We start from the raw sequence: 280,556 nt of genomic DNA, 5'->3' as shown, positions 1-280,556 counted from the left end.
TGTCAACCGATCCCTCTGTTGAACTTTCGATGTCAGTTGATCCTTCTGTTGAACCTTCAGTGTCAACAGATCCTTCTGTTGAACCTTCGACGTCAGTTGATCCTTCTGTTGAACCTTCGGTGTCAGCCGATCCTTCTGTTGAACCTTCGATGTCAGTTGATCCTTCTGTTGAACCTTCGGTGTCAGTTGATCCTTCTGTTGAACCTTCGGTGTCAGCCGATCCTTCTGTTGAACCTTCGATGTCAACCGATCCCTCTGTTGAACTTTCGAAGTCAGTTGATCCTTCTGTTGAACCTTCTGTGTCAGCCGATTCTTCCGCTGTGCTTCCGTTATCAGCCGATCCTTCTGTTGAACCTTCGACGTCAATTGATCCTTCTGTTGAACCTTCAGTGTCAGCCGATCCTTCTGTTGAACCTTCGATGTCAAATGATCCTTCTGTTGAACCTTCAATGTCAACCGATCCTTCTGTTGAACCTTCAACGTCAGTTGATCCTTCAATGTCAGCCGATCCTTCTGTTGAACCTTCGACGTCAGTTGATCCTTCTGTTGAACCTTCGATGTCAGTTGATCCTTCTGTTGAACCTTCGATGTCAGCCGATCCTTCTGTTGAACCTTCGATGTCAGACGATCCTTCTGTTGAACCTTCAGTGTCTACAGATCCTTCTGTTGAACCTTCGATTTCCAACGATCCTTCTGTTGAACCTTCGACGATTGTTGAACCTTCAGTCTCAGCCAATCCTTCTGTTGAACCTTCGATGTCAAATGATCCTTCTGTTGAACCTTCGACGTCAGTTGATCCTTCAATGTCAGTTGATCCTTCTGTTGAACCTTCGATGTCAAACGATCCTTCTGTTGAACCTTCAACGTCAGTTGATCCTTCTGTTGAACCTTCGATGTCAGTCGATCCTTCTGTTGAACCTTCGATGTCAAATGATCCTTCTGTTGAACCTTCGACGTCAAACGATCCTTCTGTTGAACCTTCAACGTCAGTTGATCCTTCTGTTGAACCTTCGATGTCAGTCGATCCTTCTGTTGAACCTTCGATGTCAAATGATCCTTCTGTTGAACCTTCCATGTCAGACGATCCTTCTGTTGAACCTCCATTGTCTGCCGATCCTTCTATTGATTCTCCGGTTTCAGCCGAACCTTCTGTTGAACCTTCGATGTCAGTTGATCCTTCTGTTGAATTTTCGGTGTCAGCCGATCCTTCTGTTGAACTTTCGACGTCAGCCGATCCTTCCGCTGTACTTCCGTTATCAGCCGATCCTTCTGTTGAACCTTCGATGTCAACAGATCCTTCTGTTGAACCTTCGATGTCAGACGATCCTTCTGTTGAACTTCCATTGTCTGCCGATCCTTCTATTGATTCTCCGGTTTCAGCCGATCCGTCTGTTGAACCTTCGATGTCAGTTGATCCTTCTGTTGAACCTTCGGTGTCAGTTGATCCTTCTGTTGAACCTTCGATGTCAGCCGATCCTTCTGTTGAACCTTCGATGTCAACCGATCCCTCTGTTGAACTTTCGATGTCAGTTGATCCTTCTGTTGAACCTTCAGTGTCAGCCGATCCTTCTGTTGAACCTTCGATGTCAAATGATCCTTCTGTTGAACTTTCGACGTCAATTGATCCATCTGTTGAACCTTCAATGTCAGTCGATCCTTCAGTTGAACCTTCAATGTCAAGCGATCCTTCTGTTGAACTTTCAATGTCAAACGATCCTTCTGTTGAACCTTCAATGTCAGTTGATCCTTCAATGTCAGCCGATCCTTCTGTTGAACCTTCGATGTCAGTTGATCCTTCTGTTGAACCTTCGGTGTCAGCCAATCCTTCTGTTGAACCTTCGATGTCAGTTGATTCTTCTGTTGAACCTTCAATGTCAGCCGATCCTTCTGTTGAACCTTCAGTGTCTGCCGATCCTTCCGCTGTACTTCCGTTATCAGCCGATCCTTCTGTTGAACCTTCGATGTCAACAGATCCTTCTGTTGAATCTTCGATGTCAGTTGATTCTTCTGTTGAACCTTCAATGTCAGCCGATCCTTCTGTTGAACCTTCGATGTCAGACGATCCTTCTGTTGAACCTTCAGTGTCTGCCGATCCTTCCGCTGTACTTCCGTTATCAGCCGATCCTTCTGTTGAACCTTCGATGTCAAATGATCCTTCTGTTGAACCTTCGACGTCAGTTGATCCTTCAATGTCAGTTGATCCTTCTGTTGAACCTTCGATGTCAAACGATCCTTCTGTTGAACCTTCGACGTCAGTTGATCCTTCTGTTGAACCTTCGATGTCAGTCGATCCTTCTGTTGAACCTTCAATGTCAACCGATCCTTCTGTTGAACCTTCGATGTCAGTTGATTCTTCTGTTGAACCTTCAATGTCAGCCGATCCTTCTGTTGAACCTTCGACGTCAGTTGATCCTTCTGTTGAACCTTCGATGTCAGTTGATCCTTCTGTTGAACCTTCGATGTCAGCCGATCCTTCTGTTGAACCTTCGATGTCAGACGATCCTTCTGTTGAACCTTCAGTGTCTACAGATCCTTCTGTTGAACCTTCGATTTCCAACGATCCTTCTGTTGAACCTTCGACGTCTGTTGAACCTTCAGTCTCAGCCAATCCTTCTGTTGAACCTTCGATGTCAAATGATCCTTCTGTTGAACCTTCAACGTCAGTTGATCCTTCTGTTGAACCTTCGATGTCAGTCGATCCTTCTGTTGAACCTTCGATGTCAAATGATCCTTCTGTTGAACCTTCGACGTCAGTTGATCCTTCTGTTGAACCTTCCATGTCAGACGATCCTTCTGTTGAACCTCCATTGTCTGCCGATCCTTCTATTGATTCTCCGGTTTCAGCCGAACCTTCTGTTGAACCTTCGGTGTCAGTTGATCCTTCTGTTGAACCTTCGGTGTCAGCCGATCCTTCTGTTGAACCTTCGACGTCAGTTGATCCTTCAATGTCAGTTGATCCTTCTGTTGAACCTTCGATGTCAAACGATCCTTCTGTTGAACCTTCAACGTCAGTTGATCCTTCTGTTGAACCTTCGATGTCAGTCGATCCTTCTGTTGAACCTTCGATGTCAAATGATCCTTCTGTTGAACCTTCGACGTCAGTTGATCCTTCTGTTGAACCTCCATTGTCTGCCGATCCTTCTATTGATTCTCCGGTTTCAGCCGAACCTTCTGTTGAACCTTCGATGTCAGTTGATCCTTCTGTTGAACTTTCGGTGTCAGCCGATCCTTCTGTGGAACTTTCGACGTCAGCCGATCCTTCCGCTGTACTTCCGTTATCAGCCGATCCTTCTGTTGAACCTTCGATGTCAACAGATCCTTCTGTTGAACCTTCGATGTCAGACGATCCTTCTGTTGAACTTCCATTGTCTGCCGATCCTTCTATTGATTCTCCGGTTTCAGCCGATCCGTCTGTTGAACCTTCGATGTCAGTTGATCCTTCTGTTGAACCTTCGGTGTCAGTTGATCCTTCTGTTGAACCTTCGATGTCAGCCGATCCTTCTGTTGAACCTTCGATGTCAACCGATCCCTCTGTTGAACTTTCGATGTCAGTTGATCCTTCTGTTGAACCTTCAGTGTCAGCCGATCCTTCTGTTGAACCTTCGATGTCAAATGATCCTTCTGTTGAACCTTCGACGTCAATTGATCCATCTGTTGAACCTTCAATGTCAGTCGATCCTTCAGTTGAACCTTCAATGTCAAGCGATCCTTCTGTTGAACTTTCAATGTCAAACGATCCTTCTGTTGAACCTTCAATGTCAGTTGATCCTTCAATGTCAGCCGATCCTTCTGTTGAACCTTCGATGTCAGTTGATCCTTCTGTTGAACCTTCGGTGTCAGCCAATCCTTCTGTTGAACCTTCGATGTCAGTTGATTCTTCTGTTGAACCTTCAATGTCAGCCGATCCTTCTGTTGAATCTTCGATGTCAGCCGATTCTTCTGTTGAACCTTCAGTGTCTGCCGATCCTTCCGCTGTACTTCCGTTATCAGCCGATCCTTCTGTTGAACCTTCGATGTCAACAGATCCTTCTGTTGAATCTTCGATGTCAGTTGATTCTTCTGTTGAACCTTCAATGTCAGCCGATCCTTCTGTTGAACCTTCGATGTCAGACGATCCTTCTGTTGAACCTTCAGTGTCTGCCGATCCTTCCGCTGTACTTCCGTTATCAGCCGATCCTTCTGTTGAACCTTCGATGTCAAATGATCCTTCTGTTGAACCTTCGACGTCAGTTGATCCTTCAATGTCAGTTGATCCTTCTGTTGAACCTTCGATGTCAAACGATCCTTCTGTTGAACCTTCGACGTCAGTTGATCCTTCTGTTGAACCTTCGATGTCAAATGATCCTTCTGTTGAACCTTCGACGTCAGTTGATCCTTCTGTTGAACCTTCGATGTCAGTTGATTCTTCTGTTGAACCTTCAATGTCAGCCGATCCTTCTGTTGAATCTTCGATGTCAGCCGATCCTTCTGTTGAACCTTGAGTGTCTGCCGATCCTTCCGCTGTATTTCCGTTATCAGCCGATCCATCTGTTGAACCTTCGATGTCAACAGATCCTTCTGTTGAAACTTCGACGTCTGTTGAACCTTCAGTGTCAGCCGATCCTTCTGTTGAACCTTCGATGTCAGTCGATCCATCAGTTGAACCTTCGATGTCAGTCGATCCTTCAGTTGAACCTTCAATGTCAACCGATCCTTCTGTTGAATCTTCGATGTCAGTTGATCCTTCGGCTGTACCTCCGGTGTCAGCTGATCCGTCTGTGGAACCTTCAATGTCAACCGATCCTTCTGTTGAACCTTCAGTGTTAGCCGATCCTTCTGTTGAACCTTCGATGTCAACAGATCCTTCTGTTGAACCTTCGATGTCAACCGATCCTTCTGTTGAACCTTCGATGTCAACAGATCCTTCTGTTGAACCTTCGATGTCAAACGATCCCTCTGTTGAACCTTCGACATCAGTTGATCCTTCTGTTGAACCTTCGATGTCAAACGATCCTTCTGTTGAACCTTCGACATCAGTTGATCCTTCTGTTGAACCTTCGATGTCAAACGATCCTTCTGTTGAACCTTCGACGTCAGTTGATCCTTCTGTTGAACCTTCGATGTCAACCGATCCCTCTGTTGAATTTTCGATGTCAGTTGATCCTTCTGTTGAACCTTCGGTGTCAGCCGATCCTTCTGTTGAACCTTCGATGTTAGTTGATCCTTCTGTTGAACCTTCGATGTCAACCGATCCATCTGTTGAACCTTCGACATCAGTTGATCCTTCTGTTGAACCTTCGGTGCCAGCCGATCCTTCTGTTGAACCTTCGATGTCAACCGATCCCTCTGTTGAATTTTCGATGTCAGTTGATCCTTCTGTTGAACCTTCGGTGTCAGCCGATCCTTCTGTTGAACCTTCGATGTTAGTTGATCCTTCTGTTGAACCTTCGATGTCAACCGATCCATCTGTTGAACCTTCGACATCAGTTGATCCTTCTGTTGAACCTTCAATATCAGCCGATCCATCTGTTGAACCTTCAATGTCAGTTGATTCTTCTGTTGAATCTTCGATGTCAGTTGATCCTTCGGCTGTACCTCCGGTGTCAGCTGATCCATCTGTGAAACCTTCAATGTCAACCGATCCTTCTGTTGAACCTTCAGTGTTAGCCGATCCTTCTGTTGAACCTTCGATGTCAACCGATCCTTCTGTTGAACCTTCGATGTCAAACGATCCTTCTGTTGAACCTTCGACATCAGTTGATCCTTCTGTTGAACCTTCGATGTCAAACGATCCTTCTGTTGAACCTTCGACATCAGTTGATCCTTCTGTTGAACCTTCGATGTCAAACGATCCTTCTGTTGAACCTTCGACATCAGTTGATCCTTCTGTTGAACCTTCGGTGCCAGCCGATCCTTCTGTTGAACCTTCGATGTCAGTTGATTCTTCTGTTGAACCTTCGATGTCAGTTGATTCTTCTGTTGAACCTTCAATGTCAGCCGATCCTTCTGTTGAATCTTTGATGTCAGTTGATCCTTCGGCTGTACCTCCGGTGTCAGCTGATCCTTCTGTGGAACCTTCAATGTCAACCGATCCGTCTGTTGGACCTTCGATGTCAACCGATCCTTCTGTTGAACTTTCGATGTCAGTTGATTCTTCTGTTGAACCTTCAGTGTCAGCCGATCCTTCAGTTGCACCTTCGGTGTCAGCCGATCCTTCTGTTAAACCTCCGTTATCAGCCGATCCTTCTGTTGAACCTTCGATATCAGTCGATCCTTCTGTTGAACCTCCGTTTTCTGCCGATCCTTCTGTTGAACCTTCGGTGTCAGCCAATTCTTCGGTTGCACTCTCGATGTCGGCCAATACTTCTGTTGAACCTTCGGCGTCAGCTGATCCGTCTGCTGTACTTCCGGTGTCAGCCAATCCTTCGGTTGAACCTCCAGTGTCCACCGATCCTTCTGTTGATCCTCCTGTGTCAGCCGATCCTTCTTTTGAACCTTCGGTGTCAGCCGATCCTTTGGTTGAACCTCCAGCATTAGCCGATCCTTCTGTTGGACTTTCAGACATATCTGGAATTTGTGCTTGTGTTTCCATTATAAAATGAAGCCCTAAAGTGACTGTGGGTAAAGAACAGGGGGAGTGATATGTTTAATATAACATCCTTTTGAAAATGTATTTTCTAGAGCATTATTGACACTTTCATGTCTTTATTTTTTTATTCATTAAAAACTAACTTACCTGTAAGTAGTAGCGAAGTTGATAAATTTGGTCCAACACCCATTTTGTCAACTTTTGAACCTGCAACTTTTGACAGGACAGTGACTCACTTTCAAACAACGTATTTGAACAGCAAAGATCATAAAGTATTTGATTTTTAAGCAGTTATAACCGCTTTTCTAAATATATAACATAAGCAAGGTTATTTGCTTTTCATTTTCATGTTTCAGTCCATTTAAAATGTTTCATATACCACGGGTTGAAGGACTTACCTTGATCTTACTGATGTTCTACAGAATCTTTTAAGGTATGGAGTAATTATCAAGAAAAGACACTGAATTTCTAATGATTAGTAATTCCCAGTGCATATAATAATTTTGAGCCAGCAAATCAAAACTGATTAAAAGAAAGTGAAAAACAAAGAAATCAAAAATTAGTTTTTCTGTTTATGTGACCTTATCAAGTGTTCATTATTATGTATCGATACAAAAATATCGTACAAAATGTACAAAAAAGAATTTAATTCTTGTTTTCAGTAAGTATGTTTCTAAAAATAATTTGACTGTTTACCTTTCATTGAGCATTCAAAACAAATCATTAACGTGCATAATAATTCAGTAGAAAATGTTTTGAATGTAAACAGCAGAGTGTAACATTTTCTATTCAATAAATTGTCTCTATATCAAATATAATGAGAGAAAATTACTCACCAACAGCAATACTTGAATGAAGAAAATATCAGATCAGTTACAGTGTTTCCAGATTTCACATAATTCTTTAATTGACTCCGTCCAGAGCCTTCTTGTAACCCAATTCTAGTTTACATTGATATCAAAACTGAAACAAGGAAATACTGTGAAAGAAGTCAGACACAACTAATAGATTTAGAGATGAACATATTTGGGGTTTTACACACATGTTCTGAAGGCTTTCAGGATTAACGAACAAAGAAACCAGGAAGTGATGAAAGACAACTGACATTAACCTGAGAAAAGTGATATAGTGATAGTACGTCTAGGACTGTGTGTACATTATATTAAATATTATGTTTCTTTTCGTGTTTTTTTAATATAAGTAAATCCTGTGATCTACATAATCCTTTAGCTGATTTGTTATCAGTGTAGTCTTTTGGAAAGGACAAAGATGGAAAGACATGAGGATATAATTGGTCTAACCACCGCAGACATTCACTTTGACAGTCCTTGATATATCCATGCACAATGCTGATAGCATCACGTAAACCTTTCCTGAAAATCTGAACAATCAGTGTTAGAATCTTTTTGTAATTTTACTTGGCACAAGGATTGAACTGCACAACCCGCTGCACTCTAAGGAAGGATCAAAAACTGCTGTCACAAAAATTAAGTGGAACCTGGTGATGAGGAAAACACTGAGAAAACTCTCATGAATGGCTAAGCAAATGGCTAGAGCTACCACGGCTAATGGCTAGAGCCACTAGCCGTAAACAAGTTGGGCCTTTCATTCCCTCCATCATCATGGAGAATGTGATGCATGAACTGACGGCACAGTGCAAGACTGAGCAGCGCTACAGGAAAACTTGCTTGTTCGTCTTCTTTTGTGGCTAATAGGCAACACGCCCAACGCTAACAAGCTGACCAGCTTCTCCTCCACACGAGCCAACTGGGACATGAGCACTGCTGGTGAGAATAAAGGATAGATGCTGCCACTTGGGCCATGAGATTGTGAAAGCAATGCTTTTGGGATCTGGAGCTAACCGCATTTAGAATCATGCCCTACTACTTGGTGCATGACTTTTCACATTTCATTGTCCTGGCTGTCTATATTCCAGAGGGCAGACCCTGAAACAGCATGTGAGACCATCCATACCACCACCATTGCTCTTTGGACATGGTACTCAGAGGCTCTTTTTATCATCATGTCAGGTGACTTAAATCACGTAACCTTAGACACGTCACTACCTACAATGGTCAATTCTGTAGACTTCCTCACATGGAAAAACAGACCAATTCATTTGTTATACACTAATGCCAAAGAGGCACACAAAGCCACCCCCTCCCTCCACTACATAAATCAGATTATAACCTGGTGCATCTGCAGCACACATACATCGCTCTGGTGAAGAGGTTGTCAGTTACAACCCGGCATGTCAGGAGATGGTCCCCCGAAGCTGAGGAGACACTTAAGGACTACTTCCAGACCATAGACTGTGATGTTATAGTGGGCTCAAATGGGGAAAAACGTCAAGGGGGCTGTTCGGTGCAGTTACATTAACTTCTATGTGGACACGGTGGTCCCTGTCAGGAGAGTCAAGTGCTACCCTAATAATTAACCCTGGGTGACAAAGAAGGTCAAAACTGTTCTGAACAGGAATAAGCAGGTATTTATTTAGTACTGGGCGACATGGTGGTGCAGTGGGTAGCGCTGTCGCCCCACAACACGGCGGGTCCGGGTTCGAGTCCCGCTCTGTGCGGAGTTTGCATGCTCTCCCCGTGTCTGCGTGGGTTCTCCCCGGGTTCTCTGGCTTCCTCCCACCTCCAAAAGCATGTGCTTCGGGTTGATTGGCCGGTCCCAAATTGCCCGTAGGAGTGATCGTGTGTGCATGGTTGTCCGTCTTTGTGTGTGGCTCCATGGTGCACTGGCATTGTGCCCAGAGTGTCCCCCGCCCCACACCCTATGTCAGCTGAGTTAGGCTCCCGTGACCCGCTACGGCGGATGAAACGGTAGAAAATTAATGAAGGAATGAGGAAGGCTCAGAAAGCAGTAAGACTGCCTGAGGGAGGCCAAGACAGGATAGAAGAGTAAACTGGAAAAACCAGCTGGGGTGGGGGAGGTGTGGAGTACCACCTCAAATTCACTGGGTATGGCAGAGGGGGCAGTACAGTGGACAGGAACGTGGAGCGAGCTGATGGACTGAACAGCTTGTTAAATCAGTTCAGCTCCCCCTCCACTCCCTCCTCCTCATTTTGGACGTCCTCCGGCCCTACAGACAACTTTGTGCATGGCTCTTTCTCTCTTTCTACCTCTTGTACCCCTCCCGAGCCCACTCCAGAAGTTGCTGCACATAACTGACCCATTTTGTCCATTTCACTCGCTGGACCCCCTACTTCACTGGATTCAGCAGAACTACTACTATCTGCACTAATCCAAACATACTGTTGACCAGATGACATCAAAGCTGTGGAGGCTCCATCCTAGGAAGGGAGCCGAACCAGACGAAGGCCTCTCCAAGACATTTTCGGCCTGTGTTGCTGAATTGGGAGACTCTCTTGAGGCGGCAGTTGCTCAGTCCACTGGGTCTTGGGCTGGTTTCCAAGCCCATGTGGACCTAAGCATTTTGACTGGCAGTGGAGAGGTGCCAGTTCACCTCCTGAGCACTACTGAGGTGCCCTTGAGCTAGGCACCATCCCCTTACAAGTTGCTCATTGGGCAGACCATGAAGAAGCTTCCTGCTGTTTTACCTCTCACTTCCCGCTGTTTTATCTGCATGCCTACAGGCCCCATGTGTGTGTGTTTCAGGACCTGTATACAAAAAGGAAAAAGGACATGGAATGGCTTAACCGACTCATCCACCTGGTTGGTTCTGTGGTTGGTCAGAGCCTGTACTTGCTGGACACAGTGGAAAGGAGGACCATGTCCAAGTTCAGAGCAATCCTGGGGACCACCAGCCAACCCAACTAGCCAACTAGGTCATCAAGAAGCTGACGAAATGGGGGGAGGAGATAGATTTTTGTTACACTGTAGTGGAACTGGGTTGTAAATGGTCTAATTCAGATGATGACGGTTCTCATGATGGATGTGTCTTGCCCACCATGTCGCTGTACATTTCTGCTTTTTGAATTTTTTTCTCATTTAGATGTAGTTTTGCAAGTTTTTTTAGTTGTCTATTATATGTTCCCTGGTGTTTTCCAAAAGCTGTTGAGTCGATCCACTGGACGTTAAGAAAGTTCTTGAAGACGTTTTGTCTCTCATCCAACAGACTTCTTCAGTTCAGACAGTGGCTGATAATGTCCCAGCTTATAAACCCTGTGGGGTGAGGTCACTGCATTTGTGTAAATGTGCACCTGCGTGTTTATTTTTATGCCCGAGGTTGTGTATTCATCTTGTCTCTGTAGTGTAATTGTTTTCTCTTACAGTCAGTGAGCTTTTTAGATGACGTCGTCTGCGTGCTTATACCTCCGCTCTTGTAGATCACCAAAAGTTCCTGCCTTTTCTGGAAGAAGGTATTCATTATACCCATGTCAATCTTTTTTGCAAATTCTACCAGCATCTGCCCCTCCAAGTTCCGGATGCCAAACTTACCCATCACTTGTTCATCACCTTTCCTTCCCCAACGTGTGCATTAAACTCCGCACCAACCTTCAACCTCCATTCAGAATTTGTTCAATGTTCAAATAAAATAATTATTTAGTGGGTGGCGAAGGATTCTCAGCTCAGTTATGCACTTGGTGCAATAAATTGTTAACGAAACTTTGACAACACTGTGAAGTAAGCATGCAACCAACAATAGAAATGCCATCCAGACACTATCAGCACCAGATGGTTGTATAACATGCTTGCTAAGGTGAACCATGTATTGAATGACTTCTAGCGTTCCTTTTCGCATGTTTGTGGTGGTTAGACCAGTTATACACTCATCCAAAGAGTCACGGAAGTGATGGAGGGAAAACCCAAAGCATGACAGTAAGAGTGAAATCCAAATCCCTGTTTTAATAAAAAAAAAACAGTGTTCACAAAACAAAATAATCACTCCAAGCAGGCAGAAAAATCCGACAAAAAGCAGACAGGTAGGCAGAATCAGAATCTAGTAGGCAACACAGAAACAGGAATACTAGAAAGTAGCATTAACACTAACACACAGAGAACTGAAGGGTGAACAGAGTATGTGTAACGTGGAGGCTGATTGGAGGATGGGTAGTTGGTGACTGTAACAACACAGAAATGACTGGAATAAATTGATTACCCACAGAGATAGGGACAAGGGTCTGAAGGGTACTGGTACAAGCAATGGTAGCGTTAGTGGTAGGAAGCGGAGAAGGATCAGCTCTGGTACTAGTAGCAGTAGGCTCTGTAGTTGTGGTACGGGTAGCAGGGGAAGGAGTTGTAGTTGAAGAAGTACTAGCAGTGGCATCATTGGTAGTAATAGTGGTAGTAAGAGGAGTAGAAGTATTTGTAGTGGTACTAGGAGTGGTAGTATTTGTGGTAGTAGTTGTAGTAGGAGGAGGAGTAGTATTGGTACTGGTATTAGCAGTTGTAGCATTTCTGTTTGTAGAGAAACTAGGAGTAGTAGTAGTAGTCCTATGACAACTAGTCATAGCATCCATGATTGTGATAACAGTAGGAGGGTCAGAAGCTATTAGTAGTAGTACTGCTATTGTTGGCATTAGTGGTCAGGGTGACAGTAGGGGCACTAGCTGATCTTGAAACATCGGTTGCTATTACTGCATCAATTGTTGTTGCTGCGTCTGCGGTTTTAGTTGGAATGTCAAGAGTAACAGAGTTGGAAGTTAAGTCAATGCTGAAAGCAGTTTGAAGGTGTGGCAATCAAAACTTAAGCAAACTAATTATCATTGGCAACAAGAGAATACTGAGACGTGAGATTGTTTTTGTTGTCAACTGATACGTCAGTTGTGGATGTCGATGCTTCAGTTGTGGATCCACTACAATGTGCCCTTGCGCATTCGCGCATTAACACTTGCGACTTCACCTCATGGCAGATTTTTGGTAGGCAGTCACATGATACCGTACGCGCATTCTATTGGCTGACAGCATCGTGAAGTGCGCTACGTTCCGTGAGTCTCTGACTCATGTTAGACACAAAAGTGCTTTAAACAGTCTATCAGAGTGTGGCAAAAGGTAATACAGATAGAAAGTGGTTTAATAACAGTATGCGGAAGGTTAATAAACATTTAAATTACTGTAAATAATAAGATAAAAAGTTTGTCGCTATATTGCGGAATTCATTCGTCGCGTGTGGTTCCTAGAACGTATTAACCGCGAGGAATGAGGGATCACTGTTTTCGTGAATTCATTGATTGTTATAAAACTTTGAGATGTTACTACAGGTGTTGTTGATGCACCAGTTGATGAACTTCCACTTACTGTTCATGTATCAGTTGTTGACACCATGGTTGTTGTCTCATCCACCAATTGTTTGTTGCACATGGGTTACTGATGATCCATCAGTTGTTGCGCAAGTTGTTTTTGAACTTCCAAATGTTGTTTCTTCATCTGTTGTTGTTACACTGATTGTTGGTGGTATATCAATTGTTGTAGACCCAGTATTGATTGTTGTTGATCCATCGGTACAATTTATTGAGCCTCCTGTTTTTTCAGGCATTTCCGTAGTTGCTGTTATAAAATCAATATAATATATTGTGCACTAATCTTGCCCTATCTGAACTATTGTGCTGAAGTCTGGGGAAACACATTTAAAAGTGGCTTGCAACCTTTATTCCTGACCCAGAAAAGAGCCTTGAGAATTATTCACAATGAACATTATAGAGCTCACACAAACCACTTATTTATCAAATCTAAACCACTGAAAATACATGACATCATCAGCTACAAAACTATGCAACTTATGTATAAAGCAGCCAATAACAATTGACCTCAAAACGTACAATCACAAATACAGACTAATAAATCCAGTTGTCAACTAAGAGAAAATACAGCATTTGTACAGAAAAAAGCAAGAACAACATTAAAAATATTTTTATTATCGTTCACTGGTGTCAAACTCTGGAATAAACTGGATAATGAAATTAGGAGTATGGGAACTCTAACTGCCTTTAAAAAAGCATTTAAAAACATGATTTTGCAAGGTTATAATTCTGACGTGAATGAGGGTTAAAGGACTCCATTGTTATGGCGATTAAACTTCATGTTGTCAATCCTGTGAAACAAATGTCACTGTAACCTTTGTGCAGTAACTGAGTACATGCAAGATGTTATGACTGCTACAAAAGTGGAAAGGAAAGGAATGCTGAGTAAACAAGGACACTACTGACCAGAAACAACCCTTGAAAGGAATTACAAAATGAACATTAACAAAATTTGGACTCTTCTCAATAATTGATAAAGAGGTGTGCAAAGATGCATGCCTATTGGACTAAATAGACAGATTAAATCAACAATGTACCAGAATAAAATAATTGAAATTGATATGTGACATGCAATGTATGAATTGGTTGACAATGTGCTGTAATGAGAGAGATGTTGATGATTTAGGGGACGGGAACCTCACAAGCCAATGGCTTCTACCCGTCAACCTTTTTTTTTCTTTTCGGATGTTGTTGCTGATGTTCTAACACTGATGAAAGTAAAATCTGTTGTACTAACATGTCTGGAAAGAAGAAAATAAACTGAATTAATTAATTAATTAAAAAATTAAAAATGAAGCCCGACAGCTGTGAAAAAAAGACAAAAGGAGTGTTGTGTTTAAAATACGATTCCTTTTAAAATTTATTTTCTGCAACGCTATTGCCACCTTCACTTTTTGCCTTTGTTATTTAGTTAAGACTAACCTATCTGTGTTAACTAGCTTAAGTATGAGACAGATTGGTACCTTTTGTTATCCTAACTGATCCTTATTTTTTCAACTTTAGAACCTGCAACATTTAACAAGACAGTGACTAATAAAGTACATGAGCAGCGAGTGTTCATGTCATATACTACAGTGTGAATTATATTCACAACATCTATTCTTAAAGATGTTGTGAAGACGCTAGTATTATACAAGTATTATACATTATATTTAGTAATTATCAGGAAATGACATTTCATGTTTCAAAAGATGATCTTCTACATACTGGACTTTTGAGAAAACCAAATTATAACATGACAATACAAACAGTGAAGATAAAAAAAAACAATAAGGAATTTTAATTCCCCTTACGTGGCCTTGAAAAATGTACATCACTCTATACAAAGCATCATGGTTTCAGTTAGTTTTGGCTCCAAATAGTGGAAATCGATGTTATCCAACATCCAATGGATCAACACGTTTGGTCAACAAAATATTTATTATTTAAGGTAATTTAAACGTTTATGAACCCTCCCTATATTGATATTAATCCACCTTCTATCTGTATTACCTTTTCCCACACTCTTATAGACTGTTTAAAACATTTTTGTATTAAAGAAAAGTGTCTCTCTACACAGATTTCTGTTGGTTCCGAGCAGATGGATCTGGTGGAGATTAACGTTACGACAGTTACGGAATGCGAAAATTTGCAGGGCACTGAACAATAAAGGGAGTGGCTTTTTTGAGGAAGTTGGACAAGTTAAGGAACAAGTTGGCGCATTACAGGGCCAACCAGGAAGTGATTAAACAAGATTTATCAAGAAAGAAAGCTTGAGTCAAACTGATAAAAGTGATTGAAACCACTCTCACATGTCAACAATATATATGAAAGTACACAAAAGGTTAGCTTAGTTAAATGATTAGCATAAATGATTGAAACTAGGGGAAACCACTAACCTTTTTCTGTTCATGACATCATCATGTGATCTTCCTACCAGCCCCTCTTAAATTTGCATATACTACCATCTCAGTACACATTAAATGGTTAATTATGATTTACATAAGATTTACTACCTTTAGACACAACCAGGATTTGTAGCAAGGTTGCTGGCTGCAAGTTACGGCTTCAGATTTACCTCCATACACGAGAAAGGTACAGTATCAGTCCTAATGTGGTTGAAGGAGTTTTACCAAAAATCTTTGAAATCTTTTGTCTCATTTAATACTATACTTAACTGTAAATATTTAAAATGAGGATTGGATCATAGCTATAAAAGGAAAGACTCGGGGCCACACAGCAACAATTACATATGTGTAAAATAGCATAATCTACCCAGGGGAGAGAAGAAAAGCTGAATATATGGCCAATGTTTTCTTTGGCTGTCCTGTGATTTAAGGTACCTGACACCGTCAGCTCTTAGACACATTCATAGTTGTGACGCAGTTGTCACTGTGTTTATCTCTCTACTTCATATGGGTGTGGTGTTGATTTTAGATGCACCAAGGAACGCTAGTCGGTTTGCCATTATTTCTGTCATATGAGGCACAAGGTATGGCTGCAAAGCATGTTTATGTGTAACTAAGGAAACTGATGCTTTAAAGCACTGCACAACAACTGAGGTGAACTCAACTCTCAGCTTGTCTTACGAAATTATTGAAAACCAACAACCTAACCTGTATTACAGGGAGGTTGACGTTGTTTTTATTTATTTATTTTTCAGACATGTTAATATAACAGACTCCAGACCTTCATCACTTTTACAACAGCAACATCCGAAAAATAAAGGCCTGACGGGAATCAACAAATATCTCTCTCATTATAGTATGTTGTCAACCAACTCAGACATTAAGTGTTTTCAACCAATTCATACATTGAATTTGGACATACGTTCATACTCTTATCCACTTCCAGATATTAGCCTTTGTCCCTAATATAACCAAGAGCATAACCATGTTCACATTCTTCCTAGGAACAACAAGGTTTGTTAAGGCCATAGATAGTCAAAACAAGAAGTTGACCATGCCAGTGTTCTTCACAAGAATATAACGATCATGTTAACCTCACTCAGCAGACAGTGTTTACCCAAGAATTAAACACTCTCTGACACTTCGACAGTATGATGTTGAAGTAGATGGAAAAAAATTATATGTTTAGAATATTTTAAATTCTAACTCATGATAAATGTAACCTTATGGGCATTACTCTTATTAGGTCATAAGAGTGTATAATCGTATGACCTATAAATCAGTCAACCTTAAAAGTACTTAAAAGTACTTCTGTTCAAAAACAGTAGCTTCAAGAATGTACATACGTAGATGTAGGGTCTCATCTTGTAAATTTTGTAATTTTGTAAGTAGAAGGTTTAAAAATGCCAGAGGTGTTCTGATGACAGCACAAAAATGAAAACTAGAACTACAGATACCTTTGCTTTCGGGAAGCATGCTCCGGTGATGACAGGAAGAATGTGGTGCATCCTGTTCATCAACTACGAGACCTTGCCAGATTAGACAAGATATCTATGACGCCAAGCACTGAAATCTATCACTTGTTCCTGAAATACTGCACCTCTATAGAACTGTTCATTGTTTTAATGGTGTGACGGAAAACGGACAACATTCCTTAGTGGAGTGTTCATGGGTTCAATGTTGGCAAACATGCGGGATTACTGCAGAAGCTGCTTGAATAGAAACCACAAGAAATGGAACACTGTATAAAGTATCATATTAATGGTTATATACATAACATATTTAATGTTATTTGATTTATTTATTTTTATTAATATCTACTGAACCTTCATCCATCAATCCATTTTCTTGAGGACGAGGTGATCGCAATCATCATGTCTAAAGCTGCTTCTCTGCTTTGTGGGTCTCCATTCTGCTGGAACCTATCCCAGCTGGCTCCTGGCGAGAGGCGGAGTGCACCCCAATTATGACGCCAATTCATCACAGGGCACATCAAAGGTAAACAAACAAAGCTTGTGAACAATGTGGTGCGACCAGTTCATGTAAGCTGCATGGGTTTTTTTGTTGTTGTGTTTTTGGTTTTGGTTTGTTTTTTTTGAGGGAGGAGGAAGCCAGACAAACTGGAGAGAACCCACACAGAGAACAAACTTCTGTCCGGAAATGTTGAAATCCCCTCAATTAAGATTAGAAAAAATAGCTGAAAGAAGGTTAAAAAGATGTCACTTCTGTACAACTAACAAAAGAAATAAAGATACCAGGTGAATAATTAAGCTTTGCAGCATAATAGATTTTATAAGAAGAATGAGCAGCAATATCATCAGGGCTTTGAATGATTCAAAAGCTGAAAAAATTATCAAAACTGAACAGAAATCAAAAATGATTAGCTTTGCAGTGATATTCAAATTTAAGTTTTAATGTAGAAAATTTGAAGGATGAAAGAGGAAGATGAATAAATGAATGAATGATATTTTCCTTTTGTGGATTTTTCTGGTTTTCATATTTTTGAATTTTTTTTTTTTTAAATCTGCTGAAAGAATTTAAATTTCTTTTGTACTTTTTGAATTTTATTTGGCTGATGCTTTGCAATGAAAAACTACAATAATCACATTGTATGCCTCTTGAAGTTTTGACATCCTGGGTTTGATAAAACTTTCAATTTGAGGATGATTGGTATATGTTGCTCCAGCCAATGAAATCCACACATCCTTGTGAGTGACTGTCCCAGGTACTAAACATTTTCCTAGACGTTCATGAGGTGCACAGATCACACTGGAGTTTCTGGTAACACTCCATGCAGAAAGGAACCCAGATTTTTCTTGCTGTGAGACAACGGTCCCACTGCACCGCCATGCTGCTCTTACACTGACTTAATGCACCAAAAGTAAAGAGCACATATATTTATGTCACACATCCATTCATCCATCTTCCACCGCTTATCCGTAGTCGGGTCGCGGGGGCAGCAGCTTCAACAGGGAGCCCCAAACTTCCCTTTCCCACATCCACCAGCTCTGACTGGGGGATCCCAAGGCGTTCCCAGGCCAGTGTTGAGATATAATCCCTCCACCTGGTCCTGGGTCTGCCCCGAGGTCTCCTCCCAGCTGGACGTACCAGAAACACCTCCCTAGGGAGGCGTCCCAGAGGCATCCACACCAGATGCCCAAACCACCGCAACTGACTCCTTTCCACGCGAAGGAGCAGCGACTCTACTCTGAGCCCCTCGCGAACAGCAGTGTTTCTACCTTATCTCTAAGGGAGACACCAGCTATCCGTCTGAGAAAGACCATTTCAGCCGCTTGTATCCGCGATCTCGTTCTTTCGGTCATGACCCATCGCTCATGACCATAGGTGAGGGTAGGAATGAAGATTGAACGGTAGATGGAGAGCTTTGCCTCTTGGTTTAGCTCCCTCTTTTGACAACAGTGTGTTAAAGCGACTGAAATACCGCTCCTGCTGCCCCAATTCTCCGTCCAATCTCACGCTCCATTGTTCCCTCACTCGTGAACACGACCCCAAGATACTTAAACTCCTTCACTTGTGGAAGGACCTCATCCCCACATATTTCCAGATTAATCATTCATCGGTTAGATTAGGTGTTCAGAAGTCTGGGAAATTACAGGATTTTCTGATTGCATCTCAGTAATCCGTACTAATATCACGTCATCGTTGTCACTCATGAAAGGATAATAACAATAAAAATAATAACATCATCCACCATGTCAGCGATGCTTGTTGTCACCACTGACATGTCATATACAGTTGCCCAATCAGATGCCCTCCTCTTCATCATATAGGGGTTACACTCATCTCTGGAGGCTAGTGCATCTGACACTATCAACCACAATGAATTAAATCTGAATTTAGCAACATATTCAAAAAGGCTTATCAGTTGAATTTTCTTTGGTGAAATTTTTTTACATCTTAATAAAATGCTATTATAATTCTATTATTATTCATATTGCTCTTTGTCTGTGTTGAGTGTTTCCTCTCAGTGATTATTTTTATATTTATTGATTTACAAATGAGTAAAAACATCACCAATGCACACAGGCAGAAATCCAGGTGTACTAATGTTGCAGCTAATTCCAGTAAAATATCTTAACTGATGCCTCCACCTCTCCACACAATGAAAAACATTGATGGAACATTTAGTGTTGAATAACAGTTATGGAATAACAAGGGGAAAAATATTAGAGGAAGTTTCACACGTTAAAGGAAATACATTTCACTGAATGTTGACAAGACAAATAATATAAAACCAGGAAGTGATTCCACATTTATTGGGAAAGAAAACTTGAAAAAGATAAAAGTGACATAGGTACTGAAACCACTCTGACACGTCAACAATAAATATATAAGAACACAACGGCTTAGCTTAGCTTAGCTGAATAATTTAAACTAAGAGAAACCGCTAACCTTGTTCTGTTCGTGACATCATCATGCGATCTTCCTACCAGCCCCTCTTAAACTCGCACACACTACCATATGAGTACACATTAAATGGTTAATTTTAAATGGTTAAAACATTTACATAAGATTGTCTCATTTAATGTTGCAGTTCATTGGAGCATTTGAAATGAGAATGAGTATTGGATCATAGATATGAAAGGAAAGACTATGGGGCACACAGCTCAAATTTCAGATAGCTTTCTGCCCAGGTGAGAGAAGAAAAGCTGAATCATGATTTAAGATACCTGACAGAACCTGTCTGTGGAAAATGATGTCCTTGGCATCAGTTCTAAGAGACATTCACATTGTGACGCAGATGAGTTTGTTCATCCCCTCACTTCCCGTTGGTTTGGTGGTGACTGTAGATGCACATCAGTCTAGTGCACAACATTTGTTTGTGACAACCAAGGAACACTGGTCGGTTCTCCATCATCTCTGTCATAGGAGACATGAGGTGTGGCTGCATTCCATGTTTACGTGTGACTAGATAGTCTGATGCTTTGTAGAACTGCACAATTACTGAGCTGAACTCAACTCTCTGAAATACTGAGAAATCCTGAAACACTGCTCCTCTGCAGAACTGCTCATTGCTTTAATTGCATGACTGACAATAGACGACATTCCTTGGTGGAGTCTTCTTGAGTTCAACATTAGCAGACATACAGCATTACTGCAGCAGCTGCTTGAATAGAAACCACAACAAATGGAACACTGTTTAAAGTATGAATTTAAAATATACTAAACTTTCATCCAGGGCAGCACAGTGGCGCAGTGGGTAGCGCTGTCGGCGCACACCAAGGCGGTTCCGGGTTTGAGTCCCGCTTTGTTTGCATGTTCCCTCATGTCTGCGTGGGTTCCCTCTGGGTTCTCTGGCTTCCTCCCATCTCCAAAAACATGCACTTCAATTAACTTCAGGTTAATTGGCCGTTTGAAATTACTCTTTGTGTGTGTGTATTTGTCTGTACCTATGTGTCTCTGCAGTGCACTGGCGTTTTGCCCGGAGTTTCCCCTCACCTCACGCCCTAAGACAGTTTGGGTAGGCTCCAGCTCCCGGCGTCTCACGCAAACAGATGAAGCGGGTAGCGCTTTTGCCGCACTGCACGGTGGTTCCCAAATTGAGTCCTGCTCTGTGGGGAGTTTGCATGCTCTCCCCGTGTCTTGATGGGATTCTGTCCGGGTTCTCCGGCTTCCTCCCACCTCTAAAAACTTACACTTCAGGTTAATAGGACGGCTTTAAATTGTCCGTAGGTGTGAGTGTGTGCGTGCAGGGTTGTCTGTCTATGTGGGGCTCCTCGGTGCACTGGCGTCATGCCCGGAGTGTCACCTGCCTCACGCCCTCAGTCAGCTGGGATAGGCTCTAGCACCCCGTGAACCGCAACATTGGATGTAACGGTATAGAAAATGGATAGATGGAAGGGAAAGCATTACCCTTTACAGCATTATAGTTTATTAGATGTCAACCTCTCCTCTGCAAAGGAAACGTTTTGAACTGATCTCTCTTTGCCCTACGAATTTCATGATTAACAAGGTGTAATTTTTTTTTAAGGGGTGGGGGTTGTCGCAAATTTTTTATTCTTATATTTCAATGGAGTTTGATGATTTTTTTGCATTATGAGTTGTTAGTCCTGCTCTTGCCAAAAAACGACTATTTGTTGCGTGGATAAATTTTCATAAACCTGGATTATGTGACAGAAGAATCTGTTAGAATGAAGGGCAAAGTTTATAAGAGTGTGATGAGGACAGCCGTGATGGACGGATTAGAGACAGTGGTGCTGAACAGAAGACAGGAAGTGGAGATAGAGGTGGAGAAAATGAAGATGTTGAGGTTCATCAGAGGAAACAGCCAAGGTGAGATGTCTTGGAGACAAAGTCAGAGAGAACAGAATCTGATGTTTGGACACGTCCAGAGGAGAGATGGTGAGGATGTTAATGAAAGGGTGATGAGGATGGAGCTACCAGGAAAGAGGGCAAAAGCAAGACCAAAGAGAAGGTGGATGGATGTAGTGAGGAAGACATGAGGGCAGTTGGTGTTAGAGAGGAAGATGTAGAAGATAGGATGACATGGAAATGGATAACACACTATGTAGACCGCTAACGGAACGAACCCAAAAGAAAAAGAGAAGTGTGGACATTGGACATTCCTGTTGTGGATTTTTTTTTTCTGCTTTTAGCCTTAAAATTCAGAAGTCCTTAAAATTTTCTGAACTCTGTGTGGTAAATCAGGTCTATTTAGTACATACTACCATGGACCGTAACACTTTGACAGTGTGACTCTGACAACAATAAATCACAACAGATTTTAAAGCCTTTCATGCCCGTCCCAACAACACATCAGTTAAGAATCTTAACTGATGCCTACGCCTATCCAGTCAGTCAGTCAGTCATCTTCAGATTACCACCGCTGTATCCGCCAGTGCACCGCGGTCTGCCTATCCAAGCAAAGGAAATTCATTGATGGGAACAGCAAAGCGTTGAATAACAGTTACGAAATGTAGATTGACATGTGAATATTTGCGGTGTCTTAAACCACAGGGGGAATAGTGTTAAAGGAAATCGGACAATTTAAAGTAAATACAGACATATACTAAATATAGACAAGACAAAAAATACAAAACCGGGAAGTCATTCATCATTTGTCAGGAAAGAACACTTGAGTCAAACTAATAAGAGTGACAGAGGTGAATCCACATTTCTAGAGCTGAAAATATAATTCATATTCAACAGCATATTCAGAAGTCTTTAAATATTAATATTCACAGTGTCATCCCCTTCAAATGATTTACCACAAGGCTTATCAGTTGATTATTTCTGTGATATATCATTGATGAAAATGTTTTAACATACCTTAGAGAATATATTTTAACATATACTGTAATTATATAATTATATTACTCTTTGTGTCTCTGTGCTGGGTGTTTATTCTAAGTGATTATCAGAGATTTTTGAACTGTGTATTAGAGTTGTTTCCCAACTATGTACAATTTAGATAAGATGAGACTCAACTGGATTGTCACTGCATACATCACAGCTACAAAGCAGCGGAAATGCAATCCCTTAAACCAAAAGCTATTATAGAAATAATGCTAGCACTGTCATTCCTATTCAATTCATATAGAGTTGTTGTACATCTTGTTTCAGTGACATCAGCAAGACAGAGACAGTAGTAGAATCCAGAGGTAAACGCTGCGTGTATTCCGTCTGCAGAGACACAACACCTCCGCACAGATGTGGAAGTATTTCTACAGCTTTCAGGGATTTTGTTTTTGTTGATGGCTTGAAGATCTGACTTTTAAGAGACATAACTCCCATGTATGTTGAGTTATTTTTAAGTAACTGTTTTGGGATGTTGTGTTTTAATTTTTTTATGAATAGTTGTTTTGTTTTATGAATAATAGAATCTGGAATCCAGAATCTGACTCCGGATTTAGCATTTATGGAAAATCATATAAATCATATTTTAATAGATATTCACAAAGTTACATTTGTATTTTGCAGTATTTGATTAATTGACAGGTATTCACTGTCTATGTATATTAAAACAAGAACATATAAAGATGTCAAACTGTCCTAAAACATAATTTGAAATACTTTTTAGAACTCACATATTGGAAATAAATGTTCATAGTGATAAATACAAATTTTTGAACATGTTCAGCGCGCACACGCACACACATTCATAAATTACGCATACACAAAGAATCCAGGCATAATATATGGTTTTAAAGTAATTTATAAGTAATATACTGTACAGTATATCGGCGCATATCCTTGGTTTAAAACGATATGACCAAACACTGTTAGTACGGTAGCCCGTGAGTCCAAACTACGTGTTCGCGTTTTTGCTCACTAAGGCTGCTCTTAAAGGAGACGCTTCCCAAACGGGCTTAGTGTCTGTCGAAGAACTACGAGGTTTGCTATACCTTTAAGAGGTAAATAACGCTGAATGTTTTAAAATCGTATTTAGTATTTTTATTCCTATCTAGTTAAGTGATTGTGTAGAACTAACAACCGGCTATTATTGCTCGACAAACCAAAACTCCGTCTCAACAAGGCCCTTTACGATAACGTTAACGAGTTTAAAATCAATGTTTCTCACTGAAAAACAACAAATGCAGTTCGGTACATAGTAATTTATGTAAATATGAACGACATGGGCTCGAAGAAAAACGAAATTTCAAGAACTAGTTCCGAGTTCGAGGCAACCGAAGATTCAACGCAGGCCGTAAAGTCATCCCCGGACTCGACTGAACCGTCCAGGCCGAGAAGAGGACGTGTAAGGCCCGCGACAAGAGCTTTGACCTCCGCTGACGCGCGGTCTGTTATTGAAGGTCCTGCGCGTGCGTTGCGAACAAGGGGCGCTGGGATTGGCCGGACCCCGAGTCTGCAGGGTGGACGTGGGACACCTGCCAGATCAGCCCCCGGAGACACACCTGTCGGCAGGTAAGTGATCCTCGGAAGTGTGTTAAACCAGTAGAGACGTGGTTTTACTACATTCAGGATTAAAACTAATCAAGGCTGAAACTTGATTCATATCAGTTAGATCTGATCATTAAAAGAGTGATCAAACAAAATGTGTTCAACTAAATGCTTTTCTTTAATTTAGCTTGAATGTTTTGAAATTTAACTTGTCATTTTCAATGTGTAGCCTTAAATGTTTTTAACGAATTCATATCAATCAGAAAATAGATTGGAATTCTGAATATCAGATTATTATTGATAATATTTTCACATAAATATCAATTTTAAAAAAATGTCAGTGATGTTACGTATCTGTTTTTCATATTATGCGTGAAAAGTTTCATTAGTTTTACAATTATCTTGAGCTCTTTTAGATAAATTTTACTTTCACGCCATAAATTACATGTTTAAACTTATCTTAACTTGTGAAATTTTGTCTGTGAATAAATGTTAAATAAGTGTGAAATTTTATCTAAAAATCTGATTTTTAGTTCTAAATCAAACATGTTTTGATCTTTTCATTTCACTGATCAGAATTTTTTCATTTGTTTCCATTTCTTCTCTCTGTTCTCATAGACCCGAGATAAAGAAGTCCACACCCCAAGCAGGTAAAATCACACACGTTTGCCTTCAATTGCAAAGAATCAAGAATGTTGTTCCATGATCTTTCGTTACCCCCTGATTTCCTCAGAATCCAAAAACACAATTGCAACAACAGCATCACCAAAGCTGTCCAGACCCAGAAAGGGAAAAGGAGGGCCTCTAATTCCAGCATCTGATGCTCCACCAACAGCAATGAAGCCTGAAGCGGAGCTGGAGGCTTCACCGTGTGGTGAGACCAACGTCTGTGCAAATGTCTTAAAGGTAAGAAAACAACAACAATCAACTAATAGGACTGTTTGCTTTTCAGAAGAGGAAACAGATTTGAAAGGGAGCAATGACAAGTGAGTGGTTTATGTCTTATCACTTAAATGTTCCCGTTTGATCGACCAGTGTGAATTCTATGGTGTTCAATTTAATGTGGATGCCTGCTCTAGCAACCTTCCTAGTTATGCCTTAACATTTTAAATCACTAGGAAAAATTCAATGCATCAGGCAACGCTGGGTGAAAGTGAAGTTAAGAAGGAGGAGTCTGAAAGTGAAGAAGACAAAAATGAAAAGAACAGAGAAGAATTGGTGAAGAAGGATGAGGACGGATTGGGCGATAAATCGCAGTCATCCAGGAAGTAAGTGAAGTATGAGTAAATCGAATTTACTGCTGGCAATGTCTGGATTTGTTGACTGTGGATGTCATTACTGTCCACACCAGTCCGTATTGTTTTTTTCGGACCTTGTAGGTGAAATTACCTGACCTTAAGAACGAGCCGTAAAGCATTGAAGTTTCTAATTGAAACTATTTGCCTGTTTCAGGAGAAGCAAACAGCTACAGGAAGCTCCTCGTTTGCCTAAACGAAGGTAATCGTCTGCTTTTCGATTCCTTCCTGTTGTTTTTGGGAGGCACACATAGAAACTGTTGTAAGTCTTGCATGTTTGAAAGTCTGCAGTTAAAGCACATCTTGTTTGTGTCATTTCAAATCCGTTGTGATGATTAGAGCCAAAATGGTGTTGAGTTCCTGTTAATTATGAACCCTTTTTTTCCTGTGACTCTGTTGTCACAGGAAAAAGCCCCCGGTGCAGTACGTCCGCTGTGAAATGGAAGGCTGCGGCACCGTTTTGGCCCACCCACGCTACCTACAGGTCTGCTGGCATGTCAACTGTAACCGTGACCATTACACATGCTTATAAAATGTTTAAATTTGGCACTGTGTGAATGAATGAATGTGAGTCTGCACACAGTAAAGTTGTTGTAAATTTAGTGAAAAGTCTGTAGAGACTCTGTGACTGTAAAATACTGCAAATGGCAGTAAAACTTAGGAGAGAAAAAATTATTGTACAGTATTTTCTGCACTGTAAGGCACACTAGACTATAAGGCCCACCTTCAATGAATGGCCTATTTTTCATACATAAGGCGCATTGGATTATAAGGCGCACTAAGGTTTTTGAGAAAATTAAAGGCATTTAGGTGCCTCGTGTAGTGCGGAAAATACTGTAAATGTTACTTTAAGCAAGAATAAAGTGATCTAGACGTTTACAAGAAAACAGTGAGAATAAAACACAATACTTTATTGGGGAAGTTACTGCCTGTAAATGATTAAATAGGTTATTAAAATAGTTTCAGCTCTAAAGATTTCTTTCTCTTATTCCAGCATCACATAAAATACCAGCACTTGTTAAAAAAGAAGTACGTGTGCGATCATCCTTCATGCGGCCGCTTGTTCCGCCTGCAGAAGCAGCTGCTGCGCCACGCGAAGCACCACACAGGTGACAAGACAGAACGGATGCTCATTTATACATTATCTGGATCGCGTTCCTGATTTTTATTTGCATTTGTGTGTAAAATAATTTGTGCAACTGAGCGTAAATGATGAAATAAATCAGTAGAGTGATGTCAATGTTTCAGATCAAAGGGATTACATCTGTGAGTACTGCGCTCGTGCCTTCAAGAGTTCGCACAACCTGGCCGTGCACCGGATGATCCACACTGGAGAGAAGCCAATACAGTGAGTCAGCGCATTTGAGTCACTCTGGCTGACCCGTGTATGAGGAAGATCAAAACATGTATGGGAATTTGCTGTCTGACCTGCTACAAAGAAGGTGTCAGTCCCACCTTTTTTTAAGCGATAATTTTCTATAAAATGTCTCGTAATATCTGTGGGTGTCACAGCGGCTTGGGCCATTGCCACACAGCAAGAAAGTGCTGAGTGGAGTTCGTATGTTCTCCCTGTGTCTGCCTGTGTTCTCTCAACAGTGGTGTTAAATAAGTTAGTGTACAAAGTGTAAGCCTTTAAATAACTAAGTGGAGGTATTTTTACTATTTACTCCATGACATTTATGTAACTTTTTGGCTTCTGGCTTTATTTGCAGATAAAGATGTTAAGAATCTGTCATGAGCACGAAAATCAAACCACCCTGATGAGTACATACTCATTCATCTTCTTATCCGCTTCTGCCACATTAGCGGGTCACAGGGGTTGCTGGAGTGTACTCCATGGGATTTAAGGGTAAAAGACAGGGGACACTCAGTGTCACACGCACACACGAGAAACTACAATTAGGAACTGATCACCTGAGGAGCTGGGAGGAAGCCGGAGAACCCAGGCCGGCACAGGGAGAACATACAAACTCAGCACAGACTCAAACCTGGAACCTTATTGCTGTGAGGCGACAATGCTACCCACAATGCAACTTTTCCACTCTAATGAGTATAGAGAACAGATCGAGTCAAGCCAGCTGCTTTATTTAACGGTTGAACATGTCAGTATTATTCAGGACCCATTTGCAAAGATTGCATACTTTTTAACTTGAATGACATTTCTTGATACCTTTGTACGTCTGCTTGTGGTGGATTATGTTGTGAAATTATTTTCACTGAACAATCTGTCGAGTCGAGCTCGCTCATTTTTTCACGTGGTATTTGTCTCCACCCTGTGGCAGGTGTGAGATTTGCGGCTTCACCTGCCGCCAGAAGGCCTCCTTGAACTGGCACATGAAGAAGCACGACGCGGAGGCCTCCTACCAGTTCTCCTGCTCCATTTGTAGCAAACGCTTTGAGAAGAAGGACTCCGTCGTCGCCCACAAAGCCAAGAGCCACCCCGAGGTGCTCATAGCCGAAGCCCTGGCCGCTAACGGCGGCTCGGTGATAAGCGGTCCCGCCCCGATCGCCGAGCCTGTCCCAGCACTTGCCAAGCCCGACATGCCCTCTGTCAGCCTGAAAAACCAGGACGTGGAGAGCGGGGCGCTAGCTCCAGCTGCACAGTCGCAAACGCAGACGGCTGCAGCTCAGGAACAGTTCATCCAGCTGCCTCTGCATCACGTGGTGCAGGTGGAGCATCAGCAGTACGCCCCCACCTTACTGCACCTCAGCAGCGCTCCGCCTACTCACCTCCACAACGTCAGCCACCCCCAGCTCGTCCACATCTCCACCATCCCCACCAGTAACCTCACGTCGGACCCCCAGAGCACCCTCCTCACCCTGAGCACCGTCACCACTTTGGGCCCACAGCCGGCTGCGCAATGGGGCAAGGAGACCCGCGAGGAAGAGGAGGAGCAGCCACCCGGGGAGGGCGAGCTGTGGGAGCGGGTTCTGGTGGGCGATGTGGGTCAGGATGGAGAGGGGATGATGTGGGAGGGGAACAGGGTGAGGAGGAAAGAGGACGAGGGGATGGAATGGGAGAGGGATGGAGAGAGACAGATTCTGTTGCAATGTGCCGAGGATCCAGGAGATGGGTTGATGTAGAGGAAACATCACGACCCAAAAGAGACGCGGAAACGTTTTGAGTCAGAAAGAAACGACTGACGGAGCTGCTAAAAGTTCATCAGCTAACATCCAGAATATTTCAAATACTAGAAGGTAGTGAACAGCTACCAACAACAACTTCAGGGAATTTGATTAAGAATAGAGATTAAATACACTTCATTTTGTAATTGGTTGTTTGTGTGTGTGTTTTTAGATTATAAAAAAAGTTTAGAGATCCAAGAGAATGAAAGATGATTGTGCAAGAAGGACCAAAGTGACATCTCTGTCTACTGTTGTTGTGGATTTGAGTTGGTTAAATAAAAAAAATATGGACAGATGGATGTTTCAATCTAAAGTGGTATACTGATTTTGACAGAAACTACTCTTTAATTATTTTTACGTCTAACTAAATCGGCACGGTTGTCTTTATTTTTATTATTGTGTGAATTTTCCATGAACACGAGACATTCAGATATGACCGGATCCGATACTACAAACGAAATTTGCTTCCGTCTGTTTGAGGTACAAAAAAGGACCCAGAATTCCTCCCTGGAATATCTCTTTGTTCCAGAATGACTGTTACAGTGAGTCAGCATATTGTTTCATGATTGCGTCAAGTGTTTTTGAGCCCTTTTTAAAAAAAAATCAGACTATGCAGACAGTTTATTCCGATGTTGCTTTTCTTATTTATTGTACCGTGTCCACTGCCACAACTGAGCATTTATGTTTTGAATATTTTTAGAAAATGTAGTCAGATTAATAAATTAAGGTCTAATGCCTTTGTTGGTTTTAATACATCCATTTTAGAACCCATTTCTTTACACAGTGGTGTTGGGTCAGACAATGGAGGTGGTTTCATGTCATTTGCAAACGAAACAGGTTTAAGAATCAAGTCAAAGCTTGCATGTACAAATGCAAATTGGAAAAATGATCCCACTTTACAAGCATGTGTGATATTCACATATTAGAAAAAGTAACATTTCAAACCTGCAATTAAAAAAAAAACCCAGTTTATTGGCACAAGCTAAAATAACAGATTCTTCACATCTTCAAATGCCGACATTATAAAATTAATCCTTTAGAGTTTTTATGGGTATTTGATTGTGCGACGGGTGGGGGAAGGGGTGCGTACCAAACCTGGATCAGTTGGAAGTGGAGTGGATCCAGATCTCCAGTCACTTTTAATATAATCCAGATTGATTTCATGGCACACGTCTCACGGTTTACTTCAATTTAAACAAGGCAGTCACAGACTGCAACATCCCGCGACACCCCAGAATTCAAAAGCTACTTGCATCGGTCAAAAATCAAAGCTAGTGCTCTGACCTATTGTCATAGATCAAAGCACTAGCTTTGATCTATGGTCTTAGACTGGCCTTCTCCCTCGTCTTTCTATCTTATCCGGTTCCTGAGTGTACAAAGGTTGAAATTTGACCTTCACCTAGTTTTCTCAAGATCAAGGTCATCATCTCATTTTCATCCCCTTTGCCGACCGAGTGAAGAGCTTCTTGTTTCATCTTTCTATCTGCAAGGGTTGGTTAGAAAGTTGGTGGACTAACGGACGGACTAACGGACGGACTAACGGACGGACTAACGGACGGACACAAACGCTGACAATTACAATACATCACCGCTTTGAAGCGGGACGTAAAAATGGTGAATTAAAATATTTTAGAATTATGCAACAATAGTTCCAGTTTGGAATCGGATTATTATGATTGTTTCTGGAATCAGTCACCCCCCTCCCCCTCCCCCCCCCCCCCAAAAAAACCGCCCCCTTCCCCTACGGAACCAATTAGATCTCCTCTCGCCGCCCTCCCGGTGCGACCACCGGCACAAACACGCGTCGCGGCCCGGATCTTCGGTCGGTGTCCCTCCGCCGTCACTTCCCACAAAACATTCCGCGCGGACAAACGACGTCCCTTCCCCTGTCGGCTGAGGAGGAGGTGGGGGGTGGACTTCTCTGAACCGGCGGCCCCGGAGAGCAGATGGCAGAGCGGGACGAGCAGCGGCAGATGGCCGAGGTGGACGCACCGGCGTCCGGCCTGTCGCAGACCGGGAGGGCGGTGGGTCTCGCCCGGTTGTTGCACCACGAGTGTGTCCGTCTGCTCCAGCTTTACGTGAGTCCTCGCTTTCCGCGCTAGCTGACCAGCTAAGCTACCTGTCGCGTTTAGGTAGAAATGGAACTTGGAGACCACATGTGTGTTTGTGGAAGGGATGCTGTGGTGCAGAAGGTAATAAAGCTAAAAGCCCCCCAATGCTGCCCCCCGCCCCCAACCAGAGGGGTGACTTAATGGACTAATGGATGTAGTGTATTGGATTTTTTTTAACTTCCTGCTGTGCCTCATCACTTTAGATCCTTCATTGATTGATCAGTGTCGTCAATATTGCCCTCTACTTAGTAATTGGTTTCAAATTAAATTGAAGTGGGGTGGGGTGGGGGGGCACACATATGTCAAGCTGTTTGCCTCCACCCCTTTCAGAAGGACAAGGAGACCTTCCTGGCGGGCCACGCCCCAGACGCTGAGCGCATCGTGTCGCTGTCCCCGGAGTCCGATGGGCCCGACGCCGAGCAGCGGGTGCAGGTGCTGCACGCGGCCCTGCGCCAGTGCCTCGGACTGCTCCACTGCGTCATCCAGAAGGAAGAGGAGGAATGGGGGGAGCTGGAAGGGGATTACGAGACCATGAGGACCACCGTCCGGGTACGGCTGGAGCACCTGCTCTACAGCACCAAAGACCTAGCGGAGACCGAGGACACGACCCTGGAGGTCACCCCAGACCACCAGTGTGTTGAGGTGCAGTATCCCAACTGAAACCCGCCCCTGGTTTTGTGCTCTTCTGCTAACTCGATCCTGATGTTTAGGAACCCGACGGCGCCGGGGGATCTTTCGGACTCAAAATGTGGACCTATCGAGTCCTGATGGAGCTGATCCACTGGGCCGACCACGCCGCGCAAACCCTCCATGTTCTACACAAAGAGAGAGGGGGGGGAGAAGAAATCTGACCGACCAAAAAAGAAGAAGCGTTTATGAATGAACTCACTCGACACTAACAGCCAGCTTTCCTTGTGTACTCCGAGTTAGACGTTACGTGGTGTGGAATACTCTGTGTGCACTAGAGGTTCAAATATATACCGGCTAACAGAAGTTTCAAGCTAATGTTAGCAACAGTAACCGGCGTTTTGGACATGAAACTGCTAGAGTGACCGCTGGTTAGCCACTGGTTAGCTGCAGTTGCTTGTTTTGAGAAAGAAGTGGGCGGAGTATTTTAACTAGTTTGCTGAGTTGGACTGTTAACTAATGTCTTTTTTTTTGTATAAAGTGTAATTTATTTTATTTAAGTTTATTTATCTACTGTTAATGACACTCCGAAAATCTACTAACCGCTAGAATGTAGCCAAAAACATGTGACTGATAAACTGTGACTGGAGTGCAGCTAACTTTAACCAGTTATTTTAGGTAGCTCCTTATTTACTCATGTAATCAAAAAGTAATTCCCAATCATATTCCAGGTTTTTTCCATGTACTGATCAGAAGTCGTATCGTATCGGATTCAATCCTCGACGATCGACCATCTCGTCTGCTGCTCTGGTCACCAGGTAACCAACCTATGATGGGTTTGAACTTTGCTGCTACGCTGTTAACCAGGTGAAACCGCTAAGATGTGAGAAGCAACGCTTCTATCTTTTCCGTGAGGCCTCCGATGGGGGGCAAAGGGAATGTTGGGAGATCCGCCACGTTAGTTTACAGTAGGATTCTGGTAGGAAACAGTGAAGCTGCTGTGACTTGGTGAATTTCTTCTCGCTGTGCTTTTTCTTTGATGGTTGTGATAAATAACTGTTGATGCATTGAAAAATAAAACCTACCGTTAACCAATTTTGGTTGTCCAGCATTCGTTTCTCAGTGAAAATATAATGTAAAAGTTGATCTAGAATTCCACACAACCACTACTGATGATGTCAGAACGTCTAGTCAACATCTAGATCACGTGTCAAACTCGAGGCCCGGGGGCCAAATGTGGCCCACGATAGCATAAAAGGTCAGACGGTCCAAAAATAGATAGGTCAACAGCATGTTTTGACCAAAAATCACATTTCCCACAATGCAATAATTAGGGCTGAACTTGGACAAAAAACAAAAGTTAATGTCTCAACTTGCATTTGATGTTGTTTTTCTTTATTTACTTGGATAGCTTAATCCTTGATTGATGGAAATCTGAAGTTTCATAACTTGACTAAAAGGATTTATGTTATAACAGAGCAACAAGCCAACATGTTTGTAACGTTTGTAACTTGAGTAAGTACTAAATTCAAAGTTATTTAACATTAAAGAAGAGTTACATTTATTTTGACGTTACATTTAGTTACATTTATTAGTTACATCTGGCCCTTTGAGGACAGTTATGCTGATGTGGCCCTCGGTGGATGAGGGCCACATGAGTTTTGACACCTCTGTTCTAGATGGAGATTTATATCAATAACAGGAAGTACTGAATCTCACACATACACACTAGAGTCCTACAAAATACAACCTACCGATGCTCCTACTTTCCACGTGCAGTCCTTCCTCTTCCCCCACTCGAACAGATTCCCCGCTGATCCCGGGGTTCTTTCTTGTCCTGAGGTGAGTGCTCCCCATTTTACCATTGGAACCCAAAAAGATGTTGTGCACATGCGCACTGGGGATTCCACCGGAGCGCGAGAGGTAGGGAGATGGCGGAGACTGTACGGTCGCCTTTCGACTACCGGGAGCCACCGACCCTCGACAGCGACGGGGATGGGAGCAAGCCGCCGCCGCCCAGGGGGTGAGTGGCGGCGCGGTTCCGGTTCGTTTAGCGCGCGTGGAGTTCGCGTTCGACCCGGATTGACGGAGGGGGAATAAAGCCCGGGACGCACGCGCTTCGGAGCCTGGAGCGCGCGCGTGTGTTTTGAAGCCTTTATTCGCGTGCGCGATTGCAGCTTTAATTCGCCGAAAAAAACGACACGCGGGAAGTGATTGGTGTCCGGTTCGTCTCGTGTCGCCTGATGGCGCGTGTCCCCGCCGGCCGCACCGGCTCGCGCTCAGCTCCAGCGCGTCTATGTAGAATGTTATGACGGGCTCAAAGCTAGCTGCTGGAAGCTAGCAGGCTAGCCGTGGTTTAGCATTTTCTGTTAGCACGCTCCCAGCAGGACTCGTCATCTGCGGTTCGATGATCGGTAATCGACTCTGCTGTCGAATGAAAGCCGTAAAAGAGCTCAGATGTTCGGATTGGAAGGTTCTGTGGGGTCCGTGTTGGTCCACGAACAACGACCGATCCGATCCGGATCAGGGCTTGTGGCCGGTTTGGTTACCACTAAACTAAGTTATTGATTTTGATTCGGGTGGTTCTGATCACCAGGATCAATTGATCATCTGGAAATTGCCTGTGTTTGATTACAGGAAATGTCAGAGCCGGTTCTGGTATTTTGGGTTATTTACAATCCATTATCGACCTTTGATCCCTCAACTAGATATGGAACTGATTTACCAGGAGTGTCAGGGTTCTGATTCTGGTTATGGGGGTCAGGATTGGTTGTTGACGCACAAAAACACTTCAGAAAGATCAACCCCCACGTCCAACTCTGGTCGTGTTGTTTTCTGCTGGAGCACGCCTACAGGAGCACACATGTGCAAAGCAGATGTTGTCACACTGGGCCGAACTTCATGGCGTCAGCGGTCCGGTCCTAAAGTTAACGTTTACACAAGAGCTCCAGACGTGCTCTACTGCCAAACCCGAAAACACGAGGATCACATGACCTGAGGTAGAGAAGGTCAAGGTAGATGAAGCTCTGGCGTGATTGAGCATTCCGAAGGGAAACGATGCTAAGTTAACTCCTCGTGTGGAATACCTGTCGATCTCTTTCCGCAGGTACATCTTTTTCGGGTCGTACCAAGAGGGCTGGAATTGGTTTTCTTACAACCGTTGATAAAATTAATGAAACACGGAGCGAAAACAAACACGCGCCGCTGTCTCAGTTGTTCCGGCGGCCCCCTTCGCTGCCGTGTCGATGGTGCTGAAAAGAAACCTTTGCTTTTGTTTCCACAGGCGTGTTTGCGGCAGGAAAAGAAAGGGGACACCTGTGAAGGTGTGCGATAGAGCGTACGTAACAGAAGATGAGGAGGAGGAGAGCATGTCGGAACATAGCTACAGCCCCGGTACGTAATGCTCACGTCTTGTCGTCCTCTGTGGGAAACAAATACAATGTCTTGTAGCGATCGCTACGCACCAACCATCTGCCAGGGGTCTTGAACAGTCCCGTCTGTTCCAGGTGATAGTCAGTATCCAGAGGGTGCAGAAGACCGCCTCCCTCCGCCTGGCAGTCCCTACTACCTCCCTGATCCCACTCAGCTCTGGTAAGGCACGCCCCTTTCGCAGCGGAAACGGGTTCTCGAGATCCCGTTTCCCGTTATGGGGTATCTGACTGTTTTGGCGTTTTGTGTTTTTCCAGTGTTCCCGAGTTGGGGGAGGAGGGAGCGAGTGGCGTTCGGGGGCCCATGCTCTTCCATCCGCCACCAAACTGCCGCATTCGAGAAGTCCACTGCGGGACCCAGGTAAGGTTGGTCGTCATAGCGATCCGAGACATCGCCAAGGGGGAGGAGATCACAGTGGACTACAGCCTGACGGACTGGGGCGAGAACGCCATGGTGAGCGAGGAGGTCTCGAAGCCGTCGTGCCGACCTGTAAAAAAGTAGATCCGGTTGATGTTTACAATCTGATTCTGTCCAATCAGGATGAAGAAGGCGGGCCCCACCCGCTGTCCCTCTCAGTTTCCGACTATCTCACCCCTTCCTGGTCGCTGTCCCCCTCATCCTCCCCGCTCACCCACTCTGAGCCCAGCGACTCGGATCGCGAGGAGGACGAAGAAGAGGAGGACGACGATGACGATGATGACGAAGAGGAGGAGGAAATCGAGGAGATCAGGGGTCGAATGCTTCGCCGCCGCAAGAAACGCAAACTTCCTGCGGTGGTAGGTTCAAAAAAGAAGAACGCACCCACCCCTTCTAGGGGTCCGGGGCGCCCCTGCTCGTCCTTTTCCCGTCCGGCGCCTGCCACTTCCCCGGCCAGGTCCCAGGCGACCGGTAACCTGGCAACCCCGACCACCAACATCAACAACAACATAAACATTAACATCGGCAGCTCCAGCGGCGCCACGGTCAGCCGGCGGCAGCACTGCCCGTACTGCGGCCGCCATTACCGCTCGCTGGCGCGGCACCTTGAGAAGCACCACGCCAACCAGCCGGAGGTGCGGACCGCCATGGAGCTGGCACACCTGCACACACACGGCTCGTCAAACGGCGGCACGGCACACCCTCATCCGTCGCCATCGTCCTCGTCCTCCACCCCCCATTCCTTCGCCGTCCCCCAGCCATCGGCGTCCAACCCGACCCCGCCCTCCCTCTTCTCCAAAGAGCGGGAAGCACCGGCAACGCGGTCCAGCCCGAACGCCGTGTCCTTCTCCCTCTCGCTCTCTCCGTCGTCTTCGGCTCAGTCGTCAGCGGCCAAGAAGTCGCCGAGCGCACCGCCGCCGCCCAATGCGAAACGCCCAACGACGCCGATGATGTCTCGAGTTAAGAGTCCGTCGCCGCCGCCTCCCACGCCCAAACGGGGTCGAAGGATGAAGAAGGAAAAGCAGGAAGAGCAGCAGAAGGTGGAGGCGGAGAGCCCGAGAAGTCAAGAGGAGCTGGTCCCACCTCCAACCCCGGAGCCGGATATAGATCCGGAAGAGGATCTGGAGCTGATGGCGGAAGGAGACGACGCGCCGGAGGAGAAAAACGGAGAGATCGTAAGGTGAGGGTCGACTCATTTTCTTTCTCTAGAGTGTGTTTCCCGATGTTATTTGAAGCGGTTTTGTCCTTTCTCCTTCCCAGCACACACCGACAGCACATGTCGCCGCTGCTCTCCTCCCTGTCCTGTTTGGTTCTCTACCTCCGTCGCCAGCAACACTCCTCCTTCCTTGCTTTGACCCGTTCTCCTCACTCAGCCGAGAACTGGCGCTCCCTCTGCCACTCCAGCCTCTCCCTGCTCATCCTCTACAACCGCCACAGGGAATGCGAGGTGGCCAAGCTCACGATCCAGGACTACCAGAACCGGAACACGCCTCAGGTCGGCTCCGGCAACGGCTCAATCTCCGGGATGGAGTCCTTCCTTTCTCCGTTTGAGCGCCAGGTCCTCTGTCACCTCCCGCGGGCCGGCGTTCTGGGCAAACGCGGGCGCGTCCAGCCGCTTCTTTTCCCGCCGCATTGTGAGTCCTGCCTCGACCTACTCCTTCAAACCAGCTCCCACGTGGGCGTGGACCCCGAGAGCCCCTACGTCTTCTCCCGACCCTACCACTCTCCCGCCACTCCGCTCCGGGGCACGGACCTCCTGAGGAACCTGGCGCGAGCCAGCGGCGCCAAGAACCCCGGAGCGCTGACGGCGACGCGGGTGCGACGGCAGGTTGCGATACTGACTCAGCTGCTCCTATTGGAGGAGGGCGAGGGCCAGGGCGGAGCCATCAAACGGCTGGAGGACTTCCTGGAGCGAGAGTACCACGTGACCCAAAACTGTTCTGCCATCCTACGGGATCCGGCGCTGATGGGTCGCGTGGGTCGAGTTGTTCTCTACGGAGAGAGGGAGGGCGTTCTTTTCAGAGGGATGAGCCTGCAGCACATCTGTCTGGAGCTGGACGGTAAGAAGTTGCATCATTTATTTTACCGTTTTTCATTGAAATGATTGAAGCTTTGAACTTTAAAAAGGAAAAGCGAGACTATTAATTTTATTCTGAATGACTTGCAGGTCAAAATAATTTAAAATAAAACTTTCACAGCTCACTGGGTACCACAAAGAGTATGCAGGTGAAATTGCTTTTGCGTTCATTTTACTGGAAACGAGTGGGGACTCCAGGAAATCAAACTTGGAAGTGATCTAACAAATGTCAGCACCGCAAAAAGTTTCTTTGTTCTTTTTCTTTTTGTGCTTTTGGAACTCATTAAATCCAGAATTTGTCAGTTAGTTGAACTCAGAGGTTCAGGTTTGATTTAACCTTTGGATCAATCCAGATTTTCTGTTTCCGAGCTGCTGAAGCTCCCAAGGAGAGCAGTGTCGGTAAAAGTAAAGTTTATTTCAGCTTAACTTGATTTAAGATGCTGATAACATAGATATTTTTTGTTAAATCTGTACTGCAGTTGTTTCCTGAACATGGAAGTCATTTGTTGGTGGTCAGATTCTACTTTCGTCTCGGTCTTGCAGTCATGTCAGGCAACTCGGCGGAGTCGTTTTCAGACGACTCAGAGGTGGAAGAAGAGAAAGAGGAGGTGAAAGAGAAAGCTGAGGTGGTGAAGAAGAAAGGACCGGGGCGGCCGCCAGGGAGGAAGAAACCCCCCGTCCGTCCAGTCAGTCCACCGGTAGCCAACCCTCACAAGAGGAGATGCATTCCTGTCAAATCAGGTAAAAAAAAAAAATTTTTAAGAAAAATTTACAAAACATCTGCTTACGCTGTTCATCACCCCCCGTCTTTCCCGGCAGGAAAACGCGGTGTTCTGAAGCGTCCGTGGTCGGAGGCGGAGCGTGTTGCCGTGGAGACTCACCTCAAAAGGAACCTGGTGGAGCTGCGAGTTCCGGCCAAGGCAGACTGTGAGCGCTGTCTGGAACTCTGCCCTCTGCTGGTGAGCAACCATCGAGACTGGAGGGCCATCAAGTTTTATGTCCACAACCGCATCCAACTCCTGAAGAAGCAGGGTAGGAGGGAAAGCGCCGCCACCTAAGGCGAAGCTCAGAGGCAACGGAAGATGAATCCCATCATGTACAAACCACCAGCAATCATAACGAGTCTTTGGGTCATGGACGAGCGAAGGCTCTCTTTTTGCTTTCTTTCGCAGTACCTGATGTTAGGTGAATGTTCAGTCTCATCACGGTGGTCAGAAGCGAGTAGCTCCATAACCCGACTAAGCCAAGGAAACAGATGGGTTGGCCCAGTTTGGGATCTTCTCATGTTTAGTGCTCAGAATGCCTGGTGTCTGTTGTCCAGAGGTGTTTTTAAGCTACTGGACAGATGTACTTACTGTAAAATATGAGTTCAGACACAGTGAATGCCGTTTTTTTTTTTAAAGACTACTTTCTGTGTCATCTTTTTTTAAATTTTATTAGCTAGTTAAGGGTGGAGAGTGGTAGGAGATATGGGAGAGAAGGTGTTATGTCATTAAGGTTCCTGCAGGCGATGATTGAGGATCTTTCAACTGGCGTTTCCTTCGACTGAAAGCTGATGACCAAACATGAACGTACAAAGCTTTGGAAGAAGAACCCAAAGGTTCTGATTAAAAAAAAAAAAAAGAATCCCCTCAGATGGTCGACGTCTGACACGCGTGGATTTGTATAGTTTGTGTTCGATATTGACTGGCATTGTAACCTCAACCCATAGCCCCCAACTAACGAGTGTATTCAGAAGTATTCTTCAAAGTGTTGGACCATGATCGATTTGTTAAGTGGTTCTTGCATACCCTGTATACCATCGTCATAGTCAAACTATTATGTATTAAGGCACGCCTGCTTTGTTGCAGATCAGAGTTTTAAAAAAAATTACAGTATACAGAAGTATACAGTAGTGATGACAAACTTAGTATTGTGATATGTTCTGTACATACTGTAAATACTTCCTGTACTTATTAAAGTGTATGACATTTTGTTGTGCTTTCTTAAACTGGATTGTAAAGTGAGTTTTACATTGTGAGTGCAGAATAACAAAGAAAATATAAATACAAATAAATACAGGATACCAAATTGAAGTTTATTTGGAAAACGGACTTCATTCAGCATTTATGGTTAAGGGTGTCGCTCAGCTAACCAGTCCTGATTAAGCTCAAGCCCACCAACAGGATGGATGGCTAGAAGAGATTCTTGGAACTTAGACTGATGTCAGTGTCATGTTTGTGTGGTGTGGAAGTCAGTTAGCTTATCTTTGCGTAAACCCGGAAGAAGAGAAACGGCCGTGCTTCATTTATCTGAGAGAACAAGTTCCTTTTGATATGTAATGAGGCACTAGTGGAAGTTAAGACAGGAAAGCTATTCTTATTTTAAAGATGGAGTTTATTTACACATGAAAACAGGTTTGAACTTTCCTGCCGTCATCACCAGCCACTTGTTTTCATCCAACAGTACAGCAACACAAAGTTAAATCTGATTCTATCAGTGCCTCCACCTCAACCTGAGTTTGTGCACCTCAGCAGAGTCATCAGCCACCACCACCACTGAGGCAAGAGGCCTGTACCATAAAGCTGGATTAACCTAGCCGGGCTTCCTCTTACTTATCTGGCTTCACTTACCCAGACATCCGACCTCAGGATTTTCGGTACCATAAAGCCGGCTATCAACTCACTAATTCAATCCAGACTTGTCCACTCTAGATCTGTGCGCGCTCACATAAAAAGGGCGGAGTTTGCTGCATGCGACCAATCGCAAACATACAACAAACCGGCCCGAGCCGCATATTTCACAACGGAGGAGCAAACAATAATAATCAATAAATACGATCAATACAAATCAATAATCCAGGCAAAAAGCAACACAGCTGCAGCTGCCAAACGGAGCAAGGATCTCTGGGAAAACATGGCCGACTGCGTCAATGAGGAAGTTAGTGCCATTATAATATTACTGCCCCACTATGATGCACTTGTGTATCTGACTACAGTAACATGTGTGTGTTCATACATGTGTGTGTGAACCACATGTTTGGTTATGACATGTGATCGTAGCCCCGTGACTTTATGAACAGCTCTACGTACTGTGTTCTTCACAGGTTTTCAGCATCGCCAACAGAATACATAAAAGTACCGATCAATCAATCAATCAATCAATCAATCAATCAATCCATGATTTACTGAAACAAATCATTGATCAATGACATTCTATCAGTGTCTTGCTTGTAACCCGTCCAACGAGGGATTTCAGGACATCATAATAATTACCAACATCACTCAGAAATATATGAACTGTGACAAAGACCCTCAGGTCAATGCACACTGTGTGGGGCTGTCAGCGCGTGGTTGGGGTGCGTTCCATTCCTGATGTGAGGCTCCAGCAGCTGACAGATGTAATGTAACCCCTCCCCCAAAACCTCTACCTTTCTACAGTCATTGTTCAGCCAATCCCACCGGATTACAGCCATCTCTAAATATTCTCTCTGCCTGAGCGCTCTGCACACAAGCTGTGACCCGAGATCCACCGGGTTCTCAGGGAACGGACAGCCCGTTTTCAAGAGAACTGATTGGTCAGTAGGTGGGGCTGTTATACCTGCTGAGCTCTAATTGGTCAGTAGGTGGGGCTGTTATACCTGCTGAGCTCTGGTTGGTCAGTAGGTGGGGCTGTTATACCTGCTGAGCTCTAATTGGTCAGTAGGTGGGGCTGTTATACCTGCTGAGCTCTTATCCTGAATTTATCGTGCTCCGGAGCAGGTTAGCTGGTCAGAATAGGTTACCGCGACAACGTAGCCCTATAGAAAGTCAGCCACCTTTATGGTACCGAAAAACCAGGGTTAAGCCTGAAGTTATCTCGCTAAACCGTAATCCAGCTTTATGGTACAGGCCTCTGGACTCCTGGGTTTGTCTTGCAGCCGTTCAGGGCAGACTTCAATGACCAGAAATTTCCTGAAAAACTGATTATCACACATTATATGCTGCTCTAAACAACTTTCTCATTCCCCAAACTGTTAAAAGTGTTAATTCTAAAATATTTTTGTATGAAATTATTTTATATAAAATTTTATGAATTTTTATTTTTGCTGTATTGAACTTCATAATATTTTTTATTTAGAAAAAAAAACTATTTTCCCTTATTTTGAACAGTGTACGATCCAAAATGTGTGTGTGTGTGTGTGTGTGTGTGTGTGTGTGTGTGTGTGTGTGTGTGTGTGTGTGTGTGTTTGTTTTCGAATTTAGTTCATCCCTAAACACTTGCATTTAACACTAATTTCCCAGGGTTCCAAATTGATAGACAAACTTCCTCCAGGGAAATGTAAAAATAATGAATTGTGTATTTAATGATACTCGGTGCCTCGACTTGAACTTCACCAACCTCAGAATGATCACTTCCTGATTTGAAGTTCCTTCATGAAACTGAAAAAAAAAAAATCACTTCATTTCAGTCAAACATTTTGCTTCAGAATTTATTTCTGACTTTTGTCACTGAATAGATTCTTTTCGCATCAACTAATCACCTGACTGAAAATCACTTCACAGAACTTTCAGGTTTTAAACTATCCATTGTGTGTATCTGAAATAAAAATAATATTATAATGGCAGCAATGTAATTAATAGTAATATAATGATATAATTAATAGTATACAGGTTGGACCCGTGTAAACGCAGACACAGGGAGAACATAAACTCTACACAAAAAGGACTCGAACCCGGAACCTTCTTGCTACAACAATACCCACATTGTGTTTGGAACTCGCTCCACAGATTCCAGTGTTTGCCCACGCTGAATCTCTTTGTCGCTCGCTGACAGAACTCCTTTGATTGGAGTGAATCACACACGGTTAACTCCTGACTTCCCACTGATCTCTGTTAAAATGCTGCAAGTGAAATTTGTGAGATTAATGTAAAAATAAGTTGGACATACGTTAAATAGGGTGAGATCACATTACCGTGTACCCGAAAGCAGCTAATGCTGAGAGAAGATTTCGAATAAATATACTTTAATAATCCAAGCATTGCGAATGTATGTTGATGTTTGTTGTGTCTGCAGACATTTGATTTGCCTCATAAAAACGTTCTTCCTTATTTAATCACAAATTAAACAATGCGTGAAGACGAGTCGAATGTGAACATTAGCTTAATAAATTCACAAGTATTCTGCCTCCATGTATTTTTGTACTTATATGTAATTAATCTAGATTAATTACATGTTGATACATTACATGTTTGGAATAATCTAGATTAATGACACCATGAATCCAATGGGCCAACGAGGGGACGGGAACTTGTCACGTGATGTGTGTTTTGGTGGTTATTGAAAACACCGGACCGGATGTTTTTGCAATTGGAAGTTTCAAAATAAAAACATGGGAGTGTGTCCGTTTCGAAGACAAAATGAAGGAAAACTTATTAATTCGATAAAAATTTAAATATCAAAGTGTATTCTTCACCTTTTTTGATCGATTTAAGATTATAAAACGGTGAAAATACGTAAACAATAATAGCGATTAAAGTATGATTCATATTATTTTGAAAATAACCGGAAATACGATGTAAATGCTTAATTTACTTGACCTACGGGAGTCTGGAGACGTAATCCGGCGCTCTGCCGCTGTCATGACTTATTCACGGTATATTTTATAAATGTCAGTAGCTGGACTAACGTGCATGGAAGCATGTAAACGCTAAGATGTTAGTTTGCGTCGCTTTTTTGTCAGCTGTCGCTATAGCTAGCCGTGTGTAGCGCCTTCGGAAGGGCCGGGGCTAACGTTAGCGGTGTAGTTCACTGACCCCCGGGTGCATGGCGACGTGACGACACGGTTTTAAATCTCCAAAGTCTTTTTGTTTTTTTTCCCCTTTCAAAAATGTCTCGACTTGTTGACTCTGACGAGACGACGCCCCTGCTCGGTGATGACGCAAGCAGGTGAGTGCAGAGTTCAATCAGCGGCCCCAACTTCAGCTGGGTTTAGTTGGAAGGGGTTTCACAAGAGTCTTGTTTACCATCCCAGCTGAGGAGGAAGAGCGAGCAGGATGGTCCTTCCTCATCCTGTCATGTTCACAACCCTGAAATCAGCTGTTCTGTGTTGTCTTGTGCAGTGAAGACTCCCAGGATGGTGATTACAAGAGTCGGTGGAGATCCATCAGAATCATGTACTTCACCATGTTTCTCAGCAGCGTAGGTGAGGATGTGTCCAGAGTAGAAAGTCCAAAGTAGAAACAGCAGCTCAACAGGTTGATCGCTGCTACTTTTTTAGTCTGCATGTGAGTGGTTGCTTGATATTTACAATGTGATGGTTCTCTGAGAGCGTGTGACACATCGGGGACTTATGTTCACCATCAGGTTTCACCATTGTCATCACATCACTGTGGCCGTATTTGCAAAAGGTATGCATGGCTTCAGTTTTTCCTTTTCTGAAAAGATCGTTGGTGAAAATCGACGTAAATCCCCGTCCTGTGGGTACATTGCTGCTGTTTTTTTTCTCCAGATCGATGACAGCGCCGATGCCACCTTCCTGGGATGGGTGGTGGCCGCCTACAGTCTGGGTCAGATGGTGGCCTCGCCCATCTTCGGCCTCTGGTCGAACCACCGGCCGTGCAGAGAACCGCTGGTGTGCTCCATCTTCATCAACCTCTCAGCCAATATCTACTATGCCTACGCGTACCTGCCCAGCACCGGCAACAAAGTCCACATCCTCATGTCCAGAGCCTTCGTGGGCTTTGGAGCAGGTGATTGAGTATAAAAGTTTTTCTCATGGATTCTACCATACGGCTCTGTTTTGTGCTCCTAACGTTGGCTTTGGTTTGTCAATGGCAGGTAACGTCGCCGTGGTTCGGTCCTACGTGGCTGGAGCTACGACGCTAAAGGAGAGGACTGGCGCAATGGCTAACATGAGCGCTAGCCAAGCCCTCGGATTCATCCTGGGACCAGGTACAGTTGGATGTGACTGTTGACGTCTGTGTTACGGAAGAGAAAAAAACGGTTTAACGCTCACGTCTCTCTGGACGGCAGCGCTGCAGGCCTGCTTGTCTTTCCTGGGTGAGAACGGCGTGACGGTGGCGATCCTACGGCTGCGGCTCAACATGTACACTGCCCCCGCTTTCTTGGCAGCGTCCTTTGGCGTCGTCAACATCTTGTTGGTTCTTTTGGTGCTGAGGTGGGAGGTCACGCTAAGTAACGTCTGACACTACTGCTGCTTTGGTTTGATGGCGTGTTTGTTGTGTCTCGTGAACAGAGAACACCATATTGATGACCATGGAAGATGTATCAGAGCAATTAACTACACGTCTGAAGGTATTTACCGCCCCGCTTAAAGTTGTTTCATTTCTGTGTTGTTCTTTTGTTCAAACCTTTATCTTTTATTTCTATTTCCCTTAGATAGAGAAGAAATTAGTGAAGAAACCGAGGAGGCCATCGATCAGGGCGCAGTTTTGACTTCCAATTTCCTCTTCTTCGTCGTCATGTTCATCTTCGCTGTCTTTGAGACGTATGTATGTAATTCTAGAGGTCGTTTGTTGTTTAATTTTTAATACGACTGATTATTTTCTCTACTTTTCAGCATTGCCACCCCGTTGTCCATGGACATGTTCGCTTGGACACGGAGACAAGCTGTTTTCTACAATGGCATCATCATCTGCTGCATTGGATTTGAATCCATATTGGTGTTTCTGGTTGTGAAGGTTGCCTCTAAAAGGTCCAGGCCCTTATTGATCATTAGATTCAAATAAAATCCATTTAAACTGTAGTGAATTTAGTGATGACTGTTCTGTCCCTGCAGGTTCGGGGATCGTCCCATTCTGCTAACAGGCCTGATCATCATCCTCTGTGGCTTCTTTATTCTGCTTCCTTGGGGAAATCAATACCCGAAGATCCAGTGGGCAGGTTTGTGCCAATTTAGAGGCTGCAAGAAGTCGCGTTTGGCACGGAGCAGTCTGGTGTTCATGATCTGCTTCTGTCTTCAACACGCAGATATCAAAAACAACTCTTTTGTCAATGGGATCCAACGAGACACAAAGTTTTCCAACAGCTCTGTGGAGCCGACAGGTTGCCCACCTGAACAGACCTGGTGCCAGTACACCCCCGCCATCCTCCTCGCCCAGTATTTCACATCAGCCGTCCTCATCGGAGTGGGGTACCCAGCCTGCAACGTCATGTCCTACACGCTGTACTCCAAAATCCTCGGACCCAGACCCCAGGTAAGAATGGACGTGATGATGGAGCTACAAACCGCGTGGAACAAGTCAGAATGCTATTCTTGTTCGTTGGTTGAACCCTGATGGAGGATGTTTGGTGTTGCAGGGGGTCTACATGGGATGGTTGACAGCCTCAGGGAGTGGGGCGCGGACGTTAGGCCCAGTCTTTGTGTCCCAGATCTACACCATCCTGGGACCCCGCTGGGCCTTCAGCCTCATTTGCTCTATGGTGGGCGCGGCCATCGCCCTCCTCAGCTGCCTTTACCGCAGACTCATTGCCTTTTCTGTGCGGCACAGAAACCTGACAGAATAATATCCCTGGAGAAACTGGTGGCACTTTCTTGCCTTTATTCCCAATGACTTTTAGCCCCGTCTCTGATGGCGGCTCTTTTGTTAATACCTCATTGAAAAGTGGTGATGGATAAACTGTGGGGGATGTGTGGTTCAGGATTGACTTTTAAACACTGAATTGAAGAGATAAGTTAAGGTTGTTTCTCAGGACTTGGCCACAGATGGCTGATTCTCAAGGTGAAGGAAGCCATGCGGCACCTTTTCGTCATCCTTTGTGGCGATGCTAAGCTAACATTTTTAATGAATACTCTAGTTTTATGTGATTGAACGGTTTAAGACATACTAATTTAAATGTTTGGATTTTAAATATAGACTACTTTATTCAAACATTTTTAATACCAGAGAAAGTTCTCAGATTGGTTTACATTAAAATATAGCTGTGATTTATGAACTCTACATACGCACAAATCTATTAGAATAATTTATTTGATTAAACTATTTGTTTTTAACTACATAAAATATGCTGTCTGCTGAATTCTTTCATTGACTGCAGTTTTTCCCTGTATTATATTTAATAACCCAACTTTTGTGAAATTTGTTTTATGAAATGTCAATTTATTAATAAAATGCTCATATTTTTGTAAAAGGTACGTGGGACTGTCGAAAATTAAAGGGTTGTTGACCAATCAGAATCGAATCAGGAAGTGACGTGTGTCTAATAATTTCACTTTACAGGAGAGACGAAACCTACGTAGGAAAACGTAACCTACGTAAGACAAGCGAGGGAGTTTTGTCGGGAAACGTCACTGCGCATGCGTAGTTAAAAGTCAGGTCAGAAGTTAACGCGTTAGGGAGTTTACAAGCTGCATAAGTTGTGCTTACTAACATATGACGGAATAATCCCAGTCAATATCTTACTGAGTGGATATTTTGAGGACACAAGAAGCTTTAGCGGACTTATTAAAAATGGACACGGGTAGGAAGTGGAGATTTCTTGTTGATGCTACGTCAGCTGTTATGCTAGCTCCGGACGACTAAACGCTTGTCTTGTCTCTTTTGCTTTCAGAATACGACGCAATAATTCAGAGTTTTGAACGTCTCCCTGCGCCTGTAAGTCAACGACGTCTTTCTGACTGCCTCTTTTGGTGAAGGGAGTCCTTTTGGAGGCAAAAACGTTTCTTTTCTGCGTAGCTGTGTAGTGGTTTTGTTTCCGACGTAACGTGTCTATTCAGCAAGTTGACGTACGTCGTTTGCGTAGCTGGGGTTACTTTTCAAAACAAACATTTTGACACTGAAGGACAGACTGGTTCATAAATTTAAGAATCTTATAGCAAACAACTGATCACAAACAATGTTTTTTTCACCTAAATTCGTAAAGAAATTGTGGTTTATATTTAATAAATATTATTTATGTTAAGTAATATAATAAAACAATAGTAATGTGGAAGGCCTAACATTTATGAATCTGAGGAGGTGACCACTAATTTGATCTATCTGACATAACATATAAAAAGATGACCTCTTAAGGAAATATTTAGTATACACTTGTCGGTCAATAACCCGTCACTGACACACGGCAGAGCATTTTGGTTTATAAACATGAGGGAACACTTGAGTGTGTGTTCAGTGTTCAAGTTCAACATGTGGGCCATGTGTGATATTAAGTTCCTGTTAAAGTTGTTTGCTTTTATCATCGATGAAAATGTTGGATTCCTTCTCAACCTATGCATGATTTGGATTGACAAATATTTGATACTTATCTACTTTGTCCTGTCTTAAGGAAACCCCAGATTCTACTTCAAAACCACATAAATCATTTTGAGAGCTGATTTCTCGTGTTGACCCCTCTTCTCTTACTCATCTAGGCGCCCTCTGGTATTCAGCGGATGATAGAGCTCGGCATTCTTGGTAAGAAAGTATCCAGAGTATTTGGTGTTATGAAATTAGACTCACAAAAAAAAAACTTGAAATCTTTTCTCTCCAAGCTCATATCGGCTGCGGCGACGACTTGGACTTTTCAGATGAGGACGATTACGGATACGGCCATTGTACACATGGTCATAGCAGTTTCCACGGATACCGAAGGATCTCCCACAGGAGGCGCAATGGAGGATTGCACGAGAGCCGTGGGTTGCAACCCGCTTTCACCTACCAGCTTCCGCCTCATTACTGGTCTGGATTTTGCGACGTACCTCATTCACGTATAACATTTGAAGAAAAGGAAACCGTAAGTCTGCTTTTATTCCATTCAGCCGGGCGGGTTTCTGACAATGTGATGGTTTAAATCTCTCCACTCTTTCATGTGACTCTCAGGACGCTGAAAGAAATGCCAGATTAAAAGAAGAAGCTGCAAAAAGCAAAGAAAAAGCTAGAAAGAAACGTCTGAAGAAACAGGTGAATTTTTGCATCCTGAGTTCCATCAGTAATAAATGATTTAAATTAATTTGTTCATCACGTGGATTTTTGTCCAACAGAAACAGAAGGAAAGAAAACAGCTCGAGAAGCTGAAGAAGGAACAAGAGAACCCTGTAAAGAGTGAAGAGGTAGTTATGTGCGACAAAATTAATGTTTTGATATTAATGATGGGGAAATCAAAGTGCAGCTTTTCTTTTTTGTTGTTTGAACAGACACCTAAAGACGGAGAATGTGAAGTTCATGACGCGACACCTTCCAGTGTTTCAGCTAAAGATACCGACAGCAGCGATGGTCTCGAAGATGAAGCCAGCGATGAAGATGACACCGAAATTATCTGTGATGACCCCGAGGTAGAGCTTGTCTTACTGTGTTGCATCACTTACGGACGATTGATTGATTTTGCTTATGCTGGGATGTAGAGGTTTTGTTTTTAATTTAATATTCCTTGTTTCATTCAATGATCCGGGATCTTTTCTAACAAACTCAGCTTCCAGGAATTGAAGGAATTATCGTTCCTTTCTGTTTTTTGTTGTTGTTTTTTTTCGGAGGAGCTGGACATGACAAGTACGTTTGTGAGTAAAGCTGCTGATATCGCCAAACGGAAATTGGAGCAAAGGGCCAAGTCGGAGAGGAGGAACAAAACCAAGATCCCAGATAAAGAAGCTGAAACCATTCCTGAAAACCCAAAAGAAGTAGAGGTTGAAGAGAAGGTGAGGCGAACGATTAAACGGATTAACCTGGATTTGACCTCCTGGTGTGAGTTAGGGTTGGTAATCTTTCTCCTGTACTTCCTGAACAGGATTCTGCTGCCCCCTCTTTGCAGGATAACGTAAAAATAAGTACTGAACTTGCAAGTAAGTTTTGTGAATCTTCTGAGTTCAGATTTTTCTAAAAGAACGAGTTCCACTTAGCTTTCACCTTTTTTTCCTCATAGGTGTCGGAAATAGGTTTGCTAGCACTGGAGACTTCAATATGGCCGTCAAGTATTTTACGGATGCAATCAAGTACAACCCTACAGAGTTTAAGTAAGTGGCGTTTATCGTCTCGATCGCCCCAACTGGATTTTAAATGTGATGTTTTAATGGTTACTTCTGCCGCAGGCTGTTTGGCAATCGTTCGTACTGTTTTGAAAGGATGCGGGAATATGCGAAGGCTCTGACGGATGCAGAGTTGTCCCTCAACATGTGTCCCGGTTGGGTTAAAGGGCTGTTCAGGAAGGGCAGAGCGCTGGCCGGCCTAAAGGCATGTGTTCCTGAATGTTTACATAGATCTGTTTGTTTCACAATGACTCACTGTGGTCCCGTTGCAACATCATGGAATTATTTCCAGGAGTCATTGAGTCGTGGCTGCTTGCTTGATTTCCTGGGCCATGTTCCAAGTAGTTGCTCCTGGTTGTGATTACTCTACCGGTCCTGAGGGAGCAGGAGGTGAAATCTCTCGTTTTTCCTCCAGAGGTACGAGGAAGCGGCTCAGGCCTTCTCCGACGTTCTGAAATTCGACGCTTCGTGTGCAGAAGCTGCTCAGGAACTGATGCGGGTGCAGATAACACAACTAATGGTAACACAACAGGAAGACACGTGTTAGTACGCAACAGGAAATCAGTCGATGTTTGAACTACAGGCGCTTCGTTCTGGGTCTGTTTTCCTTCAGGAACACGGTTTCAGCAGGGAGCAGAGCGCCAACGCTTTAATTATTCATGGGACGGTCAAAAAAGCTCTCGAAGTTCTATGCAGATTAAACAGCCAATCAGGTGAGAGTCAGCCTGGGACTGTTGACACCTGGATAATTTTTTTTTTTTTTTTAACCTGGATAAAATTAACCAATGATCTGTGTGCCTTTGCGTTTTGCAGTTGTACAAAATGGAACGCTCCCCCCAGCACAGTTAGTGAATGCTAGCGGAGTTTCTCCTGTCCTTTCAGCCAATATAAAGCCTCCTCTTCCTCAGTCACGCAATGCAGTGGAAACACAATTTAAAAACAATTCTGCAGGTCCGGTCCAGATTGTATCAGATGTCAAGAGTCAACCAAAACCAAACCGCCCACCACAGTGAGTATGGATCAAACTTTTACTTCAGTAATTCCTAAAACAAGTGCTTAACAGCGCATATTAAATGTGTGGATCCAGTCCTGCTGGTTAAAACAGAAAGAAAAGTTCCCTTGTTTTCACCTACCTGGTGGTAATGCATTCGTTCTGCCACAAGGTGGCGGTAAAAACCTGCTGGATGTTACCAGAAGTTGAAAGTTTGATTACAAAGAGAAGCAAAGGGAAAAAGTCTGGTGTGGAACTTCTTTTAAATTAATAAAGCAATATTTAGATTAGCACTGAGTAACATTCAAGCAGTATTTCTACCTCAAACACTCACCGCATTATTGCTGTTATGCTACTTATGGTTTATTGGTTTTTGTGTGTCTAATTTGAGTTTATTCTAACATGGTAGAAAACCTTTACCGCTTTGACGCAGTTGGATCTTTTGTGTGTTTAAACTTTGGTTTTGTGTGTTGTTTTTGTCGTAATGTGACATTTATATTTTCTTTCCAACAGGGATCTTTTTCCAATTTGGGTGGGAAACCTGCTTCCCTCAGTAACCGAAACCACGTTGACTAATCTGTTTACCAAGTAAGAAGATGTTTGTTTGCTGCTGAGGTTCTTTCTGATCATTCATTGTCAAACTTTGTGCTGCTGACTCACACACACACACACACACACACACACACACACTTTGTTTTCCAGGGTCGGGCTGGTCCACAGTATGAAGGTATTGACTCACAAACGATGTGCCTTCATAAACTTCAAACAAAAAGAACATTGCGAAGAAGCGATCCGAGGGTTTCACGTAAGCCGCTCACTCGCATATCTTCAGTTTCACGGATGTTTTCTTTCGCATTGCTATGAAACGTTTCGTCTTTGTTCCGTCAGGGTTTTATGTTAAACGGCACAAAGATTGCCGTGCGGTATCCGGACAGGATTCCTCCTGGCATGGGCATCTCTAGATCCGCCCTCACCTCGGACGACCTGGAAGATGTCGGGTGAGCGCCGTTACGTCACTCAGTTTTTCCTTTCTGCTTCATTCGGCGACTGGCAGAAAAATGTACGATCATGTGATGAACCGGTTGCAGGAGGAGCGCTGCCGGAAGCTGGAGACCTGTTCAGCCGTCTCAACGCCCGTCTTACCCCAGAGAAGACTCTTGAAGGAAACCCCGATGCCTTTGAGCTCCAGAGGACACCAGTCTTAATAAAATTATGCTTTATAAATTCCAACACGACACAGAATCGTCTCTGGTTGCAACAGAATTTTAAGTTCTGTCTGCTTTGGAAATTTTTTTATTGAACCACTCGGCGTGCCTCGCTAGATTGTTTTTTTTAGATGTGTTGGAATGAAAACCCAATAGATCTGAACAAGTTTAATATTTTACACATTGAGTTTAGTGCTGCTGTGATAATCACAAGTGGAACTGATTATGAAAACTCATTGCTGCATTGTAATCTGAAGTTTTACATTTCTCACATCTAAATTCACAGTTTATGCTCAGAATATTCACTTTTTAGCAGGTTAAATACAAGAGGATTCCATTTACAATCTAGAATGTCAAACACTTTTGACATTTTCCTTTTAAGGCATTATCATGTCGTGTTCTTAATTAAAACATACAAGCTCTGTTTTCTGCTCATCATTTAAACGTCGTCAGAGGCCGAGAATGTGAACGGGCTGACAGATTAAAGTCCTCTGTCGCCGCGACAGATTCCATCGCTTTGAATCAAGACGGGCGGCGTAAGCGATCGATCCAATGATGGACCGACCGTCGGGTGCGCTGGTTTAGTGGATTTTTAATTGGGTGAGGCAAAAAGTGCATTTAAAATAATCCCAACTGCGATGAACAAAGTCTGAAAGTCAGACGAGTGTTAAAAGTAAAACTCCAAACGCCACCTGCTCCAGCATTTTAATGCAGTTTTTCCTACGTCCTGATGGATCCGTTGCAGGGCAGCAGGAATGCTAATGACTGGAGTGGAACTGAAGCACATGTTTTATTTGTCTGTTTGGCAGTTGTCTACAGCTCATGTAATTGTTTCCTGTGTCATTTATTTTACAAATTGTTGATGGAAAAATGTGACCTTCAAAAACATTTCAAGCTGAGGCTGTGAACTCATTTTCCTATTTACAAGAAACACAAAACATTCAACGGATTCTAATTTTAGTTACGTGTTGATTTTCAACTAATTGAGCTCCTGGTTTGCATTAGATCTGGTGCGTTCAAGGTCCCTGGAGACATTTGTTATTTGTTGAGGCAGTCATGCCTGGAATTACCAACATACAGTACAGTGGTATGAAAAAGTTTGAGCAGCCCTGATATTTTTCAAGATTTTCCTTAATGAATTGGTTGTTCGGACCTGAAAATGCAGTTAAATATATCATAAAGCAGACAAACAATATTTGAGAAGTGACAAGTTTATCAGATTTACAGAAAGTGTGAAACGTATGCAGTATGAAAAGTATGCAGCTGCATGAATTTGGACACCCTGGTTTTATTGATTTTACTACCGTTAGCGCTAATTATTGGAACACAACATTTATTTAGTAAGCTCATTGACCCATGATCTTCTACGAGTGTTTAGGGCGGCCAGTTGCAAGTTGTTCTCTTTTTTGTGCCTCTAAAGATGGCAACATTGGTGTTTCAAAATAACTCAAATGACCTGAGAACAAAGTGTGTTCAGCGTCAGGCTTTAGGGGAAGGATACAAAAAGCTATCAGAGATTTAAGCGGTCAGTTTCAACTATGAGGAACGCAGCGAGGAAATGAACGACCGCAGGTACAGTTAAAGTTAAGGACCAAGTCAAACTCAACCCGCAGACCTTTCAATTGTCCCTTGGGGACTAATAAAGTTTTTCTTGATCTTAATTGAATGTAAATTGAATTAAAACGTTGGGTTATTTGTTCTGCTGAAACTAAAATTGAGTTATTTGTATGTATCAATGGTCGGTATGCGTGGTGGATGAAGAACACAGTGTTCTGGGTCTGTTTTTACTGCCCACAGTAAAATTCTGCGGTTGTCCCATCATGCTGTGGGGCAGTGTGTCCAGTGCAGGTACTGGCAATCCTATTAAAGTTGAAGGTCTAATGGATTCCAGTCAGCATCAGCAGATTCTAGAGGACAATGTTCAAGAATCAGTGACAAAGTTGAATTTGCATATTTATAAAGTCCCTAAATTTGCTCATCCCACTGTAGACATTTTGCATCTGGGTTTGTGTCATTGTGGATAAAGGTCACTAAATTGTGGGGATGTTTTTTGAAGTGGGTGTGTACCTGTTAGATAACATTTTCAGATAACTTTCAACTACCTGAAAACAATGAGCCCCCACTCCTGAGTTTTAACTATATGCAAATAAAGATATGAATACAAAACAGCTGAGATCTGGGAGGTCTGGAGCATCTGCCGTCTGCTGGAACCAAATTAATGTTTCTGCTCGATCACAAATGCAAAAAAAACCCAAAAACGGAGGTCTTTAGCCGCCAGCGAAAACATTCAACTCTCTAACGTGAGCTGATTGAATTTTTGCACCTGTCACTCACTCCAAATGGAGTTTTCCGTATTACCGCCGATGGAGGGAAATAAATAATTCCTAAGGAGAGATGTCGCAGCATTAATTAGGTGATTCCTGACAAATTGGTGTTGGAGTTCGCCTTCGATCACTCGTACACGGGTCACACACTCGCATCTGCTCCAGTCGACCTGAAGCATAACGTTTGAATAGTGGACCCGTACGTACATAAAGGATCACATCAGCACTTCTAGGCGTTTTAATTGCATCTTTGGGCTTAATTAGAGTCTTGAAAACGCCGTCAGCCATGACGACGCACCAGGAGGCCCTGATATTCGCTCTCGACCTCGAGTGTTCGACGCTCCTCAGGCCGCTTCTGTTCAGATCACCAAAGACAGTCTTTATGATCCAACCTGCGCCAGATGAACGGCGGTCACGTCATCCAATTGCTGCGTGTGAAGCGACTGACATCTGTTAACTTCAGGAATGTTCCATTTCAGCTTAAATTGCTTTTATCCGACATTAGTTGTGGATCTTTTAGCCCGCTTTACAATTGTTTTGAATCGTCCGATTCGCCTCATTGTCTTGAAACATTTATGTCTGGGTCTGAAGCGCTGTAACTTCATTACATGAGACGAGTGTGTTTAATATGGAGTTTTTACCCCTCAAGGGTGACTTGGCATGTATGGTTTAGAAGTGAACAGTTTGTTTACTACTGAATTTTATCCTTTTGAGACGAGTGAAATGCATCAATGATGGAAGACAGATAAATATTAAATGAATACCGTATGGAAAAACAAAAATCATCCGTCCGACTCCTCACCATGACGACCAGAAATGGGGGTTGCATCATATGAAAACATGACATCAGTGTTTAAGCTCTGTGCAGGATTTACAGAAAAATGGATTAAATAATTAAGGAGGTTAGATTTATTTACATAACATGAAATTTTACCGAACCACCACTGGTGATGACGATGATGATGATGATGATGATGATGATGATGGGGGATGAAGAGAGTGATGGAAGCTGAGTATGCTGATGCCCCCCCAACACTGCTCCAGCTCGGCGCCAAGGTCATCCGGCTTCCGGGCGCCTCAGGAGAGAAGTGCAGTTCACACAAAGGACCGAGAGGTCAACGAATCAGAGCATCTCCTTGACATCTACGGAACAAAACGCTAAAAAGATCAAAGAATTTTGGTCTGAAATCCTCCCTTTGTGATTGGTGGTTGAGCGGCGCTGCTTTCAGCAGATTGATTTTTTTCCGAAGCGTCACGAAATTGTCGTACTTTTCGTTTCTAATTTTTTTTTTCTCTCTCAACCCTTTCAGTGGATCTTTACGAAGAAATAAAATTAATGCTCCGTAACCGCTAAGACGCAGAAGGACGTGTTCTAATCTGGCTATTTCTGAGGGTTAAAATGATGGGAAATGAGAGAATCAGCTGCAATTCCACAAACTGGGAGAACATCCGACATGCTAGAAAAGCTAAACAACAGCTTCTAAACAGAGCGTGTCGACTAATCCTGTTGTAGCGGCAATATCAATAAAACAAAGGTGGAATATTTACCTGGCAGCAGAGACATCCGGGGAACTTCTACCTGGATCTGGAGCGTGATGAGCGAATCAAAAGAAGGTGTGCCACAAGAAAAAAAGAGGTTTTATTTCAAATAAAATGCTGACAGTGAAAAAAACAAAAAAAGAACATATCTGAATCAGGATTGTTTTGGGGGAAACATGACGAAATTGTGCTTTTTTTTTTTTTTTCTTTTTTTTTTACCGTCACGACTTTAAAAAGCCAGAATAATCCATCGGGAGTCAGACTCTGACCTCAGAGTGTTCTTGCTCTTTCACACCGATCTTTCACAACAAGTGATGAAGTAGAAAAATATAGAGGCCGCGTCCTCTGACTGATAGCATCGTCAGCTCCAGACGATGGGAACGAGTCCTGACGGGAGGAGTCCTGGTACCAGGTCAGCTCCAGAGGCAGATGTTGCTCATGGCCTGGCAGGTGGAGCCGCTCTCTGCCGGGGAGCGGTAGATCTTGCCGCTGGGGCAGACGCACACTTCGTATACGTCGTGATCCTGGGAGGCGTGAGCGTGCGACAGCGTGTAGACGCCCAGCGGGAGGCCGCCGAGCCGAACGGCGCCGCCGTCCAAAAGTATCTGGCGTGAAAAAACAAACAGGGAGACACGATTGGAAGTCATCGCAATAACATCGGCCAGAGGTGCCTTTGAATGACGCACTGCCAAGTGGAACTAATAAATTACTCCGGCGCAATCAGTAAATACAATGTGACTGGTGGAGTGGAGAATATGGCAGCGCTGACCTGGTGACTCAGGGTAAGCAGTGAAGGAGGAACACATCTCTCTATTAAATGTTTTGATTTAGAACGGTTTTAGTTCTGGGGAGCGACGGATTTATGCTCAGACGGAGGAATTCTGATCACTTTTCTCACTGGATGCCATTAATGTCTACTGACGTCAGGTACGTTTTTTCAACCTGGATGGTTGGGCGGAGCTTGTCAGTAAAAATCAGGCTTGTAATCATGGAATTTATCGTCATGACGACTGATCCAGGGGATTGGAGAAATCAGGGGAAGACAGGAGAAGTCGTGGCAGGTTAGGACGCGGCAAAGTTTGCGTGTGTCAGAGCTCATCCCTGAGCGAACGCGGCGTCGCTCTGAGCAAAGCATCATGGGATCGGTTAGAAAACAAAAAGAAAACGCCGATACATATCTGGTGATCAGTTGGTACAAAACGCTGGCAGCCAAATAGTTGATGTGGTGACGCCGTCACACGCAAATCCAAACGTCAAATAAGCATTCTGGTTAACTATCACAGTATTTTCCGCACTATAAGGCACACTGCTGGTGTTTTAGAAAATTAAAGGCTTTTAGGTGCGCCTTACGGTGCGGAAAATGCTGTAAATTCTGTATAAAATCAGTGGAACCAATCAGGAAATCGTTGTTCCTCCTACACGTCACCGTTACGGCGTTCAGAAGTTCACTACAAGCTCCTAAAGCTGCTAGAAAGGCTGAGAAGTCCTGATCCTGTCAGAGGAGGAGACAAGGCAGCCTTTCATGCGTTAATAAAAGCACCTCCAGGAGCTTCTGACACGAGGAGGTAGAAGTAGGTCGTACACAGGTTGGGCTTCATCAAAGCAATGAAGAGGATAGAAATGAACAAGGGCACAGAAGTACAGCTTCCCTCCCCCCGGTGCTGAAACCTCCTCCTCACCTCCCCCTCTGTGGACTCCAGGTGGAGGTCCTTCCGGCTGCTGGCCTTCAGCGGCCCGTCGACGGCGCTCACCTCCACCCCTCTGGGAGCCTCCATGGTCAAGGTCCGTGTAGGAGACTCCAGCCTGAGGACGGGGGGGGGGGGGCACTGGCTCAGATTGACATTCACTTCATAAACTGCTTTCAGGATCGTCGTCTAGTTAGTTGTGATTTCTTGTTTGGGTCTAAATAAAATAAAATCCAAACTAAAACCGTCTTATTGATTTCTGTTGGACTCCCCCGACACAGAATATTAAAGCTGCTGCTCAGGTTTAAGCTTCTGGTCATTGTTCTAATCTGTTACGGCTCCTGAACATCCCATAATTCCATCATCTGATTCTGACCCGAGTCTGAAACCATTCGCGTTTTCTTCCCAGGGACTATTTGGTTACACGAGGAGAGTTTAGTGCGACAGCCAATCAGAACGCTGCTTGTTTTCATAACTCACAACCATTTCCAATTGATCCCCCCCCCCTTCTTTTCCTAAATCTGTTTTCAATGAATCTTAAAAGGAGCCGTCTAAATCTCCATATCCTCTGAAAATGACACACATTCCAGATTACGCCACTGGAACGCGACAGAAAAAGCTTCTAAATTGCATCTCAATATGAAAAAAGGCTCTAAAGACTTTAAGTCGACGCAGTTTTCTGACTAAAATGAGAAATCTGAAAAGAACTCAAAGGTCAAAGTTCATCATTTCTTGACGATGACTCCTACCAATCTTTAGGAGAAATGCTTCAAATGGTCACGTCTTCATCGTCATCGAAATATGCTTCTACTGGCTTTTAGCCCCCCAAAAAGTGGCTTCTCATATTAATAATAAAGCTATTTTAATCCCCAATCACAGAATAGATCTTCAGTAAATTGATCAGGAAGGACGTTTGTTAATTAATTTTTGTCTCCCGGCTGTTTTCTACTTTCATTATTGCCTTTGATTAATTTAATTCTCTAAGCTAAACAATCTAATTTCGAGCAGCAGCACAAACACAATGTGCTTTATATAACCCTTAAAACAAGATTATTGCACACAGTACACATCCAGGTAGCAGTATCTGACCTTTCACCCCACGTCACATGGGTTTCCTTCGACTTGTTGCTTGGTTTCATCATTTAAAGCCAGAGAAGCAACACAATTTAAAAGATTTATAAATTCTATAAAGCCGTGATCATTTCTCGTCGTGAGTTCAATTATCACCAGCAGATAAATTCACTTGTTTGTAGTTAATATCCTCTGAAATCAAGTATTTATCTGTTATTATATAGTTATTTTTTGCCGTGTACCACCAGAAGATAAAGTGCTCAATTTCCACAAGTGCTTGTTTCAGCCGCAGTCCAAAATAAAGCATTAAATTAATTCAATTAAATGTGACTCTTGGGTTTTACAACCGTCACACACCGCCTGCACTCTCATGTGCAGGAGTTTTACGGTCTAGTTTCTGAGGCTCCTTCAGCGGCGTGTAGTTCCATTTCACCTTGCAGCTGACGAATAAACATGACAGTAAAGTTATAATTAAAAAATATGAAACGCATGAAATCGGACTTGATTGGTTCCAACGTTTCTGCAGCTGTTTGTAAAGAATTAATTCAAACTTTGAAGGCAAAATGGGCAACAAGTCCTCAAAGGGCCTGACAAAAAAACAACAACAATTAATTATAACACTTAAATAAAAATATATTTAGGTCGCTTAAAAATGTCACAATACCTAGAAAGATGAATCAGTTCCCAGATGGAACTGAATCTGTTGGGGACAGATTTTAAATGTCCAACCATCTTAATTTAGGATTCCTAACGCTAAATTCCCAATATTATGATAAGTTTTCTTCGGCACTTGCAACCAGGAAATGTAATTATTCGCTACCCAGAATCCCAAATGTCACCTTAAACATGAGATTCCAGTTATAGGAAGTTTTGCAAGGAGGCCAGCGGTGATATAGTTCACATCTAGACTCCTGACAGCGCCTGCATCTTGTGCAGCAATGATAAATGTTGTTTATTTGTACTGACAGCTATTAAAGCCACTATTTCCATTAAACCTGCATGTGATGGTCCGTACCGACCAATCATTCCCTCTCCTGGACAAATAAGACCATCACAAAAACAAAGACGCCGCCATATCTCTTTACGGCAATCAAAAGTGAGAAGTCCATCCAGCCACGGCGGCGAGAGGACGGTCTGACCGGAGTTAAGTGGGACCAGGAGGAGCCGCTCCATTCTGCCTTTATCTTCTAAATGAACCTGTCACTCCTGTGGACAAAAACCGCTGCAGGAACTCTTCTGAACGCTTCCGAGTACGTGGACGGCTACAGCGGAAACAGGATTTCAACCCGAAAAGAGGAGCTCTGGCAGCAGAAAGTTACAGAAAAAAAATCTGTTCTCTGATGCCGGGCCGCCATCCAGCGTGTGAGGAGAACTGAGCGCCTTCAAATCCTGTCTGGTCCGCCTGTCGCTTTCTTAACGTCAGACTCGTTTCACTTCACATTCCCGTGTTGATGTTTCTTTTTAAAAAAGCAGTTTTGTATTCGCAATGTGCAATAAATACATAAATTAAACAAACGCGAATAAATAAATCAACCAGGGAGAAAGTTCCCGACACCGGGGAGGAGTTGTGTGTCGCCCCGACCAGATGTCCGTTCGCCATCTGTCCCCCATAAATGTCAAGAGACTCGACTCGGAACGTGAGAAATATAGAAGACTGAGGAAGTGGAATGTTGAAGAGTAAAATCACAACATGTATCATACAGCTTCCCTGATTTATCAGGAAGCACCATCCCCCCAGGGCCAGATACAAAATGATCCGATTACATAATTGACAGAAATATTTCTGTATTCAAGATTTTTATTTCTGGTTGGAAGCCGAGCTAAAAACAGGAATCCTCGGAGCCAAAATTTCCTTCAAATATCGGCCGTGATTTCCGTCCTGGAAGCGATTCTGCCTGGAGGTGACCGTCAGGTGAAGGAGCCGCGAATAAAAGGTAATGAAGCCGCAAGCAGAGAGCAGGACAGGACATGACAGACCGACACGTCTCCTCTGCACTTTATAACCACGCCGTCCTTGTTTCCAGACCTCAACATCAAGGCTTCTCCTCCTGACGGTTCCTCACGATGATTCACAAGTCACCCAGTTTTTTTTTTAGGATGGACAGAGGAGGGAAAGAAGTGAAGAGTTGTAGGCAACCAAGGCAAACAACTGGCTGTCAATCAACCCCGATGAGCTCCCTAACGCGCACACTTCATTTATTAACGCAGCTATCCTGATCCGTTTTTTTAATATTTATATATTACAGCTCCTACTTTTATGAGCATCAGTTCAGTTTCTAGATGATATCATTACCGCTGCTCTTGCTCTGCATCCTGTCTCGCTCGTGCAGGAATATCGCAATCTAGACGTGAAAAATATCACACGATGAATTCAGTTGCGGTTCGACACGATCTTGAAGTTTGTGTAACGTTATGAGGAGGACGTTATGCTATCGCGACATTGCAAAAACTTTAAGTTTGTGTGTTTAAAACTACATTTTCCTTTGTATAAATGATCATAAATTAACTGAGATTACGCTGATAACTCAATCCATGTGTTTACAGATGCAATATATCTATAATTTCAAGGTTTGATTATGAAATGAGTATTATTATTTTATTATTACACAAAATTATATATATATTTAAGGTTTGAAAATTAAATAATAATAATAATAAATGATAATAATGAATAAATAATTAAATTAGCTCCTTTTCTTTGCCTTTTTTACAATTATTTCTACTATTTTGCACAAAATTTACCAGATTGTGCCAATATTATTCCCCATAAACTATAATTCTTGTGGAGGACGATATAGTAGACATATAAATATAGAGAAAAACTGCATTCAATTATTCAGGCGCTGCACAGCGATAACAAATTAAGACAAACCTGAGTGTGAGTGCAGAGAGGGAAAAACGCTCAGGGAGAAGAAGAGCAGGTGCTTTAAAGTAATGGATCTCAGGTGGGCTTGTTTTTTTGTTTTTGATGCTGTCTCAGCTCTGTTCTTCTCCCAGATTACTGCTGGCTCGCAGAAAGAAAAAAAAAAAAGCACCACAAAGAGAAACGATACGCCTCTGAAGAGAAAGAGAAGGGCGGAATGGATGCGAGCCAAACCGAATGTGTAGCATCCAGTGAGGTTCTAACAGGTGGCGACTGGTTTGAAGGGGGGGTTTCAGTTTAAGGGTGGAGGAGAAGCAGCGAAGATCCAGATCCTCCGATGTAAACAGAGTAAAACGAAACGTCTGCCTCTGTAGGTTTACAATAAGAACGTTCCATCTAGAAAAAAAACCACAACGTACCATTGAGCAAAGAGGCCTTTCTAGTGTGATGTCATCGTGTTGGATATACGTAATCAATCACTGGGCTATTCCAGCTCATCTTTTACTCGTATAAAAAGACCCACGAGAGGGACAATCGCTGCTGCTTCTAGAAAAATATTTCCATGATCATGTGATTTAGAAACAGCCTGAAGACATCCTGGGTGTTTTGGATTAAACTCTGCTAACAGGAAATGATTCGGAGCTGAAATGCATTTAAAACGGAAGATTTACCTCAAACGGTAAATAAGTTTGAACTGTTTAAGAGATCGGGACCAGACTGCAGATGGTCATCCCTGAGCGGCGCCTGTGTGTGTGTGTGTGTCTGTGTGTGTGTGTGTGTGTGAACCTCATCTGTATTCCTGTGACTCTGCAGGAATTAGATGCCAGAACACTGTTTTTTCTGCCAACTTTGATCGGGCTCTCCCTCCAGCACCGGTGAGGTGGACAACACACCCGACTCGTTAGCGCTGGTTAATAGAGCAACGCTGCGCCGGTGCCTCAGGCAGCCGGCATCACATGCACAGCGGCGAACGCGTCTAATAAGCCTCTGAACTCTACCCGTTTTTGTCTGTACCTCTTGGTGCTTTAATCAATTCCTGACTGCTATGGAGAATAAATAACAAATTAGCTCGCCCCTGGGCTGTGAAATTAATATAATGGTCAAATTGAGTTGAATTTGAGCGATAAGGAGCTGACCAGCAGCGGCGCTTCGGAGTAATGATGCCGGTGAATAATGGTTCACGTCACGACGTAGACTCCTGAAATGCCACGGAGCGTTTCGAGATCATTTTAATCCAACAGAAAATGAATATGTGGCATTAAGCTTTAATGAATTTCTGTGAAGTCGGTGAATAAACATACCTGAGGTCTTCAGAGGGCCTCGCTTGGATCAGGGGGGTTTCAACTGAATGTGCAAACACCGCGCCCTCTGAACCTGATACACAGAATAATACATAATAATTTACAGTTTTTTTACAATAAGGCGCATCTAAAAGCCTTTACTTTTCTCAAAAACCGACGGTGCGCCTTATATATGAAAAGTATTTAACCCTTACAGCCCTATATCACGTCCCCGTGATCAGATCACATGATGTTTTTAAACCATTCTTAACAAATAAAGTCTGTTACATGGATTGCTGTGCGCGTGTTTATGTGACAGTATAGATGTGAAACTGTCGTTCGGTTTTTTATTTGGAGCCGATTGATCCAGAAAACCGGAGATATGATCGTTTACATTTGATCTAAGACAAGAAGTTCAAATGGCTTCTTATAACCAGATGGCAGGCGCCGTGTGTCTGTCCATGTAGTCCCCATCGTACAAGCGGTGACAAACACGTCTCGTGATGCAAACATGTACCATGATTGGTGCATTTTGTCAGGTGACGAAAAAACGCGTCACAACTGGTGCATTTAATGTTGCACTGTCTTATGAAGAGTGGCACAAGTGACACAAACTGTATATAGTTATGTTAGAAGCCTATCGTAAACTTTTTTGAGTTCAAAATCAATTCGATGAGCATGTTTTTGGTTTTTATGTGCAATAAAATATAATTTGTTCCATTTTCGAATTTGAATGTGTTTATTTTGACTCAGAAAACTCCTTTGAAGAGTGGCATGAGTGACATAAACTATATATAATTATGTTAGAAGCTCATGGCAACCTTTTTGGAGCTCAAAATAAATTTGATGAGCATGTTTTTTATTTTTATGTGAAATAACATACAATTATAGAGAAAATACGTACCAAATGTACCAAAAAACGGCTAAAATAGGTCAGGTCTGTAAGGGTTAAAATTTCCATTCATTGAAGGTGTGTCTTATAGTGTGGAAAATACTGTACTTTACAAAATTATAATCAATGCAATAGATCCATTCATGATGGCTGCTTTCACACCTGATGCTTCCTTCTGAATTCCTCTCATGTTTTGTTCATTTAAGACTAATTTCACAGACATCAGGAGATCGGAAATCAAACCTGTGACTGTAAACTTTTTAGTCGTCATGGTGACCTCGTCCTCAGCTGCAGAGAACAGCAGTTTGCCTCCGTCTGCACTTCGTACCTCCAGCCTCCGAGACTGGGCCTCCACCGACTCCGGTCCTGCAATGACGACCAAATAAAAAATTCTGATTGCACTAAAAAATACCACAGCGGGAAACAAGAGTCAATATTTTATGAACACTGCGAGGATTAAACAAATATATTTACATGTTTTAATCATTTAAAAGGGATTAAGAACGAACATCCAACACTTTGCTAACAGTAAACTTCCGCTGGGAAACTGTGGCCAAGTAAGATTTAGTAATCTGAAACGCCGCTCCGGTTGCTCGCCCCGCTAATGAAAGGCGCCAGACAAATCCGGCCGGCCGTGCTTTTTTACAAAAGAACGTATACAAACCAGAGATTTGTTCCGCTGGCGAGGAATATTAATTCTGGTTCTTCGAACTTTGGTGTTTTTCCAGATACGCACGCAGAAAGTTTTGTCGCGACCCCCTCCCTCCCTCCCTCTTCTCGTCTGTTCATCCATGCGCTCCGATGGAGAGGGGATTTAATTATTCACCTCATTTCAGACAAAATGCTCTTTCTGCAATAGCAGGCACTAATTTTCAAAGGAAGGTCGAGCGTGTCATATCACCAGTCCTGTCAAATCAGCATCAACTCTCAACTTATGTTGGCTAGAATCAATAGCTATTAATGTTAATAAGCAGGTCGTTTGCTTTCCAGCGGTCATTAATCATGTAAATGACTTTGGTAATCTGGGCTGAATGATGGCTGAACTTGACGATTAGAAGAAGAATCTATCGCCCTTCTAACGACTACATTAAAGGTTACATCTGGATAAAATGACAGTCTTTGTTCGAAGGCACGGAGACGATCAAAAATTATTTAAAAATGATTAGTCGCTCCGATCTCGATTGAAGTCATTAATGGGACAAGATTGATCGGGGCGATCTGCAGCCAGGGTCGAGTTCCACTGAGGCCTCGTTGGAATTTTTAGTCCGCAGAAAGTTAAAATCCACACATAAACCAGATTATTAGGAATAATTTTCATTTTGATTCTCATTTGTGAATAAATAACGTGTGTGTGAGCAGCAGTCAAAAGCAGAAACTCACCCACTGTCAGCTGACCGGTCAGGAGGCCGTCATCGTTCCTGACGTTCAGCGTTACATTTTTTTCTGACTGTAAGACCAACGAGCTGTCCTAGGGAAGGAGAGAAAACGAGCAAAACAAAAGGAGAGCAAAAGATAAGAATAAAGTACATCATCACTGTGGTCCAATAAAGAAATTAAAGCCGATGTAAGGTTTTTTATATCAGTAATTCTATGAAGTCAGATTCTAGTGTTGCATCAGAGTCATTCCTCTCAGTTTTAGGAAGCGTTTTAGCATCTTTCAGCTCGCTGTTTTCGTTTTCCTGCCTGAAATCTTTGCTTCACTTTCAAAAGCTCTCGACGTTAGCAACTAGAAGTCTTTGCATCGATGTTGTGTCCTTCAATACCTCTGACATTTGGTTACAGCTTCCCATTTGAGCGAATAATCCCACCGTGGTAAAATCTAATAGAGCTGATTAATTTCAAGTCTCCGAAAAAGAGGCATCTAATAGTGGAAAATGATCTCAAGTTTGTGTCGTGTGCAACTTTGGAGAGGTCATTCTTTCATTTTAATTCCCTTCTTGTCCTCCTCGATATAAATGCCCATCATGAACCAAACAGCATCATGAGAAAACCTGAGTCCTTGATTGAAAGTATCCCTTTAAAGAGTTTATAGGTCTTAAACCGTTTCCTCTGGGGGGCCACGGCGGAGATGCCACCGCTCCCCTTGACTCTTCTTTGGGTTCACATAAAGGCTTTTTAGTCGCTGCGCCCGATGAGGAAGGTCAAGCGCGGATCAGAGAGAACGCCCATAAATGGAGCCCGTTGTTCAAAGAGCAGAGGGCGCCGTCAGACTGAAAAACGACCGTGGAGGCTGTGAGGGAACCGACGCCCCCCCTGCACACAATGAGCCACCAAAAACAAGAGCGCAGCGCTTCGATTACAGAAGACGTGAAGATGATGACGGCGCTGGCTTCTCTGTATGAGGAGTAAAACGAAAACCTTTACAGCTAAGATAAAAAGCTCAGCTGCATTTGCATAAATGTATTTAAAATTTACTCGCATGTGATTGTTGTGCTTGACTACAATTTGCATATTGAGTTAGAAAAGGAAAAAAAAAATATGATGAAGTCACAAGTTGAAAAGGTAACGGTTATTACCGCTTAATTTCCTCACTCAAATATCATCCTGCAGGCTGGCTCTGCACGCCGGCTGCTGCCTTATTTTAGAATGGTTTTCAGGCATATTTAATAATTTTCATATTAAAAGCCGCCTGTATTTCAGTGTAATATTGCTAGCAGAATTAAATTGGTTCTAGCTAACTGGGTTTGAGGGATGTTCATGTCTCCAGGCGGCACTGCTACTAACACGTTAGACATGAAACTATGAGAATTTAAGGAACAAAACGGTTTCAGACCTGATTGAGCGACTTAAATTGACAGAACCAGTGTTTGTTAGTTAGTGGGATTCACCTGCATCCGATGTTATTTATAGACCGGTCCTGGTTGTGAAGTTTATGCATTTCTGAACATATTTTGGAAGAAAACAACTTGTCTAATGTTTTGGTTTGACATGCAGAACTGCCTTTATCTTCATCGTCCTCTTCTTGTTTGCACTTGTGGACTTTACTTTCAAACCAAAGGTCAAAGCTGCAGCTAAATACCTGATTTTTTTGCGCTCTCTCTCTCTCTCTCTCTCTGAAATATTAAAGCCCAGAGGAGCAGCTGATTAGTATTTAGCTCCTGAAGTTCTCAACATAAATAAAGCGTTCAGAGATCCGTGATTAGAATCCACTGCTGGTAACGCCTCACTGCTGCTCATCACATCTCATTTGAACTCTGCTGTCCTCCAGCAGGAGCAGCGATATTCCAATACGAATCATTGAACCTACACCCGTCGGTTCATCCGGTGAACTTTTTCGGTAACTTTTGACCGTAATGAAGGTGATGCGGGGAGGGCTCCGTTCCGGACCCGCATTAAAGCTTCAGAGACGACTTGTTTTGAAATAAGCACCTTTTGGTTTAATAATTTGTGACCTGAAGTTACATACTTTTCGTTGCTTTTCATCAGGAGGAATTAGGTTTTACTGCGGAGCCCTTGTGTGGTGATCATACGCCAGATTTTTACACAAGATTCTGAACACTGATGTCTTCCTGTAGGATTTTATTCATAGTCTTGGCTCTGACCTCTGCTTCACTGTAGAAACTGAAATGTGCTGTGGCCCCCCCGCTAGAGCTGATAGGGTGACAGACAGACATGAATATGGAATGGATTAGGAAGAATAAGGTACAGCGTATTCCAGTTTTCCATCCACCTGTCAGACCTGACACCTCAGCGCGGGTATAACCTGTTACATACAGTATATATAATGTACATAGTTATTGTAGCCACACATTGAAACATGACACTGAACATTCACGTAGGATTGCTGCTCGATCTGCATCCATTTACACCTGAAAGGCGGGAAGAACAAACTCCACACCTCTACATTTCAGTCTGCAGAACAAACCCAACGTGTGCAAAGTTACCAACTCTCATTTCACGACGAGCCGCCTAGACAGATGATTTCAGAGGCGCCTCATCCCGTCCTGTAATTTGCTGCCAGTTATTCCAGATCCTGCCAAATAACGCCGAGGGAGTCGTTTCCATCGGGCGCTCACAGCCTCTGAATCCAGCCATCGATGAAAACTCAAAGAGGCGATTGATCCCTGAGAAGTACCGAAGCTACTTTGAGTTTAGCCGTCGGGACTCGGTGAACATACACACACACACACACACACACACACACACACACACACACACACACACACACGCATATAACTGATGAAGATTCGACTTACGACCACTCTGAGAGAAGAATAAACGCGTGTCGACATATCTGACTATTGCCCTGTAGTTCCGCTTCCCACCACAACCCCCACATTGGCAGCACTGCTGCGTTCACGCAGCTCCAACATTCGTCTCCCCCTCTTGTTGTTGTTTACTTTTGTCTCTGTGAGTGTCTCAGATAAACTTTACTGTTTATCATGGATGATAAAGCAAACACTAGTGAACAGTGTTAATGGTGACCATCTCCCTGATGACAACTCTGACTCTGACCAACAACTCCTCCCTGCTCCTCCCCTTCTTTCACTCTAAAGCCAAGCTACATGCTAAATGCTAAAGTATCGTAGAGTACTCTAAAGAGGTAAACAGCGGTGATCCACGTATTTATATGACAGAAAAACATTAGTGATAAAAATGAGTCCCCTGGATATTCAGCCCTGCTGTCAGTCACATCACAATTCACAGCAACTTGGAGAGACGTTAAGTAGGGTAAAATAACGTAAACTTGATTATTATTTTTCCGTATGTTTTTTAAAAGGACGTATAATCGGGGAAGACGAAATACACCTGTATTTTTATTTTTTTATGTTCACCTGTTTTTATGTTGTCAGGTTGTCTCAGTAGGAGGTAAATGATGTGGAACCAATGTTTCAGGGTAGGTTTCTGCTCAGAAACATTGACTGACGCTAAAGCTAACGCTAAACTCATACAATACCATCCATACATTGTATGGATGGTATTTAACTTTCAGTCGTCTGTGCTGCGTCTGCAGAGGTCAGTGGTGTTTCTAGTAATGCCTTATTGATCAAAGCCGGTTATCTGACTGAAGACCGGCGCCGAGCACGCCGCTGTAACCTCATTGGATAACCATAATCCCCGTCTCGTGGTGCTTGACATACTGTATTTCCTCAGGTGAGAAATATCGAGTGACCCGCAGAGTTTTTTGTCCTACAAATATCTCTGCAGCGAGCAGATAAGAGGTCTCCTGCCCAGCATGTCTGTAAAACAAGACACTAAAAATGTCGGGAGATGGTATTGTACTGGGAAATATCGACTTAGTCCGATATCTGCTAGGACCGTTGGGCGTTCCCTCCTCCTCAGTTTGAATGTATTATATTTAAATCAACATTTAGCGCCAACTGTAACGTAGTTTGGGCGATTCGAGTTGTTTCTTAAGCTGCCGGAGAAAATCGTTCCCTTCGTTGAGTCGTTGCCTCCATCGACCTCCCACAAAATATCAAGTTTACACGGAACTCTAGTTTCCAGTGCTGAAAATTGCTTTTTACCCCGTGTCTAATCGTTAAAAAGGGGGATGATCCAACAGAGTCTCTGATTTGTGTAGGAGAAGCAAATTTGGATCAACTTTGCACTGAAGCTCCGTTGGTTAATCTACTGAACATGAAAGGGAAAACACGAGAGGGAGGAAGTAGAAGAGGGGGTATTTATTGCGTGGGCTTGATTGGAAAATCCAGCAGGGGGACTCTGGTCCCTCCATAATCGCCTATAATCTTTTTTCTGGGTTGTATGTGGCCAGAGAGGAGACGAGAGGGAGTCCATTACCCATCTCCGGCCGACAGGAGGCCTCTGTTGGAAGATGACAGGAAATGAGGAGGAGGACAAAGACAGAAGCACCAGACTGGGAGGAGGAACATCATCTCTCCTTTCCAGGCACAAATATAACACCAAAGTATCCTCAGACGCAAGTTGGGCTTTGTTAATGCATTGATCACAGATCAATAAGAAACGCATCTGCAGCTCTGGAGAGAGATTTCCACGTTAACTTCCTGCTTCATTAGCGCCAGAGTCCTGATTGACAGGCAAGTTGAAGTTGTTGAGAAGATTTAAAGGAGAAACTTACCCTTCTGGAATGAATCTCATTCACGTAGAGAGGCAGCAGAAACTCAGAGATTCCCTCCAGCCGAATGCCGTCCCGGTTCAACCGGAGGTTCCCCATCCCGTCCTGAAACACAATCACGCTCATCAGTGCCGATTGTCAAGATCTGATTCAAAAGGATTATGAAAAATGGAATCCTGCTGTCGCTGAAGTGCAGGAGGAAGAGCGGAAGCCGTGGTGTGGCAGACAGGCTGGCGGATGGGCGGCGGCGCTAAGTGACAGCGAAGAAGTAGGACATGACATTGAGGTGACAGTGGCAGAGACACGGTGGTGACAGGCTGCATGCAGTGAAGGAACGCCGGAGAGAACCGGGATAATGCAGCAGCTGTGGATGTGTGAACGTTAGAGATGGAAAACCACAAAAGGAAGAATCGGACATCATCATCATCATTAGTGGCCGTACTTTCAAGTGAACATGAAAATGAGGACATGGATGTGTGGAGTGTTTAGTGTTCTGTGGTTTTCACGTTCACTCTCAGATCTGTTGACATCCTGGATGAACTCGCCGTATGCAGATTAAATTACAGCCCGCTGTCGGATTTCTCTCTGAAATCCTTCTTAATGGTTTTATTTCTCGAAAAAATACGCAACTAGAATTTTAGATTATGGCGTTTCTCTCGGCAGAGAAGTAGAAATTGCTTACAACAAAAGGCTGGTCAGTCAAATGTGTGCTATTAATTAGAATGTGTTATTGGAAAGAAAAGTGCTTCATAAATAGAAACCAAATTAAACAAAGCATTATTGGAAAATGATTATTATAAGCAGTTTAAAATAAATATGCTTGGATCTGCAAAATAATTTCATTTCTTCCACACTCATGACTTCAATATATCCTTTTCCCCATGACAGTATTTCACTATGGTATTATACTTTCTGTATAATATCACTGGTGATATTACAAAGAGTTTGCCCTCATTACGACACGTTAAAGGTGAGGATTTTTTTTAATGGATGTGCCCCGGATGAGGATGGTGAATTACGAAGGTGAAGCACAGCGATTATAGCTCCATCATGGCACAGAGCGGAGACTGGGCACAGATGGGAGGACAAAGTCAGAGGGACGGAGGAGGAAGAGGAGGATGGGAGGGTGGGTGTGAAGGTCTTTGTCAGCAGCCAGATAGTAAAGTCACTCCGATGCTGAAGAGGAGGTGACGCATCGGGAGGGAAGAGCTCCGTCAGTCAGACAGGAAGGTTGGAGGCAGGACAAACTGGGCAGGGTCGCAACGATTCGAAGGAAGGAATGAGTCGATACGTGGGAAAAATGAGAGGGAAGATTTGACTTTTATGAGGCTTAAAAGAAAAATGTAGAGCCAAAAACATTACCCAACATTCCCTTTTTTTTCCTCAACAACCATGGAGTCGTTTCTGATTCTTCATCCAGGCAGAGAATAACGATTAAAACATCTGAAAGGAATCGTTTTCATAAACAGTATTTTCCGCGCTATAAGGCGCACCTAAAAGCCTTTATTTTTCTCTAAAACCAACAGTGCACCTTGTAGTCCAGTGCGCCTTACAGGCTGGAAAATACTGTTTTTAAGGAGAATAGTGAGATGAAACATCAGGGTTTGCCCAACAGCTTTTTGGATGACGTTCTTGTGGAATTAGCCACTGAAGCCCCTCTGTGATAAAAACAACAGGGTGGAGTTTGGGATGAGATTCCTGAGAGATGGACGGCAGCAAAGAGCGTTTTCTGGAGCGACACCAACAGCGCTGATGAGGTCTTTTACTGGTGACACTGATTGATGGGAGGCAAAGGGATGGAGGAGTGATAGCAAGAGTCAGAGGACACATCCGTCACCAGGAGGGGAGGGGGGAGGTGAAGGAGGAGGTTGTGGGTGGTGGTGGTGGTGGTGGTGCTGGGGGGGTGCCGTGGCAAGTTTGTTGACAAAATGGTAAATTGTGTTCATTGTCCCTGGAAATGTCACAGGATCCTGAAGCGTGCGCCCGTTCGGTTTTCGATTAAGATTAACGCGTTGTGTCAGCTGGTCCAGCTGACAAGTCTTTTATAACTCTTTATCAAATCCAGACAAGACAAATCGCACAAGAGATTAAAGATGGCGCCTGCGCTGCATTTCAAATGAGCCTGTGTGCGTGGAAAATCGCTTCCGCTGAAGCGTTTTGCGTTTGGGTGGAAATAAAGGAAGAATCAAAAGCACAGTATCTGACCAGAAAATCATAAATTAAATTTTGTTTAATTTGGATTACAGTAATCTTTTGCGTATTTGCGCTTCAAGATACATTTTTAGTCGGTAGTCACGTGATACCGTACGCGCATTCTATTGGATGACAGCATCCGGACGTGCGCTGCGTTCCGAGACTCACGGAAGTTGAAGGATCACTGTATACTGCAAACTCACCAATGAGAAATTCATGACTTTGATGATCCAAACGGTGAGGGCCAGGTTCACTATCATCGTGACCAGGAGCAGCAGCAGGAAGAAGTAGAGGCATCGCTTCCTCCAGCCGTACAAACCGACGGAGTAGACGGCCTCGCAGCCCGGCCGCTGGAGGCGCAGCGACCGGGACGAGAGGCTGAACTGGTCCTGGGTGATCTGAAAAACACACAGCGGCCTTTGTTATCAGGACGCGTCCAGCACACAGAGATACTACATCCTGAAGGATCTTTGATTTTTTATTTAATGGTCAGAGAAGAAGGAACTTCAATCCGTTGATACACTTGGAAGTGACTCGGTGTGGAGACTTGACTGTTTTCTGTAGAACACTTTGAGAATTAACGGTATTGGCGAGCGATTCATCATGCAGACACGATCACAAAGCTCATTTAAGCGAGTTTGTTTAATCAAAACATCAAAACTTATCAGACAAATAATGTTTCATTCATTTTGGGAAAGGTGAATCAATACTGAAGATACGCTGATGTGAAATTCTGAATAAAAAACACGGATAAATACAAGACAGTGAAAGAAAACTTCCATCGCATAGATGATCATCATTTTTTGTAATAAAGTGCTTTGAATGTCCTGGAACTATTTAATAAATTCCAGGATTGGGATCATCATTGAAATGTAATCAGCTCTAGGAAATACTTGGGTCCATTTTTGGTCAAAATATAATTCATATCCGTCAGTTAGTTTTCATGTAATCCTGCTTAAAAACCAGAATAACCGACCCAATCGTACGGAGGTAAAAACACCTCCAGGTACACATGTGACACTCTTTGAGTTTCATTCCACAATCACTCATCCATTACAAATCCCACCAACAGAATTAGTCCAACTAGTCGCCATGGAAACAAAGAAAAAACCCCCCAAAAGGGGTCATTTCAGTTTGTGACTGTAGCGTGGAGAAAGTTCTGTATGAACTCAACTATGAGGCGGATTTTGTCGGACTTAACAACAAGTCACTGCTTTGTTTACCGTTGTGATTACTTGTTGACATTTTGTCAAACCGGATCTGCATGTTCACACAGAACGTCGCGGTGAGTGACGGCTTCCTGCGACTTCCTGTTTACCGTCCCCCCCCCCCATCTCTGTCCCACCCCTTCCATCTGACATCTTCAAGTTATTGCAAATCAATCTTCCTCAGGAAATTTCTCATGCAGTCTTCATGAAGTACAGTTGCCAAAAGATTTCTCTGAAGCTGTGGGATGAACTTTTAAATGAGGAAAAATTACAGTCGGGCTTTTTTGAAACCGGGATGCGGATCATGAGACAAAGGATGGGTCTGGTGCCAGGGAACAGCCGCTACATGCGAGCTCTGATCTGTGATCAGAGGACGACGTCTGTCGAATTTGGGCGCTCTGGCGACGGCGGCTGCTCCATCCTGTCGTGACGGAGGCCTAACGGTGTGAAACTCCAAAGAATGCGAGGCTGACTGAGCGCGGCGTCGCTCTGCTCGGCTGCTGCCGGGATGGATTCACGCTGAGGCGACGCCGTTAGAGCCAGATAAAACAACCAGCAGCAGGATGTTTCAGGTCCAGTGGCGTCAGGACGGCTGCAGTTCTTTCAAATTTTGGGTTTAGGTGTGTTTTACTGGTGCGATCTGAAATTTTAGGTGGAATCATGTGACGTCTGGACACCAGAGGCAAGGTTTTAAAGCGTTCCCATTGCTCCTCAGAAGGGCATGGATGATTGGTCGACCTCTAAACCTCAAAAACAACAACAATTCGGGGCAACGCGTCAAACGTGACATCTAATGAGAGTCTTTCCACCGCCTCACGACATAATCCACCGTCCAACTGACTGTTTCCCCGAGCGGTCCAGGTCAGCGGTAGCAGCCGACTCACAAATGGGTGTTTGTGACGACGCGGCAGCAAACACGAACGAACCGTATCGCCGGCCGAGAAATGTCAGCGATTCCAATTTAAACGGCGTTACAGCAGATGGACGGGAAGCGTCACGAAACGGCGCTTTCAGCGAGGCTCGGCGCTCGGCTGGAAGATAATCAGTAAAAAGCAAACACAATCGCTCACAGATTGTATCCAAACATGGGAATCTGAGACATCCAGAAACATTCAAATCACACCAGGGGAAAAAAAACATTTTAAAACCAAAAGCCTTTCTGTCGACAGCGCGCCACTGCTGGACAGATTCAGTCTATTTTCAATCCACTGTTGCCAAGGGAAACTCCAGCGTAATTTCTAACCTAATGTTACCAAAGATAGTGGATCCAAAGTAGTGAAGGTTTTAATGCATATATTACTCCGGTGGAGTCATGCCTCCTAAAGCTTGTTTATTTGGCGAGTGCATAATGGCTGGCGTTTTATCAATCTGTCACGTTTCAGCATGCCGGTCACAGCTGACTCACAAACGCACCGGACCGGGTCTGAGCGAGATGTCCAGAGGCAGCGGGCACAAGAACACGTTTGAGTTTGATTACCAAGTGGACTGTGTACACGCCACACCATGAGGAACCACATACAGTAGTTTGTGTCGACTTCAGATGGACAGGCCTTCTCTGCTGGCATAACATAACCAGAAATTGTGGTAGTATTTATGGTAAAAGTTAATTAAACTGTGTTTTTCCTTAAATAAATATATTTAAATATGTGTATAAATATATATACATTGGGATATATTACAACAACACTGGGTCAGTGTTCAATTTTTAGGTTAGAGAGGTTTCATCCAATCAGAATTCAGTTAGCTTGTGTTGCCAGGTCCAACCTGAACGGGCACATATACAGTATTTTCCGCACTATAAGGCACACCTAAAAGCATTTAATTTTTAAAAAAAACAAACAGTGCGTCCTATAATCCAGTGCGCCTTATAGTGCGGAAAATGCTGTAGTTAACAGACAGATGCGATAGCCAATCAGATCATGAGTTAGTGAGTGGAAGCCTTCTAGCTGGCCTTACGTTGTCCTGACATGAACGTGTCCTGTGATTGGATACTTGTTACAGTTACGCAGAACTTTTGCGGAGAAATCTACACATGTTTTGAACTTGGGAAATTTACTTGTTTTTTTTGCTCCCACAATGGAGGAAAAAGGAGAAAACGAAGATTTGGTTGTCTAATGTCTGAAAATAAATAACTTGTCCCCGTCTAGAAAAGGGTTTGTCCATCATTTCCAGACAACAAATGGTACCCGTGGCTGACAGGCTCCGAGGGAAGCTGCCTGTTGATCGATTTGGTGTTTGGAGCCACACTGGATTTGTAAATTTGTAGCAACTAGACACCAAAGCACGAATGGACATTTGCAGCTCTGGTGTTTTTAAAAACTTCAGATGACACCAGAGTGGATTCCAGCTCAATGAACAGGTACGCAACTACAAGGACTTTCTTTCATTTCTTGCTGAGCGCGACACAGACCTGTATTACCACTTGTCCACTAACAGAGTGTTTACTGGGACATCTGGCAAAACACAAAATGACCTCATTCATGCTATTTTAGAAGTGAATGGAGAAAAGACCAAAGCAGAAGTCAAAAAAGCGTTTTTTGTCGCTGTAATGGTGGATGAGACAACAGACGTGGGTAACGCTGGGTAACGGAATCAGGTGTCAAAGAGCATTTTGTCAAATACTGTATGAGGATTATCGAGTGTCCGACAAGCTGATGACTTTGCTGAAGAAGAAGAAGTTGTTTCGGCCATTTTATTTTATGAAATAAAATAGTTTCATTTCCTCAGATCTCTTACAATTATACTGAAAAATGACTGAAGCATAGGGAAAAAAATGCTCAAGCACCTGCTGAGAGAAAGCAAGCAGACTTTGCTTTGGGTTCGTGGGGGGGGGGCAAACAAATCCAGTCCAAAAGGAAAAGATCACATCTGAACAGCGAGGCTGGTGAGTCATCGATCAGGAGGCCTGCTGCCCACTGCTGATGCAGATTTACACTATTTTATTTTGCCTTTTTGTGCAAAAAAAAGAAAAACATTCAAGACGGTGGTACACAAAGGATGAAAGTCAAGGCTAAATGAATTATTCAGTGTGTTTTTACAACATAAATGACCTGATTATTACCGACATTATACAACTATTATATCTTTTTTCTCTTAATCAAAAGCAGTCACGTTTTACTCCTTTGCATTAGTCAGCTGGTCTCTTTTAACCATATAGTTGAAACATTTGAAAAAATAAAGACACTCTGTTCCCTATTCAATCATAAATGTTCATGTATTGTTCAGTATTTGGTTAATGCCGTCCATCACTAATGAGAGTATTTTGCTCTCCAGTTGGCTGAAACCGAACCGGCTGAGCTTGAATAATGTAACTGATGCTGTTGACAACAAGCAGACGAATGTGCTCGCAGTGAGATGTCTGGACGAAGAAGAAAAACACTGGAATGTAAAACCCGGCGCTCAGACAAACCAAGATGAGAATGGTGATTATTCTTAGCGTGTGCGTTTCGTACTAAAAAGGCTTGTTTTGGGGCACGGTCGTGCAGCTCTTGCCCGTGATGAAACCATCAAGATATAGTACCTTCAAGTGCCTCGAAGATGAAATCAACAGATGATCACAGACAGATGGGTCTGAAATCCACTCAAAGCTACAGATGCTTTACCACCTACTGTCAGTCTGATTGCACGCAGTTTCTATTAATAGAAAACACCCACACGGTAACTTGCTTCTCTAAGGTGGCATGAGCTATAAAAACTGCTATCTCCATAGATCATGCTCTGCTTTCCTTGTGCTTTTGTTTGTGCGAACATATTTATCATTGCATGTGCTGCTTCATCAATCCCTTTCAAGTTTGTGCTGAGACTCCGTGACACTTTTCTCCTTGCTACGCCAAACGGGGGGGGGGGGGTTGAAGGAGAAAGTCCTCAGAGCTCTGACTAAAGACGTTACAGCTGGATCCAGACTTATCTAGCAATTACCCGACGGTCGCCTCCACTGCCAGCGCACCTCATTTTCCCCCAATTGGCGTAGAGGGTAATATTCTAACATGCTGTTTTGATCAAATGGTGACATGCTGCAGAGACAGCAGAATGCGGCGGTAATGAAAGAAAATGAGACGTTATTAATGTACGATGATGTTAATCAGCAAATCGCAGGACGCTCCGTCACTCAGCGGCGCTGCGGGAACCCCACAGGTTTCGCCTCAGCTGGAGGTGAGAAAACATATGAGATTCACTAATGAGTGTAATGCCCGTACTCGTTCATTGTGCGCGTGAACGCAGCACGGCGGCCGATTCAGCAGCAGGGAAAAGAGACGGATGCAATTGTGTTACAAGACTGACGCGCGGTATTGAAACACCTTTTTGTTTAGCTTGTGTGGTGTGGACAAAAAGCCCCAATCAAAGAGACGCTGAAGCACCGATAGAAACGCGCTGGAAAGCCAATTATAATTCTCAAATGTGCGAGTCGTTGCATTGATGCAACCATTTCACATTTGGTTGATGTGACAGTCGCCCATGTGGGTGAGGATGCTGCCGTCAACACAGAGGAAAGTGACTTTGCCTACATTGGAAATCCAATTCTCGCAGCTGCGTGATCTCCGCTAACAATAGCAGCAGCTTGTAACAATAGTTTCTTTTTTTTTTCTGAGTGGTTGCCCTTTAAAGACAAAGACAGCTGCAGGCTTCCTTCCCTCTGAGAACAACAAGGTAACCCTGCTGGAAGAGCGAGACACGCAGGGATCAAAGATTTCCAATAAAGCCCGACACAAGGAAAGGTTGCAACTGTTTAAGCAGATCGACGAGACTGAACATCACACACCGTTTGAAGATGAGTTTTCACAAAGAATGGAATTTCCTTTGGTGTTACAAGCTGTTCTTTCATGAAAAATATTGACATTTGGAGTGGGAAGAAGGCAAAGAACCTTGTCAGTACTCAGTCAGCACCTTTGACCTTTGCATCGTTCCTTAATGTCAAGAGTTGGTTTGTCGTTTTGTTGATGATGGCTCTGTTAGAGAGGACCAGACAACAATAAATATAAAAATAAAATTTTTTGAACATTTTTTCAAACAAATGTTTGAGTTGTTTTCCAACATAAATATGATGTGTGTGCAAAATTTGTGCAAGACGCAAGAAATTTTAAAGAATGACACAACATAACCCAAAAATTATTCAGTTGAAAATGTTAAAAATCCCCAAAACACCAAGAGTCACCACTCGCAGATATCTGACGTGTTTGCGGGAAAAATATCACACCGTTTCCGAGTTACATCCCAGAAAAAAAAAAAAAAAAAAAGTATTTCCAGTTCCAATGGGTGGATTAACATGCATGACATGCTGGGGGTGATAATAAAATAATCACCGTGCGACACTTCAAAACTCACATTAAACATGACAAATTACCTGGAAGCTGCACTCTTGTCATTATGTAGGAAGTGCTGGATCAGCTCAGAGACTCTGTGTGTGTGTGTGTGTGTGTGTGTGTGTGTGTGTGTGTGTGTGTGTGTGTGTGTGTGTGTGTGTGTGTGTGTGTGTGTGTGTGTGTGTGTGTGTCCATTGCATGGACCCCAGCTCTCAGCTCAACAGTAGCTCTGCTGTGTGGGTTTCTGACGCGGAGCTTCTTCTTCTTCTTTATTTTTTATTTCTTGCACTGCAGCAGGAAGACGAGGCGCACATACTGTACCCAGAGGTTACCGGCTCCCCCTGCTAGACCGGAATGATAATGAGAAACCATGCAAGGAGAATATTCATAGGCTGTCACATTAGTGTGCTTCTCGGAGAGGAGACCGCATTGAATATGAGCCCCGCTGCAGGTTCAGGCTTCCTGAGACGGCGGAGTACCGGTCAGCGCTTATTAATCATGCTCCCCGCCGGAGAGCAACGAAAACCGCTGAAAGACTATAAAACGCGTCGATCTCGACTTTAATTAGCCTAACTGGGATTCTAACAGGAGCATTAAAGCGCACCTGTTGCGGACTGGGCTCAGGAGACGCTCGGCTGGGGAAGAAAACATCCACGTCAATAACTCAGTGCTAGCATGAAAGTTCCGTCAGGAGAGGCTGTTAAAACCACTTTCTGGCATAACGAGACGCTAAGAGTCGGACCAGGTTGAATTCCCTCCGGAAAGTTGAAGAAATTCATCAAACTTGTGTTTAAAAACAAGAAAAAGAAGACTTTCCCCCCACCGTGTTCTTACCTTGAGCGTCTCCACGTCGAGGGTAGCCGCCGGCTCCATGTCGGTTGTTCACTCACATGTTTCCATAAAGTTGTTTCAAGACAAACGCGCGAGCTCCAGCCCGGCAGCCGCGCGAGCCCAGCTGCCGTTCATCGAGCCGGTTCACCGGTCAGCTGCGGACGGGTCCAGGCGGTGACAGGGCTCCTCGGTGTTCTACCGCCGTGCTGGCGCTATGTTAGATGTGTGTGTAGAAACAAAGCAGGAAGTGGTTGTCGTTGAGATGCGCGGGCTCACGCGCTCCATCCCGACGCACTTTTCCCTCGCGGTGCTGATGAGAGGAGTCGGAAACTAGCCGACCATCAAGGCACGCGCGACCAGAAAGAGTACTTCCGGTAGAGGGGTTTCAAAATAAAAGTCTGCGTCTGTCAGAAAATTCCTATGATCGGAGTAAAAATGCCTAAATCAAGATTTAAAATGTTTTTGTGTGTGTGTGTGTGTGTGTGTGTGTGTGTGTGTGTGTGTGTGTGTGTGTGTGTGTGTGTATGTATACATATATATACGTATAAGTATATATACATACACACATATATATTACATATACATATATGTATATATGTGTGTGTGTGTATATATACATATATTTTATATATATTTTATATATATATATACTGTGTGTGTGTGTGTGTGTATATGTATATACACACACACACACACATACACACACACACACACACACACACACACACACACACACACACACACACATATATATATATATATATATATATATATATATATATATATATATATATATATATATATATATATATATATATAAAATACTCTGCTCTGTGCGGACTTTGCACGCTCTCCATGTGTCTGCGTGGGTTCTCTCCGGGTTCTCCAGTTTCCTCCCATCTCCGAAAGCATGCACTTCAGGTTGATTGGCCGGTCCCAAATTTGCCCGTAGGAGTGAGTGTGTGTGTGTGTGTGTGTGTGTGCATGTTTGTCTGTCTTTGTGTGTGGCTCTGCGGTGCACTGGCGTCGTGCCCGGAGTGTCCCCTGCCTCATGCCCCATGCCAGCTGAGATAGGCTCCTGCTCTCCGTGACCCGCTACAGCGGCGTATACGGCGGACAAAGCGGCAGAAAATGAATATATATATATATATATATATATATATATATATATATATATATATATATATATATATATATATATATATATATATATATGTATATGTGTGTGTGTGTGTGTGTGTGTGTGTGTGTGTGTGTGTGTGTGTGTGTGTGTGTGTGTGTGTGTGTGTGTGTATATATATATATATATATATATATATATAATATGTGGTAGAAGTCTCACGAAATTTTAAGGTGCTGGAAGCAAAGTTTTCCACTTTGATCATCTACATTTATCTAACAGCTTTAGTATCTGGCCGCTGTAGACATAGATTATCAATACCCAACTCTACGAAGCAGTAAATCTTCCTTTACCAGCTTCAGCAATATGGACACATAAATGCGTCCTTAATTACAATCCAATAAGTCTATGTTATTATCACTCTAAAATGACCACTCAGCACAATCTTTACCTTTAATTTCAATAATCTAATTACATTGATGCCAATGCATCAGTATTATTGCAGTAATATTACACTCTTAATTATTTATAATTGCATTTATTACACTCTTACAACCATATAATGTTGTTGTCGACACAAAAGTTAACTATAAACTTAAAGGAGGTGAGTTGAGGGTAGAACTGTGCTTTGGTACTTCAATAAACACACATTAATACAACATTGTGCATATAATACAATTTTGGACAACATTACACATGTTGATGGCCGGTAACGTTTTGTTGCGTGTGTATTATATTTTGAAAACCGGGTAGTTTTAATTTCCTGCTTTATCACCGTGAACTTTGGCTGGCTTTATTCGGAGCAAAATCCATTTTGGAAGTAATTAATTGATTAAAATAAATGTATAAAACAAGATTATGCCACCAGAATTATCAAGAGCAGACGTCAATACCTGAATGAGATCAGACTGCTAATTGTGACCTCACCTGAAGGACGTTTACATCTAATGCAGATTTATTAGACCACAAATTAACACTAAGAAAAGGATCTTCTGTGTAAATGTTGGGACACTTCCACGAGATACTGACCGATAAGCTTCTAGAGTTCTATTAAAGCGGTGTTTGATTTACAGTCAGTGGAACGTCTTAAACAGGGTCTACTCTTTCTATTCATTGGTAGTTGATGCACCCTGCAGGAGAAATCCCGACACTCTAAAAAGATTAAATATCTGTGTTCTCGTGGAATGTTCTTCCTTAAAAGGTTGTGTTGTTGTGTCATGTATTAATATTACAGTCCCATTTACATTTTAATTTTCATGTCTATTCATTATAAAAATAATAAAATAATAAGAAAAGTCCTACAAGACACCTTGGACAATTCTTGTCAGGTGTTCTTGATTCAGTTTCAGTCATGAAACATATTTTGTTAGCACATTATATTTTTTTGCATGAAAAAAACAACTTAACTACCTAAAAAGCAAAATATCTACTGAAGTGGAGTAGAAATATCAATTGGTATAAAAAGACAATAGTATAAATCAAACACAAATAACTAAAATTCAGACTACAGTGCATTATTCTAGCACTTTATATTTGACTCACAACAAAAGACCTCCAAAAACACCTAAAACAAAAACAACAGTTAGTTCATTTACTTACTTGCTTATGACAAGTAAATCCACAAACCATGTATTTTGTAGTTAAAAGAAAATAAAACTATTCTTCTGTTTGTGACGATGAATTTAAATAAATAAGCTGTTTAACTGAATAAAATACAAGCTTGTCTTTTTCTATTACAAATATTAAAATAGAATTGTTTCTACGTTCAGTTGTTTATTGCAGTACCCACATATGGACGATAGATGGCAGCAAAGACTAAATGACTGTTTTTCAGACATTTACAATCAAGCCCCGATCTCCAACTCTGCACTAGGATTAATAATAGATTATCGACACATTCGGCGTTTTTTGTCGTCGCAAGGATGTCAGACGCCAAGCAAACCATGCCACAGAAAAGGTAGATGATTACATCTGATCAGCGTTAAACCTTTATAGATATGGATGATTTCTTAACGAAAGGAACCTTTAGGAATAAAACTATCATTTCATCGTTTATTCATCCTGCGAAAAAACAGACGGCGCCACCCATATTCATCTGCTGCATAGACTAATTATAAAGATTACAGCCTCTTTATTTCATGATCTTTCTGCTTTATCTGAATTTATTTTCTGTGTGTCTTTTTCAGTGCAAAAATTGCAGCTGGTGCTGTTGTGTGTGTTGAGAGCGAAATAAGAGGAGATGTAACCATTGGTAAGAAATATTTCATCTTCCCCTTAAGCGCCATGATTATTATTCTTTGTTTCTATCAATTGTTTCCTTTAAGACAAGACTCCTTCACCTGAACAGGTGCCAGGACGGTCGTCCACCCCAAAGCACGGATCATAGCAGAGGCAGGGCCGATTGTCATAGGAGAGGGCAATCTGATAGAGGAGCAAGCACTTATTATCAATAGGTACAGTATGGTGGAACTTTGTGCCCTCATTTAAATTTTACGTTTCATTTTATCTGTTGTTTTATGAATTGTAGTTATCCAGAAAACATCCTGCCAGCCACAGATGGAGTTGAGCCAAAAACCATGACCATTGGGAGCAATAATGTGTTCGAGGTTGGGTGTGGTATCCTTTGTGAATAAATGTTTTAGCATACAACAGATACATCCAAATGAATTTGCTGTGAATTCCAGGTACAAAAGCACAAATTAGACCTAAAATAAATGTTCATAAACTACAATATCCTTTGGATTATAATCTCTACTATTTAAAGCAATACCAACAATACAATACCAATACCAGTTTGAACCCTTGACGTTGCTGCCAGTCTCTCAAGCTTTGAAAATCGGAGACAATAATGTGATAGAGTCTAAAGGTACTGTAACAGCATGGGATATGAATATGATCTAAGCACTTAATACCTCATGATTGACATTTATCTTTCTGTTCCACAGCTGATCTTGGTAGGAATGTGATCCTGACCAGTGGCTGCATCATCGGCGCTTGCTGCCAGATAAACACGTGTGAGGCTGTGCCAGAGAATACGGTCGTGTACGGCTCCAACTGCATCAGGCGTGTGCAGAGTGAGAAGCCCCAGGTCAGTTTTAGCACGTGTTAGCTTTTCTTCACTTGTGTGGGAATAAATCTCATCAGATGTTTGTTTTATCTCACAGCCTCAGACTCTGCAGCTCGATTTCCTCATGAAGATCCTTCCGAATTATCACCACTTAAAGAAGACGGTCAAAGGAAACGGGACACCTTTGAGAAGCTAAATAGCCAGCTGGGTTAGAGGGTTTGAACCTGTTACCCCCCGGAGCTGCTACAGCGAGACACTAGAGATATTTCCCCCATCTTGCACCTATTTTTCTCTTAAATGTTCAACAATGAGTCAAATACCTCAGAAAACAACCGTCACTCCGCCTGCCTTTGTTCCTGTGTAGAAAGAATACACTTGTGCTTGCAGATTGATATTAAGGTTATAATATTCATCAGATCAGATATATTTGATGTGTTAATTTTCTGTTATTTAATGGTACTTTTTTGTATTTAGAATTGTTTGGATGAATATGTAAAATATTTCAATAAACATGCCAGAAAAAGTGGCTTTTAGTCCGTGTTGTTGTCAGGGCATATACTTTAAGTCCACTAGGAGGAGCTATTGAGCGACAATTTGTCCCCAATCTGAACCGTTTGCTCTGATGGGTTCATTTAATGAGATGATACGAAGTTTCCAAGAATAATAGTGTGATTTAAAATGAAAAAGTTTTTTTGTGCCAAAACAATTGATCTAGAAATAGACTCTACAAATGGTAGCGTGTTTAAGGTGTCAAAAAGTTTAATCGCTGAATAGAAATGATGCCTAAAATGATATGAGTGTTTGTGTATGTGTTTGTGTGTGGGGAGGGTTCCTATCTCAGATTCAGTCTCTCCCCCTCCCTCCCACTAAGGGTTGCCACACTGGTGCCCCCAGACACAGTGGGAATTGCATGTTTATTGTAATTGACATGGGTGTGGCTGCAACTTGTATTTCACGGACCGGAATAATTGCTGGTGCTCCTGCCTCCCCCCCCCCCCCTTCATGTTTGAGCCCCTTGGGTGGTGGCCACAGGCTCACAGATTTGGACGTGGATAAGAGTCCTCCATAATTCCCATCCAGAAACACCTGACATAAAAAGTTCAGCTGTCACATTTAACTACTGTTTACTGGAGGTTGCTGTAGAGCTTTAATGGCGATGCAATCAGTTGGTGGGGGCCTCACACAGTTCAGCAGGTCCCTGTAGGAGTCACACAGCTGATGTTGCACATTGCCAATAATCATTTAAACGTGTCACAGTTGAGTTTCACAAGGAGGGAACATCAACCAGGGGCTAATTATTTTGGCATCGGAGTGCAACTGGGTCCACGTCTCGGTTCCTGTCTGTTCTCACCTCTTCTGTTTTCACTGCCGTTTTTATTTTGGGGGTGTTACCAAAGCATAAGATCACATTAATATGACAAGAAAGACTAATGCAGGATGTGTAGACTGACAGGGACCTTTTCATCCGCGCTCAGTTGTTAGACGTGCAAAATGGCTATGATGATAGCAACTCCTGGCAGGAATTTGAGAGGATGTTCAAATGCGGTTCTATATTTGGAAACAGATATTTATACCTCTCCCTTACTGTACTGTTGTGAAACCAAATGATCCAGTTTCCACGAGCTTGTAACAGCATGCGTTTGTACACTGCAGTGGTATGTGATTTTTTGTTACGGTATTATCTCAAGTCAATATTAACTCTTATGTGCATTATTCTCCGACGAGTCGACGATAGCTTATCGTAAACAAAGAAGGAAGTGTGAGATTTGGGTTTGTAACGTAGAACTGGATACCAAAGGAAAGAAGAAAAAAAACTACGCTGAAACAAAATGGAAAAATAAGGTTTGGCATTGTTTCAATGCACTGCTGGTCTGTGTTTTCAGCAACATCCAGAGTCCAAGTCTTGGAGCAGTCAACAGGCAGTCAGTCACGAACGAGCAGGCTTCTGCTTTGTTTGAGAGGATAAAGGCCTTCTGACAGCTGACCTTTGCATCCAAGTCCACTCCACCTTTTAAAAGTGAAATGTGACCTACAGGCCGAAGGGATTTCTACTGCGACTGCACAGAAACAATTAATTTAATCACAATAGGGACCCTGAAACACCGGATGTCACGCCGGTTTTAGAGCGGTGCAATAGTCCAGACCAACAACTCTTGGTTGGCTTGCCGTGGAAACTGTAATCTACTGTAACTCCAGACATATAAGTCACATTTTGCAACAGAATGAGGTATGAAGAGGGATTTATGGTGCAAACCAGTTGGTGATCCGTTGTGAACCGAAGGAGTCCAAGACGAGGAGGTGGTAAAACCTTACCTGTGGAAAACATGGCGGCTTGTTACCTGAAAACAACATTGTAAAAGGTGACTCAGCAACAACTGAATGGACAGTTATGAGCTGTAGTAAAAAAAAATTAAAACAATCATACAAAAAAATTAAAGTTGCTGGAAGTTTAATTCTCTAGAGTTCTTCAGCTCGGCACTAGTGAACTTTTTCAGCAAACACACATTGTTCTAGAAAGATTAAAGACCTTTTGAGTGCCAGGTTTTAGTTGAACTTTTTATTGGTTCCACCGCACAACAAAATGAGAAATATAATTTTACTTCCCTTTGACCTGCTTGCAGACACTTCAGGCCCACTCAGCAGGATTGTGATGGTGAGTTATGGTCCGCGACCCCGACCTGTGTCAACATTTTAGTTCAAACCTAGGAGACTGTGTGGTGGGGTCTCTCCTCTTGACCCAACCCTCCCCTGGTGAACCACGTGAACCTAGAGGTCAGTCTAATCGATTCAATCCTGTCTCCATAGTCCTTCTAGATCTTGGCACCAAAGTATAGAAAGTAGAAATACACTTTAATGATCCCCTTAGGGAAAATTATTATGTTTTTCACTCATGGTTTTTTAGTTAACATGCATCTATGTTTATACAAGACCCTGGAAATATATAGATATATTTATATATCTTTTCTTTCCCTTTCGGCTTTTCCCTTCAGGGGCCGCCACAGCGAATCAGTTGCCTCCATCTAACCCTGTCTTCTCATCCTCTTCTCTCACACCAACTACCTTCATGTCCTCTTTCACTACATCCATAAACCTCCTCTTTGGTCTTCCTCTAGACCTCCTGCCTGGCAGTTCAGAACTCAGCATCCTTCTACCAATATATTCACTATCTCTCCTCTGGACATGTCCAAACCATCTCAGTCTGGCCTCTCTGACTTTATCTCCAAAACTTCTAACATGTGCTAAGGATACTAATTCCAACTAGTTAGAAAAACACAGATTAAACAAGAGTTTTAAAACAGGTTTAAATTATGAGATTAAATAAAAAGTCCTAATTTTGACTTTTTGTGCTTCTTTGTTTTTTTGCTCCTTTAAATGGGTTTCTATAACGACACGATGAAACAAAAGTGAATGTGTGGAGGCTTCCTTCTCGGGGCTTGTCAGATTTACACGCCGCTGCACCTGATGACCTCTGCATGCCCTTGAGGATAAATGCTCGTTCTACCTCACTACTCAGTAATGCAACCGAGTTAATCACCGGAGTCCTTGCCCCCTCTCTCTCTCTCTGAGCTGGTCCAACAGGGGGAGTAAGATTTATAGTAGGAGCATGATGAAGATGATCTTACTATAACCAGCCCTTCATCAACACATCTGCATCTTCAGTTCAACTGTTTGACCTCCTTGAAATGGGAACCAAATGTTTTTCAACCGAAAACAACCCTGGATAAAAAGATTCTAAAGCAACATGGTGTTGAGGAACTATTTCCTGGCAGAGTCTTGCATTTTTTTCCCGTGAGTTTTTTGGCCATTGATAATAGGCAGAGCACAACATATTGTGTGCATTTATATGAAGCTGGCAGTATGATAGCAGTATGATAGTGCTAGCATGGATGTTGAAGTATTAGTCTTTGTATAAACCTTCAAAGTTTATACCAACACTGAAAAGACGGAAAGAGAATTATAAACAAAATGTACAGGTAAGGCCTTTTAACGTTGTGTTTATTTCACACAAAGGTCGAAATATAAGAGCTTTGCTTATGAAGAAAGGCCAAGCAGACTAAACGAAAGCACCGAGCCTCTCACGGCCAATTAGAGCGGGTCAATCTGACCACAAATTGCTCATTGGTGATTTTAGAGGAAGATCAAAGGGCACTAAGCACAAGGGAGGAACACGGAGTATCACTAAGTCAAGGGAATGGAATGGCCTGGCTCGGTGCCCGAAGAGAGCCACTTACCTCACATCGCTCATGAGGGCGAAACGAGTTGCTCTGCCAAACCCAAAGCTGCTGTCGTGTCTACAGCAGCGCCGTTTGTTTTTTTACAGATGATCTCTTCATAGAATTTAATTTGTCTGTCCTTATTCTGGTCGTTCAGAGGAAGTTAGCGACCGCCGAGAACCCTGACGTTGAGATCCGTTTGCTACTGAGTCTCAGGAATGCAACGGCGGACAGAAAGGAGGAGGAGGAGGGTGATTAGGAACGCATCATCTTTGAGTCATCTGACCGAGCAGATTGCAAGAACCTCAGGGGTCCAAGGACAGGGATTGACGATTGGTCGATACATCGGCATTGTGTCATGACAGATTCTTGTTTTGCTGCTTACAACACGCTGGCCTTTTAGCTATGAGTCAGTGATCCAGAAGACAATATCGGATAACCTGATTTGAGTCTCGGCCTTTATTTCTGCAGAGGAATGAAATGTTATTTATCTCGCTAACAAAATATCTTTGCTTTCTAAAGCACAATTTGACATTTTGGAAATAGAAGTATTCACTTTGTCCCCCAGACGCAGATTAGGGTAAATGTGAGACTAATATCACCAGCTAGAGCTAACGTGACTTTATTTGGAAAAGCTGTTGCATCATGGGTAATGAATGCCTAATTGCTACTCAGATCTATTCAGCTATGATGTGTATGAAAGCTTTTAATGTGTTTATGCAGGACATATATTGCTTCTTCTTTAAATTAGCTGCTAACTACTGCCAGCTGCTACTATCACCTCTATCCTGTCCTGGTTCATCTGATATTCTGGACAAATAGATTGTATTGATATACTAATTTCTGATCTTTAGAGGTGTGGTTTGACATTTTCTTTTACATTTGGACAAAGAAAACAAGTGTCTCCAAATTCAAGACATTTATGATACTGGAACAAATCAAAACACAAGAATTTCCCTTAAACGTCCCTAAAACCGTCCCTTTCTGTTCCATGACATTTAATTTAAGCACACATTTGTTTGTTTTCTTGTTTGTTTGTGACACTTCAACGTCTCAATCTCAGGCTGGACCATGTCAGATCTTGCTGACGTTACCTTGGACACCAGGACCAGGCTGTCTGAGCCACTCCTCATTCTTCCCTGCCACCCTGTGTGTGTGTGTGTGTGTGTGTGTGTGTGTGTGTGTGTGTGTGTGTGTGTGTGTGTGTGTGTGTGTGTGTGTGTGTGTGTGTGTGTGTGTGTGTGTGTGTGTGTGTGTGTACACATTGGGGTGAAGACATCCCCCCTCCCTTCCGGAGCATCAGACCACACGGCTCAGCCCTGAGACCTGTCAAACACAGCTGGGACATCTCCCCCTCTCCTCCTCCTCCTCCTCCTCCTCACCACCTCCCCACCCCCACCTCCTTTTACTCCCCAGACTCAAACAGGAAGCTTTGATACAGGGGTGTTGAGCAGCGAGGGGAGCATTTCCATTTTTATCTTCTTCGGAAAAAACTCCAGGACCCTCCTCCTCCTCCTCCTCCTCCTCTTCTTCATCCCCAACTGCTTCTCATCAGCATGAAAGACTTTCTCTTCTTCCTTGCCTTTGCATCGGATGCGGAGTAACTGATATAGACATGATCAGGGAGGCAGGGGGGAGATCAGGAGGGCTGGTTTCTTTTCTCCTCATGTTGCTTTTGAGTTGCCGTATCAGCATAAATGACTCCCTCCGCTTTCTGCAACGACTGTCAGAAATATGCAAGCTTGTGTCGCGCGCAATAAATGTCACGCGACATATAGTCAAAGTCTCCACGGCTGAGCTGTCAGCTCTTGAACTTTCAATGCAAAGTACAAAGCCAGGCAGCTGCTGGAAATAAATGTGTTGAAATAGGGGAGCGTTCAAGACCGCCTCGTCACCTGATCGCTGCTTTTAAAGCACCCCCCCCTCCCTGTGCCGGAGACAATAACAGGCGTGCCGGTAAACTTGTTAGTGTTTGCTCATCCCTTCTGCCGCTGAGACGTTTCCACGGCTCCAGGCTCTGGCTGTTGCCCCACGCTGAGGTCATTCATCAACCCGTCTTTGACTGAGCTCAGGGTGGATTCAGGCAATTTGTTGTCATCTTGACATGTTAAGAAATTCACTGTGTGGATCTCGTCTGAAGACAGATGTCGGAAAAATCAAAGGCAAAATCACAGGTTGAGATAACAAGTCACGTGGTATCCATCAACAGATTGATAATTGGTTGTCTACTGATGAGAATATCATTTACTGATGATAATCTGTTGTATTTCACTCAATGTAGCCGCAAGAGGACACAAGCCAGTGTCTTATTGTGCCGGTCCCAAGCCCGGATAAATACAGAGGGTTGCGTCAGGAAGGGCATCCGGCGTAAAACTTTTGCCAAATCAAAGATGCGAATCAAACCTATGACTTCCATACCGGATCGGTCGAGGCCCGGGTTAACAACGACCGCCATCGGCGCTGTTGACCTACAGGGCGCCGGTGGAAATTGGATTACTGTTGGTCGAAGAAGGAGAGGAGGAAAGTGCGTTCGCACGAAGAAAGAGAAGAGGAACACCAACAGTATAGGACTGAGAGTAGGGACGTTGAATGTTGGAACTATGACAGGAAAAGGTAGAGAGTTGGTTGACATGATGCAGAGGAGGAAGGTAGAAATACTGTGTGTCCAGGAGACCAGGCGGAAAGGTAGCAAGGCTAGAAGTTTAGGAGCAGGGTTCAAGTTGTTCTATCATGGTGTAGATGGGAAGAGAAATGGAGTAGGAGTTATCTTGAAGGAGGAGTTTGTTAGGAATGTCCTGGAGGTAAAAAGAGTGTCAGATAGAGTGATGAGTCTGAAGATAGAAATAGAAGGTGTGATGTTCAATGTTGTTAGCGGGTATGCTCCACAGGTAGGATGTGAGCTGGAGGAGAAGGAGAAATTCTGGTCGGACCTTGATGAAGTGATGCAGAGCATGCCTAGAAGTGAGAGAGTTGTCATTGGAGCAGACTTCAATGGACATGTTGGTGCAGGAAACAGAGGTGATAAGGAGGTGATGGGCAGGTTTGGTATCCAGGAGAGGAACGCAGAAGGACAGATGGTAGTTGACTTTGCAAAAAGGATGGAAATGGCTGTAGTGAATACTTTCTTCCAGAAGAGGCAGGAACATAGAGTGACCTATAAGAGTGGCGGTAGGAGCACACAGGTAGACTACATCTTGTGTAGACGGTGTAACCTGAAAGAGATCAGTGACTGCAAAGTAGTGATAGGTGAGAGTGTAGCCAAACAGCATAGGATGGTGGTGTGTAGGATGACTCTGGTGGTGAGGAAGATGAAGAGGGCAAAGGCAGAGCAGAAGATGAAATGGTGGAAGCTGAAAAAGGAAGAGTGTTGCATGACTTTTAGGAAGGAGTTAAGACAGGCTCTGGGTGGTCAGGAGGTGCTTCCAGATGACTGGACAACTACAGCTAATGTGATCAGGGAGACAGGTAGGAGAGTACTTGGTGTGTCATCTGGAAGGAAAGTAGATAAGGAGACTTGGTGGTGGAATGAGGAGGTACAGGAGTGTATACAGAGAAAGAGGTTAGCCAAGAGGAAGTGGGACACTGAGAGGACTGAGGACAGTAGACAGGAGTACAGGGAGATGCAGCGTAAGGTGAAGGTAGAGGTAGCAAAGGCCAAACAAGAAGCTTATGATGACTTGTATGCTAGGTTGGACAGTAAGGAGGGAGAGACTGATCTATACAGGTTGGCAAGACAGAGAGATAGAGATGGGAAGGACGTGCAGCAGGTTAGGGTGATTAAGGATAGAGATGGAAGTCTATTGACAGGTGCCAGTAGTGTGATGGGAAGATGGAAAGAGTACTTTGAAGAGTTGATGAACGTGGAAAATGAGAGAGAACAAAGACTAGAAGAGGTGACTGTTGTGGACCAGGATGTAGCAAAGATTAGTCAGGATGAAGTGAGGAGGGCATTGAAGAGGATGAAGAGTGGAAAGGCAGTCGGTCCTGATGATATACCTGTAGAGGTATGGAAGTGTCTAGGAGAGGTGGCGGTAGAGTTTCTGACTGGGTTGTTCAACAGGATCTTAGATAGTGAGAAGATGCCTGAGGAATGGAGGAGAAGTGTGCTGGTGCCCATTTTTAAGAACAAGGGAGATGTGCAGAGTTGTGGCAACTACAGAGGAATAAAGCTGATGAGCCATGCAATGAAGTTATGGGAGAGAGTAGTGGAAGCTAGACTAAGGGCAGAAGTGAACATTTGTGAGCAGCAGTATGGTTTCATGCCAAAAAAGAGTACTACAGATGCAGTATTTGCTCTGAGGATGTTGATAGAGAAGTACAGAGAAGGCCAGAGGGAGCTGCATTGTGTTTTTGTAGATCTGGAGAAAGCTGATGACAGGGTGCCCAGAGAGGAACTGTGGTATTGTATGAGGAAGTCTGGAGTGGCAGAGAAGTATGTTAGAACGGTGCAGGACATGTATGAAGACTGTAAGACAGTGGTGAGGTGTGCTGTAGGTGTGACAGAGGAGTTCAAGGTGGAGGTGGGACTGCATCAGGGATCAGCTCTGAGCCCCTTCTTGTTCGCTATGGTGATGGACAGGCTGACAGACGAGGTTAGACAGGAATCTCCATGGACTATGATGTTTGCAGATGACATTGTGATCTGTAGTGAGAGCAGGGAACAGATGGAGGAGAAGCTAGAGAGGTGGAGGTTTGTCCTGGAAAGGAGAGAAATGAAGGTTAGCCGCAGTAAGACAGAGTACATGTGTGTGAATGAGAGGGACCCAAGTGGAAGAGTGAGGTTACAGGGAGAAGAGATCAAGAAGGTGGAGGATTTGAAGTACTTAGGCTCAACAGTCCAGAGCAATGGAGAGTGTGGAAAAGAGGTGAAGAAGCGTGTCCAGGCAGGATGGAACGGGTGGCGGAAAGTGTCAGGTGTGATGTGTGATAGAAGAGTTTCAGCTAAAATGAAGGGAAAGGTGTACAAAACTGTGGTGAGACCAGCGATGCTGTTTGGTCTAGAGACAGTGTCACTGAGGAAAAGACAGGAGACAGAGCTGGAGGTAGCAGAGATGAAGATGCTGAGGTTCTCTCTGGGAGTGACCAGGATGGATAGGATCAGGAATGAGTACATCAGAGGGACAGCACATGTTAGAGGTTTTGGAAATAAAGTCAGAGAGGCCAGACTGAGATGGTTTGGACATGTCCAGAGGAGAGATAGTGAATATATTGGTAGAAGGATGCTGAGTTCTGAACTGCCAGGCAGGAGGCCTAGAGGAAGACCAAAGAGGAGGTTTATGGATGTAGTGAAAGAGGACATGAAGGTAGTTGGTGTGAGAGAAGAGGATTCAAAGGACAGGGCTAGATGGAGGAAATTGATTCGCTGTGGCGACCCCTGAAGGGAAAAGCCGAAAGGAAAATAAGAAGAATCTGTTGTATTTCACTCGTTTATCTGCGTGTGAAGCTCAAATAAATGTAAATATTATTTACGTGTAGATCTTATAATAGTTGGGCTTGTAAGGACATAAAATCATAAAATTTAAAGGATAATTAATAAATTAGGATTCTAAGTTTTATTGATCTCTTTTGAAAGAGGTGGAAAACCCCCCCAAAACGGGAAAGTGTTGCTTTGGGAATGGGCTAAGATTCCTAAGTTTTATTTATATCTTTTATTTATGATGACAAAAAGTACATGTATAATGTGCATGCTAATAACGCTACATAGCAGCTGGAAGCGCGTAGATCCCACACTGTAATCACGTTACTCCTGTGCCGCAGTGACTGATGGGAGGTCGGTGATCACCCACAGTCGCTCTGGAAGCACGCGGTGAAACTTGTTAAAGCCGAGCAGACGGCGCATCCCACCCTTTAACCCCACCCTAAAGCCCTCCCCCTCCCTCCCTCACGCGACGAGGAGGAGAGAAGTTCGCTCGCGGCGGCGAACGATGAACATTTAACCGCCTCTCATTGGGGGAACAGCCGCGCGCGAGCCTCCGGAGAATCGTTCCAGGGAATGACGGGAAGGAATATCTGACGGCAGCAGACTCCCGCCGCTCGCAGCGCACTCCGTCTCCGCTGCCCTCCATCCACCCGCAGACACGTCTCCGTTCCGGGCATTGATGTGGCCAAAGTAGCGGAGGGGAGGCTGGTGTCAGAAGGACGGTGGGGCCGCGCGCGGACTGCTTACCTGTCTGTCGGTGGGCGCGTTTCACACCCGAGTCCTGGAGGAGGCGAGCGGAGCGACACAGAAACGGAAGACGGCGGAGGAAGACGACGCTGGTGCGGGCGACAAAAGAGTCAAACTCATGATGAATAACAACAAAATCGAGAAGGAGAACGAGCAGAGTGAATTCACCAACCACGAAGAAGAGGTACGCGTTCCGCCCCTCCCGCGAGCTCATCCGCGCTCGCGCCGCGAGCGGAGTAATTTTAATTTTATTAGAAGTTGCGGAAGCTTTTTTTTAACCATCGCGGACTACTTTGTCTTCTATAGTGCTAATATTGTTATTCAAAAACGCCTCAAAGGCTTTCTCCTGTAGTTTTATTATTACATTTATTATCCGCTTTTCATTAAGTCAGACTTATTATTTCAATAAATTCTACAACTGTCATCTTTATTGGGAACTCAAGGCCAGCAGGGTTTTATTTTGTTTAAAACTTCACCTTAAGGTGCAACAAATGCTAAGAACAATAAAGAGCAATTATTGTTATTATTATTTTATTATAAGTAATGAAAAGTTAGTGCCAGTGGTGCTTCAACCGGACATCAAATACACAAAAGCAATAATAAATGGAGTTTTCGAACAAGTAGAAGCTTGACAGTGAAGCAATCCTCCCCACTCTTATCTGCCCATGAAAGAATGTCCAGAAATATGTGAATTAATCAGTTTGGTTTCAGGTGAAAAAGTATTTTCTCTCCAAACACACAGGATAATATCAGTTTTTCTCCTTCTCCTCTGTAAATATTGCACAATTTTTCTGATCCGTGATGTTTCTATCCCTCCTGGTGAATTGGTCTTCAGCGTTGCTCTTTGCATGTGTGTGTGGGGTTAAGGATTTTCTTTGGCACGGAAGCATCTCTATTCAAAAGGACTTGTTTTCTCAGAGCTCCACACATCCACAGCCGAGTGATGTCAGAAAGGTGTACTGTACTGGGTTATGTCAGATATTTTTCTTGGAGTCTGTTGATGAAGCTCATTGTTCAGTTTGAGACTGTGAAACTGGCTGGCCAAACAGACCCAGCCTGGCCCGTCACCATATTTGGTCCACTGCTGAGGTTTCTGTGGGAGCAGGGAGTTACTGCAGCGCCACACCGATGAGGTCGACGATAAAGAACTAAAAACCTCATGCAAAGGTTAGCTTTCAAGCTTCGGTTTCACTCCGTGTGCTTGCTTGTCTTGTGTTTGATTAATGGATGACGTAGATTATATGAACAACATTGATGGTATTCTCAATTCTCGCCAAAATGTCTTTTGTTTCACCTCAGAAAATGTTTTTTTTTCATTCAACCAAAGACAACAAGAACCTCACACGACAGTATTTTTTAATCATCACCTCCATGAATAACTCATATTTCACATTTGACACGTTTGTTGTAGTGCTAACATGATTTATCATACCCAAAATGGCCTTCCAACTCTTGACTATTTTAATGAACTTTTTCTCATGCCTCCTGTTTGATGCTTTTTCCAACTGAACATGTTTTGAGTCATGCATCAGCTCTGAGAGTTATTACTAGTCACATCCCTCCTAGATAGATAAATCTCAGAGCTATCAAGAATAACTTTTCTTTATGTGACGTCCGGAGTCATCTCATGAATTGTGTAAAAGGCAGAGCAATAGATGGAGTAAAGGCCGGAGGAATCTAATAGCTGTGGAACTGTTTGGAAGTCATCCAGAGTGCAATTGAACATGAAATTTAGACAGCATCATTTTACCTTGTGCGTAAATGTGGTATCTTGTATGCAAACACAGACCTGAACAAGCAAGCCTGGAGAGGTAACAATATTCACTCAAAAGTACACGAGGCAGTGGGGTGAAAGTTGAATATGGATGCGTTTCTGCGTTCGTTTTGGTGCACTTTTCCCGACAGGGTATGTTTAAAATGGATTAGATGCTGCAATACCACTGGAGACCACTGGGGCAGTGTCGCTGTAATTCAAACAAAATGTGACAAATCTCTACAAATGTAACGAGGAAGAGGGAGAAGCTTATTGAAAAGTGTTGCTTGGTGTATTTGCTTTTTAATACCAGATAGTTTATTACGACTTCCTCTACTGTTGCTGTTTTTGTTGTTGCTAATGTTTACTGCCCTCTTGTGGATGCATCAACAACAACAGACAGCGGCACGACAGTGGAAAGAGTAATAGAGTAAACCCTTGCGTTTCCGTGCTTCAAGATTCACTACATTTTTAGTAGGTAGTCACGTGATACCGTAAGAGCACGCTATTGGCTGACAGCATCCGGAAGTGCGCTCCTTTCCGGGACTCACGGAACGCAACGCACTTCCTCGTATTAAAGAAACACTTAAAAGTGCTTTAAACAATCTATGAGTGTGGGAAAAGGTAATTCAGATAGAAGGTGGTTTAAAATCAGTATGGGGAAGGTTCATAAACGTTTAAATTACTGTAAATAATAAAATTAATATTTTGTCGCAATTTTGCAGAATTTATTTTTTGCGGGTGGTACTGGAACACATTAACTACGAGTAACGAGGTATTACCGTAGTTGTGTTTTATATTGTTTCTGACTGTGACTTTGATTCAAATTCAAAATAAATAAAATAATTAAGAACCAAGTGACAATTTCAGAAAGAAATATTCAATAAAATCAGCACGTAACAAGTTTAGTGGTAAACAACACAAACTATAAACCATGACTTAATGAGAGTCAAAGTTTAACAACCTTACTGGTATGACTCTCACATGCTGAACACTCCCCCCTTCTTGCACACTGTAGTATGTGACTCAATAGGTGACTGATTTGGTTAAGGGCCGTAACGAGCTTCGGTTTCTCGCCACTGCTCCGTTGCTCAACCTCACACAGCGTCACCGCCGCTCACCAAACCTCGACAAGCGCTTAATTTTTATCTTCCTTTGACAAGCGCTCACCAAACATGGGCTTGTTGCAGATGAGGTATGCAGGATTCAGACCGCAGCAACATCTAATCTGGTGGGCCGGGTTGATAAGTGTTATTATCAGGTGTTCTGGATGCTTTCACATCCCGCGCCACTCATCGGCGAGGTGGGCCAACGCGCCGTGGTGAATGTCAAAGATGCGCCTCGAACAGCTAGACTTTCCAGGCCTTGTATGGACACTGGTCCCGAGGGGGGTCTACGGGGTTGGTCAAGCAAATTTAAGAGGATTCTCATAGAAGAATTAAAACATTTCTACAAATTAACTGCTCAAATATTTGTCTGTTTTTAGATTGAGCAATTAATCACTCACATTATCAGAAGATTGATTCACAATGATCGTCTTCATTAGAAGCCGTCTAAATTTTAGCAATCAATTCATCATGCATCATCTCCAATAGAAAGAACTGCTGACCGTCTGTTTCCTGTCAATAAAAATTTAATGCCTTTGTGGTTTGAACTTAATGAAATAAATTAGGCACCGAAAAAACGTCTTCGTGGCCTTCAGACACTCAGATGATGAATTTTTCACAATATTCTTTGTCTAATTGGGTGGAAAAACAAATATTTAATCGGTGCTGAAAATAATTTATTTGTGATTATTCATGTTAATGGATGGAACACAGTGAAGAGAATGAACGAAGGAATGCTGATGGAGAGAACGGGTGAGGACAAGCTGTACAGGTCGTGACTACATGGAATGCATCGTAGTAACAGAGTCACCCGGCTAAGCTCGACCTTTGACCTTCTTGTTGTCAATCCCTCTCTACCTGACTTGTGTTTACTTAAGTGGAGACTGCCCAACCTCCTCAGCAGTGGAGGTCCGCCGTCACACCGCACCTGATTTTACACAAACAACTGAACTCTTGAGCTTTTTCCTTTGATGGAAACAGTTTTGTTTAAACTCTATAAAAGTCCTTACGACGACTGGATGTCACAGTCAAAAGCAGCAGGACTGTAAACCTTTTAAAACGTCTGTTGGTTCCACTGAGCGTAAACATATAAGTAGATCTTTACAAGCTCCCGAAGAGATGGAGACTATCACTCAGTAGTTTAGCAAATGCGACATATCTCCCTGGGGTGTAATTGGATTGTGCTTGGCCTGCTCCGGGTATCCACCAGGTCCTCTTCAAATAGCAGATCATGTGGCCAGTGTGACCTTTTCCATGAAGAGATGAAGGTGGGGAGTAGTGCAGCATAGAGACGCGGAGGGAGGCCACGCCTGTCCGTAGCGCAGTGGTCGCGGCTCGTGAACGGATCTATGAAAAGGGCACACGGATATATTAACGTTCTGTGACAGGAAACGTTACCGGAGGGGAGCCGGTGGGGTAAAGTAGTCATCATAGAGCAGAAAGAAAATCCTCTTGGTTTAGCAAAGAAAAGTTTATGCAGCGATTTACTACAGATTAAGTCTTCAAACTCTCAGAACGACATAAAAACTTCACTCGCGCAAATATAAAAACGTCGCTCCGTCTCCTCGTCTGATTGGTAGGAGTTTATTTATAAAAGCGCTGCGGGAATTGTCATCTTATCCCAGCCATTTGTCAGCTGTGCGACAAGAGGTATTTGAAAAGACAACAACAAGGCTTAGCGTCACAAACGGCTGGCAAAAGCGCCGGCAAGACTGACGTGAGAAGAAGGCAAAATATCGACGATCAAAAGATGTTGATATTTAAATATACATATACCTATGTTGTTTTTTTGGCACCCACAGTATAAATGAACTTTTAAAACTGACCACGAGCGAGGCGAGATGTCTCTCGTGTAGCGCTATTCATCTTGAAAGGCCTCAGCTGTCAACTGTGAGTTTCCTTTGTAAATAAAAGAAGTCTAACTTTGTGCGAGACGACAGCCGCCATCTTGCTTTGTCTTACTGATTTTGTGTCCTCTCACCTCCCCTTAATTTCGCTTTCTCGTGCTATAATCGTCTTTTGCCATGCACTTTTTTTTCACTTCACAATTCGTTAATTCTTCTAATTTCCTCTGTACTCTTCTATCTCCCTTCCTCACCATTTCCTTCTCTCCTTCCTTCATACGCCCCAGCCTTTTTCTTCCCTCTCTTTAGCTATCTCGTTTTCTGACCATTTCCTCCCTTGTTGCCTCCCTCCCTCTGCCCTGGTACTGTTTATAATCTTCTTCTCCCCTTTTCCTACCACTCCCTTCTCCATCCTGCTCTCTCTTGCCAATTTTAGTCCCAGTAGAGAAACTCCTTTACCCTTATCGTCCCATACGTTGAAAGCATGACCCTGAAATATCTCAATAGAAGGACCATTTATGGTCAACAGTGGCGCCCTAAAGACAGGAGGGTAACGGGGCAAAACTTTTCTGTCTGACTATCCAGCTGAAAGACAATGTCCTTGCCAGTAGGAAACAGTCATCCAAGGCCAAGGTACTCGAGATTAGCTCCAAAAGGTGGGCCAGTGCCGAAACAAGCAATGTTAGAAATGAATGAGCGTCAGATTCTTGTTCTTGTTTTTTCATTTGGCTGGAAGCTTGGACCTCGAATGACTAGTTGATGGATAATTAATCTTCTACTCTTTTGACAGTAAACTAATTCAAGCTAAATGCATACTAGCAAGATACACTCAAGTAATTAACATTGACAGAAAGATTTTTATATTTGAAGAACAGCAGCTGGGGTTGCCATTAGAGACACTTATGGATGAAAGACTAAAATGTGTGGACTTAAAGTCAACCACAATTCCATTTAAGGCTGTAGCTACATCCATTTTCCTTAAAAAAAAAGAGTAATTTATTATTTTGTCTAATTTTTTTCATGATTTTCTCAGTTTGTCATTGTTGTAAATTGACAAAATGTAGGATGTAGAACTTTAAGCAAACTGAAGATGTAAAATTAGATGTTTAAATCTTTCTTTTTTGACACACCATTAGTTGAAGTAGGAATTCAATGGACAGATGTTTATGAACATATATAAGGAGTTAAGGGATCTTTTTCTCTGCTAAGGAGTTCCCACATTCCGTCTGTACTACTTCCTCTGCTAATTCAGAGGTTTGACGACAATGACTCGCCAGTCTTTGTAAAATAAAGACACAATGGTCTTGTCTTTAATGGACTGTGCAAAAGGGGCTACTGGAAAAACAGCTGCACCATCACATAAAGGGAATGTATTAGCATCAGACTTTGTCACAGAGGGTGACCAAGAATCTGTTGTTTTTGTAACGCCATGCACCAGAGACGAACTCTCTGCCCACCCAACCTCAAACCTGTTTGAGTTGTCCAGTTGGGTAGGTGGCAACAAAGAGAGTCCAGGATGGGATGAGGACTACTTCGCCGATTAGTTTGCTTTAATGAGTGCTTTGGAATGTTAAGTCCATTGAGCGAGACTTATCAGATAAGAGACAGGAAGAAGAGAGCAAAGTAGTCTGGAGGATTCTGAGCAGTAAGGCGAAAGCCAAAGATTCAAACTGACAATCTGTAAAAGAGTCGCTCTTGTCTTGTCATCCAAATGGCACCCTGAGGCCTTATTGTCGAGGCTGGAAATTGCTAATAAGACAGAAAGAGCACTTGCGTTTCATTAAAACGTGAGTATTCTTCCCTGCGTTTAAGTTAAAACAAGGGAAACTGTCATTGAGAAAGGAAGAAAGGAGTAAGAGGGGGAAAAACACTGTGACGTAGGAGCCTGCTTGCTTTTCCTAGGTCATTTGTTTTAAATGTCTTTTAAAGGTTAACCTGTTGGAACATTTACAAAACCTTGCTGAGCTGTAATTGTTGGTCAAAAGCACTTGTGGAAGGACGAGAGAGACAAAGAAACTTTCCTCCCAGATCGGTCGTGACTCTTTGAGTTTACTCAACCTCTCAGTTGAACCCTAACCTTCGTAATAACCCAATCACCTCTTGACCCCGAATGTGAAACTTGACTCTGGCGATTAACAGACAAATGGAGTCATCCATTTACGGTCTTCTGACACCCCTCGGCGGGACCTGGAGCAGGTCAGTCCACAAGTCCTCCAACATGGAAGAGGAAGACCGAGGCTGATGGAACGCGGTACCAACTCAAAGCAGTGTCAACTCAGATAGCAAAAGGAGTGTGGGAGTCTACCAGTTTGGCTGTTTTTAATAACGCTGCTCTCAAATGATGCAAGAAAACTCAACCGGCTCTGAGCTCATACACGCTTTTGGGTAGACTTTGATTTTTAGCTCGGTCACACCGGGACTCCTGCGTGCATTTGAAAGCGACCCGTGTGGGTGTGCGATGAAAGATTTCCCGAGCTTTTTTTGATTTCCCATGCAGGTAATCACAGCGTAGCTACATGCAGATAGATGCTACAATAGGCTACTGTACCTCCTATTACAAGGCTTCAAGGTTAGTGCTGTGTCCTAGCACATGAAGCTCAAAGGTGCTCCATTTACACAGTTCACTCGGCTGTCAAACGCACACACATGGACACACACAATGGGAGATAGAGAGAAGCAAAAAGTAATCATCTCACATCACGCCAAGGTCGTGTCCCTCATTACAGCCGGAATGAACGGTCAAAAAAACACTCAATTAAAGTGAGATGTCTGAGAAAGTTAAACAGGGCACAATGAGGCATTTCAAGCAGTAGGTGCAACACATTTTATACAAGCAAGCTGAGTGAAAATGACACATGAATAAGAGGCTACTTCATTTAATTAGACAAATCACGCAGCTTTTATGACGGCTGACAAATTGTGTTCCTTGCTGGAGGAAATTCGAAATGGTTTCCTTTTTAGGCTTTCAATGGAGGTTATTGTTCCATCTATTAAGCAGTTATGCTTTTAATTTTGACTTTGCTCATTAGGGCTTTTTGTCGTTCGACAATGGGAAGGATGTGTGGTGGAAACTTTGGGCTCTGGGTTGAAGGGCCGAATTTCAAGCAAACGGTTTCCTGTAGATGACACTTCGTTAGCAAAGCCAGGGGGGAAAAAAATCTCATTGTTTCACACATATTTTTAGCACCAGATGTCTGAGCTCAGCGCTAAATTTATCACCCTTTGTAAATTTGTTCTTTTAAAGCGTGTTTGATCTAATTCTTTAAGCTCTTGGTGGTGTTGTGCTCACATGGTTCGTGGAAGAGATGTCACATCACAGCAACGGCTCTACAACCAGCCAGTCGGGCATCTAAACAAAACCGGTTGGTTAATCACACGGGTTTGGAAAGAACTTTCAAGCCAAACATATTTGGAGGTGAAAACAAAGGGGAACAGCAAAAATTATTGCCCAAACTCAAATTTGACCAGCTGCTTCCAAATGAATAGTTGTAGTAGATCAGGCTTTGTTTTTTCAGCCGTAATGATGGATAATTTACATTCTTGCCAATTTCCAAGTAATATCTGCAGTTTTGCAGAAAGAATTGGTGGATTAATATATTAGGCCAACAGCTGTTTTGATATAGCCAACCGTAGTTTGAACTGTTCGATGATTAGAGTCAGGAATGCTAAAAACTAGAGTCACCTTTTACATTTTATTGAGAAAAAAGTATTTATTTTACTGATATAAGCTCCTTGTAAGCCGTTCGGAAGGCACTTGGTAAGATCCATGCTGCCATGAATCTTATCCTTTCGGATAACGCTCTAGATAATTGTTGAATGTGGTTGCGAGCGCCATCGCCGCTCCGTCTCCAGCCCTTGTGTGGCACCAGCAAACCCTGAAAGTGCAATGAGAGAGTATCAATAAGATGATGACCTCATCCCAGGGCTTGTGGAGTCAAGGATCTCTGATTAGAGGTACATTGATCCGCTGGGACTTGCTCCAGAAGTGGTCTTAATAAGATCTGATGTTTTTTGGCCTGGGGGCTCCTCGCTCTGCTGTGCCTCCTCTGAGGTGTTGCCAGGGAACTGCGCTGGTAGCCGGCTGTGAAGTACTCAGCTGGCTTGTAGTAGGCAGGGACTGCTGTTTTTGATCAAAGCCTCGCCTGCGTGTTGCCATGTGAGCACGCTATAAACGGTCAATGATTCAAAGACCTATACCAGGCTACTCAGCAATATGGAAATTAAGGCATGTGATGCTCAAAGAACCATTAAACAGTTGAAAGGGGTTATCTTGTCTTTATGAACAGGTAGAAACTTCTGAACCCCTTCATTTGACCTTCAGTTCAGTTTACTGCATAATGAAACCGAGTGCCTCCCTTTACCTGGTGCCACCACGTGTACAGTACTACGAGCTTGCATCAAAGCGGCGTAGTTGTAGACTGATACTGTAATCAACAGCAGATGTCTGCAGGAGGGAGCCGTGCCCATGAATCATCCCGTGTCCGGCGCACGCGTACACAACCAGACGCCGCCAATCGATCATATATCACAACAGCTGACGTCAGGAAGCCTCAGGAATGAGGTTGGACACGGACATGAATGTGCCATTGTTCTGGCTGCTCGTTCTTGTTTGTCTCCACTTCACTTAAGATATGTGCTAACCTCGTGTTCACGTCACCATCTGCATTATTGTGCAAAAATACCCAAATGGATTGAGTGTGTTTTTAATATCAGGTCTTTTGACACTGACGGCATTCTTTTGGGCACCATGTGAAACAGTAGAGCAGAAACAAAACTAGTCCCTGATAGAAAAGTCACAATATTGTCACTTTGGATTTTGAGTTTCACTATTCCCCTTAATTTTATCACTTTTTTACTAAGAGCTATTATTTGAATGAGCTGCTAGCGACTGCCCTTCATGTGCATGATTGATGCCATCCTGTTTGGATCCTTTGTTCCCCGTATCACTCCATACAAGGAGACCCTCTATAGGAGCTCAAACAGGAAGGCCATAGACAGAACACAGCTTCGACCCTGCAGAGTTTGGCTCAGATAAGATAAGATAACAGCAAAGGTGAGAAAGTCGGCGAGCAGAGATCTGTTTGGCACTCCGCAGCTATTGCTACCCCAGTTGCTAAGCTCCTCTGTTTGTGTGGCGCTCGGTCGTTGGCATCAACGGGGCGCATCGGGTTACATGTGGGAATGAGGTGTAGTGTTAGTTCAGCATTTCCTCTGGCTCCCCCAGTTGGGAGTCTATTATCTAATGAATCTGGGAGCTTTGAATCTTCTGTGTAATTGCATACCCAGTGTTTTATTCTAACTTAAACGTCAAATAGAATTCAAATATTGAACAAATAATTAGGTTACACATCTTGACATTGATCTGGGTGGAGTTCGTCTGCCAGATGTGCATTGTTTGCTTCATGCATTAAAGCGGTTGTTTTATGTTTGCGAGCCAACTTCAGTTAGGTGATAATACCAGGTTTGGAATGTGATTGTTGTTCGTTTAGGTGATGGAGCTGTCTGACAGGTCCTTGAATGCATCTATTCTTTAATATGGGTTATCTAAACGCCACTTTTTGGAGATTCAGGGAGGTTTAAATGCAAAAATCAACAGATATGATAGTCTATAGCATGAAATAGCAGCATTAACGGCTCCTGTGTTGACCCGTTATTGAGGACAGAAGTATCTATAATTATTTGCGACCCACAGATACTTCTGGTTTCATCACCTCCACGCTGTAAACCGATCTCCATCCATTGGCTGACGTCTCAGCACCTGTGTCTTGTCTGCTTTGGCTAAGTGCTGCTTATGTTTCTGCACGCTGTTGAAAGAACCACTGCTGTTCACTCAAGCTTCGTGGACATGGTGACATGTATGGGATGTCTGTTGGCATTTGGAATCAAACACCACCAACCTGTCAGACTAGTGTCACAAATCCTGAAGAAAACAAATGTAGGAAAGATTGAATTAGCAAAAGTTCACACCCAGATGGTAAGGTAACCCCCAGACTTGGGCCATTTTAACATGTTTGCCAGATTTCCCTTTTTTTTTTTTTACAATTTCTATTGAAGAACTTTTGCCAAATGCTATTTATAACATTAGTCTGGTGAAAGAACCAGAACCAGAATTTCAGATTATTATTTTTGTTGCTGGGGGATACCCTGCTTAGACTCCCGACACTGGATAAGGAGAGGACAAGAAGGGGATGTATGGATTTTATTGGGGGGTTTTTAACAGATTTAACACATAAGATAAATATTTGCTAAAATAAGCTAACAAAAATCTCTTGCTACTGATATGTATGCAGGTGCAACACATTTTATACAAGCTCTATAATGAGTCTTGGGGAATCTTTGCTAATTTCAGGATAATCCACACATGTTTAAGGTCAATCATTTCCACTCAAATGAAGTTCTATCTTTCGAATATCTGCGATCTTGGACACAGATTTTTCAGTTCTACATGGATATAGTTTAAAATTTAAAAATGGCAGTACATCCCTACCTCATCAAACGATACCAGTGAGCATAAAATTGCTTTCTGACCAGCCCAAACCTGCTTTGAAACCAACACGGCGTATATATTTTCTCTGACACAAAACTCTTAACATCTTCTGAGTCACTTTCATGTTATTCCCGCTGTGATTTTTTAAAATTTTATTTTTCAACCTCCTCCTACTCACCGTGCGCCACAGCAAATAAACTTGTCTTTGGTGTCTCTTTGTGAACGTACACATTTTAATTCCTCTGCAGTAACGGCTCAGGCTGCAAGTTGAAAAGTTCAAATGTAAAACAGGCTGGAGCTGCGAGGTAGGGTTGCCATAAAACAAAAGCACACAGGAGGAAACAATACTTGCACTGTGGAAAGGTGTGTGTGTGTGAGTGAGTTTACTGAGCTGAAAGACGTGCCTATCAGTATTTAAGAAAGTCTATTCTTTTAGTGTCAAGCCAACCTAGAGAAGTATTTCACTTATTCCGGTGCCCTTATCCATCAACCTGGTGTTACTGGCAGCTATTTATACCGGCTAGGGGTTAATGAAAAATACATGATCTCTCTCTCTTGTCTTCTTCAGGTCCGAACGCTATTCGTCAGTGGGCTACCGCTGGATATTAAGCCGCGGGAGCTCTATCTACTGTTCAGACCATTTAAGGTATGTTTGTATGTTTTAAATGGATCTGTAGCTATTCTTAGCTGCTCCTCTTTCCACCAGTCAATGGGACCTCCATTAATGGTGATGAAATAAACAGCAATGGAAACTCTCCCGCGAGGTTGAAGCGTCTGTGCTCCTAAAGCCGAGGTTCAATCACATCTTGATCCATGGGAAGCTTATGTATGTGTGTGTCTCATGGAAAAATGGCTCAACGCCTGCGAAAGCAAAAAGCAAAGCTATCTGCTTCACCTCAGAAAACTCCCCCCTTTGTCGCAGGCTTGACAGCCTGGTTCAGGTGGATGCATGTTTCCTGACCCGCCGTTCCATTTTGAGAGAAAAATGGGTCGGTTGATGTGTCGATTGCTCTCCTTGGAGCAAATGTTTCTAATCAAGAGACAAATCACTGAGTCCGTAAGAGATCTTTGACTCGTGAAGCAACCAGAGATTCGTCAGCAGTCCAACATACAACTTTCTACCAAATCCATGTGTTATTTAGCAATATTTTAGGATAAAGTTGTGTCACTCACTAAGAACCCTTATGACTTGTTCCTTACATCAAATTGAAGCACTCCTTTTTGTTTCCAGTTCTGACATTTCCTTTCTCTCTTTCAGGGCTATGAGGGCTCCTTGATCAAACTTACTTCCAAACAGGTACGCTACATGACACGCCGAAGCTAAAACTATTGAACGGAAGCATCAATCAGACGTCGGTGCTTGTGTTACCTGGGATCTTGCTCATTTGACGCCTTACATTCATCTTTTACCATTGGTTTGTTGACGATGAAGGACGAGCGCCCCTTGTCAGGATAAGTACCCAGAGTAGGGGGAAAAAACTTTACCAAGAGGAGTTGGAGAGTAAAAGTGTTGCACAGACTTGCCTTCGGCAGTCAGGTTGTATGCTTGTAGTCGCAGACAGTCAACTCAGGTGGGATTGTGAGGGAACGGGGAGACGGGAAGAGAATTTTGAGGTGTCAAAGTAAGCGATTTGACAAGAGCGGTACTGACTGGTTGAGTGTTGCCTTCGGGGGCACGGGACTGAAAATGAGCTCAGCTGGCAGGCGTCCACAGCCACTGTTAAGCAATTTAGCCTCACGTCAGAGTTCCTTCTGCTGTCTTGCACTGTTTTTGCTAAAGATAAGACATTCTGATTAGAAGGGTCAGGTAGATTTAGATCTGTCCAGGCTGTTGTAGCACTGTGCACTAACTGTTTTCCTGTGTATATTTAAAAAGTCGTCTATAAAAGTTCAGAAAATGGCATATTTCGTGTTAAATTAGTCAATAATTGGGTCATCAAAACACTTCCTGGTCAAATTAGAGCTTTTTTCTTCCATCTGTGACCCAAATGCTCCTGAAACTGAAGGTATGTCCAGAAGTTTCAGTGTTTCTTTGCTGCTTTCTGAAGGAACTTGAACAACTTTTGCTTGACCTGCGACCTCTCCCTGCTCTTCCTCGTCTCACCTCGTACTTCATCCCCGATCTTGTTCAAAACAAACGTCAAACCCGCGCTGATGTTCTGGTCTCTCAACACACTGTACAACATTCCTCTCCCCCCGGCTAACTACGCCACTGATGTAAATCAATTGATCTCCAGTCTGAGAACACGCAGCCATCTCCTTATATAGCCTGAGCCAGATCTCAGACCTTTTCTATTTATATTCCCGTTACGCTTCCTCCTCCTGACGTCTTCACATGGTCCCTCTTTTCTTTTTTTTTTCGTGTGTGTTTCTTTTTCTCTCCTCCTCCTCCTTCTCTTTCTCTACTTGTTCAAAATTCCCATAACCCAACGCTGCTTCTCCAGATCACACGCAGCAGCGCAACCCCATGAGAGCAACATGTTTAGAGATTTCTCCTTACCCTCCAACCTCCTCCCAACTTCCCCATCCACACACACACACACACACACACACACACACACACACACACACACACACACACACACACACACACACACACACACACACACACACACTGTGTATATTCTTTGTTCTTATCTACAATCGTGGTGATAAATCTGACAGGCAAGACCTTCAAACCTCCTCTTCCCCCCCCCCCACCTTTCGCTCTAGCGGTCACACTCTAAAACATAAACCAATCACAGATGAATACACGCGATGAGGAATAGATTGCATTTCTTTTCCACTGACAGGCCCGTTTCAGGAGGTCTTGAAATCTATTTCTACATCTCGCCTCGCGTCCTTTAGTTTTCATCCTCACCTCTCACCTCTAAATTCTCACCCCCCCTCCCCGTTTGTCTTCTCCGTCTCCTCTCCTTTTTCAGCTCTTCCCCCCTTCTCTCTGCCTCCCCCCTTCTCTCCCTCTTAAATGCACTTTCTCTCCCTGGTGTTGCCCGTATTTGGGCATAGGAGAGGTGAATGATGAACTCTTCTCGTACGAAGCCTCTCCATTTTATAAACAGGGCAAGGGGAGGCGGACAGAGCTGTGTGTGTGTGTGGGGGGGGGCATGTTAAAGAATAAAATAATAAAACAGAACGACATGTCTGTGCCACTCAGACAGAAATGCCGACTCAGTATTCTGCCTTAAACCATGTTTCTTTGTTTTTTTTTCTGTCTTCTTGTCTCCACAGCCGGTGGGGTTTGTCAGCTTTGACAGTCGATCAGAGGCGGAGGCTGCAAAGAATGCCTTGAACGTAAGTGTCATGCCCCCCCCCCCCCCCCTTTCGTGCTCCATCTCAGCGCCGGTGTATTTTTTGCGATAACTGGGAATGGCATCGCTCTGCCTCCTGTGCAAAAAAAAAACCGCATTTGATAGCGGAAATCCAGATATTTCTTCTTTTTCCTCGCAGTAAATCTCGGGTGAACACACGTTGAGTCCGCTCATCTTTCGTTGAAGCAAATAAAGCCTGATCCGCAAGGTCAGGTGGAAAATTAGCTTGTTTTTGTGCAGAAATATAGACGATATTGATCCAGGGTTTTAATTTTAATCTCATTTATTTCACTCAGTAGATCCTTGATGAGGTAAATATGAAACATAACCCAATCGTCTCAGGGTTTATGCTAAATAAAGTACAGGTAATTGTGATGAACACCAGTTCTGTGTTCTTTCAACCTTTCTCGGTCTTCTTACTCTAAAGTTTTCGTGATTCCGTTGTCAACTTGAAGTTTTTGAGCAGAAAAAGCAAAGATTTGAGGAAAAGGATAAAAATTATCATCTTATTATGTGCCAACAATAGTCAGACTGTTTCCATAGAATCGCTCAGTTGGGGCTGAGAACTGAACAGCACTCTTGTTTTTTCAGGGGAAAGTTACATCCCGGGGGTCATATGGAGATAAGGCGGATTTTTGCTAACATCTATCTGCATATTGAAAAAGGAAGGTGAAAAACAACCCAAAAAACGGAGGGGAAGGAATGAAGGCTGGGATTTGTTTCTCATTCTTATTTCTGTAACTTCCTAACTAGAAGTAGATGCAGCCGCTTAAAGATGGGTTTGATTCTCATTACGGCGTCAATACAGCAGTTCCAATTATCACCCGAACAATATGTGTAGACGTGCAAAGGAAGTGCTGAGAAGAAGAAGAAAAAACCCCCCAAAAAAACAACACTTATCCAGGTAGTGATTGAACACGGTTCAAACGGAGATGTGCTCAGGCCTCATTATATCCATGTACCTTATTATATCTCCGTAGCCTCGACTGGCAGACGCTTGCGAGCACGCTGAGCCGAGGCAATCCTAGTTAATACCATCCCCTTCATGAGAAGAGTCGTCCCTCGCTGTTTCGGCTCGGCTTCTGCTCGAGCCTGCAGGGACGAATCCGGCGTAAAAAACACCCATTCCTCACAACGAGCTTCAGAGAACTTTTTACTCCGCTGATTTCCTCCTCCATCCATCTGACCTTCTGTTCAGTTTCTTTTTTCTTGATCTTTCGCAGACGGTCAAATAAGATCGGAGGATAATTAAGCGTGTGCGTGTAGTCGTTGAGTAGATTCACCCCTTTTCGCGGCAGGCAAACAAAGTTGCTCCCTTCGTCGTCGGATGAAGGAAACCTTTGTTTGCGTCGCATTCCTCAGGTGAAAGTAATTGAGTTGGAGAAATGTTTCCAACTGCTGCACATGTGGAGGTTTTGGATTGAGATTCCTTTTTGTTTTACCTGTCACGATAGAAGGCTTTTAGCATCGGCATCTCAAGAATTTGCCAGAAATTTTGGCTCGCCCTTGCCTGTCATGGTGAAAAACAGATTTGATGCCACGATCTTAAGTTTCGGTGGTTAGGAACCCGTCTTCGCTTCCTGTGGTGTAAATGACATCATCCACCAGCCAGATTTGTGTCGTCAGGTTCTGGTTTTTAATTACGGGTGTCACCCGTCACTGTGCAAGTCGAACCGGTGCATCGCTCCGATCAGGAGCGAGCTTATTTATAGAAGACTTCAAAGTCTGAGCGAACTCTCATTGTTGAGAGGACAGCAGCAAATTCTTAAAAAGATGAAAAGTACACAAATTGACAATTCCAGATCTCAGTCGGGTCCCAGCGGAGCTCGAAACAAAACACAACAAGGCTGAGAAGGCACATAACTAACTCCTCAGTGGCCTAAATTAGTCTGTTTCATCACTACTTCAAGGCACGAGTCTCTTATTTATAACATTCGCTGCTTCAATGGTGAACAAAATAATTAGCTTTGTTGGGTTGTTTTAAACCAAGGTTGCTCAAGCGAAGTATTACCGTGGTAACATGCAACATCATTAGGAGTTATTATATGATGATCCCCAATTTTTGTCCACCCCTCCCACGGTTTAGAAGCCGAGCAATCTTCCTCGAAAGCAAAGAACTGGGAAGAATGCCTTCCATTTATTTTATTGGTATTTTTTATTATTATTATTGCCATTTGGAGCCTTTTTAACCATAACAGAAAGAAAATCGATACAAACGCACAGCACAATGAGCTTCTTTAGCTTCATCTTGAGATTTGAGCGACGTGACTTTTGCAAAAAACAAATTTCTGTTTGATCTCAGGGCGTCCGGTTTGATCCCGAGATCCCTCAGACTTTGCGGCTGGAGTTTGCCAAAGCCAACACCAAGATGGCCAAGAACAAGCTGGTGGGCACCCCCAACCCTCCTCCGTCCCAGCAGAGCCCTGGGCCACAGTTCATTGGCAGAGACCCGTGTAAGTACTCCGACCGCTCATCCGTCTGTCCCTGAGCTCGTCTGGCTTCACGTCTGTTTCGCCGCCACCTGCCTCCATTAGTTCTTCTGGTTTGAGGTGACCACACAGCTGTTTCTTTTTAGAATCAGTTGAGAGAGGGCTTTGTGCTTTAGCTGTTAACCCCCCCCCCCCCCCGTGTCACTGAAAAGTACATCCTCGTTTGACTCTATTTGAAGATATATCCCCTATGATTCACGTTTGCCGTTGACCTTTACTCTAATCATTTTTCTCAAGGTGTGACCACAGGTGTGTCTGGAATTTGCTTATTCAGCTCTGTTTCCTATTTTTTTTCCATTTGGTTAAACATTTTTCCAAGGAGTTATGTAATTCTTCCCGAATCAGTCAGTGACAGTCGAACGAAGACCAGCTGGAGTTGTACTTTTTTCCCCCTAAATCACCCAAAAAGCCTTATCGCGGATCGTTTTTTTTTTTCCCAGAAAAAATTTTGGTCCCGGTGGAAAATGGAAGGAAACAATTAATGAACCTCTGACGTAATGACGCCGCAGAAAAATTGCGGTCATTTCCTGATGGGAGAGTTTTAGACCAGATCATCTGTGATAACTGGGAGTCTCAGCGAGCAGCAGGGGAAAACGCTATCTGATGCTTCCCTCACTGGATACTTGTTAGCACGCTGTCACCCTTCACTCAAGCTATGCTCACAATCACTTTACACACTTTACTCGACTCGGTGACCAAATCATCGTATCTGAAATGGTTTCTTCTCGTGTCATCCGGAACAGCGTGAGCGAGTTCAGGGAGTCTATCTGCTCATCGTTGCCCATCCTAGGGAGTGTAAAGACAACTCGCTGATGTCTTTATGCTAGCTGCTCATCTCTGGTTGACTTGGTAATGCTTCCAGTTGACTTGGCTTACAAGGATTCTCAATTATTGTTAAGTTCTGCCGTCATACAAGATAAAAATACAGCGGTACCTCTAGTTACGAAATTAATTGGGTCTGGAAGAAATTTCGTAAGTAGAAAATTTCGTAAGTAGAGACGCGTTTTCCATGCAAATGGCCTAATCCGTCCCTAAAAGTTCTGACATTAATGTTTTATAAAGCATAAAAATGAATCAAAACATGTTATAAATGCATGTTACGATTAGATTATTACACAATAAATTAGTTGTGCATAATCTAAAAAACAAAGTATAAAAAATAAAAGTGATGGTCATTAACCTTTGAACTGCTGTCCTTTGTTTTTTGCCCTCTTTGGTTCATGTCCTCTTGCCCCACCATGAACAACAGAGTGAATTCCAGTCCTCCTTCTGAACTTCTCCAACCACCCACGCGACGCCTTAAACTCCTTAAACGTCCTTTAGTTTTAATAACGTGGTGATTGTAGATGCATTACGGCCATATTCTTTGGTGAGATCAACCAGACGCATCCCTTTTTCAGGCTTTTCTATCATCTCTTGATTTGTTTGTACGGACAAAAAAACTCTTTTCTTCTTCTTTTCTTTTCCTCTTTTCTCCGTCACTTTCTTGGGGTCCATAGTGAATACTCTAAAAGTTAATATATTTACGTTAAACTATCAGAACACCTCATGGGTCGAGGGCCGAATGACGAGGACGCTGCATAGACACCTTTCTAGCTACACACAGAGTTCCCTCTTAGCCAATGGGATGCCAGGATGCTAGGTAATAGCCAATAGCAGAGCAGCTATAATAATGTTGTGTTCAGGAACCTGTGGGAGCTGCAAGTATCAAGTATTTTTACCTTTCGTAACTTGAAATTTCTTTCGTAACTAGAGGTGATATTTTCCTTTTGAGGCGTTTCGTAAGTAGAACATTTTGTACGTTGAGACATTCGTAAGTAGAGGAACCACTGTATTTGCTTTTTAAAAAAAGAGAGGAAGCTACTTCAGATAGCCCATCGTCACAGATCGTAGCGCACCTCCACCTGTCCGACCGGCGCCTCCGCACCCCCGTCTCTCCAGCCGCTCACCTCTCCGCTGGCCACCCTCCTCACTCCACTCCTCCTCTTCTTTTTTCCACAGATGAGCTCACAGTTCCCGCTCTCTATCCCAGCAGCCCAGACGTGTGGGCTTCGTACCCGCTGTACCCGGCAGAGCTGTCGCCGGCCCTCCCACCCGCTTTCACCTACCCCTCCTCGCTCCACACCCAGGTAACCTGCCATCACGTTCCCTCCCCAACACCACCACCACCACCCCACCTTGAACACCACCCTGCCACCTCTTCTTCTTGGCGTCGCCCCCCCTGAAATCTCTGCTTTTCAAAGACTTAACATTTGATCGCTGCGGCTACGACTAAATGTCGGATTTGAGCGTTAAATTTAAAAAAACAACTTGAAGAATATCTTTTAACTGACACATAAATCCGTTTGTGCTCCATAAAAGGTCATTTGGAGTTCATCAATTGCAAGTTATCAACCAATTTGTGGGGAAAAGGTTTGCGTCATGATTTGAACGTCGTCACCCCCCCATTAATTAAAGCCTTTTATTTTCAACCCACCATGATCCAGTTTATTGAGGTCTTCTAATCTTCACAGCTCCTCTGTGAGTTCACATCGGAGTTCATTATTGATCCCTTTAAATTCTTCTCACAGGACCCGTTAGGTGCCGGCTGAACCCGATGACATCATGTTTCTGAATTTGTGTTTGTCCATTTTTTTTAAAACTTATTTTCAGTCTCAACTGACGTCTATCTCTAAACTATTTATCTATATGGAGCGTTTTTACATAATCTAACACCGATCCAAGGGTTTGCAAGTGTAAACTAGCTTCAACTAAAACTGAAGCGACGTCAGAATTCAAAATGAGTTTAAGCAGAATCTGCTTAGCTGGCATTTTTCCATATGTGTCGGATGTATCAGAATTCACTGACATAAAAAAAACTCACTCTTTTTTTCACTAGAGGATTGTGGGTTGTGTTTACATCCCACGGAGATGAGATGCTGATATGAAACATAAAACTATGTCACTATTGTAGGGGTGGCAGGGGCAAGTAAACAAGAGCAGGATCATGGATAAACAATATAAACATAAATTAATAGCTGTAATTTAAGGACGTATGATATCTGTCTTTTCACGCCACATTTCACATTTGTATGGTGACTATTCAGCCATTGGTGTTAGCTTAGCTTAGCATAAGAAACAGCTGGCCGTACTGTAATTACAGTCAGCCTTCCAGGCAAATAACAGAGACGACAGGAAATCACTGCATCATCAGCGTAAACACCCGATAGAAACGCTAATTGTGTGTTTTCACATTCTGAACTTTTTTCGTTTCCTCCCTTATTTTCTAGCTAAGCTAAGTTTTTCCTCACTGACTATTATAATTATGTTAGAATGAATTATATACATATTATAAATGTTTATATACAGCATGACAGATGTGTGACGGTGTGTGTTTAGATTCGCTGGCTCCCACCTGCAGATGGAACTCCTCAGGGATGGAAGTCCAGGCAGTTCTGCTGAAGTATGTGTGAGTAACAACACACACACACACACACACACACACACACACACACACACACACACACACATGCATGTAGCCCTACATGTGTGTGTTACGCAGCGCCGTGAAAATGTTACATAAATGTTATGACACTCCATCTCAACACGCCTGGAGATGTTCCTAAACATATCTTAGGAATATCAGGGATGTTGCTCCGTGTGCGTTACCGCGGCGACCGCCTCCTGCCCTCAGTTCTGACATGAAAAACGTCCGTCCAGCTAACGGCCTTATTAGTTACATTCCTACCCGACATGAAACTCGCCATTAAATCAAATGAATCTTTCAGAAGTAAACTGTTGAAAGTAAAAACCCAGTCGGCCAATGACGCGGCTGTTTCCTCCCCGCATCATCCTGAGAGATGAAAGATGTGATTTAAAAGGAGGACATTATTGGCCTCGCCCGGTCACGAGGTGCGGAGGTTCGACTTTCCTCATTGATGCCACGTTTGATCTCAGGCATCAAAGACGGTGAATCAAACTGAATGCCCAACGAGCTACGATGCTAACATTTTAATAACGGGTGGGGAAGATCCCAGCCAATGGGGCTAAAGTGCCGTCATCAGCTAATAACGCAGGATGGGTTGAGTTATGTCCACTGGTGAAAGTCACGTATTCACTCACATACTCATGGACTGATACCATGGTGGAGTATCTACATGCTAGTTGTACTTAAACGCTTCTATTTTATGCAATTTTTTGATTTCAATTCAATTTAATTCATTCCTCCCCAGTTTTTACATGTTTCACTTTTATCTAATATATTAGCCAGTTAGCTGCTGCATGACTACATTTACATCTAGACCAGGGGTGTCAAACTCATTTTAGTCATTTCATCAGCATCACGGCTGTCCTCAAAGGTTCTGAGGTTCTGGCTCTGGGATCTACCGTTGATGTGTGTGTAGCTAGTAAGCTGCTAGCAGCAGATAGCATCTACCTTTAAGAGGAAGAAACTCTGCTGAAATTGTCCGATGTTGAGGAGCTTCTGATGATTTGAACAGATGAAGGGATCAACGTGAAAGGTTTTGTTTCAATGCTAACGGTGAGAACAGCGTCACGCATTCTGCGTCTTAGCTTTTGGAATAGCGGTATCCTTTCGTTCTGTTGTAGAGTGATTTCTGTGTGAAGTTTATTTTGTCCAGCTGCCATTTGGCGCTCAGCTGGTAGCGTGCCACGGATATGTTAGCATTTTATCGCTGGAAATAACTGGAAAATGACTTTAAGCAACAAGTATGCCGGCAGAGAACTAAAATAACGAGCGATAACATGCTAAACGTTGGGGTTTTTTGTCCTCGCGGGTTATGCTTGACCAACGCCTCGACAAAAGTAGCTAGTCATGGTTTATATAAAGGATCCAATCTCTTCTATTGATAATTAACCAATTACAATCCCCAAGGATAATATCCCCTCTTTGCACTAATAGTGATTATCCGTGCTTTTTCGTCCACGGATCGACCTCCTGGAAGGATGCCTGGTGTTTTGCTGGGAACGCTGTCCTGTAACAGCGTCGGTGTTGAACAGCAGATATTAGGTGTCTGTCATTTAGCAAAAAAAAACAAAAAACTGGCAGGATGACATACAGTTTTTAATTTGAAAGTAGTTTTTGGCGCGACTGCGATGAGGAAGTAGACACTAGAGAATTCTAGAGGGACAGAAAGAAACGGGAAGCGGCGATGCTCCGAAAGGTCATAAATGTGGAATCTGCACCCGGAGCTGCTGGGGGGTACCTGGTTACCGCCGGAAGGGACGTTTTTAGAAGTCTTTATTAAAAACTGATTTATGGAGGGCTTTATTTAAAATAAATGACAGATTAATCGATTAAACATGTTGTGCGTGAACCAACATCGCCGTACGTCAGCTACCGAATGTGTGCTTCAGTCTCTGGTTCAAATTAAGCTTTTCTGCTGTCGCAGAAAAACAAAACCGCGACGCGCGACCAAACCCCCGCTTGTTTATGTATCTGTGTCTATATGTGTGTGTGTGCGTGTGTGTGTGTGTGAGCGCTCGGCGCCAGTCGTGCTGTCACCAGTCTCCTCCCTCGGACGTCTTGGGACATGATGAAACATGCTCTGCGGACCCCCAGGGGCGCGAGCGGTTGGGTTGCGGTGGTAACAATGAGGCTAACGTTCACCAAGCTGTTGATTGGTGCCAGTCGTGTTCCGTCTCTCTGAAAATCCATCCACAGGTGACACCGACTCCCAACGCACAACAGAACACAACCGCACCACGTTGGGTTTTTTTAGGGGGGTGGGGAGAGGTCACGGAGCAGGGAGGTACTTGGAGGAAATAATTACTCCTCTATCAAACGAGGAGGAAGTCGTTTGACCGGTCAGGCTGCCCCAGTGGATATTAGCCCCTCAATGAAACAAAAACACCCCCACATCCGGTCTCGCAGCGGAGGGTGAAGTGAAGTTGAGACATCCAGGCAGAATATTGTGGTAATTACAGGCCCCGACAGCGGATACACACTCAAATTATGTTGTGTGTGTGTGTGTGTGTGTGTGTGTGTGTGGCATCATAACGTTCCCTTCATCCACATTCCACAGTGCTGCCGGTGTGTTCCCGTGGTTACTCCTCTGAAACTCGGAATGTTCACGGATTATCCAGGAATAACGGGAGTGCTGATGCTTTAGCGATGTTGGGGTGGGGGGGTGGGGGGGGCAAATCCAAGAGCCAGAAGACGCGTCAGGAAAAGATGTTTTTCTTTCCAGCGACTTCTGACAGAAACGTGACGTTCATGCAGCATGAAGACAGACGAACACGTATGCACATGCAGAACCGTAACCCCCACCACCACCATCCACCCCCCCCGACCCCCCATCGGACTGGATTTCAACATTTTCTGACATGTTTTCTCTCCGCCTCTCGTTCTGAATCAACAACAACCTGCCATGACAGTAACCTCCATCCTTCAGATAATAGATTATTTTCCTTTCCTGCTGTCAGACGTGGGGTACACACTCTTCTCCATCATGGAAACGGTCGGCACTTTCCACATTTCCTTGCATGCAGCTATTTGTCGAGTCATGAAGGAAGAAAAGGGCGTTTCTTGTTTTACGTGACGCAGCAGATCGGCGCTTGTGAAACGCCATGAGGTGAGAGACAAGAATGAACTTGAGCCGAGGTGAGGGAGAGGAGCTGGAGTCTGTGTTGCACCATTGTTGGATAATTTGTACGCCGTCGTGTTAATGTGGGAGCGCGTCCGAGACGCCTGGTCACAACTTTCACAATGGGAATTCCAAAAAGGGCTGACAGGTTTCTCGTGGTCGGTCAGTGGTTGTCTGGCATCTGACTGTGTGTGTGTGTGTGTGTGTGTGTGTGTGTGTGTGTGTGTGTGTGTGTGTGTGTGAGAGAGAGCAGCTGAAAGAGGCGTTGCATTCACTTGTCTTTAGTCATGAAGGGATTCTCATCCACATCCGCCCCGATCTGAAACCTTGACTCAGCGGCGCCGCCGAGTCGGAGCAGGTATCTGTCCAGGTCTGTCTTTTTTAACGTGCCCTGCGCGGTGATATTTGGTTGTTTTGCGCCCCCCCCCCACGGCCCCGACGGGCCGTCATTCATCTGAACATTTGTGAATTGGACATGACATTCATGCTCTGATACAGAGCAGCAGCCAGACTCAACCCAGTAGTGGACATTAATGCCTGGTGAACTGGACGGAAAGGTAATCCGGATTTTCCATTTGACAAGGCCTGGTAGGGGAGTGCTGAATAGTGTGTGTGTGTGTGTGTGTGTGTGTGTGTGTGTGTGTGTGTGTGTGTGTGTGTGTGTGTGTGTGTGTGGTTCCTGTACTACGCTGGACTAACTCCGCCGAAGAGCCGAAGGCCAGCTGGGGCCCTTTCTAATAAGGAAGTGGGACTTCACCCTTCCTTTACCCCCTACCGACATATGACACACACACACACACACACACACACGCGCAGCTACATCGTTTTCTTGACGCTGGGTCTCACTGATTACATTGGATCGGTGACCTCTGACCTTGCCGATAACATTGTCGATTAATTGATCAATGAAACAAATTTCTGTTTCGAAAAATTTCAATAAATATTTTAGTAAATGTTTCCCAAAAAAAACACACAAAAAAAAACGCTCTTTCCGCAAGGATCTGGATTAAAAAGTTAATTTGGTAAAATCAGCATGCTAATCAGATAACTGTTTCCATATCAACAATTTTATTTAGGATTTTTTTTTAACCTATAAACTTAATCGATTTAACTTCTATTTGCCGTATCAATATCATAAAAGAGTGATAAAAAAAAATCACGTTAACCGTTTTTCTAGACAAGTTCCAATCATCAACATCCACGATCAAGATCAGGTGTAAGTTTTTAATGGATGGCAGAGCAAGGTTGTCATGGAGACCATGGATGCGTGGACCCGGAGCGGTTTGATTCGGAACAAACGACCTTTCTGTTCACGTTCAGCACGAGATCAGTGATCACCGATGACACGTTTGCTACATGAAGCCGATCTAAAAAGGTGCACACGTTCACGAGCGGCGGCGCCGCCTCCCACGTTCTCACACCGCTTGTTTACCTCTCTAGTCGTACATTAAGTCTGCGAATCAGTAAACCGCCTTCAAATACGCTCAGACGTGTTCAATGATCAACCCGACGTTTAACCTCGGCGTCTCAGCCAGAACAAATAGGGGCGGGGGGGGTCTGGAGGTATGCGCTGCGTACGCTTAGCTGAGCGGCTGCATAACGCAGCGATTCCGTCATCCTTCATTGAACGCGCAACGAGGGCATTAGCCAGGCCAGCCGTGCCCCTTTAAGAAAAAACACACCCCTCAGCTTAGGGAACGGTTCCCACTTCCTGTCCTTGTTCATGTTTAGTTTGTTAATTCATTTTTATTCCTTCATCACCCCCCAAATCTGGGTTAGCATGAGTTTTTGGGCCCAAAAAAATTGCTAAAGCGTGTTTTGTAAAGGATCAGCTGGTCGGACCCGACACGTGGAACGGTTCCCCGACTCTGGAGGAGCTCTGTTTTTTAAAGCGTTGTCGTCGTGGGGTTTGGAGACGACACATGCTAACAGAAGGTCTGCATTACAAACAGCTGGTGGGAGTTTAACAGACCTGGTCAGACAAAGAGCATCCAGGAAAGTTGCATTGTGGGAGACGTTGGCGATCTTTTTGTTTTGTTTTTTAATATTTCTGCTTTCTCCCTCAGGTTCCTGATGTGTGATGGCGGCCGCGGCCGGCTGTGACGGGCGTTGCTGATTGCCTCTCGTGTCCCATTAACCACCAGGAGGACTCACCTGTCTCTCTCTCTCTCGGGGCAGCGTACCTTCAGGTGAGTTTTATGGGGGCGCCACCCAGAGAATTTTTTTTTTTTTATTAAACGCCGCTCCTCTTCCTTGTGTTTGATTTGAACGCAGATACTTGGATTGTTTTTTAGGCGCTGCCAAAGATAGTATCAGACATTTATGGGAAGAAAGAGTGTGTGGTCTGGGTGTGAATGTGTGTGTGTGTGTGTGTGTGTGTGTGTGTGTGTGTGTGTGTGTGTGCTTTCCTTTGTGATTCCACTTGCGTGTGCATGTTTGTGTCGTTGCTCTTGATCCCCTGTGTTTTCATTAGCGTACACGCTTCGTGAGCGGTGACCATGGCACCCTTACCTTTCTTTTTTTTTTTCTGCATCCCTCTCTCTCCCAGGCAGCAGCAGCCTCATGGGCCTCAAGACCTACCAGACCCCAGCCTCCATCACACATCGAACACCCCCACCTCCCCACAATCCCTCCAACTCCTTTTTTTATACTGTTACGTACCGGCAGCGCTTTGGCTACACTTCCTCCGAAGTGTAGCACGGCGACAAGGGAAGTGTAGCTAAAGCGCTAAACCGAAGCGATGTTATTATATGACTACGATTATTACTATTCTGTATATCATTCATATTAATGTTATTATGATTATTATTAAATCCATGTTGAAGCATGAGTTTGCAAAAAAAAAAAAGAAGAAAACAAAACAAAACCCAATGCTGTACATTTTTAGATATTTTAAAGAAATACAAAAAAGTATTTTTGTAATCAAGACAATGTTTGAAATCTTTTCCATCGGTTCATGTCGTGCTAAAAGTGTGTGAGGATCTTTCGTACGTGTTTTTTTTGGGTTTTTTGTGTTTATTTCCTGCTAAACCAAAGCGGTTCCTGTCGGTTTTTTGCGCTCGTCTTCTCTCCCGCCCCCATACTGTGTGGATTCGCGGTCACTCATGTGCGTCTTTTACCCGGCGAAGCAAAACTTTATTCGCGTCGGTGTGACCGAGACGAACACACCTCATCCAGCTCGTAAATTTTTTGCCGCTTGAGGTAATCAGATGTGTTGAAAAGAGGCGCTGACGTGAAGAAGCCATCGCTGGTGACCTCGTAGGCAAACTGAGCCCGGCTATAATAAGGACTTTTTTTTTTTTGTAGCAGGAGGACAGAAGCACAGTATAGAGAAACAAAAAGACCAAAGGCATTTTCTTTACACTGGAGAGCTATCTAGGATAAGTGGAATTATTCCGTTGTCGACTGCTTTGTAGTCCTCAATCTGATTTCTTATGAAGTATGACATTATTTTTGCTGCATGTCTCTTTTGGTGTCACTCCAAAGAACATTCACTTTAAGCATTTTGTCTCTTTTGTCTATTTTTAAGGAGCCACTGTGATTGCTTTTTTCTTTTTAGATATTTTGAATTTACATAGTAATGATTGGAGTGTAAAAAAAAAGACAAAAAATCCCCCCCCCCCCCCCCCCAAAAAAAACCTTTTGTAATCGTGTTTATTCTGGGCCTGCAATAACATCTTTGCTGTCTTGACATATCATCAAGTGATTATATTTCTGTGACTTTCTGGCATCGAAGATTCTCATTCATGTCATTTTTCACACAAACGAGCTGCGATTGTGGCGCTTTGACGAGGCCAAAGTCGTGTTTCAGTGATGTGACAATCAAATACTGTAAGAAAAACAAAAAACAAAAAACGTCCATGACATGTTTAGCCTAGGTGTGTACGATCAATATCAGAGTGGTTGAATCATATATTCAGTGTTTGTAATGAATAATAATGATATGCACATAATGTCAACTGATTTTGAAGCAGTTTTTAAAGCCGAGTGTGGCACCAAATTTATTAGAACAAGTATTTATAAGGCGTGTGTGTGCGTGTGTGTTTTTATGGGTATTATGTTTTTAAAGCTCATAGAAGATGCCCATCATATAATTCATTGTAAGTATTATTGTAAGTTTAATTGTATATTCATTTGGTAATTTTTCTAGAGCTTCTGTTTTGTGTTTTTGTGTCGGATCAATGAAACTGTTTTACCTGCATAATTCACTGTGAAAAAAAAACCCCCCGTGCTCTTCAACAGATGGATTTGGTTGTGTTTCGGCAGCGGGACGGTACGGACGCTTCTGGAAGTCGATGTGACGATACATCGCAGAGAAATATTCCTTTCCCTTTCAGTAAACCGTGTGTATGTGTGTGTTCTGTGCATGTTCCCTATCCATGTTTTCATTTTCCCTTTTCCCCCAATACATTACAGTACTGTTTATTTATAGCCGCTGTGAGGAGAAAATGTATTTCGGTGAATTGCAAAGGGTTTATTTCAAACCTGGGGTTAAAAAAAAAAAAAAAAAAAAAAAAAAGGTTGATCAAAATGAGAAGTTTTTAGTAAAATGTTAAATGAAGACATTTCAGGCCATCTGCCATTAAAGGTTGACATCAACTCTGCTGTCGCGTTACGTTTTTTTTTAATTTCTTCTCATTGTAATGTGTTTTAATGAATTTTTGCTGAAAATTAATGGTTTAATTATAATTAAACTTTATTTATCTTTAAACATTAATGGTACTGATCAAAATGTGAAGTCAAAGTGCATTAGCTAACTCTATTGCTACTGCAGCTAGCTAACATTACTGTTCTGCTTTAGTTCAGCACCAGAGATATTAAAATTAACAACATAAAAAGATTGTTAAATATAAAGTTCATAAATTTGTACTATTATTTGTTTTTTTATCAGTTAGCCTCTCCTCTCCAGCTATAATGCTAGCTGGTATTACAAGACTTTCTGTATATAGATTATTAAATTAATGTGTATTTTATGTCCAGACTAGTCCGGTTAAAGACTGGACTAGTCTGACTGGACTAGAACTGAACCTACACTTAAAACCGGACCTGAACTTAAACGTGAACCTGCACCAAACATGAACTGAAACTTAAATCTAAACTTAAACGAAACCTGAATTTGAATCTGAACCTGGGCTTATATGAACCTGTATCTGAATCTAAACCTAACCTAACCCTGTGCTAATCTTACGTCTAGTTACTGCGTTGAGATCGTACACATTGATCTTTCATCTGGATTATTAAAGTACAAATATATTACCTGATCAAGTTAAAAAAGGACTTAAGTTACATTTTTATAGTTTTGCTAACAAGCCACACCCCTCCCATCTTATAAACCTATGTTTGCGTCATAGCATAAAACTTTGACGTTAAAAATCGCCAGATTTGCAACTCTTTAAAATCTGGATATAGATTTTTTTTTTTAATCCACACCATTAATTGATATAGATAAAGAACAATGCCTAAATATAATCCCCCAACATGAAATAAAAGACCAACTAAAATAAATCATGGCTCTAGGCTGACTTCCAACGCCCTAAAGACACGAAAATACGTGAAGCAGTTTCTCTGACAAACCAAGACGCCGATAAAAATGTTGAAAGGAGTGTTGAGGAAAACGGGATGGTTGCTGGAGGACAATAAAAGGTTTATTTTATTACTTTTCCCCTTCCTTAATAAGCAGATTCAGTGAAATCCTAATTCCTCAGCTTGTCCTTGTTGCCTTTTTACCCACAAAGACGCCCCCCCCTGCACTGAGCTCAATTTCCTCTTCCACTATCACACCTGTCATCGGATCACACCTCCCTCACATTCCCCCGGGGGAGGTGGGGCCCGTCGGATCCTGATGTGGGATCCAATAAAGTGGTTTGTGTACCGGGACCCCGCCCCCACCCTGCCCGCCCCCTCCCCCGCCTACCTTGTGACAGGGGCCACATCCAATTTAGCTTCTCGCTTTGCAGTCTTCACTCCCTGTCTGCTCAGTCACACCAGGTGGCAACGCAAGAGTGTCTCACACACACACACACACACACACACACACACACACACACGGTGTCGGATCGGACTAAAGAAGGGGTTAAAGTGCTTGTGTGTCGCCCGTGTGGGGGCGAGGGTGCGTAATGATTTCGGTTCATGCTTGCAACACTTAGTAATGGCGTTCCTCTATTTTTACGAGTCCATTAAAGAGGCGATTCCGTCTCTTCTCACTCGTCCTCATTAAACCGGGGTTCATCTGACGGATCCTCGCTTCAAATCTGATTTCTCTCCTTCTAACAGAAAAAAAAAAAAACCCACTTTAATTAAAATATCTCCTGATTTATCCATTTCTCTGACATCAGGGCCTGGATTTTATTTTAATTTCCCCATTGGCTCACAGTGAAACATTAACCACTACTTAGTGTAATAGTTTGCTATCACACGTTGCCGTTAAGAGTTCTTTGGATCCCAAATCCTTTGACCTTTGCCCTCTTAAATGAAACAGCGACTTTGTCAGAAGTTTTAGTAATAGCTGGAGGAATGGCGTGCGATTCAACCGGTGGTTTATTTCACGTTATTGAAAAGTTATATTGTTTTTCTTTATAGTCACCGAGGGGGTAGAGATCTCCAGGCTAACTCTGAGAGCAGTCAGATATTAAGGTCTCGTCCAGCCAAAATACTAAATTTAGAGCGGTAGCATGCTAAGCTGCTAATATGCTGACATTAGCAGGTGATATTTAATGTGGTAATTTAACTCTCTCATACTTTATTGGAGTTATTTTGGGCCTTTCATAGAGAGAAGGAGGATGCTCGTCGGAGGTTTCAGACTTTATATCTGCCTATTTGTCTACCCAATGAGCTCAGCGTTTTTTAGTTAGCGTCCCTCCATTACTCATCCCCCAACCCCCCCACCCCCCCCCCCCCCCCGGGGATTGATCTCTGGGAAGACAAAGAGAGAAGATATGACCTCAGCGAACAATCTGCTCTGTTTTCCCATGAAATCATCCCCTCATGTTGGGTTACGTGAACGCTGAGGCGTTTGAGAAGCAACAAGCGACGCTGACTCGCTAGTGACTCATTTAACAGCGTGCATGTGAAAGTCTGCCGAGTCATGGTCTGAACCGTGATTGGCCCAAAGGAGGTTGTGGCTTCTCGGAAGGATTAGCCAACCAGAGCGCTGACACCTGAAGTCTTCAGAGCGAATGATTTTGATTTCACAGCGGGGGTTGGGGGGGGTGGGGGTGGCGTAAGGGTGTGGAGTGTTTTCTGTCCTCACTCTTCCTCCTCCTCCTCTTCCTCCTCTTTCACCCATAGCCTTCGTCTCCCTTGGGTGGGCCCCTGCTCCCACAGTCTCACAGCAATCAAAACACCAAAGTGACCCCCCCCCCCACACCACCACCGCCCGCCTCCCACCACCTTCCTGTTTCTCATCCAGTCGTCTCTGCTTGAAGCTTTGATTCCAGATAACAGCAGAGATTATTTAAAAAAATTAATTTTAATCATTTTAGATGAGCACTAAAAATAATACAGATGTCTGTCTGCAAGAGGGCGGGTGTCACATGATAACCTGACTGAAGGTGACGTCATTCAACGAGCAAGGAAGAAGAAAAAGAGCTCGACAGCACCACCCGGTGGTGGTAATGGTGCATTACAGTCTGCATTTAGACATGAACACGTTTGCTTTGGAAAAACGGGCGAGTCCGTTAAATCTATGAGGTGTCTTTGTATACATGGATCTCATGATTGATATGAGTAAGTTTAAAGCTGCTCAATTAAAGTATAAAAACGAAAACAGACTGAAATGAAACATCTATGCGTGCAATTATTCTAGAGATTTAAGAGTAAATATTTCCCTCTAAAATGCTGTGAAAATTTGCATCAAATAGGAAAATTCGACTATAAAAACCTCAAATATGTCTCCTTAAAAGGGTTCCTATGTTTTTATGATTTGAAAATTATAAAAATAAGCTTCAAACTCAAGGTGAAAAAAAACCCAAACAAAAAACAGTAGGCTAGAAGGAATCTGTTACTAATGTAAGACACAAATACAGCCTTTAAATTAAAAAAATAAAAAAATTCAAGATTCACTTTGAACAGTGGATGAAAAAACAAAAATATTCAGGGAGAAGTCAGAGGAGTTTACCCCTGCTGGGGATTCAAGGGTAAAAACCAGCCTTCAAAGCTTTTTAGCATCACTTCATACCTGGATGAAAGAGGGTGTCACTCATCTCTCTCTGGGTGGGGGGGTGTGATTGAGTGATGGCAGACAGGCTGTCCAGATTTAGCCAGACGTCTGTTGGGATAAAAATACCTCTGAGTGATCAAAACTGTTCTATTTTTAAAAAATGCTCAATGTCTTTGTGAATATAGTAAATTAATAATTTGTCTCATTTGGCGAAAAACGAGTGAAAGCATTTATTTGCCAACCGGCTTTGTCGGGATATTAAACGGTTTTAACGCTTTCATTTAGCGCATCTAGAACTAACGGTTTGCGTATGGCGCCCTCTGGTGGCCACATCTGGTCAGCACACGCGTCTCCAAATGGGAAGATCCTTCTTTTGTTCAGCTCCATCGTGTGGGATAACCTCTCCAACTCATTGCCAGCACATGACATCACCCTGCTGACGTCATGTGACCTGACTGGAGTCAGTCTGGGGGTGGGGCTTGTTTCCCGTCATAATTATAAACTTATCATACTCATAAAATATTATCTCTGTGCTTGAACACCATGACTTCATTTGGACTATTGGAACGACGCGTTTATAACTGGACATATGCTGCTTAAAAAAAACCGAATCAGATTCCAGAGGGACAGAAATCCGTCTTTATTGTTATTGACTATAATATACATACGAACCATTAGTGCAAGATGTCATCTGTTGCTGCTGTAGTCGTCTTCACACAATCACATCTACTGTGGGATGCTGCTGTTCTCAGGCAGTAAACAGTTAAGGTAAACTTTGGGTCATCTCGAAACTTTTTTAAAATCAAGATTTTTAAATGTACAATTTCTGCCTCCAGTCCAGTTCAAAAAAGATTTCCTTAAAAAAATTCAATAACATTTAAAAAATTCACCACCATGGCAAATATTTCTGGAAACAATGCACATCAGATTATCCAGACACGCCTTAACAAAATGTTCTGGTATTTATGAATGAACAGGACATTGTTTTCTGCTTTTTTGCATTTTACAGACACATTAAGGAGGCAAATACTACATATTTGATGTATTTTTTCAAATTCTGAGCCGAAAAAAGAAATACTGTAGTCAACTAGTCCGTCCTTGAAACTCTGGATAACAACAACATGTTGAGGTATATGAAGTCCCAGAAGAATACACTTGACTTTGCCTCATCTTGTGAAAAAATAAAATAAAATAAAGCAACCCACAAATCTATACCGTGTCACCTATATGAAAATAAAACATGAACCTCCGAGTCCGGGTTACTGCTTCTTGAAAATCCTTTTTGCATCCACTCCCTCGTAGTGGTAAGTCTGTCAGAGACACAGAGAGAGAGAGAGGTCAGTCGAGTTATTGAGACGTTTATCGGAACCAGACAGATTAACATACGTTATTGATGAGATGCATGTGAACCCGCTGACCTGTACCAGCTCTCCTCCCACCAGAGCTCTAGTGGTGGTCAGGACCTTGTTGTTGTCTTTCCTGGTGAATTTGCCTTTCAGCATGTCACCTTCCATCTCCCACGCACCCTGGTTAAAAATACACAGTCGCTGGTTGAAGCGCTTTAAAGCTCTTTTTCATGTGGAAACTTTTTTCAGCGTTGACTTCAGCTCGGCTCGTCTCTCTTGGAAGACAACCTGTTTCCTAAAGCCTAAGCGTCGCCTGCTGCATTCTAATGATCCAGCAGACCCTGAATCGGCCTCAGAGACACTCACTGAGACTTCGGTGCCGTCGGCCAGGCTGTAGTCGAACTGGACGCCCAGGGTGAAGTCGATGTCTTTGGTGCGGAAGGTGCTGGACTCTTTGATGTGGAACTTGTCCCCGGTCTGCTCGATGGTGATCTTCAGGTTGTCATGCTCCGCCAGCTTCCGCTTCATGACATTAATGCCTTAAAAGACAATAAATATAGATTGGACTGCCAATAAATGTAGATTACAACATTTTCTGCACTATAAGGCGCACTGGACTATAAGGCGCGCCTTCAATGAATGGCCTATTCTAAAACTTTTGTCATATATAAGGCGCACTGTCGGTTTTTGAGAAAAATTAAAGGCTTTTAGGTGTACGTATTGAAAGTCGACCCTTAATCTTAATTTGTTGTGTTAAACCATGACCAGGATCGGACTTGGCAATGATTGGCAGCAACAAACACATCAACGCCACAGAGAAATGTCAATCTTTACAGATAGCTGTGACCCGGTTCTGCACACCTCCCCATCATAAACCAGATTAGGAGACCAGGTGAGGCATCAGGTCCCTTCAGGGTTGGCCCCCCAGCACTCACCCATCTGCTCCATGAACTTGTCGTAGTTGTCGTTGCTTTCGACCTTCCAGGTTCCGTTGAACGTCATGGCTGCAGAGGCTCGCGGGGTTGAAGGCAGCTGGTGATGAAGCGCTGACAGACCGTGGGATTGGGAATACCCATCAGCCCCCATTTATATACACCCCCCTTCTCCCCACCCCCAAACCCCCACCACCACCTCGGCCCACTCGCTCTTTCTCCTCCCCCTAGTTGGCATGGGAGCCGCTCTTCTTTATCTCGCTGATAATCCGTCTGATGATGTGGCCGTTTAAAGAGTGTCAAATGTGGGGCGATCGCTGCTCGACCTCCACGATGCACTCATAAAGAACCGGAGGCCAACTTCGCCCGGCGAATCTGGCACAGCTAAACACTGCTCCATTGTTCTGGAACAGGGAGAGAAAGGGTGGGCTTTCCACCCGAGCACCCATTCTGGCCCCCTTTCATTTTTTTTTTCTTGGGCTGCCCTGTTTGTGCCTGGCATGAGAATGAGTTGTAAACCATTGTTGCTGCAGACTGTTTGACAGTGAGAACTTGGATCGGGATGCCAACAAAGAGTTGTGTGTCCCAGAGAGAAAAGAAAGGAATGGAAAGACGAGAAACTTTCAGCAGGAATTCGTCTTTCAGTCTGAAGTCTGCATCACTTTTTTAAAGTTATTTCCAATCAAACTGATTTAAAAGAATAATCCACCCCAGCCTGGTGACTGGTTACAAGCCTTCTCTGGGGCGTTGAGCAGAGTCACATGATCTTCACCACTGGGAGGCGTCTGACCTTTTGTCAAGGAGATTGATCGGCTCTGGTTGGAAGAGAATAAGCTATCGGAATGTCATTCAGAGCCGTTTTCATACTTCATAAAGGAATAAACAGGCATGAAAGCTCATTTTTGATTCCAGTTTCTCAGTCTGCTGATGCAGATAGTACAGCTGAAGTCTGTTGGGGTTTAATTTCAAACGTAAATTATTGAAACTAAAAAGAAACCAGAAGACTAAAATTAAATCTGCTCTGGAAAAGAAATATGAGTAAAAATGTTGCTTTGGCTTCTTTATTCCAGGTAAAGTGAAAGAGTCCAGGTTCAGAATGAAGTCCAGTAAGAATGGAGAAAGATGGACCTGAACTTAAAACCTAAATCGAAACCTAAAGCTAAAGCTAAAGCTGGACCTGGACCTGGACGTAAACCTAAACCTGAACCTGAACCTGAACCTGAACCTACGCCTAAAACCGGACCTGAACTTAAACGTTGACCTGCACCAAACATGAACTGAAACTTAAATCTAAACTTAAACTTATCCCTGAACTTGAATCAAAACCTGAACATCAATTTGAATCTGAACCTGGGTTTATATATGAACCTGTATCTGAATCTAAACCTAACCTAACCCTCAACCTAACCTGAATCTAAACTGAACCTGAATCTAAACTTGATCCTGAAACTAAACCTCATTATATTAAATTTGAACAATTAGAAACACGCAGAGAATATTTTTACATTATATATTCTTTGATGACATCATTTCTTTTCTTCTTCATGGTCAAGACTCTTGCATATCTTTTATCTTTCATGCGACAATAATTTAACAAATTAAAAGCATCTACCAAAGAAAGGAGCCTGTTTCTAGAATAAAATAGACAGGTAACGTACATCTCACACATGCACATTTCTTAGAGACCTGAGTAGATAATTTAAATTCATTCCTAACATTTTTGTCCTGAGATACTCCCCCACCTCCGATGCTGATTTGTAATAAAAAGGGATAACGCTGGTTAAATTATAAACACAACGCTGGTATTGTCCTTTTCAGCACCAGAGTACTTGTTATTCAGCTTGTGTCCTCAGACAATGAGGCCACTGTAGCTGCATTCTTGAGGGGAAATCTGTGTACTCAGCGCTGGACAATGAGGGGATACTGAGGACATTGTTCACACTCCGTCTGCACAAGATTCCACTTCCAGTTACAGCATTAGAGCAGCAGATTGGGACAATACACCAATGGTGTCACCCATAAGTAAAGATATCCACCTGGTCTGCCGTTTACTGCTGTCAATAACCAGTTTGCACTTTGACTCCCCGTAGAACCACATTCAAGTGTAGATATCTGACCTTATCTGGAACACAGGTAGACGGAATCACCCCCGACCATATTCACTACGTTATCTGTGACGACGTTGCGTCATATTCCTGCACGATAAGCGTGTTGTATAATATAATTAGACATACATGCGTCACAAGAGACTTTCATACTCTGGAAAATGTAGGAAATCCATCTATCCATTTGCTATAATCGATTATTATAGGTGTCTGATGGGAACTGGAGTCAAACCAGTGAGATATGTGAACACAAAACAAGAAATAATTCCTCTGACGGAATATTTAATTGGTGAGAAAATGGGCTTTAGTGCCTTTTAAACGAAACAACAGTTGATGGTTTAACTTTATGGTTTAGTGTTTTTATGGCCCTGTAAACTGTTTCATGGTAATTTATGGACAGACTGCAAGTAATTAGTTTTAAGTCAAATTACACATAAACTACCTCCTCCTGACGTTCACTGCAGCAGGAACACACCACTCTAATCTCTTTAAAACACTTTATTTTTACATAAATAATTAAAAGACAATAACTGAACAAAATACAAAGAAATACAAAAAAACAACCTTCTTGTTTAAATTTCACATTTTAGTGCCCAAAGGAAACGTTTTCATCAATAATCAGATGTTTGTCTCCCTCTTTAGATTCACGATCCTCACTGGCGTAGCGCGCCATCTAGTGGACAATATGGTAACTGCACTTCCGCTATCAAAATCACAACGATCAATGCAAAACTGTCAGTCAGCTAATTTTAGATTGAGATGAATTTAACAACAGTTTTAATGTGGAAGTAATTCTTATTTTGTATCTGGTTTGGCTGGAATCTGTAATTTCCGATGCTTTTAAATTAAGATTAAAAACCAGTGCAGAAAAAAAATCCAGATTTTGTGAGCATACTGTAAAATAAAATAACACTGTCCAGCCTTAAATACATCCCTCTGGTGCAGTGAGAGTCGATAGTATCGAAGCTCAGCGATGAGGCATTATATGAATTCCAAATGAGCCTCAGACAGTTGAGGTTAGCATTCAGACAGGAGAGCGAACGAGTGGTGAGGAGGCGACATCTGCAAACAGGAACTGTTTCTGAGGGGAAATAGGATAATTGATCAATATTAGGACAGAGTGACCAGCATCAGGCTGAATGTGAGTTTCCACTGAGTGGGAAGTTTCAATATAAATATAACGATTCATGCAGTCGAATGAGAGAAAGTGTGCAGTCAGCTTGGAAGAAGTTCGGAGTGAAATGATTCAAATTAGTTCTTTATTTAACTTCTTTTACCCCACATGTTAAAACACTCCCATATTCATCTTCATCTTACTTTTTCTGCTCATCTCCCTCTTCACCCCCCCTTCCCCCCATGCTTTCCAGCTCAGGAAACAGAAACATCCCATGAAAATGGAATCAGATGTTTAGTATAGTTTGTCCTGGTGGTGGTGCTAGAGGAGAGGCCAGCGGGGAGCTCAAGAAAGATATAATAAAGGGATAAAAAAACAGAAATGCAGGGCAGTAAGAGTAAAACTAATGTAATGAATTCCTGTTCATGAAACATTGGATAATTATGTTCTCTGTGGAAGTTCAGAGCAGCAAATATTTGATGAATTAAGGCCATTTCCTATTGCGTGAGTCACTTTGGAGACCTATAATATAAGATGGTGAGTTACGTGATATTTTTTTTTTGTGGTAATGAAGCTGAGAGAATCTATCATCTGGGGTACGGAGGCAGCAACGTGTCTTCAATGATAAAATCCAGCATAAAAACGAAAAGAGTTCAGATGGAGGCTACATTTTTCTATATGGGACTTTTAAAAAAAAAAAAAATGTACAGAAAGGATCCTGACTTCCAACAGCTCATCTTGGTTCTAGCAGATGAAGGCTACTGTCAAATGATTGGCGGTGTTGAGCCATAAAAGTAAACACGAAGCCTGATTCCGGCTCTTGAGCGTTGATTGAAGAGACGCTAATTACAATGATCAAATGTCACTTTTCTGATTTTAATTCGTAATCAGTGCATTTGACCCAATTCCGTTCTAATGAAGCCGTCATTTTCTGCAAACTTTATGGAACTTTACAACTTTCTGGGTCACGCTCTTCAAGATTTACTGTTTTTGGAACGACTGCCATCAACGGTTTTTTTTTTTTTTTTTTTTTGTGTGTTTCTCGGGACGATTTAACACCTTCTCTTCCTCAGCAGATGTTCTCGTATTAAAGTACCTCGTTTTCGTATGGATGAACAAACGCTGGTTTGTTCGCGATGCGTGTGACCGCCGAGCAAACCTCCAACCCAAGTTGTTCAAGTGCTTAATTGTCATCAATAGCCACTAGTTATCAAATCCCCAACAATTAGTCTTCTTAGATGAACTGTCATCTCGCATCCTGTAAGTAATATTCTGTGACAAACGCCTACATTCTCACCACCTTCTCTAATACCCTCGTGGCCCGTCCCACCTAATCTTGACGTTTCCTCTCCTCGGCCGCTGAGGGTTTTTGTGCTGCGAGGACGAACTCTTTAAGCTCTTAATTGCAGGTGGTGAGTGTGTTCGCTTTTTTCCCCCCAATCCAAACCCCTTTTGTTTGCAGCGCCGTGGGAGAAACAAAGGTTCCTTTTTTTTTTTTGGTTCCCTTGCTTTGACTCTCAGAAGTAGTGTGGGGATGAAGGAAGGATTAAGTTAACATTTCTCATGACCTCTGAGGCCTGAAGGTTGGAGGAAGCCTGCAAGGTGCTCACAATGGGCCAAATGATGCAAGCGTGAACGTCTGTTTGTGTGCAATATGATTTTTTACTGCCTTGGCCGCAAATTTGCATGTATTTTTTTCCATGCAAAAAACAATCCAAGCCCATCACTGTGAAATGTATTCCAGATCGGTTCTGATATTATTGTGTTGGTTCCAAAAATCTCTCCCAATGAGACTGAAGGAGCCATAAAGAGTAAAGCAGAGCTGCTGCATTTAACTGTTGTTGTTCATTTGTTTCCTGTTACAGAAGCTCAATTTTGGTTAATTAGTCTTGACAATAACTTTTCCCTGCGGTGTTGATTAGATGTAATTAATGACTGCAGGCGAATGGGAGGACTGGTGCACCAAAGGAGCCATTTTCATTCATCCCAACAGAACTGAAGATTCCCCTTTTTTTTTTGCTTCCACTGCAAACACAAAACCATCCTTCTGATTAGTTTTCTTGCTGTTATTGTTGTAAAATTGATCAACGCGGTCAATAATGTACTGATACTACAGCTCTGCTGATTTACTTTGATGTGATCCAGTCTGTGTCGATGAGTTTTTCGTTATCGTCCATTAATCTAAAGCGAGCTTGATATAAAATGAGTTTCACGGAAAATGAATAGCAGAAATCGACTGGGATGCGACTTTGTGAAATCAACTCCAAGTTTACTGATCCCTGTTCTTCTCCAGCTCCAAAATTCCATCCTAGAGTCATAATCTTTGTGAAGTAACTCATCCACTGCTGCCAGACTCCTATCTGCCCAGTGGACTGGAGAGCTTAAGGGGATTAGATCTGAGGCAAATGTCTCGCAGGTAAACACCACGCTGAAGTACGCATGTTGCAGGGGAGCAGATTGTCAAGACGATCTGATTAACAGTGTGAAAATGTTCCTTATCTGCGATGACTTGAAACCTCCATACAAAAGGCAGCAACAGCCGGAGAGACAGCGAGAGAGGAGATGAGCTGATTAGGATGGAGATGGATTTGTCACGTATGTAAAGCATCTGCAGACGTGTCGCAGCAGCGCAAGCTGTCATGAAGTTTAATGGACAAGCTCGATAAAGTGACTTTGCATTGGCAGCCGGTGCACAGTCAGATAGTTTGAATATCCAATCAGAGTTTCAAATACATCATAACGTTTCTTGTAAAATTAAAGGTTTTTTACGAAGTTAAAATGTCTTTATTATGCTTTTACTATTTTATTATTATTTGTGATCGTTGTATGGTTTGGGATTCTAGTGTTGCATCTCAGCAATCCAAGATAATATGATAGGAAACGATACAATACACGATACAATATACAATACAATACAGTACAGTATACAACACTATGTACGATATGATGCTTATTGTGAATGTGAACTTATTTTTTGTCTGTAACTTTTATCTAATTGTATATTGCTTGTATGTTTTTGACTTGCCTTTGGACAACAGATGTGAATTAGCAACTATGCTAATGCTAACTCCAGAATATTTACATTGATCCTCCAGTTGATGTGTTGATTAAAGTCCAATGTCCCAATAAAAAAAGAGATAAAATACGATGCGATACAATAGTATACCATGCCCTACCTTATGCTGCGTTATGGTGCGTAGCGTAGTGTTACAGTACAGTACGATACGATATACAATACAATACAATATGATATGCCACATCATTCCATACTATATGTTACGTTGCGTTGAATTGTATTATGTTGCGCTACGTTGTGTTACGTTATGTTGAGTTACGTTATGTTGAGTTACGTTATGTTGTGTTACGTTACATTACATTGCATTACATTACATTATGTTGTGTTACCTTACGTTGCGTTACTTTGCGTTACGTTGCATTGCATTGGTTTACATTGCGTTGCGTTACATTACATTATGTTGCGCTACAATACGTTGCATTATGTTATGTTGTATTACATTATGTTGAGTTACGTTACGTTGCGTTGCGTTGCATTGCGTTATGTTACATTGCGTTACATGACAAAATGATTCATCTGTTCATCCATTTTCTATACCACTGCATCAACTGTTTTGGGTTGTGGGATGCTGGAGCCTATTCCAGCTAACTGGTGGCACAACTCCAGGAGCCACACACAGACAGGCAACCATGCACACACACAATGGGCAATTTGAAGTTGGTCAATTCACCTGAAGTACATGTTTTTACGATAAGATATACTGTATGATGCAACACCGTACCATACTTTATGTTGTGATATGATACAATACGGTACAGTGCAATGCAATGCAATTCAAGAAATGCAATGCGATACTGTACAGTATGATGTAATGGATTGTAATACATTACAACACAATACAATACAATGTGATGTGGAGCACCAACTAGCATTACTGTAGAATTCAATATAAAACACTAAATTAACGATTTAGCCTGTTTTGTTAATTTGATACAACCTTCACCACCTTATTGTTTTGCTGATATGTGCTATAACCCCATGTATCACACAGTATTTTCACCAGGTCATTGGTTTTTATAGATACCCCCCTTCCCCATCCAGCATGTTGTGTAATGACTGGTTGATATGGGGGCTACCGGTTAGCAGTGCAGGGGCTGATGTCGCCGTGTCTCCGACTCACTGATGATTATCTTGAGGTACTCTGGAGTCTGATCACGGGCTCCCCCCCGCGCCTCCATCACCACCTGCTTGCAGAAATCCAAATAATTACCTGAGTGCTAATGTGGGTGGTGGTCCTTATCTGCAGCCAATTGCAGTGAAGCGTGAAGGAAACGCTGCTATTGCACATGACATTGCTCATTTCTTCAAAACGGAGAGGGGAGGAGAGGAAGTCATTGGCATGGACGACTAACATTAACATGGGTAGCTTATTGTACATATTTTGTTCTTTTAATTCTAAATTTCTCATATTGATCTCAGTTTTTCTACCATTTCTCTGTCCTTGTGCGTTTGCAGCAACTCAACTTTTCTTTTCTTTGCTTTTATTTACTCTTAAATTCTAGCAACTCTTTAAATCCCACAAGGAGAAATTTGTTCCCTGACCCGTCCTTGTAGAGAAGGGGGCTGATTGTTTGGGGTTTGTTTGGCTAAAAACAGCATATTTGTGCTCTTGTGGCATGCTGTCATGCTAGTGTTAACCTTAGCATTTAGCACACCCCAGCCCTTATTCCAGGGTAATCAATGATCAAATAGATCAATTCTCTGTCCCCGTTTGAAAGCCTGACAGGTAGCTCCGGTGGATCTGGTCCATCCTGCTCTGGAGCTATCCCCACCCGCCCACTCCTCTTAATCCCAGCTGGGGAAGGACACCCAGGGTCCCAACAATGGCGGGGCCTTCCTCCAAACACAGGGGAAACATTTGGGGATTACAAAGTGAGTTTTTCAGAGTCAATCACCTAGAAAATAAACCTCCTGAACCAATATACGGTCAGTTTTGCAGAAGTCGCTGACCAAAGAGCGCAGTCGGGTGGAAGTAATAGGAGCATGCTGAGATTCGGGAATGTGAATTAAACCTCATCCGTAGAGAATGAGTTCTCAGATTGGTTGAACTGGAGTAACTGGGATATTCATGATGGCATCATTAAATACATGAAGCAGTAGTGAGCGATTATTCTCATTGTGCATCAGAATAACTTTCCCAGATATCGATGTGGGAAATGACAAGATTTACTTCACATATACACATGCAAACACACACACACACACGTACACACACCCTTAATGCTGATGAGCCTGCTCACTCAATTAACTCACACGACGTTTCATCCGCCGTCGTTATTCTCACAGCTGTGAATTATTCATGAGATGTGCTTCTCTCAAGCGCGTGTCATCTGCAAACTCTCAATTGTAATTTTGCATTTTTACACTCGCTGGCGAGTTGTGACATCGCACACAGCGAGACGGGTTGTAATTACTGTTCATTAGCAATGTGCAGAATTTATTCTAAGGATAATTGAAGCCAAAGAAGAGACCAACGATATATATATATATATATATATATATATATATATATATATATATATATATATATATATATATATATATATATATATATATATATATATATATATATATATATATATATATATAAAATTAATATAATTTTATATATATATATATATATATATATATATAATTTAAAAAAACAACTATTTACCAATCTCCATGGAATATGCGGTTTCATATTTGCTCATGACTGGATGTTGAGAAATGTTGAACATTGAGGGTCTGGATTCCAGCTTCCCATTGTCCTATTGTTTTTATCACACACACGTACAGACACTCACTATTTACACTGGGGAATGTGTTGCATCACGATTCCCACACTTCACCGCAGCCCATTTAATAAGCGCCGGTGTGCGTGGCAAAATCTGATTGTATGAGGTGGTTTAATCCCCATCTCCTGGAATTTGCCCTTTTTTTATTTAAATAAAAAAATCACAACTAATATCAAACAAAAGCAGAAAAATGCTCAGCATCTTGTTATCTGTGACATGTCTGGATGTGTTTATATGCAGATACTTATTATAACCAACAAGGAACCTCCAATCAGCACGTATTTTAATCTATTATCGGATGACACAATTTATATTTTTACATTTTATATTTTATTTTTATATTTTTTAGAATATTTTTGTATTTTACATTTTATAGTCTTTTTGTGCTTTTATCACAGAAGTTGACACGCTAATAGATATACTCTTAATACTCTGAATGAAACTTTCTTTTCTGAACCTTGAAGACAGTTCCCTCCTCTCTTCCACCTTTTCTTTCGGTGACACTTTCATTCGGCCGAACCACAAAAGTCTCTTGTTCAGGAACTTTCACACATTATTTAACCCGACCTTGTTCCATTCAGTTTTACTAAAATCAAAGATCGATTGTTGTCCGCTTGTGCCGACAAAATCCTACCGTGACCACGCAGGAAAAACTCTCTTACCTCACATTTGACCTCATTTTACAGAAATAAATGTAATTAACTACTGTATATCATTAAGTTGCTAAGTGTAATAAATGATACCTCTCGCTACACATACTTCCTTATATAAACAATATGTGGTCATCATTTCTCATCATCTGAGGATGAGATTTCAGTCTGAGACATATATCAGTACATAAAATGAAAGAACAGCTTCTTTAAATCATTTTGAAAAGCGGTTTCTATAGAAACGCCAGAGAATAATGTTGAAATTTATTGTAAAATAACAGAGTGTGCAGCTTCTAATTATTATTATTATTATTATTATTATTATTATATTGATTGATTAATATTAATATTAATATTAATATTAATATTAATATTAATATTAATATTAATATTAATATTAATATTAATATTAATATTAATATTAATATTAATATTAATATTAATATTAATATTAATATTAATAATATTATTATTCATTCATTCATCTTCCAACCCGCTTAATCCGCTAACGCAGGTCACGGGGTAGCCAGTGCCTATCCTGGCAGTCTCAGGGCGTGAGGCGGGGGACACTCCGGGCACGACGCCAGTGTACCGCGGAGCCTATTATTATTATTATTATTATTATTATTATTATTATTATTATTATTATTATTATTATTATTATTATTATTATTATTATTATTATTATTATTATTATTATTATTGTTATTGTTATTATTATTATTATATACTAATAATATACTAAGTATATTATTATTATTATATACTTGTATACTAACTGCATGATTACAGGCCCCTTTGTGTGTGCTGTGGTTGTTTCAGGGGCCTGTACATACATAGTGTGAAAAACTAACACAAAAAATGTAACAAACACCTGAGTGACAAATGTAATTTCCCCTAGGGGATCAATAAAGTGTATCTTCTTCTTCTTCTTCTTCTTCTTCTATATTATTATTAATGACGGTATATGTGTGTGTGTAGATACGCTCCACCTATCAGACTTGCCTTAAAGGAGGTGAAAGTGTGTGTAACCGTCTGATGACAGGATATGACATCACGCCAACGTTAGCATCACAAATAAATCTGCAGCTCTTAGCCACGATGTGGTATTACCTGAAAACACACCTGTGATTTTCTCAGTGAGCTCCGGCCAACAAATGGGAGTGTTTTGTGGGACGAACCCCCACTTTGATGTGTGTTTCCAGGCTGTGTTGGACCTGATTGCGCCCTGGCGGGGTATCGGGGGCCTTTACAAGCTTTACAAATCACCGTTTTCGTGGTTTTAAAGCTTTCATATCATTTGCCGGTGGAGGAAGCGTCCTGCTGCTGTGGGGTGGTGTGTTTTGTTGTGAGGGGCAGCCTTAGCCGGGGGGGGGGTAAGCACCCTGCTTGCTGTAGGAAACCAGGCCGGCCTTAATAAGGCAACGTCCAGGCATTGATTTGACAAAATAGTGTTTGGAATTAGATGTTGCAGCACAAGCAGATCACAGCTGGGGTAAAAACAATTCTCCCATGGGGGGGGCCGTGACACCTTCAGGGGCTGCTGGACCCCCTGCCTGTGTGAGAGGATCTAAACCAGGTTCTTAAAGGCAATGGAGGCAGATTGGTCAAAACTAAATCCTGTCTTTGAGCGAAAAGAGGAAACATGTGTTTAAAGGGCTGAAGAATAATGACGACTTTCCATCATTATCACATTAATTGAGGATTAAAAATGATGAAAAAATAAAATATAGGGACTAGAATATAGACTATTTAAAAAGCTGCTTCCAAAACTTCATCCCCAAAAGGTCTTCTAATCAAATCTGTCATGAGTGAACACTGGGTTTTGGTTTATTGGCCACTCTAATGCAATCTGGAGAAAATAGAAATACTTTCTGATGTTATTTGCTTCTGCAAAATCTGTAGTTTATAAAGAAACGTGAAATTAGTAGTGAAGTAAGTCACCATCGAATACGCACGATTACCAATTTATCATTAAGGGGAATAATTTTGTACTTCATGACAAAAGCTGTGTAAAGTCTGGAAGAAGTTTTGGAACTTTCTCACAGTCTTTGAAAGCTTTATGAAGACAATTTCACCCCAAACGTGGACGATGGCGACGATAAGATGTGTTTGTGATGATCAGATAAACACCCGTCAGCCTGCAAACGAAACGTTACCGTTCTTAGAATCTAAAGCCCACCTTGATGTCGGGACTCCATTTGTACAATTATAAAACATATAAACTGATAAAGGATCCCGTTTATCTCGGGTTTTTGTAGATGCAAAGAGATCTTCAAACGTATCCCTAAGGATCCAGAGCCCCCCCATTTGTAAATGTGTTTTTTAAACTGGTGCTTTGTTCACACCTGTGGTCAGCACTTTATTGAGTTTGTTCCTGTATCTGGGTTTAATCTGCATGCAGCCAGCATTTTGAGTCTATTGCTGTGAATAGACTGCAGTGTGTATTGTTATCTGTACCTGACGCTGTGTTTTCCCACTGTCTTTGAACCTCACCCAGGTGTCAGTCAGTGAATGTCGCTCTGGTTTGGCCCCAAATCTGAAGAAAACAAGTATTAACGCGTCTTTTTTTTTTTTTTTTTTACATTTTTAATTTAGATTTGTAAAATATTTAATATTTAATTAGATTAGTAAAATATTCAAATTAAATATGAAATATTTGATATTTAATTTTTCACTTTCAAAATAAAAACATTTGAAATTTAAAAAACTTCAGAAAACTGAAGATTGCCACTACTATATTAATACTATGGAACATTATAGCAACATTCAACACGTAGATTCTGAGTCAACCGGTGCAGATGATGTTCCTATCCACAGACGTGACAAGCATCGAGTTTTCTTCAGTGACCTTCAGTGACCTCCGTGTCCTCGGGTGCAGCTCCAGTCCTGCAAACATGCATAATAACCTTCTAAAGAACTGAAGCAGGTGCACAAACGCCACACTGCTCTTGTCATTCCCATGCTGTTGTGTAACACTTTTGTTATTATTTGTTGGCTGATTTCCGACGGGATTAACGCAGCGTCCCATGAAATGAACACAAAGTCCTTTTTTTTTTTTTTGGGAGGGGTCAGATTCATTCATTCATTCACCTCAGAACCCCGTCGTGTGTCGTAACAACCACATTTACGAGCGATCCAAACTTGAGACGCTCAGTTTTCAGTAAATTAAAGAATAAAGATTACTTAAAAAGTGTTTTTCTTTTTCTTTATCTATTTATCCAAATTTGAATTTTGATTTTATTTTGCATTTTGTTTGCATCGTGTGATAAATGCCGGCTATCGCCTTGCCTTCAGTAAATGCCAAGTTCATTTTTTTGGGGGGGGGGGTGCATATTTTCATTAAATAATATAAAAAGATTTGCTTTTGTAAACAGGCAAATGTAAATTCAATATCTCCGAATGTTTATCTCGTGGCACATTCCATCGAATAAAGTATGACATTTGAAAACGCAGTCGACAGACATTTCAGGAAGGTCAAGATAAGCAAACGGTAAATAGCGTCGAGGTTTACGCCGTTAGATGTGAACTAATAGTGAAAAGGGACAGTTCTACTCAGACAATCACTTCTCAGATGCTCCCACTCCTCCGTAGGTTTCACGTTTCATCTAATCTGGGTAGAAAGCTATATCTGATCTATTTGCAGATGCTCTATCTGAAACAATTTCTTAGCTGTTATTGGCTGAAACTGACAGATTGAAATATTTTCCCACAACTGGCTGGCAGAGATGTACAGCGCTGATGTCTCTACGTTCATCTGATAGTGCAGTCATCTCCTTTTTTTTTTTTTTTTTTTTTAAGCTTTGCCTCCTCCTTTTCCTGATTGTCTTTTTTTTTTCTTGTTTTTTTTTTTGTGCAACAGTGAAACAGTTAGCGATCAAAGATCTGTGCTAGCGCCGTGGGAACAGAATGCTAAATGAGAACATTCAGCCTGTATATACTATCAGGTGAAAACTGTCGACTGACTGCTAAAATCTAAAATTTTAAATCTCAAATCCTTGAATTCTGCAATTCATTTTCCAATTAGGAAGCATTTTGGCGTCTTTTAGCTTGTGGTTTTTGTTTTTTTTTGTTTTTTCGGCTTACATTTCCATTGTTCTCATCAGGCTGCAAGAACACACTCCACAATGAACTTTAATGTCGCTCTTTATCTCTCGGATGTCTAAAAACCAACACACTTTACAACACCTTCATGAAGCGATGAAATACAAACGTTGCTTCAGGTGTCCGGAAAAAAAAAAAAAAAATCGATTCCGTCAAGCTTAAATGGCAATCCTGGAAGACATTAATATTACTGGATATCTTCTTCACTGCCAATTTTTACTACTTTTTTACGGAGCTGTTGTCAGATTTAGTGCGCTTAGGAAATTTTTTTACGGCCTCCTCATCGGACCCGAACGACATCTGAGGAGCCTCGCAGCTGGAATAAATCTTTTCTGCAAACAGAAATGAAGCGGAATCCTTTCCCATTAGGATGATGAAAGATCCTTTCACTCCAGAGCCTGTAAACAACACTTTGGAGGTCTGATTGTTTGCTTATTTGTATATGAGAATGAGGAGAATCTCCATTTCATTAAGGTCTTTTTTTTTTTAGCTGTGTTTTTTTTTAAGTAGCTTGGTTTAAAGCCAACCTATGGGATTCAATGTGACAATCTCTATTTAAGTTGCAACAACAGGAATGCCTTCATCGAATTTGCGATGTCATCAGCAGGTTTTTCCCACGTTGTGTCTATCATTAGCACAACCGCCTCTTGTCTCATCTGTGTCGCATTTTAAAGTCAAAAACATTCTTGGAAACCTGATTCTTCCCGTCCTTAACGGATTGTCGTGCTCATCTGACACTCAGCTATGCATTGTTGACCTGCATTGCTCTCGTTGCAAGTGTATCGTTAAATAAAGACGCTATTCTGGTGCAAACTGAAGCCAGAGTAACAAGGAACTCATTTAGGGAGGTTGCATTCACTGTCACCTGACCAGAACCTTTCAAGGTATTAATACCCCCCCCCCTCCCTGCCCCCCAATACACACAACACACAACGCTTATGCATCACTAGAACAGTTTCACTGAGGGTTAAATGTAACTAATCCTTAATTTCATCAGATTATCCAAGAGAATAAAGAAAAATAATCTAACACAATTTAGGACATTAACTTTGTTCAAAAGGTTTCTGTCAAAGTTAAAATGGGCTGAATTACTGCATTGTGGGAAATGTAGTTTTTGGTCAAATCACACTTTTGACCTATTTATTTTTAGAATAAGACCTTTTATGCTCTCGAGGGCCACATATAATGATGAGGCGGGCCACATTTGGCCCCCGGGCCTTGAGTTTGACACACATGTAGAAGTTAAAGATTATAGACGCACATGCAAACGTGCACACAATGAACCACTATATAAAAGTCAACCTGTATTTCCTTAAACTTGCGCCGTGTTGATGCAGATGTAATATGCGTGGTTAAAACAGGCACACATGGGTGCACACACACCTCGCCCACAGCGCGCACAAACACACAAACACACACATCCACACATCCAGAACAAACTTGGCTCTCTCAGGCCCCGCCATTGTTCACTGGCGCTGAAGCATCGCCGGGCTAAGTGAGGGGCCCTGATGGATACCTACCAGACTCAGACCACCAGTAAAGGTGTGAGGAGGAGGGAGAGAGTCGGCGGAGGAAGATGGCAGAAGATAGAACCCATGGGGAGAGGCAGAGGAAGAGGAGGAAGGTCTATTGTCCCCGTAAATTCAAATACACAGGTGTGTGTGAGGGTGGGTGTTCCCCTTTGGAGTGTGGGTCGGAATATATCATAGAAATACTTCTATCTGTTGAATGACTAGTGCACAACAAAAGATTTTAGCTGAATTGTCTTCCTAAAACACAAATAGTGTCTTCAAAACTGTACATTTGTCATCATGCTCCATCAAAAAACAGGTAAAACAATAAAAATTCCAACATTTCGCTCAAGATTCAACAAGAGTTGCACAAAAGAGTGTCGCGTCTGCAAACCAGAGGGAGTTACTGCTTTTACTTTAGCATTTTCGCTAACTTCTGAAGACAAGACAGCCTCTTTGTGCAACAACAGCAAAGATTTCAAGTCGCATTTTATTCTGCGATGAAATATTTCTTTGCTGCTGACGCAATTTCCTACAGGAAGACGTTTGAGGATATCGGTGAAGACCGATGTCACGCAGACACAAACGTCAAACCCAACTGTGGAATAACTGTAGATGTAACGCACAACGAGTAAAGGAAGACGTTCTCGTTTCCTTCCGTCGAAGCGTCGAAAAAGACGTGGGAAAAAGACGGGAACTCTGAAGGTGGAAAGAAAACCCGACTAACCCGACCAGTTCTCGGCCGTCACCGGTGAAGTGGAGGCTACTGTGTGACACTTAAACGACAAGGGTGTGAAGTGACAGATGAGGATATAAACACACAAAGGTCAAGACGGTTCGCCCGCTGAAGGAGAGGGAACTTTGCTGTAACCCGAGAGCTGGGATTTTTCACAGACAATGCCTCGGCGCTGGAAACCCGAGAAACGCTTCCTCGTCAAAGTCATGTCCCGTCAACTCTTCAGCGTCTTTCATTCGGGGGTTGGCAACAATAACGTGATCTGATTTTGACCCCTAAAAAGGTCGAAAACGTTTGGATCACCAGTTCTTTAGGATGCCAGCCAATCGGAGGCAGCGCCGTGACGACAAAAATGATCACACGTGTTAATCCTAACGCACAGATTGTCTTTAAAGGACACTGGAGAAAGAACGGCAGACATCCAGAGGCTGTGATTCTGTTCTTCTGCCCTACTTCCTGAACACCCCCCCCCAACCACCACCACCACCACCCCCCATCTTTCTGACAGCGGGAGACATAATCAGGTTTTGTGTGATTTTGCAGCAGATTAGCAGCCACCTTGCCTCAGATAAGCAGCAGCGCTGATAAAGCCCTGTCCTGGGAGGCACATAGCTGTGATGAAACGCCATGACATGAGCAGATCTGTTAAGAACACAATTAAGACACTGTCTTGCTTTAACTTCTTTAACTCTGTTGCCCCTGGTGACGTTCTGACGTTATAAAACCCCAAGCGAGAGCAGATCGACCTGGGCTTGAGCTTTTACCGGATGGAAAAGATGTGGCTCGTCCTATTTTGTTCTGTAAATTAGATAAAGATAAACCGGCAGCACCGCAAACTAACTTAGATTTGACCTTATCTCAAGGTGAAACTGATCTGGTATAAAAGCGCTTTAAACAAACCGGGCCTCGCTGTAAATCCTGTGATCCACAGACAAACAGAGGAGGCAGGAAATTAATAAATATTTCATTTGGGTCATTAGAAATAAGACAAAACCTCAATAAATAGCCCTGTTTCCAGTCCACACCAACAGCAACGAGTCTTCTGGATCAGGAGTCTGGATAAACTTGCCCTCAAACCCTTAAATTCCACTCCACAGAGGATGAACTGATAAATCCACACATGCAGCATCCCCACCGTTTATTCACCTTCTCAGCATCTTTGTTGTTGGATGCATTTCAGATTATCTCGGTGTTCCTTGCACAGATGGACTGAGTCTGTACCAACCCCTATCTATCCAGGGCTCCATAACTTGTGGAACATCTTTCTGCAAATAGCAAACTCGCTCCTCCAAACGTCCTTCCATGCGAGTTCTTATCTCATTATTATTATTATTTTTGTTATGACAAGCACCTTCACACACAGAAGAATAAGTGCATTTTCTTTATTTGCACAATATCTCCTGCATATATGTACCTGAATGCAGTCTAATGGTGAAGGTGGGTAGGTATGCTGCAGATAAGATCTGACAAGAGGGACCATCCAGCACTCGTAACTTTTAGTTTCAACCACAATCATCTCCTGACTGCGATTTGCAGCAAATACCAGTCCACACTTGTGATAAACGTTGATGTTCGTGACAAATAATTGATGCATCTGCATTAAATGATCATGTTTTTTGTTCCTGTATCCTGCATCTACCTTCATCCTAGATGCACTTCAGGGATTTAAACTCTACTTACACCACCTCTTTAAACCAAAATCCATAATTCAGAGGTAATCTAGAGGAATCCGGGCTCCATAGAGGTCAGAGAAGTTGCTGATGTCTCTCTCTTCTCATAAATAATAACAACTATTATCTATATTTTACTTTTTTTATTTAATTTTTGAGGAAGACAGTGAGTTTGTGTGCAAAGTTTGTGTTTCCACGGGCGACTTCCTGTCACGGTGTGACACTAAGACAATCTGTTACCTGTAACTGGATCCTGTTTGGAAACGGAGAGACGTGAATGAAACATGTGACAAGGCGTGATTAGTTTTCCAACAATCTTGCAGGGAGTTTTTTTGTTTTTTTTGACAGATGGGTCTTTTGTAAAGTTAATTTGCTTGAGCAGAATAACCAGGTAGATAATTACCAGTTGCTTCTGTGGCAATTATGGCCATTGTTGTGTTAAAACACCCTAATAGTGTATACTATTCAGCGCCCAGTAGGGCATCCAGGGGTTATTGTAGCTAGCTGGCCTGAGGAAACGTTTGTCTGTTTGGAAACCTTATAAAAAATGAAACTTTAACCTGTTAAAGCTTCAACTACAGAAACATTTACATTTTTTGGAAAATAAGGTCTTAACTGAAAGAAAATTCCGACAAATTTGTCAAATTTTAACATAAAATTCTATAAATGAGCTTCAATTTGTAGAATTTTTTGCTAAATCCAGAAGTTTTTCACATAAAAAAATCATTTTTTTGGGGGTCAATCTTATGATCCAGACGTCTCTAGTGTAATTTAAATCAGACTTAATGGGTTCTGACATAACTCTTCTTTTTTTATTAATTCCAGCTGCACATGAGCTCAGTTGCATCAGATTAAACCACTGTTCAACTCAGATCCAAATAAACATGATAAGGTATTAAGAGGCCGGAGCGGAAAGGGGTGTGACGGGGGTGTTCCGTTTCCAGTCAAACCACCTGGGGAGGCACTTAAGGCGGGCTGGTTGAAGGTGCCAGCGGCAGTAGAGTCACACCGGCCCCTTGGACGAGTCCCCCTTCGTTAGAAGAACCTCCTCCGGACATGGACAGCAGGATCCGACCGCTCGGCCTCGCCGCGCACCCATCCGCCCCGCTCGGTGGACTCCAGGTGCCCCCGTCCCTCCTGCGGCCCCCGCCTCTCTTCCTCCGGGCTTGCAACCCCGCGCTGGAAAGGGGATACCCGCGTACCCCGAAGTGCGCCAGATGCAGGAACCACGGCGTGGTCTCCGCGCTGAAGGGCCACAAACGCTTCTGCCGCTGGAGGGACTGCGTGTGCGCAAAGTGCACCCTGATCGCGGAGCGGCAGCGCGTCATGGCGGCGCAGGTGGCGCTCCGGAGGCAGCAGGCGCAGGAGGAGAGCGAGGCCCGGGAGCTCCGGCTCCTCTACCCCGGGGAGACAGTGACCCCACAGGGCTCCCCCGTGGGGCCCGGGGTCCCAGCGGCGTCCAACAGCAGCCAATCAGCGCCCGGCTTTGATGGTTTTGCAGCAGAGACGCCGAAAGATGGTGAGTAGAAAATAGTTTTACGCACACTTTTAAAAATTCAATTCCGTCGTTAAATTCCTTTTGATTGAATTCAATTCAATTCAAAAAACTTTATTTGTCCCTAAGGGGCAATTGAAGTCACATAAAGCAGGATTGGTTCACAAAATAAGAAATGTAGCATGCAAAGAGCAAAAACCAGACTTAATTCACAAAAAACCAACACTAACACTAAATTACAGTAATTATATTATAGTAATTTTTATTGAACTCACTTATTCTTGTAGATTTTGTAATAATAATAATAATGATCATGATGATGATGATGATGATGATGATAATAATAATAATATAAATAATCGTCTTCTTTCCCTTTCGGCAAACATTTTCCCTTCAGGGGTCGCCAGAGCGAATCAATTGCCTCCATCTCATAATAATAATAATAATAATAATAATAATAATAATAATAAAATTGTACCTTGAATTGGATATTTAAGCATAAATTAAACTTTTAAAGATTTTAAGTTGTGTTTTTTTCTCATTTGTCCATCCTTCAGGTGACAAACTGAACTTCAACTTTTATAGCGGGTTCATGGGGCGACCCCTGTTCGCGTCCCACTCCACCCGGCTGCCCTCCCCAGAGGACAAGAGGGACCTGTCACCGAATAAAGACAACAGCAGCTCATCCACGGAGGACAGCACCAGTCCACCCCCGGCGTTCAGCCACGTGGAGAGCCCGCATCGGTCGCTCTCCTCCTCGGATCCGGAGTCTGGCAGCGAGTCGGACAAACCCAGGTTCCTGTCAGTGCTGGATCGGGACCCCACCGACATCATGGTCAAGATCTTCCCTCACCACAAACGTGACGCGCTGGAGTCGATGGTGAGAACGTGCAACGGGGACGTGGTCCGGTCCATCGAACTCATGCTGAGCTCCAAAGAGAACAGAAGTGATCCTGACAGCGTGACTCACGACCCAAACACCTCCGGGCCTTCTGGTGGGTTGCCTGGAGGTCTGGGGAGCAAGTCGGCTTTCTCACCTCCCCACCTGCCCCCGGCTCCCACCGGGGGGGACGGCCTGTACGCGCTCAGCCCCCTGCGTCTGGCCTATTCCTCTGCAGGCGGCGGGATGGCGGGTCTAATGTCTCCATACATGACGTCCAGACTGATGCCGGTGTTCCCCCTGCGCCCTCCCCTGGACTCATACCCCTTTCCCAGCATGATCCGAGACCTTTCATACCTTCAGGGCAAAGAGTCACTCTGCAGCGCGGGTCTTTTCACACGACTGAACAGTGAAAAATGACAAACGAATCAAATGCAAAATACTCTTTTGTTAAATTTCGTTGCATTTTTTTACCATCAATGTTGATCGTTTGTTCATTGTATATGTTCTAAATAAATAGTAAAGGTTGTGTTTTGTTAATAAAGCTGAAAAGAAAGAAAAAAATCTATCTATCTATCTATCTATCTATCTATCTATCTATCTATCTATCTATCTATCTATCTATCTATCTATCTATCTATCTATCTATCTATCTATAGATGATCTTATTTTTACATAATGTATACATTTTATATAAAAATATTTTAAAAAAAAATTTTAAAAAAATAATTTTATATACATATAAAATAATTTATATAATGTGTAAATATATTGTGAAAAAAATATATTTTAAAAAATATATTTTTCATTTCATTTTTATGTGCACATAAAATTATTGATATAATGTACAAATATATTGTAATTATTTATAAATTATATAAAAACATTTCATGTTTCCTATAAAACTACTCTTCAAGGATTAAAATGAAAAATGTCAACAAGCGTTGACGTAGCCAGAAATCCATTCTCACTCACGATTGGCTAACGCTTCTGAATGAGCCCGGACGTCCACCAATAGAAAGCCTCCGATGTGACACGAGCGCTTGTGTTTCAGGAAGTGGAGGGACCGTCGGTTTTGAATGCTGGATATGAAGAACGGGACCGGAACACGTCCGAGGGAGTTTCGTGAGGGCAGAAAAAGACATTTGACCGCTTAACCTTCCGACATGAGATTCCACGTCTTTATTTCTGCCTTTATTTTGTGCGGCTTCGCTGAGGCGCGGAAAATACGAGGAATATCTTCGTCCTGTAAGCTCCTGTAGCTAGCTTAGCTTAAATAGCTATCAGTGTATGTAATTACAGATGCGTGACGTAACGAGCTGAATGACTTTCACACTGTTATTGATGCTAACATGGTTTGTCATCAGTTAAATCGCCTAAAAATGAGCTAAATGTCGACATGACGCGTCTGTTGTGTTGTTGTGTGACAGACAAGCGGTTCTACAGGGAGAGGAGGTCCTTCCTCTGCATCGATGGCTCCAAAATCATCCCCTTCGATCAGGTGAATGATGACTACTGCGACTGTGAGGACGGCTCTGATGAACCAGGTAACCTGTTAACCTGCTAACCAGTGTGATGGAACCGTGTTAACCAGTCATCATCTCTCCAGAGAGTCAAACTCTGTTTAAAAGCAGAGTTTGACTTCATGTCGTGCAGATCTTAAGGCAAAGATCAGATTTTATTTCAATCACTTCCCTATCCGCTCATCAGTCCTTTAATTGCTGACTTTATTCACTATTGAACTGAATCGTCCCTTTACAGTGTTAACACACGCTTGTTCCATGTTTTCCCAAGATTATCATGCTTCTTAGGGACTTCAGATCCTATTTCTGTTTGGCAGTCTGGAACACATAATCTGCCTTTGCTCATATTTGCCTTTATTCAGATAGAAGCAACCCTGCAGCTTCCTGCACGATTCTAATCATTAAATTAGAATAATTATTGTTAAACTCACTTATTCTTGTAGATGTTATAATAATAATAACAAATTGTACCCCGCCGTGCACTGGTGTTGCGCCCGGAGTTTCCCCCGCCTCGCGCCCTACGCCAGCTGGGTTAGGCTCCAGCTCCCCGTTACCCGTGCAAGTGGATGCAGTGGGTAAAAGAAAATGAATGAATGAAGGAATAAATTGTACCTTAAACTGTCAAAGACTTTAAATTGTCTTTAAATGACTGTATAATGGGCTTCTCTCATTATACAGTCAAAATGGTGCAGAGAAAACAAGAGGCGATTTCTCAAATTTGAGTTTTGGCGATATGATCTGAGTTTGTATGAGTATAATAATCCTGAAATAACACTATAAAACATGAAAAACCTGAAGTTCCCTTTAAAGTATCTTTTATTAGGCATTCACAGCAAAGAATTAGTTTATAAGTTCACCTTCCATCTGCAGAAACCCGAACAAGAGAAACACTCATCTTCAACTCTCACGACTGTAAACCTACACAATTTAGTTAAAAATAAAATGTGCATGTGCGGAAAATAATTGTGTTTGTTATCTGAAAGTTATCTCATGCTAACCTCTGCTCCTGGACCCTTGCAGGGACCTCAGCCTGTCCTCGCGGCCGGTTCTACTGCACCAATCTGGGTTTCCGCCCACACTACATCCCATCATCTCGTGTGAATGATGGCATTTGTGGTAAGCCTTCAACGCTGCAGCCTACTGTAAGACGGCACGCTCTCCTGGGAGGCGACTTTAACAAACTTAGCAGAATCTTTAGAAGTGAGGCGATTATTTCTGTTTCAGCATTTTTCAAGGGCGATCCCGTCGACCTGATCCGTCCGTCATCTCTCAGTCGTCGAGCTGAGGGCGATGAACGGAATAATCGAGTTGCCGTCGTGTTTTAAATAAAGTCGATCGCTGGTGCGAAGTCTTTTTTTTCTCCACGTGTGTTCCTGCATCGCCCATCGTTCCTGATCAGATGTTTAAAGAAGATGATGTGTTGCTCTGCGTGCTCACAAAAATTAGGCTAACAAAGGAAGAAAACCTCCTTTCCCTTTTCCTCCATGCCATTACCCGTTCTTCCTTTTTGTGCCGCTCCCTGCCGTCAACCACTTCTATTGTCCTCCAACTCTCCACGCGCGGTAAAATCAATTCCTCTGCAGATGCTTCCTCCCCTCGCCGGTGCTTCCAGCAGCATTCGACGACGTGCAAGCCTTTTTGGGTTAAAGAAAACTTGAGGACTGACGAATGAAAGATTTTTTCAAAGCTTCCCTCCCTCCTTTATTCTACCCCCACCTGTCGTTTCATGCCTTCCCCCCGCCGTGGATGCAGCTACTTTAACAGCTGACATGTTGTAGCTGTTGATCTTCGACAGGCTTTGTTCCTTTCCTGAGGTCGAACCTCTTCTTCCACATTTCACCAACGGGGTTCTGGATAATTGAGAAATATCACGCCGTGCAAACTCCATCGATCGGAACATCTGAGCAAAAACAAGGTCTGAGAACTTCAACTTTGGTCCTCTGCAGAAGTGGTCACGGTGCAAAGGATGAAGAAAACATACAGTCAGAGAAAACTCCACACATCTATTTTAGGTGAAGTCCTTCTAAATGCGTTTTTAGAGGACTCTGTCTCCGGCGGGCCTCCTTCAGATGCTTCTATCTTGAAATCAAAAGTACAGTGCGAGGTGGGCGACCTATCGCCGCGGCGACGAGCCGAGCGTAAACTTTGCTTTAGAAAACATCGTGCGGCTGATCTGAAGAGGAGTTCTGTGGAGGTAGAGGTAAAGACTGGTAGGATATCGGCATCAGGAAGCGTTTATCTCTGACCGAACCCCTAAATGTGGAGTTCGCTACTTGACAAAAAGCTGCTGACTGATATCAAAGCTGAGTTGGACTCGCTAATGTCTTTTTTTTGGATGAAGTAGAGCTGATCAAGATGTTGTTTCATTAAATAATGCTAATAAAGAGCAGCATAACTGAAAAAAAGAAGTGATTTTCTAATGATTTATAGTTTTAATGAAGAAAATTTACAACAAAAGTCACAGTTTATATCCCAAAAAGTTGTTGAATCATCATATGACATTTAAAAAAATGTGATTTTCTCCTGTTTTTACACCGTATCTTCTGATAATTCTTTACAAGACACACACACACACACACACACACACACACACACACTCCTGATAAGTCTGTGTTCTCCTCTGTTCTCTTTATGTGCATTGGATGGGATCCTCCTGCGCCTCCTGCCAGATTGCTGCGATGCCTCAGACGAATACAACAGCCACGCTCGCTGCCAGAACACTTGCTGGTCAGTCGCATCGAAAACTGAGATTCAATATTTATAAAACAACACATGCAGACTTTGAGAAAATATGACATCAGAGGCCCACGCACAGCGGAGGAAATAACATCCAAGCGTCTCATTTTAGTGGGCAATTAAATAAAAGTATATTTTGGGCAGCGGATAAAAATGATCCTGAAGACGGTTCACCTGCTGCTCTCGGAACAGTCACTCTACTCTACCACCAGGGGGCGTGGTGTCACTATTTAAAGCATTAAAAGCAGCGTTTCTACTGTACATCACTGTACATGATGATAAAGACAGACCGCCTCATTTCTCTTTATTGCATTATGCTTCCAGAGGAGTTTCCATGCAGGCAATTTAGTTTCTACACTGTACAAATTCATCTCTTCATGAATAGCAGACATAAATCACTCATATTTAGGGGACCGTTCGGCTCCTGTCGCGTCACATTTATCATCTGCGCTGCACCAATCTTCCATACTGTGATGCTGAAATGTATTCCGCTGTGCAAATGTAACTTCTAATACAGTAACCTACTTATTTTATTGACAGTTCTCTGTTATTTCATTTGCTGCCACTCCTCCCTCCCCCCCAAAAAACCTCATCCTAGCCCAGTATATCTCATTATGTTTTCACAAGGTCCACACTCATATTGTGTTTGCCAGGCTTCAAAAACAATTTAGCTCAGCCACAGAGCATCCGCCTCCATCTTATTTACTCTTCTATTTTCCCATTTGGATCCCCTGCTGCATTGTGGGCCCTTAAAAAATTGGATCGCACCATCTCGGTGACCGTGGCAGGGGTGGTTGAGGTTTTTTCTCGGTTAATGATGGAAGCGTGCGCGCTCTGCCTCGGCTCTCCTGTAGGAATCTGGGACAGAGAGAGAGAGCGTACGTGGAGCACCAGATGAGGGCCTTGGACGAGGGTTTGCAGCTCAAGCAGCAGCTGATCGAGGAGGGCGTGCTCCTGTGGAGGGAGAAACAGGTAAGCCCAGAACATTTACGTCCACGAAACCCACACATTAAGGCTTTGTGGAGATTTCAACTCACCATGTAAATGAAATGAACTCACTGGACCTTAAATGAATTGGAAACAGAAACAAATATTTCCAGAAAAACACATTATATAGAACAAATTTACAAATATACATATTATACATTCATAAAACCTCTTGTTTGTCCAATAATAAGTCGGATTTGTATGTCAGTTGAACTTACTGTACTCTATCGTGTCCCGTAAGTGTTTTACGACACAACTGAAGTCCATTTCGAATCAACGCGTGACCAAAAGGCCTTTGGTTCGACAAGAAGTTGTCCAAATTACAAACTTGAGCCCTGGAGTTCGTCGCTAATTAAATTCTGCAGCTGAGGATCTATTTAGATGTTTGTAAGTTCTATTTACTGGTTGGGCGAACATTATTACTTAATTCATTATCTCATTTAGGAGATTCAAGATGCCCTCCTCGCTCTGTTTGACAACCAAGTCTCACCAGCCGCACACAGAAAATATTTTTTTTTTTTGCAGATCAGTGATAGTAAATTAGGACTGTTAAGACCCGAATATTGTACGACATGCTTTTTTAATAATAATAAAATAAGTATTTATGCCTCTGAAGGGCATAGCGGCGGCTGAAACGTGGGTGGAGCATTTTTCACACTTCAGTCCTGGATTATTGGAAGAATGACTTTAACCCGCAGGGACCTATTAAAATGACTACACACATTACCTAATCGGGTCACAAAAGGGCCGTCTCATAAAAGTGTAAAAAAAAAAAGTAACACAGAAATATTTTTTTCCTTACAATGCATCAGATCTTTTCCATTACTTCAGACCTATCCATGGATATAAAGGTTATTAAGTATATTTTTTATTATTATATACGTATGGTTATATGGAATTTGCCATTAGAACCCTGTTTTTTTTCCAATGGGAAAAGCACAAAATATGGAATATTTCCAAGTTAGTGCGCAGTTTAATACTTCTGATAAAGATATTACAACTATTGGATGAATGTTTTTGCAGGTGTGTGAACAGACAGTGGGTCTGGGTTGTGGGGTGATTTTGGGGTCCCTGTCTTTCTGCAGACGATGAAGATCATGTTTCATTCAACACGTCACCATTATTGTGTATAGCAATATATATCATACACACACACATATACAGTATATATGTGTATATATATATATACACACACATACATGTATATATATATGTATGTATATACACATACATGTATATATATGTATGTATATGTGTATATGTACATTTTATATATATATACATATATATATATATATATATAAGACGCACCTTTAATGAAATGTGTATTTTATAATTTATTTCATATATAAGGCGCACCGGATTATAAGGCGCATATAATAAAAAATATTAAAATAGATTTAAGAAACTAGTGGCTGTAGTTGCGCAATCCGTCCACTAGGTAGAGCATTCATGACTGAGTACCTTTAGTCAGCCTTGAAAGGCTATTGTTATTTCAATGAAGCCATTCTGAGCCTCATCAAGGAAACCTGATCACTTGATCACTTTGCCATCTTAGAAAGAAGTCAACACGCATATTAAAAAAACCTGACATTAAAACTGGTTGAATTCATTACGAGTGCAGTCAGTGCGAACAGAGCGGATTATTTCCTGATCTGAACTTTGAAGCAGTGACGTTCGTCTTCGTTTATTAAATATTGTTTCGATCGATCGGTAGTCCAGTCGGAGGTGAGGTGCAGCTATTTGCTGCAGTGTGTCCTAAACAATTTTTTAACTAGTTTTTTTTCATCTTTGAGGGTCTTTCATTCACCTTTATGCCAGTTTCTCGGTGTGTTTCCACAGACTAATAAAATGGACCGTCTCTAGATTCCAGATGACAGCACAATGGCATTTTTTAGACCAATTAACTTTAAAGTGGGTTATTTCCGGCGCCACAGTAGTTAGGGAATACTGAGATCAGTCAGTCAGTCAAACTTTATTAATAGAATTGTTGAAAATTCCCAATGTTTTGCTACGTTGTCGTAGCCGGTCACCGGTGTTCTTCTCAGCAGGCTGCTCTGACGTCAAACAGCAGGAGTGAGAGTCGGCACTTCGGCAGCGCCCCTTGACTACCATTGTTAGGGGGCGTAGTACGGCCTGAATACTGTCTGAGGGCGCCCCCTGGTGACATAGTGCAGCATGACTGCCGGCTTTTTTTCAGCGATATTGTTTTTAACCAATACTAATATTAATATTAATCCATGTACAAGGCGTATCGGATTACAAGGCGCACTACGGGATTATGAGAAAATTATAGGCTTTTAGGTGCGCCTTATAGTGCGGAAAATGCTGTGTGTATATATACTGTATATATATAGGGTATATATATATAGGGTGTATATATATATATATATATGTGTGTGTGTGTGCGTGTGTGTATGCTGATAGTATATGAAAAACATGTGGTGATAATGGGAGTCAATTGGACCATTTTTGACCCTATCAGGTATTGTGCGTAGGCACTGAAAATCTGCTATTCTGTACACTTCCAGTGACAAGCATTAAGGGATTTAGAAAATAAAAATGAAATAAAATTACTGGCAAAATGTCATATATTTAGCTTTTTAACTGACTGATTTATTGGGAGAGAAACACATGAAAACAACAAAAATGTCACTTTTGGGCCCAAACAGTGCACAAGAGTTAAAGTACTTTAAAGCTCCTGTTTGTGTTAAAAAATGCGCCTCGACAATGTCAGTCATGTAAAATATGTATTACTTCATACGTAAGAAGCATTTAGAAAGATAGCATGTCTTTGACGAGACAAATTTTAAGAGAAGGCCGTCCGTTTGCTTTCCCTTCCCCCTAAGTTGTCTTTTCTTTTTAATGTTCTTTTCCGCTGCGGCTGATTGGCAGATTGAGGCTGAAGTGTCACCTCAACCTCTCTTATCAAGCTGCGCTTTGCGTTCCTCTTCCTCTCGGTGTGTCACTGTAAATATGGCGAGGTCACCGCGGGGGGGGGGGGGGGGGTGTCTCTTTACACAACGACCCAAACGTGAACTCCTCCTGAGGCTTCAGGGTTAAATCATGTTATCGTCGGGTTGCCAGGAAACCTTCCTCACGAGCTGATGTTTTTGGGTTTTTTTTGTACCTTTTATTTAAATGAAAACACCACCAATATCGTAGGAAGTATTTTAACATCCTCCAGGAACGTTTTTAAAATCACTTCTTGTTCATTCGCGTACGTTTCAGAAGAAGCTCGGAAATCTAGAGGGGTCAAAAGTAGCTGTTTTGACACATAAACACAAACCTTCTATTAACCGGTTCATTACAGTGATGATAGGTTAGGCCTGGTTGTCAGGGGCTGCTGTAGTTGTTGTGAGAGCAATAAGACCTGATTCAAGTGATTTAAACAATCAATTTTGCTCCAGGACAAGTTTGTTGGTTGTAGTTTAGATGCAATAAAGAGAGAAGCAGACCTTCTGTTGTTCTGTCAAATCTGAAATCATTTTTTCCAAAACTGGACTTCCCTTCTCTGAGTGAATTTAACCGGAGATACTGTAGCAAAGTTAAAGAACGGCGTCCGGGACGTTTTTTCTTAATTTTCCTCTCCAGGCGCAGCTCAGAGAGCTTCAACAGGCAGCCGAGGACCTCCAGATCAAATTAGAGGAGCAGAAGAGGAGGAAAAACGAAGCCGACCGACTCAAAGAGCAGAAGTTAAAGGCGCTGGAAGCCGGAGGAAGCAGTGAGTGTCTCCGTACCTTTGATTTTGTTTGAGTCCGTTTAAAGCCGATAAACACAGAAGGCCTGAGTTTGTATTCAGTCCATTGAGGCGACGTTTGTTCTCAGCGTTGGTAAAATGTGCTTGACAGGAAGTGGACGGACATTTATGAGTTATTTGCGCGTCTTGACAGGAAGTGTAGATGGCTGGATTGGCTTAAAGCTTTAGCATAAATTTAGCATCAGTTTCTAAGTTCCCTTCTGTAGTCGATCACGTGACTCTCGGTAAAAGTTTCAACTTCCCTGAAGGTTGTTTGATTCGCTGCTTCCACGTAAGATCACATCCATCACGCGTCCCGCTGCGCGAGGCTGACCTTTGCTGGACGTCACGGACCCGCTCCCCCCCCACGTTATCATACCTGTCATTCTTCCCTTCCATTACCGCTCATCTTCGGGGCGTAACACCTGTCAGTTGTCACTTCCGCGGTCAAGCTGGCGTGTCACGTCCGTGTCAGCCATCCATCAAGGCTTTTATTACGCAACTCTAATGACAGTTAGTGTGGGTGTGTGTGTGGGATAGCGTTTGTGTGTGCAAGTCAGAGACGTCCTTTGCCTGCAAAAATTCTAATTAAGACTTTTAAATCCAAATTACTGACTGCTCTTTTCTGCTTCTGCAGCTTTTTTTGGCCAAAGCTGGTCATAAAAAGTAAAAATTTCAAAGTGCATTTCTTTAATATTTTTGCACAAGAACAACATAAAACAAAAATTTCGGACAATGTTCTTGCAGAATCCCAAACCAGGATGACCTGCGATGGTTACGTCGGTAACAGAACTGACATTCCTCTCGACTTACATCTTTTAAATCTGGTTTATCTTGAATAACATTTAGCGTATCGCTCCGATGCGCCGTTACTCTACTCTAGTTTTCTCCGCTCTTATTGCTCTTAAACGTCGTGGAACTCAACAATCTTTCCTTTTCCTGCTGCTACCTGTCAAACACGTCTCTGGGGCTTCACGAGGAGTTAATTAGAAGTTTTAAAGGGTCGGGTTAACAAAGAAAACGCTTTCTTAGGGTGCGTTTGCCTCTGGTGTGATGAAGCAGTAATTGCGGGTCTTTTCTTTGTGATATCAATGCGTTCTGAGACGTTTCGGATCAGTCGGCCCGTTTTAGAGACGTGTCGGAGAACCGCTGTGCTAATGTGATCCCTCCTCGCCAGGCATCAAACGGATTCAGACTGATAGACCCACATTATTACACAACTCTGTCGCACTTCCTGATTGGAATTCTTTTGAATAAAAAAGGCTTGACCGATCCGAGTCAGCAGAAAGCGACAGGGATCAGCGAAATGCTTTTAAACTCCTCCTCGAACCCCCACCTCGGTGATCATCGGGTTCACCTGGAGGTCTCTTTCTTTCTGATGTTTATTGGACTCGATCCCCCCCCACACCAAGAGACGCATTTAATGTCGGCTGCTCTTTAATGATGTGCGCCGATATGCAAAGCTACCCCCCCCCGCATCTGAGTTAGCACGCCGTTTGAGGGGCTTTCCTGGAGGTCGTCTTCGGTCCAGATGGCTGACCCGGTTTCTCTGGCCTGGAATCCAACGTGCCTCTCATCGTTTCAATCGACTTTAACTTTTAGTTCTCACGCCCTCATATTTCATATGATATATATCCTTATCAGTATGTTGTACAGCTTTTTAATAATAAAATAAAAATCCAAATTGATGTCCCTTGGAATATTAAACCGTTTGCCGTTTGACTGTTTAATTTTTACTGGTGTTCAGTTGAAGTTTAATATTAATAATCGCGCTGTCTGCAGTAAAGAAACATAATATTTGCCTCAAATGCAAAATTGCCTCGAGTAACCCAGAAGCAAACATTTCACGACCCCTTTTTTAATACACTCATATCCCCCCCCCTTTAGATGTGGCAGAGGACTGCTGCATTTTAATTTATTTCTAGTCATTTATTTATTTTTGCTTTAATTTGGACACAGGAGGTTTATATACGCGGCGAGGCAACATAATCACAAACACGTGTCGGGTCACGTGGTACAATTACCAGGAAGCTACAGGAAGTTGGTTTTTACATGATCTTTTTTATTCCCTGAAAAGCGAACACACACACATACGGTCGTCTTTCAATCTCTTAGAAAACGGAGGTAATTTTTCCTTCGAGGAAACATTTCCTCGCGTTTCCACATTTCCTGTGTTTTGTTCACCTCGCCGTAGAGATTCTACAGTAACAAAGAAATGTGTGTGCGGATCCGGCGGTCTGTAGACTCCTGCTGATATTGCCTCTTATTTTATGAGTGTGCTGTTTTATCACCAGGGCAACATAGGTGGATGAGCGATGGTGTCCATTAGTAAACATAGCCTCCTATATTTGCCGTTGGCCTGAAGAGCCAGCGTCTTGATCCTCCTACCCTCTCCTCGTTTATTTTCCTCATACCTTTTTACCACATTGCCCCCTGCCCCCACTACATTTGTTTTTTTTTTACCCTACCCTCCCTTCCTCATCCTGCGTTTCTTCTTCCTCGCCGTTGCTTTTCATAGCTGCAGCTCCGCAGTAGAGGGAGGTATGAGACCGCATCTCTTCTTTTCCTCTCTCTTATTTCTGCAAGACGAAAACCGACTAGAGGACGGGTCCAGAATGTCAAGCGTCAGGCCGGGAACGGAGCGGCGTTCAAACAAAAGAATGGGCCACTCCTGTGACAGATGTTGCGTGTAGCGTACGCAACGGCGCACGAGGAATCCACCGTCTCCACACACACTTCCTCTCTTCTCGTCTTTTCATTGGTGACCAGCGTGATCTTCAGAAACATCTCGATTCGGTCGAATGCAGGATTTATTTCGGCGAGTTTTTCTTAGTCCTGCACCCCTCGAGCACACATTCAACACAGGTGCTCTACTGTACACTGGAGGGGGGGAAAAAATGCTAATTTCATAATTAGCTTTTCTGTAATTAGTACAGAAAGTTAATTGCAGCGGATGTGCAATTAGCATTATGTAAAGTGCTTTTCCCTAGACTTAGGGGCCAATCAGTTTGCCCCCCTTTAAATTCTCCATTCTGCTGATGATGTGGGAGCAGCTTAGCAGCCCGAGTAGAAGAGAACTTCCTCTCCTTTTTCCGCTCCAATGAATGCGATTCACAAAACGAATCAGTTAGTGTCACATATTCGCCGGGAAAGGAAGTTTTTTTTTTTTTTTTTTTTGCGTATCCTTTTCATCTGTGTGTGAATATGAATGGAGAAGAGGGAAATCACTGTCATAGCAGCCACTACAGCACAAAGCCTCCTGATTGCATTCTGGACCCTGACATGTTGTTTTTTTTTTCCTACAGGGAAACCAAATGCTCTCGCACAGCATGACTGACTCATTGCCTGATTGCCCAAAAACCTCCACTACCCCCCACCATCCCCCTCCGCCACCACCCCACTCCTTCTCCATGTATTTAGATCCAACTCCGGCTCCGCATCCGCTTCTCAGTTTGCGTTCAGATAGATTAGTTTTTATGGTTAAACTCAATTTCGGGTGATCTTACATATATTTTTTCTTTCTTTTTAGGTCTCACACGTGACAACAACACAGTAACCGACATTTTCACGTTACTGGACGTCAATAACGATGGCAGGTAAACTACATGCTGATTATTTCTTCACTGACAGCTGAGAAACCTGTTTGCCCAGTTCATATTATAGCGCTAGGAAACCACCCATTGTAGCCAATTTATAGCTGATGTGTTTAAATAAATGTTAAATGGTTTTTTAGATATCATATATTAATTGTGTTTTTATAGTGAAACCCTTTTTCCCTTAGGATTTTACTCTCGCCAGCACAAAAAAGCCTTCTGTCACAGCATAAAAATTGCTGTGAAATTGAATACTAAAGAAATTGTTAAAGCGATGGTGCTCTCAGTTCGGGCTTTTCTCCTTCTTACTGTGCAGTTTTTTAAAAAATGCTCCAGAGTGGCTATGAAAGCTAGAGGAGTGTACAATGAACAAGGATGGAGGATTCAAAGGTAGTTTTGTTTGACCTCTTTTTTTTTTTTTTTTTACTCTTCCCTGACTGAGCAGCCCAAGTTAACATTCATACCTTTAGCTCACTGATACACCTCTACACATATCAGGGAGGGTCTTCCTGGGGACATTTCAAGCCGTCAACCACAGACCTTATTGCTCAGGCGACCTTGATTATTCCCTCATTAAACAAGGAGTGGCCATCGTATGCTTGGCGATACACCAGGTTGGTATAAGAGGCCTTGAACTCGCCGGGGATGCCCAACTAATCGACTGCTCTGAGGAAGCTGTCCAGTTCCTGGCAGGTTACCTGAATCGAAGTTCCATTAGGATTAAGACTCTTCATTGTGTTCACTTAAATGGTCTGAAAGATGCTGATCATTGGACTTGTCCTTTACCTGGTCTAATTCTGACGATACTGGCTTGAAGTTCAACTGTGGCCACCAGAAGGATCCACCTCATTCACTCTGTAGCGGCCATCAGGTCGTCCTAGTGTGTCTTGGTCTCCACAACCACGTCCATCACCAAATAGGATCATATAGATGGTATAGTCTGGGATTGTCTCAATCTCCACTGCATGTCACTCCTTCTTCATGAGCCTCTCATCTTGAACTGGTCATAATAATCCAGAATCTGCTCTGCAAACATGCTGAGAAGTGAGATATTTGAAGGAGAAGGAGAAGATACAGTATTTAAATGCAGATTCTGGCTTTACTATGCATGGGTTGGGGGTCAGTTCTATACTTAAGGGAACTCGACTCCTGATCTCATGGATCTTCACTGCTTCGCGTCATGAAAAGGAAAAATGAAGTTGCATCTTCTGTCAGTAGGATCCTCAGATTGAACAGGAATCCACGTTGTTTCCTGAAACTCCAACACCCTTTTTCTTCTTTTCCTTTGGGCTTTTCCTGTCAGGGGTCACCACAGCGAATCAATTGCCTCCATCTAACCCTGTCTTCTGCATCCTCTTCTCTCACACCAACTACCTTCATGTCCTCTTTCACTACATCCATAAACCTCCTCTTTGGTCTTCCTCTAGACCTCCTGCCTGGCAGTTCAAAACTCAGCATCCTTCTACCAATATATTCACACTATCTCTCCTCTGAACATGTCCAAACCATCTCAGTCTGGCCTCTCTGACTTTATCTCCAGAACCTCTAACATATGCTGTCCCTCTGATGTACTCATTCCTGATCCTATCCTTCCTGGTCACTCCCAGAGAGAACCTCAGCATCTTCATCTCTTCTACCTCCAGCTCTGTCTCCTGTCTTTTCCTCAGTGACACTGTCTCTAGACCAAACAACATCGCTGGTCTCACCACAGTTTTGTACACCTTTCCTTTCATTTTAGCTGAAACTCTTCTATCACACCTGACACTTTCCTCCACCCGTTCCATCCTGCCTGTACACGCTTCTTCACCTCTTTTCCACACTCTCCATTGCTCTGGACTGTTGAGCCTAAGTACTTAAAATCCTCCACCTTCTTGATCTCTTCTCCCTGTAACCTCACTCTTCCACTTGGGTCCCTCTCATTCACACACATGTACTCTGTCTTACTGCGGCTAACCTTCATTCCTCTCCTTTCCAGGACAAACCTCCACCTCTCTAGCTTCTCCTCCACCTGTTCCCTGCTCTCACTGCAGATCACAATGTCATCTGCAAACATCATAGTCCATGGAGATTCCTGTCTAACCTCGTCTGTCAGCCTGTCCATCACCATAGCGAACAAGAAGGGGCTCAGAGCTGATCCCTGATGCAGTCCCACCTCCACCTTGAACTCCTCTGTCACACCTACAGCACACCTCACCACTGTCTTACAGTCCTCATACATGTCCTGCACTGCTCTAACATACTTCTCTGCCACTCCAGACTTCCTCATACAATCCCACAGTTCCTCTCTGGACACCCTGTCATAAGCTTACTCCAGATCTACAAAAACACAATGCAGCTCCCTCTGGCCTTCTCTGTACTTCGCTATCAACATCCTCAAAGCAAATACTGCATCTGTAGTACTCTTTTTTTGGCATGAAACCATACTGCTGCTCACCAATGTTCACTTCTGCCCTAAGTCTAGCTTCCACTACTCTCTCCTATAACTTCATTTTATGGCTCATCAGCTTTATTCCTCTGTAGTTGCCACAACTCTGCACATCTCCCTTGTTCTTAAAAATAGGCACCAGCACACTTCTCCTCCATTCCTCAGGCATCTTCTCACTATAGAAGATCCTGTTGAACAACTCAGTCAGAAGCTCTACTGCCACCTCTCCTAGACACTTCCAAACCTGTACAGGTATATCATCAGGACCGACTGCCTTTCCGCTCTTCATCCTCTTCAGTGCCCTCCTCACTTCATCATGACTAATCTTTGCTACTTCCTGGTCCACAACAGTCACCTCTTCTAGTCTTTGTTCTCTCTCATTTTCCTCATTCATCAACTCTTCAAAGTACTCTTTCCATCTTCCCATCACACTACTGGCACCTGTCAATAGTCCTCCATCCCTATCCTTAATCACCCTAACCTGCTGCACGTCCTTCCCATCTCTGCTTCTCTGTCTTGCCAACCGGTCTAGATCAGTCTCTCCCTCCTTACTGTCCAACCTACAAGTCAACATAAGCTTCTTGTTTGGCCTTTGCTACCCCTACCTTCACCTAACGCTGCATCTCCCAGTACTCCTGTCTACTCTCCTCAGTCCTCTCAGTGTCCCACTTCTTCTTAGCTAACCTCTTTCTCTGTATACACTCCTGTACCTCCTCATTCCACCACCAAGTCTCCTTATCTATTTTCCTTCCAGATGACACACCAAGTACTCTCTTACCTGTCTCCCTGATCACATTAGCTGTAGTTGTCTAGTCATCTGGAAGCACATCCTTGCCACCCAGAGCCTGTGTTAACTCCTTCCTGAAAGTCATGCAACACTCTTCCTTTTTCATCTTCCACCATTTCGTCTTCTGCTCTGTTTTTGTCCTCTTCATCTTCCTCACCACCAGAGTCATCCTACACACCACCATCCTATGCTGTTTGGCTACACTCTCACCTACCACTACTTTGCAGTCACTGATGTCCTTCAGGTTACACTGTCTACACAAGATGTAGTCTACCTGTGTGCACCTACCACCATTCTTATAGGTCACCCTATGTTCCTGCCTCTTCTGAAAGAAAGTATTTACTATAGCCATTTACATCCTTTTTGCAAAGTCAACTACCATCTGTCCTTCTGCGTTCCTCTCCTGGATACCAAACCTGCCCATCACCTCCTCATCACCTCTGTTTCCTGCACCAACATATCCATTGAAGTCTGTACCAATGACAACTCTCTCACTTCTAGGCACGCTTTGCAACTTCATCAAAGTCCAACTAGAATTTCTCCTTCTCCTCCAGCTCATATCCTACCTGTGGAGCATACCCGCTAACAACATTGAACATCACACCTTCGATTTCTAGCTTCAGACTCATCACTCTATCCGACACTCTTTTTACCTCCAGGACATTCCTAACAAACTCCTCCTTCAAGATAACTCCTACTCTATTTCTCTTCCCATCTACACCATGATAGAACAACTTGAACCCTGCTCCTAAACTTCTAGCCTTGCTACCTTTCCACCTGGTCTCCCGGACACACAGTATGTGTACCTTCCTCCTCTGCATCATGTCAACCAACTCTCTACCTTTTCCTGTCATAGTTCCAACATTCAACGTCCCTACTCTTAGTCCTATACTCTTGGCGCTTCCTCTTCTCTTCTTCGTGCGAACACACTTTCGTCCTCTTCGACCAACAGTAGTCCAATTTCCCCCGACGCCCTGTAGGTCAACAGCGCCGATGGCGGTCGTTGTTAACCCGGGCCTCGACCGATCCGGTATGGAAGTCATAGGTTTGATTCGCATCTTTAATTTGGCAAAAGTTTTACGCCGGATGCCCTTCCTGATGCAACCCTCTGTATTTATCCGGGCTTGGAACCGGCACATTAAGACACTGGCTTGTGTCCTCTTGTGGCTACATTGAATTTCCAACACCCATTCTTCCTAAAACTTCTTGAACTAAATAATATAAATGCTCTATTAAATCTTGAAATCATCTCAGCCAGCTGGACTGAGTACCTTTCTGTTTAGACCATTGCTCAACCTCTGCCAACTTTAAATAGAATGACATCCAAGACATTAAATTTACTGGTGCTTAGCAGAAACAAAACAGAGTCTGCCCTATCCAATATGCCACACCCTAACTTAGCCTCACCTACCCACACCAAGCCTGGGGGGGTGGGGTGATGTTTGAACTAACTGGGCTGGGTGCACCACACTGAACACTCTATCAAATATATCGCCGCATCAGGAACGAAGTGCTTGTGCAGCCAGTTTCCGTGCCCGCTTATGCATTCCTGTGCCTGGATATGCACCATTATTCAGCCCTTCTGCCCCTCCCAACCCTGTTTCCTTTCCCTCCCCACCTCTGCCTCCATCCATCTACTCCATCCTTTCCAATCCCAAGCGGTGTCTGTACATCGGGCCGCGCTTAAACAAACACATTACTAAGCTGAAATATCTGCAAGGACCTGCTTATTTCTGTACAGCCATTATTTCATTCTGTCAGTCAATGGGAGCTGGCCATCTCCAGTCACGACATTTATTGATGCCCAATTGAATAAAGTGGGAGGTGGAGGCTTTTTATATCCATGCTTTACCATTTTGTCTGAAAGCCTCTGCAGCTCATACACCCAAGTGTCAAGCGTGATTCGGTTCCTTTTATGATTAAGTCTGAAGTCACCTGTGTATCTGATGCTTGCACATTGCCAGGCAATTTGCTGATCGGATTAGAACTCTTAATGCAAAACCTTGTACCAAAAAGCTCTTGGCTTTGTCCCTAATGAAACTTAGCAAAACATGACACTGCTTCCTAATCCACTCAATTGGATTTGCTAATTATCTTTAATGCAGAGTCACAGATAATTGCTCTGTCATTTATTAGTAGCGTGAGCTAACCTCACTTTTTCACCAATAATAAATCGGGACAGGTTTTTTTGTATTCACATGTAAAAAAAAAAAAAAAAAGTGGTGAGTTTTATTTTCATTATAACTGTATTATTTGAAAACTGTCAACAAAAGAAGACTTTTCCCCCTGTCCTTTAATTTGTGGCTTAGCTGTTTCAGTTTTTGGCATCCTCACCATGTCATTAGTAAAGCTTCAGCCTGGAAGTCTTTTTCCTTATCAGTCCCTGCAATGGGGTAAAAAAAATAAGTCAATATAAAAAATATCCCCCCACACACACGGGTCATTAAAGTAGCTTCTGGACCTCCTCACCATTATTGCATCGTGAACCACAACACACAAGTGCAGCCCACTGTGCCAGCTGGCAGGCAGTTGGCAGCCCCAACGCAGGATTAACTGGTAGCAGTATGCCGGCCTATAAATAGAGTCTACCAACTGCTTCAGGAAATGAACCATGATGGAGCTTCCCAAAGGCCCACAAACAGGTTGTTGCTTTTTTATCCCCCCACCCCCACCCCTCTCTGAGAGTCGCTTCCCCAACGTTTATTACTGTCTCTTTCAATCAAACCCTGCTGAAGGTGTGCACTTGCAAAAGCATCTTGTTTCACGATGCCATGGTCTGTCTGTTAGTATAAATACCCCCTGTGATTTCCTCACATATGTTTCCAGAGCTGCCACCTCACAATGGAGCGAGCCATTGCGCCCCCCCCCCCCCCCACCTAAAAAAAAACAACACTTACCCCAAGCATTGATTCCTCTGCAGTGGAACAAGCTATTTGCTTTGCATGTTTGCCGGCTCTCTTCCGCTTTTGATGGACTCTCGGGATTGATCCTGGCTATGAAGTCATTATCTCAGCTCAGTAATGTTAGTTTATGTAGAGCCTCTGGAAGAAAGACATCAGCGGGGGGGTGGGGGTGGGGGGAGAACGGCTGAAGAAAAGATCTAAGTCTCCGAGGATAAAAGACCTTGTGCGAGATTTTCGATTGTGCCTGTGCACCTCTTTGTGTTTGCGCGCCACTCATTGTGTCGTGTTCCACTCAGGAAGGAGATAGGCTTAAAGGGACAGATTATCCAAGTCAATGCAATGTTGACTGGGCACAAACTGAACCTAAAAATAAGTTCACCTTTAAAAGAATAAAAAAATGACAATGTGAAATTTGCACTCGTATCAGATGAATCATCAGGTAAAGTTTGTTCAGTCCGCGGCAGGTTAGCCAACGCTGCCGTTTTTCTGTCATCTCCAGAGTAAAATAAAAGTACAGACTTGCTTATTGTGCTTCATAATTCATCTTATGTCATGCCAGAAAACCTTGCTTGGGGGGTTTTATAGAACATTCTCAAATCCCCCTGAAGCGAGTCCAGTGCAGATGTTCTGCTGGCCGTCAGATTCTCTGGAATAAATACCCATGTAAGAAGCAGGTTTTGGGTCTCAGTCCAAAGGAGGCTAATATGCTAACAACATCCTGTTTGTACTTGATTGGCTGGAAGAATTCAGCGATTGACAAGAGGGACTTTTGTACCCGCTCTTCTCAAGAGTTATGTTTTAGTTAAGAGAATTTTAAGTTGACTTCAACTTTTTTTTTTTAGCGTAGGAGGAATAAATGTTATGAAAATACTAATTTCCTCTATTATAATTTTTGATAGTATAACAGTGGATGAAGTCCAGGCTAAAGTGGTACTCATCCATGATGAGGAGCTGATTCTCTCTGAGGAGGAAGCAACGGTAAGTTGTCTTTTATTCATACAGTTGTTGGGCTTGAATTATCTTGAATTATACAACCCTGCTAAGGTATTGTTTTAAAATATGCAAAAGTGGCCCATGCCGTCTTTTGTGTTTGGAGGACGGCATCCTTGAAGGTCTAGCCTTGCATTTATTTATTCTGGGTTGATTGTCCTCGTCTACCTTTTCCTCTGAATCCTGGACAGGATGAGTTTGGCTCGTGTTGCGTCGTGAGGAAGTGTTTCTGTCTGTTTCGCTCTAAACTTGTTGAGCCTTTCTCTCACCAGGAAGCAGATAATCAGAATCTCTGCCTGTAAACAAAATGGCAAGAGCTCAAATTTCTCCCCTTCTTCTCCCTGATCCCTTTTTCTTCTATAAAATTGGGATGCACCATCATGCGCACACACACACACAAACACTCACACTCACACACACACACACACACACACACACACACACACACACACACACACACACACACACACACACACACACACACACACACACACACACACACACACACACACACACACACACACACACACAGAAAAGTCTGCTGTGTTGTTTTAGCCGGTTGCCACATGGCTGAAAATGTGTTCTCAGAGATAATTGCTCCCAAATTTACTTTGACATATTTAGAGCTACAATAGAAATGCCCTTTCGCTCTGTTTGGTGCACAGATTGCACAAGTTTTCTAATTTTATCTGCTGTAAAATATCACACAATTGTGGTGTTATTATATAATGTAGCAGAAAACACCCTAGCAGCACCAAAACTGTACCCAACAGGACGGGGAAAATAAAAAATAAAAATCAGCGCCCATTTGTTATTTCTGTTGGCTAACTGGGAGCCATTCCTAATGAAATCTGCTGCATCTGAGGAGGATTAATCAGTATGAATATGCATGAATATGAAAATGTGTACTTAACTGCAACCACAACAAACAGTGATCAAGCTGAGCAAATTAAACGGGACCGCCATTGACAGTACTTAAAAAGCAATTTACATTACAACTGACAAACGGCCTGCATTTTTGCGCCTCAATCAAGGTCCAAGGGCAGCAAGAGTTGCACCTCAAGGGAGGACAATTCTTGTACCGGGGGGGTAAGGGTGACGATATTTGCTTCACAAACACCTATTGATAATGTGATATCACCTCTAATAGATATACACTTAACAATATACACTACAGCTGGTGCGTGTCTGGAAATTATTTTTTGTTCCTTGTTAAAAGAACAGTCCTGAATTTTCTCTTTACATCTTAATATATGTGGACAGAAAGAGCAACAGCTAGTTATTTCCTGTTTTAATGCCTGATGTCCTTGATTGTATTTCAACAGAGATGGAGCCCATATACATATTTTTTTGCACACTGAGTCAATCTGTGTCATTTTCACACCTTTTTATTAGTTTCCCCCCCTTCTTTTTTCTGTGCTCTTAAGAAGCTTTGGCCTTCGCAAGAAAATTCAGTTTCCACTTCAGCGGCCCAGATAATTCAAGAATAGAGAGGATTTTCAAGAGAACAGTTTGATAATCAAAGGAGGCTCGTCACCCGGAAGGGAAATAAATATATTTTCATGTGGCGCTCCTTCTTTATTTTATCATTATATTATAATCCTCCATTACAGATGTCTAGATTGTAGATTGGACTTCACTTGCGTGTTGCAGGTAGTCGCAGAAAAAAGAATGTCTCTCTATTTATGTCAAGGTGTTTGCAGCTTTTTCGCGAAGTAGAATGAAGCATAGAGAAAAAGAGAGACCATTTTAATACTCGAACCAATGTATGCGCACAAGATCCGTCAAAGAAAAGGACTGTTCTCTTCTTCTACATTAACTGTAGGACAATACCAGCTCAGGAGCACCGATGTGTGACCGAGCCGAAGATGTGTGTCCAGGAACGGAGATGCAGGAAATTGCATTCTCAAGAAATGGATATTTTTGCAGAGGTGAATTTCACTTATCCATCTACAGCATGCCCACCTCTATCCAAAGCTCCTTAATATGTTTTTTCTTTTTGGCAGAAAAATGAACAAATCCTCTGATTAGAACAAGGCCGACATTTTGGGGGGAGGGTTCGAGGACCTCTTCTTGATGAGAGGGAAGATGGAGGACCTCGGTTCTGAGAAATTTGTCATTGAAAAGTCATTGCTGCAGGAACAAGAAGTTCTGGGAACTCCCAGTAGCTTGAGGAGAGGAGATAATAGGTGGACGAGGAGCAGAGAATGATTGGCTGAGGAGAAAAGAAGGGAAAAGACTTAAGTGCAGTTGGGAGGTAGTGGTGCGTAGACAAAGGATGGAAACAATCTTATTAGGATGAACACTGTAACTACCTTTAGAATAAATACTGCATTTGTCAGTATTGGTAGAAGAGTAACTGCATATAAACGATTTTCCTGGACAGTGGAGATGGTGTGAGGGAAACTTAGTTAAATTGAATAAGGTTCTGATGGAAATCACAGCAGTGTGAATTCTGAAGGCAGGCCAGCACAATAGACTGTGGTTGATGAAGTCTTACCAAGCTTCAGAAGGGGGCAGCAGACCTCTAAGTTGAGTGTGAGCTAATGGCAAAATGGAAAGTCACATTCACAGGTCATTTAATCTCTTTGTTTTGTTACGGGCTGGGCCTCCGGTGCTGCTTCCCTTCCTCACGTCGCTCTCTCTAAAGCAGAGGGATCCCTCCGACTCAGAAGGAAGAGATTCTCTTTCCTTCTTCAAGAATCTCCTTTTCTTGCATCTATAAAGATGGTTTAGTCAGCTTACAGCGGTTCTGGATTCTGAGTTACTCTTTATGAAATGCCTGTTTTTGTAACAATGCTTGCTCTTGCATTACTGACTAACCTGGGAGTTTCATATCTGCAGACCTAAGGATTCTACTCTTCCTTCTCTGACTTAATGGATATAGGCCATGATGTTATTGTACAGTACTGTATGTATTCCCAAATTGGAGTATACGTATCCCCGGGTGTGCACACGTTGGCGTAGGGATATATGAGGATGTATGTGGCTTTCAAAGTCAAATCCAACACTCCAGTCGTGTTTTTGAGCTGACCTATAAATAGACATCCATTTTTAAACAATCTGAAGCGCTCACCGCTGCAATTAAACTCATGTGTGTCCTCTTTTTGAGATAATTAAAACAGTTGGAGAAGCAGAGCACATTCTGGTTCCTTAACTAACATGGTATCCACAGAAATGAACCTCTACCGCTAGCAGAAGGCCAAGGATCCAACTTACGTCTGCTGCTCTTCAGAGTCTACCGCCAATCAAGGAGCTAGCAGCATCCTGTACCGTTCATAGAATATCCTTTACGAGCAAATCACGGTTTTCAGTTCTCATTGCAGCGTTGTTGTGCTCACACATTTTATAGATGGCGTTTAGGTGTGGAGGTGGATACACAGCTTGAGGTTGAGTGCGTTTAAAGGTGTATGAAAGCCGGAGAAACACTTTTTACACTGAATTTCCATTCTATGCAGTTATTGCTTCTTCATAATCCTCTACCTGCAGGGCAATATGTGCTTATTCACATACCTATACATTTAAAGTTATGATTATGCACAACAGTTTCTCAATGATCTCAGTCTTTCTGCCGTTAGATTTTGGCTCTTGTGCAGGTGAATCTCCCATCGTATATCATAGTTTCTCTCCCCAGCTCGAGTGCTTCCAGGTTATATAATGTGAAATGACAGGCTATAACCAGAGGTGGAGTGATTTGCGGTTTGGAGGGCTGAGGCAGAGAAGTCTGACCTGCTAAAAAGCTCTGTAATTTGTCAGGTTCTTTTTGAGAAAGGGGGACAGTAGAGGACGAGGTGCGATGAGTAGGATCTACAACAGACTTTAAATTTAGTGATTTGTTGTGGTTCCAGGCTGAGCACGTCCTGCATGCCTCCCACCATGCCCTCTTCCAAGGGTGTTTCTAGTCACCTCTGCACCCGTCTTTTGTTACATATCCATAGAGATTAGTTGTGGACAAGGTTGTTCAGTTGGTTCAGGCATGGAACCAAGGGGAGGTCAAAGGCAAGAGAGGGAAAGAGCGAAATGAAGAGGCTGTTCAGAAAAGTCCACTGTTTCTGTACAAAAGGATGTTTGTCCAAGAATTCACCTTGAAATTTAAAGAATTAAGCAAAAGAAGTGCAATGTTTGTCAAATAAAACATTTCGACCGACTTACAGGATGTGTTTGTACTGCTTTGACTCCTTTGGGGAAAATTTGGTCTTCCAAGCTGCGTAGACGAACCAGCCTTAAAGCAAGCCCAAAGCAATCATTTGTATTCTTATCAGCTTTAACCACTTGACAAATACTATTGACGTTCCACCTGTGTGACTGCAGCTCCCTGGAACAGGGTACACACTGCAGTGAGCAACGTCCACGGAGGATAGACTTTGGTGTCCTCTGGGACGATGTTCGCCGGTGCCTTTGAGGTGAGGGCATTGATCGGGACGGATGTTTCAGCAGTGGGAGAAGCCTTTAAACATCCCCCAACATTTTACTACAATTGAAGAGAGGACTTTCCTTAATTATGCTAATGACAATGTGGCTAATCGCTTTATTACATCCCGCTTCAAAGCGGTGATGTGTTATAACTGTAAGTCTTTTTGTGTTCGTCCGTTAGTCTGTTAGTCCGTTGGTCCGTTGGTCCGTTGGTCCGTCCGTTGGTCCGTTGGACCGTTATTCCACCAAATATCTTCGTAACAGTTGCAGATAGAAAGATGACACAAAAAGCACATTACTCAGGCAGCAAAGTGGATAAAAATGAGATGATGACCCTGACCTTGAGAAAACTAGGTCAAGGTCAAATTTTAACTTGCACTCAGGAACCGGATAAGATAGAAAGACGACGGAGAAGGGCAGTCTGAGTGAGACTGTCTTGTTATCATTGAAGAGAGGTCTTTCCTTAATTATGCTCATGACAATTGCTTTATTCCATCTACATGTGTACATGTGTGAAATAGAGAACTGTCCTGGTAGGTTTGGTGACACCTGTGGATGAATTACGCTTTTTATTTGCGAGCAACAAGTATTGGTTTCTTAACTGCATGTGTTCATGAGGTGAATGCTTCGTGTTTTGTCTGAAATAACTCCATATATGTCTTAATACAGCTGTGGGAGAGTGAATAGCATTTAGTGCGGACAAGGCTGAAATTAAAAACGGTAATGCTGGATTACTCCCTGCATTGTTTTCCATGAATCCCTCAAAATGTATGAAAACAACGTCAGACCAGTGTTAAAGCGAAGCAATAATCTCAGTATTAATTAACAGCGGTGATTATGGAACGTAAATACGTTTAATGGTTATTGTCGAGGAACATTGACCCTGGATGCAGCAAAACAATTAAATCAAGGGAAGCAGAACGAGCCAATTTCACGTGTTTTATAAAAACACAGGAAATAAACGCAGGAAATCTGCTCCATGGATTCGGCATTGTGGGTAACAACAGTATGGAGAGTATTTGTAATATTACGCTGAAAAGAAGAAGGGAAGCTGAGCTGGAGGTGGAGGAAACCAAGACATTGGGGTTCTCTCTAGGACTGACCAGTTTGGATTGGATCAGAGATGACTTCATCAGAGGAACAGCCAAGGTGAGATGTTCTGGAGACTTGGATGGTTTGGACACGTCCAGAGGAGAGATTGTGGGTATGATGGTGATGAGGGATGAAGACGCAGCGACCAAGCAAGAGGGCAAGAGGAAGACCAAAGAGAAGGTGGATGGATGTGGTAAGGAAGACATGAGGGTAGTTGGTGTTAGACAGGAGGATGAAGAAGACAGGCTGACATGGAAAAGGATGACATCTAATGGGACAAACCCAAAGGAAAAGACAAAGAAGACGCCAGGTCTTCAAAAAACACAGGAATTATCTTTATTTTTTGATACCAGTAAATTCCAATAAAAGGAAATCCATTCACAGTTATAACCATCAGACAGACTCCCTGGAGAAATCCCAAACCAATACTTGAAAGTAGATCCTAAAGAGATATCATTTGAGCTATAACCACGAGGAAAGATCTACTTTATTACTTATTTATTGATTCATCGCCTCCCTGAAGCCTCACAAACCCTCCAAGTTAAAATCACGACCTGCGAGAATTTGCAGGGGAATTGCAATTTCCCACATCCATCTCTGAATATGACATCTAACGACCTCTGACCCCCACGCAGACCACCAGGGCTCCCAACAAAAAACATCTCGACGGGTAACCTCATGTCTTTTGTGGAGAACCGACCGACGGGGTTTGCGTTTCCATGGTGACCCTGCAGCGCAGCACATAAGACAATAATGAAAGCTCTCAAAGGACGCCACGAACAGCGTACGTCCTCAAAGTTTCAGGTTTTTGTGGCACTTGGAGGAGTTACACAACCTGAGAGTGTTTCCATCCTCCATCATTTCGGGGCTTTTGAGACCTGAAAGATTGGGCTAGCGAGCAAAGGGATGACACACGGAATGACAAAACTCCTGTGTCTGTCTGTCAGGCTTGGTCTTTATCCTACTGACATTTGCTGGCTCAGGCTCATCCAGACTCCGGAGAAGCCAGGGATAAGAGTCAGACACAGATGGATTTTTTCCCTAGCAATTCTGTCTAGCACAAGATTCAGAAGTGGGAGGGGGGAGATGTTTCCAAATCCTCATCCTGTTTTTACAGACTCACTGAAATATAATTGCCTCTACAGAAGCACTAGAAACTAGTTTTTTCTTGCGTGCACCAACGGTGCTTTATTGTTTTTGTGATGTATTTTTGTTCATTTTTCGCTGTGCTGACCCAACCTCTCGGTGATTAAGGCTGTTGCTTCAGCAGAGACGTTTTCTTGTCCTCTGAGTAAGTCAAAAGAACAATGCAAGAATGCCTTGTGCCATTTAAAACTGATGAGGCAAAGCCAGCACGAAGGAGGAGAGGGGAGGTGTAGGTGTTAAATGGATTGGCGAGAGAAAAAAAAAAAGCATCTGCTTCGCAATAGCTTAACAGTCGCCTCAAAAAGCACGTCTGCTATTGTTTCCCAACAAGAATACCCACTTCTGTGTGCTGATGAGTGTCGTCTTCAGAAGAAATGCGCGAGAGGTATAGAAATTACTGGGGGTAGAAGCCTTTCGCAGCTTTTCAGGACCTCCATCTATTTTCTCCTCAACTCTTTTTGTGTCTTCCGAGCTGTTCAGAGTTAACACGTGGGAAGAGAACAAAGACGGAGGGTGGGGTGGGGTAGGATGCTTGTGGTGGTGGTAGTGGTGGTGGTGGTGGGGGTTACATGGCTGAGCCAACAGCTGATCCAATGACAGAAATGGCACAGAGGCGAGAGGGTCTCAGGTGTAGTCATGACTCAAGCAACACTCCCAAGACGTGGGGTTGTGTTTGAAAAGCAGGGAGAGAAAAAGAAGCGTCATGGAAGCTTCCGTTCTGTCTGACAAGCTGCCCGTTGTGTTCACACACCCTGACAACAGGAAAAGCAAAGAGACAGAACACCTGCCCCTTTAACCCCCCGACCAAAGTCAGACAAGACTCAGACTTCTGAGGCTGAACAGCAGTGGCACGCACCTCTGTCGTCTGTTTGTCTTTGAGTAAACCCGCTTGAACCGTTGGTCAGTGTTAAGGAGATATTTCTGTACAGATTCTTTTTTAATGTACTATTTATTAGCAGATGTAATTCTAGATCCACTGAATGGATTCTGAGGTAGATGAAGGTACAAAATCAGCCATGCTAATGCTAGTCAAAGGGCCAGATGTAGCTAATAAATGTAACTCAATTTAACTCAATGTAGTGTAAATGTAACTACTCCTCAATGTTCAATAACTCTGAATTTATTACATTCAAGTAACAAACATCACAGTTGCACTGAAAAAATGTTTGTTTCTCTGTTCTAACATAAATCCTTTTAATTTGTCAGGTTTTTAAACCCACAGAACTCCATCAATCAAGGATCAAACTATCAATGAATACAGAAAAATAACATCAAACACAAGTTAGGGCATTAACTTTGTTTGGAACGGTTTTGTCAATGTTAAAATGGTAAAAGTATTGCATTGTGGGAAATGTAGTTTTTGATGAAAACTCACTTTTTGACCTATTTATTTTTAGACTCTGACCTTTTATGCTCTTGCTGGGCCACATAAAATGATGTGGTGGGCCACATTTGGCCCCCGGGCCTTGAGTTTGAGACATGTGATTTAGATTAGCATCATTTAAATTCCTTTAGACAATGTAGACTATACTATTATCAACCAAATTTTCACGTTTTTTTTCCAAACACAATCTTTCTTAAATCCTCCATTGTCCCTTGTTTCCCAAGCCCGGTGGGTTTTGACGCCGGAGTGACATCTGCCATGCACATAAATATGTTTTACTCTTGTCGCTATGAATTAGCAGCTTTTTGATGAGCAAATTCAGCCAAATGATGAACTACTCTTGTAGCAGTGTACGCGCAGCTAATCGCTATTCTTTCCCTATTCTTTCAAGTGGAACTAGCTAATTAATCGAGCTGTCAGTCACACATCAGAGGCCATGGAATTTCATAGTTGGAAATGTCCCCTAGAATTATGCTTTGATTAAATGAGTTAAATAAAAATAAAATGTTTGCGCTTTGTCCTCAACTGTTATCTTTGTAACCTTAGCGTTCTTATATAATGCTTCACTATGCATTATGAAGGAAAACAAAATGTTAGAGTGCATTTTGTGCATCATCCATTTTTTAATAACAAGAATAGTTAATAAACAACAGTTTCATGCCAGTTTTTCCACAGATAACATTTTAACAATAATTGTGTTTTTTATGGCGCGTTGCTACATGCATCAGGTGCCGTGTTCCTGAACACTCATGTCAAGATCAACATTGTTGTCAACTTGACTCACCATCTGCCTTCTCCTCTCACTCCCTCGCCTCACTCCCTCCATGGAGTGACATTTATTAATTAAATATGGTGTACTGCCGCAGGATGTGCCTCCTTTTCCACTATCTCCAGACACTAATAATTACATTGGCATTTAGCTCTGTTATAAGCCGACCCTATGGCCTTTATGAAACGTTCCTTATGCCGGGATACGGAGCAAAATATAGACTGATTCGGTATCGATCCATCTGCCGTCTCACTTTTATCTGAAGAAAAGATTTACGTTGTTGGAGAAAATAGCAACATTGCTATAATATGAAACGTTAAAGGCTGAGTTGGAGCTTTGGAAAGATGGATTTTGTAGTTTGGGCTGGGTGTTAAACTGTTAATGTGTTAACAATAATTAACCTTTGTGGAACGAATGCATATCAAACATTCCGACAAATGTTTCACTCTTAGAATTGGAAAAAAACTGAGGTGTGTATTTTCATGAAATGACATTTGAAGATCTGGAATTCTGCTAATGAAGTGTGTATGTATTTGTGGATTGAGGGCACTGTGTTGGATGCCTCTATCCTCAAGGATTGCCTTGTTGGCGCTGTGAACTCCTTTTTGCCTAAAAATACTGACATTACCCTTTGTTGCTCGATTAAGCTAACAGTAGCCAGATAAATAACTAGGAAGTAGTGCGCTGACCTAAAGTACATGCTAATGATTTTATTATCATACTGTATACAGTCACTTCTCTTGGCTGAAAAACAAGGAAGGCAATGACAAAACTTCAGTTTCTAGCTCATCTGTTAGGAAAGAGTACTGCCACCTAGTGGTGTTGCATGATAACAGGCTAAGTTTTGGATCCTAAAATGCGAGATTTTTATATGTGTGATTCAGCACATTTTAACGTCATTAAAACGTCCCTTTTCTTGTTTAATTAAAAAAAATAGTATTTGCTCCAAATCTGAAATATTCAGGTTTGTTTCCTTTTGTCAAATCATTTTTATGCCCTGGTAAATACTACAAATCCCTTTTTAATTTTTTTAATTTTTGTTAATCTGCGGTCACCAAATTAAACTTGAGATTTGATGTTCCCTGATGAAATTACCTGAGAGGGATTCAGTGAAAAACATCAGGGTTTCATATTGGACCTCTGGACTCGTAGGGGGATGGAGGTTGTACGTACCGGTCAGTGTTTACTAGGATGACCAGTGTTCTCGCTACCTTGGGAAATCTGCCTCCGACCGTTATTTTCTTCCGTGTTTCCATCCTCATCTGTCAAAGGGCTTGAAAGCAGATCGCCGCTGCGGAGCGCTGCTGAAGAGAGGAGTGTGCAGCGATGCCATGTTTGTCATATAGTAGTTGAGTAACGGATAAAAGCTCTAATTGAGCCATGGAGATGTTTTTGAAAGAGAAAGTCTGACAAAAATAGCTGGCAGCTGTAATACACATGTGATATTCTGTGTACATTTTGTACGCACACATGCTGCGTGTGCTTTAATATTGTGTGGGAGTGGTAATATTTTCTGTTGTGTGGGTTCACGTTGACAAATGTCTCATATTTTATGAGACTAGAAACCCAATATTCTCTTGCCAGGTGGATATAACTGGTATTTGTAGAACCGCACTTCTGGGAGCAGCTGGATCTATCAAATAACATAACACAGCGCGTAAAGATGCTGTTTGACCTCTCTTTTGTCTCCGTAAAGCAATATCTCTGCTTACCGTTTCATCAGCCCTCATGTTTATTTGACTAAATCAACTGCAGAGCTTGTTTGTTAGAAATGCTGGTGCGTTTTCACCCAACATGAGTCTAATCTCTCGGATATTGAACTTCAGATGTTTGTTTGCAGACTCGGTTTACTGCACCAATGCATCGTGTGTAATTTTAACTTCAAGAATTTGTGTAACACCTCGACAGTTCAGGTGAAGAGTTTGAAGGAAGTTTATTTTAGTCCGTCGCGATGGTAGCATTGGGGACCTCGCTGCCAACCAGGTTTTGTTTGTTTGTATTTTTTGGTAAATTAGCATGGATAAGGTTGAAGCTTAATTGCAAATGTACCCCAATGACAATTCAAAAACTCCAAGTTTTGCACAACAAACTTTGAACTTAAGCCTCCAAAGGAACTTTTCATCTCATTTCCTCTCAGTGCAAACACAATCATTTGTGTGCATTTCAGAACAAAAAGACAAAAAAACCCATTTCAGTTTGAAAGGACTACCTAAGCACAAAACAACTTTTCACAGCACCTGCCTTCCGGTCCAAAAAAGCCCAGGTTATGTGGTGTTTATTAGCTTAGCTTAATTGTGCATGGTATCTAAAGGTCACCGCCTGCTGAGATACATCGCTGCCAAAATGGCTTCCAGGGGACACTGTTTCGGTTGGATAAACACTGAAAGCTGCACCACCTTCCGTCCCTGCGTCCCCCGTGTTTCGCCTTGCGGCGTGCCGCCGCGTCGCGTTCAGCTCTTTTCCAGGCGTCGCACAAAGTCGAGTGACTGATGGGCGTTTTTTCTCTGCAGGAGTTTATTGTGATGGAAGGGACGAAAGCGTTTGTACCCCGGTGAATTAAGACACGTGGTTTATCTGTATTACTACCGCCTTCTCCGTGATGAATGGTATTTGACTCCTAGAAGCGCTAAACCGCTTCCTTTTGGCTGTAAAAACCGACTTAATGAGGAAGTGACTTGAATAGATAAGCAGATAAGGCGGCAGAGATTATGGGGAAGTGAGCTGAATGGGAGATGGATCGCGTTGAGTTTATTATCACTTACGTAACGCACTTTTTTCTCAACCCGTACCTGTGGGGCGAGCAGGAACTCTGCAGTAGATGTGAGATTGCGAGCTGGTGGGCGTCTCGCGATGTGTTTCACGACGCAAACAAGCTGTTGAGGAGATGTGTACACACACCCTGAAATAGATCTTGTTAGAAAGATGGCTTACTTGATTGATTGATCGATTGATTGATTAATTAATTGATGGTGTTTGCACATCTCTAAAGCTGATGAACTCTCCTCTCACCCACCAGACTTTGTTAGGAGGAGGCCTTCAGATGGACCTCATCAAGTTCCAGCACACACTCTGGGACATCCTGATTAAAGGCGACACCTTCAAGGTGAGCGTTTTCTTTTTCTACTAAAGTATTGCAGTCCTGTCTGACCCATGGTAAACATTGCAGTACAGCAGGCAGAACAACAGGAACAGGCAGAACAACACAGGCAAAACAACAGGTAGTACAGCACAGGCAGTAGAACAGGTAGTACAACACAGACAATACAACACAGGCAGTACAACACAGGCATTACAACACAGGCAGTACAACAGGTAGTACAAAACATGCAGTACAACACAGGCAGTACAACAGGCAGTACAACACAGGCAGTACAACACAGGCAGTACAACACAGGCAGGACAACACAGGCAGGACAACACAGGCAGTACTACACAGGCAGTACAACACAGGCAGTACAACAGGAAGTACAATAGGCAGTACAACACAGGCGGAACAACACAGGCACAACAACACAGGCACAACAACAGGTAGTGCAACACAGGCAGTACAACACAGGCAGTACAACAGGCAGTACAACAGGCAGTACAACAGGAAGTACAATAGGCAGTACAACAGGTAGTACAACAGGTAGTACAACACAGGCGGAACAACACAGGCAGTACAACAGGAAGCACAACAGGCAGTACAACAGGTAGTACAAAAGGTAGTACAACACAGGAGGAACAACAGGTAGTACAACACAGGCAGTACAACACAGGCAGTACAACACAGGCAGTAGAGCAGACTGTACAGCACAAAGTGCGGAAAATACCTTACTTGCATCCAATTCCGCTCATGTATAATCCCTCCATTCCTCCATTACTTGCATTATTTCCAAGAAAGTGAAGACACAAACAAACAAAAAAAATAGTATTTCTAGTAGTGCTAGAGGCATCGCTCCACAGATGCCGGTGTTGGTAGGTCTCCATTGGTTCATGGAGTGCTTCAGCTGGAAATTGAAATAAAAGACTTATCTCAACTCCTTCCAGTAACATTCAGGAACATTATTGTGACAAGAAAGATATTCCAAAAGTTAAATTCATCTACTATTAAGTGAATTGGGAAGAAGCTCGAGTTATAAATGTGGCTGTTGGTGATTTGATGTTCTTGTAGCTCCTAGAGAATGATTATATTTATCTAATGGTTTTATTCCATCCTGACAGCGGCAACACAACCTCATTATTTCCCCCTATCTTCAGCCTGTGTTAATTTAGAGTCCCTAAACTCCCGACATCGTTGTCTCCAAAAGCGCAGGCTTCCAAACCCGCATGTTTTCATCTGACGGCGACTAGAAGAAAATGTCAGTTTTCGTCTCCCGAAGCGAGGATGCAGAGAGCGCAGAGATACCATCCTTTCATTTCCGCTCCTCCAGATAAAAAGATGAGAGAGGGAGAGCGGGAAAGCGAGGCCTATCGCCAGGCAGCAGTGATTGAGTCCCTTCACTAAGCCACAGTGAGGATCTGCTCAAATAACCCGCTCTGAAGATAAGAAGCTTGTCATTTCCATAGACAAAAAAAATAAAATAAAAATTGGGGTTCAGATTAGATTTTGCCTTTCGCCTGTCTTCGCTGGGCATAACTTTATCACAGGATGTGAGTTAGAGCAAACCCTCATCTCTTCATTAAAGAAAACCAGTGAAATACGTATAGAATAGAGAGGGAAAGATTTCTATTTGCACCGTTATGTCAGTGCTCGTCGTTAAAAATGTAAAAAAAAAATTTTTTAAATTCAGGCTTCAACGTCGATTTGGAATCTGAAATCCACCATTAAGGTGAGGTCACTGGTGGATTTAAGCCTTTTTGGACCCTTTTAGTAAGATTTTATTAGATATGTATTCATAATCTTCCTGGGATACAATATAAAAGGTTAGAAAATAAGTGAAAACACCACATTTGAAAAAATAATGCAACAGAAATGTAATAACACTCTTCTTTCATCATTTAAATACAGGTGTTAAACCCTCTGTTGTACCTGTTACCGTGGCGTTTACATCTTGCATTTTTATTTCCTCTGTCGATATTTTTTCCTCTTTGCATGAAAAGTGAAGTTTAATTGGGTTTTTTAAGATGTTATAAATGTTTCAAGTTCACGGCTCTCCTCTGGTGAGTTTATTTATTCATCATCGCATGCAAAGTGAGAAACCAACTCCTGAAGGGTGTTGATTATTTATAGGAATTTGCCATCGGCCGATCAATCATGAGCGTTTCTGTTACGGCGGGAAACATGTCGGTTGTTATGTGACACTAAAACCTCACGACGACACTTCTGCACCTTGTCGCTGCTTCTTATTTCCGTCTCTGATGTCTCGATCAAAAGCTGATCAGAAGATTAATGTATGATAAAACATTTCCGCATTAAGGCGGAGATAGATTTGACCTTCTTGTTGCTTGAAGTCCTGTTGTCGAAGTGGCGGCAGCGGCGGCAGCGGCGGTAGCGACGGCGGCTAATGACTTCATTCCACGATCTCATTCCAAGCTTCATCCTGGCAACGGAGGCCATCACAATGCAACGGCCGCGTGAGCGCTTTGTGAAAGGCGAACATCGCTAATGAGTGGCTACATATCTAACACTAATTAGTATTCAAGAATTAGAATTCAGTCTTCCCTTTGTTTTCGCATTTTATGTCTGAGAGATAGAGGGGGCTCATAGTGTTACCCCCGTCCAACCATCTCCTGGCATCACCTCAGAAATCACTGGACATCCAATTAAATCCAACAAATCCTCACCTAAGTAATATTTTTTGGACATTTTTAACCAACTCTGGCAATCTTTGTATCATTTTGCGATCATCATCAACCAAGGTCTCCCAGTTGCCGTGTCGTCTCCGTCCACGGACGCAAATTTTTTGTAATCCGTTTTGAATCACGATGGTTGACGCCCGGAATTGTTCCAGCTTTCTCATCATTGCGACATGATTGCAGATTAACACAAGTGGCCTCCGGTGTGGACGGGTGTTGGTGAACAGATGTCCTTGTTAGGATGGTAGTGAAGACACAGCAGCTCAGTTTTAAACAATCACAAGACTCAACATGAAAACCAGCTCCACTTAAAGAGCTGGTTTTAAGTACTTTATATATTCAGATCGTCGTTTTCTACTCAAAGGTTGGACATGGTTGGAATATTTCTCTTGTTACGTCATTAATTGATCCGTTACGTCGCGTTTCAGATAATTATCTCAGATGTTTCAGGTCTCCCACTTCCTCAGCAGACGTCTTTCCTTCAGGAAATGAGATCAGATTCATGATTTGCTCAGGCGTCCCTTGAAAACATGAAAGTATTTAACACAAACCTGTCAGCAACTAGTGACAAATCTGTCCTCATTTACAGGAGAGGTGAAAATAAAACAAACTGAATTGGAAAAATACATGTTTTTGTTCAAAACTGTGACAGTAGCGGATAAAAAGACACTTTTTAAAAATCTATATCACAACAATCCAACTACATTTTCATTTTCAGACATTAATCTGATATTTCTTTGATTCCTTGATAGTTATTTGTGAAGATATATGTCATTTATGCCCTTCTTTTATTAGAACGGGAGCCATCTTTTATTTACGCAGCCTCTGTTTGCAAAGCATTCTGGGGTTTTTTTTTTTGGCCTACAGATTGTCTTCAAATGTCATTATGATACAGAACTTCTGCTGACACATCTGATACAGCGAAAATCACACCATATGGATATGGATCTGTTTTTGCGCAGCGCTCCGTAAAGTACTAACTTTTAATATCTTGGAGAAACTTAATCGTGCTCCTTTTGCCAACTTTGACATTTATATCTAGTGAATTATTGAATTATCATAAAGTGAAGTCTTTCTAGAGAGGGCTTGTCATTTTGTAAGTCAGTTTAAGTCCCCCACTTTCATGTTTCTGTCTGCTTTTACCCTCTCAGCTGCACACCACACAAATACGCCTCATAAACTGGAAAATAATACAGAAAAATTAGCACTTTTTTGTGTCTTTCAGTGCTTTTCAAACTCCAGCTGCAGCATCCCATTACCCCCCCCCCCCAGAACTACAAGCATCAGTGATTGCCTTTACTGTTATTGGAAGACACATTTCATTTCCCTCTTCAGTATTCAACCTCATGGAGGGATGAGAAACGCTGCCTTCCCCTACTATTTCTGAGGATTTGACGCTCGCTTTGCCGTCGCATCGCCGTGTTCTTTCTCCTCTCCTGCTCGCGTATTTAATAAATATTGTGCTTGCTTGACTTCCATTGGGTTTGCACTTTGCCTCTCTCTGTGTGATGAGCAGCTGAATGGTGTCACCGTTAACAGGGGTGGCTCGGCTGCTCTGTTGTGACAACATTTGTTTGATGTAAAAGTGGTAGTCTTCGTCTGCCACCCCCACCCACCCACCACCACCGCCCCCACCACCAACTCCTCCTCCTCTGCTCTTTTTCTTGTTCGTGCTCTGTCTGGATCTCACCGCTGTCACACGTCGAGAGAAGCCAACTGGCATGACCTGAAAGTGTGACAGCGACACGCAAGCTGCCGTTTTTTTTCTCTCTCGGTTGATTACCAGCCAGCGTGCGTGCATACGCAAAGAGAAACGCCGTAATTTTTCCAGATTAAAGCGCTTTTAATTGGCTCCCGCTCTTGTCTGAACTGGAGTCCCACGATGCAGCAGAGGGTGTCAGTGATGTATAAAAGATGCTATGTGTTTGTGCATGTGTGTGTCCCTCATTTTCATAAAAGTATGTGTTTTTATCAAACCTAGTTGCACATAAACCTTCCATATGTCCACTAATATAGTGCTGATGGTAGTTTATAAAGTCACGTGTGCTGCCTTGACGACCAGCATCATGGTGAGCTCTCTAGCATGAACACAAACATGTGTGTGCACTAAAAACACAACAGACTTTGGGCAAAAAAAAAAAATAGAAAACCAAAAACAACGCAGGTAGATTTTGACTTAATCAGGGATTTGCAAACTTTCTGCAAAACATTGATTCTTCACTCACTGTTGTAATATTTCTCTCTCAATAATAAGAATCTCAGCTCGTAATGAAACATAATACCCCCCAATAATGGACAGGAAACTATTTTCTGAGTAGTTTTAGTTTGGCAGTGTCCTTAAAATTGCTTAAATGATTCACTTGTTAAAACCTCCATGACTCACTCAGTCGTTCTGGCTGCCAGCTGGAGATATAGAAAAGGAAAGAGCCAGCAGCCATGTATGGGATTGAAAAAAAAAAGGAAAAAACCACTCTTTGTCTTTGTCTTCTGTTTAATCAGAGTCACATAGGGGTGGGGTGGGGTGGGGGGTGGAGGTGGGAACCAGGGGAAGGGAAGAAGTTTCTCACAGCTGCCCAGCCTGAGGCCCAAAGTACGAGGCGCTTTTCCACGTCACCAGCCATCCGTTCTCGCCTGTCATTATTTTACCTCTCGCCGAGCGCACACGCCGTCTCCCAGACACACATATGCACGCTTCCACCACCTCATAGCGTCTGCGGCGCCTTGATCGCCTCTAAAACGCTGCCAGCATCAGATCATCAAACATGGCCAACGTTAAAACTGGATGGAGACAACACAGACTGCAAATTCTTGTTGTTGATAAAGGGATTGTAGTTTTCATTAAATGGCTAAAATACTGCATCATTGGGGTTGTTACCGTATTAAAGTAGAAATCATTTGCTGTCATTAACATGTTTTTACCCGTTCCTCTAACCTGGAATGCCAGATTGTGCAGCTTTTTAGACTGGCATTATTTCAATATGAACCCACAAGACTTCGATAAAATGTGTGGTTCATCATGTGGAGGGTTTGCAAACTCGATGAATACTGACTTATAAGTCTCAAAGGCACAAATATGGTCAGACAAAGACTCACTGAATGCAGGCTGACAAAAGAACTGCCACGTTTTTTACTGAATGGAATGCAAGAAACTTTTTAAATGATTTGAAAGTAGGCACCGCAAGATTGACCAGCTTCATTAGGAAAGAAGTTTTGCTAACAAGTGTTCTTCACAAGAAAAGACGAGACAAAAAGATTAGTCCTTAGAGACACTGAAGTATTGAAGTTTCCCTGAGTCATCTTCCTAGATGTCCTCTCTCCAAGACTGTAAGATAAAAAGTGCTACTTGGTATATTAAAAAGTTCACAGTCAAATTAGGTTGATTATTTTCACAGTTGGCCACTGATTAAAAGATTTATTGATTGATAAAAACCGGGATGTTCACAACGTTGGTTGGTTTTATTCCCAGCCAAGTATCCTTGGGGAAGATGTTGAACCCCAGTTTTCTACCAGTGGTCGTTCCATTGCAGTGTGAACTGTTGCCGCTCCAAAGCACCAAGAATGGTCGCCTGGTTCACCGATGTCTGTTTGCGTGTTTTTGAGTGACTAGAAATGCGCCACATCAAAGCAGTCCAGACACGATCTGTAATTCGCTTGTTGAGCTAAAATTGATTTTTTTTTTTGGTGCTTTGATGGGGCACAAAGAAACATATTTGACATGCAAGACACCATCTTTGTCTAAGAGATAGATGGACCTTGTTATTCTGGCTGACCAATCAAAGCTTCACAACAAAAGCTGGTGTTCGCCGTTTCGCACAGATGTTTGAGGAAGGCGCCGCCTACTCATCAGGATCGAAGAAACAATCACAGAGACCCTCATGCTGTAGTAGCTTGATTCATTCTTGGAGTGGTCATAAGATGTTACACTCCACAACATCCCATTTGACCAAAAGCTATGATAACCCTGAGTGTGAGGCTCTTTGAAAAGGTCTATAGGGGGTCCTTATCGACCCCCTTTCTCTGCCCGACTGTCCAGAAGTCAAACTCTGCAGAGGCTTCCACAAATGTCAACGACAAGTTCAGTTTGCATTACCAACGCTGTCACGGAGAGGAGGTTCTAGGAGCTCTGCAAACACTCGTCTGCTTTGCCATTTACCTTTAAACTATGTACCTTAGCAAAGACTGGTGTCACAGGTGCTGTTAACATCGACGTCTCCGCGTGGCGTTAACCTGCAAAGACGCAGTTTCACAATGCAATCTCCTCCATCGGGCTTTGCGGCAGTGACATATCCATCAAAACTCGGGGCTCATGGGAAAGTTAATGATCCATTCTTCTTCACGTTTCACCTAATCGAGGCAATCGCTGCCCTGTTAGAACGGAATCAGTAACCTGGTAACCGGCTTCCGTCACGTTCTCTAAGAAATGCCTAGAAGCTTCAAATACATAGAAAGCCGTGTTGAACACAAATGCAAGGGGACACATGCGATGAGTGCGGTCAAATAGACAAAAAAAAAAAAAAAAGCATGCGACGCATTAAATATTTAGAATGTTTTATAAAATATGACACGCTCGCCAAAACAGCGCGCCGCTGAGGGAATTCAACATAACACACAGACTCGACTGTCATGAATGTGGGTCTGCCAAACCGAGCGACAATGCACAGGAAACAGCACAGAGAGCATTACATAAGTTGGGGTTCTGAACGTTGAACGTCAAGAATTGGTGCACAGGAAGTTTCTGAAATTGCATCAGTTTCCTGTGATGTAAATGTGTATAGCCTTCAACTCCCTGAGAGCTTTTAGTCGTTTATTTTGATTAGGGCTGTATTTATAAGATAAGTCTCTTAAGTTAGTCGCCTGGGAAGGTGGGTTGGCAACGACGGCGGTGGGAGAACAAAATGAAGTCTGTTTGATGATTACGAATTCAGAAATATCTGCTTGTCAATTAATTAGGCACTTCCTGGGTATGCGTGTTCTGTCTTTTCATTTGGTGGGACCGGCTCTCGGTGGACAAATACCCGCGGTGCACCCATTGTGTGTCTAAGCCGTTGCACACATCTCTGGAAGCTGAGGATCAGAGAGTAACGATCCTTCAAAGGCCGACAGTTTTTCAAGAGCAAGCCTGTTTTTTTTTTGTGTGCCGGCTGATTTCTTGAAACAGGTTATGTGGCAGCTTGAAGGCATTACTCCGCTGGTGTCTTGTTCTCAGGCACAAACAAGAACCAGTGCAAAAAAGAATGATGTGGACATGAAACAATAGACTGAGAGGACTGAGCTTGAAGTGATGCTTCCATCATTTGTGCCTCTCACATTGCAACAGTAATGCAGGCAGGAGGCTCGTCTTATCAAAGCTGCCGTGGAGAGCGGCGCTAACAAGATAATTCTTCTTCTGACCATCTGCAGACTTGTTTGTTTGTTTGTTTGTAGAGCTTTATTGAACTTCTTCAGTAGCATTTAATTTAGTAATTCCTGATGTAGAATATTTTCCGCACTATGAGGCACACTGGATTATAAGGCGCACCTTCGACGAATGGCCTATTTCAAACCAGTTTTTATATATAAAACACACTGGATTATAAAGCGCACTGGATTATAAGGCGCACTGTCGGTTTTTGAGAAAATTAAAGGCTTTTAACTGCGCCTTATAGTGCGGAAAATACTGCCATATGGATCAAAACAGTAGGGATGTGTAACACTAATCTGTTCCAGGGAAGATGGCCAGTTAGCGTTAGCTATCGAGTTACACCAGCTAATTAACCCGCGATTGTTCACTATGACATTTTGGTAGTTGAAGTTTGCAGAGCACAGCTGAACCCGTATATAAATCAATCAGAAAGAAGACTGGTTTTTCATCTGAGAGTAAAAAATAATCTCATCTTTGGTTTTGTTGTTTTTACAAGGATTGCACAAATGAGATTTAACATTCTAATTAGTGAGCTGGTAAGTAGATTTTGTTAGTTTTTGGACAGATAGACTTTCTACTTCCCACCAGTCTTTATGATAAGATGAACTAACCATCTGCAGGCTGGTAGAGCAATCTCAATCTTCTTATTTAACGCTTGGCAAGAAAGTCCATATTTTCTAAAATGTCAAAATTGTTCCCTCAGTAATTAAACTGGCTTGAAAATATCATCAGGAAGTAAATGTTTGTACAACGTAATGGCTATAGAATAATAACACCATCTGTGGTTAGATTGGTTCCCTGCAGCCCTCTGGACACGATAGAATGATCACACACTGGAAGAACCTCAAATAGGGTTGATTTTATTGCAATTACAATAGAAGAGAAACAAACCGCAGTACAGGAAGGCTCTTGAAAGGTCAGGATGATCACATCGTCTTTTCTGCTCTCCTACGGAGCAGAAAATATGTCTGTATATTCTTAGCTAAGAATCAGCCACTGCTTTTTCCTCTGAACCTCCTTAGTAAGAGAATAAAGAAATGGAAAAGCAATGCCTGGACAGTGTCCTCTAAAGTCACCTTGATGACAAAGTCCTCAGATTGAGAAGCCCACCCTGAATCATCTCAAGAAAACTAAAAGCCATTGTGGCCCCTTCTAATATCACTTGGAAATATGCAAAGGAAAATGTGCAAACTTGTCTTATTTCACCGTTCGTTAACCAAATGTCTCTCAGCTCAATGTTATGTTTGGATTTTCTACTGTTTTCTGAAAGAAATCGCTTCAGTGGAAATCACATCCACATAATTCATATCTTTTGACATCAGTTTCAGAAGCATGAAATAAAACCTGAAATTGAATAAGGATCCTCAGCTGAGCTGTAACGTCTGCTCTCAGAGGCCCTTTATCAAAGATATATTATTAAATCACTCTGTTTTAATTAATCTATACATTCGTTTATTCTTTGTTTGCCATTGTTTTTACTCAATCCTTATCTCTGGAATGTTCTTTTAATGAAAAATTTGTTTGAGGGAGCGGCGATGGCACACTCGTCGAATACATACGTAACAAACCTTAATATGATGGCACGCTCGTCGAATACGTACGTAACAAACCTTAATATGTCAAAGTCGCTCATTACTTTATTTAATGATTATAAAAAACGCGGTCATCAATACTCTCCTACGCAACAACTCGTTTATTCATTTTCTTCCCATTATTTTTAGAAATTGCCAATTTTCACGTATTCGCACATACCATATGCAAAATCGCCGTGACGTTCAGCAGGCTTTTATTCTCAGAGGCGGTGAGTCACATTGCATATTGGCAACATCTCTCGCTTCCACAGTTGAGTTTACAGTCTGGTTTATGGTGGAGGAACAAATGTCAGCGTGAGACAAGTCTTCACAAGGCATATTTCCTCAGCCGCAAACGTGGGAATTTTGTCATATTTACTACTCCTTCATAAAAGAAGATAATTGCGAGCTTCAATTGGCAGAAATAGTCGATTCCATTGTAAAATGCATCGATTTTCAGATCTGCAATAAATAATATCCACTTTAGGAAGGGTTAGTTCTTCATACCCTTTCACGAAATGATCTTTCAAAGCAAGAAGACATATCTTTGACTTTGTTCTTTTGTCCCTTTCTGCTTCCATAATGTGTTTGTAGATCAAAAACACACGAGGTGATCCACATGGTGAAGATCCTGATCTGAAGGCAGTCGACAGAGGTAAGTTAAACCCAAACCCTCTCTTGGTCCTTGTCTGATATCTCCCTATATAAAGTTGTTCTACATCATACTGTGTGTGAATAGTTCCAGTTCGTTTCAGGGTTTGAATTAATCATGTTTTATTGTGACTCAAAAATTTTAATGAAGTCCAGAGTTTGTTTGCGCCCTCAATGCAAACAGGTTTGTGTTTATTTTTCCAAGGTTATGTGATTTTATCGAGGCCCCCACAGTGGATCGACTACAATGTGCCTGTAATTGCTCTGTGTTTGGAGAATTTCCCTCAAAATAAAAGGCAAACGATAAAACACAAAATGTCTGAGAGGTATGGTGGCAAACAAAAAGTTAGCCTCCAAAAATGTGGCTTCAACTAATAATTACAATATTTTCTGCACTATAAGGCTCACTGGATTATAAAGCACGCTGGATTATAAAGCGCACTGGATTATAAAACGCATCTGAGAACTCATCTTCAATGAATGGTCTATTTTAAAACTTTTTTCATATATAAGGCACACTAGATTACAAGAAATTGAGAAAATGAAAGGCTCTAAGGTGCGTCTTATAATGTGGAAAATACTCTAACTTGCGTATTTGTTAGTTTTTTTTCTCATTCTGGAAAAACATTGGAGGCACAGTCCATTCCTGCTCTGGAATTCAAAAAAATTCTCAAATGCGGCTACCCCGAACCGAACGGAATCATGCCTGGAAGCTTCTCCACGCTCTGGAAATATAGATTATCTATTCATAAGAGAGCTTTGTTTACCATCCATCTATTCCTTTGGCTGTAACTCCGGGCGAACGCAGGCGTGTGACTCGTGTGGCTCGGTGGGTTTATTCCCTTTTTATTATTTTTTATTTTTTCTCCACGCAGCAAACATATTATCCGACGCCAGCTGCTGTAGGAGACGGGTCCAAGTATTTATGACCAGCATAAAAAAAAAAAAAGTGAAGCGTTCCCCGTCGCCCTACGGCTCCAGATTTACAACCGCGTTTGACAAACACGCCGAATTTAAAAAAGACTGTTCAATTTGTATAAGAGTTTAGAGCCTGTCTGTCATGCCTCCTCCCCACGGATTCCACTGTTTACACGCGTGTACGTATATGTTGCGCTGTCTGTGCGCGCTTCCCCGCTGTGTGTGAGGATGTGTCGATCCGTCTGTGTGTGTGTGTGTGTGTGTGCACACACGCTGCTCTGAAACACCAGCAACAGATAACAGATGGTCCCCCTGCATTAGAAGTGTTTTATTTCCCTGTGGAAGCCAGATATGTCAAAAATAAGCATGTGCAACATTAGTCATTTGGAATATTCATGCCCCTGCCGTCCAATGGTTTCCTTTTCACAGCCAAAAAAACCACCAGCCCAATTCTCCTAAGGAAGTGAGGAGAATACGGGTTGGTGGGTTGGGGGGGGGGCAGCAGTCAGCTGAAGCGATGGAGGGGAGCGGGCGAGGCCTCCGTGAGACTTTAATGGAGAATCTCTTCCTCCTTGTTGCTTCTTTAGCTTGCCAGCGCTGTAATTAAAAAGGGGCTACAGTGTGTTCATATTAGGAATCCCCCCCCCCCCAAGCCCCCTTAGACACACTGATGTGAATGTGCACACGTCCATATGCCTGCCTGGTTACATACATGCACACACCACTTACTAATTTGCAACCGTATCGGAAAAGAAGCCCTCCTCCAGAGGATCCGGACTCGTCTCTGGGAGTCTTCCTCCTCCTCCTCCTCCTCATCTCTCCTCTTCCACTTCCTTATCTTCCTATTTCTCCTCTCCACCTCCATCTCCTCAGCTATCTCAGCCCTCCATGGCTCCAGTGAGTGGTTTTTTTTTTTTTTAATCTCCACCTCCTCTCCTCCCAGGTTTTTTCTGCTCCCATCTCCCGCCGCCGAGCACGGCTGCCATCCGTGTCCTCGGCGGCGGACATGGGCATGCATCATTATCAGGCCTGATTAACCATCCACGTCGTTGCCAGTCCCAGCTCCACCGAGGAAGGGGGTTGGGGAGGGGGGGCACGGGTTTTTTTCCTATCGCCAAAAACATGAATTTTGAACAGCACTTTCTCACTTGCCGCGGTCCCTCATGATCAGGGTTAATTCGTGGCAGCACGCGTGAACGTTGTGGAAAAGCGAGGGAAAGGAGGAGGAGGAAGGGGGGGAACGCTACCAAACAGTCGCGCGGTGCTTATCGCAGAAATGCAATATAATTTATTCCAGAATATGCAAATCCAACAATCACTCTGACTTGTTTACCAAAGGGACCTGCTGATTCACAGTCTGAAAGGGGAAGAGAGAGGCAGAAAATCCCGACCGTAGAAGCCGACGTTGTACGCTGCGTGCACAAAGGCTGCCACTCCAAACTAAATCGGTTGTCACCTTCAAAATCTGGAAAAAAAAGATTTTCGGGTCGTTTTAAAACCCTTTAAATTCTTCGATTTAAAGAGGACGGGCCATCTGCAGCACCGACGCCCCACGTTGCTTTCAACACATTAGAGATTAATAATTCTGTCGCGCTTGCGTTTCTGTCATTAAATGCAAATGTGTTGAGGATAGCCACGCCCCTTTTATGGGTGTGGTTTGGGATCATCGTCACGTGAGCGCCGGCAGAGCGAACTGAGCAAACGAGGGCGTCTCCTCCCCAAAAGAGGTGCGCAAAGCCAACTGTGATGTCATAAGTGGGCCTCAAATCTGATTGGAGCTTCACTTGACTATTTCCTGGTGGGTGGAGTTAAGAAAAGAGAGGAAGGTTTTATTCTGGTCGTATTTAGAAAATTTTTTTTTCACGATATTGTTTTTGACATCCATGTTTACGAAAACATAAAGTATTTAAAATTTCCATAAAAATTTTGTGACAATTTTGTGAGTTTAACAGATGACGGATTCATCCACTCCACTGAGTGTCTTTTTAGATTGCGTGCTAATTAATGTGATATTTTAAATTAAAATGTCAACCACGGTAGACTGAATTTCACATTTGGAGAAATCTGTTGAAATAGGATTTTTTCCCCCTCTGATTTCCATCCTTACCTTCAGATAATCCCAAATAAATTTCAGTGGATCTAAACGCATCTGCTCTATATTTTCGAAGACCTTTAAAGTAACATTAACCTGTGGATACTCGTTTAATGTCTGGTCCGATCAATGGAAAATATAGCCAAGAATTCAAGGTGTTGTAACCAGATAGGGTTTTTTTTTTTTTCTGAGCGAGAAGAGCTGCGGGGGAATCCAGTGATTGATTAACACGTATGAATCGGTATCCCAGGAGCGGTTTTTCAGCGCTAGCAGATAAGCTACTACATCACGAAGCTGTTTTGCCTCAAGTGGCTGCAGGAAATCTGATATCCGATGTACTCGAGTGAAATTAAAACATTCAAACACGCGGCGTGAATAAAGTGTCATGTCGTCTCATGTCGAATGGAGAGACATGAATTTGATCTGAAGTTGATGTGAGAGGCCGTTAAATCTAATTTCTCCATTTTTACGGGGGCACGCTTCTCATCGATAACTAAAAGCCGCGCGTGTCTGGCGTGTCACATTCGGTTTCGAGTTGCCACCGTTTCCCCGAGTCTGCTAGCGAGCCCAATTAGCGCTGTTGTACAGGATTGATTTCCCCGCTCTACATTACATGTACTTTTCCAGGTGAGTCCCTACAGCTGCTGCCGGCGTATGGAAAACAACAATTATCCCTTCCAGCAAGAATCTCCGAAGGCCACACAAAAGAGAGCAGGGCTCACGGAATTGATCTCCTCAGGCTCATGGGTCGTCGTGGTGTGGATGAGGATGAGCAGGCGAAAGCAATCCAAGCTGGGCGGCATTTTTTTTTTTTTTTGCTGCCATCTGCAACTTTTTGGATGTCAAACCCAGTAATTACATTCTTGTAACTGCTTTTTTTCCCCCCTCCCTCTTTGGTCTGTTCTCACTGTAGCATCGATCAATGAGACCTGACTTGTGAATAAAACATAATAAGCAGCGTCAGTCTGGGTCTTTGATAATTTGCACATCAGTATTGAAAGCAGCGATTTGCTGCTTTCGTAAGGCGTGTGTCATCTGCATACGTCAATATTGTGAACACGGCTGATTCTTTTAAGCACAGGAGTTAAAGCAAGAACAATGTACAGTGGTACCTCTACTTACGAATGTCTCTACATACGAAATGGTTTACTTACAAAACGCCTCAACAGGAAAATATTGCCTCTAGTTTACGAAAGAAATTTCGACTTACGAAAGGTAAAAATACAGTATGAGCTGATACTCGCAGCTCCCAAAGGTTCCTGAACGCAACATTCTCATAGCTGCTCTGCCATTGGTTATTACCTAGTATCTTCCTGGCATCCCATTGGCTAAGAGGGACCTCTGTGTGTAACTAGATAGGTGTCTATGCAGCGTCCTCGTCATTCGGCCCTCGACCCATGAGGTGTTCTGATAGTTTTACGTAAATATATTAACTTTTAGAGTATTCACTATGGACCCCAAGAAAGTGACGGAGAAAAGAGGAAAAGAAAAGACGAAGAAAAGAGTTTTTTTGTCCGTACAAACAAAGCAAGAGATAATAGAAAAGCGTGGGAAAGGGATGCGTTTGGTTGATGTCACCAAAGAATATGGCCGTAATGCATCTACAATCACCACGTTATTAAAACAAAAGGAAGTTTAAGGAGTTTAAGGCATTGGGGGGCTTGGAACGCATTAGGGCATATGCATGGAAAACGCGTCTCTACTTACGAAATTTCTTCCAGAAACAATTCATTTCTTAAGTAGAGGTACCGCTGGATATCTTATATTTTTTTAAACATCCCTTTCTCCTCAATGTTTATCTCACAACTTAAATGGCTGGAACAGTTGCTCATGTTTCCTGTGAAGGTATGTCACATCAACAACGTGATGCTAATCTGCCGGAGTCACGCGCCCCACACCGAGCTATTTTTGCTGTGTGGATTGAGGGTCAACAGCGTTTCAGGGTTCTTTCTAGGTTGAACTGCTTGGAGGCAGAAGTTAATTTCCATCTCAACAGAGATAAATGACTTTGCTTTGACCTGCTCTCTGGCGCAACAAAGACGGCCTTTCTAAGTGACAAGCATAGCAGATACCTGTAATTTAAAAGCGGTTGTGTATTATTTTTGGTTTGAGATGATTTGATAACAATGGTTATCCTAGTTTGATGTTGTTCCCAGATAAAACTCACATTTTTTGTTGTTTAGTTTTGCAGTAATACCGCTGCTACAGAACAACCACGGCCCTGAAAACAAAGGGAAAAGGCAGCACTGGCCATTAAAACGACAATTTACAGCACAATAATACTGAAATCTGATCAAACCGGTATAACAACAGGACTATAATGTAATATGGTGGTGTAAAAAATGTATGTTTTTCATATTTTGTACATATACATATTCTTATCCACCAGATTAAATTCTACCGTATTAGGTTATTTTGGAGAGAGAGAGAAAATCTATGTGTATATTTTCTAACAGAATCACATGGATATTTTATTTACAAAGAATGCAGCACAGTGCAGCTAGAAGTGATGGACAACCAGCAGCAGGGATTGAACAGCTGAATATTATACTGGAGAAACAATGCTGTTATAAATCCCTGATTTCACGTTGGTTTCTCACACATTTCTACATGACTATACAACTATCTGAAGTGGATTTCACTATAGCTAGCTTGCTCAAGCTAACTGGCTGCACCTTTGTTTTTAACGTAACGCATTTTGCATCCTATCATTTTGGACTTTAAAACCACGTTCACAGATTTGAATCACTCCGAACAAAAACCCGCAATTTCTCTAGAAACCACATCTAGCGTGACAAACCAGTCAGATATGATTCCAAGAATAATTCGCTGCTTTTCTCGTAAGATTTACCCTTTCAAATGTCATCCTCTTATAGTCTCTGAGTGTCTTTTGAGAGCCAGTCATCTCGTATGTTTGACTCCTAGATGTGCCCGGCTATATTTAACGTAGAGGTTGTGCACGCTGCGAGTGACCATTATGCTCTCAATTATCATTATTACCGTGTGTTCTCCTTCAGAGACCACAGCGCTGCTTTTGCACTTATTAGGGGAACATACTTGAGGTTCACCCACATCGTTCACCTTCAGCACACGTTTATCATGTAATGAGCTTGACGGAGGAGACGGCATGAGACACGTTTCTGACCACAGATCGTGGAGGCGCGACCCTGGCAGACGACACACTGGTTGTTGGTATTGATCTGTGACTCTGAACTGCTGGAAGAGTTCAGAGATTTTGACTTATTCAATTACTAATTGACCTTATTTCTGTGGTCGCTGAGGATTCGACTGCGTCGGATGATAACTTTAAATTGCTGACTGAAGTGCTGATGTGTCATGTGACATGTACAGATGGCTGTAAGAGCAGTTGTTAAGACTATTGCATATCACATTGTGTAACATATACATTAGAGTGGTACCTCCACTTACTAAATTAATTGGTTCTGGAAGAAATTTCGTTAGTAGAAAATTTTGTAAGTAGAGACACATTTTCAATGCAAATGCCCTAATCCGTTCCAAGCCTCCCAAAATTCAGACATAAATGTTTTATAAAGCATAAAAATGCATCAAAACATGTAACAAATACATGTTACGATTAGATTATTACACAATAAATGAGAGTTGTGCATAATGTAAAAAACAAAAAATAGAGTAAAGAATAAAAATGACGGTCATTTACCTTTTAACTGCTGTCCTCATTGTTTTTTGCCCTCCTTGGTTCATGCCCTCTTGCCCCACCATGAACAACAGAGTGAATTCCAGTCCTCCTTCTGAACTTCTCCAACCACCCACGCGATGCCTTAAACTCCTTAAACGTCCTTTTGTTTTAATAACGTGGTGATTGTAGATGCATTACGGACATATTCTTTGGTGAGATCAACCCAAACACATCCCTTTCTCATGCTCTTCTATTATCTCTTTCTTTCTTTGTACGGACAAAAAAACTCTTTTCTTCTTATTTTCTTTTCCTCTTTTCTCTGTCACTTTCTTGGGGTCCATAGTGAATACTCTAAAAGTTAATATATTTACGTAAAACTATCAGAACACCTCGCGGGTCGAGGGCCGAATGACGAGGACGCTGCATAGACACCTATCTAGCTACACACAGAGGTCCCTCTTAGCCAATGGGATGCCAGGAAGATACTAGGTAATAACCAATGGCAGAGCAGCTATGAGAATGTTGCGTTCAGGAACCTTTGGGAGCTGCGAGTATCATCTCATACTGTATTTTTACCTTTCGTAAGTCGAAATTTCTTTCGTAACTAGAGGCAATATTTTCCTGTTGAGGTGAAGTAGAAAATTTTGTAAGTAGAGACATTCGTAGGTAGAGGTACCACTGTATATTGCCTTTCCACATTTCTAGATGTATTCAGCTGCACCATTCAATGCTTTCAAGTTCTATTACTCTATCCTGGCAGCAGAAAGGAGGTTCAAGAAACTGAAATGCTTCTGAAGACTCTTGCTTTATTTTCCTTTATTTATTTATTTTTGGAAAGAAATTGGCAGATATCTCAGTAGATGTCCCTGTCAGGTTTTTACTGGAACCGAAATTCATGCATGCTAAAGAATCAAGGATTTCAAACATAGCAAATAATGGAGGCAGGTGGCAACCAGCCTTGAAAGAGAAAAACATAAGTTGTCTCCCACGTGGTATTGGTGTTAATTGCTCAGAATACTCGGAGACTGTGCTCATCGACAGGCTGTCGTCCATCGATGCCGTCTTCTATCCGCTGCCTTTTCTCATCCTGTTTGCTGAGATGACGTTCTCAGTTCAGTTGGTTGCTATATTCTACACGAGCTGCAGTCTTCTGGCCTCAAGAGATTAGATGGTCGTTCAAACACAGAAAGACTTTCATAGGGAGGCGTGAGAGAGCAGCGGAGAGACTCAGCCGTGGGATTTACCTGTCAGCTACACTTAAGCATGTGAGATTACATACGCTGGATGGCGCGGTGGTAAAATAATGCCCTGACATGCATTTCCTGTGATCTTCGGTCGCTGATGGCTTCATATATGTCAGCGCCTTGGAGCACGAGTTGGAAACAAACTTACTTTAAGAGACGGTCGGGTGAATGACTGTGTTTTTGAAAGCTTTACTGTCTTCTGTTGGTTTTTCACAGACATACGCAGATTTGATTTGTAAGCCATTATTTCATTAGAAGCTCTTTTTGAATGACTTGACGGCATGATAGGGGCACAAAATGAAGCGTGATACCGTGTCAAAATAGTCACGATTGACATCATTGAGCGTTTCAGTCAAGATCAAAACGAGTTTTCACTTTACAGACATGAATGTCTGAATTCTGGACTATTTAAATCTCACCAGCTGGAGGATTAAGCTGTTTGTATAAAACAGAACTCATGTACACTTCAAAAGTTTGCTGAAAAACCTCCAAATTGATTGCAGCAGCTCTTGTAAATGTCTTTGAACAATCTCATCTGACCCACTGAAGAACACAATCTGCAGTTTTCAGACTGCTGCATCTAAAAGGAAGGGAGTCGGGTTTAGGGATTTAACTAAGCACAAAAAAACTGGACTGAATTCCCAAAGCATTCGCTAACCGCCTAGTTGCACAGTTGCACTTTTTTTTTGGAAAACAGACACATAGGTAACTGGTTTCTCCACTGACAATACAACAGAAGAAAAGCTTGCTCTATCATTCCGACCATCTGGAAGTGCGGCTCAGACTTGAGGCTGATGTGTAACTTTTAATTGGAGAGACGGTGGGAGGCAGAGGAGTGGAGAGAACGATCCCAGTGGATAGGCGGGATGTACCTGCCGCCAGATGGACAACCGGCGTTTGCTGGAGTTCAAGCTTTTCCTTACTCGGACCGGTGTGATGTGTTCCCATTTTACAAAGAGCTTTTCCATTTTCACAGGAAAAAAAACAGGCAGAAACAATTCGGTGCTCTTAAGAACTGACAAAAGACGCCGTCCAGTAGATCCTAATATTTGTGGTTGAGTGCCATTTCATTGTAAAAGCGGATGTTTTTGGCTCATCGCTCAGCCGTACACTCCAAAAAAATGAACTTTTTGAATGAGTGATATTTCTGTTTATTCTCGTCATAGTGTAGCAGCGACTGTCTTTGCCTTTTTGTCACTTATTATGCAAAAAAAATCTGTGTTATGTTTGAGCTCCAGTGAAATATTTATTTCACAAATTCCAATGCTGGTGCTGTGTTATTATTGTGCAGTTTTTATCGTCCCAAGTTTCCCAGAAGCGTGGCGGTCCAGTATTTCATGAACAATGTCTTCATTACTGTGCAGAATCAGATCTTCACAGACGGCTTGTTTGCGGTGGGAGGCTATAAAAGACCCCTTCAGGGTTCTCTCTCTCAGCAACGGTTGCTTGTCACTTCAGTATTGTTGATTGTCTGCTTTCTTTTTGCTTTGGCGAAGCCTTACTTACTTTCTTTTGCACCAAACTCAACCAAATCACATCTTAATGGGGACTGCTCGGAACATAAAATTCTTTTTCCTGTGACATTGGGCCTCGCCCCATTTGAAGAAAACCCAATGAAAAGACAGAAAATGAACAATGACATCACCTGCTACTGGAAGCCCAACGGAGCTAAACCTCTGTGCCATCGATTTTAATTTGAAATCGGGGTGACATTTTATTATTCTTACTGGTGATCCAGAAGAGTTTAAAAATAGTCCTCGACAAAATAGACGATTTACCCCGTTTGATTAACGCTTGCTACCAGCTACAGTACCTATCTGTTAGCGGAGACTGCTAATCCTTTTTAGAAGAAGAACACCTCATTCATAACTCTTTTAAATGATTATATTCTCATCAAAAGTGAAGAATAAAAAGATAACCTCTTCATTTGAGTCTTTTGACAATAAGAAAATGAGAGTAACCCTGACCGATTTATCTTGCAGACTTTATTGTACAGTCAAACCTCAACTCGTTCCTGAAGGCTGTTGGAATAGCGATTTGTACGAATTCCAAATACATTTTTCCCATTACAAATAATGTAAATGGTCTTAATCCGTTCCAAGACGCTAGAAAACTACCTTTTTTCAACATAATATCCATCCATTTTCTGCCGCTGTATCCGCGTACTATGTTCTTTCATAATGTCATTTATATATTAAATTGTATAGTAATGAAACATATCAAAGAAATGTAAAAGAAAAGCAAACACGAGAAAGAAAGAAAAAAAAACATGGACATAATCAGGTTATTCTAAGGTAAGAGTTACCGTCGTCTTTTGGACAGAAGTTTACCGTACCGTAACTCGTACCTTAGGCAATGGAACGCAAATTAAGTGAAAAATTATTGAATACAGTAAACTAAAATAAAAAGCACATTAAAGTTAAAGCATAAGAACAACAGAGATAAGAATTTGTACCTTTGTGGTGGTGAGCAGTTGTGTTAAGTACGATCCTGTGATGGGGTGATGACTTCCTGTTGTACCCGGAAGTGGTTACATATAAGTGGCACATATAATACGCTTGTTCTATGGAGTGCGACATGAGTAATGTGTCTGTGTTCAATTGAGTGTTCAGGTGAGCGAGCGTCAATGTTGGAGAGGAAGAGGAAGAGGAGGAGGAGGAGGATGGATGTTGCTGCGTTTGTTTCGCGTTCGAATTCCAAGACAAAAAAATTCCGAATTTTTTGGTCAAATTCCGATTTTGTTCGATGTCCAAAACGTACGAAAACCAAGGTTTGCTTGCACTATTATTGTTCAGCGCACTGCTTTTATAATAATAAACCATTATAAACAATGAAGGCTGAAATTTTCCTGATATGAATGTCCGTTTTGCTAATGCTAGGGATCTTTACGGATCCATCGTCTGAAAGGGTCTGATCTAATCCCAACTGAGAGCTAAGCATCGTCTTGACCCACACACACAAGCACACACACACACACACACACACACACACACACACACACACACACACACACACACACACACACACACACAAACACACACGTATAGCTATCGACACCTTTGTCGTGGGAATGAAATTTGTAGTCTGCGTTTCATTTCACCCAGATTTAGACTTCCTTTACGTTGCCTTCTTTTAATTAAGTCTCTGGGTATGCATCGAGAGAAGGGAGAGTCGGAGAGATAGATAAAAAACTCCTCACATCCGCCAATGAGTTACACGGGCAATCATTTACCACTTAGACAGTAGTGCAAAAGCCCCCTGTTCGTTGCCCTGGCAACCGGTGCCTTGGTGATTGATTCCTTGCCAGTGTGGCATCGCTGCAGGGAATAGAGCACATGAGCTTACCATGCCCGCTACATCTTTCTAATTAAAATGGGATTACGGAGTCATTGCCATTGTATGTTCAAACAAATGCAAGGCAGTGAAGGAAATCAATTTTAGTAAATGTCAGGGTTTTTAAATACAAGTATGGATAAACAACTGCCAGCGCTCTCAATGCAACGATTCGCGCAGCGTGCACGCTGCATGTCGAGACGTGTCCGTACGATTTACATTTCGGGTTGTTTTTTTTTGTTTATTTGTTTGTTTTTGCAGCGATCGACAGCGTGCGCCCCTCCATCTGGGGATTGATTGATTGATTGATTGATTGACGGCGGATGAATGGCGTTGTGCGGCGCGAGTCACCAGACACAACAATTAGTTTGTTTGTCACTTCTCTGCTAATCAGAAAATATTCATCAAATTGGATCTTATTGTACGTCTTAAGTGAACAACGGTTTCTTAATGTAATTGGATTAAGTAAGTCAATCACATCTGTGCATGAATGTGTTTGAGACCCTGTGTGTTGTGTGTGTGTGTGTGTGTGTGTGTGTGTGTGTGTGCTGAGGGGTTAAATATTCTCCCCGGTGCTGAGCTGAGACGTGATTACTTCCCATTTTACAGTGGCTGCCTGCTCTCACACCATGGGAATACTGTGGCGCACAGATATTATATTTCAAAAGATAATCTTACATACATATGAATGAGAAATTAGGACAGGATGCACTAGGTGGCAAAGCAGAGGTAGGGAAATAACAAATAATGTAACACAGTGGATTAGCATTTTACAAGTGGTGCTGTACAAACTGGTGGATCTGTGGAAATGACATGGAATAATTCTATTTTTGTAAGTGGAGTGCTGCCTTTACTTCCCCTTATAACCACCAGGAATCACTCACTGGTTCCATCTATAAAAGTCGACACGTTCCGTATCCGTTAAGGCCAACTCCGCTGCTGTTTCTTTAAAATCGTTGTTGTTTACTTGCGAACCCCATTCTTAAAGTTGTAATCCATTACGTTTAGTGGGCTCCCAGAGTCGTTGGTGACCCCCGGATCGGCCCCTTGAACTCCTGAGCGCATGCACAGCCCGAGAAAAACGAGGTCTTACACTCGCTTTTTCAGATTTCAATCACTACAATGGAGTTTGGTAAGGTGTAACGTGGTGCCTTGAGCCTGTTCCCAAGTTCTTAAGCACTGGCTGTGTGGGATGTGTCATTACAGCAAAGGTAATAATAGACCAAGGAATTTATAATGTGACACTTTTTACGAGTCTAGGAAAGATTGCCTGAAAAGCCGCTGCTGCTAGCAAAGAAGGAAGAATTCATATTTGGTTGTAAACAATGGAAAGCTACTTCCCCGACTAATGCGTCATTCAACTGGGTTATAAATTAGGAAAGGGATCGGCTTTTATTTCACCTGTGTAAAAAAATGGTCCTTCCTGTTTGGGGGTGGCACTGTGACACCCACTTACATCTTTTGTAGTCTGTGTAAAGCATCATTTATAAAGGGTTTCTAATGGGATACATACGAGTCTTGTCACGCCTGTTCAACCCTTACTTAGTGTGGCCGCCTGGACGGTATTACATCCAACAAACATGCTTAAATGTTTATTCTTCAATAAAAATAAATGTACATTCATGTAAAGTCAACTTCCAGAACGCCCACGAGTTCGACATGCATGCTTACCATTTTCATGTTCATGTAATAAGCTGAGTATATACGATCGCCTTTTGCCACATCAACTTCTCAATGTCAAACTTCCAATACTGCACATGTTTTGCGACCTTTCCGTGTTAGAGCTTGATCAGACGTCACAAAATACATGTCATTTTTCAGCTTTTGAACCGCTCATCCCTCCTTGACACTCCTGACACGAGGAAAATGTTTTTCGAGGTTGTGTTTTGCTCCCAAAAATAAAGTCAAGCGCTGCTGTTTAGCGCGACATGACAACAGATTGCCTCAAAACACATTAAAATAAAAGTTCATCTGCTCATATTTTATTTAAAAAAAAAAAATATATATATATATAGACAAACTGAAAATGAGGAATTCTTAAGCTGAAAGATGATGACAGCGTGCCGTGTTTTTATTCCTCCTTTCGGGGAGGGGGGTGGCGTGTTAAAAATCACACATACGTGTTTTTTTTGCGAATGCCGTCGGATTTGCTCTCCTCTTGAGCAGAGAAGAAAACCATCTGGGATTGTGTTTGTGTTAAGCAAAGTGCAATGGTTTCCCTCTCTCATTCACACAGGCGCCTGGCATCATGTAGGGACTAATGTGGAGTCTAAATCTGGACCTTGTTGATAGAAAATAGGAGGTCACACCGTTTGGCATGCGACCCTCTCCGAGCCCAGCGCAAACCATGGTGTTAATGGATATCTGGCAGCTTAATGGGAGGTGACATGTTGGCATGTTACGACCAAAATAGTGATCTCTAATGAACGTACCGCATGACTGTTGATGGATTTGAATTCGTCGTGTGCGTGAAAACTTAATATTTGTAATTTTTTCACAAACAACAGAAAAAAAAACAACCCAGGCGTTTTCAAACCAAATTAAACTTCACGAGCGCAAAACAAGCCCTCGCATGAAAAAAACATAAAATCAAGCTTTCTTGCCTCGTCTTGTGAACTTTCGCACGTGGAACGCAACCATTTGCGTGCGAAGCTCTTCCCTCGCCTCCTCGCACACACACACACAAACCCTCTAACGAACGCACACACACTTATCATAACTGTTCACTGTGGACTCACACCCCCCCCCCCTCCTCCCATCCCTCCGCCTCCCACTCATCCTTCTGATTGGAGTTGTCAGGAGTCGGAGGGTCACAGCAGAGAATGTCAATAGGCCTCATTCACAGACATGGATGCACACTCGGGTACCCACACTCGTGCACGCACAGACAGCAAAGCAATAACGGCGAGAAGCGCACAAAATGACGGACAGACTGTAATGCGGTCCTATCTTTAGTGTGTATAAACACACCCCACAATCACCCAATCACGTCAACAGCTATGCATCTGCTGCTCTCCCACTCACCACAGCCGTACACAGCAATGCGATCAAGGAGCGTTCCATTTTTATTCATTATTCACCATCGGCTGCCTTGATATCAGTGATTGGACATAGCCTTTACCATCCACTGGCTTCCCTCTGCATCCGCCTCCCGGTCCCAAGGGAGGTGTGAATGTCTCCTTCATCTCACGGAGGGGATGGCTGCGCGTGTTTTATGTATGTTAAACAATGCTGAGTGTGTGGCGGTAGTGGAAAATGCATGTGATTGGGTATGCAAATTGACACTCGGTGTAACGTTTATTCTTAATTTATGTTTTAGCACCTCATTATTTGTTAGCGTGCTGCTCGTAAGCATCCTTATTTTGATCATCATATTTAGGTCACAACCTTTTTTATTGTATACTGAGATTTGACTCTTCCTTCATTCAAAGACATCAGACCTGCAAAGAAACAGCTGTGAAGTACAGGTAGTCCTCAACATACGGTCACAATAGGTTTCAGATTTAGAAAAAAAATACACGGAAAAATAATAATCAAGCAAATTCTGAACTCTTAAAATCACAAGAAAACCTTTAAAAGCACAAAATATCATCTTACTGTACAATGAATATGGATAAAAACATAGAATCATATTAAAATGCATAATTCCAATATCTACCGTTAAGCATCACTCGTGTTTTGTGTTGAATTCAGATTAGTTTACGGTAAACTTTTGCTCCTTCTAATTTAATCCTTGAGAAGAAGAAGAAAATACTTCAAGGAACTCTCAACAAGTTTTTTAAGTGCATCAAACAACAACGGTCAGAGTCAGCTGTTGATGTTGACTATCTACTGTATGGTACTGTAGCATTTAGCATTTAGCACTTAGCTTTAGTGCGAATTATTGTTGGTGAGAGTCAGAGTTGCTATCAGAGAGATGGTTACCACTACCACTATCTTCGCTAGCTTTTGTTTTATCCGTGATAAACAGTAAAGTATCCAAGGTACAAAGGCTGTTGATTCCAGATGCTAACAAAAACAACAAAAAACAACCACAAGAGGGGGAGACGAGTGTTTGAGCTGTGTGAACACGTTGGTGCTGCCTCCGCAGGGGTTGTGGCAGATAGAGGAACTGCAATAGTCAGATACGGAGGCACGAGTTTGTTCGTATATCTGAATGTCTGTAAGTCGAGTGTTCATAAGTTGAGAACTAACTCTCATTCATTCTGTTCAAATAGAGTGAGTCTACAATTATTTCAGTCAGTATGCTTACATAAGGTTTAAAGCATCACTCAAGTTGCATCCTGAATTGTGATTGGCTCAAGAAGCTTTTCAGCAAATTAAGATGAAAATGACTTTCTAGTGTCGAACCCTCAACACAAACATTCCCACCGAAAATGCCCAAAATAAAAAAGTGTCATCAATGCAATTAAAGCCTCTTTAGATAATCTGGATAGGTGCCTTAATCGCCTCTCACGTCGGCATCATACCTTGTTTATTGCAATTAGCTGCGGGTAGCACTTAGCATCTCGCTATCAAAAGGCTCATTGGAAGAATGGAGTGCAGCCGAGCCGGTAAAAGAGATGTTTGTCTGATGAGACACAGACTTTGCTATCTTTATCTCCAACCAGAAGTAGAGACAACCACACTCAGAAGCTCACAGGCAGTTTGGGCTCAAATTGTTCTGGGCACCTGTCAGCCTCTATTATAATTAGCGAGTGGATGTCTAAATAATTGCCATCAGGCTGCTGCTGTTGTGTTAGCGTGGCTAGCCGGAGCCCCGCCCCTCGCCTTTAGTTCTGGTAATATATAAAGGAGCGGCAGGCCGCCACAAAAGCAGCGCCCTCAGCAAAGTCTTAAGCTGTGTGGTTTGTGACAGAAATCTGGACTGCAGGAAATAATGAAGTGACACAAAAGAGGTTTGGTGTTGGCTTCGCTGTTTGTTTTGTCCACGCTTGTCCCCCAACACACAAACAGACACCAGTTTAGCCGGCACATGCAAACATGAGAGAGGGAGGTAACACTGCTCATCCCGGTGGGAATTGAGGCTGGTTGTAAAAGTAAATGAGGCAGATGGGCCTGTCTTTAAAAGTAACGCGAGGAAAAAATGAAAAGGCTCCTTGGAGGAAAGGGAGACAACAGTTAAACTGAAAGGCTTTTTATTATTTGAAAAAGACCTTGTTGGCACAGCTACAGCAGCGATAATTTTGAATAAAGCTACAGTTGTGTTATAAATCTGCATGTCTGCACAACCCACATTAAATATTTCCACAGAAAGGTCTATAAATCAATAAAATATGACCCACATTTCTACATTATTGATGCTAAAAACTGACGGAAAGTCATCCGAATCACGCAAAACATCAGATTATGCTTTGGTGGTTTGGTTAAATATCTGCTGGTACGAACACAGGTGCATCCTTTCTCTCTGTGTGTGTGTCAATGTGTGTATGTGTGTGTATCTGTGTGTGTGTGTTTTGCGAGTGTGTTTCAGAACCCAGCTTTGCTGCTATAAAGAGCTACGCTCCGGGCCAATGAGAACTATCCCGGAGTGTATCGCCAGCCGTAGCGTGATGACTTGACTCACACTTGTCGTTCTCCCTTCTCCCTCTTTCCCCCTGATTAGACTGATGCAGTGTGGATTTATATGTCAGGATCACACACACACAGACACACACACGCATGCAAACATATATAGCATATTCACAAAGAGCTGCAGCCTGTGGGAGTGCCATAGGTCACCAGGCGTGCCTCCATCAACCCCCTCCCTCAGGGGCGTCGAGGCTGTGTGGGGCCGGCGATGCTCAACAGCGCCCCTGCTGTTGCGATAGCAGCACCGATTAGATCCTCCAGGCTGTGATGTTCGGTTTAGTCCAACCGTAACTGACAGTAACAGGCACACACACACACACACACACACACACACACTCTCCCCAGGAATACCCTCCCCCCTTCTTCTCTGTTGTTCTACAAGCTAGCCCCATCATGCTCATACAGTAGGCGTCCATTGTTATCTCACTGCACAGATGCAAGTGTCAGCATGAAATGCATGTGGTGGTGGTGGTGGTGAGGGGGGGGTGGATTGGCGATGATCTGTTTCCTGATTTGCCCTGAAAAGCCCCCGTTTTGAGCGACGTTAGCCCGACTTAGGTGGAATCGGTGTCTTCAGAAATCGCTTCCAGCACCGAGACAGACGGGACGGAGTTCACGTTGGCTCGGTTCTCAGCGTCCCATAAAGATTTGAGTCACAATGACGAACCACCTATTATGATTCATGCCAAATCTCCAGGCCTTCTGGTCAGATGTGATGTAAGCCCACAAATAAAGCGGCATTTAGAGAACGGTCCCGGAGCTGGTCCGCAGCGCGGCGAGTCACCGGCCCAGCCTTTTTCCATGTGGTCTATTTTTCCGCGGTGCCTGCTCAGCAAATCCTCTCCACGGTGCTGACTTAGATGGGGCAAACCGCCGCTTTCTGGGGTGTTGTCATCACTGGCTTAATTGTGTTTGCTCCTCACTGAGGTACAGCTGACTGCGTTACCTTTTCTTGGCTCTGTCCTTTGTACCGCAGACTATCCGCAGTGCTAACGCCGCCGGCGTGGGCCGCGATGCGGACCTCATTTGGCACATGCAGAGTGAATGCGCACAGATTACAAACTGCTGACCTTCTTGATTTATTTTCTCAAAGCTATTCATACCCTACCATTTGCTCACCACGTAAATGTGAATTTGTCGTTTGCTCTTTACTTACTTACACTTTTCTCTCCTGTGGGCTTAATTGTTTCGCAACACGGTGTGATCTCAAATGCATTGCAGCAAAACACAAGGTAGCATCATTTTTGCTCTCTGCATCTACTGCTGATAAAAGTTCAACAGATTTAATCTTGTACACCGGACTGGAGGAGGAAAACCGGAAAACTTCTATACTCCGTTCTCTGTGCGCAGCAATTTCTGTTGATCACAGTTTTTTTTTGTGCTGCCTGCTGTGAATCCGCCCTCTCTCCCTCAACTTTTTTATATTTCTGGAGAAAAATCACGACGTTGGTGGGATGGTCCTATGAATACATGGGCTTTGACATAACTTCGACCCCTGCTAAGGTTTTGCCAGTTATATTGGGAACAGAGGGGGTTCTGATCCCGACTGAGGGATCGCCCCCAACCCTCAAGTGTATTGGGGGCAAACAAAAGTCCAGTGATGAGCCGGCTCAGTTCCCTTTGCTGTGAAATGAGGGATTAGTAAATCTTCCTTTCCCATTAGGGTAAGGGGTGGAAATGGTTTGAGGTGTGACTGAATACTTAGAAATATCTCATTTTCAAGCTAGTCGAAGATTTGGACGAGTAGCAGCCACAACTTCGTTGTCACTAGTCTCGACACGGTCTCCATCCCTTTCTAAGGTTGAATCAGTTGCTTATTTAATGAAAAGCTTGTCTTCAGATGTTTGGAGATGACAGCTCTCTACCTAAAGGGATTCAACATGTCACCCGGTTGGCTTCGGGTTGACTTTTTAGATGAAAATGCATCTCAGCACTCAACAAATGAATTGGCACGTGAGGCGGCAGCGCTCTGGTGTTTACGAGAGCGTGGGGATCGGCGCTCTGACAGGTTACAAACCTTGGCATGGGCTTATGTTAATTAAAGGCTGTGCTCAGCACTTTCTAAATTAGATGTGAAATGTTAAGCAACAGGGGTTCGCCGTGAACACAGGGCACGGCCGAGTTCTTTGACCCCGGCTGCGGGTGACGTGTCCTTGAGTGTAATCGAGCTCGCCTCGAGTGGTAGTTCAACAGGAGGAGCAAAGGAGAGTCAAGAGACGCGTCGGGTGAGAAGGAAGATGAACTTCCCTTTCGCTGCTGAAACAGCGACTAGCATTTCTTCCCTCTTCTTCCAATAATCTGTCGAGAGGTGGAAACGATTTGCCTCTCAACCTCTCACCCTAGTTCTGGAGTTTTGATAGCCACAGGAGGAATTTATTGGATTGCAACCATTGGAGGGATACATCAAATTAGCCCATTTTCACTTTATCAAATGTTGGATCTCTGATTTGAGCAGCTGCCAGCTTTTTTTTGTCTCATATGGTCTGAAATAGATTTTTTTTTCCTTTCTTTCCCAGCTCCTGAAGCTAACAGCATTTGGCACCGTACCAAGATGATCCCAGATAAAGATATTTTATGAGATGGTGCAGACGAATAGTCTCCAGTGTGCAGCCCCAGTTATGTCGAGAGTTCTCTATTGTCTGTTCGTACTTGTCCATCACACATTCACTCCATTTATTGCGTCTCTTTGTGTTTTGTCGCATGACTACTCGAGTATACAACTTCCCTGTGGACCCGTGCAAACGATGCTTTTTGATCCTATCGTTTACATCCTAGGCGGGCAGAAGTGATAAACTTGTCACGGCTCGTGTCGGCGGGCTCGTAATGACTGGATAAGTCGCCATCGTTTGTTGCTACCGATGCCAACCACCTATCGACTGCTTCCCATCAGCAGACAACAATCTTTGCTTGAAAAACCATCAAATGTGAGCATGTTGATTCGTACACAAGAGCCCCCACCGCCACCCTACCCCATTCCTGCTATTACAGTATGTTGCAAGATGACAGCATTACCCTGGAAGGGGACCAAGTCATGAGCAGAGGAGACGCATAAGTAGGTCAGCTCCTAGGCGTTTGTTACATCATACATATTCATAAACAGCACCCAGTTGTTGCAGAGGGAACTCTCTCCACGCAGACTGTTTATTCTGTTCATAACCCCCCCCGCCCCCACTCGTTTCTGTTTAAATGTTAAATAGTGATGAAGTGATGGGAATGATCTGAGCTATTGAGCCTGACCGATTCATTTTACCGCAGTTAACCTGAGCAGTCGTTGTAATTGAACAAAAAAAATACCATTTAGTGAAAACAAAGTTATTACGATTATTATTATTATTTATGTCTGTTAAATATGAAGGGGGCAAACCACCTTATAAGACAACATGGGGGTGTCACAGGTTGAATTGTTGAGGGCGTTTTTCTTGGCTCTGCATACACCATAACACCAGAGTGTTGTGTTATTTGCTTCGTTGTGGGCCAGATGACACAAATGAGACACGACATTTTAATCAGTGCACTTGAGAGGTGTTGGTCAGGGCTTTGGACCCCTTCGCAGCTAGCGCTAAGCTAATCTGCTTCTGTTTTATATGTCGTATTTAATACCCGAGGTTAAAGGTGCTTGTTATTCAAATCACTTCCTGGACTTCCCTGTCCATTTCATGACTGGATAATCATTTCAGAATCCAGATTTACTGTTGCAGGTATGTGACCTTGTCAGAAGCGCAAAGGAATACGCAAACGCGTCTGAAAGATAATGCAACTTCTTCACAGTTGAAACGCCAGACTGCGTTCTCGTAATCAAATCACACTGGTGGTCAACGACGCTTAGCGTCGTTGTGCAGCGAATGGACCCATTCTTAATGCCGGAACGTTCCTGGTCGTGTGCTGCGTTTGTCCTTCAGACAGCTGTGGATGGGAAAAAAAAGGAGAGTTTGCAGGAGAGTGTGGGAGAACGGATGCAAACTGAGTCAGTCACTGGGCTATGAATTGCACTGATAGTTCAAACATGATGCTATTTCTGCCAGCTACTGTTATTCACTCAACCCTAATACAATCAGACACTCCAACACAATAATTATGCATGGGGCGAGATTGACCCTCTCCACAACAGCCTGTGCTGCAGTTTCGGAATCATTTGAGATGTTCGGTTGCCTGGAAAGAGATTTATAAGAAAAGGGATGAGTGTTTCAACTACATTTGTGTTTGAATTTGTTTAAAATAATGTTTTTGGATCACACAACAATTCCTTCTTAACATACATTTGATTTTTGATAACTAAGCATTTATTTTAAAAAAGAGAGTAATTTGTACCTTGGGCGGTCTTGCTTGGTGCCAGCAGGCGGCTTGTAATACTATAGCCAGCGCTGTTGATAGTAACTGAAAGGTCTCATTACACCAACCTGCCATAAACATTTCATTACAGGAATCCACAACCTATATTTTAGCCCTCCCCACCCTGCAATCAGAGCAAGTTCATCAGCCGAGGGGAGAAACTGGAGCAAACCCGGGAGAAAATTGCGCTGCGTAGAGGGATTTGAGGGTTAAGGGAAAGACTCTGAGAAGCTCACAGTGAAAATAGTGAAGTATAGAACGAAGAGAGAGAAAGTTCTAAATGGAAACTAATGGGAATCAAAGCGGGGGCTTTGATTCGGGGGGGGGGGGTGCTCTTTATTTTAAAGAGCTGGTTCTCGTCGACAACAAAGCCAACTCCTACATCTGCTTGTAGTCGACGTAATCTAGCTGAAGGTGTTTGGTGTTTTGAGTGAGTGTGGGGTTCATGGGTGACCTCGCTGCATTGCCCTTGTTTTGTTAAGCATCATCACACTGCACATTGCTCAGACTCCCCGGGCGTCTTTTCTTAGAGCTGCAGAGAAATTGCCTTGCCTATTGATCCGCTCACATGTAAACAGAGCATCTCCGGTTCTCTGGCTCAAGGTGTGTGTGCACAAAAGAATTCTGACAGGGGATGGCACATACTACACAGTCTGCTTCACCTGTTTTTAATTTTATGTTCTATTTATGTAACTGGACCATGAGGTTTCGAAACCTTTCTCTAGTACGGTGGAGAATGTCATCTACCAGTCATTTGTCCTTCGTGCAAGACAAGACTTGTCTTCTGGCATGACAATAACGATAAATGTTTAGCATTTTGATGTTAGCCATTATGTTGATTGAATCTAAATTGCACAGAGACATAGCATGAGAGCATAGAAACACATTAGAATAATTAATTAATGTGGTTGTGATGCAATACCATCCATTCAGCATAGGACAGATAATCCAATCCTTGCAGCCATTAGGCTCTGAGCGTTCAGGAGCGTAATGTCTTTTGGTATTCTCTACATCGTCCCGGCTGGTGCAGAGACCATTTTAGGGGCGTTACTTGCTCTGGGTTCCCTGCCCTGTGCACTACCCTTCGTCTGGCTGCTTCCACCCCCTCCACCCCCCCACATCATGTCCAACAGGGCTGTGGTGAAGGGTCAGATGTCACCCACTTGATATTCCGCGTCTCGTGTTGTCATTGCTGGAGCTAATGATTCCTGCGTGAGGGAGAGAGAAATAGGGCAAGAGAAGGAAATGTTAGTGCAAAGGAGAATATTCTGGTGTATGACTGATTTTCTGAAAGAGTTTTAAGGGGATGGGGGGGTGGGACAAGGACAGATCGATCCTTCTTGGTGCTATAAAACTAGCCATTACAGCATGGGAAATTACAGCTTTGCCTCTCGGACACACCACATCTGTACCAGGTTTGGCAAAAAATAGGTGGCAGGGGAATTGTGTCGGGGGGGTTTGCCTTTATTGGCAACTGACTGAGGCCACATGCAAGGAACATGCTAATTAGTATTGAGGCCATTGGCTGTGACCTCTGCCCACACAGTCCTGCGATCGTTCCTTCCCATCACCGCTGCACAAAGTCGGTTACCTGAACATGAATCCGTCCAGCGTCGTGTCCGTCTCAAACCAGTAGTTATTTTAAACTATTCCTTTCTGTGCATAAGTCGTAGCAGGTAACCTGATGTCAGCACTGATCTGAAGAAGCACTGGGCTTCTTCAGATCAGCATGGATTTTGGAAGAGTAATCCTTGAGAAGCTCCTAATACTAGGTTTGGCTGCAATTAGAATTCATTTTCCTTATTAATGAAATCTTTTTTTTCTTTGTCGATGATGATTTGGTCTACAAAATTGAGAAATGGGGAAAAAAAACACATCAACATCCTCAAATTAGTTATTTTGCCAGACAAGCGATGGACTGAAGGACTTGAATTATTAAGGTATTCATTAATGTAATTTTATTAGGAATTATAAGATCATATTGATCCAACCAAGAGATAAGTATCCCTGGATTGTTAGGTGGGGTGGATTCAGGGTAAAAGACTGTGATTTGACACATGGCGATGGAAACAGACTTCATAACGTTTCTTTTTTATGTGTCACAACTGCTCAGGAGGACGTCTGAGATCATGCTTTCCAACAGAGTCTGACAATGTGTCATACAAAGAACATTTCAGCATGACAAAGAGAGACAAACAAGTCATCACTGAGGCTACCTCTGCTGGCCCCCTACTACCCCCCACTCCTGCTCTCAGTCTATGAAAACACAATTGTCAATGTGAAAATGCTAATAATGTGGGCTTTTTACCTCAAATGGACAATAACTTTTATTTCTCCTCTCCCGGTCCTGGATGTAACGACCTAAATTAGGAGCCCGCTGTTTGGCGACATGCTGCCACTGAGATTGCAGCAAACTCCGGATCGTCAATTTGTCTGACCTTTTGTTCTGTTTAGTTGCAGAGAGGGAGGCGAGCAATCTGAAGAAGGTAGAAGAGGCCTATGAAAAAGCCAACGTTCAAATAAGGTGAGTGAAAATAGCAAAGAAAAAGAGACATAGGTTAGCCGCCGATACTTTCAGCTTCATCCTCGATATAAATCAGATTGTGTGAAGGATGCATTGATGCTGTATTATATGAAGGGCTATGATATATAACCAAGCCTTAAAATAGACCTCATCTGAGCCGTCTTGAAGTTGGTTACTGTTTGGCTACGTGAGGCTAATCTTAAAGAAGATAAAGAAACTGTTGGTTACCTACCGCACAATGGTGAGCCAATAAGAGCGTCTGCTGGTTTCAGGGACCAAAACAACCTCTTAATGTATTCTACAGCCAAAAAGTCTACATAGAAAGACTTTCAATTAAGAGAAAGAGACAAATCCTTTGGGTCTGGATGAGAATTCCTCTTACACGTCTTTACGATGTGGCATCCAAGCCCACAGGTCATTAAAAACAGAAAACGACTACAAAAAAGGCCAACATTCCCTCCCTAAACAAATTCACGGAGGCAAAAGAGAAGCTGGCGTGACTTCGGTAGCGCTTCATTGTCCAGCTTGCTTCATTCGCCCCATGGACTAATGACTAGCATGTATGAGCGCTAGGTATCTCCACGCTAATTCCCCTCAGGGCGCGTTCTTCTGTTATCAGTTTAAGTAGATGAGTGCGTTTCTGTTATCGTGCGTTTTCTGAGCGCCATGAAATTAAAGTCTCTTCCTCATTACACCACACCGTCCATTCCTTCTGGGTGTTATAAAGGGCAACTTCCACAAAAATTGACCCTAGGGATAAATGAATGACCCCCCCAGCCCTGCACACATATTCACAAGTTACACAACCTATGTGGCTTTTTCTAGGCTTTAGGCCACCGTACCTTATCGACCTAATGCGAAACAATCATCTTCTTTAAATACTGTATGTGCTAACCCCTTCATAGATTTCAGGTTTTATATATGCTCTGTTGGAGATACGGCTCCATCCCCTCCTTCACGATAAGCGATACAATTTCATCAGCTTAAGCTTCATTTTTTAAAAATTTTGACGGATACGATTGTTTCCGTTTCTCCAGTGATCTCCAGAAGAAGCTGGCCATCGACTACGGGACAGACTGGGAGTTTCTGTTTCTGAACAGCCAGTGTTACAAACTGAAAGTATACGAGTGAGTATGAGAGTTTATTGTTTTCTACACTTATTTATGTAAAGAAACTGGTTTCTTTAGATCCCAGGTCGCAGGGATTGATCTGTCTTTTGTAAATGTCTCATGAATAAACAGGCTTAGAAAATAATAATTAATGGTCGTGAAGAGTTAAAGCTCATAATCATTTTTTGTGTACTCTCAATGCTGGAAATAATTGAATTCAGTTATTTGTGTGATACCTGTGCACTGGATAGAAAAATAATTTTCTTTTTCAGCAACGGCATTAAAATAAAATTCTCTCTTTGGCAAATTGTGAACCGTATCGGTTCGGATTTGCCATTTAAAATCGCCGCGGATAAAAGCCGAGCAGCTAAATCAATTAAATTTAATCAACAGAATGAGCTTCCTTTACTCTCTACTTCTGCACACCCCCCCCCCCCTCCATGGCTCGTTGCTGGGGTAGAATCTGTTCTCCTCAGGATTTCTTGCCAGCTGGAGCTTTACAAGCCTGTGGGTGGTTGCAGTTTTTCAAAGAAGAGTATCTGAGATCTGTACTGCAAATACATTTTTCAAGGAATCAGAGGAATCGATGGTTTTCCCGTACGCTTCTCCACCGGTTTTTGATTTGTTTGCTTAGTTAGCTGTTTCAATCTGGAAACGGGAAACTTGCTTTTCGAACCGCTTGTCTCCCTCGATGGTATTCAGTATGGCATATTAGTTGGAAGGTTATTTTATGTCTGCTTGTCAGGGGTGTGGAGGATGAATAAATGAACAAATGCAGGTGGTAAGCCCCACCCATAAAATGTGATTGGTTGATCACTAGACGCATGTCAGACTGGTCGTGTTTGAGGCCTGAAGAGTCATTTTAAACTCACGTAGCGTGTTACTAGAACGCTGTCCTTCGACTCGCCGGAGAACGGGATATCCACCTGCGCAAAGTCAGCAGAAGATCTTTTGACCCACCAGCACCCTCTCAGCTATGTACCAGCTCCCCTCCCCGCCCAACCCCCCCTTTTTATCCTTGCTGTTCGCCTTGAACTGTGATCCTGAAAAGATGTGACATTGACAGACACATAAACCAACGGCTTTCTGCACCACTCCCTCCTGTGCCCTCAAGTATGGAACTGGCAGAGCTACAGATTCTCTCCAATAACGGAACAGAATCGCTCACATCTCCTTCCAGCTTCTTGATCATCCGTTGAAGCCCGTCTTACATCCGCCCTCCCCTGGTGTTTAGATCTCTCACATTTGATTAAATTGCTCTTTTTTTGGCTCGAGTGGAAGCCAATATTAGGAAGAAGTGCTCCGAACCATAAAAGTATGTTTGAGCTGAAACGTAACTAACTGCTTACTTTAATGAATGGATTCCGACGGCTGCGGTTGCGGGCGATGGCAGGAAAAGGGTTTTAGATGTCAAGTCTGGAATCATTTGATGACACAGATGCGTGCGGAGCGGCTCAGAATGGTAGACGGCTCTTATAGACTAAATGGATAGAGATAGTCGCTTTTCAAGATTCATAGAAAATGGATGTTGACCTGTTTATCCTTAAATACTGCAGGCAAAACCGTTTCTATCTAAAGACGTCAGCCGAGGAGGAAGATCGTCTCCTTTCCGCTGCTTTATTTCCTCCCTTCCTGCCTCATCACGATGTGAATCACTCTGTAAACTCCAGACCCGAAGCCTCGTCTTGTTTGTCCAGGGAGAAAACAATATAATTACTTTGATTTCAAAAAAACAAGCCTTTTGTTGTTGAACACTTTCAAGTGGAATGATTAACTGCGAGATTAGAAGCTAAATGCCGTGTAGTAACAAACTCCACATTGCCTTGTCATCAGTTTCTCTCAAGAACACAAACAACAAGAATGAAAGCTTAGCTAAGTTATCCTTTAATGCGTCTGTCCGGGCTAGAGACGTCCTTTTTTTAAAAAGAAACACTCATGTATTTCCATTAAAATGATCTTTTAGGCTGCAGTTTGGGCCCCTTGTCACAAGTCAGGAATTTTAAATACGAATTCCTGCTGGTGAATCAGAAATAAGCCCGGCAATTGAGTCAACATAGCCTGGCACAGCATGAAGGAAGACGCCCCATAATGAGTTCTCAGAGGCGGAGTCCGTACCTACGGCGGAGTCGAATATCCCCCCCCCCCGTGGATTTGTTGACACTCCTCAAAGCAACTTAAAATCGAAGGGCTGTGATTATGCAAGACTGTCAGGTCAGATCGACTCAGCCTCCCCTCTTGTGTCATTAGAAAGTACAGCGTTTCCATGAGTCACGGCCGCCTGCCGTGGTTCGGCTTCGACGGGGAAGAAAAGGAGGAGAACGCGGCACAAGCGACGCGTCCGACTCGTCTGTCGAACGTCACGCGGACTCTGAGGAAGACGTTTAGATCAGGGCGTGACCTGAGGTGGACGTCTGGAGATGTTTCTACTCAAGGACAAGAACATGGAAATGAAAAATGTCGTTAATCCCATTTAGGATGATCGGGATGGGGCGTTTCCAATCTGGAAAGTCAGACAGGCAAACATTTGGGTTTCCTGAGGTGGGAAGAAGAACAGATTCTGATTTAATGAACTTAGGCAAGGTCAAAAAGTGGCACGGCGAACACGTGAATAGCACGCGTGTGCACACGTGAACTGAAAACCCTGTTTGCCTGGGTTTACCAAGAGGACACCGCGGCAGAGGACTCGGTTAACCATAATTGGAATGCTGTTAAAGTAAGTGGTAGTGCTTCAGTGGCTGTTTATGCAGATCCATGCCCCCGAGCACGGGTACTTTGTCACACCCAGTGGCTCGCAAATTATGATAGATGTGGCACAGACACTGTTGTTAAATTAAAGCACGAAATTTAGCATTAGCGTTAATGGGCTGCTCATGCAATTAATTAACTTCAAAAAGATCACGTCTGGCCTTTTGTCAATAAACGGAGAGAACGGCGTTCACCGTGAAGATCTGCATCAAGGAGACGGGGACGAAAAGATTGACACGAGAAAACGCCTTTTTTCTTTTGCGACATTTAGATTCCATTTACGTCTCTGGAATTGGTTCCGTCCTTTCTGTCCGTGATCTCCTTCATTCTCTTTGCTGTGCTGCATCGGTTCAAGTCTACTTTCTTATTGCTTCCTGTTGCACTTTCGCCAGAAAAGACATAACTGTCCAAAACACATGAAACTAGCCCCCAGAACACAAACTGCAATCCCACTTCATTTGGTTTGCGGAGAGGAAACGATGGAACCCGTCCTGAATTATGCGAAGCCGTCTGGATCAGCGTGGACATCCTGTTTGTGTTTGTGTGTGAGATGGAACTCAGAACACAAGGTTAAGTCTCACAAAATACTTGAAAACATGTCAGAGGAAGTAAATCAAAATAAACCCGAAGCTTCCTAGAAATATTCTGATTGCAGAAATATAAAAGGAAATGACATTTGACAACGTCTAGCTGTTGATAAATGCGGTTCTTAGAAACTTGCTCATTATTTACATCTTTTAAAGTTGACTTTAGGTTAAGGTCACTGCAAACCAGTGCTGGCAGATGCGTTACAGTCCATAAATGAGTTTAACAGGGTTTGAAAGTGATTCAGAGAATTATATACTTCTCATAAAAATACAATTTTCCATTCTGAGTGGTCTGAGCTAAAATACTAAATCATGCGATCCGCAGGTTAATCAGAGAGACGGGTAGTATAAAAAAACCAATGAAAACTCAAGAGGAGAGACAAAGGAGTCTGGCTTTTTGCAGAAATTACAACCTCTTTGTTTAATCAGTGTGCGTATTATATTTATTCTCACGCTGTTTCTCATTTATGGCTCCTGCTGTGACAACCTTAACTTCCTGGTGAGATCAACAGGCTTCATCTTATCTGATCAATTTTTAATACGATCTAATTTCGTCGCTGAAAGCTTCAGTGAAAATTGAATTATTTCCCTCCATGTCAACAGTGGGTTTTTTTTAGATGTTTATAGAGGTGTGTACGTTACTTTCTTAGTTGTGCATCTTGCTTTATAAAATGTGACTTTTTACATAAATTATGTTCCTCTGCGACATGTGAGTTTAACCCACAGCCCACATATAGACCGAGTCTGGAGTCAAAGGCTTCCTATTCTTTCGTGGGGTTCGTCGTAATCCAACTAAAGTTGACTGACGGGGTCGGCCATTGTTTTTCTTATAAATACTTTATGATTGCATTTACATATTTAATGTACATCAGCGGTAAAAATAACCAGCGCCCCCTGAACCCTCTGAAACACTTAGGTCTCAGTTTGCTGGAATGTGTTAGCATTAGCATAGCTTTGATGGTTCCACTCCACAAAACAAAGGATCTTCTGTTGGATCCGCATTTGAGATGCAACAACAGTTTAAACCTGAGCGATTCATTTAACACACCAAAACTCTGTGACCAGAAATTAACAGCCAGAATCCGCAGATATGACAAATCAGCCCCCAAAAATGAGCAAATTTCAATGGAAATATTATTAAAATGATTTGTGATTTGTAATCCAAGAATTTACAACACGTAAACAAAACACACATCGCAATTAGTCTAAATTTTGTGACTGTAGTAACTTAAACGTTTATCTAGCTGTCTTGGATCTGATCAATCGGTGGAGGAACGTTTTGATGTCGTACTATTTTGTTTGTGCTCCTTCTTTCCCATCATTAAAACCTCCATCACAGCAATGAGGATGGGAGCTGAGCTCTACACATCCCTTATTGGCTCAGTCATTCTTTTTTCTCTTTTTTAATGTGGGAGCTGTAATTATCACCTTCATTTATGTTGAAGCAGATCTCTTGACATCTTTTAGTGTCTAGAATTCAGTTCTTTACACCTCAAGTAAAGGGAAGTGTTAAAAACAGAAGTAAAACCTAATTAATATTTACTCCTCCTAGAATAAATAATGTTGAAACAAAGAAGATTCTGATATATCTACTTCCAATAACACAAAAGACAGTCATGAGTTCATGGAATTTTAGCGTATTTCAAACATAGACAGTTAAATTTAATTCACTGCACTTGAAAAATCCTTTAATTTCAACTGCAGTTGCTTTCTACGTATCGCCTGACCCACATGCCTCAACCGTCATCTATTTTGAGAGGAAAATATAAGATAGAATGTAATGTCTTGAGAGATGGCGGTGGAGAATGCAGCATTAAATGATCTGCCAGAGGTTATTTTCCTCATTGCCCTTAGTGATGGGTCTAAAAACTAAATTGGCCTCAAGTTGGGATTGTTTTGTTTCCCGTTTTTCACGTATAAATAGAGCCATCTTCTGAGCGAGGCTCCACTCCTTCGTATTATTATATTTTTTCTTGGGTAATTCGTGTTGGGAAAGAGGTCTCTGATGCGCATTCGCCTTCCCTCTTCATGTTGTTTCAGAGAAACGAAGCATGGCAAGATAAGAAGAAAAAAAAAAATATATATATATCTGTCTCATGCGTTGAAGCTTTTCAGGGCCAGAACTTGATAAGCTGTCAGGAAAGCGAACCCCTATCAGACTCCTGGTGAGAGCGTTGTGTATTTTTCTATGCATTGCCATTTGAAGAATTAAGATAAACTTTGAGTGCATATTCTTTTAAATACGCACTCATGAATGCGCCGGGCTGCTAGCAATCTCTCCCATCATGCACACGGTTTATTATTAAGAAAGAAAAAGAAGTGCAATGCCCCTCATGCCATTTTTTTAAATGATTCATCTTGAAAATGGAATTGTTTTTCTTGTGTTAGACATATGTGATTCTATAATTACACTTAAGGCTTAATGAGCTGAACATTTGAGAGCTCAAAGTAAAGCTTTCACCGCGGCTGCACTTTTAGAGAGGCTGCAGAACTTTTTGCAACGACGAGACATAAATCAAAATGCCTCTCTGCCGCCTTCATGTTCTACAGTAGGTGCGCTTATATTAGATCCAATTTTGGAAGAGAAAAATCAGCATTAGTTCCATCCGGTTATGATAGATAATAGTGTAAGAAACGTTCCTTTGAAACATTGTTTACATGTCCGCGCTGTAATGTAAGGAGAACAGCATGATTCATCACACAATGTTGTGTTTGCGCTGTTTTATAACTCTCTACTGCATTTAAAGACCTTTCAGAGGTCTGGTGAAGAATGTAGCCACAAAAGGTCAGAGGTGTGGGGAAGACACTGCAGGCCTCTGAATGATTAGCATTGACGTTTTACCTTGTTTTTTAACCTTTTTTCATTTAAGTGCGTGTATGTCGTTACTGTACATGACAGCTTGTACAGTTTAAACACAACATTTAGATGTATCACAATGAGCCATGCCTTTGAGAACAAAAACACTCACTAAGCACTCAGATAAAAGCTTTTCACATATTCCTGATTTATTGAGTCATTGCAGCAAAGAAAAGAGGAAGTCATTGAAAGCCGAGAAACATGAAGTAGCAGCAGAGTCACAGGAAGTTGGCCAGAAATGAGTCCAATAAAATATGTTGGCATCACTACCTCTGCATTTTCGTAAGTTTAAAAACTCGACTCATCAGCACTTTCTCACAAGTTTATTCCGAGGAATGCCCCTATTCCAGGTGTCCGTAAAGCTACACAATGTGCAGTGCAGGCTTTTTCTGTGAGCTGGTCTCTCCTCAGAGGTTTTCTGTTTCGTCGGACTTGTGTGAAGCCACAGGTGTTGACCTATTGAATTTAATGTGGGACAGAAACATCTTGTTTTACATTTATCACAGAGTCAAACAATTCATCCTCCTGGCAGCTAGGGGGAGCCACCTGTCCGACCTGATAGTTGGACCAGATCATCCGGTGAGAGGTATTGCAACTCCAAATCTGTTTCAAGAGAATAAGTATCAATAGTTTTAGGGGTTAAAATCTGTACAATTATGCCTAGCCAGTAAGAGACAGAGATCCCAGGTCTCGGTAAACAATTTAGCTTTTTAAGCTAAATGTTAGCCAGGAAACGGCAACAGACAGATATTTAAAGCCAGAATTAAAATCTCACCTCCATTTTTATGAATTATTTTTAATGCAATGTGCACAATTCAAAAGAAACCTTTTAATTTTGAAAAAAAAGTGACACTGCTTATTTTTATGGTACATTTTTAGCTGTGATAATTTATTTCCCAGGTATAAAACTCTATTTCCCATATCAGTACCTGCAGGGGTGGAAAGTTTGCCTTTTCATTTCTAATACAAAGATAAATGAAGTACCTCTTCAACAACGAGAAGATGACTGTTTGAATTCCGTACTACTTAACTACCTCAAAGTGAAATTGAAAGTGTTTGCCTTTAATCAATTAACTACCACACGCTGCTGACTTACCTTTGACCTTTGCCACGCCAGCTGAGTTTTCACAGTTTTACCTGCAAACCAATTAGTTCGTGTTGACGGTGCTGCAGTTTGCATCGTCACCCGCGGTGAACTCCACCTACACTGTCACACAGCTTTCGACGGGTAGAAGGGATTAATTGCCGTCTCCTATCTCTGTGTGGACTGAGGAAAAAAAATAATTGTTTTCTGCCTACATAGCCCTTCTGACGACCAGCTGAGTGCCTCCATCAGCTCTGTAACGAACAATGAATCGACGAGGCTTTTGAAAAACATTAATTGCTTCAGCTCAGTTTCCCTCACCTTTTCTGAAACTTGTGTTCGAATGTACAAAGAGGAACAATCGACGTAATTTAAATCGCTAAAATTGAGAAGTATGCGTTCCAGGACTAGCTTTGCTAGTTGTGACTACAGCGAGTCTGCCTTCTGATCCCGTGAAGCATGAAATATTGCCTGAGGGACTAAGTGGTTGCATCTAAGATATTTATTCTCTAACTGTGTGCCTTTGGGCCCTAGAACACCTGCCCAAGTCTGACACGACGATACCAACTTATTATGGCTCATGTCAGAGCTGTATTGTCAGGCAGTGACAGATTCAACATGGGGGAACACGGCGTAGAGTTCAGAACCTGATGGGTTCTGTTTTCAATCTGCTGCTCATCATTTAATTACGGTCAAACATTGAATCAGGCACACAAAGACTACCACGACCTTCTCCTCACAGTGTCCCCTACCTCTGATTCATATGATCAGCGTCACGGCTAATCCCTGTCATCATGACACACTAGTTAGTTTACCAGGAGATGAAGTCGGGGCCCAATCCACCTTTCAGGTCACGTCTCCTTTTAAGCGATGGAGGTGGCTGAAAGTGACACAAAAGGCTAATGAACTGAATAATAGTCAATCAAGTAGCCTAGCCTTTTCTCTATCCAGTACTAGTGTGCCAGCAGAAGTGGGCAGGGTTGCGGAGAAACTTTGGACGTACTCGTTTGATTGCTTTTTTCATTGCGTGATTTAGCGTTGATCAGCCAATCGACAGTTTTGGTAAAAGATTAAGTGCGTCGGTCATTTTTCAAGAGAAGAATGACAAACATCTCTTTTTTTTAGCATCTTTGAAGCATTCTGTCTTCACAGCGACGGACCGAGGATTCTTTGGTATGGTGTTCTACACATCTGCCTGGTTTCTCTTGGGTTCTTAGACTGTTAGACTCTTTTGGGTTCTCAGGGAATACAGATGGAGGGATTTGGTTGGTCAAACAAAACAAGCAATTTTAGAAACATTTAAATTGACATTGACGTCTAAATAGATGCAAACAATAAACAATTCATCATCAGGTCTGGTCAAATAAACTAACATTGACAATGATTGTTAACTGCGGCGCTATCGTGTAACTCATTCTCCTTCCTGTGTTCGTTCGATCAGACGCCATCTGTTCCTTTGCTTCCACCAGGATGTTTGTTGTTACACGAACACCTGCTATACAAACGGATGAATCCAGTTGTTTGTTACAGGAACAAACAGTCTCTGAAGGGAATTCACATTTCTTTATGTAATTATTCATTTCTTTTGGTATGAGGTGCACGTCGTTTCTGTGGAATTTGATCACACCGTTAAATAGTCCAATTCCAATATGGAAATTGGTGCCGCTTTTTTAACGACCGTGCGGCAGTTTCGGTGTGGTTGTCATGGATACATCAGATGTACAAGTTTCCTGACAACTTGGTTTCTGATGTCGGAGCGTTTTAAGACCGACGCTCCTCAGGGCACATGGATGGATGGAGCACATGTGCTACTTAAACAACGTAGGTGTGAAAATGGAAGCTATATCAGTCGGACGTTCTACACCAGGAAGTCCTAAGTCTACGGCCATGCCAGGACTGTGTTGCTCTTAGCTAACTGGCAACCTCATATAGTGCAAAGACATCTCAGGGCATCTTTAGGGACGTCCTCGGGGTACCACGGATCAACGTCCTGCATCTCAGGATAGATCAAAACTTAGATCTGAATCAAATTTACTCAAAATAAAAGAGAAAATAACCCAGTGGAGGTGGATTTTCCAGAGGCTCTGCAGCCAACAAAGATACCTCTGTTGGTTTTCCATCGCTGTGATAATCTGGTCAACAGGGCGACCATCTGGAAACATGCGGTAGATATCAAAGAATAAGTGCAACAATCAAAGTTTGTGAGATGAAAAGCATTAAATGCAATCCACAAAGGGCGCTCCCTTCTCTCTCGCTGCCTCCCTTTTTCTGGAAATCATCATTTTGTCTTTTCTTTCATCTTGTTTCTCCAACTCTCAGCTTGTGTAGTTGCTCTGTAGTAAACTATTTTGCTACTCTGTCCAGTTAGTTACACATCGTGGTCTCTTAAGCTGACATACAAAACGATAAAAACAATTGGTTGGTGATTTTGTGCCTATATTGATGCTTCTTGGTCACAATTTGGTTTTTATTCAAAGTGTAATTAAAATCAAAAGAAAACAAATCACAGCATGAAATTACTTTTTGTTAGGAAATGCATTTCATTTAACCTTGTGTTCCACTTTGGTGACCATGGACGATGTTGTCTCTCCTCCACTGCAGGTACATTTATACGCTGTGTCCTTTCAACGAGGTCACTCAGAGGAGCACCGGAGGAGCCGAGGTCTCGTTAGGGTGAGTGAATGTAGGAGCGCAGATTCATGGTTCTGCTAAACTTCATTTGTGACAGATAACTGTTATACTTCCAATACTTCAGCGATAAATTGGCCAGTTTTTATACTGCCAGAGTTTTACTTCATTCCAGAAGAATTTCAATTTTACCTACCGGATTGCATGCTGGTCTTTTTTACTAACCTCTTGGAATTGGATGCCTAAGTTTCAGGATGTTGCCTTTGTTTCAAAATGCCTTTGTGTTATGAAACATGTCACTTATTTCTGTAGGATTGGACCCCAAGATGTTTAGAAAAATTCAGAATCTTTCATTCTCTGTCCCCCAAGTGTCAGTTTAGATTGGAAGGCAAATTAGGTTTAAAGCATAAGCAAAAGAAAACACCACCCAGAGTAAAAATAACTTTCTATGTCAAATGTGTTCTTGATTTTTTTTTTTTTTAGTTGAAATAATGGCCATCATTCCCCTGCTGGGTTTTACATGTACAGTCACATCACGTCACCTTTACATAGCACACCTATCAAACAAATTGAAGAAAAAACAGACGTATGGCGGTGATGTTTTTCCTACCTTTTCGTGAATGCAAAGTCCTTGTACTTTTCATATTTTGCCACGTTTGTCTCCTACATGTTGTCCTTTGCTGTTAATTTTTCTTGAAGCTTTGAGGTGATGATTGCAGGATCTCGTCCGATCGTCCTTCACGTTGTCTTGGTTCCACAATTTTGCAGCGGGCAATTATGTAAAAGGCTATTGCATTGACATTGACACACACACACACAAAAAAGCTTTTTTGAAACAACTCCGCCCCCAGAGAAAGGACTCCATTGAGGCCGTTTCGGTGGTTAGAGACCACAAAGACTTGTTTGCGATGTTAAGACATAAATGGCCGTAGGAAATTTGCACAGGGTTGTCAAAACATTTTGCCTTGCCTGAGATGTAATACCATTAGTCTTGACTCGTCTTTCTCTGGCAGTTTAAGTGATATGTTAACGATAATTTATTAGCAATTATCCCTTTCTGCACATTTTGCTGTCAGATACCTTATTAATTTCAAACTAAAGCTGGGCTGTGTTCTTTTTTGCACCGCCACCTCCCACACTACCCACTCACATTTGGAGCGGAAAGTGCAACGCTTCACCATGTTTTTTAGCGCAGCAAAGAGGAAGAACAGAATGCTAACTGTGAGTAATGTGACCCCGGCGCTTCTGCCTGCCTGTCACTCACGTTGGTATGGAAGGGCAGAAGGACCAAACGCACCCAGTGGTCGAACATGTCTGGGATTCGGTCGCAGTTTGGAACGAAATGCTGCCAAACAGAAGTTGAAGGAATGATTTCATATATATATATATATATAGGCACCGATGTCATCATGATCACGTGATCAGATTTACAAAAATATGAACCTACAGTTTAGCTTATTCACCATTTAATTACCAACAGTGAGTGGGTTATGTTAGAGTCTCATTGCAGAATTATTTACACATACAAACTGTAACACACAAATAAGCATATTTGATTAAAAAAACCGTAATGTTACCTACTTGTTAATATGTCAGGTTACTTGTAAATGAAGTCCATGCGCCGCTCCCTCTGATCAATAACTTGTTTGTAGAAATTGTCCGTATCTTCCTTCAGTTTGTAATATGTAATCCTCCATTTGAATAGGCGAGCGGAAAAAAAAAAAATTGCTGCACTTGACTTAATGTAGATCGTAGCCTGCATTCACTTTTTCTTCACCAGCGCCCCCTATCCATGAGGCCAGGTATTTTTGTGCCTCACCCAGTGCCTTTTCACAGCGGTTTCAGGACCGCTCAACACAATGAAGACATTACACACATGCAGCTGTTGACAAAAAAAACACTGTACATTATATACATTAGCTAAATTACCGGAATTTAGTTTATAGAGCAAACATGTTTGAACATTTTAATAGCGACATTATATAAAGGGCTAGCATTACGGTCTCACTGTATAGCATACCAGCACAGCTAGCTGAGCTATTGCGCAATCCCCGTTGAGGCTCGTCTGGCTGGTGCCTCACCGCAGGTCTCTACTCCGAATTTCAGCGGTAAATGTGAAAATTCAGTGATTTTGAGAAAAATAACCTAAAATTGGTGACGTTAAACGGAAAATAAGTTATAATACACATCGCTGGATAGATATTAGCATTTACTTTATTTATTCCATTTTCCATTCATTTTTTTCTTTCATGATGGCAGGTGAGGCCATGCCTCCCCTGACCGCACGTCACTGATATATATATATATATATATATATATATATATATATATATATATATATATATATATATATATATATATATATATATATATATATATACACTGTACATACATACAAAGACACACATACATATATATGTGTGTGTATGTATATATGTATGTATATATATTTTGTATGTATGTATATACCTGTATGTATATTTATACACACACACACACACACACACACACACACACACACACACACACACACACACACACACACACACACACACTTCATACATTGGACTGAATGCTACAAGATGCTGTGGATGTTCTACCCTGAGTCTAGTCTGGTGGAAGCTGGTGCAGTATCACTGATTTTTATGCTATACACGCACAAACACTGTGCTGGTATATATATAAAGTTAGCAGTATATGATGGACTACACTGTTTCTAAAGTGTGTGCCTCCAAGGTGTGTGTTGAATGGTTTCGGTGGAGGCGGGGGGAGGGGAGGTACATGAATCATAGCTCGAACGCTGGGAATAAAGTTCATTCTTTATCCAGACAGACCATCAGTCAACCCCTTTCAGGATACGGCTGGGCCCCCAGATATCAATCTGCATGGAGGCATCCTCCTTTTCCCAGGAGGGGATCGAGGTTGGTGGGGGGGGGACGAGAGAAGTGCTCTGTTTTAAATGGCAGTATTTATCACACCTGCTTCAGCATCCTAAAGGACAGGAAGGAGGGGAAACGGCATTAACATGTGTGGCCTGTCTAATAAAACACTCCGAGCGCGGCGGTGACGTCGTACATACTTGGTTTGCGTCAATTTCTGCTAATTCTGATTATCTGTTTTCTGCTTCTGCTGAAGGTGTTCCTGCTGAATGTTGGTTACAGCTCACGTCCGGCACTCAGTTTTTGAAGCATGTCAAGGCTCATAAAAGTCGAAATTGTTCCCCGAGTCCTCACCCTTCTTCACGCTTGGGTTTGCAGCATTGTCGGCGTCGGACCATTAACTTCACAAATAATCTTAAAGAAACAGTAAATCACTTCCTTTTGTGGCCGCACACATGGACATAAAGATTCCGTAAAGCACAGCCGTCATACCGCACGCTCCCAATTATCTATAAATGTAGATATTATACAACACATTCACCTCCTGAATTCCAATCTCTCTCTTTTCCATTTAGCCATTTCTGCCTTTCGGTCTCAGCGGCTTAACCACTTCCTGAAATGGGTATTGTAACAATAACATCAGCCACGATAATGATAATGGAGGAGAAGAAAATGCTTGCATTGCGACAAACACCATCCCACTGTGACAGCGTCGTCCATCTTCATAATGCCCCCCCCCCCCCATTCCCACCTCCGCTTTTGCCACTCCCACCTGGGGCAGGCGTGGTGACAGGACAGAAAACAGGGTTTTAGTTAATGCAGCCCAACCGAATGGAGCAGCATACACGTATGTAAATCAGGGATGTGCTGCAGCACACAGGGTGAGTTTGTCACCGTCTTATATAAGCTTACATAACACACAAGCACCACATTTATTTCAGAGAGAAACATTTCGCACACACACTGAATGTGAAACAGAAGATTTACCTGTCTTTGTCACCGGAACAGTCTTTTCCCACAAGCCCGTGTGCTAGTGGCGTATTATTTCTTCAGTATTGTAGTTGAAATTTGGTTTTTGCTTTATTTTATATTGCAGTGGGCTCCAGTTTTTGGTGCAGAGTTTTTCTGAGCTGTTTTATTGTATTGTGCCGACACTGTTAAGGATAGCTCAAGTCTGGACCCCAAAGAGCAGAGACTGACACACGTGTAAAAATCAACAGATTTATTGCTCAGGCTAAAAAAAACAACAACCCACAATTGAGTTAGATAACAAAAATCAGCTGAGCAAAAACGACAAAAATCCAAAAACATAGAAAAGAACTGGCAGCTGAGAGAAACACTAGAAACTCGCATCAGTGGAGCAGGATGAAATAATCTGGCACTCTCCGAAGAGAAGGCCAGGCCTTTTAAGTAGAGGCTGATGAGCAGAGCCCCACCCACTGCCACAGCCTGACCTATCAGGACAAAACAAGCTTAACACAAAACAAACCTGCCGATCATACAAAAAGAACAGAACCATGACACACACTGTCTTATATTTCTAAGCTAATGCAGTTGTCGTTAAATTTTAAATGTGTTTGAATGCGTGGAAGATTGCTGAAAACTCTGTTTCCTTCTTGAACCATGCAGTTAGGCTTGCTAAAGCCAAGCTAACTATTTCCTGGCATGGTCGTTATCGAGCTTTTCGATATAGGCGACGTTCACTGTTGCTTTCAGTACAACGGAAGAATTGGATGGAAAAAAAACAAAATGTATCTGCATCAGAAAGAGAAAGAAGAAAACCGTCCATGGGTCAAATGTCCAGATTGGAAAAAGTGAAAGCTTCAAAAAGAAAAGGGGGGAAAACAACATTTCACAATAAAGAAAAGAAAGGCAAACACTGACAGCTTTTTCTTGTTCTCAAAAATTAAAGTGAAAGAACAACACCATAATGGTAAACCACAGCAGCATAATTGAATGCAGCGAGGTTCCCCTGTTGTGAGAATGATGACAAAGCGTGGAACAAAATGTAGTTTCAAATTCTCATTGGCAGAAACACGTCGTGTGCAGCCAACCTCAAACACAAACACAACCAGCAGCAGTTTCATCCAGTTAGCAGTGAGCTCCCAATGCATAACCCCTCATTTTCATTTCTTTCAAATGACTCTAATGGCTTAAATACATGCAGCACCACAGCTCACATATATAAGTCTGATCCATTTAACTTTTTAAAACGTGAGACCCCAGGAAGAACATAGTCAACATCCAGTAATTAGCTTCGTGTTTGTGCCATTAACTGCTCTCAATGGCAACAACTAGAAAAACAACTCTTTAAAGTGTGCCCTAACAACAGCATCCGGCCATATAACCTTCCACCATGAGCAGAAGTGCATGTGAAATATTTATGTGGCCACACACCCGGATAAAAACACGGAAAAAGCTCCAGATGCGATGATATGGAACGAGTGAGACATCGTCAACAACAAGTCATTTGAACTTTGAAATCGTGAGCTTTGGTACCACTGCAAGACTGTTAGTATCGCTGTGCTGAGATGGAGCATTTCTTGGAGAGTGGGATTGAGTTGTAGCCGAAGAGCATCTGATCAGTTTTAGAGGTCAATTTGCGAGTTTCTGTTTTGGGTCTCGAGGGAAATTAGGAAGTCACATTGTCGACATCGCAGCCCGTCATCCTTGAAGGATCAAGAGACCAGACCTTCTGTTGTACCCAGGGCCAGGCTTCGACTTGTGATTTAATACGTTTGTCAATCCAAGCTTGGGTTTTACCCAATAAATACGGTATATTCCTCACCTTCAAGGCTCTCAAAAACCAGCAGTGCGCCTTATATATGAAAAATGTTTTAGAATATGCCATTCATTGAAAGTGCGCTTTATAAATCAGATGTGCCTTATAATGCAATGCACCCTACATATGAAAAAAGTTTTGAAATAGGCCATTCGTTGAAGGTGCGCCCTATCTTCTTCTTTCCTTTCGACTTCTCCCTTCAGGGGTCGCCACAGGGAATCAGTGTCCTCCATCTAACCCTGTCTTCTGCATCCTCTTCTCTCACACCAACTACCTTCATGTCCTCTTTCACTACATCCATAAACCTCCTCTTTGGTCTTCCTCTAGGCCTCCTGCCTGGCACTTCAAAACTCAGCATCCTTCTACCAATATATTCACTATCTCTCCTCTGGACATGTCCAAACCATCTCAGTCTGGCCTCTCTGACTTTATCTCCAGAACCTCTAACATGTGCTGTCCCTCTGATGTACTCGTTCCTGATCCTATCCATCCTGGTCACTCCCAGAGAGAACCTCAGCATCTTCATCTCTGCTACCTCCAGCTCTGTCTCCTGTCTTTTCCTCAGTGACACTGTCTCTAGACCAAACAACATCGCTGGTCTCATCAGTCCAGTGCGCCTTATAGTGCGGAAAATACTGTATATGGAAATACAAGTATTATGAGCTGCATGGCTAGAGAGGCAGGGCCGGGTAACACCACTGAAATATCTTGAAAGTAAAGAAAAGCTTATTAGCTTTGTCAGTTACTCCTGCAGGTTCCTATATCTCAGTCCTCAAACCACAGGTCTCCCTTCAACCGCTTTATTGAACAGTAGATTCTCCAGCAGGAAGCAGCGGAGAAGCGAGGTAGCCTAGCAACATTGAAACCACAGTAAATGATTGTGTATGCCTACTGTGAAGGGGCCAGGCAGTCGAAATGACAGCGCAGAGCAACCCCAGCGAGAGTGGGATGTGCTGGCCGCTGTGGAAAATACAAATAGGTTGTCTGTTTGTCAGAGCACACGGCGGACGGACGCACGCTGCTGAAAGATCGGCCTTTTAAACCGCGGCGCAGAAAAGCGGCTTCAACGTTATTTTTCTTCTCACATCTGTCAGGCTCACTTTGTTTTTAGCCACGATGCAATTCTTGTCGCGCTCTAAATGAAAGAGCTCTAAAATGTAAGGGGAGTAAAAGCTCCCCAGTCGCCAAGGGTAGAAGAGGTGCAGTGATATGAATGCCTCCAGGTGGGGCAAAGTCCCATTTCAAATGTCACATTTAGTAGCGAAGGCCAGAGGAAGGAGAGACAGACTCTGTGGCCATGGCGATACGACTTTTTCTTTACTGTTTGATCAAGAATGAACTTCTGGCAAGGGCAGCCGAAAACACCCGACATCTTTAGAAGTATTAGAGGGAATAAAGTTCTGATAGAAAATATATCACCTCCTTTTAAAATTAATTACTGTTCAGGTTCAGTTCTTCTGCAGCAGCTGTGGATTTATAAATAGGAGAAAAAAGCACTGTAGCCAATTATCTCCATAGGTGGCCATTTTTACTGCACAGCAATCACAAGAGAGCTGTAAGATTTTTACTGTAAAACTAATCAGGTTACAAATGAGCACAAAGGAACCAAACCTGAGAGGCGATCCGGGGACGACCGCATCATGTCAGGAAACTGAGATGACAATCGAAATGTTTGGAGCTCCGTCTTAAACAGTTTCTGCCGTCTGCACCTTAACTGATCTCTTTCCTCTTTGTCGTTTGTGGCGAGGTGGCGTCTGCGCTTTTGACCTTTCCGCAGAACTTTTTTCTTTGAGATAATTTCATAAAACTTGCAAAGATCATTTCCTCGTTCTCTGATTTTTGACGGTTTTTCACCAGCAAATTGCTTAAAAGACTTTCTGAGTGTGAGTCAGCACACAGGTAGTTTTCACCACTACCACCCGGTTTCTTTCGTAGACTTTTTCTCTGTACCTCTGTGTCCTGACAACAACAGGTTAACACTCCACCTACTGCACATTTATCTCCTCATTCCGACTGAACTTTTAATCAAACCGTCATATTTAAAACAAACCCATCGCGTTCCCATTCGTGTTTCATTCCAGGAAATATAACTAATGGCTGTTTTTAATGATTCTTCCCTTCATTGTGTTTCATTTTAACATCCTTTGTTATTTGTTTTGATAAACATTAATTGACAAGAGAGAAAAAACCCCCCCATTAATTTTATTTATTTCCATCCTATCTGAACCGATGATGATTTGACCTACAGAGCGGTGACGCTTTCGCTGGAACAAACGCATAATTATGCTTTTGAGTGTTCTACTTAATGCGCTCATTTTCAAGCTGTCAAGGTCATTTTTCTGGAGTGCCATTAGCAGAAAAAAAAAAAAATAGACGAGTCTTCTTTGGCGAGGAACATGGCATCGCTTAATGCCCATGGCGCCATCACGACATTGTTTCTATGACGAACCCTTCGCCATACATCCGCGTTGCTGATGTGTTTGTTTTATTCTCCCCGCCGCCTGAACAGCCAGCGATTTATTTTGCAATCAAGGCGAAAGGTTAATGACTCTCGTGTGTCGGAGGAGAGGGCGGTAGGGAGTGGTAGGGAGTGGAGAGCGAGGGGAGCTGACACTGTGAACCCCCGATGGCCTTTCTGGTGGGTTACCATGGCAACATCTAGCCCTGCCGTTAATGAGGCACAAGTGAGCTGTTAACAGAATACTGATTTGGTTTTGACATCAGCCCCTGATTCCGATCTGTCAGGAGGTGTGGATGAAATACATACCTGGAGTGTGTTTATATATAAACTATAGAAAAAACTGCCTCCGTTTCGCTTTATGCAAAATAAATTGTACTTGGCTGCAGAAAAATGCCCTGCAGAATTGTTTGATATAAAATAGAATTCCAGTAATTTATCTGTTGAAGGTTTCTTTATTCCCACTTACACCATCGTGTATAATAATGCATTAAAAACCTCTTCTGTGACCCACAATTCAATAAGATGCAGAAGATGGGGAAAAGCGCCCGCATGTATGAGGAATATGAAATGAAGCGGAGCCCGGACTGAGCATGTGCCCTTCACGTGTTCCTAAACGTATGAATTATTCATGGAGGTGCGAGGCACAATAGAAGTTAGGAGGGCGAGAGGGGCATCAGTGACTGGCACAGTAATGACATTGTGGGGACTCATCTGAAAACACCGCTCCCTGATTGGTGACCTTATACGAGTGGCACCGCTCGGCTGTGAGAACGGGATCTCTCTCTTTCTTTTCTTTTTCTTTTTTCGGTTGCGCTGCTACACTGAATCCAAATTAACCGGCGTCTCCTAAATTGCTCTCTCTCCCTGCCGGTGCAGCGTGATGTCTCACGCTGTAAATGATTAGCGCATTAACGGCGTAGTGAGGGGCCCGGCTCGCTGCTCCTGGCCCCCTTGTTAAAGGAGTGAAGAGCATACCTATGAGGTATAATTCATGGCAGCAGCAGCTAATGAGTGGAGGCTACGGTGGGAAGGTGACGGTAATAAGCGCAGACTTTACATCGTCTTAACACAGGTTAGGATCCGGGATGAGGACGGGGTTGTTAAGGGAGTAATCCAAAGCTGAGTCGGCACACGTGATGGCTGACAGTCGCAGTGAGGATATGAAGTGTCAGGACGTGGTTTGCTGTTGACTGTCTGTAAAAAACTAACAAACTGATTTGGGCTACTGCTAGATGTGACTGTCTTTGGATATACCTCAATATCAGTGTCAAAAATGAAGGATATTAGTACAAATACCTGCCTGTGTTGTACTACCAGTGTTGTACTGCCTGTTGTACTGCCTGTTTTACTGCCTGTTGACCATGGGTCAGAGAGGACTGCAATTTCATCTGTGCTGTATGCCGTGCATATATGGTACATTTGACAATAGAGCTGACTTTGACTTTGATTGAAGGACCTAACAGCGTCACAACTTTACGGAACGTTCCATCCTTTTTCTGTCCAGTAAAGACAACACATTTAGTCTTTTTGGTTATATCTCCCCCTCCCTCAATGTCTGCAAGGTGTTTAAACACTCGAGTAGAGTTGTCTAAATGATAATTGCTTCTGAAAGGTTGATTTGTGGCTGGATCAGATGGGGCAACTCTCCTCTCAGCGTTGAGCGAGATTAGCCGTGGATCTACGGGATTTATCACTCTAGGCATACGGATTAATGCCGCGATGAAGTTTTAAACAGAATCACTGGCGACCGCTTCGTTTTAAAGAAATAAGAGGAGCTTATATCAGCTCAAGCCATTATTAAGAGAAGAAAATGAAGATAATCAGCTTTTTTTTTTAATGCTAATTATTCAAAATGGGGATTAAGATTGTGGAAAAAACAGATTAAACCCAGAGGGAAAAAATATTTTCCATTGTCTAGAAATTACAAAATGATCAGTTTGGACGTATGAGTTAACAAAAAAAACATGCTAAGCAGCGTTTCCATGCTTGTTCAGGTCGTTCCAGTCAACGCAGCTCTGAAGGCACCAAACTGCAGTTTTAATGATGTTTTTGTGTGACACTGGATCTAATTAAATCACAACTCCATCTGCTCTTCTGCGTGTCAATAGAAATCACACCTTGGTGATTCAGAGAGAAAATTAAATGAGCTCCACTCCCTAATGTGTGCTGTTAGAGGTGCGCCTGTGTCCTCCACTATCTCAGCCTCAATACAAAGTAAATGTATGGATAATAGGTTTAGCCGCCGAGATATGCTACCATTAAAGGTTTATCTGTGATTGAAGGTACATTTTACGGCATTAGAGAGGCCAGACAAAGAATGACTCATAACCCAGATAACTGTAAATAAGATTCTCAGGGTTTTAAGCCTTAAAAGGAGCAAGTGCTCAGTGTCTCCCATCATTACAATTTAAAAGGAAGTCTGCATTTGTGCCTTACCCTTGACTGTATGTGGTCATAAATGGATTTTCTGCAAAAGCCAAATTGTAACTTACTCTTTGCTGCTGCTGTTTATCTATTTAGGTGCTTTAATGATGTTAAACCATGCCAACAGAAAATACGCCTTTGTCTCGGTCTTTTCCCGAAAGAGAAAGGCCATCATGATGTGAATAAAAACAGTAATAGTGAATCATTTTGCCGGGCAGACCAATAGGATTCCCTGCTCGGCTGCAGGAACAGGTGCACCGGATTTATCCGTACATACAATAACCCAGATAATTTAAGGAGACTGCCCCTGCTGCTGAGTCGAAGCGAGCATCAGGGGTATCATGGCTGCAGCTTGAAGCCAAACTGTGATAAATTGGATGAGAAAATTAAGTTGTCAGCGAGCCAGAGGGGTTCATTTTGCACATTTGGATTGTGCTATATTGTCAGTTGCAGTGTCAGACTAATGTATAGTAATATTTATGCACCATGGTAAAATGAAATGAAGCAACGAGGATCAGTGTGGTGTCATCCTGAGCTGTAAACAACTAGCTTTGCGCTAGCTTGGTGATAACTGGGGAATGACCGCAGGAAATGACCTGCCAATACCAATTGCAGGTAGGTATTATTACTGGAAGTGATCTGTCAATAACATCCGGATGTGTCTGAGTGAGTGAAGTGTGTTGGCTACGTCTCAGCGATAGCTTAAAGCTAATTGACAGGGCGTGTGTCGCCTCCCAGGGCGTAGGGGGAAGGGCCGGAGGAGCGATGGTGGAGATTTAGGACGGAGATGAACGAAGGTGCTCGAGTGTATTAAGGCGGACGTGTGGATGCGGCGGTGAAGGAAGCTCGGAAGGCGATGCGCAAGGGATTGCTGGCGAGAGCCGCGGCGCTGTCGCCTTGTCTGCCGGCCCTGACAGCAATCCATTTGGGGGGGGGGGGGGGGCCCTCCTGGTATTAAGAGAGTGCTAAAATCCAATCAGAGAGGCTGGAAAGGAAAAGGCGAGACGCTCGGGCCCAGCTGGCTTCCACTCGTGTGAGCAATTCACCTCTAACTGACCCGTTCAGGCATCTTAAATAAGTCATGCACATCATGGACGGTGGTGAAGCCACATGCGGGGACCTGATGGTGGCGTCTGTAAAAAGCTTGAGAGTGCTTTTAGAGATCGAAGAGGACTCCCATGTTCACCTTCGTCAATGTCAAATGTGAGTGAAGGAACTTCTATGTCTTTTGATCTGACTTGGGGTCTGAGCTCGTACAAGTTTCTCGTCTTGTACTTGCTAACAAAGAATAGCAAGTCAGAATTATTGAGGATAAATATTCCTTAGAAATTTACTATCAATCAATCCATCAACTTTTATTTACATAGCGCTTAATCAATGCCCTCCAGAACAAGCATAAGCGGCGGTGGCGGAGAAGAGCTTCCTCATTGAGGAAGGAACTCCGGGCAGGACCCAGGCTCTGGAGGGCGGTCATCCACCCTGACCTGTTGGTTGGGAAAAAGAAAAACACTGAGGACAGAGATAGGTCAAGAAAAGGAGACAGAGAGAGAGAGAGTGGAAGATAGGCCAGTTTGAGTTTCATGTCCATAGTGAGCTGTCGCTGAATTGGAGGCGGGATTTCCAGGCCTTTGGATATCCTGTCTTCCATCCGCGTTCCCCACCTGTCAAACAGAAGCACAAAGACAGCGGCAGTATTGTGCAGACAAAGAATTAAAACCCTTATAAAAACGTGCGGTTTGTTGTTCTGTAGGGTTTTCAACTGCATTGGTTTCGTTTTTGGTTCAGTTGTAAATCCGTACTCTCAAAGATGCTGCGTCACTTCAGCAGTAGCTTGTGGGACGTTCTGTGGTGAAAGCGTGTTCGGATGGCATCTGTCGGTACCACGAGCTTCTTGGATGGCATCCACTGGCACCGCGGTCTGCTTTGGTTCTCCAAATGTGTAGTGAGAATGTAATTAGCTAGCACTGGGCAAGCTCAGCCTCATTTCAGATGGGCTTCACCAGCAACGTGTGCTTTCCTTTCCTTCCCTCGTGTGCTTCTACACGAGAATTAACTCTGAAAAAAAGAGATAATATTTTCCCTCCATTGTCGAAGAGGAGACGGGGATGAGAGGACACCGGCACCGGTATCCAAAGGAGGGCACTGCCAGACCAGACGTCTTGCCAGCTTTTTATTTTTGCTGTGAAAACCTGTTTTTTTTAATAAGTCAACCTTGTGGTATTTAAGAAAAATAAATGTTTATTCCAAATGTTTTATTCTTGCTTTTTTTTTAACAGTTTCTTTTGTTGTTTCAGGACGTGGGGGATGTGGGCAGGAACGCCGAAAAACCAGTACGGTCAGATGGTGTACGAGAATGGAGAACCCTGCTGGCAGGGAGGCTCACGCAGTACGACGGTAAGTGATTCCCTCATCATCATCATCATCATCATCATCATCGCCATGTTTGATATCTAGTTAGTTGGTTTTTTTCTGCGGCGCCAATCACAAAAAAAGTCCATCAAGGCGCTTCCCTTAAAGAATGAGTCTGGTAGCTCTACGAAGCCCCGACCGGTCCATTGTGAGGGAGGACATGGCAACGGTGGTGAGGAAAAAACTGCCTCTTAACAGGCAGAAACTTTGGAGCACACCCCGGTTCTAGGTGGGAAACCATCTGCCCCAACCTTGGTGAGAAAAAGGGGGGAGGTGGAGGGTGAAAAGAGAAGGAGAGGCACAGATATAGTAGAAGTATCTGTAATAAGTTCTGCAATAACTATATAATAACATTACAAGAAAGACCGCATGCATTAACGAATCATGCCTGCAGCAGGGAGAGAAGCCCAGTGCATCATGGGAAGGCTTTTATTATGAAATTAGATTATAGAAAGAAGCCTCCATTTTCATACAAGCTCCACTCTTTCCTCTTTTTTTTCTGTAAACATAATCCACACCTTCATTGTTGCACCAGGCGTTTAATGGAACTCTGCTTGGAAATTCTGGACTTTGGCCACCGTAGTAAGGTAGTCCTCAGCTTATGAACATTTGACTTATGAGCATTCAACTTACGCACCATCGGAGATATTAACAAGGGATAGGATTAGCCTGACGCTTAGGGTTAGGTCAAGTTAATCTTTGGGGAATAGTACTTCTGTATTTAGAGTGTTAATGACATTTAAATGACCTCAAATAGCAATTATAGATTGAAATTTGATAAATAATGACTTACGAACAATTCAACTTACGAACAACCTCTCGGAACCAATTGCTTCTGTATGTTGAGGACTATCTGTATTTGAATATATTTGCATTCTTTTGTGGACTATTGAGCATAAATTGTCAGATTAATTGTGAAAATTCTACAGGAAATTTGATGTTACAGCCTTCAGGGGAAACTGGAATGACGTTCAGATGGAAATAGTTTCGTGGACTTCCTCAGGGTTCCCCATCTCTTCTGCCGCCAACGAACACACACCATGCAGAAAAATTAATTATCCCACCCGAAACAATTTCCTCATTACCGCCGACAGAACACACAGTGAACTGTTTTCGTAGACTACTGTGAAAATTGTTCACGACAGACTGATTGAGCGTTGACTGATGTTAACGTTGGGACGGTTTGGCTTTCGAGTCGAGTGATTCTTTCGCAGCAATTCCAAAAGATAGATAGATAGGTCCATCTATCTATCTATCTATCTATCTATCTATCTATCTATCTATCTATCTATCTATCTATCTATCTATCTATCTATCTATCTATCTATCTATCTATCTATCTATCTATCTATCTATCTATCTATCTATCTAGATCGATCGATCAGGCATTACATAATGAATAAATACTGGGTAAACCCCCCCCCCCAAACAAACACTGACATCACAGGACATACCACAAGACATGCACTACAGTAACGGACACATGTAAGCATTAACAGGACATATACTAAACTATAACTAAAATAAAAACAGTATAAAAGTAAAATATAAACAGTGTAAAATTAAATAGTATAAAATTAAATTAAATCCATTTAACCATGTGCTGACCTCGTCACCTCCCCCCCGCTCCTCCTGAGAGAGTCATTGTACCCCCTGATGGCACGGGGCATGAAGGAGGACCTCAGCCTCTCTGTGGAGGTGCTTTGTGACAGCAGTCTGCCGCTGAAGGTGCTTCTCTGCTGGGAGAAGGTGGTGTGTGTGTGTGTGTGTGTGGGGGGGGGGGGCTGGTGTTGTTCATGATGGCCTTGACTTTTGACACGGTCCTGCTCTCTAGAAGCGTCTCCACAGAGTCCAGGCTCAGCCCGACCACTGAGCCCGCTCTGCTGATCTGTTCAGACGGTCCATATCTCTTTTCCTGGCCCCCCCACCCCAACACACAATGGCGTGTGACAACACAGTGGAGACTACGGACTGATGAGAAGGAGCTTAGGACAGATGTTGAAGGAGGCCAGCCTCCTCAGGAAGTACATCCTGCTCTGCCCCTTCTTGTACACACAGGCGGAGTTGAGTGACCAGTCCAGTCTGCTGTCTAGCTGCAGTCCCAGGTACTTATAGTTTTCTACCACCCCCACCTCACTGCCCTCGATGATCACTGGCTGTGGAGAGGGAGGTGCCCAACGGAAATCCAGCACCATCTCCTTCGTCTTGGAGACGTTGAGCTGGAGCTGGTTCTGTTGGCACCACTTCACGAAGTCAGCCACCAATGTCCTGTATCCCCCCTCATCACCCTCCTGGATACATGCCACTATCGCGGTGTCATCGGAGTACTTCTGCATGTGGCATGTATCCGAGTTGTGCTTTAAGTCCGATGTGTAGAGGGTGAAGAGAATGGGGGAGAGAACGGTCCCTTGTAGCGCCCCCATGCTGCTGGTCACCTTAGAAGACAAACAGTCCCCCATACGGACGTACTGGGGTCTGTCCGTTAAGTAGTCCGTGATCCAGCTCACGAGGTAGGGGTCCACAGCCATGGAGGTCAGTTTGTCCTGCAGGAGCAGGGGCTGGATGGTGTTGAAGGCGCTCGAAAAGTCAAAGAAGAGCACTCTGACGGCACAACCCCCAGCGTCCAGGTAGGAGAGCACACGGTGGAGGAGGTACAAGACAGCGTTGTCAACCCCAACCTTGGCCTGATAGGCGAACTGGAGAGGGTCCATTACACCCTGCACCTGTGGACGCATGATTAGTCTAGCCCTTTCAACGCAACCCGCTCGGCAGCCGCGATATCTCCGTCGGAGCTCGGTGGGGATGAGATTGCATGTTGCTGGGTCTCCTTTGACCCTCATGGACATCAACTCATCCCTGGAGTACACAAGCCTAGTGATATACATTATCTAAGTTTATGTTAAAATAATATACACAGAAACATAGAAAAAAATGCGATTAATGATTTAATGAGTATTTAATGAGTATTCTTCAACTTTCTCAGTCTTTTTTGCCACTTGTGCAGCTTTTTTGAAAGATGTTGCAGGCATCAAATTCCAAATGAGGTAATTTGTGCAAAAAAAACCCCAAAGTTTACCAGTTTGTACATTAAATGTCTTGTCTATGCTCTATATTTAATTGAATGTTGGTTGAAAGGGATTTGCAAATCATTGTATTCTGTTTTTATTTACCATTTACAAAACATGCAAACTTCACTGGTTTTGTACATACATACAAAACCGAAAACCCTGACTCTTCGTCTACCCGTCTATCTCTATTCCCTCCTCTTCTCAGACATTTTTATTTAAACTCATGTGTGGGAATTCGCTCAATTAAAAATGCAGCACATTTTATTATCATATTTTCTCTGCCTGGCCTCCTCTTCAAAATCAGGGGGCCAAATAAATGGCATTCGCAAATGTATGTACTCGCGCAGTCCGGGGGGGCCCCTTTGAAAAGACTGCATTAAATTTCTTTGATACAACCCCCCAGCTGTGAGCGGTCTGCATAAATGAAGTCTCATCAGAAGTCGACGCTCGTTTGATTTGAAATACGGGACCTTGCGTTGGTTTAGCGCCCTGCAGCGCAGGAATGGTTCAACTGGGGGGAGGAGGGCGGCCACACAAATGAATTCAGGGGTAATTCTTCTATCTTACGTGAACTATTTCATTCTATTAAACCGATCACCTCAGGACGAACCGCGAGGTGAAGCTGCTCTTCAAGCTTCTGGAGGCGGGGCTGATGACATCACAGCAATGTCTTGCAGGTAATCTTGCTGTGATGTCAGCATTCGTACAGAATTAAAACACACCTGTGACCACACCGAAAGGATTACACAAGTCAAAGAACAAGAACCCCGTTGCCATGGCAACCCCACGGATGTTAAATGAGTGTTGTTTCTTTCTTCCCTTCTCACCCCCATGCAGAGGGCGTCAAAGTCATGACCACACTCGTCACAACGTCGTCCCGTTTGGCGGCTTTGACGGAACGATGTCCCACAATTCCACAGTCACAGTTTCGGTTCTGGTCTGAAACTCAGATTTCAGGCCTCGTCCTTAAGTTTTATCACATCTCCCTCATTTATAGTGAACACAACTTCTTCCCCCAGAAAAGTTTTTGGGAATCATTAAAAGACGAGGGCGGGCCGGCGCCGTCAGACAAGCTCCTTCGGGGAGATGAAACCGGCGTGACTTTTTGAGTCAGGTCGACTGCGGCTCGTCTGCCCACTCCACCTTAACTTTCCTTCCTTTGTGCTTTTCTAGGTCACGCTGACATGCGGAACAGAGACAGCCTTGCGATCGGTGAAGGAGCCCAGCAAATGCCAGTACATCATGGACTTCCAGACTCCTGTGGCCTGTCAGCCGGTGCTGAAGCAGCGGGGCATTCACAGTGAACTGTGACCCCTTCACTGTCCCAGCCTGGATTATTTTAAACCCCCGCCGGCGAGCCCGCGGTGACAGGCCGGGGTCCTGAGGGCCGCCCCTCTGACATCTGTGTTGTCAGAACATATATGCTTCCAAGCCGGTCCTGCTGAGGTCAGAACCTGTTTCCGTGGCGCCCACAAACTCACGTCAAGTCGTCCATCTACGATTTAGTGCAGACACAGGTTTACACTAAACCGTCGTTGCGTTTGTCTAGTGATGTAGAGTAGGGAGTCGTGCTCTTTTCACCACATTATCACATTCAGTGTCATCGCTGCTATGGCAACAACAGGCAATAAAAAAACAGATGGTTCAATATTTTATTACAAATTCATCATTTTTAATCACAAACAGTGAAAAAGTCTTTAAAATATTGTGAATATAGTTTATTTACACCCTTTGCCGCCTGTGTGTTACTGTGCTATTTATGATGCAGTTACGTAACAGCCCCTCCGCTCTTTAATGGGAGGGGTGAAATCAGCTGTCCGGCATCCAATAGGCTGCCTGATATTTTCCTACCCTGCTGGGGCAACTGTGTGGCTGTTTGCCTGCGAGCGGTGCAATAGCCCGAGGCCGAATCGCCCAGGGAACGCTGTTTTTGATTCATCTGGCTTCGGCTCGCATCCGCGTCCTCCGCCTGACGGCGACTCCCGACGATTTACATTCATGGTTTGTCTTCGCCGTGACGGTTAAAGGTGATCTAAGGCGTCGCACAAGTAGGACTGGAAACATTCCTGCGAATTGTTGTAGAGCGCGTAGCGTCGACGTGAAGCGACTTCAGATTCGGAGAGAAGAGTTCTGGAGGAAGAGATCTAGTTTTTTCTCGAGATATAATCCATTTTGATTCGTCTCCAATCTCGTAGGAACGTCGTTAAGGATTTTATCCCCTCCCTCATTCGACATTTATAATACGCAACAAATGCCGAACCTGAAGTCAGCATAAAAAACACAAAGCGTTGACAAAAAACTGTCAATCACGGCGTTGAGATCGGCGTTCTCGTCTTAACGTCGCGTTCCTGACATCTGGAATCGATTTGATATTGCATCATCGCCATATGGTGACATCACACATTGGATGAAACCTCTCACGAGTCGACAGTCTGGTCTCGACAGCTCCTGGCTTTTTCTTGAATGATCGTCGCGTGTTAAATGACTTCTCGTGGCGTGGGCGGGCCGTCCCCCCTCAGAAGATCGCCGTCTAAACGGACGGTTGTTTGCAGAATTTGCTGAACGGCGTTTTTTTTTTTTTTTTTTTGAAGCGCCTGGGCATTGATGCGCCGTTACACATCAGAAAGGAGGAAGGACTCAGTAGGGAAACACACTCACACACCTCCGTACAGCACATTTGCACATGAAGGGCAGGGATGGAAAGTCTTTCCAGTTGAGCGTGGGCGTATTTGTGCGTTGACTCCAAATTGCTAAAAGAGCCCAGAGGCTTTATATCGCGTTCAGTCTCCAACTCGGCTTTGTGGAAACTAGTTCAGGGTACCTGTTCTCTGAAGGGGGAGACGGCGGGGCCCCCGCCTGACTGACTGACTGACTAGCGAGCGACTAACACCCACCACAGCCCGGCGCCGCGTTTGCTCTTTTTGAGATTGTTTTTTTTTTAAGCTTCCAGCTTTGAAGGGAGGCCAGTTACCCCCCCCCCCCGCCTCCCCCCGGAGGGCTAAGAGGCAAAAAGAAAACGGGCGACAGTCACATCCATCACGTCCACGCTTCACCATCAAACCCACGTACAAGCAGCGCCGTGGAGAGGCGTTGTGAGAATACATTACGTACAGTATGCACACATTCTCTTATGTAAAGCTTCTATTTATTTAAGCTTCTACTTTTTTTTTTTTTGCACAAAATCCACATTATATATATTAAATAGAAAAATCCGGCCACTTGGGGGCGCCGAAACAACTTTTAACAAAGAAACTGATTTATTTTTGCATTTAGCAGCTACAAATATTAAAGTAATAACACCTGTTTTTATGGTTTGCTATGCTAATATGCTAACTTTGTTGTTAGCATGAAGCTTCCAAAATGATGGAGAATAGTGAGTTAAACGGATTAGAGATAACCTGTTTAGATCCGAGGAGCTTATTCCCTTTTGATGCGCAAAAAAACTGAAGGAAAATGAATTTAAAAGCTTCATTTATGTTACGAGTTTCAGTTTTGAGAGAGAAAGAATGTTATGTAGTTCGTTCTGCTTTTATAAGTTACATAATCTGGCTGTAAAATCGCTTCGTCGTGTCTTGATGAAGGTCTCTGAGAAAGATGAGCGGCGCAACGTTTCAGAAACGCCACGAAACGCAGTCCAGTAACAGCGTGATGGAGAAGGAGAAAGGCTGGTAGTGGTAGGAGGACAGGAAGAGACGGGGCGGGGGCTACACCGATAGCAAATTAACTAAATGACTGTGACAAAGCTGGAGGGAGAACTCTGCTTTGAGAGGAGGGGGGGGGACAAACAGCTGAGGGAGGAGCAGAGGAAGAGATGGAGGGAGGGAGGAGAGGAAACGCGTTTCTGTTGGTGCTTTCACGTCGCCGAGCGAGGCTCAACACTTCCCCCGTGGAGGGGATGAGTGGAAGCGCGTCGCTGTTGGAGGCTGGGGCGGGGGGGGCGAGCTGTGATAGCGTGTGGTTAGCATGTGGTTAGCAGGGGCCTCCCGCCGGCGGGTTCTCCCACCTACAGGAAAGAAACGGAGAGGAGCGCCGGCCCGGGACGCATGCTAGCTGCTAATCGCCACGCTGATCCGGAGTTCCTGTCGCAAACAGATGACATCATCGGCGTTGTATCAAGGGGGGGGGGGTCGAGGAGTCGGGTTCGATTGAAACGGAACCACCCGGATTACAGATGAAACGAAAAGCAGGGATGAGGAGAGAGATTTCGATCCCAGCGGGCGAGGGGAGGGGACCGCTCTGTACTGGGCGCCGTTTCTCCACAGGAGCTCGTTAATGAGCGGCGGGTTTGTGAGTAATTATCGGTTATCATCCTGATAACAGTCATTGCTCCGGTGGAGCGTTCTCCACGCACTTATTCAATTATGGAAATTATTAACAAAGCGTCGTCGTGGCGTCGCTGCTTTGCATTTCAAACATATAGCCTAGCTAGCACGGGTTGTTGTTTTTGTGTTTGCGATGGCGCGGCGTTTTTGTGGGAGGGGCTAGAAATGGGGTAAACAAGGAGGACTGAACACAACTTTCAAAACAAACAACGGAATTTAAACGAAGCCACGAGGAGAACGGATCGCATTAGCTTGCTAGCGCTAGCTAGTGCTAGCCAAAATGTCCACATGAAGGTCGATTAAAATAGAAATAATGCTCAGATTGAGTGGGGGGTGGGTGGTGGGGGGGGTGGAGGAGCAAGGTTGACAATGGGGGAGGCGGCCTCCAGACGTGGCGCTAAAATCGGACGCGGCAAAGCCCCGTCATTGGCTCGCACCCATCGCCCACGGCGATACGAGCTCTAGCCACGCCCCGCCCCCCCCAGCACTGAATCACGCATCACTGACCTATAAGTTCATCATTTTTTTGCAAAAGGAAAAGCCTGGATTCACCTGATGAAGGTGAAGGTAAGGTGGGGGTGTGTGTGTGGGGGGGGTGTCTCCTGCCACCACAGATTTGGATCAGAATTCCTGATCGCAGAATCAAAGTCAGCGCCATCAATATTTCATCAGAGGAGAAGCTGGCGGTCGACACGCACCCCCCCCCCCCTCCACGCCAAACCTCCCCCTCTGCCATGTTACTATTTTTGAGGCTACCGGCTGTCTGTCCTGTGGGAGGGTGGGGGGGGGGGGGGGTTTAATGTCAAACCTTTAAATAGTTTGGAGATTTAAAGAAACAGAGTTCGTGCTAATATGCTAATGTTAGCATGCTGAGGTTTTGTGTCGTCAGCAAAGACTTTGAAAAAAAAGGGAAACCTGTGAAAACAAAACAAAAAAAACAACCGTATCCATGACAACAACAGCGACTCCTACAGGTGGAGGTGAAGTTAACGCATTCAAGGGGGGGAGGGGGGGGGGAACAGAAACTTTGCATTATTTTTAGAAGGAAATGATGTCTGAGCATCTCAGTAATTATAAAGCAATCCAGAGCCGGCTGATAGGCGTCCAGTGGACACCCCCCCCCCACTCCACCCCCCACCCGCTGCCTTATCTGTTCCCAACACAACCGCTCCGACTGCTACATGCATTTTAATACGGTAATTATCCAGCCAATTCTAAACATTCACCAAAAAGGAAAAGCTGGCTAAAGCGTTTCAAAATGGGATCCAGCCACCGGGTTCCAAACTCGTGCTTCCTGATTAGGAGGATTTATTCTCGGTATTTATAGCCCCCCCCTATCTCCTTTGTGCCTCCGGCAGACAGGCTATTTACAGTATTTTGCTTCCGTCATTTTGGCCGATCTGGAAACGTGATAAACTGAATAAATTTTTTTTTTTTTTTTAAAAGATGATGTTGTACGACATAAAGAAGCGTTGGTCGGTCGACGCGCATTCATCCGTCCGTCTGCTCGCATTGTTAGGAGCTACAATAGAGAGTCGTCTCCGAGCGCTGAGTCAGCAGAATGTTTGCTTCTTTTCTACCTCAGCTGGGGGAACAAAGTCGTGTTTGACAACCTCGGTCCCAAAGTTGTTCCGTCGGTTTTCTTTTTTTTTTTTAACGCCAGCTAAAATAAATGGATATAGAATCAGAGAGAAAGAGTTAGAGAGAGAGAGACCGGGGGGGGCGAGGAGAGGACCTCCCCACGGACTCCTCTATCTCCAGGCAAGTTTTCTCTTGTTTGATGGAGCTCAACAGACAAGAGTTTTCTCACCCAGGTGAAGTTAATGGGAAGCGGCAACCGCAGCGCCAGGGCTGCAAACATCTTAGCACACAGTTTGCCAAAAATTGGTTGCAGGGGAAAGAGAAAAAAGAAAACCCAAAGTTGCTCTTTTTCTGCTTTGTTTAAGGGGGTCATGGGGGTTCAATAGATCCGTTTTGCTGGAGTGGGTCGGATCTGGGAGTTCTTCAGTTTTGTAAAAAGCGTTCCGTTGGTGCACGACCTCCGCTGTGAGGTGGATTCCAGGGGGGAAACCGCAGCGTCAACCTCAACAAAGATGGATCCCGACTCGAGGAAACGAGTCTCACAAGTCAGCGTCTCCCTCACGATGACGTATCTCGCCATGGTAACCATCCTGAAAGATCAGGATGACTTTTGGGTGTATTTCTCTGCCTGTATTCGGAGTCCCGTCTCCTGGTCTTCATCATTCTGTCTCCGTCTCTATCCATGCATGATTTGCTCTTCTTTCTCTCTCCATCTCGTCCCCCCTCCCAGGCTAGTTTTGCAGCCTCGCCTGTGGGCCCGGGGATGTTGTATTAATTAACTCGCCTCGCTGCACTCTCATCAAGCTGCCGGTAAATGGCAACGCTCCAAGTTTCCCCTCCCGGAGCGCGCCAAGATGGCAGCATCCGTAAACAACGTCAAATTTATGGTGCTGCAGTCGGAGCGGCGAAGGCCCCTGCTACTCCTCCTCCTCTTCCTCTGGATGAACGCGTCGTCCGTGCGCCGCCTCGCCTCCGAAACGCGTGTGGTTTTAATACGCAAACGCATTTTCATTCGACCCAAACTGCCGTCGCCGTCATCGGTTTCTCCAACATGTTATTTACAACTGCAGCTGGGAACAAAGTCGAATATGTTGGGGTTTTTTTGTGCGCCTCCTGCGCAGCGTTGGTGCAGTCATAAACAATTTGTGTATCTTTTTTACGTGGCGTGATTAAAACGGGTGCAAATCTTTGTCAATATTAACATGGTCTGACGAGCAGCCGCGCAAATGACGCGGCTCCTCGGAGCGCACCGATCGTAACGAGGTAAATATTACAGCGGGAAGAGAAAGGTGGACGCATCGAACCCACCAGAGGATACCCCAGCCCTACTCTCACTCTGAACGGCCCCTACACATCATAAATAATTCCATCTCGCTGGATATTCTAATACAGTGTTTGCTTGAAAAGCTGCTTTGTTAACGTGCTCCCTCTTCGTCACTGATGTGAGCATCATTTACCACGTTGCGCACGAGCAGCGCTAACGGTTTAATGAAGAGTTCAGGCCAAAATAAAACATTGCAATCACGTAGCCATTCCTCGGGATTCGAGCTGCTCGTCATACGAGATATTTGAGATATAAGTCGTCATTCTGTCCCTATTTTTGTTCAACGTACAAGCAAAAATGCGAGATACCAGTCGTGCTTTGGGACATCACTGCTAGCTAGTGGATGGATACAACCTCAGCTGTGACTGGATCTCGTTCTCGTTGGCGGAGTAAAGACGTAGCTCGTGTGTTCTCTGGACTTTTGGGTTTCTTTTCATTCTTTATCATTGTTTACGTAACTTATATATAATTCATTATTCACAGGTAAAGTCTGCATGTCTATTGGTTGATAAAAATGTTTTTTTTAATATAATTTAGGGGGGTTGGGGCTTTTTTACAACACTAAAATGGATTAAAGTGATAACAGTTCTTTAAAATGAATAAACATTGTTTGACTTTTGAGTCTTTTATACTAAGATACTAAACGAATTAAGCTAGTATGTCGAGGTACGAGTGTATTTCCAATCAATCGGTCTGTATTTACGTCAACAGGCCCATGAGGCCAAAGTTCAGGACTCTGCTACACCTGAAAAAGATGCAAACATCCCGGCAAAAGGCTCAGAAAAAGATGGGACATGAACACAAAGGGACGTAAATCAAATATAACCGCACAAAGATGGTAAAAACCCCCACACTAGAGACAGGAAAATACACAAAAGACTCAAAACACAACCGCAAACTGGTTCAAATTGTTACTGCAGGGATGGAAAATAACTAGAAATAACAAGAGAGCTGATGTGAAGACATGCATGAAGACAGGAAGACGACCTCACTGCAGCTTTCCACGCATCTGCATGTCGCCGCGTGCAGCCAATCCACCCTGAGCCGGTCAGCAGCCTCCGAGACGGAAGCAATAAGCCGCGAAACGGAGAGCGAGTCACGCTACTCATCCGGGAGGCCGAGCTCAGGGACGCGCCGACCGAACGTCATCCATAAACAATGATCAGAGGCTGTTTTCTCCCACAGACGTGGCTCACGTCTGTTTTCTCTCTCCTGGCGGCAGCGGCGGATGAAAATAGCCATCGGAGAGACACGCCCAGAAAGACAGTGAAATCAAACATCATTATTCCTGGGGTAAATATTGTGATGAGATCTAATCTCCACCGGCTGCAGAGGAAATGAGGGGCGAGGCTCTATTCTAGTCGGACTTAAATTAGGCCTTATTACTGGATTGCTGCAGCTGCTTCAGCCGCCGCCTGGTGTGGACGCGAAGCTCGCATAAAGACGACGAATGAGTAAAAGTAACGGAGGCGTGTGTGGCTACATTCTGTTAGCGTTGCTTCATGCGCAAATTTAAATCATTCGGGAAAATAAAGGAGTTGCAGGGGAATTAAATCTGCCACACGCCGTTCATTGATATTGTTCTGGGGGGAGACACTCGTGTTCAATCTGCTGCAGACGCACGAGACACTTTGTGGGCGGTTTTGGCTCGCAGTGACATCAGAGAAGACATCAAAGCCTCGTCAGAGAAGATGTGGCTGATAAAAATCGAATTGTGATGGGAGACAGAAGCTAACACTGTAGGCATGAATAGCTCATCGACAGCCTCAGGTAACGGCGAGAGGAAAATTAAGATCGGTACGTGGACCAACTGTGGGAAAAGAGTATTTACCGCTCAATTTTCCTCCTGCTGTTACGGCTTCTGACCAGCAGGAGTCCCGAGCAAACTCTCAGGCTAGAGAAAAGAACCCTTTTTCAAAAACAACTGGTTTCGAAAGCCTCGGCGCTTCAAGAAAGAATCACTACCGACCCTCAGCAGTTTTCTCCAAGCAGAAACCCATCTTTGATTTCCAGAAGTCAACAGTCAGGATGGATTTCTCCTCTGTTCTCTCCGACTGCTGAGAGAAAAGAGGCAGAGGAAGGAGCCGCGTTCTGTTGATTTCCTTCCTGCTGCCGCCGGCTCGCCACCGCTGCTATTCTCGGCGTTCGATTTGCGTGGGGTTTGAGAGGAGATTCTGCCACTGCGCCGCAAAATGAGAAATGACACGGTTCCCCAAACGTGGCGCCTCATCGGCCCGTTATGGATTAGTTAAGGCTGTTATTATAATCTGCACCCCTTTTCATCGCCTCGCTTATGGAACGAAGGTGCCAAGGCCTCATAGGGAGAACAACACGGAGCGCCGCTCACAATCATTTGAGGATAGATGACAGCTGGTTGACGGGGATGGAGGAAGAGCTCCCATCATCTGTGGTCATCCAATCAATGAACACATTCGGAAAAGAGAACCAGGAAGAAGCAGAGGGACGTCCCCAACCGAGAACAATTCTTCCAATGTTGGAAAATTGGCAAGACGGACGTTTTCACGCGACATACCTTCATGGGGAGAAAAAAAAAGCTTCATTATTTGTGAACCCTAACATTTAATTACTTTCAAGATGGAGAAAAGTGCTACTTAAACTCGGTTTGACTGTTTTCAACTGCAATTGACTCATCTGAATTCACGCTCGATCAACAAGGACCGCCGATCGCCACTTATCCTCTTAAAACGGGGGGCGGAACGAGCGCAACCCTTCCCTGTGAAGAAGGATATTTCATGAAAGGAGAGGTGCTTTTAAACGTAGCTGTGGATTATCGGTGTCACCGGGGCCGTTACAGGGATCACATAAAGGACCGCTCTTCATCCACTCCACCCCCAATTAGCTTAAAGGCCTTTTTATTTCAAAACGCTCCATCGTTTCATTGGTCTTTGAATCATAACATTCGATTTTATCTGCAGTTCTTGCTCACCAGATCTTAGTTTTGCTGTGGAATCTGAACCGGACGGCGGATGCAAATTATAAACGAGCATAAAAGAGAATCTGGTGGGCCATAAATAACCGTATGTAAATAGGTTTACACCAGCCTGCTGATGTCAGCAGCTCCGTTTTATCTCCCGTCCCGTCACCGGAAAGGGGGTTAGAGCACCGAATGGGTGGCGACGTGGAGGGGACGCCATCTGTGTGACCCCCTTTTATTTCCATTAACACGGAGGTGAATGTAGACGACGACAAAGAGGAATCGTTTGGAGATGGACTCAACATGAACGCAATAGAAACATACAAAATAGCGACAGCTCCAAAGCTACGAGTGCTAAGCTACACAACAGATTCATAATTTAACACAACAGTTGCACGCTCACCATTCCAGAGTAGAGCGTCTACACTGGTGGAATCAGGATGGAGCTACCTGTAGAGGGCGCTGAAGAGGACGATCGGGTTGTCAATGCAGAGATTTTTTTTTTTGTTACCGATACTAAAATATTCATATATTCACAGGGTATTTGTGTCTTTTTAAGTGTGGTTAAACTGGTTAGCCGAATCTCAACGGTTGGAACCCGGTGGCCAGAGGGCGCCACAGCGGAACATCGAGAAGTTTTAGTTCATCTCCATGAGGCGGTTGACACCAAAAGGAATATTCTCGCCTCTGCGATGCCTTCAGACGTTGCTCAGGATAAACAGACGTCCTTTATTCTTCATGTATTTTGAGATTTGCGTGACTGCTGATCCAAAGCGCTCAAAAAGGGGTCAAAGAAATTTCCAAGCAGCGGCACAAAAAAAAAAAAAGCTCTCAGATGAGTCAAAGCGGCGCCGGAGGAGACTCCTTAGACTCCTTACGTAGGGTGCGACATCAACTCGCGACTCATCTGTGATGGCCATTAACCGCCGGCGCGTAATCCTGCTCTTACGAGCAGCATGTAATCAGTACATATAGGAGAATGTCCAATCATTACACGTCAGTCACGATTAGAGCAGCTGGCAGACGAGCCTCACAAGTCAGATAAGAAACAAACAGGCCGTCACTCAGGCGGCGCTCCTCGCATCACCATCGCCATGCAACCTTAATATTGACGTCCGGGATGCTTTTAAACTGTAAAAACGACTGGATGCATGATAAAAATTGCCGTCAGGAAGGATTACTTTTGGTCGAACGGAGGAGGAAGTAACAGAAAAAGTTCCTTTAATCAGCGACAGATGAGCCTCCTTCTTTCTGCAGCTGCAAACCGCCGACAAAATGACTCCCTCACCTAAAAGGCGGCGAGGTTTTATCCAGCTTCCGCGTCCTTGCGATGCCCATGAAGTGACAGCGGGGCGGTTTGAGGTGGCGGCTCTGCGGGGAGGCGCACTTCAAAGCAGGCCATTTCATCTTCAGCGAGACTCAAGTGGAGCATGAGATAAAAAAAGAGAAGGGTAGAAAAAGGAAAATCAATACTCTATCAGGCTTCCACCAACACGCCGGCGCCGGGCTTTGTGACGGCGTATTCAGTCCGGCGCTCCAATTACCCGCCGTCGCAGGACAGGAGAGAATTTTCCAGACGTTTGAGGTTGACATTTTTAAGAATAGTCTAATTAAACTGGATTTAGCTTCCTTCAAGTCGGCGCAGCGAGATCAGAGATTCAACGTCACCGACGACTGAGGCGAGTTTGACTTGTGGTTTAGAAATTTAAATGTTATTTTAATCAAGGTTTATTCAAAATGACTTTGACATTTGGTGAAACAGACTCCGACTCCTGATTGCCGGTGGGAAGACTGACGTTCTTGTTCACAAATAGTAAAAGATTTTGAAAATAGAAACTCCCTCAAATAAAAAAATCAGATTGGTGGAGATTTTTTTCCCCCCAGTCCTATTTGCACACATTTCCTCACTGGATGCTAAGCTAAAGTTAGCTCCCTGTAGCTTCATTTTTTAATTTTAAGGACAGATTGTTGTGGGGAAAAGAAAGCCTTTTTCACGTGCAGTTAGAGAAAAAACATTGATTCAATTCACAAAGCTGCATTGCCCTTCAAACTTATTTATTGATGTACTGAACATGGAAAAAATCCAAAGTATCCAAACACAAAGTAAAGAACATGTACATCCTTTTAAATACAACAAAAAAGGTTCTATTCCAAAAAACGCTGTGAACCAAGTCAGACTATACAACTTCAAATAAATAATTATTCCCATAAGAATCGAGATAAGAGGGGCGGGAGGCGACATCTTTTCATGCCGGACCCTAAGCACAAGTTCTCAAGACCAAATAATGGTGAAGTTTACAAAAAAGAAAAAAGGTTCTTTTGTACAACTGACAGGTCAGACATGAAAAATGTTGTCTCTACCCCACAGCAGCAAGTGTCACAACTCATCTAGACTTAAATTTAACTCGTACAAGTAACACAAAGAAGGAATAGAGAAAGAAAAAGCAGTCGCAAAGATAATTCTATAATGCATAGCACACTGCTCATTTAAGGGGAAGCATAACTAGTTGGTTTTAATCCAAGCAGGATGCAGCTGGAGTAATTCAGTGCATCTAGGGTTGACTGGCCCCCGCCCATCGTCACGACGGAGGTGCTGCTCTCTTGAATGAACTGCTTCACCGACCTTCCCCCAAAGTGAATAAAGCAATATACACCTTTATGATTTTAAAGACAGGTTATATGCATTACGTATATATTTATATATATGAGTATCAACGGAAAAACTAATCAAATAGTTCAAAACTGTGGTTTATATCCATTCTTTACCACATAAATATATATCTATAATGTTTATATATAAAAAACAAACATATGTCTATAGTTCTTAATCTTTTTTTACGAAGCAAGACTATCTACAGACCAAACGACCAACGAATTTTGATGCACTGTTAATGCTAGTCCATGGGACGACAAATCAAGTTCAACTGAAGGGGTACCTAAAAAAGTAAACATCGAAAATGAAAATACCTCAAGTACTCCAAGAAAGAAGGAAATTATATATAGATAACATCACACTTTCTGATGAAGTCCAAACTAGAACCAAAAGAAGTCAGCAAATACTCAACGTAAAAACAAAAAAAAAGGACGTATTTACACAGCTCAAAGCTCGGGGGGGGGAGGGGGTAACCCCGTCTTTCTTCAGACTCGTTCTTAAGCTGCTGCCGTCTTCAGCTCATCATCAAGCGCTCATACAAAGTATGTAAAAATCCTCCTCAGCTGATATTAAGACAAAATCTGTCTAATGCTATTATTGTAGGTACACCACAAAACACTGAGCCCCCGTCTGAAGGGATTCCTTTAGAAAGATCTAATTTCTAGGCCCCCCCTTTTGCCTTTTAAGACGCCTCCGCTGGAATTTTGCTTTTTTTTGTTGAATAAACTTTTTTTTCGCCCGCTCACAAATCAAAATCGGAAAAGCAAGTTGTCGGTCGTAACAACCGGGACAACAGGAGGGTGGGGGATGGGGGGGGGGCCCTAGATGATTCTACAAATGAAACCAGCACTGCCATTGATTCTATAATCTAAAGATAATACAAATATCTCAAAAGGTATCTCTTACATCATAAATCTCGCCAGAAATTTCCACCGCTGCAAACTTTCCTGTAAAGTTCAAAAGCTCACAAGGTGTCATATGAAGATATTTCTCAAAGTATCCAAGTCAAAATATTTTGTTCCAGGTCCAGTAAAAAGTGTCTCCAAATTTTTCTTTTTATAAAAATAGATGCTTTTTAAACCCACATCAAAGAGGTTCTTAGCTCTTTGGCAAGGTACTGCTTTAAGAATTTTTTTTTGTCTTTTTTTTTTGTCTGTTAATTTTACAATAAGCAACATTATGCAGCCAACCAATGACCAACTAATATTACAATAAATGAAATACTTACAAATCAACGTAACTGCAAAGAGTTCAAAAAAGAAGTACTCGCTAACCACCGAAGGCGATACGTATTTCCGAGGCAAATCAACACACGGAGAAAAAACACAAAAGGAAAAATCACCACACAAAAACCGCACAAGACTTACATTTCCAAAGCAGATGTGAAACGAAATGACCAAAACCCATAGCGACGTTCAGGGTGGCCCATCCCGTGAGACGGCGAGAGAATTCAACAACCGCAGGCGTTCAAAACCTGCTTTTTTCCCCCTGTTTTAAAGAATACTAAGATTCAAAGCGAGGCAATGAAAAGAAAAAAAAAGAAAAAAAATCACATTTTTTTGGACGCTAACTATTTTTCTTCGTAACACTGATTTACAAAGCCGTTTATACTAATGTAGAAAGTTACAGTTGATGCACTTCTAGAATCCATTCCGTTTCCTGCCGGGTCCCTGCGACGCCCCGGCGAGTATTAGGCCTTGTGTGTTTTGTTGGTTTTGAATGAAACTTGCAGCACTCTGTCCCCGAGGCGGTATCCGTTCAAGCTGGCGATCGCCACCGCCGCCTCGTCGTAGTTAGTCATGGTGACAAAACCAAATCCTTTGCACTTGTTTGTGTTGAAGTCGCGAATGACCTTGACGTTTGTGACGGCCCCGAAGGGCCCGAACATCTGCCACAGGATGCTCTCGTCCGCATCCGGAGCCAGGTTGTAGACAAAGATACACCAGCCGGTGCCCGCGTGTCCCGGGATGTTGATTCCGGCCAAGCTGGTCACCCCATCGATGGCCATGGGGGAGAACCGGCTGCAAGAGACAGAAAGGTAACACGGTTCAAGGCGGGAGCCCCAAACGAGGCCTTTTCTCTAAGTCAACAAGCCAAACACAGTCTGACGGGTCTCCACCGGGTCGCTCTAGTCATGCTGGGTGTTTGAATCGCTAACATTATATCAGGATATGTCTGTTATGCAGCTGGAAAATAAGCTGAGGAGTAAGAAAAAGGCTGAGCTGTCGTTCCGACTGAGCAGCAGAGAGAGCAGTAAGTAAACATGTTTTCATATTCAGAGCCGGAATTACAAATCCAGCTTTTAACACGGAAAAATGCAGATGCTTTGTCAGCGTCTGCAAGGACAGGAGCGCAGATGTAAGCAACGCAACACAAAAAAAGGAGAAATTATAACATAAGCGCCGGATTAAAAAGGTTAAGTTTCTGCCAAGTTTGGGATAAAAAGGCAGGCAGGAGCCCCGGCCTTTTGGTAAATGTGGTCACATTTGGAAGAAACAAATTTCCGAGTGCATGGAAAGCCTATGAATTATTCCAGCAGGTGCCACGTAAGATTAGCTGCTCCAGTTGGCCTCTGAGGGAACATCAACCATGACAGGTGCGCTCCCAGCATCAAGGACACCGAGGGAGATTCGGCAACGAAGACGTCAGCCAACGGGAGCAGCAGAAAAGAAATCACAGGCCTATTGTCGCTGGTGATGGGCCTTTGAGCTTTCAGGGGATTGGACTTCAATCATACTGGAGGAAGGCATTCTTATAAAAGTGAACTTGGACAAACTGGCATCCTGGTGAATCCTGAAAGATGGCTGATGCAACAAAGTTTAAGACAGGACAGGGCCGTCCATAATAGATCAAAGTCGGCGCGGGGAGCTCCGAGTACAAGTACGCAATTTTGTGCAATAGCAAGTAAAAGACTGTAAAGGTCGCTCCTCTATGTCGACGAGCTTGCTTTAATCCTGACATGTCACACGTCTGAAGTCAAACACGTGACGTCACGCCTCGACGTGTAAAAGTTGTTCCGTCTTAACAGAACCATCAGATCACGGGTCACGTCTACATCGCCCGGTCGGTTCATCCAACAGGTTTATGGGTAAAATCCCAACGCAGCAACAACTGTTTCCTACCAACTACTCATTGATTCATGCAGGAAAAAAAACATCCCATCATCCCCCCTCCCCCGAGTAAAAGCTGAATTTCCCCCAGGATCAATTAAAAATCTTACACAGGAATGTGGTTACCTTTTGACTCCGTAGGCCATGTTCAGCAGATTGTCCAACCTGAGGAGAAGAACACACTCGTTTCACCGTGACGAAGCTTTTCTCTGAGGTCCGTGATGTATTTTGACAGGATGACAGATGAGTAAGAATTCTGATGATCCCGTTATTAACTTGCTGACTGAACTCATTATTCCGCCCGTGCAACAGCCAATAGGACACGTCCCCCTTCATCGACGCGCTGCTAGCGTTTCCGGCGCATTACCGAGAAATTCAGTTTCTACGAACTGCTGGGGTCAATGGGCGGATGGGAGAGCGAACTGATCTGCGATTTGTTTCCAGCGACCGGACCAAACAACAATCTGGCCTTGATTTTGTGTTTGTCTCGTAAAACCCGATGGCGCGGCAACAGGAGGAACCCGGCAAAGCTGAGGATGTGAACATGGAGATGAATTATTCTGTCCGGAGCAACGAGCTCCGCCACAGAACGCCTTCTCGTACTGCTGTGAGACCCGAGAGTCTCGGCCGCCCAGCAGTACCCTTCATAGTGGTGGTTCTGCGGAGCGCCCCTGTTACCTGAAGCGCTGTGCCTGCTGTGCGAGGGGTCCTGGGTACCTTCGGTTGGGCGACTGGTACAGCTGGGACAGCAGGGCCTGGCTCGTCTTCTGGCTCGGATTGTTCGCAAACTTGACCGTGATTGGTTCCGTGGCACCGGGCGGCTTCTGGCAGTTCAGGCCTTTGATCGCCTCCTCGGCTTCGACTCGTCGATCAAAACGGATGAAGCCGACCCCCCGGGAGACGCCTGAGGCCGAGACATTAACAAATCAGCAACGTGCCAAGATGGACTGAGCTAACTTCTGTCCTCTCTTAACCGCTAATTCAGGCGCCAGCAAGACGCCTCGATGGTAAAGAGGTGTTTCACCAATCAGTGATGTGATTGTGTCCTACTACTAATCCTGTTTGACAAAAAGTCTTGTCGAGTCATCACAAGTGAGTGAATACATCAGAAAGTTGCAGGCGGTGCACAGTTTTTAGATTTTTTGTGCAACACAGGAAAGCTTTCAATTTCAAACTTTAAAAAATGCTGACACAGCTAAACTTATCCAGACCCAGAAGCAGACCAGACACCGAAACACGAGACGGAAAGAAAACCTTGTGAATTTCCTTTCCTGTTGGTTCATCTGTATTAAAATGTGCAGATTATTCTGAACTTTCCGCAGCACAACCAACAGTCAAGCGATCTAGCATAAATAACAGGCTAATGCTATTAATCTTATTTTCCCACGGACGTCAGGTCTGCAGCGTTCCCATAACGACACATTTTGAAGTGAAATTTGGTGATTCTAGCTTCTCTGACAGCTGGAACTGAAGTGTTTGTGTCGGTAAAATAAGGAAACATTTCCACGAGGCTTGCCTCAAGGAATATTTTGTTTCAGCAGCACAGAAATACAAATCCTGGCTCGGTGAAAAGGTTTATTAGCAGTTCAGAAGAGCTGCATTTCCACATTACAGCTGAGATGTGGAGTCTAACTCCCAGAATGCATCTCATTTCCTGCCATGAAACAGACATCGCATCTACACCAGGAAGAAAGCGGGAGGAGAGAGTAGGAAGAAATAATAAAGAGTCCACTACAACTGGAACACCGAGAAAAATGTAACTTTTGGCTCATGACTCCGCCTTTGAGGAGTTTCTTCATGAAAGAGGAAGTAAAGAAAGGGAAGGGACGTGTGATTGGTGGACTCACCGGTCACCTGGTCCACCAGAATGCGTGAGGTAATGATGCGTCCGTACTGAGAGAAGAGCTGCTCCAATTCCTTCTGGGTCATCGTTTTCGGCAAGCCGCTGACGTACAGATTTGCGTCTCTGATGGAGGCGGAGCTTGGACGGGCATAGGAAACCTGCAGCCACAGACGGGTCGTAGGTATGTCAGTGTTACAGCTCTAAGAGTCTGCAACTCTAAGCCAGAGCTAGAAACCACAAAAGGAGTCATTTCTTTGCAGCCTGATTTGAGCTGAACGACCACCCCGACGTCGGACGGCGTGGAACGTGAACATCAGGAGGAAAACTCTGGTTCATCTCTGCTCTCAGAGAGATGAGAGCATAGTACCCATGTCCCTTTGGTGCAGCAGGTTGTCAGTTTAGAACCACGTGAGTCCTACAAAAATAGAGCAATGTACCGCGATAATTTGTCTTCTTCATTTGCCGCCCTATTTTCCCTCCCCAGCGTACACTTATGACTCATCAGATAAACGGACAGCGACAAATCAGTCTGTCTGGAAAACGAGTTCAACTGGCACATTTTCTGTCCATCAACTCAGCTGGAAACGCGACAGAGACGGACGCGGCTTCACGTCCGTCCAGCCAGCTCCCGTTTGACGCTAAATTTTTCATTTCTTCAACATTCATACGGACAGAGAAAAACACTCCGCCTCCTAAAAATAAAGCTGATCCTGCCCGGACTCAGGAGGGCATCCAGCACCGACAGGTAGACGCAGCACAAACAACCGTCCATAAAAAACAAAGACACCAGGTAGTCGTCTGCATATCAATAACATTTTCCATCACGTGGATGTTTCTACTGTGAGGCTGGGGGGTGTCAGGAAGAACCAAACGAGAGAACCACGCCAAGGGAGAAGACAAAGAAACTGCAGAGTCAAGGGGGTGGGGTGCCAGCTACCCCCACCCCCCCCATCCTGAAGGGTGAGAAAGTGAAAGCTAACGCTCCCTGCCCACAGCCAGGCCACTCCTTCTGTCCCAGTCTAACCTTCACACTTCATTTGATGCTAATAATTACAGAGTACACCCCCCCGCCCCTCCCTCACTGGGGTTTATTTGCACTTCTAACAGCAGCTCCAGAATTTTGGATGTGTGATATTAGAATATGTTCTACTTGAAGAGGGGATGAACGGAGGACGAGGTGGAGAGCAGGAAAGAAAAAAAAAAGAGGTGTTTGATTCATGGGCGTGAAGCCGAGTGGCAGCGACGCGTCTTATCTTCAGCTGTTAATATTCAAACGCTCCATGTGGCTATAATCAAGCGTGCACCTCGCAGTATTTTTATTTAAAGCTTGGTATCGCTGAATGTGTTTTTGCTCAGAGACATTTTCCTCATGTCAGGAGGATCCGGCTTCCTTTTAAGACTGCTGGGAAAAAAAAAAAAAAAAAAAAAACACGTCTCATAATCTGGCCTCGCCATCCACAAATCCTGCAGTACTATGAGACAAATGAGTTTTTTTCCCCCACCAGCGCATCGAGTGCTACGCTGCCGGATGAATGCTAATGGCAGCCACCTCCCTGTAAAGGCATACGGCAGCGCTACGGCACATGCAACCATAGAAACAGTTCTGCTCTACTTGATTCCCCGGCAAAACCGCATGTGCCCAGATTAACAATAGGCTCCCTTTCCACTCCACGTTCCTCCAGCCTCATTATGCTGCAGCTCCAGACCGGAGAGCGAGACGCCAACGGCAGAGATCAGAATTTCTGCAACCGGTGGCGGATTTTAATGAGTTGGATTTGATTGATTGGAGGTAGGGCAAAAAGAAACAACAAAAAACAACAACAACGTCGACATCTTACCTTGATGGTTTTAGTCTGGAGTCTCAAACCGTTTAAAGTATTGATGGCTTTTTCTGCGTCCTTCGGGTCCACATAATTCACAAATCCATAACCTAGGCTCTGCCCTGCAATGACAAGATGAAGGATGCGATTTAAAAATTAAAGTCTTACAACAACAGACAAGGGCATTCACTTCCTAACATGTCTTTAGACTGGGACGTAAAATCATGCGGTGACGTCATGTGATCAACTGGTGAGAAATGTGAGGATTGTAAATTCACAAGCGGCTCTTGGCTTCCAGCCGGCAGTAATTCCTCAGACAAAATATTTGACGAATGCGGCTTAAATTAAAATTGGCAGGCGATCGCTGAGCTTTTACATCAACTCATCTCTGACACGGCGCTGGAGCCGAGGCTCGGAGTGCCCCCCCCCCCCCCCAAGTTATTCTAAAATGTACAATAGATTGACACCCACTCTTTATGTGCACAGAGGCAATTCAATTTCCTCCACCCACACTGCTGGGTCTCTCTGCAATTCCACCGCCGGTCAAGTTCAGCGGCTCAAGCAGATTCTGCATAATAAAACGGTACATGAAAAAAACTTGGATTTGAAGGAAACTTTAGATACGTTAATATTTTCACGAGAAATTTAAGCTGCAGACGTGCGAGCAGAGAGACGACAGCACGTGCGTAGGGAGGAGTCAATTTTGAGTTTTTAAAATCAAGGTCTTGAATTAAAATTTAGGACCGGCAGCTTTCAGATCACGTCTAAAGTTAGACGTAAAACAGCTCCTCTGGTTGGTTTCTGAACACTCCCAACGCATCCGTACATCGTCACACCTCACAGATTCGTCTGTTCAAGTTCATAAACTTTATTTCACCTTGCAGCTCAGGGACCGCTGCAGCGGGGGAAACACGGAGCCTTTGAAACGAGCAGCTGAAATGACACTTTAATTTAAGCCTGGGGGGCAAACCGCCGCCTGCGTGTTCTACCGCACACGTATGTGGGAACGCGATCTGCCTTATAGATGACATCAGTGCTCGCCGTCACTGAGGCCTGGAGGAGACGGTTGTGTTGCTGCCTGGAATGAGGGGGGAGGTGGGGTGGGGGTGTTACACGACTAAGTTGCAGCAGGAACATTTAAAGCGAAGAGGAAGCGTCTCTCTGGTGATTACTTAACATCTGATGTAGCGCCGGTACAGATGTAGGCTGGCTTAAATCCATCGCCACCGGGCCAGGGGGAGACAAAAGCAACACAGTCTGGGGGGATTGAGTTTTTATGCAGAACTTAAATTGAAATCAGAGCATCATTCCTGAGAAAAGCCTCCGAGGCTCTGAATAACATAATGGGGCCTATTTTCTCCCCCCAACTGAATTTGGAGTCAGTTTTTCTTGACCCAATTCAAGCTTTTATTGGTTCAGATTACTTTTAAAACAGTTCAATGGCTTGGGTGTGTGGCAACCTGCTGCAACCAACAGTTACTTTTACACTGGTGCTTCCTCCAGTGACACCAAATGAAGTTTAATTAACTGCTGCTGAACGGAAAAATCTATAGAACACTTCAGTTTGAATCCAAGCGTGGCTGAAGTCTTTAAAAAGCGGCGGAACCTGAACAGAATCAGCAGCCGGTTGGGAGACTTCACTGAAGTCGTGTTCGGTCTGAACAGACGGGGTTGTTACTGCTAAACGCACATCACTGCATAGAAATGCATTATTCAGGGGCCGGGGGGGAGAGATCCGTCACTTCAGACCCGCATCGAGTAAAATCCTGAAGGCCGATGACGCGAGGCATTTTCAGGGCTCCAAACCTCAGAAAGACTGGGATTTTTGCTGCAACCTCAGCAATCAGCGTCTCAGCAGCCGTCAGCTGTCAAATGTGTTTGTTTTATCGTCAGCCTGATGAGAAGAACTTCAGATGCTTCTGAAACACGACTTTGGATCATCAGGACGAACACATTAACTGTACAGCTGGTATACCTTATGACTGGCCACAGTGAACAGCTGGGTGTTATAACCCCTCTCAGTCACAGGACTTAAATATACATTTTCTATACGTGACCACACATGACAAAAATGAAACTGACATCATCAAACTGATGAAACAGCAACTCCAGACCAGCAAGCAGCGAGTTAGAAATCGTCTCCGTTTAAGCGACGACATCGTCATGTGACAGGACTCGCCGAGTCCTCGCCGCCCCAGCCGGCTGCGTCCTTTTCATGAGCGATTCCTTTTCAACGTGGTTGATGACATCACCGACGCCCATCCACGACGAATTAATCCAACAAAAGCTCGAGCTCCTCGACGAAAGTTAACATTTTCCTTCAACATGAGCGGAGGTGCTGCAACCACACATCACTGCAACTCCATGGTGGAGGATATTCACTGGCACGCAACAGACAGGCTAATGGAGATCAAAACCATCTTTCCATTTTTGATGCTCAGTTTGAATCTGCTTCCTTCTCTTGCAGGTTGTGTATAACCTCTTAACGTATACATTTACCAAGCTAAACTATTTCATTTCCCACTGTCACCCTGAAAGACTTCATATCTAGCTAAGCACGCATTTGATTTCAACAGATATTACACTCCTTTTTTTACATCTTTCTAGCAGCCTTGCAAAAAAAATAAAGGGTAGAAAATCCTAAACCGACATCGATGAAAGCAAATGTACAAGGTCAAGCAGTCAAGATCTACTTTTATCAACTCTGCTTTTAAAGCATTTTTAAAAAAATCACCTGTGTCAAATGACTTGTGGAACCCACGCCTCGGTCCGAAACATTTATCATGTTTTCATTTACCAGTCGTATAAAAGTTCAGAGGAATGAATCTCAAGTGCAGGTTTTTAATGATCACTGCACGGGCGGTCTGTCAGACCGTTTTGTTGGTCGGTTGTGTTTCTTTATCTGAATAAACATTCCTGCTGCCCCACATCAGGGTCACACATTGGAAATACTTTAAGCTCCATATGCGGCCCATCAAGCGTTACTTCTCTACACAGCTCGACCAATTCCACACATCAAACGCACGCATGGATAAAGGCACTCTACTACAGGAACGGCTTCACACTCGACACATTCCATCGTGAGTCTGAACTCACTAAATATATGATGAGCCCACAAACCCACCTTTGTTCTACGTCTCACTTCCATTTGTTAAAGTTTAAACATACACGTTCACTTAGAAAGCTTTATGGATAAAGAGAGATCCAAGGATGCGTTAGCCTCTACAGGAAATGGTACCAAACGTAGACAAATCTATTTAACGTCAGATGTGATGACGTAACGGTGTTAAACATGACGTTAATCTACGGTTCCTAATGTTCTAGTCTCCTCTTTTAAGAACATGTTGCCCTCCAAGCTCTCCTTCAAGCAGAGGTCTGATACAAGGCCGTCAATGTTTCTGGACCAAATGAAAATGGAACAGGTGTGTACGAGTCTTTAAAACAGCCCATGTGCCTTCCCATCACACCCCATTACAGGACGCAGATGGAGGGAGGTCGGGGTAACCTTGACCGAGGAGCAGTTTGAGTCCGGTGTGCTCAGCCATTATCTACTTTTTCATTCTGCATAAGTGATAACAGTTTGTTCTCCAAAAACAAAAAACAACAAATTGCTCGTCTCTGGAAATATGTAGAAAAAGAAGCACATCTGAATTCTCTTTGTGGAACGGCCGTGTTGCTGGTGGCGGTAACATTCTACACATTAAAGCAGCATGCAGAGCAATTAAAGCCCGTCCTTATGCTCCGGCGTGTGTGTTTTATAATGGCTACTGTTTAGACAGTGTGATATTGCTGTGTGATATTCTCACTGATAATGTGATGAATTACTGGAGGGGTTTCAAAACAAAGGCTTCTGCATTCACTGGCAAACAGGTGCATAATTTATGATGTTAGATGTTGTATTTAAAGGAATTCCAATAGTTTGCACAGAAGACGAGATTAACGCTGCTTATAAGACTCAACTCATCGTATTCTAAGCAACTCCAGCAACAGTTGCGTTACCTGTTATTTTGTCTCGCACTAGTTTACAAGACTCGATTTCTCCGATGCTCCCAAACAAACTCTTCAGCTCCTCCTGGGTCATGTTCTGAGGCAGATAGTTGACTATCAAGTTAGTTTTACTGTCCTCTATGCTCCCCGACTCTACAGGCGAGGAGCAGTTGTTTGAGATTGTTGAAGGACCGTTGCTTGTGTTGTTGCAAGTGGGCCCATTGGACAGCTGTGTTTCCATGGCAGCAATTACCTGCTAAAGAGACAGAAAAAAAAAATCAAGTCAGGACGAGAAAAATTATGAAAAATTACAAAATACCATCATTAGGGTTTAAAAAGAACGCTCCTCAGACATTACAACATTATTTGGGCAATTTTTACTGAACTGTACTGAGTCTTAATGCAACACAAAACACCTTAAAAAGCAACAAGATTGCAGGAAACGCAATTTGTGCAGCTTTTTTTTGCATTTCCATAATTTTGTGAAGCCCAGAACTAATGTGTGTCGTATCAAACCTCTCAGAATGGACTGGGATCGACTTTGCGAATGCCTATTCTACATTAATATAATGTCAAACGACATGTGTCTACACACCGACAAAGTGAGTGTGTGTGTATTTGGGGGGGGTGGAAACAGTGGAAAAAAAGACATTCCATCATTTGAGAAAAAGGAGTGGGATCTATCTGGAATCTCAAATCCATGTAGCAATATTTAAAATGCTAAGGGGTGTGTAAGCATCATTCAAAATTAAATGGGTAACAAATTTAAATATTTCATTCTAGAGATGAAACATAGCCTTTATCAGCAACAAACCAGCAGCTGTCGGTATGCTAGTAACAAACAAGCCTTAAATTATGTGGTTATCAGTTTAGGCAACCAGCAACCGTTAATGCATGAAGAGTAATCCTTTATTAATGGATTCACCGTGTGCAAACACAAACATGCATATTAAAAAAAAGTACTGAGGCTATCATTTCAGAAGGTAATATTACATCTATGTCACAGTGAACGGTAGCAAACAGCTTTAGACCATACCAATACAGTGAAATGTTAACGACCTGCAAGCTTAAAACCCAAAAAATGACTGAATTCCAAATTGAGCATGTGATGAATTTGATCAAATCGCACAGGCGAAGCTAACGTGATTGGTATGGCCTGAGCACCGGGACAGGAAGCAGGCCTTCTGGCCAAATGATTGCAAAAAAAAGAAGCCACAGACCCCAGTCCAAGGCTCAGGCGCCCACGAACCACTTCTAAGCAGAGAAGCCACATCGCACAGTCTGACTGCCATGTTAGTTTGGAGTTGCCGTCTGAAAATGTGGACACAGAAAGTACTTCATGTTAGATCAACAAGAACAGTGCAGCAATACGAGGCGATCACATGTCATTGTTGGAAGGGGAGAGGGGGGAAGGAAGCTATTTCTCTTTTCAATGACTTGTCCATGCAGATTAGCTCAAGCCAGAGAGGAGCAAAAAGCGTTTCACTTAATCACAGAACATCTTCAGTGTGGATCAAACGGCTCAATCAAGAAGCGTGGAGTCTTCAGTGAAGAGACAAACCACGCCGACAATAAGCATGGAGAATGGCAATTAGCTAAAGGATGGAAGTGCTGCAGACGGAGGTGATCCCTAAACAGCAGTCGGGTCGACACATCTGCAGTACACACAGTGTCACAACTGCAAACATCCACCTTTAAATCTTGTAAAGTTCCCTGTGTCTTCACAACAAGCTTAAGTTCATGAAGGTGGAATGAAATGCCCAAAGCAACAGTCAGCAGAACACAAATCCACAGGTTTAAAACACAACAAACAAAAAGTGGTGTAAATATCCTCAATGGCAAAATTGAGCAGTTTGCAAATACACCAACAGTCAAAACAAAATTAGTGCAACAGATTTGCATAATTTAAACCAGCGGTCTCCAACCTTTTTTGCGCCACGGACCGGTTTCATCTAAGACGATATTTTCACGGACCGGTCTTCATTTGCTTGATAATAGTTAATGACGCCAGGACAGCTGTAATCTAATAATCATCCGCAGTGGTTTAATGTAAAATGCAGACATCAACAGACAGTAAACAACCTTTTTTGTGATAAATTGACAATCAACATTTCTGTAAACTAAATAATCTTAAATAATTATCTTAAAAACTCGATTCAAGTGACTGCACTGATGAGGTTTATTTTGAAATATAGCGACATACAATCAGTGCATTCAACGTAGGAGAAATACTGATCATTTCCAATAAAAGGGTGGACAAGTCAATCAAATATTATTAAAATAATGAGAATTAGTGGTTGGGGACTGCTGATCTAGGGGTAACGGGAGACAATGACACCTGAAGTGTGTTCCGGACGTTCGGTCTACTCCGCGATTTGGTACCTGGTCGTGACCCGGTGGTTTGGGACCACTGACATAGACGGATGTAACAGAGAATTGGGAAATTTTTCAAAATAAAACATCTTTGACAGAAATAAATAAAATGGAAGTAATGTAAATTATTTTCTCTTTCTGTGCCCAGTATCAAATGGCCCACGGACCGGTATCGGTCCGCAGCCCGAGGGTTGGGGCCGCGGACAATTAATTCTTGCTGCATTCACTTAATATAAAATCTACAAATTTAAGTTTTCATCACTGCTACAAAACAAATGAATTAACTCATTTTATCTGTCCATGACAATCATGTGGAGCGAATGTGGAGCAAGGAGGATTTTTCGGCTGTATACTTTTAAAAATCCTCCACAAATGCAGCACAAACAACAAACCCACACACCTGATCAATTTCTATCAGTACAGATCATCTCAATCGATCATTATGCTGATTTTAATGTTTACCCACAAGGCAATAACGATCACATTACTGCGACACCCACTGCAGGACTGAGCTCATTATCGTCCTCGTTTCATTTACGAGTGAAAGTCACGAGTGCATGTGGTGTGAAATATGAACACAATTGTTGTTTAGTCATTGTCTTCCATCTCACGTTGGAGCCTCTGGAGGATCACAACATTTCATTTTCTGATGGCTTCAGCTGCAGGTGGAACAACAGTCCATTAAACACAGGCCTACGGGGGATTTCTAGTTTGTCATTATCCTTTCCAGGCTTGTGTAGTTGTGATACTGACAGATTGATTATTTTAACATACAGCAGAAGCATGAAATACAGTTGTGTTTGATTTTAAGTGCATGCTTAAAGCAGAGATGTAGCATTAGCATTATTTGATTCGACAGTGGCGTGATGACCGGGATGGCGCAACAGTCCAGATCCGGGAACCAGAGGAATAGATTTACATCTTGCTTTGACCTCCCTTTATCACGTCACACATTTAATTCTGTTGCATTTGTCATCATCATGATTGAAGATCACCTGTAAGTTTTTCATGTGAAGTGTTTCCTTCTCTACAGTTCTGGACAAGTCAGCTGACAAGCAGACAAACCGATGGTCGCATCAAACTGGTGAAGACTGTAGAAGAACATTCTGATCTGAATGTGATATCATTCATATGAAGAGTCAAATCTAGTTTACTATTAATTAACAGGCTAAAACTGTTGATTCTAGATTGGTGTGAAGTTTCTCAACAGTTAGCCTGACAAGAAAATTTCCAGATACAATTTGACAAAAACATCACTGACTCAGATGCTCCAACACACAACTCTTGTATTATTGATTATTAAATGTTTACTAGAACACAATCTGAGGTTCATGTTTAGCTGTAGCATGTTGGAGGAGCAGCATGAGGAGAAGGAAAAACCAAACAGATGAAGTACAGGCATATAAGCTCGTCCAACCCAGGCAACAATCAGCAGACAATTAGCAACACAACCACTGTCATCACTGTGTGAAGAGCTGAACTTCAACTGCAGTATCATCTGCGTCATCCTGATTGTTCTTTCACTGATTATTTAAGGATCACTCAGACGATAAAAGGACGGCAGTGGAAGTTAAACGCTCCATGTCGCTGAGAGATTTTTGTGTACATACAGCTTTGTGGTTGTTTAACTTTGGTGAAATCAAATTTATCCATCCTGACCACAACTGTTTGTAGTCTTCTAAATGTAGTGCAGACAACCTGCAATGTCAATGCTGAACCGCCTAAGTGCAAATGCATGACTCATCGGATTCACTGGCATGTCCCTAAATCAAGGTCAAAGCCTAGTGACTACATAACCCGAGCGGAAATAGCAAGTACAGTCATAAAAACAGCTCCAACCCACTTTTCCCATTACCAGGACTACATTTGCCTCACTAGAATGAGCAATGACCCCAGATGACAGCACCGACTGCCGCATGGACACCAAGAGGACAGGGTTTTAGGCCAACAATCAACACCTCCGGGAGGACAGTTTGCCGTAAAGTCAGTACAATTGACATTTCAATGCGCTGCTAACCTTTGCCGCATAGTGTGAATATTTAGCTTCTGTAAAAGATATGCTAGCTTCAGTGAGAAAAAAAAAAGACCCTGGCGGACAGAGGTGAGGAAGTTGGGATGCCACGTTCAAAGAACACTTCCCCAAAACCCAACATTGGAAAGTGCTGACCCCATCGAGAGATCTAGGCAAAAAGGATCAGCATAGTTCCACCTGAACTCAGATACATCAAAATGTGAAACAGCCTACCAATTCTCTGAAAATGTACAATTTTTAAAGTTTGATCAACTTTCTATTTATAATTTAAAGCCACTTGACATATTTGAGATACTTTAACAGGCAAATCAGGTATTTTAAATATCTACTAGATAGTTCTAGTTACTTAGCCATGTCTTTTTACCTGACAGCAACAACCTAAAACCAGTTGGTCTAAATCAGGGGTGTCAAACTCATCTTCAACGAGGGCCACGTCAGCATAACGGCTGTCCTTAAAGGGCCAGATGTAACTTATTAACTAAATGTAGCTCAATGTAACTAAATGTAACTACTCCTTAAAGTGAAATAACTGAATTTATTACTTATTCAAGTTAAACATAAGTAGCACAGAATATATTTCTCTATTATAATGAATCTTTTTAATTTGTCAGGTTATGAAACCCACATAACTCAAATAACTAACACAAGTTGGACATTAACTTTGTTTACAACCTTTGTTAAAATGGGCTTAATTACTGCACTGTGTAAAAAGTTTTAGTTCAAAGCACACTTTTGACCTATTTATTTTTAGACACTGACCTTTCGTGCTCTCGCGGGCCACATAAAATGATGTGGCGGGCCACATTTGGCCCCCGGGCCTCGAGTTTGACACATGTGGTTTAAATGGAAAAATGAGGTTCATAAATTGCCTCCATCTCCCAGGGCTAATGAGTAATGATGTGTGAGTACCGATGTGATGCTGTTCTTCATACCTGGTGGTAAAAAGAAGCTGAATACTCAAGTTACAGTAGAGTTCATTATCTCATCACTGAGGCTTAAACGATGTTCACCGTGTGTTTCTTCTTATAGCGTTGAGTGATATGATAAATATGATAAGACTGATTGCATTCGTGTGACATTTCTGGAACCGATTTGCCAGAAAATTTATATCAGCGTTCCACGAGTGATATAGAAAAATTACATCTACTACATATCTCATCCTAACACAAGATAATGAATCAATCTTCAAATAATCCTCAACCAAACATAACTAGTCAGCAAAGCTGCATCTCAGGTTCTTTTTCTGGACATCATGAACTGCATACATTTAACTCTTTACCATTCACACCTGCCAAATCTCAATATTTAGATATGGTCTCCAGTTTTCTTCCTCCACAATCCATCAGACATCCATCTTATGTAATCATTTGTCTACCCTGGACCAATGATTTGATCCATAAAGGCCACACATTAAAAAAAATAAATCCAGCTTTTCTTTCCATTTATTTTCCTCCAAATGTACGACTAATCAGTGACTGGCAAAACAAAAGTGTTGTTATCACTTGCATAAATTTTAAGCCATTTTTATGAATGAGGCAACAAGGGCGCAAAAGGGCTAAAACTTAAAAAACCTGAGGGATATTCCGCCAACGTCTCTCATGTGCCAAAAAAGCTTCAATTCTAAGCAGAGAAAAGCAAGACACAGGAGAACATATTGTTGAGGAAAAATGACTGACTTCAACCTTCATTTCATATGTTTCACCTTTTATTCTAAGAACAAAGCACAAACATTGGCTATTGTCCCACTGGAAATGGCGCCACAAGGCAGAAATATTTCATTAGATAAACACTTGGAAGAGAATGCTTGGCAAAACGCCTCCTCCCCAAAAAATCAGACAAGGTTTTCAATGTGTGCAGCCAGCAAAGCAGCCTCCTCTTAGTTCAGGGATTTGAGCGTGGAACAGCTTGGTTCCCTGGAGGCTGTGCCTCAGAGTCTTCATCAGAAACCATCCCAAGATAAAGACCATGAGGTTCTTTTTTCCCCCACCATTGCAGAGATAAAACTATCCACCTCCACAATTTTACCCCACTGAGCAGACTGCCTTTTACAACTCATTAAAGTGTAGCGTGTTTAGTTATTGGTACGCTCAGATCCCACAGCAGCCTCACAAGGGGGGGGGGGGCTTCTGTACTCAGTGTTGCTATTTAAAGAGAATGCAGAGATTCCCACAGCAAACACAGTCGAGGCTTTTGACCTTAAACACAAGCTTAAGTTTTCTTTGTTGTCACAATAAGAACGTGAAACACGCAAGTGCAGTTACCTACTAATAAAGCTCAGTAACAGCTCTACAGGCAAAGAGCCGGCTCCCGTCAGGCTTCAAACACAGATGGGTGGAGACAGCGCCATGTAAGCAGCTAGCTGATTGAGCTAATTAGACCGGTTGGGGTGATCAATCTGACGAGTACAACCGTTTCCGTTCATACAGAACCAGTTCCAAGCTGAATTGTGTACTTGCACCCTTTGAAGAACAAAGATTAGATTAAAAGAAAAATAGCCATTCTCTGGCTGAAGAGGGTTTTTGTTTCCCACATGAACTCAATGTTCTTGCTATGGCAACTCTTCATACAAGTACAGCAATATCATGATAGGGAACTTGTGGCAAGGGTGATTAATGAAGTCTAAAAATAGACAGGAAACAGTTTACTTCTATTTGAGGGTCCTTGGATTTGATGCCGGTGAGTGATGTACAGACTCTGTAGGCGCCACCAGTGTCTCAAATACATCTGTATATGTCAGCTATAATCTTAGCACGCGGTGTGTCATATGTGCAAGGTAAGCTAATTTTGGCATGTTCTGTACATGCTTGCATCTCCTAAAAACACTGATTCATTTTATAGATTTACATGCAAACACTCAAGACAAATAATGTGTGTGCAGGACTTCAGAGAATCACTGCTGAGGTCAAAAACCAGTTTGAAGGAATGTACAAACAATGGATAAATGAATATATTTTATACCACCACAGCCTTGTCCAGGCGGGTACGAGTAGATAATATAGCCGCTACATGTTATTTACTGGTTCAACTGAGCCATTTCGTTCTTATTTTCTAATTTATTGGTTGTGACTGACAGGCATCGATCATTTAGGCTCGTCAAACTTATTTTAAGATGCTGCCACAATGATTAAATATTTAACTCCCTTTTGATTTCTCTAAAAGAATACTTCATTTAAATTCTGTTAACATCATTATTTAATAATATTCAATCTTGCAATAGAGTGCCTATAAATAAAAGCAAATTTTAAAGTCTCCCAGAGCATCAATACCTTAACCAACACCTTTAAGACAAAAAGTCTCCAAACAAGAATACGAACAATAAATCAGATCAAAGTCATTTAAGCCTGAACTGCCACTTGCGGATACTTGACAGTCATTTTAGTTTCAATTAACAGCAGAGTCACTGAGGTCAATCTACTCAAGAAACACAACTGCCATACTTGTAATTTTTTCTTTCTGGCAGCAACACAGACAGAAAAATAAAGCTAATAAGTTTGATAGACCATGGCCTCTATCAAACTGACATGAAAATTACTGTAAAGTGGCTAAAAAAAAAGAAAGAAAAAAAAGCAGATTGTAGAAACCAATGCACACTTAATGCATGTGGAGCTTCATCACCTTTCCAGATGTTGTAAGGTCGTGGGCATAAAGAACAGGGTAACCATATAAACCCTCTTTAATGGTGGCCTAAAACTAGCCTTCATCTGTGAGAGAAAACACTCAAGTTCTAAGATGCTGACCTATTTCTAGATCTAACTGCATATCTTCAAGCTGAATAGTGAGCATGCACCGAAATGACACCGAGCACTTAAAGTAAGGAGGCACGAATATCTGCTACTTGCTCCTCAGAGGGCTAAACTGACCAGGATGCATGACGAGCTGCAGATTGAAAACTCCAGAGTGAACACAGGCAGGGCCCGTCCTTGAAAACCAAAAGCCTACGAGAAATGGTTCAAAGTTTCCCAGCTGAAAACACTCGTGACGCGTCTACCCACACACTGACGTGTGCAAAGACAAATACAAGATGATCCGACGCTGAATAGTTAAACTTGGGTCTTAATGAAAAAAAATGTTGTGCTCCACAGAGCCGCCAACACATTACATTGTCCAAACAAGCACGTTTAAAGAAAAAGCTAAAACACATCAAAATAAATGTGTGCTTAGTTAAAGTTTGTCTGGATGCATTGCTACAGTGATAAGGGGCTTGAGGTAACCGGTAAGGGGTATTTTTTACTGACGCACATAACCAGATGGAATAATACATGTGATGTAATAATTCCAGACTATGATCTCTAACCATAATCTTATAGAGAGGAATAATAAGAGCCAATAAAAAACTAGTTTTCTTTGCTCAAGAGACCAAAACATGGTCCTCATAGAGACTGGTCCGGTTTTATTCATTCTGACTTGTTGCAGTTAGGTAATCAGTGTAAAAACACAACATTTTCCTGTTTGTGATCAGTGTCCTCATAATTAGAAGACAACTACCCTTTCTGTGATAGTTTTAACTACTTTTAAACTAGTCCCGGATCAGGATTTTAAAGTTACCAATGTCAAATGAGTGGAGTATGACAAATTACTGAAAGCAAAAGTATCTAAATCTGAAACGTGACATCAAATTAGGCATGGGGTAAAAATGAATATAACAATCATCCCATATTAGTGTGTCTGTTTTGTGTGGTGTGCCAGCAATGTTTTTTAAAAGTAGTCTTTAATTATAACTAGGATTCAGAACAGACTAAATATCTTCAAACAAAAAAACAAATCATCCAAATACACAAAACGGTAGAAAACTACCAAGTTAAATTTCAGCACTGGGTTGGTTTATTACTGCTGTTGTAGATCAATCACCTTGGCTCTTTTGACATACTATTCACATCGCAACTGAATTTGAATCAACATTTTATCATTTGGAACATCCCATGTTGGAATCATCCGTGCTTAGAAACAAATACCGTAATCTGAAATATTTAGACTCCACAGGGCTTTTACTCTGCCTCTGCTACCATCAAATACCAAATACTAATAAACAAATTTGCAAATGAACAGTCACATTTACAGGGCGTGACATGTGATCTATAAACGCCACCATGATGCAGTGGTGGTGTCCAGAACGCTGCATTGCTTGCCTCCGGTTATCTCCTATACATGCAGAGGGAGGGCCACCCTGTGGCTGACAGGCTATAAGGAACAAACGCTTGCAGTCATGTGCACCATCCAGAGCCCAGACTAGAGCAACTGCAGTGGGGGGTGGGAGGTGGCGGCAGAGAAGGCCACAAAGAAAGGGATGGAGAAGGACATTTAGGATGGACAAAGGCAGCAAAAAAGCTTGTTTTTTTATGCTTCAGCCATCCATTGTATACTAATCCAGTTCTGACAGTAGCACACAAGTTCATTTTAGTCCCTGTCAGAAACCTTTATTTAGAAAGGAAACACGAGGGCTCAATAATATATGAAGACGAACCCCGCTGCCACGTCCTGAACCTCGGGAGTGCAGAGACGCCTGATCACGAGGGAAGCGCATAAAGATTTTAAATAAAAAGTATGTGTGTATATATTATTTATATATATAATAAAGAGACAAACTATTAAATGGCATTAAAGTACACATCTTAATAACCATATTTCACCTCTTAATGCCCAGTAACAACCCCTCCCCTTTCCTTTTGCTTGGCTCCACACCTACGGGAATACAGATGTCCTATGTGTTGGCAGCCTCCTGGTAAATTAACCGGTCAGGCTCTTAGCTGTTGGCTCCACAATATATAATCTTTCCATGACCCAGCAACCAAACTGAAGACTGCCAACTCTAACTCGCCTGTGGCTCCAACATGTTCATGCTTAATAGTCAAGGGAGCATAAGACCACCATAAGTACAAAAAAAAACCCCACAAATACTGCAATTGAATGATTCTCCTTAAAGCATGTATGCACAAAAATACACATTATTTATCTTGTTTAATTGACCCAGAAATGTTGGAAACCCCATCAGTAAGTCTATGAGTGACAATAATCACTTAATAATGCAGGACTGCATGTAAAAGACCACTTTAATAAAAACAAGATTTATCATAATGGATTAAAACTCTTTTGGAATTAATCCACTTTCAGCATAAATACATTAATTTGTCCTTTTAATGCTGGATTTAATTGAATTTCTACAAAATAGGATGGAAGTATTCCCCAATGCACACATTAATATTGTAAATGAAGTCCACCTGAGTCACAGGTGAGTCGTCTGCCGGCACGAGCGGAGCTGCGTGGGTTAATTAGTTAACCTGGGACACCTGTGCGCGTCACAAGCTGAAGCACAGCGTGCTAACTGCGTCATTATCTCAGACCGTGATTACTAGCAAAGGCTAAGTGCGTGAAACTGTCCGGTTTAAACTTCAACGAAATGACACAGCGATTTTAGTCTTGACGTTGTAGCACCGAAGAGCTCGGTAAAAGTTTTTACGAACATTATAATGATTGATAGTTTCAGTATTAAGGTGTAATTCATATTTTAAACGTCATTTTGTGCGCAGTTTCGTGTGTTAGCCCTCCATTAAAACTGCGTCATTACTGCAGCTAGGGTGTCGCTCCAGGAGCATCCCGCTAGCTAACCTGAGGAATTGCATTCCTTCTTCGCGACTCGACATTTTTTAAAAAAAAACGACCTTTTTGGGAGGTCGTACGTTTAGCCTATCCCACCGGGGGTCTTACCTTGAGATGGTGAATCGGCGTCGCGGGTATTAATTGATGCACAATCTGCAGACAAACTTTTCGACGCAGTCTTTGCGCGGATGAAATGGGGCGGTGGCGGGAACGCGGCCATCCTAAGTAAACTAATCAGACCGTCAGCCAATCAGCGAATACCCGGTCTCGAACCCGGAAATACGCTCACAACCAACTGATTTGTTGCAGGTGTTTCTTTTAACGCGGTTTGCTAACCGCTAGCGAAGCCGATAAAAGCCGTACGTTAGCTTCGCGCTAGCTATCTTCCCCTTTGCGGCAGGAGTGACGTCGGTGGAGCTAACCTAGCTGTGTCGGGATGCTAGTGGACCCCGGGGTATTCAGGGGAATTCAATAAAATAGGAAATTTGAATGCTCTTTAACATTTTCGCCCGCAACACACGTATTTAAAATCAATACAAGTTGAAATCTGAAAAATAATCCAATCGGATGTCTGATTAGTGGAATTTCGGTTTTTTTTTAAAAAAAGAAAAAAAGTTAGGATCCAAAACCACATTGTTTTTCTTGTAAAGGAATTATACGGATGTGCACACTTTGAAATTCCTACCTAAAATGCAACACACGCACCTCTAATAGCCAACTCAGATAACAGCACCGAATACCTGAAAGTAGTGTAAGACAAGATTCACTTCAGAGGCTAATTTATATCCAAGTCGAATAGGTCCTCCTTATAGCCAAATCAATCCGTATTTTGCCAGGTAATTAAACCTAGAAAATAGATAAATTAACTTTTCATATTAATATAAAAACTCGTATTGAATACCAATCATCAAATCTGACCGGCTATTATTCCAGCTGCTCATGCGTAACGCTGCACACAACACCGTCCCCTTTGATCCAATATTAACATAAAATTACAGACAAGATGCGTAAAATAACTGTCTAGTGTACCCACGTTCCGTCCCTCAACCAAAGGCCTGTATTTCTAATCAATAGATCAATAAATGCTTTTGTCCACGTCGGTAAATATTGGGAAGATTTTTCTCCGTGACGCGTAGTAAGTTTACAGCTGAATCCATCAGCCGTCAACGGAAGCATGGATGCAGCACGGTGACTTTCATATTGCCTTTACATGCAGGAATATAGCATGGGTACTACAGTCAATGCATGGTCTGCTTTACACACTGCCCCTCAAAAGAATTGCATCATCATGAAATATCTATTCAAAATATTTCAGGTAAATGAGCAAATGTGTAAAAAATATCTTACCGTTTCTATAAATGAAAGTTACGGACGTCCTTAGGGCAAACAATCTCTGAATGAAACACCTTTGCCAATAGCTCGTAAAAGGATGAATTCCGCTCTCTCTCTCTCTCTCAGTTCAAACTTGGAAACACAAAAAGCCAACACAAACAAGATAAAATGAGGAAATGAAATATTTATTAAATCAAAACACAGAAATGGGTTCCTTTCAGCAAATGCATGAAACAAAAAGGAAAAAAAGAACAGAAGAAATAAAAGGAATCAAATAATTAAAAAAGCCGGCTTCTGCCTGTCTCTCTCTTTACAGGTGCGCCACACAAATACGCGACATCACTGAGTGGAAACCAACGTGAGGAGGAGGTTGTCTTTAAAAGGAAGATAGTCCTGCTGGCAAATATATAGTGCCGTATCACAGCATGCCTATACCTCTCCGCTCTCTCCGTTTCATCCATTCAACCTACACACGAACACGCATTGGACGCGGAAAGATACCCAGAGCGGCTCCATCCAGCGCTCCTGCGCGCCGCGGCTCTGCGCTGCCATTGGCTGCGACGCGGCGCTCGTTTGGGGTGGGGGTGGGGGGGACCGGAGCGTCTTCCCGAAATCACAAGATGCCATTCGTCCACGCTCCGATCACTCAAAGCAAAGACGCGATTTTCTGCATCCTAAATATGGCATTTAAAGTCAGACATCGCCTCGCCGAGACGGAGCGCGGCGCAGCGGGCGGGAGCGAACGCAGAGGCTTAACCATCCCTTGCCCCCCCCCCCCTTCCCCTATTTTTTTTTTCTTGCAAATGTGATTTGCGCCACATCACAACACCCCCACCGCCACCCAAGACAATAACCACCCCCCCACCCCACACACACCCTATTGCGGTAAAAAAAAAATTAAAAAAAATTTAAAGCTGATTTTAGGAAACACGCTTCATCCCATTCCAGCCCCTCACGTGGAAATAAAAATAATAAAATTCATGAATTGAGGGCCTGATTTTTAAAAAATTATTATTATTTTGCTGCCACAGTGTCGGTGCATTCCCGTTTCAGCACCACGGACAGCGCAGTGGAGTTGCAGCCTACACGCGTTCCCACCGTCTGCTTCAGAGACTTCCAGTCAATGATCAGCCCTCAATGCTCCATCTCTCGGCTGGAGACAAAGGTGGGCGTTAATCGGGGCTCCCACGGCACGTTTTAAACAATAGAAGTCACTCTTTAAAAAGTCACTGGAGGAACGCTACGGAAGGTTTGGGCACGGTGCTTCCACCAGAGGAGGGATTGCAGGATTATCCTGTGCACTTTTGTCTCAAGTCGACTTTCAGGAGGGTGGAGGCAACAGTTCTGCACACGAATGGGAAAGGAGTTGGATGTTGTGCAGAGACAATAATGTTCCACACATATTAGATGGCTACAAACTCATGAGCAACACAAGAGGAAACCTACAACTACACAACTCATCATCCCATAAATACACAAGCCTACATCTGGTTATGCAGATGATGTTTTTCTTCTTTTTTTTTTAGAACACCTTCATTTGGACGCATCACACAAAATCTGTACTGAAACCACCATCATTAACCTGACTTATGATAGAAATAGATCATATTTTAAACGATGCACAAATGAAGGGAAGCCACAAGTGAAACTTCAATGAATGGAGAGATGTTTGCTGAAGAAACGCACACATCTGGACCGCTGACTGTACAAAAATAGAATGTAATCGAATCATCTGGATTTCTAACATGAATATGGTCAAGATTCCTGTTTTAATGGCATCACGTAAAGGAGAAAGTGAGCAGGAGGAATTTATGGAGCACAGCGTTTAAATTCTGAAGCAACTACAGGAATGGAAACGTTCACTTCCTGGTCTTTAGTGATGACATAATGTAGTCAATGCCTCACAGAAGGTTAACAGTCATTTCATTGGCTGCACCAAAACATGTTTCTGTTAAAAACTTGTCAAATCTACATGGGGTATGAAGCAGGAAATTTAAATATTATATAATAAAATGATTGATGAGAAGTTTTTTTTCAAATAAATATGAAGTAAACATTTTTGGGTCCCACATTTTGCATGCTTTACTTTCTGATAAATCATTTTACACGCAAACACAAACATAGGTTGTATTTAATCATTCACACTAAATTCACATGCTTGTCAGAGTCGTGTGACTGACACCATTATTCTAAAATAAGCCGCACTTGTCTGTAAAGACTCGGTACCTGCAGGCAGAACCTTGATGTGGGATGTCGAGATCAGCCTGGCTCGCCTTTGACCTAGTTCTTCAATTAAACGTTTCCGTGAGATAAATTAAAAATAGATATCTGAAAGCGGACTCTCAGGGTTGCTAAAAACAGATAATAAAAATTAGCTTGTGAATACGCTTCACTCTTCAGTTACACTGAAGCCTTCTAAAGTTTCAGCATCTCATCTCACGATTCAACATCTCACACACTTTAACATGGACATATATTTTGATATGTCCTTCTGAGCAAAAATGCATGTCATCAGGAAAATGGTAATAGAAAATGCTATAGTTGAATGTAATCTAAGAGTTAATGTGGAGGTGAAGCTCCAGTTGGTCTGCTTTAGGTCTAATTCTCTGCTTTAGGTCTAATTCTCTGCTTTAGGTCTAATTCTCTGCTTTAGGTCTAATTCTCTGCTTTAGGTCTAATTCTCATTCAGGCTCAAATTAGCATGACAAAACTGAAATCCTTAAATTAAAAAATTAAAGAAAATGAATCTTACAGGTATTCCTGGTCTTTACATCTTGATGACAGCACATGTTTGAGTCTACCTACTCTGGTTTCTGGCATTAAAAAAAAGTCCACAAATATCAATTAGATCATTAGCATTTAGATAGCATATAAGATTTCTTACAATGAAAGAACACGGACCTTTTGCCCTTATTTCTAATGGCGACTTGTGAAATTGTGTCTCAAAAGAATGTCAGCCCAGACTTACAGGGAGGGTAGATTATATTTAAAAGATCAGACGCAAGAGAGGGTCAATACATCAGGAGAAATCTATAAGGGCACCAGCGCTTCTGTGCGATTTGTCTACAGGAATAGACTCATGGAGGCAGCAAATGAACCCCTAATAAAGAGGATTCCTGGCTCATTTTTCTTGCCTACAGAACTGACTGACAAGTCATCTCTTTCTCCTCCAGCTCTGCTGGACCCCTCATTCAAAAAGTCTCCCCTACACCAAACTAAATCCACATGGACATTTTTGCAAGTTAGCTGTCAATAGTTTTGAAGAAAAGCAACAAAAATCCCCAACCGCTGGCATATTTAATATCGTGCAACTCTGGAGATTTCCCTGCGTGGCAGACGAGGCGACAATCACTGCTAACTCTTACCCGGCTGGTGTCGTCTCCCCGGCGGGCCCTCGCAGCAGGCTCCTGGCTGGCTCCACCGCACACAACCATCTTGATTCCAACAATCGGACAAAGAAGCACAGCACGGCGTGGGAAAATCGACAAGTTGCTTGTGTTTGCAACGTTTTAAGCTTTTTGATTCATTAATGAATCTCATCTTTTTCTCTTTTTTTTTTTAAATATTTTTTTCACACACACTGTTGGACCGTCAGGAGCAGGAGCTTCGGGAGCAGCCGTTGTTTTGTTTGTCAGACACATGAAGTGGACTTCCTGTTGTAATCCTCACAATCAAACCTGTTTGTGTGGAAAACTACTTCCTGGCCACACCCATGAGCAAAGGGCGTGGCCTTAAAGGGACAGCGGCGGATTAATGCGGCAAACATCCAAATAATGAAGCTTCTTTTATCACATTATGAAAAAGATAAATATCGATGAAAACTACTTAAAGGTGAAGGGAAACAAAAATGTTTAGCCAAAAAAGGCTATAAATAAAAAAGAAGTGACAATAATTCACTCTTATGTCACTCTGTGCAGCGATGGCTGGTTGAAATAAGGATCACCGGGGGACTCTTTGCTGTAATGTCACGTAGCCCTAATAGAGAGAAAGAACCCTCGTCTTAACCTCACGTCAGATCACATATTCATCTATATTTCAGGGCCACAAATATGAAGTAATATATAAATTGTCACGGAGGGAATGCAGGTCAGGTCATGAACGTGATCCGTCTCTGTGATCTGGAGCCCAGGAGGGATTAGAGCCGCCGTTTGACCTGCTAACAGTAAATAATGAACCTTTCTTCTGCCTGATCACAAATATAAATTCTTCTTAGTCTTAATATATATTTTCTGCACAGATGAAACTAAAACAACCCAAGATGCTAAGTCATAAACGCCCCCACTTCAATCCCCTCCCTCCCGTTGGCCTCTAGACGCTCATTGATAATCTGTATGACTGATCGCTGGGGCCCGCCCCTTGTTATTAAATGTGAAGGGTCAGCGCTCTTGACCTCCGCCCCCCGCCCCTCACCTGAAGGTCTGACAGGCCGGCGTTTCATCAAACGCTGATGTTCTTCCCTCCAGTAGATCCCAGCCGAGGGACGGAGATGTCGATAGCGGTTCCTTTGAGACATTAGCGTTCCCTGTGCCGGAGCCTCTCGTGTGGCGATGGTTCCCCCGTTCACCGAGGTGATTATTAACACCCCCCACTGGGACCGGGCAAAAATATGTCGACAAGAGCTTCCTGAAAAGGCTGCGAGAGATGTTAATAAGCAGCGCCGCTGTAAAATATCTCTTTGTGTGCGCCTTTATCCTCTTTTAGCCCAAAGACCTCTCTGATCAGGAAGACGTGTGGAGACGGGGGCTCTCTTCAGCTCAATTATTTCTTGGGATAACAGCGTTTTTGTGGGTACAGCTCTGTTCATTAAAATGAAAGGGACAATTTTGAAGAGCTCACATGTTGCACGCCTGGTGTTAGCACATCTGATTTAATACAATAAGAACCACCTAATCCTGTTTTTACAGAGTCATCATCTGAGTGA

General features: G+C 43.0%; 11 protein-coding genes across 23 annotated transcripts; 8 read left to right on the top strand and 3 right to left on the bottom strand.

Annotated features, from left to right (window-relative positions):
• Window positions 1–23,468: 23,468 nt before the first annotated feature.
• LOC137590393 (zinc finger protein 692-like) lies at window positions 23,469–29,141 on the top strand. The gene is made up of 10 exons (XM_068307983.1): window positions 23,469–24,050; window positions 24,645–24,676; window positions 24,760–24,900; window positions 24,979–25,012; window positions 25,145–25,294; window positions 25,479–25,523; window positions 25,727–25,805; window positions 26,316–26,430; window positions 26,570–26,669; window positions 27,604–29,141. The coding sequence occupies exons 1-10, from the start codon at window positions 23,752–23,754 to the stop codon at window positions 28,403–28,405; spliced, it is 1,797 nt and encodes a 598-aa protein (XP_068164084.1). The 5' UTR covers window positions 23,469–23,751; the 3' UTR covers window positions 28,406–29,141.
• A 3,948-nt stretch (window positions 29,142–33,089) lies between these two features.
• Window positions 33,090–39,141, top strand: LOC137590319 (uncharacterized). Of its 2 annotated transcripts, none has more exons than XM_068307862.1 (8): window positions 33,090–33,208; window positions 34,469–34,578; window positions 34,692–34,776; window positions 34,872–35,067; window positions 35,154–36,211; window positions 36,292–37,091; window positions 37,652–37,849; window positions 37,928–39,141. In XM_068307862.1, the coding sequence occupies exons 1-8, from the start codon at window positions 33,117–33,119 to the stop codon at window positions 38,164–38,166; spliced, it is 2,778 nt and encodes a 925-aa protein (XP_068163963.1). In that variant the 5' UTR covers window positions 33,090–33,116; the 3' UTR covers window positions 38,167–39,141. The 2 variants fall into 2 exon arrangements, with proteins under 2 accessions (XP_068163963.1, XP_068163964.1); XM_068307863.1 differs by lacking the exon at window positions 33,090–33,208 and adding an exon at window positions 33,293–34,291.
• Window positions 39,142–42,674: 3,533 nt separating this feature from the next.
• mfsd8 (major facilitator superfamily domain containing 8) lies at window positions 42,675–46,257 on the top strand. 3 transcript variants are annotated; one of them, XM_068308054.1, is made up of 12 exons: window positions 42,675–43,015; window positions 43,189–43,271; window positions 43,433–43,476; window positions 43,578–43,818; window positions 43,907–44,020; window positions 44,102–44,246; window positions 44,325–44,383; window positions 44,468–44,576; window positions 44,649–44,783; window positions 44,868–44,971; window positions 45,059–45,285; window positions 45,389–46,257. In XM_068308054.1, the coding sequence occupies exons 1-12, from the start codon at window positions 42,957–42,959 to the stop codon at window positions 45,593–45,595; spliced, it is 1,527 nt and encodes a 508-aa protein (XP_068164155.1). In that variant the 5' UTR covers window positions 42,675–42,956; the 3' UTR covers window positions 45,596–46,257. The 3 variants fall into 3 exon arrangements, with proteins under 3 accessions (XP_068164155.1, XP_068164156.1, XP_068164157.1); XM_068308055.1 differs by having other exon boundaries at window positions 42,950–43,015; window positions 43,189–43,353; XM_068308056.1 differs by lacking the exons at window positions 42,675–43,015; window positions 43,433–43,476 and having other exon boundaries at window positions 43,190–43,271.
• A 109-nt stretch (window positions 46,258–46,366) lies between these two features.
• Window positions 46,367–51,645, top strand: si:dkey-33c12.4 (uncharacterized protein LOC560112 homolog). 2 transcript variants are annotated; one of them, XM_068307962.1, is made up of 18 exons: window positions 46,367–46,549; window positions 46,640–46,683; window positions 47,439–47,481; window positions 47,559–47,800; window positions 47,887–47,967; window positions 48,048–48,116; window positions 48,201–48,338; window positions 48,540–48,698; window positions 48,788–48,842; window positions 48,923–49,013; window positions 49,089–49,230; window positions 49,441–49,545; window positions 49,639–49,738; window positions 49,839–50,034; window positions 50,530–50,604; window positions 50,719–50,821; window positions 50,905–51,014; window positions 51,105–51,645. In XM_068307962.1, exons 1-18 carry the CDS (start codon window positions 46,540–46,542, stop codon window positions 51,175–51,177), a joined length of 1,836 nt encoding a protein of 611 aa, XP_068164063.1. In that variant the 5' UTR covers window positions 46,367–46,539; the 3' UTR covers window positions 51,178–51,645. The 2 variants fall into 2 exon arrangements, with proteins under 2 accessions (XP_068164063.1, XP_068164062.1); XM_068307961.1 differs by having other exon boundaries at window positions 48,537–48,698.
• A 3,604-nt stretch (window positions 51,646–55,249) lies between these two features.
• Window positions 55,250–78,739, bottom strand: LOC137590620 (zeta-sarcoglycan-like). Its single transcript, XM_068308304.1, has 8 exons — window positions 78,448–78,739; window positions 71,309–71,503; window positions 68,916–69,017; window positions 64,256–64,343; window positions 63,119–63,241; window positions 62,005–62,077; window positions 56,764–56,887; window positions 55,250–55,689 (listed from the first exon to the last, which is right to left on the bottom strand). The coding sequence occupies exons 1-8, from the start codon at window positions 78,484–78,486 to the stop codon at window positions 55,498–55,500; spliced, it is 936 nt and encodes a 311-aa protein (XP_068164405.1). The 5' UTR covers window positions 78,487–78,739; the 3' UTR covers window positions 55,250–55,497.
• A 2,702-nt stretch (window positions 78,740–81,441) lies between these two features.
• dctn6 (dynactin subunit 6) lies at window positions 81,442–83,143 on the top strand. Its single transcript, XM_068308407.1, has 7 exons — window positions 81,442–81,521; window positions 81,751–81,815; window positions 81,912–82,017; window positions 82,092–82,180; window positions 82,383–82,430; window positions 82,510–82,652; window positions 82,729–83,143. Exons 1-7 carry the CDS (start codon window positions 81,487–81,489, stop codon window positions 82,825–82,827), a joined length of 585 nt encoding a protein of 194 aa, XP_068164508.1. The 5' UTR covers window positions 81,442–81,486; the 3' UTR covers window positions 82,828–83,143.
• Window positions 83,144–92,729: 9,586 nt separating this feature from the next.
• LOC137590262 (RNA-binding protein with multiple splicing-like) lies at window positions 92,730–121,142 on the top strand. Of its 6 annotated transcripts, XR_011034341.1 has the most exons (9): window positions 92,742–93,195; window positions 104,770–104,847; window positions 105,460–105,498; window positions 107,433–107,495; window positions 109,815–109,965; window positions 112,003–112,130; window positions 113,380–113,449; window positions 118,652–118,774; window positions 119,138–121,142. XR_011034341.1 is itself a non-coding variant. In XM_068307769.1 (8 exons), the coding sequence occupies exons 1-7, from the start codon at window positions 93,130–93,132 to the stop codon at window positions 113,440–113,442; spliced, it is 588 nt and encodes a 195-aa protein (XP_068163870.1). In that variant the 5' UTR covers window positions 92,739–93,129; the 3' UTR covers window position 113,443; window positions 118,652–118,774. The 6 variants fall into 6 exon arrangements, 1 of the variants encoding a protein (XP_068163870.1); XR_011034345.1 differs by lacking the exon at window positions 112,003–112,130 and having other exon boundaries at window positions 92,730–93,195; window positions 113,380–113,443; XR_011034344.1 differs by lacking the exon at window positions 112,003–112,130 and having other exon boundaries at window positions 92,732–93,195; window positions 113,380–113,443; window positions 119,134–121,142.
• Window positions 121,143–125,368: 4,226 nt separating this feature from the next.
• On the bottom strand, window positions 125,369–127,183 carry LOC137590484 (fatty acid-binding protein, intestinal-like). Its single transcript, XM_068308120.1, has 4 exons — window positions 127,025–127,183; window positions 126,456–126,628; window positions 126,162–126,269; window positions 125,369–126,053 (listed from the first exon to the last, which is right to left on the bottom strand). Exons 1-4 carry the CDS (start codon window positions 127,173–127,175, stop codon window positions 126,003–126,005), a joined length of 483 nt encoding a protein of 160 aa, XP_068164221.1. The 5' UTR covers window positions 127,176–127,183; the 3' UTR covers window positions 125,369–126,002.
• An 18,532-nt stretch (window positions 127,184–145,715) lies between these two features.
• Window positions 145,716–147,683, top strand: LOC137590523 (doublesex- and mab-3-related transcription factor A1-like). Its single transcript, XM_068308171.1, has 2 exons — window positions 145,716–146,283; window positions 146,817–147,683. The coding sequence occupies exons 1-2, from the start codon at window positions 145,821–145,823 to the stop codon at window positions 147,557–147,559; spliced, it is 1,206 nt and encodes a 401-aa protein (XP_068164272.1). The 5' UTR covers window positions 145,716–145,820; the 3' UTR covers window positions 147,560–147,683.
• A 519-nt stretch (window positions 147,684–148,202) lies between these two features.
• LOC137590922 (glucosidase 2 subunit beta-like) lies at window positions 148,203–242,287 on the top strand. Of its 2 annotated transcripts, XM_068308784.1 has the most exons (15): window positions 148,203–148,387; window positions 148,570–148,686; window positions 149,683–149,778; window positions 151,332–151,389; window positions 152,253–152,370; window positions 155,980–156,109; window positions 159,654–159,720; window positions 166,732–166,810; window positions 178,643–178,729; window positions 188,971–189,031; window positions 212,627–212,696; window positions 213,734–213,823; window positions 223,680–223,751; window positions 236,547–236,646; window positions 240,903–242,287. In XM_068308784.1, exons 1-15 carry the CDS (start codon window positions 148,306–148,308, stop codon window positions 241,038–241,040), a joined length of 1,365 nt encoding a protein of 454 aa, XP_068164885.1. In that variant the 5' UTR covers window positions 148,203–148,305; the 3' UTR covers window positions 241,041–242,287. The 2 variants fall into 2 exon arrangements, with proteins under 2 accessions (XP_068164885.1, XP_068164886.1); XM_068308785.1 differs by lacking the exons at window positions 212,627–212,696; window positions 213,734–213,823; window positions 223,680–223,751; window positions 236,547–236,646; window positions 240,903–242,287 and adding an exon at window positions 192,665–192,988.
• An 11,947-nt stretch (window positions 242,288–254,234) lies between these two features.
• Window positions 254,235–275,785, bottom strand: elavl2 (ELAV like neuron-specific RNA binding protein 2). 3 transcript variants are annotated; one of them, XM_068308086.1, is made up of 8 exons: window positions 275,651–275,785; window positions 264,525–264,615; window positions 263,317–263,560; window positions 259,336–259,439; window positions 257,502–257,655; window positions 256,333–256,558; window positions 255,781–255,819; window positions 254,235–254,565 (listed from the first exon to the last, which is right to left on the bottom strand). In XM_068308086.1, exons 2-8 carry the CDS (start codon window positions 264,594–264,596, stop codon window positions 254,235–254,237), a joined length of 1,170 nt encoding a protein of 389 aa, XP_068164187.1. In that variant the 5' UTR covers window positions 264,597–264,615; window positions 275,651–275,785. The 3 variants fall into 3 exon arrangements, with proteins under 3 accessions (XP_068164187.1, XP_068164188.1, XP_068164189.1); XM_068308087.1 differs by lacking the exons at window positions 264,525–264,615; window positions 275,651–275,785 and adding an exon at window positions 271,051–271,083 and having other exon boundaries at window positions 263,317–263,557; XM_068308088.1 differs by lacking the exons at window positions 255,781–255,819; window positions 264,525–264,615; window positions 275,651–275,785 and adding an exon at window positions 271,051–271,083 and having other exon boundaries at window positions 263,317–263,557.
• Window positions 275,786–280,556: the final 4,771 nt, after the last annotated feature.

The sequence above is a fragment of the Antennarius striatus genome, chromosome 23 (genome assembly GCF_040054535.1).
Source record: "Antennarius striatus isolate MH-2024 chromosome 23, ASM4005453v1, whole genome shotgun sequence".
Lineage (NCBI taxonomy): Eukaryota > Metazoa > Chordata > Actinopteri > Lophiiformes > Antennariidae > Antennarius > Antennarius striatus.
The sequence above is the reverse complement of the archived record's forward strand: the minus strand, read 5'-3'. Positions and strand labels throughout refer to the sequence as shown.

Coding starts and splice junctions, on each gene's coding strand:
- LOC137590393 (XM_068307983.1), top strand. CDS start 23,752: ATGAACGACATGGGCTCGAAGAAAAACGAAATTTCAAGAACTAGTTCC. Junction 25,013..25,144: donor TTGAAAGGGAGCAATGACAA/GTGAGTGGTTTA, acceptor TTAAATCACTAG/GAAAAATTCAATGCATCAGG. Junction 25,524..25,726: donor CCTCGTTTGCCTAAACGAAG/GTAATCGTCTGC, acceptor CTGTTGTCACAG/GAAAAAGCCCCCGGTGCAGT.
- LOC137590319 (XM_068307862.1), top strand. CDS start 33,117: ATGGCGGAGACTGTACGGTCGCCTTTCGACTACCGGGAGCCACCGACC. Junction 35,068..35,153: donor ACTGGGGCGAGAACGCCATG/GTGAGCGAGGAG, acceptor CTGTCCAATCAG/GATGAAGAAGGCGGGCCCCA. Junction 37,092..37,651: donor CATCTGTCTGGAGCTGGACG/GTAAGAAGTTGC, acceptor TCGGTCTTGCAG/TCATGTCAGGCAACTCGGCG.
- mfsd8 (XM_068308054.1), top strand. CDS start 42,957: ATGTCTCGACTTGTTGACTCTGACGAGACGACGCCCCTGCTCGGTGAT. Junction 43,016..43,188: donor CTCGGTGATGACGCAAGCAG/GTGAGTGCAGAG, acceptor TGTCTTGTGCAG/TGAAGACTCCCAGGATGGTG. Junction 44,577..44,648: donor ATCTTCGCTGTCTTTGAGAC/GTATGTATGTAA, acceptor TCTACTTTTCAG/CATTGCCACCCCGTTGTCCA.
- si:dkey-33c12.4 (XM_068307961.1), top strand. Junction 47,482..47,558: donor GATAGAGCTCGGCATTCTTG/GTAAGAAAGTAT, acceptor TTTCTCTCCAAG/CTCATATCGGCTGCGGCGAC. Junction 48,339..48,536: donor TTATCTGTGATGACCCCGAG/GTAGAGCTTGTC, acceptor TTTTTTTCGGAG/GAGCTGGACATGACAAGTAC.
- LOC137590620 (XM_068308304.1), bottom strand. CDS start 78,486: ATGGAGCCGGCGGCTACCCTCGACGTGGAGACGCTCAAG. Junction 62,078..63,118: donor TAAAAAGTTTACAGTCACAG/GTTTGATTTCCG, acceptor TCTGTGTATCAG/GTTCAGAGGGCGCGGTGTTT. Junction 56,888..62,004: donor AGGCCCTCTGAAGACCTCAG/GTATGTTTATTC, acceptor CCCCGTCCTCAG/GCTGGAGTCTCCTACACGGA.
- dctn6 (XM_068308407.1), top strand. CDS start 81,487: ATGTCAGACGCCAAGCAAACCATGCCACAGAAAAG. Junction 81,816..81,911: donor AAGAGGAGATGTAACCATTG/GTAAGAAATATT, acceptor TCACCTGAACAG/GTGCCAGGACGGTCGTCCAC. Junction 82,181..82,382: donor TGTGTTCGAGGTTGGGTGTG/GTATCCTTTGTG, acceptor CGTTGCTGCCAG/TCTCTCAAGCTTTGAAAATC.
- LOC137590262 (XM_068307769.1), top strand. CDS start 93,130: ATGATGAATAACAACAAAATCGAGAAGGAGAACGAGCAGAGTGAATTC. Junction 104,848..105,459: donor TACTGTTCAGACCATTTAAG/GTATGTTTGTAT, acceptor TCTCTCTTTCAG/GGCTATGAGGGCTCCTTGAT. Junction 105,499..107,432: donor TCAAACTTACTTCCAAACAG/GTACGCTACATG, acceptor TTGTCTCCACAG/CCGGTGGGGTTTGTCAGCTT.
- LOC137590484 (XM_068308120.1), bottom strand. CDS start 127,175: ATGGGGGCTGATGGGTATTCCCAATCCCACGGTCTGTCAGCGCTTCAT. Junction 126,629..127,024: donor CAAGTTCATGGAGCAGATGG/GTGAGTGCTGGG, acceptor TTGTCTTTTAAG/GCATTAATGTCATGAAGCGG. Junction 126,054..126,161: donor TGGGAGGAGAGCTGGTACAG/GTCAGCGGGTTC, acceptor TGTCTCTGACAG/ACTTACCACTACGAGGGAGT.
- LOC137590523 (XM_068308171.1), top strand. CDS start 145,821: ATGGACAGCAGGATCCGACCGCTCGGCCTCGCCGCGCACCCATCCGCC. Junction 146,284..146,816: donor AGCAGAGACGCCGAAAGATG/GTGAGTAGAAAA, acceptor TCCATCCTTCAG/GTGACAAACTGAACTTCAAC.
- LOC137590922 (XM_068308784.1), top strand. CDS start 148,306: ATGAGATTCCACGTCTTTATTTCTGCCTTTATTTTGTGCGGCTTCGCT. Junction 159,721..166,731: donor GACGTCAATAACGATGGCAG/GTAAACTACATG, acceptor AATTTTTGATAG/TATAACAGTGGATGAAGTCC. Junction 223,752..236,546: donor GGAGCCGAGGTCTCGTTAGG/GTGAGTGAATGT, acceptor TTGTTGTTTCAG/GACGTGGGGGATGTGGGCAG.
- elavl2 (XM_068308086.1), bottom strand. CDS start 264,596: ATGGCAGTCAGACTGTGCGATGTGGCTTCTCTGCTTAGAAGTGGTTCG. Junction 259,440..263,316: donor AGTGCGAGACAAAATAACAG/GTAACGCAACTG, acceptor TTGTCATTGCAG/GGCAGAGCCTAGGTTATGGA. Junction 254,566..255,780: donor ATGGCCTACGGAGTCAAAAG/GTAACCACATTC, acceptor TGTCTCTTGCAG/CCGGTTCTCCCCCATGGCCA.